This window comes from Artibeus jamaicensis, unplaced genomic scaffold, assembly GCF_021234435.1.
Source record: "Artibeus jamaicensis isolate MK-2021 breed Jamaican fruit bat unplaced genomic scaffold, CSHL_Jam_final contig_311, whole genome shotgun sequence".
In the NCBI taxonomy this organism is placed as follows: domain Eukaryota; kingdom Metazoa; phylum Chordata; class Mammalia; order Chiroptera; family Phyllostomidae; genus Artibeus; species Artibeus jamaicensis.
The window spans coordinates 13,284,703-13,550,420 of record NW_026521717.1 but is presented as its reverse complement, the minus strand read 5'-3'; the positions used below and the strand labels follow the sequence as shown (position 1 = coordinate 13,550,420).

Here is a 265,718-nt window from a genome sequence, read left to right as displayed (position 1 = left end):
AGTCCAGTGGCTGTCCATGCCAACAAGGTAGCCAGCAGATGAGAGCAACAGGAAGATGAGCTGTGACAGTGCCTCACACCCTGCATCAATCCACATAGAAGAAATTTTGCAGCTATTTCACTTCTGCCTTCCAACTTCCATACTAGATGTCTCCTGCAGCCCATGCCAACCAGGAACTTCAGGGAGGGGAATTACAGGAAACGTAGTTCCAGTGTAACTACATTACTACAATCCAAACTCACATACTTAGAATGAGGACAACCTATAGCTGGGGAAGCTCCACCATTCTTTCACTGGCTTTCAAAATCTAAGGGGAAAAAAATCCCCTGTCCAGGAAATTTCTCTTTAATACTTACTTTGTGTTTTATTTTTTAAATTAAAAATAAATCCCCCCGATGTAGTGTGTCATTTTTTGTTTTGTTTTGTTTTCAATTACAGTTCTTGTTCAATATTATTTTGTATTAGTTTCAGGGTTACAGCATAGTGGTTAGATAATAAAATAATTTCCTCTTGATATTTCCAGTACCCACCTGGCACCATACATAGTTATTGCAATGTTATTTACTATATTCCTTATGTTGTCATCCCCATGACTATTTTGTAACTGCCAATTTGTACTCCTTTAATTCCTTCACCTTTTTCATCTAGTTGCCCAAACTCCCTCCCCTCAGGCAACCATCAGACTGTTTTCTGTGTCTATGAATCTGTTTCAGTTTTGTTTATTTGTTTATTTTGTTCATCACTCTATTCATAAGGACTGTAAAATCATAAGGTATTTCTATTTCTTAAACAGGTTCATCCATGCTGTAACAAATAGTAAAATTTTATTCTTTTTTTATGGCTGACTAATACTCCATTATATATGTTTTTTTAATCCACTTGGCTATTGATGGACATATGGATTGCTTCCATAGCTTGGCTACTGTAAATAATACTTCAATGAACATATGGGTGCATATATTCTTTCAAATTATGTTTTGAGTTTCTTTGGATATATTCGCAGAAGTAGAATCACTGGGTCATAAGGCAGTTCCATTTTTAAGTTTTTGAGGACTCTCAATGCTGTTTTTCACAGTGGCTGCCCCAATCGGCATGAATGCACAAGGGCTCCCTTTTTTCACATCCTCACCCACATGTATTTGTTGATTTAGTGATGACAACTGTTTTGACAGGTGTAGGTGATATATCACTGTGAGAGCCAAACAACTTGGTCTCTGATACCCCTTGAGTTTGCCCTAAAGAGCCCTTCAAGAAGGTATACACCACAAGCCCAGCATCTGACTCTTCTATAGGGCATGGGCTTGGCTCGGTGAGGTGACAGGGTGTTGAGAGGATGTAGTTAGTGCATTGCCCCAGGCTGATGCTGTTTGGAGGGTAATGCTAGACCCAGGAATGATGGCATCTGCTGGCATGGGAGAGGGACCTAGTGCAGGACCCCTGAGGCTCTCCCTTTAGTTCTCTCCCATGAGCCACACAACCCAGTTTGTTCTTCCACAGTTCCTGTCCACTCAGATCTGCTTTCCCTCTGCCAGAGCCCGGGATAAGTGGCTGCAAACAAGAATTTGTGTACTGGCCCTTTAAGAGGGTTTCTGACTTTCCAGCAGACTACCATCTCTCCCTGTCAGATAGAATCCCTGATGATTTTCACAGCCAGATGTTATGTGGACATCTCTTTCCAGCTCTGGTGTGCTGGGCTAGGGAGCCTTGCATGAACTGCATGCTCCTCAGGGGAGACCTTTGCTCCTGAGGTATTCCTTTGCATTCTCAACTGCTGCATGTAGGTGCAGGGGCCCTTTCTACTTGTGTTGGTGTGGCTTCTTCTGTAAATCCTTGCCTCTAAGACTTCTGTTCAGCTAGTCTTTAGTCAGTTACTCAGGTTGATTGTTCTATAATTTACTTGTAATTCCAGTTTGAACCTGGGAAGAGGTGAGTGTAAGTTCCATCTACTCTGCCACCATCTTGAATTCCCTTTGTGTTTTATTTAGAGTCTCTGGGCTGGACACCTGGGTGGATCCTTTAATATCACCCACACCCTGTAAACGTGAGCCTTTCTTTCCAGATGCAGGTTGTTATCACAATCAAGAGTCAATTATGATGAACGGAGAATCCCTGACAGTCATCAGGGATTTTGATGAGTTTGGGAAGTGCAGCTAATTTTTTTAGGATCTTAATTATATAAGTATTATATTTCAAGATATATGTTTCTTTAAGCTCTGGATAGTGTCTTTTGAATATGCCACAGCTACATGGCATAACATAAATGACAGTGTAATTATGTCTCCCAATCTGACCTCCAGAGTAGGTCTAGGTGCAGGGCTGCTTTTATTTATTTATTTATTTATTTATTTATTTATTTATTTATTTAATTTATTTTTTTTTAAATTTTATTTAGTTATTTTTCAAGTACAGTTTTTTGTCTATTTTTCCCATCCCAGCCTCCCCCGCCCCTTGCTCCCCACCTCCCTCCCATTTCCACCCCCCTTAGTTCTCCTCCCTGTGTCCTTCCTATTTGTTCCTCCAAATCCCTCCCCCATTTTCCCCTTAACTTCCCTTCCTACTCCCCTCTGGTCACTATCCCTTGTTCTCTATTTCAGTGTCTTTGGTTTTTGTTTGTTTTTTTTTCTGCTTGTTTGTTTGTTTTGTTGTTTAGCTTCCTGTTAAAGGTGAGATCATATGGTATTTGTCTTTCAACCCCTGGCTTATTTCACTCAGCATAATGCTTTCCAGTTCCATCCATGTTGTTGCAAATGGTAGGAGCTCCTTCTTTCTCTCTGCAGCATAGAATTCCATTGTGTATATGTACCACAATTTTTGGATCCATTCATTTACTGATGGGCACCTAGGTTGCTTCCAACTCTTGGCTATTGTAAATTGTGCTGCTATGAACATTGTGGTGCATAGGTTCTTTGATATTGATGTTTTAGGATTCTTAGGATATAATCCCAGCAATGGAATTGCTGGGTCAAAAGGCAGGTCGATTTTTATTTTTCTGAGAAAATTCCATACTGTTTTCCATAATGGTTGTACCAGTCTGCACTCCCACCAACAGTGAACTAAGGACCCCTTTTCCCCACAACCCCTCCAACATTTGTTGTTTGTTGCTTTGTTTATGATAGCCATCCTGACTGGTGTAAAGTGGTATCTCATTGTGGTTTTAATTTGCATCTCTCTGATAGCTAATGATATTGAGCATCTCTTCATGTGTCTCTGAATGTTCTGTATGTCCTCCTTGGAGAAGTGTTTGCTCAAGTCCTTTCCCCATTTTCTAATTGGGTTGCTTGTCTTCTTAGAGTGGAGTCGTGTAAGTTCTTTGTATATTTTAGAGATTAAACCTTTGTCTGAGGTATCATTGGCAAATATGTTTTTCCATACAGTTGGTTGTCTTGCTAATTTAATACTGTTTTCTTTAGCCATGCAGAAGCTTTTAATTTTGATGAGATCCCATTTGTTTATTCTTTCCTTTACATTCCTTACTCTAGGGGACATATCAGTAAAGAAGTTGCTGCGTGGAATATCTGAGATTTTCTTGCCAATGTTCTCCTCTAGGACTTTAATGGTGTTATGACTTACATTTAAGTCTTTTATCCACCTTGAATTTATTTTGGTGTATGGTGTAAGTCTGTGCTCAAGTTTCATTTTTTTGCATGTAGCTGTCCAGTTCTCCCAACACCATTTGTTGAAGAGGCTATCGTTACTCCATTTTATGTTACTGCCCCCTTTGTCAAATATTAATTGACTGTAGAGAGTTGGGTTGATTTCTGGGCTCTCTGTTCTGTTCCATTGGTCTATGTGCCTGTTTTTATGCCAGTACCAGGCTGTTTTGATTACAGTGGCCTTGTAATACAGTTTGATATCAGGTATTGTGATCCCTCCTACTTTGTTCTTCTTTCTCAAAAGAGCAGCTGCTATCCGGGCTTGTTTATGGTTCCATATAAATATTTGAAGTGTTTGTTCTATGTCTGTGAAATATGCCATTGGTACTTTAATAGGTATTGCATTGAATCTGTATATTGCTTTGGGTAGTATGGACATTTTGATGATGTTAATTCTTCCAATCCATGAACAAGGTATATGTTTCCATTTGTTTGTGTCTTCCTTGATTTCGTTCTTCAGGGCTGTGTAGTTTTCTGCATACAGGTTTTTTACCTCCTTAGTTAGGTTTATTCCCAGATATTTTATTTTTCTTTTTGCTATATCAAATGGGATTTTTCTCTTTATTTCTGCTTCTGCTGATTCACTGTTGGTATACAAAAATGCCTTTGATTTCTGGATATTGACTTTGTAACCAGCTGTTTTGCCAAACTCATTAATTAGTTTGAGCAGTTTTTGTGTAGAGTCTATAGGATTTTCCATGTACACTATCATGTCATCTGCAAACAGTGACAGTTTTGCTTCCTCCTTTCCTATTTGGATGCCTTTTATTTCCTTTTCTTGCCTGATTGCTGTGGCTAAAACTTCCAATACTATATTGAATAGAAGTGGTGAAAGTGGACAACCTTGTCTTGTTCCTGATCTTAGTGGAAAAGCTTTTAGTTTTTGCCCATTGAGTATGATATTGGCTGTAGGTCTCTCATATATGGCCTTTATTATTTTGAGAAATGCTCCCTGTATTCCCACTTTGCTGAGTGTTTTTTATCATAAATGGGTGTTGTACCCTATCGAAAGCTTTTTCCGCATCTATTGATATGATCATGTGATTTTTGTCTTTGCTTTTGTTTATGTGATGTATTACATTTACTGATTTGCGAATATTGAACCATCCTTACATCCCTGGGATGAATCCTACTTGATCATGGTGTATGATCCTTTTGATATATTCTTGGATGCGATTTGCCAATATTTTGTTGAGGATTTTAGCATCTATGTTCATCAGCGATATTGGCCTGAAGTTTTCTTTCTTTGTTGTGTCTCTATCTGGTTTTGGAATTAAGATGATGCTGGCTTCATAAAAAGAATTTGGGAGTTTTCCATCCTTCTGGATTTTTTGAAATAGTCTGTGGAGAATAGGGGTTAGCTCTTCCTTAAATGCTTTATAGAATTCTCCTGTGAAACCATCTGGTCCAGGGGTTTTGTGTGATGGGAGTTTTTTGATTACTGCTTCAATTTCTTTTGCTGTTATTGGTGTATTTAGATTTTCTGCTTCTTTTTCACTGAGTTTTGGAAGATTGTATTTTTCTAGAAATGTGTCCATTTCCCCTAGGTTTTCAAATTTCTTGGCATACAGTTCTTCATAGTAATTTCTTACAATCTCTTCTATTTCTGTGGTATCAGTTGTAATCTCTCCTTTTTCATTTCTGATTGTGTTTATTTGTGTCCTCTCTCTTCTTTTCTTGATGAGCCTACTTAAAGGCTTGTCTATTTTGTTTATCTTCTCAAAGAACCAACTCCTGGATTCATTGATCCTTAAAATTGTGCTTTTAGTTTCTATGTCATTTAATTCTGCTCTAATCTTGGTTATTTCCTTCCTTCTGCTTGCTCTGGGCTGTCTTTGTTGTTGTTCCTCGAGTTCTTGCAGGCGTAGGGTTAGGTTGTTTGTTTGAAATGTTTCTATTTTCTTTAGGTAGGCCTGTATTGCTATAAACTTCCCTCTCAGGACTGCCTTCGCTGTGTCCCATAAGTTTTGGGTTGTTGTGAGATCATTTTCATTTGTTTCCAGGAACTTTTTGATTTCTTCCCTAATTTCATTCTTGACCCATTCGTTGTTTAATAGCATACCATTCAGTCTCCATGTTTTGGGGTGCTTTGGGTTTTTTTCTTTGGGGTCGGTTTCTAATTTCAGTCCCTTGTGGTCAGAGAAGATGCTTGGTATGATTTCAATTTTCTTGAATTTTTTGAGGCTCATTTTGTGTCCTATCATGTGGTCTATCTTTGAAAATGTTCCATGTGCATTTGAAAAGAATGTGTATTTAGCTTCTTTGGGATGAAGGGCTCTATATATATCAGTTAAGTCCATTTCATCTAGGGTGTTGTTTAATGCCACAATATCTTTGTTGATAATTTGTTTGGAAGACCTGTCCATTTTTGATAGTGGGGTGTTCAAATCCCCTACTATGATTGTGTTGCTGTCAATATCTTTCTTGAAGTCCTCTAAGATTTTCTTGATATATTTGGGTGCCCCCTATGTTTGGTGCATATATGTTTACAATGTTAATGTCTTCTTGGTGGATTCTTCCCTTGAGTATAATGAAATGACCTTCTGGGTCTCTCTTTATAGCCTTTTTTTTGAAGTCTATTTTGTCTGATATGAGAATTGCTACCCCAGCTTTTTTTTCTTGTCCGTTTGCTTGGAGAACTTGTTTCCTGCCTTTCACTTTTAGTCTGTGATGGTCTTTTGTCCTGAGGTGAGTCTCTTGTAGGCAGCATATGTGTGGGTCATGGTTTCTTATCCATTGAGCTGCTCTGTGTCTTTTGATTGGAGAATTTAATCCATTTACGTTTAAGGTTATTATTGATAGGTACTTATTCATTACCATTTTTGTACCTGTGTTCCTCTCTGTCTCCCTGTTATCCTTCCTTCCCTTAAAGCAGTCCTTTTAGTATTTCTTGTAGAGCTGGTTTGGTGGAGGCATATTCTTTTAGACTTCTTTTTGTCTTGGAAGCTCTTTATTTGGCCATCTATCTTGATTGAGAGCCTTGCTGGGTAAAGTAGCCTTGGTTGTAGGCCTCTGGTTCTCATTACTTGAAATATTTCTTGCCATTCTCTTCTTGCTTGAAGTGTTTCCATTGAGAAGTCAGTAGCTAACCTTATTGGGGCTCCCTTGTATGTTATTTTTTTCTCCCTTGCTGCCTTTAAGATTCTCTCTTTGTCTTGGAATTTTGCCATTTTGATGATGATGTGTCTTGAAGTGGGCCTCCTTGGGTTCCTCTTGGTTGGGACTCTCTGTGATTCCTGGATTTGTGAGACTTTTTCTCTTATCAAATTAAGAAAATTTTCTCTCATTACTCGTTCAAATACGTTTTCTATCCCTTGTTCTTCTTCTTCTCCTTCTGGTATTCCTATTATTCGGATATTATTACGTTTCATATTGTCTTGCATTTCTCTTAATCCCTCTTCATTCTTTCTGAGCCTCTTTTCATTTTCTTGCTCTTTCTGTGAGATGCTTTCTACCTTGTCCTCCAACTCACTAATCCTATCCTCCGCTTCATCTATCCTACTTTGGAAACTTTCTACTGTGTACTTCAATTCGGAAATTGTATTCTTCATTTCCTCTTGTCTCTTGCTGATAGTTTCCATTTCCTTTTTGATGTTGCTGTAGTTTGCAGAGAGATCATTATAGTTCCCCTGTAGTTTCTGGTAGTTCACTGTGAGCTCTTTGAACTTCATAATAACCAGTGCTTTGAATTCACTGTCTGATAGTTGATCAGCGTCTATTTCATCTAACATTCTTTCTGAAGTTTCTGCTTTTTCTTTCATTTGGGGATTGTTTCTTTGTCTTCCCATTGTTTGAGACTCTTCTTGTTAGTCTCTGCTTCCAAAATTGATCTGTTCTGAAACACTTGTTTTATGGTGTAAACTTCTGTGGTATGATGCTTGTGAAGTTCAGTGGTGCAGACTCCTTGAAGTTTCTTGATGTTCTTAGTCTCCACCTGCACTCACGCTGGTCCTCGCGCTGGTCCCTGCGTTGGTCCCCTACCACTGCTGAATGTCCCGACTCTAGTAGCTGCCTCCTCAAGCACCCAGGCCTGTTACTACGTCAGTGGCACAGAGGCTGGGAATGTCCCGGCTCCCGTATCTGGCTCTCTCTGCCACCCAGGGCCGTCACAGGGGCTTGGAGTGTCCCGGTTTCAGTACCTGACTCCCCGGCGTCTAGTCCTGTCTCTATGGCAGTGGCACAGAGGCTTAGAAACTCCCAACTCCCGTACCTGATTCCCCAGTGTCCAATCCCTTCGCTATGGCAGCAGAATAGGGGCTGAGACAGTCCCAGATCCCGTAGAGGGATCCTCTGCCACCCAGGGCTGTCTCAGGGGTTTGGAGTGTCCAGGCTTCCGTACCTGACTCCCCGGTGTCCAGTCCCGTGGCTATGGCAGCGGCACAGGATTTGAGAGCTTCCGGGCTCCCGTAGCTGGCTCCTCTACTGCATTGCATCACAGGGGTTTGGAGAGTCCCAGCTTCCGTACCTGACTCCCCGGTGTCCAGTCCCGTCGCTATGGCAGCGGCACAGGATTTGAGAGCTTCCCGGCTCCCGTAGCTGGCTCCACTGCTGCGTCACAGGGGTTTGGAGAGTCCCGGCTTCAGTACCTGACTCCCTGGCGTGCAGTCTCGTTGCTATGGCAGTGCGCGAACTTCCCGGCTCCCATAGCTGGCTCTCAGGGTCCAGGCCTGTCTCTATGGCAGCGTCACAGGGGCCTTTGGTGTCCCAGCTCCTGCAACTGACCCTTCCGTTGCCCAGGCCTGTAGCTTTGGCATCGGCACCAGGGTGTCCCCTCTCCGGTTCCTGACTCCTCTGTCTCCCAGGACCGTCACAGGGGCTTGGAGTGTCCGGCTTCCGTACCTGACTCCCCAGCTCCCAGGCCTGTTGCTCTGGCGGCAGCACAGGGGCCTCGTGAGACCCAGCTCCAGTAGCTGACTCTGCCGCCGTCTGGTGTTTCAGTGTCGGTCACAATCTCTGGTCTTTTAATTTCATAAATGCTGGGTAACCGATGGTTTATTGTGCTGTTTCTCTGTAGATCTGCCAGGATTTTCACCCATGAGTACAGGAGCTAGTATCAGCTCCATCTTACTCCGTCGCCATCTTCCCAGCATCCCCCTTATTTAAATATTCTAACAACTGGAGGTAGTATAGCCTTGGTCAGTGGTTGTCAAACTTTGGCCTGTGCATGAACCACCTGGAGGATTGGCCAAAACTCTGCTGGTGCCCATACTCAGAGATCCTGACTCTGAAGGTCTAGTGTGGAGTCCAAGAACTTGCAGTTCTATCAAGTTTCCAAGTTTCCAGGTAATGATGGTGCTGGTCTCATGCCATACTTTGAGAACTACTGGCCTTGTGGTTAAGATCACAGGCTTCTAGGCCAGACTCCATGAGTTGGGCTCCCAATTCAACATCTGTTTACTATGTAACTTTGGCCAAATTATGCAATATCCTCATGCTTCAGTTTCTTTATGTGTAAAATGGGGATTATAATTGTTCCTACTTTGGGGGGTTACAGTGAGGATTGAATAAATTAATCCCCATAAAATATGGATACTGCATGTATCCATAAGTTACTTTATTCATAAATACTTTATCCATATAAAATATGGATACAGAATATAGTAAAACACTCCAATATTTGCTATTATTTTAATTTAGAATATGTTTTGTGAGTCACTCATTATGTAGCAAATGCATATTATAAGATATCCCAGATCCACAGATATTTCACACCCATGTTTGTCCCTTTATAGTTCTCTAATGATGATCATGGAGCTTGGAAATATCTAGCAAATGCATTATGAAAAAAGCATTATAATAAAGATATAGCAAAATATATTAATGGAAAAGCTAACTTCACCAAAGTTTGAGTTTAATTTCCTGGTTGAACAGAGAATGGCAATGCTACCCAGGAATTGTACAGGAAAGTATTGCTCTGACCCTCCTCCCTACCTGCCTTCCCACCTCCAGCAAAAGACAGCCTGTGTTGCACTTTGAACCTCTTTTTCTGGATCTCAGACTAACCTGAGCTGTGACTCTAAACAGGATCCAGTGTCCCTCTGAGTCTCAGTTTACCCTGTGTAAAATGGGGACAGTAAAATGGGGCCTCTCTGAAGTCATCAGTCTTGACAGCTGGGGGCTCCAAGTCCAGGCTGTGTCACAGCAGGTAGGGCCATCTGAGCTCCCTAGGGAACTCCAGCTGCAAGAATTCAGGATGCATAGGCCAGTGCCAGTCTGGCCAAGACCAATACAGTGTCCTCTGGACACTTACATCCTGTTTACCGATGTAAGAGATGTAAAACATTGTCTGCTACATTAAAACAAACCAGAATGTATCAGGATATTCAGCAAAGTCACATCAATTTTCAACATAAAACTGATGATGTCAACTAAATTGCATGCCTCAGAAGATTTTTTCAGGTACCACCTGTCCACTCTCTTCTGTCTTTATGGTACTTTGGTGGATACTGTGCCTTTGAGCAAGTGTTTTGTTTAATCAAAATCTAATGGGTTTTGTTCAACAGAAATTTCTTTTGGAGAGGGATGTTCTGGTGCCCTCTGGTGACTTATCCCAAGAAAGGCAAAACTCAGTCTATAACACCTTTGTTTCAACCTTTTACATCAAATAATCCAGTTTTTGCCTTTTGAGTCCTGTATTACTTGCTTTTGGATTATTGCTTTTACAGTTAACTCTGTGATCCTTCAAGTAGCAGCTATGAAATTCTGTGTTGGTAATATGGACTCCAGACAAGCTCAGAATGGAAGCACTAATAAGCTACCTTGGTGGAACTGCCAAGTCTCTGGTATTGGTGATGGCTGTCAGTCCTAGCAGGGAAAGGGAACAGTCTGCTAGGAGCCCCACATTTTCTGGGCTGGCAGTCCAGGTGGCTGGCAATCCAGGTATCTGTTGCCCTCAACCCCCCTGCCCTTTTCTCTACCTCCCACCTCCATGGTTTTACTTCAGTTCTTGTTTGAGATGGCAGTTCCTCACAGGCTGGTTCCTCTTAGGGCCCTGACATGCAGTAACTGAGGACTGAACAGCTCTTGATTCTTGTGCCTAATTCTTGTGTTGCTAGAAATACCAGTATTTCTCTAAGGACCAACTTCATCAGAATCTTCAAAAACACTGCTTATATATCCAGACTCCTTGTATCCAGCCCCAGAATTGATGTATTAGAATCTCTGAAGGTGGAGATGAGAGCTGTGCATTTTAAATATCCCTAGGCAATTGTTAGGCAAGCCAAGATTTAGATATTGCTTCATAGATCTCTGACTCATCATCATGATATCCTCTGTCCACATAACAAGTGTGGGCCACTTTCCCACCTCATTGCCAACAGAATTCTTAAATCTGCACACCAGCCAGGGTACACAAGCTGAACTTCCTGGCTCCCATCCCAGGAAACACATCATAGAGTAAATTTCCCATCTCTTTCCTGAACCCATTTTTGCTCCCATCAGGCTATTTTTTTATTTACTTATTTTTTAACTACAGCATTCTGTCTTTTACTCCCATCCCAGCCCACCCCCCCATGCCCCCCACCTCCCTCCCATTTCCACCCTCCTTAGTTGTTGTCCATGTGTCCTTTATACTAATTCCTGTAAATCCTTCCCCTTTTCCCCCTGAAATTCCCTCCCCTCTCCCCTCCAATCACTGTCCCCCTGTTCTCTATTTCAGTGTCGTTTTTATTTTGCTTGCTTGTTTGTTTTGTTGTTTAGCTTCCTGTTAAAGGTGAGATCATATGGTATTTGTCTTTCACCACCTAGCTTATTTCACTCAGCATAATGCTTTTCAGTTCCATCCATGATGTTGCAAAGAGTAGTAGCTAGTAACTCCTTCTTTCTTTCTGCTACATAGAATTCCATTGTGTAAATGTACCATAATTTTTTGATCCATTCATTTACTGATGGGCACCTAGGTTGCTTCCAGCTCTTGGCTATTATAAATTGTGCTGCTATGAACATTGGGGTGGATAGGTTCTTTTGGATTGGTGTTTTAGGGTTCTTAGGATATAGTCCCAGCAATGGAATTGCTGGGTCATAAGGCAGGTCCATTTTTAGTTTTCTTAGAAAATTCTATACTGTTTTCCATAATGGTTGTACCAGTCTGCATTCCCACCAACAGTGACCATCAGGCTATTATATTGCATCTGATATATACATATTCCTAGAACCATTTATATTTAGGGAAAATAAAAGCTACTTACCAAAACAATTATGTTGTGTTTTGGTAACTTTGCTCAGATGAGACATCCTTTGTCTTTCTTTATGTCTATCAGTCTGTCTTTCTGTCTGTGGTAGGAATGGCACTTAACAGGAATTACTTCAAAGTGAGAGTTTGTTAGTTAGAGAGAAACAGTTCAGGAACCTGAAATCCACACTAGGGTTCAGGGGTTCAGTGATGGGAAAGATAGTAAAGTCCAGCCTCTTTCCCAGGGCAAGAATCCCTTCCCTACATGTTCACTCAGGGGGCATTATCTCAGATACCAACTTCTGCAGCTGTCTGCCCTTCAACCTGTGTTCAGGTATATTTTATCTAAGCACCCAAGTGCTTCCTCACCCAGCAAGGCTCACAAAAGAGGCAAAGAACAAAATAGTCTATAAGCCCACTAACACTGGTCAGTAATGCTACAAATGCTGCTACTCACAGACTCTAGAGCAGGGCTGTCTGCCACTGTAGCCACAGACCACATGTGGTCATTGAGCTTTTGAAATGTGGCTCATATAGAGTGTGCTGTATGTGTGAAACACACACCAGATCCTGGAGACATAGTAAGATAACTCATTACTAATTATATATTTGAAATGATAATATTCTGGTTACATTGGGTTCTATAGAACATATTACTAAAATTTATTTTACTTGTCCATTTGAACTTTTCAAATTTAGCTACTAGTACACAACTTAAAATTTTTTAACATGGCTCAGACCCTATTGGTCTAAACCTGTGGTATTTGCCTAATGTTCTCTACTGTGATGAAATTTGGGGGGCTGAAACAATTCCCCAGACTATGTGATCTGTCTGGTTCTTCTTAGATCTTATCCTTCTGGCTAGCCCTATCCTATTGGCCATCGAGTTGTGTGTTACATGATAGGCCTTGTAAGAATGCCCCAGGTTGCTCATTCATTGCTATATAACTGTCACTGTTAGAAGATTCAGTCTTACATATAAGCCAAAATATGGTTCCCTGGAACAGCTTTCTATGAGAATGAATGAGTCATGGTTAATGACTAGATAGTAACAAATTTATGCCATTTATTTAACCATTTCTCTATTGCTTGGTATTTAGTTCTCTATTGCTAGTCCACTTTCAGGTTTCTAAACATTGTATTATGATAACCATCCATACACTTAAATCTTTATATATGTGTTAAACAATTTCCTTTAGATGAATTCTTAATAATATATTTAAAACTCTTGACTCCATTCTTTGTAAAGCTACATGAACAACATAAAATATATTTTACCTTCATAATTCTAATAAAAATGTAACTTTTGTTAAAAATTTTACATTAAAATGATTTAAAATAAGTAAAAAAATGATAATTTATTGTTTTTCTTTTCTGTAGTGGTATGATACTTTAACTTTGTTAATTTATTTAGAACTTAATTTCATCTCAAGCTCCTTTTCTGTTAATGGTAGAAGTTAAGTAGAATTCAATTGCTAGTTTTTACATACATGTTTTCTTTGAGAGGTGCTGTATGCATTTGCCACAAAAAGGTACCATGCAATGTGCATTTTTCTATGCCTTCAATATCGTATTTTTCTTAGTGTTTGATCTTTAATTTTACTCTTCAATCATAGTTTATATTCAATATTATTTTTATTAGTTTCAGGTGTATAGCATACTGATTAGAAAATCATATACTTTTCAAAGTTTTTCTCCTGATATTTCAAGTACCCACCAAGCACCATACATAGTTACTACAATATTATTGTCTATATTACCTATGCTGTACTCTACATCATCATGACAATTTTGTGACTACAAATTTGTAGTTCTTAATCTATTCAGCTTTACCACCCAGTCTCCTAAACTCCTACCCTCAGGCAACTATCAGTCTATTCTCTGTATCTGGGAGTCTGTTTCTATTTTGTTTGTTCATTTATTTTGCTGTTTAGATTCCATATATCATTGAAGTCATATGGTATTTGTCTTTCTCTGTCTGGTTTATTTCACTTAGCACAATACCCTGTAGTTACTGAATGGTAAGAATTCATTCTTATTCAAGGCCAGGTAATATTTTGTTGTATATATGTATCACCAATTTATTTATTTATTTATTTATTTATTTATTTACTTCCTTCCTTCCTTCTTTCTTTCTTTCCTTCTCTCTCCCTTCCTTCCTTTCCTACTTCCTTCCCTTCCTTCCTTCTTTTTTTTTTTTCTGCAAAAAGCTTTATTATTTCCATTTGGTCCAATGCATGGGAGAGGGTTCCAGGTGAGGCTCCAGGTGGGGTTTCATGGTGAGGCTCAGGCAAAAGCCAGACACCAGGGAAATACAGAGGAGCCCCTCAAGGGGCTCTAGGCTGCAAAGGCTTTCTAGCCATGCTTAAGGGTGAGCCTTTCAAAGAGGTACTCATACCTTCCAGTCTGGGGATCACCCAGCCTGTGGATGTTAGTCAGGTGGTTGCTCATCTTCTTGAGGAGTTTCACTTCTTCATCCAGGAAATGGTTCTCCAGGAAGTCACAGAGATGAGGATCTCTGTGGGTAGGAGCCAGGGTATGCAGATCTAAAAGGGCCTGGTTCAGGGTCTTCTCCAAGGCCAAGACTGCTTCCATGATGTCCTGAGTTTTACTCCACTCATCTTAGGAAGGCTTCGCCATGTCCTAGAGAAGAATGCAGCCACCACACTGCTTTTTCAGCTTTATGAAACACTCAGAGTCCTCACACTTCCCCTCAGCTAACTCTCGGAAGAATAAGCCTATGCCCAGCTGAGCCACAATGTCCCAGTTGAAATAGAAACCCAGAGAGATGTAGATGTAGGAGGCCCATAAATGCAGGTTGGCCAAGCAGTTGACAGCAGCCTCCACCTCGGTGGAATAATTTTGGCGAATTTGGGAGCTCATGGTTGTTTGGCAATGAAGAATTAAGGTCCAAAAAACGGTGCCAGCTGGTCTCAGAGGCTGAGGAAGGCTGAGGTGGTTTTGAAGATGGTGACTAGAAAAGAAGATAGAGGGTAGTTGGAAAGAAGGGGCATCCCTAGGTCTGTTCCATCCAAACCCTGTTGAAGCAAGAGAGAGATCCCAGGGCTGCTGAGGGCACTGTCCAATTTTTAAAGTATATTTTATTGATTATGCTATTACAGTTGTTCCATTTTTTTCTCCCCTTTACTCCCCTCCACCCTGCACACCTTTTCCCACCAGCATCCTCCCTGCTTAGTTGATGTCCATGGGTCATACAATATGTTCTTCAGCTTCTCCATTTCCTACACTATTCTTAACTTGCCCCTGTATATTTTGTGCCTACTATTTATGCTTCTTATTCCCTGTACCTTTTCCCACATTCTCCTCCAAACCCCTCCCCACTGATAACCTTTCATGTGATGTCCACCTCTGTGATTATTTATGCTCCTCTTCTAGTTATTTACTTACTTTGTTTTGATTTTTGTTCTTGTTTTTAGGTTTAGTTGTTGATAGTTCTGAGTTTGTTATCATTTTACTGTTCATAGTTTTATCCTTTTTTTTTCATAGATAAGTCCCTTTAACATTTCATACAATAAGGGCTTGGTGATGATGAACCTCTCTAACTTGACCTTGCCTTGGAAGCACTTTGTCTGCTCTTCCATTCTGAATGATAGCTTTGCTGGATAGAGTAATCTTGGATGTAGGTCCTTATCTTTCATGAATTTGAATACTTCTTTCCAGGCCCTTCTTGTCTGTAAGGTTTCTTTTGAGAAATCAGCTGACAGTCTGATAGGAACTCCTTTGTAGGTAACTGTCTCCTTTTACTGCTTTTTAGATTCTCTCCTATCTTTAATCTTGGGTAATGTAATTATGATGTGCCTTTAATCTTGGGTAATGTAATTATGGTGTGCCTATGGTGCGTGCTTCTTTGGGCCCAATCTCTTTGGGACTCTGAGCTTCCTGGACTTCCTAGAAGTCCATTTCCTTTGCCAGACTGGGGAAGTTCTCCTTCATTATGTTTTTGAATAAGTTTTTGATTTCTTGCTTTTCTTCTCTTCCTTCTGACACCCCTATGATTTGGAGGTTGGAATGTTTAAAGTTGTCCTGGTGGTTCCTAAACCTCTCTCATTTTTAAAAAAAATTTTTGTTTCTTCATTCTGTTCTGGTTGACTGTTTATTTCTTCCTTCTGCTCCAAACCATTGATTTGAGTCCTGGTTTCCTTCTTGTCACTGTTGGTTCCCTGTATATTTTCCTTTATTTCACTTTTCATAGCCTTCATTTTTTCCTCTATTTTGCAGATACTCAACCAATTTTTTTTAGGGGTGATGAAAAAGTTTATTATTATGTTTGATGGTTAAGGGGTTTACATGAATGTCAAAACTTATCTAATTATACAGTTTCAATATGGATAAATTATTGCATGTTGTTTGTACCTTATTAAAACTTGAAAAATAGGTGCAAATTAAAGGCTGGATTTCTTACCCTTTAGAAAATCAGGTTTGGCAACTGAACTGACTCCACATCTTCTCTCCTCATGAGGCAGACACTTGCCTGAGTGGCAGCAAAAATAGGTGAGCACTGAAGGGTGTTTCACTTTACTCACAGGAATGCTGACTAGGTCACAAATACTGAACTGAGATCTCCTTTCTTGTGTTTCTGCACAGTGGTGACCTTACGTGAACAGCCCAGAGGGGCCACAGAAACCCACAAAACCTTTACATTTTCTCTGACAGGACCCTTAGCTACACAAGATACATAGTTCCTGGAGGGCCTGAGAACATCTGTACCTGCTCATCCTTCTCAGCTATAGGTACTAAACATTGTGGACCTTTCAGAGGAGGTCCACAAATAAATAAAGGTAGAGCCTGCTAACCAGTTTATGGCAGTTTCCTGCACTCTATTAATCCAGTGTTCCTGTAACAACAATCATTCTCCTGGACCCTATAATCTTAAAACCAGTGACGTTATCCCACAGAATTCAGGACATCAGGGCCCATGGCTCCACTGCAGGACCCGTGGGATAGATGTCCTCTCACCAGTGCAGAGCACAACACAATAGCCCCTGTGAACAAGAAAACAAGTTCACACTGCTCTTAGAGGTTGTCACAAGGACGCCCTCTTCAGGTTGAACTCTGAACCGACAAAAGTCATGGCATCCAAGCCGCAAAATAGGAGCCCAAAGCTCTGCAGTCTTTCCTTAAAGGCTCTGAGCAGCAATGCAAACTAGGCCAAACCAGAAGAGGTATATTCTACCATCATATTATATATACACTCTGAGACACACAGTTTGGGATCCCAACCAAAGCTGTTCACCCCTGCATTCTAACAAACCCAGTTAATTTCAAAGCACCCTGAACAGTGACTAGAACCCCCAAGATTAAAGACCTTCACTGTCATACAAAAAAGAACAATGATAGGCACAGTTCCTGGGTTGGTGACTTGGAGGCTGGAAAATGCCATCACAGAAGTCACGTGAAACCAACAATACCCCTGAAAAATGTAGTCCCAACAGTGCCCTAGGCCAAAACTGGGTAAGATCCATGCACTAACTCATCAGAGAAGGAAAAACTAGGTAATGAGTTAAGTGCTCAGGTTATTAGCGAATCATTCTGCAAATGAGAGCACACTGGGGCTTACTCCCTGAACATTTTGGGATGGATAAATGTTGCACACTGTGGGCTCCAGCCAGGAGGTAGAGATGAAATGGCTTCTGTTACAAACTGCCAGTGACATAAATCTGGCCATGGCCCTGGGCAGGTAAAAAAAGGGCAATGCTATTCCCACATACCTGAAATTTATATTGATGTTTACATGTATGAGGGAGGCTCAATACAGGCAAATGGCACCTTCCTAAGGGACCTCCTCCAGTGATGGCTCACTGAAGATATAGTATATACTTGTGCAGTTAAGGCAGCTCTTCCATTTTAAATCTGTGGTATCCAATACGGCAAGTCCTTTGACTGAATGCCTTCTCATATTCACTGCACTTACAAGACCTTTCTCCACTGTCATTGTCTAGATCACAGGTAGCAAACATAAGGCCAACAAGCCAAATCCGGCTCTCTACCTTGTTGTATCCAGCCCAATACGGCAAGTCCTTTGACTGAATGCCTTCTCATATTCACTGCACTTACAAGACCTTTCTCCACTGTCATTCTCTAGATCACAGGTAGCAAACATAAGGCCAACAAGCCAAATCCGGCTCTCTACCTTGTTGTATCCAGCCCGGCACCTTGTTTCTACCAGTGGCAATGCTGAGCTCTCACTTAACTGGTACAGAGTAATTACATTTACACAGTCCTAAAATTGCATTTGGCTCTTTGTAGGCAACCTTGAGGTTGATGTGGCTCCAGGTGAAAATGAGTTTGACACCCCTGCTCTAGATGTAATGAGGCTGGATTTTGATAAATGATTTCTCACAATGCCATGCTCAAGACTTTCATCCAATGTGATCTGGTGTTTTAGGAGTCTGGGGTTAAAGGTAAATAACTTCCCACATTCCAATACTCCTAAAGCCTTTATCTCGTGTGAACTCTCTGGTGTTTAATGAGGCTAGAGCTATGGTTAAAAGATTTCCCACATTTACTACACTCATAAGGCCTTTCTCCAGTGTGAATTCTGTGTTTGATGAGACTAGAGTTTTGAGTAAAAAATTTCCCACATTCACTGCACTCATAAGGCCTTGATCCAGTGTGAACTCTCTGGTGTTTTAACAGACTGGAGCTGTAAGTAAAGAACTTCCCACATTCACTGCACTCATAAGGCCTTTCTCCAGTGTGAACTCTCTGATGCTGAAGAAGCGCAGAGCTTTGGCTAAAAGATTTCCCACATTCGCTGCATTTGTAAGGCCTTTCTCCACTATGAACTCTGCGGTGTTCAATGAGGCTGGAGTTTTGAGTAAAAGATTTTCCACATTCACTGCATGCATAGGGCCTTGATCCAGAGTGAACTCTCTGGTGTTTTATGAGACTGGAGTGGTAGGTTAAAAACTTCCCACATTCACTGCACTCATAAGGCCTTTCTCCAGTGTGAACACTCTGGTGTTGAAGAAGTGCAGAGCTTTCACTAAAGGATTTGCCACATTCATTACACTCATAAGGCCTTTCTCTGATGTGAATTCTTTGGTGTTTAATGAGGTTGGACTTGTTGCTAAATAATTTTCCACGTAAGTCACACTTATGAGGCCTTGCTCCAGTGTTAACTCTCCAGTGTTGAATGAGGCTAGAGCTTTGCCTAAAGGACTTCCCACATTCCCCACACTCATAAGGCTTTTCCCCAGTATGAACTCTCCAATGGTCATTGAGGCTATAGCTTTTGCTGTAAGACTTTCCACATTCACTGCACATGTAGCATCTTTCTCTAGTGAAAACTCTCCGGTGTTCAACAAGTGTGCATTTGCAATTGAAGTCTTTTGTGTATTCTCCAGAGTTACATATAGTTTTTCCCCTGTGAGAGGCTGCCCTACACTCAGTTCTCCTCTTTGACTTCTCCTTGGTGCATGTGGCCTGATGCTGGAGAAATCCTGAGCTGGCTAGGAAGTCCTTCACAGCCTCTCCATAGGAAAAGGGTTTCCCTGACATACAGAGAATTTGCAGTCCTTTACAACTGAGGCTCTGCCCATGTTGCTCCTGAAGTACTTCTATCCCATGTGCTGCTTCTGATGCTGAAGTTCCACACTGACATACAACTGCTTCTCCCATGCCTCTATCTTGCACAGTTTCTGCCCATGACATGTCCCTGGTGCTTGGTCAAGCGCAAAATGTCTCTCAAGTTCATACCACATATCTCACAAGGATGGGCCTTCTGGGGAGACACACCCGCCTTGGGAGTCCAGACCTGTGACATTCCTTGTAAAGAATCACGGTGCTCAGAAGGTACCTCCTCATTCTGGGCTCCATGCCAACAATCCAAGGAGGTTATAAGTGCCAAGTTCTCCAGCATCACATTGTGGTACGGATGTCTCTGAGCCTCATTAAGGAGATCCCATTCCTCCAAGGAGAAGTACATAGCCACATCCTCAAAGGTCACCCTCAGCCAGGCGCCTCCTTGAGGGCTCCACCAACAGACTCTGTGGGCGGGGCTGGGCGGGAGTGAACACCGAGGCGGTCCGGGGCACTGGCACGGGGGTTCTTGTTTTGGCCTTGCCACGAGACATACAGGCAGCGCCACCGAGTCGTACAGCTGCAATTATGCAGCAGGACCACGACTGTCTAGCTTTCTGGACCAGGCACCTCAACCCTAACTCCCTGCTCTGGAGTCTTAGAGTGCCTCAACCAATTTTATGAGAATCCTGATTACCAATGTTTTGAACTGTGCATCTGATAGATTGGCTATCTCTTTGTCACTTAATTGTATTTTTTTTTCTGGAGTTTTGATCTGTTCTTTCATTGGGCCTTTTTTTTTGTCTCAGGACACCTGTTATATAGTAAGGGGTTGAGCCTTAGGTATTCACCAGGGCAGGGCAACCTACGTCACTGAGTTGTGGCACTGTATGTGCCAAAGGGGTCCAAAAGGTAACATTGCCACTTGTTCAACTCTCTGCCAGCTTTCGGTCACTTCCTCTGCTACCCACAAAAAATTGGGCCCATCTGGGGCTGATTCCTGGGAGGGTGGTTTTGTGTACATTCTAGGGCTCTGTGGGTCTCTCCCACAACCTCTCCTGTGAGGCTGGGGGTTTCTCCAACCACCTCAACCATCACAGATTCTTTTCAGTCAAAGGTTTTGAGGTTTTATTTCCCTGCGCTGGAACCCTGTGTTGCATGATCTGTCTTGCTCCTCAGTTGTTCCTCCCAGTGTATCTGCACGCAAAAATGGGACTGCCTGCTCGGCCAGTCACCACTTCACCCTCTCCTCCAGCTGCCACCTTGCCACAAGTCTTCTCCAGCCTAGCTGTCCATCTCTGCCCATCTCCATCCCTCCTACTGGTCTGGATGAATGCTTTTTTTTTTAACTCCTTGATTGTTGGACTTCCATACAGTTTGATTTTCTGGCAGTTCAGGTTGTTTTTTGTTTTTAAATTTGTTGTTGTCCTTCTTTTGGTTGTGTGAAGAGGCACAATGTATCTATCTATACCTCCATCTTGGCTGGGAGTCTCTCCCACCTCTTATTTATTCATTCAACTATTCATGGAAACCTGGATTGCTTCCATATATTGGCTATTGTAAATAATGCTGCATTGGGCATAGGGGTGCATCTGTCTTTTCAAATTAATGTTTTGGAGTTATTAGAATAAATGGTTATGTGGTAGTTAAATTTTTAATTTTTTTTTAGGAATCTTTATATTGTTTTCCATAGTGGTGGGACTGATTTCCAATTACACAGTACACAACAGTTCCCTTTTCTTCACATCCTCACCAACACTTGTTTGTTGATTTACTGATGATATCCATTCTGACAGGTATGAGGTGATTTCTCTCTCTGGTTTTAATTTGCATCTCTCTGATGGCTAGTGATGTTGAGCATCTTTCCATATGTCTATTGCCATCTGTATGGCCTCCTTGAAGAAATGTCTATTCAGGTTCTCAGCCCATTTTAAAATCAGATTATTGGTCTTTATGGTGTTAAATAGTATGAGTTCCTTACATATTGTTGATATTAAACCTTTATAAAATATATCATTATGAAATACTTTCTTAAATTCAATAAATTATCTTTTTGGTTTTGATGATTACTTTCATTGTGCAAAACTACTTAGCCTGATGCAGTCCTATGTATTTTTTTCTTTTGCTTTCCTTGCCCAAGGGGATATATTCAATCTATCTATTTATCTATCTATCTCTGAATCTATGTACACACACACATATGCTCTCTCTATTTATATCTAAGAGTAACATCAAAAAGTTTACTCCCTGTGTTTCCTTCTAGGAATTGTATGGTTTTGAATCTTACATTTAAGTCTTTAACCTATTTTGAGTTTATTCTTGTATATGGTGTGAAAAAGTGATCCAGTTTCATTCTTCAGCAGGTGTCTGTCCAGTTTTCCCAACACCATTTATTGAAGAGACTTTCTTTACCCCATTGTGCATTTTTGCTTCCTCCAACATAGATTACTGACCATATAAGCATAGGTTTATTTCTGGGCTGTCAATTCTGTTGCATTGACCTATGTGTCTGTTTTTAGACCAGTACCAAGTTGTTTTGAATACTATAGTCTTGAAGTATACTTTGATATCAGGTAGCATGATACCTCCAATCTTGTTCTTCTTTTTTAAGATTACTTTGGCTATACATGGTCTTTTGTGATTCCATATAATATTATTAAATAATCTAAAATTATTTTCACTTCTGTGAAAAATGTTATTGGTATTTTTATAGAGATTTTATTCAATCCATATATTTCCTGGAGTAGTATGAACATTTTAGTAATGTTAATACTTCCTGTTTGTGAGCATGGTATATATTTCCATTTATTTATATCTTCTTCAATTTTTATTTTTAATGCCCTATATTTTTCCAAATACAGGTCTTTAAGTTCCTTGGGTAAATTTATTCCTAGGTATTTTTATAAAGATTTTATTTATTTATCTTTAGAGGGAAAGGGAAGGAGAGAGGAAGAGAAACATCAATGTATGGTTGCCTTTTGTGCATCCCCTGCTGAGAACTGGCCTGCAGGGAACCGGCCTGCAACCCTGGTATGTGCCCTGACTGGGAATCTAACTGCAATTGTCTGGTTCGCAGGCCCGAGCTCAATCCACTGAGCTACACCAGCCAGGGCTATTCCTATGTATTTTTTGTTGCAGTTGTAAACAGGATTGTTTTCTTAATTTCTCTTTGTTATAGTTCATTGAGATGTATAAAAATGCAACCAATTTCTAAATAAAAATTTTGTATCCACCGACTGAGTTTATCAGTTCTAATAATTTTTTGATGGAATCTTTAGGGTTCTTTCTGTGTAGTATGCTGTTACCTGCAAATAAGGACAGTTTTCTGTCTTTCTTTCCAATTTAGATGCTTTTTATTTGTTTGATTGCTTTGGTTAGGACTTCCAATACTATGTTGAATAAAGTGGCAAAGGTGGGTATTGTTGTCTTTTCCTGATCTTAAAGGAAATGCTTTTGGCTTTACAATATTGAATATAATATTCACTGCTGGGTTGTCACATATGACATTTACAATGTTGAGAAATATTCACTCTCTTCTTACTCTGATGAGTTTTTATCACAAATGATTGCTGGATTACGTAAAATGCTTTTCTGCCTCTATTAATATAATTCTATTTTTTATCCTTTATTATGTTTATGTGGTGTATCACATTAATTGACTTGAGGATTTCTAACCAAACTTGCATCTCAGGAATAAATTCCACTGGATCATCATGAAGATTATTTTTTGAATTTTTAAATGTATTTTATTGATTATGCTATTAAAATCATCCCATTTCCCTCTCTTCATTCCCTTCTACCATGCACACCCTCTCCCATCCACATTCCCTTCCTTTAGTTCACGTCCATGTGTCTTAAGTTCTTTAGCTTGTACATTTCCCATACTATTCTTGCCCTCCCCCTATTTTCTGCCTGCCATCTATGCTACTTATTCTCTGTAACTTCCCCCTCTTCTCCTCCTCCCTCTCCTCTGTTGCTACCCCTCCATATGATTTCCATTTCTGTGGCTCTGTTTCTATTGTAGTTGTTCCCTTAATTTGTTTTTATTTTAGGTGTGGCTGTTAGTAATTGTGAGTTTGCTGTCATTTTACTATAGTGTTTTTTTATCTTCTTTTCCTTAGATAAGTCACTTTAACATTCTATAAAACAGGGGATTGGTGAGGATGAACTCCTTCAACTTGACCTTATCTGAGAAGCACTTTATCTGTTCTTCCATTCTAAATGAAAGCTTTGCTGGATAGAGCAATCCTGGATGTAGGTCCTTGTCTTTCATGACTTGGAATACTTCTTTCCAGGCCCTTTTGCCTGCAAGGTCTCTTTTGAGAAATCAACTGACAGTCTGATGGGAACTCCTTTGTAGGTAACTGTCTCCTTATTTCTTGCTGCTTCTAGGATTCTCTCCTTCATTTTAATCTTGGCTAATGTAATTATGATGTGCTTTGGTGTGTTCCTCTTTGGGTAAACTTTCTTTGGCACTCTCTGAGCTTTCTGGACTTCCTGGAAGTCTATTTCCTTTGCCAGATTGGGGAAGTTCTCCTTTATTATTTGTTCAGATAAGTTTTCCACTTGTTGCTCTTCCTCTTCCCCTTCTGGTACCCCTATAATTCAGATGTTGGAATGTTTAAAGATGTCCTGGAGGTTCCTAAGCCTCTCCTCATTTTTCTGAATTCTTGTTTCTTCATTCTTATCTGTTTGGTTGTTTCTTTCTTTCTTCTGGTCCACTCCATTGATTTGAGTCCCAGTTTCCTTCCCATCACTATTGGTTTCCTGTGCATTTTGCTTCATTTCACTTCATGTAGCCTTCATTTGTTCCTTTAATTTGTGACTAAAATCAACCAGTTCTGTAAACATACTGATCACCAATGTTTTGAACTGTGCATCTGATAGGTTGGCTATCTCTTGGTCACTTAGAAGTATTGGCTCTGAGGCTTTGTGCTGTTCTTCTGCTTGAGCCATGATGTTTTGGTCTGTTTGAGCCTGTTATGTATGAGAGGCAGAGCCTTAGATGTTCACCAGGGTGGAGCAACCCAAGTCACTGGGTTGTGATGCTATATGTGGGGGTGGGGTTCGAGAGGAAACAATGGCGCTTTGCTCCTCTCTCTATTGCACCTCAGTTCCTTCTGCTGCTTCACCCAAGCAAACTGGGCCTTTCTGGTGCTGATTTTCAGGTGGGTGGGCTTGTGTACATTCTAGGACCCAAGGTGTGTCTCTCCAATGAACTCTCCTGTGAGGCTAGGAGTCTCTCCCTGTGCCTCAACCCCCACAGGTATTTTCCATCAGTGTTTTGAGGATTTATTTCCCAGCCCTAGGACTCTGGGTTGTACAATCTGTCTTGCTCCCCAGTTATCTGTGTGGAAATGTGGGACCACTGCCCAGTCAGCCAGGCACCTTGCGCAGGGTGCCCTGCTTCTAAATCGCTGCCTCACTGGGTCTGCCTGTTGCCACCCCATGCCCAGGTTCTGCCAGCTGCTGCCTGGGCACCTAGGGTCTGCCCGGTGTGGTCTTGCACTCTCAGGATACCTTGCACACCCAGTATCACCACTTCCTGTGTGGCGACCTCTCTCTGCTCGACCACCCACTCCACCCTGCTTACCAGTCTGGATGAATGTGTCTATTTTAACTCCTTGGTTGTCAGACTTCCATACAGTTCACTTTTCTGTCAGTTTTGGTTGTAATTTTGTTTCTAAATTGTTGTTGTCCTAGGACTTCCGCCAAGACGCAGGCATAGGTGGGAGCACTTTTCGTCCTTGAACAACCAAATCTAAAAACAATAAAGTTTTAACAACAATAAACATAACCAAACCACACAGAAAATTGAATACAAAGTTCGGAAACAACACACCACTCAGCTAAACTGTTGAGAGGGGTGAAACCAGCAGTGGAGCCATTTGGGCAAAAAAGATACCGGTGGTGCACAGGCAGCAGGGGGCGTGGATCCCAGGTGCAGGCTAGCTACAGGCAGACACGGGGAAGAGGCTTCGCTGGCTGTCTGCGGTCGGTTGCACATTTGCACGCAGATAAACCAGTGAAGAGGCCAGCGTTGAGACAGATCTCGCAGGCCCCAGCAACTGGCGCAGGGCAGCTGACTCCCACATTTGCGCTCGGATAAGCAGGCCGAGGGGGAGTGGTGAGGCGACTGGGCGAGTAGAGAAGACCACCATTGCTCCCTCTCTGACCCCGCCCCCACATACAGCATCACAAACCTGTGACCTGGGTGGCCCCGCCCGGGTAAACACCAAGGCGCCTTTCCTCCTACGTAACAGGCATGAACAGATCAAAACATGGCTCAAGAACAACTCAGAGCCCCAGAACCCGTAAATCTAAGTGATGAAGAAATAGCCAAACTTTCAGATGCACAGTTCAAAACACTGGTGATCAGGATGCACACAGAACTGGTTGATTTTAGTCACAAATTAGAGGAATATATGAAGGCTAAACTAATTGAAATGAATGGAAATGCACAGGAAACCAATAGTAATGGAAAGGAAACTGGGACTCAAATAAAAGGAGTGGACCAGAAAGAGGGAAAAAAATGACCAAACAGAAAAGGATGAAGAAACAAGAATTTTTAAAAAATGAGGATCTTTAAACGTTCCAACATCCAAATTATAGGGATACCAGAAGGGGAAGAGGAACAGCCACAAGTGGAACACTTCTTTGAACAAATAATAAAGGAGAATTTCCCCAATCTGGCAAAGGAAATAGACATCCAGGAAATCCAGGAAGCTCAGAGAGTCCCAAAGAAGTTGGACCCAAGAAGAAACACACCAGGGCACATCATAATTACATTAGCCAAGATTAAAATGAAAGAGAGAATTGTAGAAGCAGCAAGAGATAAGGGGACAGTCACCTACAAAGGAGTTCCCATCAGACTGTCAGCTGATTCCTCAAAAGACACCTTACAGGCAAGAAGGGGCTGGAAAGAAGTATTCCAACTCATGAAAACCAAACACCTACAACCAAGATTGCTCTATCCAGCAAAGCTTTCATTTAGAATGGAAGGACAGATAAAGTGCTTCTCAGATAAGATCAAATTCATCATCACCAAGCCCTTATTATATGAAATGTTAAAGGGACTTACCTAAGAAAAAGAAGATAAAAAAGATGCACAGTGAAAGGACAGCAAACTCACAGTTATTAAAAACCACACCTAAAACAAAAGCAAATTAAGAGGACAGCTAGATCAGGAGTGAACCATAGAAATGGAGATCACATGGAGGGTAGCAACAGGGGTGTAGGAGAAGGAGAAGGGGGGAGAAGGTACAGAAAATAAGTAGCATAAACAGTAGATAGAAAATAGATAGGGGGGAGGGCAAGAATAGTATGGGAAATATAGAATCTAAAGAACTTGAGACACGTGTTCATGAACTAAAGGGGGGAGAATAGTGGGGAAGGGATGTGCAGGGTGGAGGGGAATGGAGGAGGGAAAATAGAACAAATGTAATGGCATAATCAATAAAAAGAAAGTTAAAAATAAAATAAAATAAAATAAAGTAAGAATAAATCGTTGTTGTCCTTATTTTGGTTGTTCGAGGAGGCACAGTGTGTCTACCTATGCCTCCATCTTGACTGGAAGTCAAGAGTGTGTAGAATTTTTATAATGTATTGCTGATTTTTGGTTTATCAATATTTTGTTGAGATATTTGCATCTATGTTCATAAGGAACATTAGCCCATAATTTTTTTCTTTTTTAAGAATTTTGTCTTTGGTTTTGGAATCAGGGTAATGCTGGCCTTTAAAATGAGCTTCAGCACCTTTCCTCCACAAGAACTTTTTGGAATTGGTTAAGAAAGATAGACGTTAATTCTTCCTCAAATATTTGATAAAATTCACCCATGAAGCCAACTGGTTCAGGACTTTTGTTTTGGGAAAGGATTTTTTTTAATTATTGATTTGATTTGTTAGTATATGACAGTCTGTTCAGATTTTAGATTTCTTCTTGATTCAGTCTTGGAAGATTGTGTGTTTCTAGAAATTTATCCATTTCTTACATATTGTTAATTCATTACCATATAATTCTACACAGTATATTTCTATATTTTTCATTTCTGTGATGTCCATTGTCATTTCTCTTTCATTCCTAATTTTGTGTTTTTTCTTGATGAGTCTGATTTAAGGTTTATCTATTTTGTTTATCTTTTCAAAGAACCAGCCTTTGTTTTTATTGATCTTTTGTTTTGTTTTTGTAGACTCTGTGTTGTTTATTTCTGCTCCGATCTTCATAAGTTCTGTCCTCTACTCACTTGTGGCTTTGTTGATCGTTCTTTTTCTACTTTCTTTACATATAGGTATAGATTACTTATTTGAAATTTTTCTTATTTCTTGTGGTAAGCCTGCAATGGTACAAGTTTTCCTCTTACAAATGCTTTGGTTGTTCCATAGATTTTATTTTGAAGATTTTATTTATTTATTTATTTTTTAGAGAGGGTAAGGGGGAGAGAGAGGGGGAGAAATATCAATGTGTGGTTGCCTCTCATGTGCCCTCTATTGGGGACATGGCCCACAACCCAGGCATGTGCCTTAGACTGAGAATAGAACTGGATACCCTTTGATTCACAGGCCAGCACTCAACCACTGAGCCACACCTGCCAGGACTGTTCCATAAATTTTTAGGTCATTGTGTTTTCATTATCACTTGACTCATGTTTTCCTTTTTTTTGATTTCTTCCTAGATATCATTGTTAACCTATAAATTGGTTAGTAGTATGTTATTTAACCTCAATGTGTTTATGTATTTTTTTCAGTTTTCTTCTGGTAATTAATTTCTACTTTTATAACTTAATGGTAAGAGAAGATATTTTATATGATTTCAGTCTTCTTACATTTGTAGAGAATTGTTTTGTTGCCTAACACATGGTCTATTTTGGAAAATGTTTCAGGTACACTGGAAAAAAATTAATATTCTGCTGCTTTGGGGTAAAATGTTTTAATATATTAATTAAATCAATCTGGTCTACTCTGTCATGTAATGTGGGTGAACTTTGTTAATTTTATGTCTGCATGCTCTATTCATTGATGTAAATGAGGCGTTAGAGCCTCCTACTACTATTAAAGTTTCTCCCTTTAGGTCTGTCAATATTTTCTGTGTATATTTTTGTGCTCCTGCATCAGGTGCAAAAATGTTTATAAGGGTTATATCCTTTTGTTTGATCGACCCCATTATCATTATGAAATGCCCTTATTTGTCTTTTGTTATGGCCTTTGTTTTTTTTTCAACTTATTTATTTATTTTTAGAGGGAGGGGAAGGGGAGGAGAAAGAGAGGGAGAGAAACACCAATGTGTGGTTGCCCTTCACATGCCCCCAACTGGGGACCTGGCCCACAACCCAGGCATGTGCCCTGACTGGGAATCGAACCAGCAACCTTTTGCTTCACAGGCCCGTGCTCAGTCCACTGAGCTACACCAGCCACGGCTGGCCTTTGTTTTAAAGTCTACTTTTCTGATATAATCAGTGCTACTGCAGCTTATGTGGTATATTTCCATTTGCATAAAAAATCTTTTTTCATTCCCTTACTTTCAATCAGTGTGTGTCATTCAATCTAAAGTGGGTCTCTTGTTGGTATTATGAGTCTTGTTTTCTTATCTATTCAATCACCTTGTTCTTTCCATTAAATAATTTTTTTTTTTTGCTTTTCTTCTTAAATAAATCCCTTTAACATTCCTTCCAATACTGGTTCAGTAGTGATGAACTTCTTTAGCTTTTTTTTTTGCCTGAGAGTCTTTATCACTCTTCAATTCTATTTTTTTATATTTTTAACTACTAGCATAAATAAATACTTTATTTATTATGCTATTATAGTTGTTCTGATTTTTCCCTCTTTGCCCGCCCCGCTCAGCACCCTCCCACTGACTCAGGCAATCCCCAGCCATTGTTTATATCCATGGGTCATCCTATAAATTCTTTGGCTACTCCTTTTTCTATACTGTGTAGAACACCTCCATGTTTTCTATACTGTATAGAACACCCCCAGTGTAAACACCTCCATAGCTATTCTGTAACTACCTATGTGTACTTCTTAATCCTTTCACATTCCACCCATTCTCCCACAGGCTCCTTTCCATCTTTTTATCTTTTTTTTTAAGATTTTATTTATTTATCTTTAGAGGGAAAGGGAAGGAGAGAGGGAGAGAAACATCAATGTGTAGTTGCCTTTCGTGCGTCCTCTGCTGGGAACTGGCCTGCAGGGAACCAGCCTGCAACCCCAGTATGTGCCCTGACTGGGAATCTAACTGCAATTGTCTGGTTCGCAGGCCCGAGCTCAATCCACTGAGCTATAACAGCCAGGGCCTTTATCTTTAAACTTTGGTGTTTTAATCATGATGTGTCCTGGGGTGGGCTGCTTTGCATACATCTTGTTTATGACCCTCTGCTTCCTAGACTTGCATGTCTATTTCCTTCACCAAATTAGGGAAGTTTTCTTTCATTATTTTTTTCAAATAAAGTTCCAATTTCTAGCTCTTTCTCTTTTCCTTCTGGTACTCCCACACGCTGCTTACACCATCCTCATTTTCTTGGATTCCCTTTTCTTCTTCTTGTCCTGGTTCATGTTTTTTGCTCTCTTTCTTAATTAAGTTTTATTGATTATAATATTACAGTCATCTTGATTATTCTCCCTTTGTCCCTCCTCCACCCAGCAATTCCCCCATCATTGTTCATGTCCATGGGTCATTTATATATATTCTTTGGCTAGTCCATTTCCTATACAATACTTCACATGCCCATGGCTATTCAGTAAGTACCTATTTGTACTTCTTAATCCCCTTACCTATTCACCCAATTCCCTACCCCCCTCCCATCTGGCAACCAATGAAAGGCTCTCTGTATGCATGATTCTGTCTCTTTTCTTGTTTGCTTAGTTTGCCTTTTAGATTCAATTTTTGATAGATTTGTATTTTTGCCATTTTATTGTTCATAGTTTTGATCTTCTTCTTCTTAAATAAGTACCTTTAACATTTCATATAATAGTGGTTTGGTGATGATGAACTCCTTTAGTTTTTTCTTCTCTGAGAAGCTCTTTATTGCCCTTAAATTTTAAATGATATCTTTGCTGGGTAGAGCAACATTGACTCTAGGTCCCTGCTTTTCATGACTTTGAATGTTTCTTGCAAATACCTTCTTGCTTGCAAAGTTTCTTTTGAGAAATCAGCTGACAATCTTATGGGAATTCTCCTGTAGGTAACTAACTTCTTTCCTCTTGCTTCTTTTAAGATCCTCTCTTCTTCTTTAGCCTTTGGAGTTTTAATTATGATGTGTCTTGGAGTGGGCCTCTTTGCATTCATCTTGTTTGGGACTCTCTGTGCTTCCTGGACTTGCATGTCTATTTCCTTCACCAAATTAGGAAAGTTTTCTTTCACTATTTTTTAAAATAGGTTTCCAATTCCTTGTTGTTTCTCTTCTCTTTCTGGCACCTGTATAATGTGAATATTGGACCTCTTGAAGTTGTCCCAGAGGCTACCTTTGCTATCCTCATTTTTTTAAATTCTTTTTTCTTGGTTGTTTTTTGCTTCCTTACATTCCATATCATTGATTTGAATCTTAGCTTCATCTAGTCTACTGTTGTTTCCCTGTAAGTTGTTCTTTATTTTAGTTAATGTATTTTTTGTTTTTGACTGGATCTTTTTTATGCTTCTCAGGTTGTCACTACATTCCTCGAGCAAGCTTATAACCAGTGTTGTGAATGCTGCATGTGATAGATTGCTTAGCTCCATTTTGTTTATCTCTTTTTCTGGAGTATTGATCTGTTCTTTCATTTGTGCCATGTTTCCTTTTTTTTTAAGATTTTATTTATTTATCTTTAGAGGGGAAGGGAAGGAGAGACTGAGAGAAATATCAATGTATGGTTGCCTCTTATGCGTTCCCTGCTGGGAACTAGCCTGCATCCCAGGCATGTGCCCTGACTGGGAATCGAACCGCAATACTGTTGTTTGCAGGCCCACACTCAATCCACTGAGCTACACCAGCCAGGGGGGCCATGTTTCTTTGTCTCCTTGTTTTGACAGCTGTAGGGGCAACTTTTCCCGCAAAGTCCCCCCATCCACCACGGATGAAAGTAAACAAGACAAGACGTGATCTGCTGGAGGAGGAGAGGTGGCCAGTTTCTCCGAGGAAAAAAGGCCTCAAGCCACTTCCTCCAGGGGCTTTTATTGGGTTGTAATACACAGGTATACAGGGCAGCAAGGATCAAACAGTAGATAACATTTCAAAGAAATCTGAGAGCTTAGTCTGACTCAGAGTCTGTCAGGAAGGGATTTTTGCAGAAACTTTTAGGGTTTCCTGTTCAGACACTTAACATATGAATGAAAGCACTCTCAGCAGAGCAGATTTCACAGGTTTTTCAGGAATTCTTTGTGATGTCAGATTTTACTCCGGACACACTCTGGCAAAGCAAGGAGCTGCACCCCCCCCCATCAGGTATTCAGGCTTAAGGGGATTAGAGCCAGGAAGTGCTTCTCCCAGAGGACATGGTGGTTGGGCTATGTCACATAGCCAGGGGGCAAGAGTCCATTGCTCACTCTTTGTTGCAGCCCCCCAAGTCCTTCCATGAGGGCCTCCCAAGTGATCAAGTCTGGCTTAGGTTGTCCCCCGCTGTGAGGCGTCTTACCCATCATTGACTTATGACCATGCTTTGGGGGCAGGGAAAGGAAACTGAGGCAGCATTTGCTACCAGAGACAAGCTTAGTCTCCTGTGGGTTGCATTCTGGAGGTCTCTGGAGGTCACTCACTCATCCTTAGCCACAGGGGGTAGAGTTACAATTCCTGAAGCCAGGCATAGCGGTTCCCAACAGACAGCCTCCCTGTGTTTGTTGCTATGTATTAGGTAGCGCTGATTTGACTCCTTGTCTTGGTAGTGTGGCCTAATGTAGTAGGTGTCCTGTAGGGTCCAGTGACACAGCCTTCCCTATCACCCAAGCTGGGTACTTAAGGTGTGCCCTTCTTATGGGCTGAGTACCCTCCTCTTGTAATTGAGCTTTGGTTGCTGTTGGCAGGTCAATGGGAGGGATTTACCCAGACCAGTCAACTGCAAGGATTATCTGTGACCACTTAACACCAACCCCCACCCTCCAGAGAGGATCAACTGGGCAGGCACAGGCTGGTGATGCTCCAAATGGTCTGCAGCAGTCCACTGGATGTGGTGTTCCTGGGGTTTCCCAGGTGGTACAGGTCAAGGGCTGCCCCCAACTGTGTTTTGCTCAGAGCCACCCTGCCTGAGGTTATAAAGCAATCTGAGGTGGTTGCTACTTGTGCTGGTTCTGGAGATTCCCAAGGAAAGTCAAGCTCTGAATCAGGGCTGGGCTTGGGGCCCAGCTGAGACCAGCTGTTGTTTGTTTCATAGGGTTTAGGAAGTTATGCAGCATGAGCCAAGCTCAGCCATTCATATAGAATAGCAGCTTGGGCAGGCCTATAAGTTGGGTGGGTTGGAGTCTCTGGGGATCTCCAGGGTGTGTCAAACAGTGTTAGCCAGGTTGTTGGAGTCTCAGAAATGGCACCAGCTTGCCAGCTCAAGGGGGAATGTTTAGAAAAGTTACAATGGCCTGTGCTCACCTTGATGCCAGGCACTTCAGCCTCTCCCAGTATGCCACTGGTGACTTTCAAGCTGCTACTCCTGTGCTGGAGTTCAGAGGGAGTGAGTCTGAGTAAGTGAGTCTGTGTGTGGTTGCTTTAAGAGGAACTGCTTGGGGCTGCAGGAGTTTCTTCCACCAACTCAATCCTTACTGGTGTTTGCTGCCAGAAGTTGTGAAGACTTATCTTCCTGGCACTGGAACCCTGGGCTTCAGGGCATGGTGTGGTGTGGTGCAGAATTCCTCGATCCCAAGATATCTCTTCAGAAGTTTTTCCACCACACATGGGTGAGGGACCAGTCCATTCCACACCTGCACCCCTGCTACCAGTCTGGATGGATATGGTTTCTCTAATTCTGTAGTTACCAGACTTCCATTCAAGTCAGTTTCAGCTTGCTGTGAGTGATGGTTGATCTACACTTTAGCTGTAATTTTGATGTAATTGTGTGAAGAGGCAAGCCATGTCTGACTATGCTGCCATGTTGACTGGAAGCCTTTCTGCTTGCTTTTTAATTGGATTTTTTTAGTGTTGTATGAGTTCTTTGTAATTTTTGTATATTAACCCCTTATCAGATGTATCATTGATGACAATGTTCTCCCGTTCAGTGGGTTGTCTTTCCATTTTGTTGATGGTTTCGTTTTCTGCACAATAACTTTTAGTTCTATGTAGTCTATTTCTTTACTTTTTTCTTTTTGTTTCCCTTACAGTTTGAGATATATGCAGAAAAATATTACTGAGAGAAATGTCTGAGATTTTATTGCCTATGTTTTCTTCTACAAGTTTTGTGGTTTCAGGTCTTACATTTATGTCTTTAATCCATTTTTATTTTATTCTTGTATATAGTGTAAGAAAATTATCTAGCTTCATTCTTTTGTATGCGTATGTTTATTTTTCCCAACACCATTTACTGATAAGAGGGTCCTTACCTAATGTATGTTCTTGTCTCCTTCATCATAGATTAATTAACCATATATGCATGAATTTATTTTTGGGTTCTCTGTTTTGTTCCATTGATTTATGTTCATCTTTTATACCAGTATCATGCTGTTTGATTATTATAGCCATGTAGTATATTTTGATATCAGATAGCATAATAACTCTAAATTTGTTCTTCTTTCTCAAGGTTATTATGGCTATTTGTGGTCTATTGTGGTCCTGTATAAATTTTATAATTATTTGCTCTAAGTCTGTTAAAATGTCATTAGAATTTTGATAGGGGTTGCATTGACTTAGTAGATTGCTTTGGTAATATGGATATATTTTTTAAAGATTTTATTTATTTATCTTTAGAGGGGAAGGGAAGGAGAGAGGGAGAGAAATATCAATGTATGGTTGCCTCTTGTGAGTCCCCTGATGGGAACTGGCCTGCAACCCAGGCATGTGCCCTGAATGGGAATCGAACCATGGTTGCTTGGTTCCCAGGCCCACACTTAATCCACTGAGCTACACCAGCCAGGGCAGTAATATGGATATTTTAATGATAATTCTTTGTATCCATGAGTTCAGTATATTCTTTCATTTATTTGCATCTTCTTAAATTTCTTCTTCGATGTGTTATAATTTTATGAGCATAGGTCTTCTACCTGTGTGGTTAAATTTGTTCCTAGGTATTTTATTCTTTTTGATGCAATTATAAATGAGATTGTTTTCTTCTCTTGCTGATAGTTCATTATTGGTGTGTAAAATGTAATTATTAATGCTGTACCTTACTACTTTACTGAATTTACTTTTCAGTGTAGTAATTTTTGTTGGAATCTTTTAAAAAATATTTTATTTATTTACTTTTAGAGAGAGGGGAAGGGAGGGAGATAGCAAGGGAGAGAAACATCAATGTGTGAAAGATACAATGATCAACTGCCTCTCACATGTCTCCAGCTAGGGTCCACACTCACAACACATGCATGTGCCCTGACTTGGAACTGAACCAGCAAGCTTTCGTTTTGCAGGCCAGCACTCAATCCACTGAGCCACACCTGCGAGGGCTTTCACTGGAATCTTTGGGTTTTCTCTCTATAGTTACATGTCATCTGCAAATAATGGCAGTTTTACTTGTTCCTTTCCAATTTGGATGCTTTTTATTTCTTTTTCTTATCTGAAGTCATTGCCTATGGTTATGACTTCCAATACTAGGTTGAATAAAAGTGGAGAGAGTGGACATTCTTGTTTTGTTTCTTATCTTAAGGAAAATGCTTTTAACTTTTATACATTGAGTATGATGATAGCCATGGGTTTGTCATATATGGTCTTTATTACATTGAGGTATATTCCCTCTATCCCCATCCATTGAGAGTTTTTCTCTTAAATGTTCATTGGATTCTGTCAAATGCTTCTTCTGTATCAAGTTTATTTTGTCTGATATCATGATGCTATCTCAGTTTTTGTTGACATTTGCATAAAATATTTTTCCATCCTTTTACTTTCAGTCTGTGTGTGTCTTTCAATCTGATGTGCATCTCTTATAGACAACATATGCATGGATCCTGTTTTTTAATTTATTTAGCTACCCTATGTCTTTTGATTGAAACACTTAATTCACTTACAGTTAAAGTGGTTATTAATATGTATGCAGTTATTGTCATTTTATTATTCTTATCTTTTCCTCCCTTCTTTTTCTTAAAGAAGTACTTTAACATTTCTAATAATATTTATTTGATGGTGCACTCCTTTAGCTTTTTCTTGTCTGGGAAGCTCTTTATCTTTTCTTCAATTTTAAATGCTAGACTTGCTGGATATAGTAAACTTGGTTGTAGGTTCTTGCTTTTCATCACTTTAAATATTTCATTCCAATCTTTGGGCTTGCAATGTTTCCATAGAGAAATCAGCTGACAGTCTTATGGGAGCTCCCTTGTAATGGGTTGGCCAAATATTCTGTCTAGTTTTTTCCATAAAATAAAAGACAAATTTTTCATTTTCATCAATAACTTTATTGATTTGGATATTTTGAGTATGTCAGCTATCTCCTGCTATTGGCTTCTAGTGGGTAGTGGCCAGGGCTGTTGCTAAACATCTTCCTATGCATAAGACAGCCCCACAGAATAGATTTATTTGGCCAAAATGTAATAGTACCAAGGAACTTTGAAAACCACTTTTGATGTATTTGATCAGTCACAGCAACTTCTCCATACACTGCACAAATCTTTTTGTGTGCGTGTTTCAGTTGCATTTTTACCTTTCTTGAATTAATAAGGTGTAATATGCTGAAAATCTTCTGTACTTCTTTTATCTTCAGTATTACAATGGCTGCACAAAAATCAACTGATTTTGATAAGTCTTCTTAAATGCATACTTGGTATGACAGCTGTAGCAATACAACCCACAAAATTGTTTTGAATGATGTTAAAGACAACTAAACAATACTAGAGCCATCATACAGAAAAAAACTAAATGAAATGTTTGTCCAACCCAATAGTGTCTAACTGCCTTTCTCTTGTTGCTTTTAAGATTCACTTTTTTGTCTTTAACCTTTGGCATTTTATTTATTTATTTATTTAGTTAGTTAGTTAGTTAGTTATTTAAAATCTATTTTATTGATTATGCCATTACAGTTGTCCTATTTCCCCATCTTCATTCCCCTCCACCCTGCACACCCTCTCCCCTACCATTTCCCCCTTTAGTTTATGTCCACGTGTCTCAAGTTCTTTAGATTCTATATTTCCCATACTATTCTTGCCTTCCCCCCATCTATTTTCTACCTACATCTATGCTACATATTTTCTGTACCTTCTCCCCCCTTCTCCTCCTCCCACTCCCATGTTGCTAACCCTCCATGTGATCTCCATTTCTATGGTTCTGCTCCTGATCTAGCTGTCCTCTTAGTTTGCTTTTGTTTTAGGTGTGGTTCTTAATAACTGTGAGTTTGCTGTCCTTTCACTGTTCATCTTTTTATCTTCATTTTCTTAGATAAGTCCCTTTAACATTTCATATAATAAGGGCTTGGTGATGATGAACTCCTTGAATTTGGTCTTATCTGAGAAGCACTTTATCTGTCCTTCCATTCTAAATGAAAGCTTTGCTGGATAGAGCAATCTTGGATGTAGGTGTTTGGATTTCATGAGTTGGAATACTTCTTTCCAGCCCCTTCTTGCCTGTAAGGTGTCTTTTGAGAAATCCGCTGACAGTCTGATGGGAACTCCTTTGTAGGTGACTGTCCCCTTAGCTCTTGCTGCTTCTAGGATTCTCTCCTTCATTTTAATCTTGGCTAATGTAATGATGATGTGCCCTGGTGTGTTTCTTCTTGGGTCCAACTTCTTTGGGACTCTCTGAGCTTCCTGGATTTCCTGGAAGTCTATTTACTTTGCCAGATTGGGGAAATTCTCCTATTATTATTTGTTCAAATAAGTTTTCCACTTGTTGTTCTTCCTCCTCCTCTTCTGGTACCCCTATAATTTGGATGTTGGAATGTTTAAAGATGTCCTAAAGGTACCTAAGCCTCTCCTCATTTTTAAAAAATTCTTGTTTCTTCATCCTTTTCTGTTTGGTCATTTTTTTCTTCCTTCTGGTCCACTCCCTTGATTTGAGTTCCAGTTTCCTTCCCATCACTATTGGTTTCCTGTGCATTTCCATTCATTTCTGTTAGTTTAGCCTTCATTTGTTCCTCTAATTTGTGACTAAAATCAACCAGTTCTGTGAGCATCCTGATCACCAGTGTTTTGAACTGTGCATCTGATAGGTTGGCTATTTCTTGGTTGCTTAGAGTTATTGGCTCTGGGGCTTTGAGTTCTTCTTGAGCCATGATGTTTTTGTCTGTTTGAGCCTGTTATGTATGAGGGGCAGAGCCCTAGGTGTTCACCAGGGCAGGGCAAGTCAGTGGCTGGGTTGTGACACTGTATGTGGGGGCGGGGTCAAAGAAGGGCAATAGTGGTCCCCTCTGCTGCTCCCTGCTGCTGGGGCCTATGTGGTCTGTCTCACTCCTTCACTAGTTTATCTGTGTGAATGTGTGACTGTGGTCAGCCTGCCACCTCGCACCCTCACTGGGTCTGCCTATTGATAACTCTGTTGGGATCTGCCAATGGCTGCCTGTGCACCTGCGTTCTGTCTGGGGGATCTTTCCTGCCAGACCCCACTCTGCTGCTGGCTCCACCCCTCTTACTGATCTGGCTGAACGGTTCGTTGTTGTCAGACTTTCGTATAGTTCAATTTTATGTGTTTTGGCTGTGTTTTTGTTACTAAAACTTTGTTGTCTTTAAACTTGGTTGTGTGAGGAGGCACAGTGTTTCCTCCTACACCTCCATCTTGGCCAGAAGTCTCAACCTTTGGCATTTTAATTATAATGTATCTTGGTGTGGACCTTTTTGGGTTCATCTTCTTTGGGACTCTCTGCACTTCCTGGACTTGCATGTCTATTTACCTCACCAGGTTAGGGAAGTTTTCAGTCATTATTTTGTTAAATCAGTTTTCAATACCTTGCACTTTCTCTTCTCTTTCTGGTACCCCTATGATGCAAATGTTGTTATGCCTGCTGTTGGCCCAAAGGTTCTTTAGACTATCCCCATTTTTTAAAACTTCTTTTCCTTTTAACTCTTCCAATTGGGTGTTTTCTGTTAACTTGTCTCCAAAATTGCTGATTTGAACCTCTGTTTTAGCTAATCAGTTGTTGATTCTTTCTAGTGTATTCTTCACTTTAGTTATTGTATTCTTTTCTGAATGATTCTTTTTGATAGTTTCTATGTCCTTTACTATGCTTATTTTGAAGTTTTAAGTGAGTTTATCTATTTTTTTCCCTAAGTTCATTGAGCATCATCATTACAAGTGTTTTGAACTCTGTATCTGATAGATTGGTCTCTTCACTTTCTTTAGGTTTTTTTTCCTGCATTTTTTTTCCTAGTCTTTCATTTGGGACATGTGTGTTTGTCTCCTAATCTGTCTACTTCTTTGTGTTTGTTTATATTTATTAGGTAGATTTGCTGTCTCCAAATCTTGGAAGGGTGGCCTTATATCGTAAGTGATCTGTGGGGCCCAGTAATGTAATCTCCCTGATTACCTACCTGAGCAAGGTACTGCAGGAGTGTTCCTTGTGTGGGTTGTGTGTGCCCCCCCATTGTAGTTGAGCTATTATTGCTGTTGTAATGTCATTGGGTGAATTTGATACTCAAGCTGACTGTCAGTGAGGATTGGCCATTACCACAGTGTACAAGTTGCATGTGGGGGTTGACCCTATGGAGCAGGATTTTTGTTAATGGGCTCTGGTGACTGCTGAGTCCACTCTTTGAGTGTGTCATTTGTGGAGCTAATTGGATGGTGTTCTATTGTGGTAGAATCTGGCCAATGTGTATTTTGGTTATGGGTCCTCTTGGGAGAGGCTCCCATACAAGCCTACTTCAGCTACTCTTTGTAACCAGCTTGGCTTCTTGTTAGGAGTTACAAAGTTGGGCCTGGATAAATGGGAGAAGCCACACTGCAAATCAAGGCTGGCTGCCATCAATACTGAGTACTGGTTTACTTATAAAGATGTAAAGAATACCCCAAAGCCAGCCACCACCTGCCAGCTGTCCATAAGGCAAAAGTGCTGAAAGAGCCTCAGGCAGTATATGAGTTGGGTTGGGCAGGGTCTCGGGGATCACCAGTGTGGGGTGAGGGGTATTCACCAATTTCATGCAGATTCATTAAAATGAAAAGAGAACCAACTATATGGGAATACATATTTGCCGATGATATCTTGAACAAGGGTTTGATCTGCAAAATATATAAACAACCCACATGAGTCCACTCCAGGAAGATGAAAAGCTCAAGGAAAAAATGGACAAGAGACTTGGACAGACACTTCCCCAAAGAGGACATACAGAAAGCCCAGGGACATATGAAAAGATGTTCAGCATCACTAGACATCAGAGAGATGTGAATTCAAACCACAACGAGATACTACTTTACACTAGTCAGAATGGCCATCATAAACAAACCAACAAACAAGTGTTGGAGAGGATGCAGAGACAAAGGAACCCTAGTGCACTGTTTGTGGGAATGCAGACTTGAGCAGCCACTGTGGAAAACAGTATGGCCTTTCACCCAGCAACTCCACTGCTAGGGTTATACCCTAAGAGCCCTGAAACACCAATCCAAAAGAACCTATGCACCCCAATGTTCATAGCAGCACAATTTATAATAGCCAAGTGCTAGAAGCAATCTAGGTGCCCATCAGTAGATGAGTGGATCAAAAAACTGTGGTACATTTACACAGTGGAATTCTACACAGCAGAGAGAAAGAAGGAGCTCCTACCCTTTGTGACAGCATGAATGGAACTGGAGAGCATTATGCTAAGTGAAACAAATCAGGCGGTGAGGGACAAATACCATATGATCTCACCTTTAACTGGAACATAATCAACAAAAGAAAAAAGCAAACAAAATAGAATCAGAGACATTGAAATTAAGAACAATCTAACAATAGCCAGAGAGGAGAGGAGAGGGGACTTTGGAGAGAAGGGTTTTTAGGAACTACTATAAAGGACACATGGACAAAACCAAGGGGGAGGGTGGAAGCAAGGGAGGGAGGTGGGTTTGGCTGGGGTGAGGGGAATGGTGGGGAGAAAATGCAGACAACTGTAATTGAATGACAATAAAGTAATTTAAAAACAAAGAATACTTTGAGGAGTGTATACAAAAATAAGTTAATGCAGATTCAGATTTGGTGCCAGTGTCAAACCCAGAGCCACACAGCAAGAGACACAGGGCACACCAAAGTCAGCTGCAGTCTGCCTGGAGCCTGTGGAACTTTGAGAGTTTTTAAGACTGCAACAAAGGCCAGGTCTAGCTGGCTGCCAGTGAAAAAGCCTCTGGTGGTATGCAAGTTGGGTAGGGTGGGGTCTTAGGGAGTCATCAGGTGGAGTGAGTGATGTTCACCAGTTTAATGCAGATTCAGACTGGGGGCCCATCTATGTATGCATTACATGTGGTGGGAGAGCTTAACAAAAGAACAATGGTGGGTGTCCCTCTAGCCCTCATCCTGAAACCACACAATTTATTTTCTCTCTGTATGTCTCTTGCACCTTTTGTGTAGCTGTCTCTTCACTGGAGCTTAGGGTGACTGCCCATGAGGGAGTGAATCTACATGGGCCATTTAAGAGGATACCAGCAGCCCTCCATCTCACTTAAATGGATGAGATCCCCACTGATTTTCACAGCCAGATGTCATGTCTTCTCTTCCCAGCACTGGTGTTCAGGCTGTGGAGCCTGGTGTGGGGCTGAGAACCCTCGTTCGTCATAGGAGACTTCTGCAGCTGAGGTACCTCTCCCAATTCCCAAATGCCACACGTGGGTGTGGTACCAGCCTGTTTTGCATCTCTATGCCTCCTACCAGTCTTGATATGGCTTCTTCTTTATATACTTATTTATCAGACTTCTGTTCCGCTTGTCTTTAGATGGTTCTCTAGGTTGATTGTTCTGTAATTTAGTTATAATTTTGATATGGTTATGGGAAGTGGTGAGCACAGAATTTACCTACTCCATCATATTTACCAAAAGCCTCATCAGAATTAATCTGGTGTGATAAATTTTCATGGATAGACTGTTTCAAAAACCTGAGCCACAGTCGTCAGGTTGTGGCATTGCAATCTATCACTTTATTCTTAATTTCCTTGCTCCTCCCTTTATTTTATTTACCTGATGTGCAGGATATCATCTATTTGCCCCTCCAGATATACCTTTGACCCTTCTCCACCTTGCTTTGTGCCCTGGAGAGTGACATATATGTCTATGAACACCAATGAACCCCTTTTTTTCTGGGTACCATTTGGGTTCAGCCCATAGAAAACTCAGAAGGAGATCAGAGAGAAGGAGAAAAGTTATCCACTTTTCTCCCAACTCTTTATCTAAGAAGTCACCATGGGCTGCATTTCTCATCGGAAGGACTGGACTCAGCTTTTGAAAAGCCTTTAATTATTCTCTATTCAAAAAAAAAAAAAAAAAGAAGATTCTGGGTTACTATTGGGTCCTGACAAACCCAAACTGCCTGTCATTAACTGGGTGTTATACATCCCACAAAAACACCAAAATTGAATATGTACAGCAGATTTCTTATAAAATAGAAATATTATGGCAAGTCTCATAAGCAGATCTGGAAACACAAGTCAACTGCATAAGCAGGCAGCACAGACTCCCATGCTACTGGTCCTACTGCTTGATCACCTCTTTCTCAATTCACACCAGTGCCCTGTGAGGATTTCCATGTAGCCAGTAAACATAGGGGAAAACAGGCTGGAGTTACTGGTTGATCTGACTTTTATGTAATCACCACAGGCAATGGGCAGCTGCTACACTAGCACTCCACCAAAGGGTGGCCCAGAAAGCCAGTAATGAAGGGAAATTCTCATGAAGAAACTCTAGCTTCAGATTTACTTGTTCACTTTGTGTTGAGGAAGAGGTAGCCTGAGGTATAAAACTATAGTGACATATGAACAGTGACTTGGAAAAAATTAATTTTCGAAAATCAGTTATAAGACCTCAGTGCTCCCAGTTACATCAGTTTTTAACTCTTAGAACACCTTATCCATCGCCATGACATTCCTAAGATTAGGGGTTATATTTTATGACAAAAGAAGTGGAGCAATGGGCCTGGCCAATATGGATGCATAGGTGGAAACACTGTGCCTCCTTGCACAACCAAAATTAAAGACAACAAAGATTTAGAAGAAAAAACACAACCAGAACAGACAGAAAATTGAACTGTACAAAAGTCCGACAACAATTCAACCAGACTGGTAAGAGGGGAAAAGTCAGTGGTCAGAGGAGAGTGGAGAGGGGTCAGCAGGAAAAGGCGGTGGCCGCCAGACCTGGAAGCACAGGTGGTGCAGGTCTAGCAGACCCTGGGTGTGGGGAGGAAAGGAGCAGAGCGCACAAGGCAGTTGGCTGACTGCAGTCACACATTCACATGCAGATGAACTAGGCAAAAAAGGGCAGTGAGACAGACCATGCAACCCAGGGCCCCAGCGACGGGAAATAAAGCCTAAAAGCACTGATTGAAAAGGTGCCAAGAGAGACTCCCAGCTTTACAGGAGAGTTCATTGGAGAGACCCATAGGATCCTAGAATGTACACAAGCCCACCCACCTGGAAACCAGCACAAGAAGGGCCCAATATGCTTGTGAGAAGCAGTAGAAGGGACGGAAATCTGAGAAAGAGCAGAACACCTCTGCTCCCTCTCTGATCCCGCCTCCACATACAGCATTACAGCAAAACCGCTGGGTTTTCCTGCCCTGGTGAACACCTAAGGCTCCACCACTCATATGTAACAGGTGTGACCTGACCAAAAATTATGGCTCAAATGGAAGAACAAATCAAAGCCCCAGAGCCAATACTTTTAAGTGACCAAGAGTTAGCCAACCTATCAGATGCACAATTCAAAACACTAGTGATCAGGATGCTCACAGAACTGGTTGGTTTTAGTCACAAATTAGAGGAACAAATGAAGGCTACATGAAGTGAAATGAAGGAAAATGCACAGGAAACCAATAGTGATGGAAACAAAACTGGGACTCAGATCAATGTAGTAGACCAGAAGGAAGAAAGAAACCACCAAACAGAAAAGAATAAAGAAACAAGAATTTTAAAAAATGAAGAGAGGCTTAGGAACCTCCAGGACATCTTTAAACATTCCAACATCTGAATTATAGGGGTACCAGAAGGGGAAGAGGAATAGCCACAAGTGGAAAACTAATTTGAACAAATAATAAAGGAGAACTTCCCCAATTTGGCAAAGGAAATAGACTTCCAGGAAATCCAGGAAGGCTCAAGAGAGTCCCAAAGAAGGTGGATCCAAAGAGAAATACACCAAGGCACATCATAATTACATTAGCCAAGATTAAAATGAAGGAGAGTATTGTAGAAGCAGCAAGAGATAAGGGGACAGTCACCTACAAAGGAGTTCCCATCAGACTGTCAGCTAATTTCTCAAAAGAGACCTTATAGGCAAGAAGGAGCTGGAAAGAAGTATTTGGAGTCATGAAATCCAAGGACCTACATCCAAGATTGCTCTATCCAGCAAAGCTTTCATTTAGAATGGAAGGGCAGATAAAGCGCTTGTCAGATAAGGTCAAGTTAAAGGAGTTCATCATCACCAAGCCCTTATTATATGAAATGTTAAAGGGACTTACCTAAGAAAAAGAAGATAAAAAAGATGAACAGTGAAAGGACAGCAAACTCACAGTTATTAACAACCACACCTAAAACAAAAGCAAACTAAGTGGACAGCTAAAACAGGAGCAGAGCCACAGAAAAGGAGATCACATGAAGGGTTAGCAACAGGAGAGTAAGAGGAGGAGATGGGGGAGAGGGTACAGGGAATAAGTAGCATGGATAGTGGGGAGAAAATAGACAGGGGGAGGGCAAGGGTAGTATAGGAAATGTAGAAGCTAAAGAACTTATGACACATGGACATGAACTAAAGGGGGGGAATGATGGTGAGAGGGGGGTGTGGAGGGTTGAGGGGAATGAAGGGGAGGAAATGGGACAACTGTAATGGCATAATCAATAAAATGTATTATTTTAAAAAAGTAGAGCAATGGGCTTAGCATATATGAACATCTCTGATCTTACCCCGGGCTCCATGACACAGAAGTAGTTGGTCTGAAGGAACAGTGGAATGGTCTGCTAAAGGCTTAGTCATAACATCAGCTGGGAGTCATCACCCTGTGAGGCTGGGCTGCTGATATATAAATGAGGTATGACTTTAACCAGTCAGCAATATATGATGTTTGGTTTGGTTTTCCTTAGCCAGAATGCATGAGGCTGGGGACCAAGGTTTGGAGCTGGGAGTGGCCCCTCTAACTATTACATGAGTATAGTACTTGAAGAATTTTTGCTCTTTATCCTTGTGACCTAATCCTCTGTGGATTTAGAGATCTGAGTGCCCAAGGGAGCAATACAGAGAATGGGGCCACTATGCTGACTGGGGTCATTGGTCCTGATTGCCAGGGAAAAATTGGGTTGTCGATACACAAGGAAGGCAGAGAACTGTATCTGGAGCCCAGAAGACTTGCTGGGCGCTGCCTAGTACTCACTTGGTCACTTGTCCTAGCCGATGGGAAACTGTAGCAACAGAATAAAACAAGATCAGCTAGGACTCAAATCTCATAGAAATGAAGGTGTGAGTTATCCTACCAGGTAAATAAGCCCATACAGCTGAGGCACTATCATAGGGTAAGAGAAACATGAAGTAAATGTGAGAGAAAACATATGATTACCACCCGTTTGGACTTAGAAGCATGATGATAATGTTACATATTAATTATTTTTTCTACATCCTTTCCTCTTATCCTAGTTATCCAATATGAAGAATACTAGTGTAGCCCTGGCTGGTGTGGTTCTGTGGATTGAACAGTACCCACAGGAGAACCTGAAGTTTGTCAGTTCTATTCAGTTTGGGGCACATGCCTGGGATGCAGTTGTGGGCCAGGTCCCCAGTTGGGGGCATTCGAGAGGTAACCAATTGATGTTTCTCTCACACATTGATGTTTCTCTCCTCTCTTTCTCCCTCACTTTCCCTCCCTTTAAAAAATAAATAAAATCTTATTTAAAAAGGCCAGTAGTGTTGGCTAATGTTTTAGGTTCCAGGTTAGACATATATGTATATGTATATAATGAAATATTACTCAGCCATAGAAAAAAAATAAAATATTGCCATTTACAACAACATGGATATACCTAGAGGGTATTATGCTAAGTGTGGTATGTCAGACAAAGAAAGACAAATATCACATAATTTTACTTATAAGTAGAATATGAAAAAATAAAACAAAACAAAAAACATGAACCAGCAAAACAGAAACAAACTCACAGGAGTAGGGAACATTTTGATATAGCCTGATGGGAAGGGAGTTGGGAGGATGGGTGAAAAGAGGAAGGCATTAAGATGTACAAATTGCCTGTTTAAAAAAAAGCAATTATAGGAATATAAAGTACAGCATAGGGAATATTGTCTATAATATTATAACTACGGTGTCTGATGGGTACTAGGCTTATCAAGGTGATCACTTTGTAAGTTTATATAAAAGTCTAATTGTTATGTTACATACCTGAAACTAATATAATATTGTATGTCAACTGTAATTGAAAAAACTTTTTAATTTTTTAAAAAGATCAGTCATTGCCAGAGATTTGAGGGGAGTAAAAGAGGTTTGAATAGGTGAAGCAAAGGGAATTTTTTAGGGCAGTTAACCTGTTCCATATGATACTCTAATGGTAGGTATATACATGAACTTCATAGCTGTTTTATTTATAATATCCCCAAACCAGCAACAATCTGAATGTCCAACCACAGGTAAATGAATAAATGATGTGATATATCCATACAATGGAGTGCTGCTCTGCAATAAAAAGGAAGGAATTACTGTTACAAGCAACAACATGATGAATTTCAAGAACATTATGCTGAGCAAGAGAAGACAGATCCTTATAGTCTATGATTCAATTTATCAGAAGTCCCAATCATGAAAGCTAATCTATAGTTAGTTGCCTGGGGCCAGGTGGTGGTGGTGGTGGTGGTGGTGGCAGTGGTGAGAAGTGAATGCAAAGAGGCAGGAGGAAACTTTTGTTTCTGGAAATGAAATATTCTTAACATAGTGTTATGATTACATGTCTTACACATTTGTCAGTATATTATACATAAATTAAACATCAACAAAGTTGATTTTCTCAAAAACAGAGGCAACAGTAAGACTGACTGGCTGATTTGTGCACAAGGCAGAAGATTCTCAATTGATAGGCCTCCTTTGAGAGTACACATAAAGGACTGGCTTTTATACTGGAAATTTTTTACATGCCAGAATGGAAAATTTCGTCTGCTGCACCGATTCCTTCCTAGCACCCTTAGTTCTCCCTAGACAGTTCTTTAAAAAAAAATTCTCCTGTCCTCCATAACCTCCACCACCACCCACGTAATGGGTGTAATTACTTAGCTGCCATCTATTCTGTGTTTTAAGGTTTAGGTGTGAGTTGGTCTATTCCCTATATAGCTTCAAATCAGTCTCATTCTGACTCACCTCTCTTTCCTTCCCTCTGTGATACTTCCTATACCCTAGTCCTTTGGATTATGCAAATCCAAAGGTGTTAATTTGTTCTCAGGATTTTTTTACTTCTTGATGTGTATCCATTGATTTTTATTCTAGTGGAAGGGCGGTGTATTAATTATCGATTGCCTTATAACAAATACCATAAAATTTAGGGACTTAAACATAATGATAAGGAGTTGACAATCATTGGGGATCATCTTAGAGGCTGGCTAATACTGTCAGTAAATACTTGTGTGTTTATGTCCATCTATTGTACTTCACTTTTATTTCTCACAAGTGTTTCATCTGCCAATTGTAAAGAAAATACTAATTAATTTTTATTAGTATAATAGCTAGTATTATAAGCACAAATAAAACATTTATAGTTAAAAGTTATGTTTGTACAGGCTTCTCATTTTAAAAAAATTTTAAGAGAATTTTTTAGCAGTTTTAGGTTTCCCCCCAAAACTGAGCCAGAAGTACAGAGAGTTCCCCTATACTCCACCCCCACCAGTTTCTTCTAGTGACACCTTGCTACAATTAATAAGCCCACATTGATACACTATTGGCAACTAAATTCCATAGCTTACATTAGGGTTCACTCTTTGTGTTGTACATTCTATGGGTCTTGACAAATGTATAATGACATGTTTTCGTACAGCATAGTTTCACTTCCTTAAAAGTATTCCTTGCTCCCCTAGTCATCCCATCCCTCCTTTCTCCTGAAATTCCAATCTTTTTGCTGTATTTAGTTTTGCCTTTTCCAAAATGTCATATACAGTACTTGGAATCATACATTATGTAGCCTTTTGTAATTGACTTCATTCATTTAGCAATGTGTACCTAGGATTTCATCATGGTGTGATGGCCACATCATTTTTGTGGCTCAATAACTCAATTATTTTTATTGCTGAGTAATAATCCATTGTATGGATGTACCACAATTTGTTTATCCATTCACTTATTGAAGGATATCTTGGTTGCTTCCAATTATGAATAATTGGTCTAAACATTGATTCCAGGCTTTTGTGTAAATAAATACTTCTTTCTCACCCATGGTTCTTCAAGTTTTCTCACACGGTTTGTATCTCCCACATCTGAGAAAACCTTCTTCTTGAATATATGAGCTCAAATTCTTATTATGTTCTCAGTAAATATTAATTAATGCAAGATTTCCTTAAAATTCATACAAAAATTTTAAAATGTGATGAGTGATTTTTTTAAGTCTTTTGGATTTCCAACTCTGGCCATTTTCTCAGAAAGATAGAATTGTGTGCTTTAGTTGAGATTGGAGCACTAAAAACTTTTGCATGATGCAACGAAACGTATTTTAAATTCTTCTCAGTTGATGTTTTGAATGTCTATTTTGTTTTGAATGTCTATTTTGTAACTTTTTCTATCCTTACCTGAGCATTTCATTAAGTAAAACTTCTAGCAATAACACATTTGAATTACTGAAGTACAGAAGACTGTTTCTCTAAAAATACCACACTCGATTTGTGTGTTTTTATTACCTTTTAAGCCATTCCAGAGGCCCTATGTATACCAAAACAGACTGTCTTATATGGGAACACATATTTTGCTTTAGTTCTAGACAGCTTTAACAGGCAGCTATGCTTTTGTCACTGCTCCATAACAAGCTCTTCTTCCTATTTGAGGGCATTCCCTCATTGTCTTGTTGAGAGGCATGCCCTCCTTTCCACTCTGGCAGTGTGAGGGATCATATCCTGATGTTCCTCACCTCTAGCAGTCTGAGTATGGTCATATGATCTTTAGCCAGTGAACATTTTTCCAGAAATTTAAATCTTGACCAAGTGACAAAAAGACAAAGAGGTTATGAGATATAATTCACAGCAGTGGGCAGATTATGTCCAAGGGCATTGAGATGGAATCCCAAGGAGGTGGAAGCAGTGCCCTACAACAGAGGTGGTTGTGCTCTGCTATTCTGGCTAATATTTCCCAGCCTCGTGGTTCCCCAGAGTTACCTGGGTCTTTCCATATTTGTTTTTAGCTGTTACTATAGTTTCTTGTTAATTTGTAAGCCCTTACACTATTCCAATACACTCCTTTTCCACTTAAGATTGTTCCAATAGATGTTACTTTGAATGGAAGTATTTTAAGTGATTAATCAGCAAAATCAATCCATTCATTAATTCTTCCAATATTTATTAAGCACCTACCAGGTACCAAACATTGTACCAGGCTTAAAAACATGATGGTGAGTAAATTAGTCACTGTCTCTACTGGATTTAAACCCACAGTCTACTGGAAACACAAATGAGGAAAGGTGACTGCAATACATGCTTGAGAGGGGAAGACACTATTCATTTACAACAGAAAATAAAAGTATTTAATCCAACCTTGGTGATGGCAGTAGTGAGGGCATCAGAGAAAGCTTCGAGTGCTATCTACATTGAGATTTAAATAGGTAAAAATTAGACCTGGTTGAGATGTAGGAAGTAGGGTGAGTATTCCAAATAGTGGGGACAGTTATGTAAAGACCTAGACTTGGGAAGGGACCAGAACCTTCAAAGAACTGAAAAAAAAAAAGTCCCAGAAGTTCAATGTTTGGGCAGAAATAGATGAGTCTGGAGTGATCAGTGGGACTCAGATCATGCAGAGAAATATGAGTCCTATGAAGGTGTTAGCATATTCTCATATAAGCATTTGGGAGCAATTGAAGGGTTTTATGCAATGTCTGGGAGACTTGTGTATGAAAAGGCTTCAAAATGTAGGAGTGGGAGCAAAATCTTTGACATTTCATGACCTTAAAATCTTTTTAAAAAAAAGAACAATAGAGTTTCTTTTACATGTGGAAGTAATTCTGAGCAAAAACATAGCAGATAGGTTTATTGAGAAACTTTATTGCCAAGTGTTTTTACCATAAATCGGTGGTGTACCTTATCAAATGCTTTTTCCATATCTATTGATATGATCATATGATTTTTGTCTTTCCTTTAGTTTGTGTGATGTATTACATTTATCGATTCATGAATATTGTACTATCCTTACATTCTACTTGATCATGGTGTATCATCTTTTTAATATATTGCTGGATGCAGTTTGCCAATATTTTTTTTTGAGGATTTTAACATCTATGTTCATCACTGATATTGGCCTGAGGTTTTGTTTCTTTGTTATGTCTTTTATCTGGTTTTGGGGTTGGGATGATGCTGGCTTCATAAAAAGAGTTTGGGAGTATTCCATCTTCTTGGATTTTTTTGAATAATCTGTGAAGTGTAGGGGTTAGCTCTTCCTTAAGTGCTTTGTAAAATTCTCCTGTGAAACCATCTGGTTCAGGCCTTTTCTGTGTTGGGAGTTTTTTGATTACTGCTTCAATTTCATTAGTTGATATCCATCTATTCAGATGTTCTGCTTCTTATTAACTCCATTTTAGAAGTATATGTTACTAAAAATGTGTGCATTTCATTCAGGTTTTCAAATTTCTTGTCATATAGTTATTCGTAGTAATTTCTTATGAGACTTTGTATTTCTGTGGTATCAGTTATAATTTTACTTCTTTTATTTCTTATTTTATTTCTTTTGGTCATCCCTCTTTTTTTATTGATACATCTGGTTAAAAGCTTATCAATTTTTTTCTTTTTTCAAAGAAGAAGCTCTTGGATTTATTGACCCTTGGGATAGTTCTTTTAGTCTGTCATTTGGTTCTGCTCTTGATTATTTTCTTCCTTTTGCTCACTCTGGGCTTTGTTGTTGTTTCTCTAGGTTTGTAGATATAGGGTTAGGTTGTTTAGTAAAATTTTCTATCTTTTTTTTAGGTAGACCTGTATTGCTATGCACTTCCCTCTCAGGACTGCCTCTGCTGTGTCCCATAGGCTTTGAGTTATTGTATGTTCATTTTAATTTGTTTCCAGAAACTTTATAATTTCTTTCCTGATCTCATTGTCTACCCATTTATTTTTAAAAACATGTTATGCAGCCTGCATATATTTGACTGTTTTTAAAATTTTTTCTTGAATTTGGTTTCTAGTTTCAAGCCATTGTGATCTCAGAAAATGCTTGATATAATTTAAAGTTTCTTGAATTTGTTGAGGCTTGTTTTGTGTCCTATCATGTAGTCTATCTTTGAACATATTCCATGTGAATTTGAAAAGAATGTATTTTTGCTTCTTTGGGTTGAAAAGTTATATATCTATATCAGTGCTCATTTGATTTAGCATGTTGCTCAGTGACACAGTATCCTTTTTGATTCTTTGTTTGGAAGACCAGTCGATTGTTGACAGTGGGGGCGTTAAAATTCCCTAGTATAACTATGTTGCTGTCTATATCTTTCTTGAAGTCTTCCAAGATTTTCTTTATATATTTGGATGCTCCTATGTTGAGTGCATATGTTTACAATGTTCCTAGCTATCTGATGGTTTCTTCCATTTAGAATTATGATGTGACCTTCTTTGTCTCCTATGGCCTTTGTTTTGAAACTTATTTTGTGTGATAGAAGTATTGCTACCCCTGCTTTTTTTTCCAGTCTGTTTGCTTGCAATATTTTGTCCCAACCCTTTACTTTCAGTCTGTGTAGGTCTTTTATTCTGAGGTAGGTCTCTTGTAGACAGCATATATGTGGATTATGTTTTCTTATTCACTCAGCTATCCTATGTCTTTGATTTGAGCATTTAATCCATTTACATTTATTGTAACTACCGAAAGGTATTTATTTATTGCTAATTTTTCCCTTTTATACCTGTGTTCCTCTCTCTCTCACTTCTACTTTCATCCTCTTAAAGCAGACCCTCTAGCATCTCTTGCAGGGCTGGTTCAAAGGAGGTGTATTCTTCAAGGCTTCTTTTGTCTGGGAAACTTTTTATTTTTCCTTCTATTTTAAATGACAGCCCTAGTGGATAGAGCAGTCTTGGTTGCAGGCCTTTGCTTTTCATCACTTGGAATATTTCTTGCCATTCCCCTGTGGTTTGTAGTGTGTCTGTTGGGAAATCAGCTGCTAGCCTTATCAGAGCTCCCTTTCATATTACTATCTGTTTCTTCCTTGTTGCTTTAAGATTCTCTCTTTGTCTTTAAATTTTGGCATTTTCATTATGATGTGTCTTGAAGTAGGTCTCTTCATTGGGATCCTCTGTGCTTCCTGAACTTGCATGGCATTTCTCCTCTCCAGGTTAGGGAAGTTTTCTGTCATTTTTTTTTCCAAATGGGTTTTCTATCCCTTGTTTCTTTTATTCTCCTTTTGGTATTTCTATGATTGGAATATTGTTATTTTTCATGTTGTCCTGAAGTTCCCGTAAGCTATCCTCATACTTGTGAGTCTTTTTTCATGCTGCTGATCTACCTGGGTATTTCTTTCTACCTTGTCTTCCCACTAGCTGATTCCATCCTCTGCTTCATCCAGCCTGCTTGTAATTCCTTCTAGTGTTTTTTTTAAAATTGCAGATATTGTATTCTTCATTTCTTCCTGATTCTTGTTTATAGTTTCTATTTTTTTTCTCATACAGTTGTAGTTCCTATTGGGAACTGCTCTGCCTGGTATTAGGAGTTGTAACTGCCCCCCATGGCTAAGGCTGAGTGAGCGACCTCTGGACTATGAGCCACTAAAGAGACAAAGCTTATCTCTGGCAGCAGTGCTGCTTCTGCTTCATCCCTTGCCCCCAACACTTGGTTGGTTAGTTAGAGATGGGTAAGACCCTTCAGAGGAGGGGCAACCTAAGCCAGACATGATCACTTGGGAGTCCCTCAAGGAAGGACTCAGGGGGCTGCAGCAAAGAGGGTGTGATGGACCCTCATTCCCCAGCTATTCTGACATAGCCTGAGTCCCCATTTCCATCTGGGAGAAGCGCTTCCTGGCTCTAATCCTCTTAAGCTTAAAAACCTATGACTGGGAGGGTGGTGCATCCTTTTGCTGGCTAGAGTGGGTTCTGGGGTGATTGGGCATAAGAAAGAATTCATAAAGTCTTGTGAAGCCTGATTTGCTAAGAGTGCTTTCATTCATATGATAAAGGTCCAAGCAGGAAATGAGTATGTCTCCCAAGGTTTTTATAATCCCCTTACCTGACAGACACTGACTCAGACTAAGCCCTCAGATTTCTTTGAAATGTTATCTACTATTTGATCCTTGCCACCTGACATTGATTGATGAACTTTACTTGTATTCCTGTGTATTATAACCTAGTAAAGGCCATTGTAGAAGGGGCTCTTAGTCCTTCTCTTATGAGGGATTGACCACCTTTCCTCCCCAAGCAGATCATGTCTTGGTAGTTTCACTTTCATCTGTGGTAGACAGGGGGACTTGCTGGCAAAGTTGCCCCCACAAGTTCCCACTCAGTTCCTTGTACTTGTCAGAGTTCCTTGAGCATCCTTACAAACATTCTTTTTAATTCTATGTCTGATAGTTTGATTGCCTCAATTCCATTTAGGTCTTTTACTGAGAATTCTTCCATTCTCTTTGCTTGGGGTTATTTCTTTGTCTCCCCATTTTAGGTGACTCTTTGTGCTTGTTTTTGCATTCCAGACTTCTCCTGCCTGTTTTTGTGGGGCGGACTTCTCTGGTAGGAGTTCTGAGGGACTTGGTGGTGTGGTCTTTTTGATCTCCTTTTCTGGATCCTTTTGTGTTGCCTTTTCTTCTCTGTGTGTGGCCTCTCTTGTTGTGCTTGGACTTGTTGGTGGCTTCTCCTCTCCAGTAGGTAGTGGTAGTCACAACTTCCAGCATTACAGACAACCAAACTTACACCAGCCAAAATAACCCCCCTATAACATCAGCAATCTCAACCACATTGAGCAAAAATTAATAAAGGTGAAGAGAGATTATGGATATTATAAGATATGACAAAGGGAATATGAGATGATTGGAAGAGGGGAAATGTTATTGAGATATAAGAGTAGAACTGATAAGAGCTGGGATAAAACTGAGGCTAAGAAAGGGAGAGAAAAAAATTGAAGCATATGCATAACACAAAAGGGTGATGGGAACAATGGGGCAACAAAAGGGAAAAGTATACTATGAGGTTTTAATTAAAATTGAAAATGTATTGGACCAACGGGAGCAAAATTACAGAAAAAAGGGTCAATAGCAATGACAGCTAAATGAAGTTTAATAAAGGTGGAATGGGAAAAAATATTGTACAAAAGCAAAAAGTGAATATGAGATGTATTCTATAAAGAAAAATAATTTTGAGAGGATGGGGGAAGCAAACTAATAAGAGTAAAGAGTAAAGCCCAGGTTGAAAGAGGGGGAAAAATGAAATAAAATTCCTCATTCAACTGATTTGGGCCTGAGATAAGGAAGGCAAAATGGAGTAAGAAGTGGTAACATATTCTATGGAATTTAAAGTACATACAAATAGTGAGCAAATTGCAGTTCCTTTGGAGAAGCACAGCAATAACTATGGTATTTTGCCCAACTAGCCACTGTTTATTAAAATTAGAAAAGAAATAAGACTCTTATAAGTGGGGAAAAAGAATGTGAGCTGAGTTAAGAAAGAAGAGCGCTTACAAAAGGGTAGATGGAGGATAAATAGTGCCTGTTAGGGATAGAAACCTGGCCTAATTTGAGAGAAAATAAAGTTTACAACAGTAATAAAGCTCAAGAAGATGTGAAATGGAGTAAGACCAGGGAAAGGTGCTGTTTGGGCATTGGAATAACAGTAGTATCATAAAAAAATATATAATCTGAATTTTAAAAAAAAGTAAAAGAGCAGTAATAGTAAGTTATTTGGAATATAAGTGAAGTAGAAGAAGGAAAATTAAAATGCAACATGAAGGGGGGAGAAAAAATCAAAACAAACAAACATAAAAAACTAAATAAATGAAAAGAAGAAAGAGGAATACAAAAAACATGCAAGTTCTGAAACTTCCAGCCAAGATGGAGGCATAGGTGGAAACACTGTATCCCCTCGCACAACCAAGTTTAAACACAACAAAGTTTCAGTAACAGAAATGCAACCACAACACAGAAAATTGAACTATATGGAAGTCTGACAACAATGAGCCATTCTGCCAGATCAGTAAGAGGGGAAGACCCAGTGGTGGAGTGGGGTTGGGCAGGAAAAATCCATCATGCAGGTGCACAGGCAGCCATTGGCAGATCCCAGGTGTGGGGTAACAACAGGTGGACCCAGTGAGGGTGCAAGGTAGCAGGCTGACCACAGTCACACATTTGCCCGCAGATAAACCAGGTGAAGGAGCGAGCAGTGAGACAGACTGTGCAGGCCCCAGCAGTGGAAAGAAGCAGAGGGGACCGCTATTGCCCCTTTTTGACCCCTCCCCCAATACAGTGTCACAACCCAGCCACTGACTTGCCCTGCTTTAGTGAACAACTAGGTCTCTGCCGCTCATATGTAACAGGTGCAAACAAACCAAAACATTATGGCCCAAGAAGAATTCAAAGCCCCAGAGCCAATAATTCTAAGCAACCAAGAAATAGCCAACCTAACAGATACACAGTTCAAAGCACTGGTGATCAGGATGCTCACAGAACTGGTTGATTTTAGTCACAAATTAGAGGAACAAATGAAGGCTAAACTAACAGAAATGAATGGAAATGCACAGGAAACCAATAGTGGTGGGAAGGAAACTGGGTCTTAAATCAAAGGAGTGGACCAGAAGGAAGAAAAAAATGACCAAACAGAAAAGGATGAGGAAACAAGAATTCAAAAAAAATGAGGAGAGTCTTAGGAACCTCCAGGACATCTTTAAATGTCCCAACATCCGAATTATAGGGGTACCAGAAGGGGAAGAGGAACAGCCACAAGTGGAATCCTTATTTGAACAAATAATAAAGGAGAACTTCCCCAATTTGGCAAAGGCAATAGACTTCCGGGAAATCCAGGAAGCTCAGAGAGTCCCAAAGAGGAACACGCCAAGGCACATCATCATTACATTAGCCAAGATTAAAATGAAGGAGAAAATTCTAGAAGCAGCAAGAGATAAGAGGACAGTCACCTACAAAGGAGCTCCCATCAGACTGTCAGCTGATTTCTCAAAAGACACCTTACAGGCAAGAAGGGGCTGGAAAGAAGTATTCCAAGTCATGAAATCCAAACACCTACATCCAAGATTGCTCTATCCATCAAAGCTTTCATTTAGAATGGAAGGACAAATAAAGTGCTTTTCTGGTAAGATCAAATTCAAGGAGTTTATCATCACCAAGCCCTTATTATATGAAATGTTAAAGGGACTTATCTAAGAAAAAGAAGATAAAAAACATGAACAGTGAAAAGACAGCAAACTCACAGTAATTAACAACCACACCTAAAACAAAAGCAAACTAAGAGGACAGCTAGATCAGGAGCAGAACCAAAGAAGTGGAGATCACATGCAGGGTTAGCAACAGAGAAGTGGGAGGAGGAAAAGGGGGAAGGTACAGAAAATAAGTAGCATAGACAGTAGGTAGAAAATAGATAGGGGGGAAGGCAATAATAGTATGGCTGAACTAACTATTAAGTTAGTTTATTAAGTGGAAATATAGAATCTAAAGAACTTGAGACACGTGGACATAAACTAAAGGGAGGATGGTGGGGGAGGAGGTGTGCAGGATGGAGGGGAATGAAGGGGGGGATAGGACAACTGTAATGGCATAATCAATAAAATGTATTTTTAAAAAACATGCAACTTCTGATGAGGAGCAAGGTGAAATTTGTCTCAGCTGTTGGTGTTTGCCTCCTGACTTCTTTCTGGATCTGTCTCTGACTTTCTGTCAGCTCCAGGTCTTACTGTCTTATTTGTCCATGCTGAAGCGTCCTCTGCACACTTGGCTTCCAAACTGCATATGGCTGAGATTCTGTTAACTATTCACTTTGTCCTTTGGAAGATCAACTAAGTGTCCCTTTTGGGTGCACAAGCAAGTGGGCTCAGCTTCCACCTACTTCATTGCCAAGTTCTCTTCCTGATTAATAATTTTTAAGCATTAATGTGCCCCTCACTAATTTGTGTGTCCATAGAAAAAATTCATTTAATAATGAGACAGATTGTCTTAATTAAAAGGGTCTTCCTCACAGCAATGTTTTGAATTATGGTTTGGTTTGTCTTTGTTCTTATATTTTGGGCAACATGCCATTGATATTAGAGAATGAGTGACAGTTATGTCTGTTATATAAAGTGGGATAAAGAGGATCAGCAAGATACCCTGACCACATCCTCGGGCAGATCAATATTAGAAGTATTGAAATTCAGGATTTGGAAGCTGGTTTGTTCAAAACTCTCCAGCCTATGTACTCTTGGAATATCTTTGAGTACCAGAGGTGAGTTTGAAAATCATGAGTCTAATGTAAATAATACTGTAGAAAAGATAAAATAAACTGGGTTTCTTTGACAAAGTAGCAGTAGGACCTTAGACATTTGATTTGTGTAACTCTCAGTTTCCATCAGTCAAGTGAGGAGAGGGGTACTGAGCAAATTTTTAAAAATTCTTGACAGCTATAAATTCCCTTAATTCCCCCTGGAAATTTTTAGCTATGTCCAGGACCCTGGGAAGAAGGCCACGCACCAATACAGAAAGGAAAAAAGGAAAGAAGGATTTGTGTGATCACTGAGAACAAAACAAAGGACAAGGGAAGGACTGTTTCGATATAGATCAAGAAACCCTTTTTCTTAAAAAGTGTTTTTGAGTTTCAGATGTATATTTGGGTTAAAATTCCAGTTTCACATTATTGTTTACATGGCTGTACACAAATCAATCTGTGAGCTTTACTCTCCTCAACTATTAAGTGGAAATATGATTGTCTACTTTGCACTTTAACATCAAGAGACAGAAAATAAAAGTTTTCTTCACTTAGCATAAAATTTTCAAAGTTCATCCATTTTGAAGCATGTATCTCACTTGTTTATCCATTCTCCTGTTGGTGGACACTGCAGTTGTTTCTACTTTCTGGTTATTATGAATTATGCTGGTATAAACATTCATGTACAAGCTTTTGCATGAAAATGTTTTAATCATATCTTGTGGGTGTATAGTCAGAAGTGGAATTGCTGGGTCGTGTTGTAATTCTATGTTTAAAATTGTTGAGAACTGCCAAACTGTTTTCCCAAGTATCTGTACCATTTTTGCATTCCCATCAGCAGTGTATGACGGTTTCATTTTCTCCATATCTTTGATAAAACTATTGATTATAGTCATTGTGGTGTTTGAAGTGGTATCACATTGTGGTTTTTACCTCAATTTCCTTAATGGCTACTGATATTGAGCATCTGCTCATGCCCTTGTTAGCCCTTTGTATATCTTCCTTGGAGAAATGACTATTTGGATCCTTTACCCATTTTTTAAATTGGGTTATTTATCATTCCATTATTGAGTTGTAGTAGTTCCTTATATATTCTAGATATAAGTTCCTTAATAGGTATATGAATTGTAAATATTTACAGGCTGTCTTTGTATTTTCCTAATGGTGTCATTTGAAGCATAAAGTTTTTTTTTAATTTTGAGAAGTCCAACTTAGCCATTTTTCTTTTTGTCATTTGTGCTTTTGGTTGGTGTCTCATCTGAGGAGCTTTTATGTAACCCAATAGTGCAAATATTTATTCCTATCTCTACTTCTAATTTCATAGTTTTAGCTCTTATATCTCTGATTCATTTATATGGCATGAGATTGGGGTCCAACTTCATTCTTCTACATGTGGCTATTCAGTTATTCCAGCACCATTTGTTTCAAAGGCTATTCTTCCCCATTGAATTATATTGGCACCCTTGTTGAAAATCATTTGACCATAAATGTAAGAGTAAATCAAATTTTAATTGCTAATTCTAATATTTTTACCATAATACTCTGAAAACAAAGAGTTACATTGTCAGTTAAAAAAGTTCTAGTGGAAATTGTTTCCTTTGACATATTTTAAGATTATAATGACCTTATTTACAAGAAATTTTAGGACAACATGGATGAATTATTCACGTTTGTTTATGCTTTCTCCATTAGCTCCATTAGTTGATATAATTAGAAATCTAAATTATCCTTGATCTGTAGTTGACTTCCAAAAATTCCTAAATATCTTGTAAGATTACATATCTTATGAAATTAAACATTAAAATATTTTTCCTATAGATTATGTCCCTTTAAATTCCGACATATTTCAATGTACTGATTTATTTCTATATGGCATAATTAGTATCGCATAACTCTAAGGTACATAGTATTGTTCCAGGGTATGTATCCTAAACTTGTGGACCAACCAAATCCCCACATAATAACAAGAATTGCTTCAGAACAGGCATGAAAAATAATTTCATTGATGGTACAGCTTTTACCTGATGGTAATGGGCCTCTAAATGTGTACATGATGAGTGTGGGACCAGTGCATCTAAACTTCAGTTTCACTAATGAAATTAATCTGAAAATTTTACTACAAATTTTGAATTATACTTTTATTGTGGAATATATTACTCTGTGTGTTGTGTGCCAAACTTCTTTATTTAAAAACAAAGTGATGAGCGATGTGGGGATTACGATCAAGAGCATCCTTGAACTTCACCTTCCCTCCAACCAGTTCCCCAAAACTCCCTGCCCCTACACCCTTTGTGTTCTCAATTCTATTCTTATTGAATCACAAACTTAATACCCAAAGCCCTGGTATAAATCCAGAGTTCTCTTTCTCCAGCTTTGCCCTTTTCTCTTCATCCCCATGACTAGGACAGGGAGGCATCATTTCAGTATAAATTCATGGGAAAACCCAGAGTAGAGAAAGACACAGAGGGAACTTTTTCTCGCTCAGGGAAAGGGACTGAGTACAGCAGTGAAGTGTGGGAAACCATAGCCTGGGGTACCAAAATGGGACCCTGGTACTAGAGGAAAGGATGCTGGTTACACTCTGAGAAAGAAGACACAGCAGCCTTAGAATGTGCTCATTGCAAATAGTCACTGCTTGCTAATTTGCCTTTCTGGTGACAGTTGCAGAATCACACTCAGGCCACATCCTTCTCAAGCTGCTGGGTGATGTGGCTGATCTGCAGCCTTGACTTATGTCAAGATGGATTCTGAGACTATAGATTAGCAGGAAGGAGTGTTATTATTAAATATACTCCTTCATGGAATTAGATACCCATCATGGAAGTAAAATGGGAGTATGGGGTCACATTGTAATATTTAGGAATTTAGTTTGGCTGTAATAAAATTGGAAAAAGCAGTGGCTTAAACATATTACCAGGTTTATACGTCTTTTTCGGTCCAGGGTGGGTTTGATAGATCCACAATGTCCTCAAGGAGCCAGGCCCTTCTATCTTTTTTTCACCTAACCATCCTTAGTATGTGCTTGTTTCTTTGTAGTCACAAAATGATTGACTAAACTCCAGTATCACATTTGAGTTCCAGAAGTAAAGAAAAGTAAGGGTGAAGGGTAAGTTCATCTTCCATTTTAAGAACAATTCCAAGAAGCCTCATCCAACAACTTGCATTTATATTGCATTGGCTAGAACTAAAACAGTCATGCCCTTCACATTCAACAACAGCCAGGAGATGTATTTTTTATTTAGGCACATTTATATCCACATAAAATCCAGTTTTCTGTTACTTATAATCAGGAAGAAGCTATGTAGGGAAGACCTTCAGCAGTTTAGTCCATCTTTCCTGTTCTATAAATAGGTATCCTTCTTCTATCTTCATTGCAGAATTGTTTACAAGAGGCAAGATATAGAAGCAACCCAAATTCCCATCAATAGATGACCGGATAAAGAAGATTTAGTGCGTATATACAATAGAATATCACTCAGCTGTGAAAAAGAATGAAATCTTGTCATTTGTGACATGGATGGACCTAGAGGATTTTGTGCTAAGTGAAGTAAGTCTGAGAGAGACAAACCATATAAACCTAAAGAACAAGAATCTTAAGGACAAGATATATGAACAAACAGAACAGAATCTAAAGAACAAAATTAAAAAAACAGAAACAAACTCATAGATACAGAGGACAAAATGAGAGTTGCTAGATTGGATGGGGGTGTTGGGTGAAAAAAGGTGAAAGGGTTAAGAAGTACAAATTGGTAGTCATGGGGATCTAAAGCACAGCATAGGGAATACATGTGTATATCAGGGTGTCAAACTCATTTTCACTGGGGGCCACATCAGCCTCATGGTTGCCTTCAAAGCGCTGAATGTAATTTTAGGATGAATAAATACAACTACTCCTCAACTAGGGGCAAGGAGCTCAGCACTGCTGCCAGATAGAAACAAGATGCTAGGCCAGATAAAACAAGGTAGAGGGTCGAATTTGACCCACAGGCCTTGTGTTTGCCACCTGTGGTGTATATAGTCAATAATATTGTTAAAAACTATGTATGATGCTAGGTGGGTACTAGAATTATCAGGGGAATAATTCTATAATTGTCTAACCACTATGCTATATACCTAAAACTAATATAAAATAACACTAAATGTCAATTGTAGTTAAAAAGTAAAATTAAAAAAATAGGTATCCACCTTTATCGGGCCATAAGAATCCCCCCAACTTCCCCACATTGATCTTCTGCAAGGATTTGAGAGCAAATGTGGGCCTCTGAACTGTGCCAAAGATGAGTGTGGAAGAAGCACATTTATCACTTCAATATTGCACTTCTTTTATTGTGGAATATTTACTATAATTGAGTTCAACTTAAATTTCAGGAGCACTGTTATCGCTGTGAAACAGCTTGTAATTCTTAAAAGACTGGACTACTAGGCTAGACAGACAGACTTGTTTCAGGATCCCAGATCCATGTTTACATACATAGTATACATAGCAGTATATTATGGGCAAAACACTCAATCTATGCTTCAGTTTTCTCATTTGTGAATGGGATAATAATTTTTACAAATAGGTTGATCAGATAATTTATATACAGACTTGGAAACTTATGTACTGAAAAGGGGATACTAATAATAATTATACTTGAACAAGAGGCAGTAACCAGGGCCACCCCAGGCAAACTCAGGACTGACAAGTAGGTCACCCTACTTGTAGGCACTGTTGAGATTAAATGAGCAAATAGATATAAAACACCTAGCACAGAGCCTGACAACCAGTAAGTACTCAGTAAATACTAGCCACAACTTGTGCATATCATGAATTGAAAAGTTCCTTTATTTCAGCTTTGCTTTTCTCTCTTTTAATAAAATATGTTTGTTAGTCTTCCTTATGATGGAGACTAGTGGGCTGAAAAAAATGGGAGCTTAAATTTTTGCAAGACTAAGAAAAACCCAATTTGAAGTCAAATAACCAGCTTCTACAAAGGAAGAAAAATGTTGAAAGACACTGCAGAAATTGCTACTTATAAGATTCTGGAATGACAGTGCATGACCTATCGGTGAACTCTTTGTACAATTTAGAAGCATGAAGGGGAGAATCAGAATTTTAATGATTTTTGCATTTTGCATTTCTCAAAAGTTTTGGTCTGGGAATCCTTTTACACTTTTAAAACTTTTTGAGGATCACAAAGAAGCTTTTCTTTATCTATTGATATAAAATGAAAATTGAAAAAATTTAGGAATATTCATTTAGAACAACAATCCCACTGTATATTAACACACATAACACATTTAAATGAAGTTAATTATCTTTACAAAACAAAAAAATCAGGTTTATTGCTTTACCTTTCTGCAAATCTTGTTATTGCTTGGTTTAATAGAATTGAAACAAATTCTCATGTCTGACTTTTATGCAATTTGTTGCAATATGTTGTTTTGCTAGAAATACATGAATATTATGTATTTTTGAAAAGGGGGGCTAGATCAATAACCTTTTCAGATAAGTATATTTACTCTTTGACACTACACCAAAACTCCACTGTAGATTCTTCAGGGTTAGTTGTAAAGTAGAATATAAAATTGTATCAATTAACTTTTTGTGCTGTTACATTAGAACCTACCAGTACATCTAGTACTTTGAATGAATCTTTTACTCATTCTTTTGTAATATCCATTAGTCATTTGGAATATATTGGTTCACTGAGTTATGCAGATATTTCAAATATTTACATATTTCAGAAACCTAATACCTAACACATTCTAGAAAACAATGTGAATACACAAGCACATATTACATTAGCCATTAAAATGATGTCATATCGTGTCATATTGTCACTGGAAAACTCCACTAAACATTTGTGAAAGAATGAGAGTGAAAAAACAAATCATTATTTGTCATTATTACTATGAAAATAATAATAACAAGTCATTATTATTATGAAAGCAGTCGTGACTGTGTGATCCAATGAAAAGGTTTTAGTCTCAGAGCACATTTTAAGAATAGCTGATATGGTATGATAAGAACTGTTGGATAAAGTAAAACAAAAACAAACCACCTTTAAAAAAAAGCCAATTTGAAGTAAAAAAAAAACACAAACAAACCCAGAAAAGAATTAATTATAATACAACCAGAAAAATACATTAATTATAATACAATTATAATTGTATTATAATACAACCAGAAAAATACATCCCAAGTGCAATTGCAAGTCTCTTTATATGAAGGCAAGTAGACAAGATTATTATCTGAAATTTTTTGAAATTTTAATTCTGTTAATTACTAGTATTTCACAGCATGTGGGCAGATATCTTTCAGGAGCTCAAAATGCTTCACTCTTTCCTCTTCTCCCCACCTCCCCCAAGATAGAATCTTTGTGGAAACCTGTAGATGGCCAAATCCTGTTTAAAGATATTTTAGTACATGTTTCGTGTTTGCAACCTTCTTGCAATTTTGTTTGCAAAGTCCTATACCTTTACTATGGATCAAGTTTTCTTTGCAAGTGTAAGATGGAAGATGACATTCTTAGGTGGAATTGGTTAGAGATGTAAAGAAGTGCTATGTAAACCTTGTCTTTTGCTCCCTTTGTTCTGTTACACCAGGCCTTTCAAAGCAGGATGATGGGGCAGGTTGATCTTTCATGGAAAAGCCCTTGCTAACAACCCCTTGCTTGCTAAGCCCTCAAAACCCCTTGCTAACTAGTCTTTAGCAGAAGGCTGGCTATAGGCCCTCCACTCAGCATTTGCCAGCCATGGAGAAATTTGTTTTAAGAATCCTGCTCCAAACTTTTCTATTCAATTTCCAAGTGGCACTTCCTTTGACTACACAGTAGGTGCCACTATGCGGCTCACCGGGCCTACCCTCCTGAGAAATGCTCTGATGTCTAGGTTACCTATTCCTTTGCCTCCTCCTTTATCCTTCAGCAACGAACATCCTTTGTACTCATTCTTTCACTTACACGTGTTCTTAGCTTAGTTCAGGCCAATCTGAGATAGTGTTAATAGATGCAAAACCTATTAAAGTTACTTACACTAAGGTATGAGTGCAACCACGTGTTTAAGAACTGAAAACCAACTGATGGTCTGAACAAATAAATCTGCAAAGGGGTGACTACATGTAGCCATTTGAATGGACTGCTTAGCTTTTCTTTTCAACTGAACCATATTAAAAACCAATAAGCCACTTAGATTTAACTCAATTATCCTAAGTGTCAGACATGTAAATGAAAGGCAAGCCTGGTAAGACAAGAAGAGATGTGAGGTCCCTAAATGTTTACTTTTGGCTACCTAACAGATTTAGATATTAAGGAGAAAGTGGGTGAAGTGCTAATAGGGCAGCCCCCATTTGAGCAAGTTGTTTTGATTTCGAGTCCTCTGTTAATAATTCTGTGATTTTTTTCAGTAGTCTTTTTTTGACATTTCATTTATTATCCGGATTAGCTTAAGGCCTTTTTTTTAAAGACCTTAAATTTCAGTGTTATCAACAAAGCTCGACACTGATTTCTAAGTGTGGTTTTAGGTTAAGATGGGGCCTCGAACTTTGGTGTACGTTAATCAATTTAAGTTAACGCCATCTCTGCTCTTTTGCAGGGTGCTGTTGCTCTTCTACTCTCCACTATTCCAAACCCAGGGCTTGGCTGAAGGTAGATGGTGGGTTAACTACTTAGTCCGAAGGACCACTAATGGCATTATCCCTGTCAAAGTCTCCAGAGTTTTGTTTCTTCCGTGAAGTTTCAACAGGCAGGAAGTGCGGCGCCTGCGGAGAGTCGGAGCCAGCAGTGCGCGCTGGACTGCAAGCAACGGGGACCACCGGCCAGCCATCAAGGCTAGTCCCGAGCGACTGCACCCAGCAACGCAATACACCTCTCCCTCCTTCAGTCCTACTTCACAAGTAGTCCCACCCTCACCGGAAGTGGGGAGGTTTATACGTTACACCACGTCCGGTCAGAACGACTGTACCCGGCAGGAGCGAGCACGCTGGTGTGAGGCAACTTTGTTCCCGCCTCCTTTGCCCCAACACCACTCACCTTCGGCTTCCTCGGAGCGTGACTTGCGTGCGCGCTCCCGGCCTTGCGTCGGGACTGGAGGAAAGGCCGAAAGAGCGAGGCGAGAAGGAGGGGTTGTGAAGGTTGGGGCCCAACCAGCAAGTCCCGTCGCCCCTTGCTGTGGCAGACGAGGAACGGAGAGGGAAGGGGAGGAGCAATCCGGGGCCGGCCGCGCAAACCAGAAGCCTCCTCGTGGGAGGGGGAGGGAGCGGTGGAGAGGGGCAGCTCCGCCACCTCTGTTAGCGCCGGCGGAAGAAGAAGAAAGTCAGGGCTCATACCCACCGCCACAGACTCAGAAACGCCCTCCCCGCCCCCATTTCCCCGGAAACAACATCCCGCTCAACCCCGCACACTCGCAGCCCCAACCCAGAGTCGCAGCCCGGTCGCCTCTGCTTCACCCCGCTGCCCGGGCCGCAGAGTGCGCGAGGGCCTAGGCCGGGAGTTGTCAAGACCAAGCTACTGCCGAGGCGCCGGCTGTGTGTCACCACCACCCCTGGAGGACGACGTCGACGCTGAGGAGGCGGTGGCGGAGGCGTGTTGTTGTCGTGCCCACTCCCCTCCCCTGAACTCGCACCCAACGTCAGGGCACGATGGAGTGAAGTGAAGGTGGTACTTCCGCGTTGCGCTGCTAAAGCTGAGCGCGGCCAAGGCCGCTCTCCAACCCCCGGGGGCACTTGGAGGACTCCGGAATCCCTCGCAGGTCAGCTCTCTGTGCATCTGGTGTTTTTGCTGCTGAGGATAGGGCGACAAGCACGATCAGGACTTCTGCCGCCCGGGTTCCTGCTGCCTTCAGGCCTGGAGGCCGCTGCGTACCTCGCTGTGATCTGGAACCCAGGGACCCGAGTCCTGACCCGGATTATCGTGGCTTGCCTCACGGGCCTCCCTGGTGCTCAGTGTCCCTCCGCCGTCTCCTCTGTTGTTTCCGGCGGGAGAGATGGCCAGGATCTGATCCGGGAGGAGGCCGCACCCGCACCGCGCTCTGCGGCGAGCTCTAGGCAATGCCGAGCAGCTCGGACACAGCGCTGGGGGGAGGCGGGGGCCTGAGCTGGGCGGAGAAGAAGTTGGAGGAACGCCGAAAGCGGAGGCGATTCCTGTCCCCTCAGCAGCCGCCGCTGCTGTTGCCGCTCCTGCAGCCGCAGCTCCTGCAACCGCCGCCGCCCCCGCCGCCTCTGCTCTTCCTGGCTGCTCCCGGCACGGCCGCCGCCGCCGCAGCCGCCGCCGCCGCGGCCTCCTCCTCTTGCTTCAGCCCGGGCCCCCCTCTGGAGGTCAAGCGGCTGGCGAGAGGCAAGAGGCGCCCAGGAGGGCGGCAGAAGCGGCGCCGCGGGCCCCGCGCCGGGCAGGAGGCGGAGAAGCGTCGGGTCTTCTCGCTGCCCCAGCCGCAGCAGGACGGCGGTGGCGGTGCTAGTAGCGGTGGGGGTGTGACCCCGCTGGTGGAATACGAGGATGTGAGCTCTCAGTCCGAGCAGGGGCTGCTGCTGGGGGGAGCCAGTGCGGCAACGGCGGCGACGGCTGCCGGGGGAACGGGGGGCAGCGGCGGGAGTCCGGCCTCCTCCTCCGGCACCCAGAGGCGCGGGGAGGGGTCTGGGCGCAGGCCCCGCCGGGACCGTCGCCGCAGCAGTGGCCGCAGCAAGGAGCGCCACCGCGAGCACCGACGGCGGGACGGGCAGCGCGGCAGCAGTGAGGCTTCGAAGTCCCGCAGCCGCCACAGCCACAGCGGCGAGGAGCGGGCCGAGGCAACCAAGAGCGGTGGCAGTAGCAGCAGCAGCGGTGGCCGCCGGAAAAGTGCCTCGGCCACGTCTAGCAGTAGTAGCAGCCGCAAGGAACGAGACCTGAAGGCTCACCGGAGCCGGACTAAGTCGTCCAAGGAGCCGCCTTCGGCCTACAAAGAGCCGCCCAAGGCCTACCGGGAGGAAAAGACCGAGCCCAAAGCCTACAGGCGGCGGCAGCGGTCCCTGAGCCCCCTGGGAGGCCGGGACGACAGCCCAGTGTCCCACAGGGCCTCTCAGAGCCTGAGGAGCCGCAAGTCCCCCAGCCCGCCAGGAGGTGGTAGCAGCCCCTACTCGCGCCGGCTGCCACGCTCCCCAAGCCCCTACGGCCGCCGTCGCTCCCCCAGCTACAGCCGCCACAGCTCTTACGAGCGAGGCGGCGACGTGTCTCCCAGCCCCTACAGCAGCAGCAGCTGGCGTCGCTCCCGGAGCCCTTACAGCCCTGTGATCAGGTGAGTTGCTTGTCTCTTGCGTTTGTCTTTGGCTGGGCTGGCTGGATCCCCAGAGACAGGGGCTCTTAAAAACCACCCAAGACTAGAAAATCCAACTTCGGACACGCGTCAAGCATCAAGAGGCGTTTGGCGCCCATAACACTTTTTAGGGGGTTGGAGGGACAGCAACAGGTTCAACAGGGCTTCTCGCTGGTAAGAAAGAGTTCAAAGTTTTAAACTTGTTGCTTTAATGTACGAACAGGTTTCTCTCAACTGTTTTGTTTTTCTGGCGCAATTAATTTGTTAATATTTTGGAGACTCTCTGAAGAGGTTTCATTGTTGGAAACTTAGGAGTGAACTGGAGTTTAGAGGTTAAATATAAAGGATAATTTGAATCACGTGCTCATGTCAGAACTAGATACTGTAAATGCGTCAACGATGGGAAAGCAGCCTTTCTGTAAAGTTTACTTTAATATATGAATAAAGCTTATAGTTCTAAATTCTGAAGATAAGATAACCCACTTTGCGATATTCTTGTGTGAAATGGTTTCTTATGCAGTCTTTCAAGAAAAATAGATTGTGGTTTCTGTGTTTGTGAGGACATCCAGTTGCTAATAACAGAAATGTAATCTAGTTGATGAAGTCTAGTGTAATCAGGTGGATGGTTTAGTACATTCTAAACTTATCTACACTTTATTTCAAGTAAAATGGACCTTTAAATATCAGGGTCTTTGTTCAGAAATCTCTAAAAGGTATAATTTAACCTAGTGAATGAAGTTGGAGTAAATCTGTCATGTAGTTATTAGACCTTTGTGGTTATATAATATTCTCAAAAAATGTATGAACGTTGCTATATACTTATATGTTAAGCAAAGTAAATTAAAAATAACTTTTTAGTATTTTGCATGTTCTCATATTCCTTAAGATAATTTGAAAATTCTAGGCCTTATAGTTTAGAATTTTGCAAAATGACATTTATATTGTTTTCTTACTGATCCTAGTTTTCAGTAATGACAAATGGATGCCGAGTACCTCAATGTATGAGGTATGTTGCCTCTCAGTACAGAATATGTACCTGATTAGCAGATGTTTATCAAGTGTCAACCTAATAAATGTTTGTAAAGATGTGATGTGTATAGAGGTAAAGGTGTGAATTTGTCTTTAAACCAAAACAGCTGTATAAATCTCTTCATTCTCATAGTCTTCAAGCACACTTAAAATGCTAGTTGATTGATGCTTTAAGCAAAGACTGTCAACATTGAAGTTATTTTACCAGATTTATTCTTTACATCTTGTAAGACTTTATATTTTACTTTTCATTAAGATATTCTAGGTTTGCCAAAAGGTTTGCTTAATAGAATTTGTTTTTGAAAACTAATTAGGTTAAATTTCAGGACATTAGATAGCAATTTTAAGTGTATGATGCAATTTTGAGAATTGATTTTGTGTTTATCGGGTTTTTTAGTTGCTGGATACTTTAGCCAGTTTCTTTATTATTTAATAGTGCTATGTATTTTTATGTTATGTGTGGTTATGATTACTCCTATTTCGCAAATATTTATTGAACATATATTACATGCCAGATACTGTTTAGGGACTCGGGTATAGCAGTGAAGAAAGACAAGGTTCTTGCCCTTATGAAGCTTGTGTTCTAGAGGACCATTCACTACTGAAATCTTTTCATGGTGTTTATATTGATCACTAGTATTTCTACAGAATTGGATTTGGAATAAGCTTTAGAATATCTTAGCCAACGTTTTTGACAGCAGACCATTTGGTGTGTGCCAGAATAATACATCTAGAGGTGGCAAGATGTTGCTTTGAAGACAGCCTGTTTCATTAGATTTGGGAATCAAGTTCTAGTCTTGGTTTGCCCAGGGCCTTAGGAAGATTGTGGAGACTCAGTTCCCTAAATCATAGCAGAGAAATACTTGTGGTTTCATTTTTTTTTAATTTCAAGAATTAAATGAAAATTCGCATTTTGCGATATATAGAATCACATCAGACTATTACAGAAGTCTGATGTGATTGGGATATTACTAATAGCTTGAATTGTTAGAATTTTTATATTGAAACAGAAGTACATCTTTGTGTCACTTCTCATTTCTTCAAGTTTAACAATTTGGAATGATAGGGAGCAAACCTGTATGCTACCTCTTTAAAATGTGAAGACAGTTGCTCTGTCTTCTGAGTCTTCTCTTGGTCAAAAAACTAATTTTTCATAAGGTATGGTTTTTAGATTTTCCACATTAAATGTCGTTTGTCAAATGTCCTGCTTAAAATGTGGGGCCCAGAATTTATAGCTAAAATAGTTGAAAAATTTAAGATTTTTAAATATAGCAAGTGTATTAATTATTGTTTAGGTACAATTACTTGAACTCACATGTCTAATTTAATACAAAAAGTTTTATTTACTTTTAGAATTTAGTAAATGTGGTAGGTGGCCCATGTTGTTTAATGAATAGGCCGTTGGATTGGGAGGTCCATGAAGGCAACCAGCCTCTTGCCCACCATTGAAATCCCAGTGCTCAGCATAGTGTCTGGCACAAGTAGATTTTTAATACTTGTTGAATGGGTAAATGAAGGGAAGATGGAGTTTACTGAGCATACGAAATATTGTGGACCATGTGCTGTGCTGGAGGAAATAGCATTGGGTCTTTTTTCAGCCCACATGGAGCTTGCATATTGTCAATGTAGATATTTTTAAGAAAATGCATACACATTCAAAATACTAGTATTGAAACCATGATAATGATATTTTTCTTGGTGTTAGTTCCTAGAATAAATAAATCTTCTTTGCCTTCCTCTGAGTTTTCACTTCAGTCCCTTGGTCAAGCTTTTCTTTTAATCAGTCCCTTAGCTTTACTTTTTCCCTTGTATAACCAGTTTACCATACTTTCTTTACTACTTTATTTCTGGGGTGTAAGAAGTCATATAGTTTAGCTCATTGGCCCTATAATAAATGTGAGGGTGTGTAAAGAGAAGGGGCTGTTTAGGGAGGGAGTGGTACTAACACTTGTGTTTTATTATGTGCCAGGTATTAAATACTTACGTACATTCACCTCCAAAACCCATATGGTAGTTCAGAATATTTCTATTCATAGTTTGGGAAATGAAAACTGAAAAGTTAGTGATTTGTTCCAAGGTCAGCTTGGATTGGTTTGATTGAAAGTGCATGCTCTTGATATTATGCTGTATAGAACCTTACCTGGCATTCAAGGAACTGACTACCTCACATAATAATTTGTTTTGCTAAAATTCAACCTCTATTTTGATATTTATGCATTAATTTCTCTTTCCCTGGACATTATTGCAGCATTTTGAGGATTTAAAAAAGACCCAATTCCTGTAAAAATTATTTCAGCTCATTTTGTCTTTACTAATTTGTAGCTTTTATGAATACAAGGCTAAAAACATTTCTTGAAGACATAAATTACACTTAGTTATTGATGGTTGTTTTCCAATGGGATTTCTTGATCTGAAAGTCACTCAAGTTAGATCAGGCACAATTAGTACAATACATTCTTATATGTAAATGGTTCTCTCTTTGAACCTGTGGAAGTTCTAGTCCACCAAAAAGTAGCAGAGACTCAATTTTAGAATAATTTCAAAACCCTGAAAATCTAAAGTTGGGTAGACCCTAGATGTAAAGAAATGAATTGATTAGTATTCACTTGCATATGATAACGGGTACCTCTGTCATGGATTATTTAGTGTTTTGTCCTAATTAAAATATGTAAAATGAAGACATTCCAGAATTTTAAAAAAGAAGCTCCTAGCACTCATAAAATACTGATTTAATATGTACTTAATAGAAATGTCTTAAGTATTTTTAGATGAAAGAAATTCTTAAAATGCTTTTAAAAACTGTCCAAAATACAGGATACTAGAATAAATACAGAAACACTCAGACGGGAGGAAAATTGAGATGAGCTCTCTTAAATCTCCAAACCTTTAATCACTCTTTTCATTCTCAAGAAGACCTTGTGTTTTTCTCTGACCAAATCATATCTTGTTTACATCTATTCAAGTCCTCACTACATTTAGTACTAGTACTTACTCATTCCTAGTACCTTAGTTCAGGCCCTAATTTTTTATCGTACTTCCTCTTACTATTACTTTCTTCCCAATTCATTCTTTATTAATAGAGTTTTCCTAAAACCTTGGTTAGATTGTGTCACTTTTAGTATATAGAACTAAGTCCAAGCTTTTTAATGTGTTATCAGGTAATATCTTCTATGGTCTTAGTCCCATTCTATCAGATTCTATTTTTAGAGGCACTTTTATTTCTCTGTATTTTTATTCTTGCTGTTATTTTAGTTTAAATGTCCGTTTTTTTCTTCTCTGCCTCCAGGTTTGCATTCAAAACCCAACTCAAATTTCAACGTCTTGTGACCTTTCATCATTGTCTAGAAAAGTTCATTCCTTTCTTATATTCCTACAGCACTTGGCCTTATCATTGTTATGAGCTTTAAAAAATCTGTTTTATGTTCTGATTATTTGATTAACTGTGTTTGTATTTTTCTTGCTAGATTGTCAGCTCCTAGAGGACAAATTCCAAAGTGTATTAGTGGTTGAATTAATTGAAATATTAGTAGCATTTTTTTAACGCAAATCAACCTTTGCACAGATACTGGTTGTGTTTCTAAACTTACTTGCGGTTTTAGTTCATACACACTTTAGGATGGGGAAAATAATTGCTTTGATTTATAAGGAGAGAATTTGAGAATCCTCTAGCTTTTTCTTTACTGGAATGAGTGAAGGATGCAGGGAGTCACTTTTAGTGTGAATAGAATAAATTCAGACCTAGTGTTTATATTTTATGTTGTGTACTGACTATGATAAATGACCTGCTTCTTTTGGTGATAATTTTCTGAGCAGATTGTATGTCAGGCTTTTCTTTTCCTTTTTTTTTTTTTTTTTTTTTTTTTTAAAGATTTTATTTGTTTATTTTTAGACAGGCAAAGGTGGGGGAGAGAGGGAGAGAGAAATGTCAATGTGTGGTTGCACTGGCACGACCCCTGCTGGGACTTGGCCCAGACCCAAGGCATGTGCCCTGACTGGAAATGGAACCAGCGACCCTTTGGTTTGCAGGCTAGCACTCAGTCCACTGAACCACACCAGCCAGGGCTCAAGCTTTTATTTCTTAAATATGAAAAATTGTAACTGTTTCTCAAAAACCAGTTTAAAATAGATGTTGCTTAACACTCTATTTAAGATGGTTTTAATATTTTCTCTTATTGTATGCTTTTTCTATAACTATCACTTAAGTTTTTGTTGTTGTTTTCCTTTTGGTTGGCTTTGTTTTGTATGTAGATATTTGTAAGCTTTAAAGTAGGTGTTAGAAGCAAAAATATGAAGCTAGAATCAGAAGTATTACTGTTTGCTGTGATTTTTGTTCCTTAAATTTCTAATTGTGCACATCTAAATTGTAAAATAATCTGGTATTCTTAATATATTTGGAAAATAAAATGAATGTAGATTAGAAGATAAAATTTAGGTTAAAAAAACTGCAATTTTTAGAAAATGGTAGTAAGATAAAGTGAAGATAGTTAATGGGCTGCATGCCTCTCCAGTTTTCTGTTTCTTTGTTTGCAATTGCAAATGGACATTTCACTGAGATATTTTATTAATACTGCAAACTTAATTTAACATTAAATTAATTATTTTGCCTCTCATGGAGTCATTTTTTTCAGACATTTTTTGTCATTTTTCACCTGTTTACAAAGATAATAGAGGCTTATGGTAGAATTTTTCAGTTAGCATAGAAAACTGTCAGAGATTAAAGTTCCCGAGTCCAACCACTTGAGATGATTATTCTTGACATTTTGATGAATAGTCTTCTAGATTTTTCTGTGTATATATGCATAGAGATACAGGATTTTACATAAATGGGGGCATACTGCAATGCTGTTTTGTATCCTGTACTCCATAGTATATTCTTTTTATTGGCTCCTAGTATTCCAGTGTGTGGATGTGTCATAACTTTTGAGCCAAATCTGTTTTGCTATCATCATCGTCATCATCATCATCATCATCATCATCATTTTGCTATGTGTATGTATCTGTTGCAAGTTTTGTGTTCATTTGTTCCATATCTTCTAGATTAGATTTCCCAGGGGTAGAATTTTATTGGACCAAAAGTGGTATGCATATTTGTAGTTTTGGTAATGCATATTCAGAAGGCTTTTTATCAATTTGTGTCTTCAGCATTGTGAGAGTACCCATTTTCTCAGTCCCACCATCAGTTGGAGTTGTCAGCTACCCATTATTGTTTTCCTTTGCATTTCTTAATATCTTATAAGGTTGAATTTATTTTCTTCTGTTTTTTGGATGTTCTAATTTTTTGATTAATTTTTGTTTGTTTTATTACTAATTTATAAGAGCCTTTTTTGTATTAGAGATAATAACTCTGTGTGTGTGTGTGTGTGTGTGTGTGTGTGGCATAAGCAGATATTTTTTCATGAGTTTGTCTTTTAACCTTGTTCATGTTTTAAGAAGTTTTTGATTTGCATATGTATGTGTGCATTTTAAAAGGTAGTAGTTTCTCCTACGCACCCAGTGCCCAAACTGAGTAACACTTATCTTTTCTCCCTCCCCAGTTCTAACGAATTATTTGTTCTACTGGTCCCTTTGCAGCAGTCTCTAGTCTGCAGTTACTTTGACATGCCTTGGTGTATGGGTTGGAGCTACACGATTTGGGTCATTACTCTCTGAGCCTTTCCTGTTTGCTGCATTCAAATTAGTCTTAAAATACCACACTGGTTCTGTCATTTTCCTATAGAACATATTTACAGAATCAAATTCTTAAACTGGACTTTTAAGATTTGCCACCCCACACTATCCTTTTTATTATATATGCTGATCATAATACAAACTGGACTCCTTACTCTTCCCTCCCCTCCCCTTCTCTTTTCTTTCTCTTATCCCTCCCTCCATCCCTCCCTTCCTTCCTTTTTCCCCTTCTTCCCTCCCTCCACTCCATGTGGGTGAATAGAATTTTCCCCCTGCCCCTTATTATATGTCATTCAGTTGTCATACTGTCTTGTGTTTCTTTATGTAAATAAAAGCAACTATGAATATATGTTCTCATTTCCCTTTGTACTCTTTTATACAAAAGGCAGCATGTTATATAACCTATTCTGTAACTTGTTTTTTGTCCTTAAGAGAATGTCCTGGGATCATTCCATTTTGGTACAAGAAGAGCTAGCTTCCTTGTTTCTTTAATCAGAGCTGCATAGTATTCCATTGTGTGGGTGGCTGCCTCCTAGTTTATTGAACCAGTTCCTTTCAAATGGACACTTGAGTTGTTTCTAGTATTTGCTATTACAAGCAATACTTCAGTGAACAAAGGCAGATTTTTAAAGGGTTGCACAGCACTGCATATACTACTTAAAATGAGATTATTCTTCATTCTTAGAATGCTGGTTGGTTTTATTCTTTGATAGATTCCAAATTACTGGTTTTCATGAATGAAACATTGATGATGGGGCTGACAGCCCTTCTTCATTCAAGAATCAGTACCCTGTGGAGGCCTACTGCTCTATATTAAGTTTGTTTTAATAATAAAAACTGGAAATTTTAATAGGGAAATCTACCTAAAGCCCTTTGCTCAAGAAGTCTAAATTTCTGTTCACTGTAATAACTGCCAGTGGCAGCTTTAGAGCAGTTTAATAGCCTAATTGTGAATAAGATAAATTGTACCTCCAATTATTCTTTAAAAAAATTTTTACCCATCTCCTGCTGCCTCCTCCCCTTTGACAACTATCAGCTTTTTAAAAAATATATGTGGCTCTAGACGCCTTACTATTTAAAAAATGTGGAATTGTAAGCCCCCTATACCTTAGTTTATGCCCTTTCCTCCAATTCTGTTGCCAGTTTTTCCAACCATAGTTCACATATCACTTATGTAAGAAAGAAGTTTTTATTAATCTCATCCAGAAGTTATTTCTCCTAATTCCTTTAGCACTGAGATCACTTTTATGAGTACTTACTACATTCAGATTGTATTAGAGTTGCCCCCCCCCACACACCCCTGACTTCTTGGGCATATTGGACATGTTTCACTAATTCATTTAAAAAATCAGTTATATTGAAGTATAATTTAAATACACTATAATCACCAATTTTAATTGTACAATGGAATTAAAACAAAAACCCTTGAAACAATGTAAGTACTATGAATAGGGGATCGGTTAAGTTATGGTACAGATGTGTGATTTGCAAATGCTTTTTTTCTGTATCCCTTTGTTAGTGTCCATCAAAGCACAAAAATTTGACATTTTGTTGAAGTCCACTTTGTGTTTTCTTTTGTAGCTTGTGCTTTGGTATCACATCTGAGAGGGTTTTGCTTAACTTGAAGGTCACAAAGATTTATCTTTATTCTTTAAGGGTTTTACAGTTTAAGTTTTTACATTTTGGTCTTTGATCTGTTTAGAGTTTTTTTTGTTCGTATGGTGAGAAAAAGAGGTCCAGCTTCATTTTTTTGCATGTGGATATCTAGTTGTCCTAGTTGTTAAAAAAGACAATTCCTTCTTCATTGGCATTCTTCTGAAAATTCACTGACCATAAATGTGAGGGTTTATCTCTGTACTGTGTGTTCTATTACATTGATTTGTATGCCCATCCTTATGCCAGTATTATGCAGTCTTGATTATTCTAACTTTGCAGTGATTTTTGAAATAGTAAGTATGAGACCTCCAAATTTGGTCTTTTAGATTGCTTTGACTTTGTTTTTTGGGGGGGAGGGGAGTGGCTTGCATTTCCATTTTAATTTTATGATTAGCTTGCCAATTGTACAAAAAAAGGTAGCTGGGACTTGGATTGCATTGAATCTGTAGATAAATGTGGGAGTATTGGCATTTTAATAATATTAAATCATCTAGTATATGATCATGAAATTTCAATTTGTATAGTTTTCCTTACTATTTTCAAAGGTGTTTTGAAGGTTTTAGGTTACAGTCCTTGTATTTGTTTGGTTAAGTGTATTCCTATCTTATTTTTTAAACCTATTATAAATAGGGTAGTTCTATTTTTGGGATTTCATTTTAATTCTATATAGAACTACAATTGATTTTTCTATATTGATTAATCATTTTTCCTAACATCTTGCTTACTTGTTTCTTAGTTCTAATAGTTTTTTAGTGGATTCCTTGGGATTTTCTATATACAAGATTATGCCATGTTTAGAGATAGTTTTACCCCCCGCCCCCGTCTGGATTTCTTTTATTTTTGTCTTGTCTAATTGAAATGGCTAGAATCTCAAGTACAGTGTTGATTAGAAGTAACAAGATTTGACTTTCTTGTCTTGCTCCTTACCATATAGGGAAAGTATTCAGTGTTTCTCTACAAAATGTTAGCTGTGAATTTTTTAGAAAGGACTAGTTTTATTTTTTGATGAAAATTGTTTCCCTCAGAGTCTAATTTTTGGTCTTAAAAAAAATTCTGGGTACTTTGGTTGACCCTTAAACATGAGCCTGTGTAATTATCCATTATTGTCCTAGGGACTAGAAAAAGAAGAAATTTCCTACTTTTTGTTAAAAATATATGCATTAATATTGGTAGTATTTTTAAATTAGTGTTACTAAAAGCACTCATGACCTTCTAGATTTAACTTTTTTTTATTTTATTGATTATGCCATTACAGTTGTTCTATTCCCCCCTTCATTCCCCTCCACCCTGCAACCCCCCGCCCCCACCATTCCCCCCCTTTAGTTTGACCATGTGTCTCAAGTTCTTCAGATTCTATATTTCCCATACTATTCTGGCCCCCCCATCTATTTTCTACCTACTGTCTATGCTACTTATTTTCTATACCTTCTCCCCCCTTCTCCTTCTCCCACTCCCCTGTTGCTAACCCTCCATGAGATCTTCATTTCTATGGTTCTGCTCCTGATCTAGCTGTCCTCTTAGTTTGCTTTTGTTTTAGGTGTGATTGTTAATAACTGTTGAGTTTGCTGTCCTTTCACTGTTCCTCTTTTTTATCTTCTTTTTCTTATATAAGTCCCTTTAACATTTCATATAATAAGGGCTTGGTGATGATGATCTTCTTGAATTTGACCTTATCTAAGAAGCACTTTATCTGTCCTTCCATTCTAAATGGAAGCTTTGCTGGATAGAGCAATCTTGGTTGTAGGTGTTTGGATTTCATGAGTTAGAATACTTCTTTCCAGCCTCTTCTTGCCTGTAAGGTCTCTTTTGAATCTGCTGACAGTCTGATGGGAACTCCTTTGTAGGTGACTGTCCCCTTATCTCTTGCTGCTTCTGGGATTGTCTACTTCATTTTAATCTTGGCTAATGTAATTATGATGTGCCTTGGTGTGTTTCTTCTTGGGTCCAACTTCTTTGGGATTCTCTGAGCTTCCTGGATTTTCTGGAAGTCTGTTTCCTTTGCCAGATTGGGGAAATTTTCCTTTATTATTTGTTCAAGTAAGTTTTCCACTGGTGGCTGTTCCTTTCCCCCTTCTGGTATCCGTATAATTCGGATGTTGGGACATTTAAAGATGTCCTGGAGGTTCCTAAGCCTCTCCTCATTTTTTTGAATTCTTGTTTCTTCATATTTTCCTGTTTGGTCATTTCTTCCTTCTGGTTCACTCCCTTGATTTGAGTCCCAGTTTCCTTTTTATCCCTGTTGGTTTCCTGTTCATTTCCCTTCATTTCACTTAGTGTAGCCTTCATATGTTCCTCTAATTTATGACTAAAATCAACCAGTGCTGTGAGCATCCTGATCACCAGTGTTTTGAACTGTGCATCTGAAAGTTTTGCTATTTTTTCGTCGCTTAGAGTTATGGGCTCTGGGGCTTTGAGATCTTCTTGAGCCATTTTGGTCTGTTCTGGCCCGTTAAGTATGAGGAGCGGAACCTTAGATGTTCACCAGGGTAGGGCCGCTCAGGTCGCTGGGTTGTGACGCTATCTGCGCATGAATGTGCGACCACAGTCAACCCGCTGCCCTGCGCCCTGGCTGGGTCTGCCAGTTGCTCACTAGGTTGCTCACTGGGTCCGCCCGTTGCAACCCCATGCCTGGGATCTGCGCATGCCTGAGTCCGTCTGACTGAGTTTTCCTGTGCAACCCCACTCCACCAGTTGCTGGCTTCACCCCTCTTACCGGTCAGGCTGAAGAATTCATTGTTATCAGACTTCCGAAAAGTTCAGTTTTCTGTGTTCTGGCTGTGTTTTCTGTTGCTAATATTTTGTTGTCTCTAAACTTGGTTGTGTGAGAAAGCACGGCATCTCCACCTATGCCTCCATCTTGGCAGAAGTCCTAGATTTAATTTTTTGAAGTTAAGCAGTTATAAGTAGATTATGAATAAATCTATACAACCTTTTTATCTTTATTCATACTGTACATTTTGGTTTGTAGTAATTTCTAGTGGTGTTTAAACTTTTCTATAATTTACTTCCTCTAATCTGCCCTTTTTCTGTTTAAAACACACTTAAAATGCTTGAAAACAGTACAGAAGCATACAGAATATGAAGTAAAAGAAACCCATTATGTCTTTTTTATTCCCATTTTCATACAAATACATAACCATGTAAGTATTGGGTTGGCCAAAAAAGTTTAGTTTTTTCTGTATGATGGCTCTAGTAGTGCTTATTTGTCTTTAACTTCATTCAAAACAGTTTTGTTGGATTGTATTATGACAGCTATCATATCAGCGTGCATTAAAAAACCCACACAATTAGTGGATTTATGTGCAACCATTTTAATATATAAGATGGAAAAAGATACGCAACAGTTTGGATGTATTATGTGTTATTGTTTCAAGACAGGTAAAAATGGCCCTGACTGGTATGGCTCAGTGGACCGAGTGCCAGCCTGTGAACCAGAGAGTTGCGAGTTCCATTTCCAGTCTAGGACACATGCCTGGGTTGTGAGCCAGGTCCCCAGTAGGGGGCACACGAGAGACAACCACACATTAATGTTTTTCTTCCTTTCTCCCTCCCTTCCCCTCTCTAAAAATAAACAGGTAAAATCTAAGTATATATATGAATATATATATAAAAGAAAGGTAAAAATGCAAAAAGAAATTTTGCAGTGTATGGAGGAGGTACTGTTACTGCCCTAATGTGTCAAAAGTTTCAAAAGTGATTTCCGAAGTTTCTTGGTAAGGTTGGTGTATTGGCCAAATAATTCTTTGCAGTGGGGGCCTGTCTTATGCATTGGGAAATGTTTAGCAGCACCCTGGCCTTTACTCACTAGAAGCCAATATAGTGAGAGATAACTGACATACTCAGAGTATCCTAATCAATAAAGTTACTGGTGAAAATGAAAAATGTGTGTTTCATTTTATGAAAAAAACTAAATGGACCTTTTGGCCAACTCCATAGATTGATGTACATCCTTTTTCTGTGTTTGTACTTACATAAAAACGTAAGTACATATAGACATTAGAAATGTTATACCAGAAATCAAGGGATGTCAAACTCATTTTCACCGGGGGCCACATCAGCTTCGTTGTTGACTTCAAAGGGCCAAAATAATTTTAGGACTGTATAAATGTAACTATTCCTTAACTGTTAAGGAGTTGAAATTACATTTGGTCCATTGAAGGCAATTGTGAGACCACTGTGGCCCCTAGTGAAAATGAGTTTAATACCCCTGCCATAAATATTGTTACTCACATGCTTTTTAAAAGCAGTATGATGTTTGAAGGTCTTTCCAAAAGACTACATAAAACTTTATCATGAAATTTATCAAGTTTTATTTAACCATCAGTTGTTGGGTACTAAGCTATTTCTTTTTCCTATATTACAAACAGCCCTTTTGATGGATGGAAATTTATTACCATTATTTTATTTTGCCATTTCTTGGTAGCATAGAGAATGGAGTATTTTAATTTTTTTACTGGTGATTTATATTTCTTCTGTGACTGTATTATCTTTCTAATCACGAAGACCCACTGGTTATTAAGTAAGGAATGTTTTATGTTAGAAAAAGTAGTTTTGCTCATTTAATTCCTATTGGATGATGGATATAAAATGTTTGGTTAATAAAAAAGATAAATTCATCTTACTGTTTGAAAACACTAGTTAACTAAATGTAATTTTCTCCTAACTTTTTAGTTTAAGTAGAATTTTATTAGTAGACGTATGACCATTGGTTAACCAGCTGGATATCAGTTATATAAAACACTTTGCCAGTAATAGCAGGCATTTAGAAAAGAAGGTAACCTATTTTCTCTTTTTTATTCATCAGTTCAGTAGAAATCTTTTGCCCCTTACTGTATGCCAGAAACAGTTTTAAACACTGGGGAGGAGATGAGTATAGAAGTACTCTTTGATCTTTCTGGTGAGGGGAAGGAAGTCTTACTGTGGAGTTGATAAGTGGAGACCTGAATGCTGAGAAAGAGCCAGCCATCTGATGACCTAAGTACTCTAAGAGAAAACAGTATGTGTTAAGATACCAATTCAGGAAAAAAGTATGATCTTTTGAAGAATCAGAAAGTCTAGTACATCTAGTATGGCTAGAGCCTAGTGAATGACGAAGGATGTAATAAAGATGAGCAGCAATTTGGGTCGTGGATCACAAAGATTTTTACTTTTGTTCTAAATGCAGTGAGAAGCCATTAGAGTTTTAGGCAAAGGCATGACATATTCCAACTTAGGTTTTTAAAAGATAAAGACATAAAATACAAAGAATATGTAACAAGTGTTATGTCAGCAAATGGGTAGGTTATAGAGGAGATGGATGGTACTTTAGCTTGATCCATGAAGATAGAAAAGAAATAAATGGAGGGGAATGATGGTATGGTAGCAGTAAATAGTGCCTGGCTTTTAATTGAAGACTTGGTCTTGAGTTTGGCTCTCTCTCTTTATAGCTCCTGGTCTCTAAATAAACTCCTTAATCCTCTTTATTTTAGTTCCCTCATCTACTTTCTCTATACCTTGGTTTCTATGAAGAGCAAGTCAAATGAAAAAAGCCTAGAAAAGTGTGTTGTAAACTGTGAAATTCAGCATAGTATGTTTATTTAGTAAAAGGCTACTATTATGCTGAGGGCTATGGAATGATTAAAAAAACAGACCTTGTTTCTTTTCCTCCAAGAGGATGTAGTCTAGTAATAACGTAAATACAAAGTTGAGTGTAAAGATCATGTAAAGTGCTATGGGATTCAAAGAAAGGAGAGCTTAACTTCTTTCTTGGAGTTGGTGGTAAGGCCTTCTGTATTAGGAAGGACTCTTGAACAAGGCCTTTAATGATGGCTAGGACTTTAATAGGAAATGGAAGGAAGAGAATTCCTCAGTAAGTGAATCTGTGGGAGTAAAGGCATGGAAAGAAGCATTAGCCAGATTCAAAACTTGATAAGGAAATGTAGGGTAGGGCCAAAGAGATCATGTAACATGTTAATACCAGGATAAGTAGGGTGAATTACATTCAGTAGGAATACTGTCAGCAGTATACTTAATGCTGCAAATATTTATTGAGCATCTGCTATTGCCATGTTTGTGCTAGGCAGGGCTATGAAGAAGATACAGTGATCTCAGTTTAGTTGGGGAAGACAAATTATCTAATTATTACTAGTGAGATATCATCAAAAGGTGGTAGGAACAAAGAACAAGGAATATCTCCAGCTGCCTGGCTTAGTAAAGGGACACTTTATATAGAGGTGTGGTAGACCTCAGGCTTGATATGAAGTATTCCTTTGCTTAGCAGATAAATTAAGTGAAGAGAAAAATGTGAGAGAAACATTCTAGACTGGGCACTTCATGTGTTTTGGGATGGCTGGACAAGTTTGTATGCAGTTAACGGGCTGTGAAGAATTTGGTAGAGGAATAAGTGAAAGATTGAGGTGGCACTATGGAGAGTAAATTGGAAAAGGTAGAGACTAGAGGTGGGGAACCTGGCAAAAGGGTATTTTGGAAATGATGTTTTATACTAATTGGGCCAAGCACGAGATGGTGTAAGACACAGTATGAAATAGTAGCTATGGGGATAAAACCCTGGAAAACTAGAGAGATGCTTAAATGTAGAATTGGCAAGACTTGGATATTAATTGATATGGAAGAAGGGAGAAAAGGTACCATGAAGAATATAGAATGACTTATGGATTTCTATTTCAGTGGATGCCATTGCCTGAGAATAGGGTATATTTAAGGAGAAAGGGAGGGTTTGGAGAGGAAGCTTAATAGTTTTAACTGTATTGTGTTGAAGGTGTATGTAGGATAGTTGGGAGGGGGAAGGATCACTTGGGGTAATAAATGTTTAGGTAATAATTTAAGCCATACATAAAAATTAAATTATTATGGAAGAATACAGTGAAGAAAAGAATGTTAAAGAGCAATGAGAAACAGCCATAGAAGAAAATAATCAGAAAGAAAGTTAGTGGAAGTGGTAAGGATGTGTGTTTTAAGGGTGTGATCAACATTGTTATCACAGATGTTAACAATTTTTTCTTTCTCCACCTCTAAAAAAGGAAAGGTAGGTAGGTCATTGGTCACCTCAGTAATTGGAGTGAGGTTATGAGCTGTAATCTGGTTGTAATTGGAAGGAAAGTAAAAATACAATATCGAGTTATTTGCTTGTTTTTTTTCTTCCTTAATTTTTTTTTTTTTTGTTATCTATTGCAGTTGTCCCAATTTTACCTCCTTTGCCCTCTTCCACCCATCTCACTCCCACAGTCAATCCCCACACTGTTGTCCATGTCTATGGGTCATTCATATATGTTCTTTAATTAGTCCCTCCCCCTTCTTTCCACCATTATTCCCCTCCTCACTTCCTTCTGGTCGCTATCAGTTGTTCCATGTTTCATGTCTGTGGTTCTGTTTTGATTGTTTATTTTGTTTATTGGATTCCTCTTGTAAACGAGATCATACGGTATTTGTCTTTCACTAAGTGGTTTATTTCCACTTAGCATAATATTTTCTCTAGTTCCATCCATGCTGTTGCAAAAAGTAGTTCTATTCTTCTGCTGCATTGTATTCCATTGTGTAAATGTACCACAGTTTTTTGATCCACTCACCTACTAGTGGGCACTTAGGCTATTTCTAGTACTTGGCTATTACAAATAGTGCTGCTGTGAACATAAGGGTGGGTAAGTTCTTTTGTATTGGAGATTCGGGATTCCAGAGTATATTCCCAGCAGCAAAATTGCTGGGTCAAAAGGCAGTTTCATCTTCAGTTTTTTGAGGAAATTCACTATTGTTTTCCACAGTGGCTGCACCAGTCTGCATTCCCACCAACAATACACTAGGGTTCTCTTTTCTTCACAACCTTGGTGGCACTTGTTTGTAGATTTATTAATGATAGCTGTTTTGACTGGTGTGATACGTCATTGTGGTTTTAATTTGCTTCTCCCTGATGGCTAGTGATGCTGAGCATCCTTTCATATGTCTCTGGGTCCCCAGTATATCCTCTTTGGAAAAGTGTCTGTTCTGGTCCTTTGCCTGTTTTTGAATTGGATTGTTTGTCTTCCTGGTGTTGAGTTGTGTGAGTTCTTTATATAATTTGGAGATCAAACCCTTGTCCAAGGTATCTTTGGCAAATATGTTCCCCCATACAGTCAGTTCCCTTTTCATTTTAATGATGGTTTCTTTAGCTGTGCAGAAGCTTTTAAATTTGATGTAGTCCCATTTATTTATTTCTTCCTTTATTTCCTTTGCCTTTAGGAGATGTATTAGCACAAATATTGCTATGTGAGATATCTGAAATTTTCCTGCTTATGTTTTCCTCTAGGACATTTATGGTGTCACAATTACATTTAAATCTTTTTTCCATTTTGAGTTTATTTGGATGTATGGTGAAAGATAGTAGTCTAGTTTCATTTTTTGCATATACTAGTCCACTTCTCCCAACACAATTTATTGCTATTTTTACTCCACTGTGTATCTGTTCCCTCTTTGTCAAATATTAGTTGACTCTAGAGAGTTGGGTTTAAGTATTTGTTCTAGATCTGCGAAATATGTCATTAATATTTTAATAGGAATTGCATTGAATTTATAGATTGCTTTGGGCAGTATGGACATTTTAATTGTTTTAATTCTTCCAATTCATGAACACAGTATATGCTCCCATTTTGTATCTTTCTCAGTTCTTTCTTTAGTGTTCTATAGTTTTCCAAGTTCATGTGTTTTACCTCCTCGGTTAAATTTATTCTGAGGTACTTTATTTTTCCTGTTGCTATAGTAAATGGGATTTTTTCCTAGTTTCTCTTTCTGATAGTTCATTGTTGGTGTACAAAAATGCCCTCGATTTCTTAATATTGACTTTGTATCCTGCTGTTTCACCAAATTCACTTATTAAATTGAGCGTTTTTTTTTTCTTAAGGTTTTGTTTATTTTTAGACAGAAGGAAAGGGAGGAAGAAAGGGAGAGAAACATCAGTTTATGGTTGCCTCTTGCATGCCCCCTACTGGGGACCTGGCCTACAATCCAGGCTTGTGCAGAGTGGGACTCAAAACTGGCAACCCTTTGATTCACAGGCCAGCACTCAGTCCACTAAGCCACACCAGCCAAGGCTTAAGTTGAGTCGGGGTTTTTTTGGTGGAGACTATGGGGTTTCCTATGAACACTGTCATGTCATCTGCAAATAATGACAGTTTTACTTCCTCCTTTCCATTTTGGATGCCTTTTATTCCTTTTTCTTAGCTGATTGCTGTGGATAAAACTTCCAGTACTATGTTGAATAAGAATGATGAAAGCAAACATCCTAAGGGGTAAGCTTTCCGTTTTTGCCTATTGAATATATGTTAGCCGTAGGTTTCTGGTATATGGCCTTTGCTATGTTGAGGTATGCTCCCTATATTCCCACTTTGCTGACTGTTTTTTTTTTTTTTTTGGTCATAAATGGGTGCTGAATTTTATCAAATGCTTTTTTAGTATCTAATCACATGAAGTGATCATATGGTTACTTTTTGGTTATATTGTGTATTATGTTGGTGAATATTGTACCATCCCTGGGATGAATACTACTTGATCATGGTGCATGATCGATTTATTTATCTATATATCTATCTTTTTCATGTACTGCTGAATCCAGATTGCCAATATTTTATTGAGTAATTTAGCATATATGTTCATCAGGCATATTTGCATGTAGTTTTGCTTCTTTGTTGTGTCTTTCCCTGCTTTTGGAATTAGGATGATACTGACCTCATAAAAAGAGTTTGGGAGCCTTCCTTCTGCTTGAATTTTAGAATAGTTTGGGAAGGATAGGAGTTAGTTCTTCTTTAAATGTTTGTTGAAATTTACCTGTGAAGCCATCTAGTCTAGGGCAGTTGTGTGCCATGAGTTTTTTAATTACTGCTTCAATTTTACTAGTTGTTATTGGTCTATTCAGGCTTTCTGCTTCTTCTTGATTTAGTTTTGGAAGATTGTATGTTTCTAGAAATTTGTCCATTTCACTCAGGCTATCCATTTTCTTGGCATATTAGCTATTCAAAGTAATTTCTTACAATTCTTTGTATTTCTGTAGTATCAGTTGTAATTTCTTCTATTTCATTTCTGCTTTTATTATTTGGGTCCCCTCTCTTTCTTTTCTTTTTTTTTTTTTCCCAACAGAAAGGTATTTATTTGTTTCTCAAACTTCATGTATATCATACTCTCTTCTAGGCCCCAAGGACACCAGTAACAGGAGAAAATAAATAATGCAAAATCTCTACCCTCAGGAAGCTCACAGTTGAGATCTCAACTTGGCATCACCTAGATCCCCACACATAACAAAGTTTATATATCCCTTGCATCATTTTTTAGAAAATCATTTTGACAGAAAAAATGGCACTAGGGACCCATCTATTGCTTTAAGATGTAGAATGGTCTCTGATTTAGTGAGTAATGCTTGAGAAAAAAATTTATACGTTTTACTAATCCAGAATGACATATTTTTAGGAAGATTTGATTTTTTTAATATTTAAAGCCATAGATGAATTTTTCACCCCTTATTAACTTCTTTTAAAAAATTTTATTTAGTTATTTTTCAAGTACAGTTTTTTGTCTATTTTTACCATCCCAGCCTCCCCTGCCCCTTGCTCCCCACCTCCCTCCCATTTCCACCCCCCTTAGTTCTCGTCCCTGTGTCCTTCCTATTTGTTCCTCCAAATCCCTCCCCCTTTTTCCCCTTAACTTCCCTTCCTTCTCCCCTCTGGTCACTATCCCTTGTTCTCTATTTCAGTGTCTTTGTTTTTTGCTTTTTTTTTTTTCTGCTTGCTTGTTTGTTTTGTTGTTTAGCTTCCTGTTAAAGGTGAGATCATATGGTATTTGTCTTTCAGCACCTGGCCTATTTCACTCAGCATAATGCTTTCCAGTTCCATCCATGTTGTTGCAAATGGTAGGAGCTCCTTCTTTCTCTCTGCAGCATAGAATTCCATTGTGTATATGTACCACAATGTTTGGATCCATTCATTTACTGATGGGCACCTAGGTTGCTTCCAACTCTTGGCTATTGTAAATTGTGCTGCTATGAACATTGTGGTGCATAGGTTCTTTGATATTGATGTTTTAGGATTCTTAGGATATAATCCCAGCAGTGGAATTGCTGGGTCAAAAGGCAGGTCGATTTTTATTTTTCTGAGAAAATTCCATACTGTTTTCCATAATGGTTGTACCAGTCTGCAATCCCACCAACAGTGAACTAAGGACCCCTTTTCCCCACAGCCTCTCCAACATTTGTTGTTTGTTGCTTTGTTTATGATAGCCATCCTGACTGGTGTAAAGTGGTATCTCATTGTGGTTTGAATTTGCATCTCTCTGATAGCTAACAATATTGAGCATCTCTTCATGTGTCTCTGAATGTTCTGTATGTCCTCCTTGGAGAAGTGTTTGTTCAAGTCCTTTTCCCATTTTCTAATTGGGTTGGGTGTCTTCTTAGAGTGGAGTTGTGTAAGTTCTTTGTATATTTTGGAGATTAAACCTTTGTCTGAGGTATCATTGGCAAATATGTTTTCCCATACAGTTGGTTGTCTTGCTAATTTAAGACTGTTTTCTTTAGCCATGCAGAAGCTTTTAATTTTGATGAGATCCCATTTGTTTATTCTTTCCTTTACATTCCTTACTCTAGGGGACATATCAGTAAAGAAGTTGCTGCGTGAAATATCTGAGATTTTCTTGCCAATGTTTTCCTCTAAGACTTTAATGGTGTTATGACTTACATTTAAGTCTTTTATCCACCTTGAATTTATTTTGGTGTATGGTGTAAGTCTGTGCTCAAGTTTCATTTTTTTGTATGTAGCTGTCCAGTTCTCCCAACACCATTTGTTGAAGAGGCTATCTTTACTCCATTTTATGTTACTGCCCCCTTTGTCGAATATTAATTGACTGTAGAGAGTTGGGTTGATTTCTGGGCTCTCTGTTCTGTTCCATTGGTCTATGTGCCTGTTTTTATGCCAGTACCAGGCTGTTTTGATTACAGTGGCTTTGTAATACAGTTTGATATCAGGTATTGTGATCCCTCCTACTTTGTCCTTCTTTCTCAAAAGAGCAGCTGCTATCCGGGCTTGTTTATGGTTCCATATAAATTTTCAAAGTGTTTGTTCTATGTCTGTGAAATACGCCATTGGTACTTTAATAGGTATTGCACTGAATCTGTATATTGCTTTGGGTAGTATGGACATTTTGATGATGTTAATTCTTCCAATCCATGAACAAGGTATATGTTTCCATTTGTTTGTGTCTTCCTTGATTTCATTCTTCAGGGCTGTGTAGTTTTCTGCATACAGGTTTTTTACCTCCTTAGTTAGGTTTATTCTCAGATATTTTATTTTTCTTTTTGCTATATCAAATGGGATTTTTCTCTTTCTTTCTGCTTCTGCTGATTCACTGTTGGTATACAAAAATGCCTTTGATTTCAGGATATTGACTTTGTAACCAGCTGTTTTGCCAAACTCATTAATTAGTTCGAGCCGTTTTTGGGTAGAGTCTATAGGATTTTCCATGTACACTATCATGTCATCTGCAAACAGTGACAGTTTTGCTTCCTCCTTTCCTATTTGGATGCCTTTTATTTCCTTTTCTTGCCTGATCGCTGTGGCTAAAACTTCCAATACTATATTGAATAGAAGTGGTGAAAGTGGACAACCTTGTCTTGTTCCTGATCTTAGTGGAAAAGCTTTTAGTTTTTTCCCATTGAGTATGATATTGGCTGTAGGTCTCTCATATATGGCCTTTATTATTTTGAGAAATGCTCCCTGTATTCCCACTTTGCTGACTGTTTTTATCATAAATGGGTGTTGTACCTTATCGAAAGCTTTTTCCGCATCTATTGATATGATCATGTGATTTTTGTCTTTGCTTTTGTTTATGTGATGTATTACATTTACTGATTTGCGAATATTGAACCATCCTTGCATCCCTGGGATGAATCCCACTTGATAATGGTGTATGATCTTTTTGATATATTGTTGGATGCGATTTGCCAATATTTTGTTAAGGATTTTAGCATCTATGTTCATCAGCGATATTGGCCTGAAGTTTTCTTTCTTTGTTGTGTCTCTGCCTGGTTTTGGAATTAAGATGATGCTGGCTTCATAAAAAGAATTTGGGAGATTTCCATCCTTCTGGATTTTTTGAAATAGTCTGTGGAGAATAGGGGTTAGCTCTTCCTTAAATGCTTTGTAGAATTCTCCTGTGAAACCATCTGGTCCGGGGCTTTTGTGTGATGGGAGTTTTTTGATTACTGCTTCAATTTCTTTTGCTATTATTGGTGTATTTAGATTTTCTGCTTCTTTTTCACTGAATTTTGGAAGATTGTATTTTTCTAGAAATGTGTCCATTTCCCCTAGGTTCTCAAATTTCTTGGCATACAGTTCTTCATAGTAATTTCTTAAAATCTCTTCTATTTCTGTGGTATCAGTTGTAATCTCACCTTTTTCATTTCTGATTGTGTTTATTTGTGTCCTCTCTCTTCTTGATGAGCCTACTGAAAGGCTTGTCTATTTTGTTTATCTTCTCAAAGAACCAACTCCTGGATTCATTGATCCTTAAAATTGTGCTTTTAGTTTCTATGTCATTTAATTCTGCTCTGATCTCGGTTATTTCCTTCCTTCTGCTTGCTCTGGGCTGTCTTTGTTGTTGTTCCTCGAGTTCTTGCAGGCGTAGGGTTAGGTTTTTTTGTTTGAAATGTTTCTATCTTCTTTATGTAGGCCTCTATTGCTATAAACTTCCCTCTCAGGACTGCCTTGGTTGTGTCCCATAAATTTTGGGTTGTTGTGAGATCATTTTCATTTGTTTCCAGAAATGTTTTGATTTCTTCCCTAATTTCATTCTTGACCCATTCGTTGTTTAATAGCATACCATTCAGTCTCCATGTTTTTGGTTGCTTTGGGTTTTTTTCTTTGGGGTCGGTTTCTAATTTCAGTCCCTTGTGGTCAGAGAAGATGCTTGGTATGATTTCAATTTTCTTGAATTTTTTGAGGCTCGCTTTGTGTCCTATCATGTGGTCTATCTTTGAAAATGTTCCATGTGCTTTTGAAAAGAATGTGTATTTAGCTTCTTTGGGATGAAGGGCTCTATATATATCACTTAAGTCCATTTCATCTAGGGTGTTGTTTAATGCCACAATATCTTTGTTGCTAATTTGTTTGGAAGATCTGTCCATTTTTGATAGTGGGGTGTTCAAATCCCCTACTATAATTGTGTTGCTGTCAATATCTTTCTTGAAGTCCTCTAAGATTTTCTTGATATATTTGGGTGCCCCTATGTTTGGTGCATATATGTTTACGATGTTAATGTCTTGTTGGATTCTTCCCTTGAGCGTAATGAAGTGACCTTCTGGGTCTCTCTTTATAGCCTTTTCTTTGAAGTCTATTTTATCTGGTATGAGAATTGCTACCCCAGCTTTTTTTTTCTTGTCCGTTCGCTTGGAAAACTTGTTTCCAGCCTTTCACTTTTAGTCTGTGATGGTCTTTTGTCCTGAGGTGTCTCTTGTAGGTAGCATATGTGTGGGTCATGGTTTCTTATCCATTGAGCTATTCTGTGTCTTTTGATTGGAGCATTTAATCCATTTATGCTTAAGGTTATTATTGATAGGTACTTATTCATTGCCATTTTTGTACCTGTGTTTCTCTCTGCCTCCCTCTTATCCTTCCTTCCCTTAAAGCAGTCCTTTTAGTATTTCTTGTAGAGCTGGTTTGGTGGAGGCATATTCTTTTAGACTTCTTTTGTCTTGGAAGCTCTTTATTTGGCCATCTATCTTGATTGAGAGCCTTGCTGGGTAAAGTAGCCTTGGTTGTAGGCCTCTGGTTCTCATTACTTGGATTATTTCTTGCCATTCTCTTCTTGCTTGGAGTGTTTCCATTGAGAAGTCAGTAGCTAACCTTATTGGGGCTCCCTTGTATGTTATTCCTTTTTTCTCCCTTGCTGCCTTTAAGATTCTCTGTTTGTCTTGGAATTTTGCCATTTTGATGATGATGTGTCTTGAAGTGGGCCTCCTTGGGTTCCTCTTGGTTGGGACTCTCTGTGATTCCTGGATTTGTGAGACTTTTTCTCTCATCAAATTAGGGAAATTTTCTCTCATTACTCGTTCAAATACGTTTTCTATCCCTTGTTCTTCTTCTTCTCCTTCTGGTATTCCTATTATTCGGATATTATTACGTTTCATATTGTCTTGCATTTCTCTTAATCCCTCTTCATTCTTTCTGAGCCTCTTTTCATTTTCTTGCTCTTTCTGTGAGATGCTTTCTACCTTGTCCTCCAACTCACTAATCCTATCCTCCGCTTCATCTATCCTACTTTGGAAACTTTCTACTGTGTTCTTCAATTAGGAAATTGTATTCTTCATTTCCTCTTGTCTCTTGCTGATAGTTTCCATTTCCTTTTTGATGTTGCTGTAGTTTGCAGAGAGATCATTATAGTTCCCCTGTAGTTTCTGGTAGTTCACTGTGAGCTCTTTGAACTTCGTAATAACCAGTGCTCTGAATTCACTGTCTGATAGTTGATCAGTGTCTATTTCATCTAACATTCTTTCTGAAGTTTCTGCTTTTTCTTTCATTTGGGGATTGTTTCTTTGTCTTCCCATTGTTTGAGACTCTTCTTGTTAGTCTCTGCTTCCAAAATTGATCTGTTCTGAAACCCTGGTTTTATGGTGTAAACTTCTGTGGTATGATCCTTGTGAAGTTCAGTGGTGCAGACTCCTTGAAGTTTCTTGATGTTCTTCGTCTCCACCTACACTCACGCTGGTCCTCGCGCTGATCCCTGCGTTGGTCGCCTACCACTGCTGAATGTCCCGGCTCTAGTAGCTGCCTCCTCAAGCACCCAGGCCTGTTACTACGCCAGTGGCACAGAGGCTTGGAGTGTCCTGGCTCCCGTATCTGGGTCTCTCTGCCACCCAGGGCCGTCACAGGGGCTTGGAGTGTCCCGGTTTCCGTACCTGACTTCCCGGCGTCTAGTCCTATCTCTATGGCAGTGGCACAGAGGCTTAGAAAGTCCCAACTCCCGTACCTGATTCCCCAGTGTCCAGTCCCATCGCTATGGCAGCACAGGGGCTGAGACCATCCCAGTTCCCGTAGAGGGCTCCTCTGCCACCCAGGGCTGTCTCAGGGGTTTGGAGTGTCCCGGCTTCCGTACCTGACTCCCCGGCGTCCAGTCCCGTCGCTATGGCAGTGGCACAGGATGTGCGAACGTCCCGGCTCCCGTAGCTGGCTCCTCAGGGCCCAGGCCTGTCTCTATGGCAGCGTCACAGGGGCCTTAGGTGTCCCAGCTCCTGCAACTGACCCTTCCGTTGCCCAGGCCGGTAGCTATGGCATGGGCACAAGGGTGTCCCTGCTCCGGTTCCTGACTCCTCTGTCTCCCAGGACCATCACAGGGGCTTGGAGTGTCCGGCTCCCGTACCTGACAACCCGGCTCTCAGGCCTGTTGCTCTGGCGGCAGCACAGGGGCCACGTGAGACCCAGCTCCAGTAGCTGACCATGCCGCCATCTGGTGTTTCAGCGTCGGTCACAATCTCTGGTCTTTTAATTTCATAAATGCTGGGTAACCGATGGTTTATTGTGCTGTTTCTCTATAGATCTGCCAGGATTTTCACCCATGAGTACAGGAACTAGTATCAGCTCCATCTTACTCCGTCGCCGTCTTCCCAGCATCCCCCCCTCTCTTTTTCTTGATGTGTCTTGCTAAAGGTTTATAAGTTCTGTTTATCTTTTCAACTAACTCCTGTATTTATTGATCCTTTGAAATGTCTTTTTAGTCTTAGTATTTAATTCTGTTCTGATCTTATTTCCTTCTTTCTCTTTACTCTGGGATTTGTTTGTTGTTGTTCGTCTAGTTCTTTTAGATGTTGGGTTAAGTTGTTTATTTGAGATTTCTCTATCTTCTTTAGGTAGGCCTGTATTGCTATGAGCTTCCCTCTCAGGAATGCCTTTTGTGTGCCCTGTAGTTTTTAGGTAGTTATGTGTTCATTTTCAGTAGTTTCCAGGTACTTTTTTATTTCTTTCTTGCTCTCATTGTTAACCCATTCGTTATTTTAAAATGTCTTACTCAGTCTTTGTGTAGTTGAATATTTTTTTTAATTATTTATTTTTATTGATTATGCCATTACAGTTGTTCTATTCCCCCGTTCATTCCCCTCCACCCTACCCCCATCCCCACTATTACCCCCCTTTAGTTTATGACCATGTGTCTCAAGTTCTTTAGATTCTGTATTTCCCATACTATTCTTGCCCCACCATCTATTTTCTATCTACTGTCTATGCTACTTATTTTCTGTACCTTCTCCCCCCTTCTCCTCCTCCCACTCTCCTGTTGCTAACCCTCCTTGAGATCTTCATTTCTATGTTTCCACTCCTGATCTAGCTGTTCTCTTAGTTTGCTTTTATTTTTGGTGTGGTTCTTAATAACTGTGAGTTGGCTCTCCTTTCACTGTTCATCTTTTTTATCTTCATTTTCTTAGATAAGTCTCTTTAGCATTTCATATAATAAGGGCTCGGTGATGATGATCTTCTTGAATTTGATCTTATCTGAGAAGCACTTTATCTGCCCTTCCATTCTAAATGAAAGTTTTGCTGGATAGAGCAATCTTGGATGTAGGTCTTTGAATTTCATGACTTGGAATACCTCTCTCCAGCCCCTTCTTGCCTGTAAGATCTCTTTTGAGAAATCTGCTGACAGTCTGATGGGGACTCCTTTGTAGGTCACTGTCTCCTTAGCTCTTGCTGCTTCTAGGATTCTGTCCTTTATTTTAATCTTGGCTAATGTAATTATGATGTGCCTTGGTGTGTTTCTTCTTGGGTCCAACTTTTTTGGGACTCTCTGAGCTTTCTGGATTTCCTGGAAGTCTATTTCCTTTGCCAGATTGGGGAAAATGCTCCTTTATTATTTGTTCAAATAAGTTTTCCACTGGTGGCTGTTCCTCTCCCCCTTCTGGTACCCCTATAATTTGAATGTTGGAGTGTTTAAAGATGTCCTGGAGGTTCCTAAGCCTCTCCTCATTTTTTTGAATTCTTTCTTCTTCACTCTTTTCTGTTTGGCCATTATTTGCTTTCTTCTGGTCCACTCCATTGATTTGAGACCCAGTTTCTTTTTCATCGCTATTGATTTCCTGTGTAATTCCATTCATTTCAATTAGTTTCACCTTCATATGTATATCTAATTTGTGGCTATAATCAACCAGTTCTGTGAGGATCCTGATCACCAGTGTTTTAAACTGTGCGTCTGTGCATCTGAGAGTTTTGCTATTTGTTCATCACTTAGATTTATAGGCTCTGGGGCTTTGAGATCTTCTTGAGCCATTTTTGTTCTGTTCACGCCCGTTAAGTACGAGGAGGGGAGCCTTGGCCTCCCAGGTCACTGGGTTGTGACACTGTATGTGGGGGCGTGGTCATAGTGGCGAAATGGCGGCCCCCTCTGCTGTTTTTTGCCACTGGGTGAGGAGCAGAGCCTCAGGTGGTTCACCGGGGTCAGGTCACTTAGGTCGCTGGGTTATGACGCTGTATGTGGAGGCGGGGTCAGATCGGGGAAATGGCGCCCTGTGCTGCCGCTCGCCACTGGGTCCTGCTGGGTCCCGTCCAGTCGCCCACTTCCTTGCTTGTCTATCCATGCAGGGATGCGAGACCACAGTCAACCCCGCAGCCCTGGTCCTCCCTCGCTTTTTCCCCACGGTTGCTTGCTGAGTTGCCCACCAGGTCCAACCCTGCGCCTGGATTCTGCGGGCCTGAGTCCATCTGACCGAGTTTTCCTGTGCAACCCTGCTCCTCCAGCTGCTGGTTTCGCCCCTCTTACCGGTCAGGCTGAAGAATTTGTTGTTATCAGACTTCCGAAAAGTTCAATTTTCTGTGTTCTAGCTGTGTTTTCTGTTGCTAATATTTAGTTGTCTCCAAACTTGGTTGTGTGAGGAAGCATGGCATCTCCACCTATGCCTCCATCTTGGCCGAAGTTCGTAGTTGAATATTTTTGAGCTTTTTCCTTGAGGTTGGTTCTAGTTTCAATTTATTGTGATTTTAGAAGATGCTTATTATGATTTAAATTTTCTTAAATTTGTTGAGGCTTGTTTTGTGTCCTACCATGTAGTCTGTCTTTGAAAATGTTCTGTGTGCACTTGAGAAGAATGTATGGTTGGTTTTCTGGGGTGAGAGATTCTGTATATATCAATTAAATCCATTTGATGTAGAGTGTCATTCAGTGCCTCAATATGCTGTTGATTCTTTGTTTGAAAGAGCTGTCCATCATTGACAGTGGGGTTTTAAAATCTTCTATGATGACTGTGTTGCTGTCAATGTATTTCTCCAAGTCCTCCAAGAGTTTCCTAATAATATATTTAGGTGCTCCGATGTTGGGTGCATGTAAGTTTTATGTAGTGAGTGACCTTTTCTCTTTTTAGGGCTTTTGTTTTGAAGTCTATTTTCTATTTTGTATGATAAAAGTATTGCTACCCCTGGTTTTTTTTTTTTTCATGTCTGTTTGCTTGGAATATTTATTTCCCTTTACTTTCAGCCTGTATAGATCTTTTGTTCTGAGGTGAGTCTCTTGTAGACAGTATATATGTGGGTTGTGTTTTCTTGTTCATTGAGCTGCCCTATGTCTTTTGATGGGAGCATTTAATCCATTTACGCTTAAGGTTATTATTGATAGTGTTATATCCACCGGATGCAAGAATAATTTTCGAAGACCTTTCAGGGTTTTGATCTTATTTTATTGGCCAAGCTTAACCTGCGCAGGGGCGAACTCTGGGGGTGTCCGGAGACACCGCGCCCAAAAGGGCTGCAGATGAGAGTCACGCCGAGTGTTTACAGCTAAGTCCTTATATAGGGACGAGCAAGCAAGCAAGCGTTGAACAGAAGCAGACGTGGCAGTTAGCTATTTGCTGACAGAGACCGCGTGTGTGGGGGGAATAGGGTGGGGTTTCAAAATTCAAAACTAAACAGATTACAATCTGCCTATCTTGCTCTAAGTAGGGCACTCACATACTGCAGGATGTCTGCTCAGCCTTTGTTTGCATGCTGTTCCTCGTTCCTGTTTTTCTGTGGTCAGGCTATGTTCTCAATTTCCCAGATCTCAATAATAGGTACTTACTCATTGCCACTTATTCTATACCTTTGTTCCCCTTTCTATCTCTGTCTCCATCTCATCCTTATAGCAATGCCTTTAGCATCTCTTGCAGTGCTGGATTGGTGGAGATGTATTCCTTTAAACTTCTTTTTTCTGGGAAGCACTTTTATTTCACCTTCCATTTTAAATGAGTGCTTTGCTGGATAGAATAGTCTTGGTTGTAGGTCCTTCCTTGTCATTACTAGATTATTTCGTTCCAGTCTTTTCTGGTTTGTAGTGTTTCTGTTGATAGCCTAGTTGGACCTTCCTTGTATATTACTAGCGGTTCCTCCCTTGCTGTTTAGGATTTTCTCTTTGTCTTTAAATGTTGCCATTTATTATAATTTGTCTTGTAGCGGGCCTCTTTAGGTTTATCTTGATTGGTACCTTCTGTGCTTCTGGAACTTGTGTGACTTTTTCCCTCATCGAGTTACGGAAGTTTTCTGTCATATTATTCAAACATGTTTTTGATCCTTTTCTCCTTTTCTTCTCCTTCTGATATTCCTATAATGTGAATGTGGTTTCGTTTCATGTTGTCCTGAAGCTCCCTTAAAGTATCCTCTTTCTTTTTGAATCTTTTTTGTTTTGTTGCTCTGACTGGGGTTTTTTTTTTTTTTCTGCCTTGTCTTCCAGCTTGCTTGTTTGTTCCTCTGCTTCTAGCCTGCTTTTGATTTCTCCTATTGTAATCTTCATTTCAGATATTGTATTTTTCATTTCTTCCTGGTTCTTATTCATAGTTCCCATGTCCTTTTTATATGCTGCTCTAGTTCCCAGTAAGTTTCTTGTAACTCCCATAAAGTTCTTTATGGTTCTCAGTCCCTTGAACATCCTTATAATCATTATTTTGAATTGTGTGTCTGATAGATTGCTTGCCTTAATTCCATTTAGCTCTTTTTTTTCTGGGGATTACTCCTTTCCTTTTGATTGGAGGGTATCTCTTTGTTTCTCCATTTTAGATGACTCTTTTGGTTTGTTTCCCTGTGTCAGATTACTCTGCTTTGCCTGCCTGTCTTGATGGCGTTGCCTTCTATGGTAGGAGTTCTGCAGGACTTAGTGGTACAGCCTCTTTGATCTCCTTATATGGATGCTCTAGTGGACTCTCTCATTGTACTTGGGGTTTGATGATGACGATTATTATTATTATTATTATTTTTTTTAAATTTTACTTAGTTATTTTTCAAGTACCGTTTTTTGTCTATTTCTCCCATCCCAGCACCCCCCCAGCCCCGTGCTCCCCACTTCCCTCCCATTTCCATCCCCCTTAGTTCTCGTCCCTGTGTCCTTCCTATTGGTTCCTCCAGCGGGGTTTGATTATTGATGACTCCTTCATTGTTGGGTTCTTTCCTCCAGCTGACTGACTGGGAGTCACAACCCCTGCCACATGTTGTATGCTGTTGAACAGGTGCTCCTTTTGTGAAGAGTCTTCTATATTCCTTGTATCAAAACTTCAGATCAGCCAATATTCTGTTGATTGTTCAGGTGTTTTTGTTGGAAGATCAGGTGAGAAGCCAAGTTGGGTGCTAGAACAAGCGGACTCAGCTTCCACCTCATTGGCCACCATCTTGACCCCCATCCCTAAAAAACCTGGGATCCAATAGATAGAAGACAGAGAGGACTAGAGTCACATGAAGAGAGACTGGGGCTTATGTCTCTGTGGGGAGAGCTGAAGAAATAGTGACCAGGATCCTTATGCTGAGTCCCTTTCCCATATTGCAGCCACCATCTTTCTTCTGGCCTGTTTTTAAAGACTTAAAGAGTTGAGGTATTTATTCGTTGAGGGAAAATAGCGAATGGACAATTGCAATAGAATAGCCCAGTGTCATGATTCCCAAACTGTAATGGGGGAGTTGTTAAATGCAGATTCTGTATCAGAAGGTCTGGGTTGAGATACAGCATTTCTTAAATCTTCAGGTGATGCTAATGCTGCTGGTCTGTGGTCCACACTCAAATAACGATCTAAAGAGTATGATACTGATAGCATTTTAGAGGGCTTAGCCTTGGATAGAAAGAGAAACACCTTTATTTAAGTGAAACGTAAGTTGGGTGGAGATACAGATTAAGTTTGCAGGCAGGAGACATGCCTGATAATCTTTGTTTTTTTTCCCACAAAACAGAAGTATGGTAATGTTAAGAAAAGACTGTAGGAATGGTGTGTGAGCTTGAAGAAAGTTGTGAAGGTTTGGAATAGGTAATAAAAAGAGAAGAAAGATGAGTGAATTTGAGACACATAATAATCACTGAACAGTGAGGATTAGTTTGGTTATAGTGTCTGTAGAAATAATTGGAGCAGGAAGAGATTAGGAGAGGTGATGAGGTCTGAAATAGAACAATGCCCTGGAGAATTGGTGTGGTAGGCTAAATATGCCCTCCCCCAAAAGATGTTTGTGCTGCATACCTGTGAATATGTTACCTTACATGGCAAAAGGGACTTTGTAATCACAAGGTCTTTATAAAAGGTGAGAGAAGGGTTGGAGTTGGAAAAGGCAATGTGATGATAGAGTAGAGGAGGAGACGAAATGTGATGATAGATGCAGAGGTTGGATTGATATGGAACTATGAGTAGACAGCCTTTAGAATTGTAAGAGGAAACAGATTTTTCCAAGAAGTTGAAGAAGGAACAAAGCCCTAGTGACATGTTGATTTTAGTCCACTGAGACTGATTTTGGACTTTTGACCTTCAGAACTATAATATATTTGTGTTTTTTAAGCCAGTAAATCTGTCAAAACTTGTTACAACAGCAATAGGAAACCTGCAGAGAAGTATGGATGTAAGAGAATGTAGAGTTATAATCTACAAAATGAGACAAGTGATGGGATGTGGTATGGGCACAAGGAAACTGGGAAAATTTCTGGCCTGGATAAATGAGTGGAGGAAAGTGATAAAATTAAAAGTAGAGGCTGGCAAGGAGCAGGTATTAGAGGGAGGTGTTCACTTTGCATGTACAGATAGATCAGATAGGGTGACGGAAGGTTTGAAACAAGAGATGAATTTAAGAGACTGCATAATATTGTTATAGCTGATAGAACTGTTATAGTACCAGTACCATGGCATACTGTTTTGATTACTGTGGGTTGTAATATAGTTAGGAAGTATGTATTCTCAAGTTTTCTTTAACTATTCAAAGTCTTTATGTGGTTCCATGTGAATTTTAGAGTTGTTTCCTTCTGTGAAAAATGCCTTTGGAGTTGAATATGTAGAATACTTTAGTATGGACTTTTAATTATTAATTCTTTCAGTCCATGAGCATGGAATATCTTTCCATTTTTTTTAAATTTTCAATTTCTTTCACCTCCTTTGTTAAATTTATTATTTTTTGATGATATCGTAAGTGAAATTCTCTTAATTTCTGTTTTTAATAGTTCATTGTTACTGTGTAGAAACAACTAATGTTTGTATGTTGATTATGTATCCTGCACCTTTAACGAATTGATTCACTTATTAGTTCTAACCACTTCTTGGTGTGTACTCTTTAAGGGTTTTCTGTTTGTAAGATGTCATGGGCATTATTGTCTTGTTCTTGACCTTAGAGGAAAAGGTATCAGCTAAGCTTTGGGATTGTCATATATGGCTTTTGTTATCTAGAGGCATGTTCCCTCTGTACCTAATTTGTTAGTTTTTATTGTGAATGGATGTTGAATTTTGTCAAATGCTTTTTCCACATCTGTTGAGATGATCATAGAATTTTTATTCTTCATTTTGTTGATGTAGAGTATCACATTTACTGATTTATATACATTGAACCATCTTTGCATGGGAAGCATTGTGCAGGTTGTCAACAAATTTTTGAAATGGACACAGCTGCTGTTAGTATGTAAAATAAGCAGAGTAGAAAAATTAGGCTAAAAAATACTGCATTGGATATTACATGTATAAAAAATTTCTGTCAACCCAGAAAGTTCTATTGGATAGCACTGTTCTATAATGAGGGATTGGATATTATTGTAGCATGATTTTTAAGAATCAGAGTTTGCTAATGAGGCCAAATTTCCAAAGACGTGGACTCTTCGTGGAATTCAGTGATATAGTTGAGTGAATAGTGCACCATCCTTGCTTGCTTGCTGTCTGTGAGGAACATTAACCTGATTAACAGTGAGCACTAGCCATTTGTGTTTCAGGATCCTGGGTTTTTATCCTGGACCTGCTTTGTGTTGTATGAGATTGGAAAAATCTTAGAAACATAAAAAGGTCTCTGAACTTCTTAAAGAGATCCTATAACCTTTAAAAATTTTGAAAAACAAACAAGAGTCCTGGCAGGGTAACTCGGTTGGAGTGTCATCCCATGCACCAATGGGTAAATTCCTGGTCAGGGCACATACCTGAAATGTGGGTTCTATCCCCAGTTGGGGTATGTATGAGCAGCAACTGGCAATCGATGGATGTTGCACTCTCACATCAGTGTTTTTGTCTGTCTCTTCCTACCTCCCTTCCTGTCTCTGAAATCAATAAAACATCCTTGGTTGAAGATTAAAAAATAAACATTTTGCTTGCTTGTTTGTTTTGTTTAGCTTCCTGTTAAAGGTGAGATGATACAGTATTTGTCTTTGAACACCTGGCTTATTTCACTCAGCATAATACTTTCCAGTTCCATCCATGCTTTTGCAAAGGGTAGGAAGTCCTTCTTTCTTTCTGCTGCATAGGATTCCATTGTGTATATGTACCATAATTATTTGATCCATTCATTTACTGACAGATACCTAGGTTTCTTCCAGCTCTTGGCTATTGTAAATTGTGCTTCTATGAACATTGGGGTACATAGGTTCTTTTGGATTGGTGTTTTAGGGTTCTTAGGATATAATTCCAGCAGTGGGATTGCTGGGTCAAAAGGCAGGTCTGTTTTTAGTTTGTTTGTTTCTTTTTTTTTTTAGAAAATTCCATACTGTTTTCCACAGTGGTTGTACCAGTCTGCAATCCCACCAACAATGGAGTAGATTAGGGTCCCCTCTTCTCCACAACCTCTCCAACACTTGTTGTTTGTTGCTTTGTTTATGATGGCCATTTTGACCGGTGTAAAGTGGTTTCTCATTGTGGTTTTAATTTGCTTCTCTCTGATAGCTAGTGATATTGAGCATCTTCTCATGTGTCCCTGGATCTTCTGTATGTCCTCCTTGGAGAAATGTCTGTTCAAGTCCTTTGCCTACTTTTTAATTGGGTTGCTTGTCTTCTTAGAGTGGAGTTGTGTAAGTTCTTTGTATATTTTGGAGATTAAACCCTTGTCTGAGGTATCATTGGCAAATATGTTTTCCCATGCAGTTGGTTCTGTTTTTATTTTAATACTGTTTTCTTTAGCAGTGCAAAAGCTTTTAATTAATCCAGGGGTTGAAAGACAAATACCATATGATCTCACCTTTAGCAGGAACCTAAACAACAAAACAAACAAGCAAGCAAAATAAAAACAAAGGCACTGAAATAAAGAACAAGGGGACAGTGACCAGAGGGGAGAGAGGAGGGAATTTCAGGGGAAAAAGGGGAAGGATTTACAGGAACTAGTATAAAGGACACATGGACAACAACTAAGGGGGAAGGGGGGTGGAAATGGGAGGGAGGTGGGGAGCACTGGGGGGGGGATGGGCTGGGATAGGAGTAAAAAACAGAAAACTGTCCTTGAACAATAATTAAGTAAATTAAAAAAAAAACAGGGACTTGATATCTATACCAGCCATTTCCGTTTTTTAGTAGGACATCATGATATAGTTCATCAAGTAGTCTTAGAGATCTCCTTCTCTTTTCCCCTAGTAACTTTGCATGGCTGAAGTTATTAGATCATTAGTAAAAATAACCTAAAGTTGAGTTTTACATTTATTTTTAGTTTTAAGTTTCCAAATTATGTTTGTTGTAACAGTATGTATATAACTGAAACTTATTAGCAGATATGCAATATCTGGGGGAATATAAGTTTATTAGTACTTGAAAAAGTTCAGGAATTTCTGAAGAGTAATAGAGCAATTGGAGAGGAAAGCAGGGTTTGTTTGGAAGAATTCTATTGGTATAGAGAGCAAATACCATAAAAATGTCATTTTCAAAATATTCTTTTCTCCAGAATAACTTTTTCATAGAGGACTTTTTTGATTTTACTGATACCTCTGTTATTCAGATTCTGTCCAGAAAAAAATAATTTAATAGGCCAGAGGAGTTAATTGTGTTGGGATTTTACCTGATACCTTTGTGTCTCTTTTCTCAGGTAAAATTTACTGATCATAAATCTCCCAGTTAAATATAATTTATGTGTCTGTATGCTAGGATAGGAAAGTTAATTTTTGTGCTGTTTACACTCTGATGAGATGACAGCCTCTTTGTTTTCCTCTCCTGTGTACTTTTCTGCTGCTCATTAGTATTTCATCAGGGTATGGAGACACAACTTGTATAGGGCTTTTTTAGAGATCCAAGAGCCTTTCCCCCCATTTATTGCATTTATTGGGGGTAGTAATGGTTAATAAAATTATACAGGTTTCAGGTATGCAATTTCATGGCATATCATCTGTACACTCTAGCATGTGTTCATCCCAAATCAGAGGGTTCCAAGAATGTTAATGGAGAGGAATTTTAAAATGCAGCCAGTTATTTTATATTATGTCACCTTTGGCCACTTATGGCCTATATTAAAGTTATCTAAAATGTTTTATAGTATTTCCTCTCATTTCCATGAATAATTATAAGCTCATTGATTTTATTGGTTGGTATATATGTATAATTATAAGCAAGTGTTAGATTACAATGTTTTCTACAGGTGTTTTCATTAATCTAATATAGTGTGACATAAATACTTTATGTGAAGTTTGTCTGCAACACTAGCTCAATGCTGAACACTAGTTGTCCCTCAGTACATTTTGAGATGTTTTGAAAGAATAAGGGAGAAGTTGAATTTGTATTTGTGTTTATTATAAAGCTTATCATTATTTTATCAGAATTGTAGAATGTTCCTGCACTTTTCCTTTCATACTGTATTAATGTCAGAAATAAGGAAAAATGTGCAGTTCTTCCTTTTCTTTCTGCCCATTTTAATTAAAGTTCCCATGAGTTTCTTTGCTTTCTTCTCAGTTATCTCCCCCCCCCCCCCAGCTTCTACAAAATTTCAGCAAGAGCTCTCTCCTACCAAGCTCCCCTCTAATACATTGATTGTGTTAAGGCACCTACTTCAGGGTCGAAAGGTCTGAATTTAGGACTTGGTCCACAACTAGATCAGGCAAGGTTTTAGAAGAAAACTAAATCAAACTCAGAGGGTTTGAGAGACTTGAATGAAGGACCACAGAAATGGAGTGGATTAAGGGAACCCACAGAGTGTATTTTCACTATTTATAGAGGGAATCTTGAAGGGGTAAGGAAAATACAGTATTATCGGAGCCTAGTGAGAGCTATGGAAAGAGGTGTGCCTGACAGGAGCCATGGTAGTAGAGGGACACAGCTTCTGTCAGAAACTGTGGTCCAGAAAAGGGAAGGAGCTGGAAAGAAATAATTCAGCCTTTCTCTGCCCTGTGATCTGCCATTGACAGACAGCCCTGGAACCCAGAAGAGGTATCTATTGAGGTCAGCCTCCTTGGTTACAGAATAGAATAGAAGAGCATTGGAGGGATAAGGTAGTGGCAATGCGATAATAACCAATATAACTACTAGTAATTATGAGATTGATTTAGGTAACCTAGTATTTTAGAATCAGTTTATTATCTGTGAGCTGCAGATACTTTTACTGGGTTTGATGTGAGCTTAAATGAGATAACATGCTAAAATAGTACCACAGTGTTTTGTCTTGTGAGTATAAAGCTTTGATAAGGTATAGATTTCAAAAGCTCAGCCTCATTTTATTTGGTGCTGTACTGCATGTTTTATAGGAGCTTTGATTGCCTCCATGCTTTTCAATATATGGTGGTTTTGTGTTTTCCAGTAATCTTTGAGAAGTGCACTGCACAGTCATTAAGTAGTTTCCAAGATTTAGAGACTTCTAGTTATTGCGTAATGACAGGTTGTCTTTTTCACTCTTCTTATAGATATACCTACTTCTGAACTTAGTGGGTGAGGGTACTTTTGAGATGTAGAGATTGTCTCCCTTTTCAAACTTCACCCTGCTACCAGTACTTCACTATTGATAATATTGTTATCCTTGTTGCCTATACTTCTGTTTTCCTAGCAGTGATGCCTTGTCACACGTTGTTGTCGTCCTAATTAGTAACAGTATTTCTTTTCACAGATATTTTTACTTTCATTCAACCTGTCTTTGAGCATTTGTAGCCTAGATCAAGATTTAGACAATCCCTGTAATTTCAGGAAAACTATAGCCACTAGACTACAGATAATCTACTTAAAAGCACTTAAAAAATCCACAAAAATTGTACTATGATTTTGAAATTAAATAAATTACTTCACAGGCTTAAGTTACCAGTTTTAGTAAATTTCAGCTGAACTTTTCTGATTACTGACTAAATCTTAATTATTTTCCACCAGACGGTCTGCCAAATCCCGAAGCAGAAGCCCATATTCATCCAGGCATTCGAGATCTCGTAGCAGGCACAGATTGTCTAGATCCAGAAGTCGTCATTCTAGCATTTCTCCTAGCACACTAACTCTGAAGAGTAGCCTGGCAGCTGAATTGAACAAGAATAAAAAAGCACGAGCTGCAGAGGCAGCAAGAGCTGCAGAAGCAGCTAAGGCTGCAGAGGCAGCTAAGGCTGCTGAGGCTGCTGCCAAAGCTGCCAAAGCCTCAAACACTTCTACACCTACCAAGGGGAACACAGACAGTGCTGCCAGTGCATCACAAACAAACCATGTGAAGGATGTGAAGAAATCTAAGATTGAGCATGCACCTTCTCCCTCAAGTGGTGGAACTTTGAAAAATGACAAGGCAAAAACAAAGCCACCTCTTCAGGTAACAAAGGTGGACAATAATTTGATTGTAGATAAAGCTACGAAGAAAGCAGTTGTAGTTGGGAAGGAGAGTAAATCTGCTGCTACAAAGGAGGAACCAGTATCTCTTAAAGAGAAAACCAAACCACTTACACCAAGCATAGGAGCCAAGGAGAAGGAGCAACACGTGGCTCTAGTGACCTCTACATTACCACCATTACCTTTGCCTCCCATGCTGCCTGAAGATAAAGATGCCGATAGGTAAGTGCAAAAAATTTGGTCAGTAACTATTTAAAGAAAAACATACGTAAGTTTGAAATAAGAAATTATATGACCTTCCCCCCTCCAAAAAAAAAAACCTTTACAAGAAGAGACTATAAGTAAGTAGATTGATTCTCTTTCTAATATATGTCTTTTTTTCTTTTAAAGGATTTTTTTTTTTTAGATTTTTATTTATTTATCTTTAGAGGGGAAGGGAAGGAGCGAGGAGGAGAAACATCAATGTATGGTTGCCTTTCGTGCGTCCCCTGCTGGGAACTGGCCTGCAGGGAACTGGTCTGCAACCCATCAAACATTCTAGGACCCTGTGGGTCTCTCCAACAAACTTTCCTGTGAGGCTGGGAGTTTATTCCACTGCCTCAACCCCCACAGGCTTTTTTTAGTCAGGTTTTGAGGCTTTATTTCCCTGCGCTGGAACCCCGGGTTGTGTGTTCTGTCTCACTCCCCAGTTGTTCTTCCCATTTTAACTGTATGAAAATGTGGGACTGCTTGCTCTGCCAGCCACCACCTTTCTTAATGCACCTGCTGCTCCCTGTCCATCCCGTCCTCCAGCCCCCACCTTGCCGTGAGTCCTCCCCACCCCAGCTGCCAGCATCTGCCCCTCTTGTCTGTCTGTATGAATGTTTCTTTTTTAACTCCTTGGTTGTTGCATTTCCATACAGTTTGATTTTCTGGCAGTTCTGTTTACTTTTTGTTTTCAGGTTTGTTGTCTGTTTGGTTGTGGGAGGAGGTAAAATGAATCTACACCTCCAGCTTGGCCAGAAGTCTCTCTCTCTTTCAACCTCTCTCTTCCCCCCTCCAACCCCCCCACCCCTTCCTCTTCCCAAGCCCTCTCACTAAAATCACTAAATAATTTTTTTAATTAAGATGTTTAATTTAGTTTCTGCCCCTGGCAAAATTTCTTGTAATCCTCAGATAATTGACAGTTTTGAGTACAGCCTAAGTACAGTTAGCAGTTTCATTTTTCTAAATAAATTATTTTAAACAGGCTAGTTTTCAGAGTTCAAATGTTAGCTGTTTTAGAAAGAAGCTTTTACTATCTTGCAATACTCATTATCTGTTAGCTACTACATTACTGTGGGAATCCATTTGTATAGTACTTTATCCTGTGATTTACCTGACTTCCAAAAAACTATACGCTTCTTTCTGAGAGGAATTCTGTGTTAATTGTTACTGTTTCTTATCATTATTAAAGAATTTATTTGTTTTTAGAGAGAGGGGAAGGTAGGGAGAGGGAGAGAAACACTGATTGGTTGGTTGTCTTTTGTATGTGCTCCTAGTGGGGAATGAACCCACAACCCAAGCATGTGCCTTGACCTGGGATTGAACTGATGACCTTTTACTTTTGGGGATGATACCCAACCAACTGAGCCACACCAGTCCGGGCTGGTTTTTTTGTTTGTTTGTTTGTTTTGTTGTTGTTAGATCTCTAGTGCCTTATATAATACCTAGCACATACAATACCCAATCCGTATTTGTTGAATGGGTAAGAGTAAAGTTGAAAATGAGACTCTGATACTATTATTTTAAAATAAAACTGCAGAAAAATAAAATTGTAAACTAGTTTCTTCTGAGCATGATTTTTTGGTTAAAGAACTTTCTAGTTAACACAGGGTTATGAAGATAAGGTACAATTTTGTTTTGATTATTGACAAATAGTTTTTATCAAGTGGTTTTAAAGTATCATTTGTTGTATAATATTAATGTTCAAAATTAATACAAGTTTTGTTATAAGGAATTAAAATTCAGTGATATATGTTGATAATTTTGTTAGTAACTTAAGACCACAGCAGTGTAGTTTCACTAACTTTTTTATTATGGGATTCATAACTGCTATGAAAGTATGTGAAATCCAAATTTTATTATCATTTTAAGATTCTCTTTCAACATGTCATATTATTAGATAAAAGATTTTGTAATACTTGGGAGGTTTAAAATAATCAGTTACCACATAAAGATGTATTTTAAAAATCAGAGTCTTTATACATCCATAAAAAGTACAAAGTTGAGCTAAACTTTTCACCTGTGATTCTAGTAATTGGAGCCTTAAAAATTAAAAGAATCAGAACTTCTGGCCGAGATGGAGGTATAGGTAGACACACTATGCCTCCTCGAACAACCAAAATAAGGACAAAAACAATTCAGAAACAAAGTAACAACCAAAACTGAAAGAAAATTAAACTGTATGGAAGTCTGACAACCAAGGAGTTAAAATAGACACATTCATCCAGACTGGTAGGCGGGGTGCAGTCTGGTGGCCAAGTGGAGAGGGGTCACACCACAGAAAGTGGGGACACCAGGTACGCAAGGCGGCAACTGGTAGACGCTGGGCACCCAGGCAGTGGCTGGCAAACCCCGGGCATGGGGTGGCAACGGGCAGACCCAGCGAGGAGGCGATTGAGAAGTGGGGCACCGTGGGCAAAGTGGCTGGCTGACCATTCAGCAGTTCCACATTTGTGAGCAGATAACTGGGGCGTGAGACAGATTGTGTAACCCAGGGTCCTAGCGCTGGGAAATAAAGCCTCAAAACATGGATTGAATACACTTGTGGGGGTCAAGCTCAGGGAGAGACTCCAACTCTCACAGGAAAGTTCGTTGGAGAAACCCACAGGGTCCTAAAACGCACACAAACCCACCCACATGGGAAACAGCATCAGAAAGGCCCAATTTGCTTGGGGGAAGCGGCAGAAGAGGCTGAGGTGCAACAGACAACAGAGCAAAGCGCCATTTTTTTCCCTCTCAGACCCCACCCCACATATAGTGTCACAACCCAGCCATTGGGTTGTCCCACCCTGGTGAACACTGAAGACTCCGCCCCTCATATGTAACAGGTGTGAACAGACCAAAACATTATGGCTCAAGCAGAAAAAGAGCTCAAAGCCCCAGAGCCAATACTTCTAAGTGACCAAAAGAGATAGCCAACCTATTAGATGCACAGTTCAAAACACTGGTGATCAGGATGCTCACAGAACTGGTTGATTTTAGTCATAAATTAGAGGAACAAATAAAGGCTAAACTAAGTGAAATGAAGATTAAAAAAAATGTATAGTAAAATGACAGCAAACTCACAATTACTAACAACCACACCAAAAATACAAACAAATGAAGGAAACAACTAGAACAGGAACAGAACTACAGAAATGGAGATCACATGGAGGGTTAGCAACAGGTGAGTGGGAGGAGGAGAGGGGCAGAAAACGTACAGAGAATAAGTAAAATAGGTGGCAGACAGAAAATAGACGAGGAGGGCAAGAATAGTATGGGAACTGTACAAACTAAAGAACTTAAGACACATGGACATGAACTAAAGGGAGGGAATGTGGATGGGAGAGGGTGTGCAGGGTGGAGGGGAATGAAGGGGGGAAATAGGACAACTGTAATAATATAATCAATAAAATATATTTGGGGGAAAAATTTCAAAGAATCAGTGTCCAGTTGAGAAAAGTTAATATGAAAAGAGGTGAAGCTAAATTACTTGTTTGTGGTTATTTTGGTGGGCAAGATGAGTAATAGCTTGTAGTTTTCTTACAACAAAACAGCTTTTGTCTCTTCAATAGAATTATATCAAATGCTGTTACTACAATGTTAATGAATTTTCTTATAAAACAATTGACTTTCAGTTTTGATGTAGTTTTATATTAATTAACATTTAAAAAATAGGCCAGTTTTTTTTATAACAGTTTTAGACTTACAGAAAATTTATAGACTCCCTATATACTCTGCACTTACTTTTCTCAGTAACATTAGTATGGTACATTCGTTAAAATTAATGAACCTAGCCCTGGCTGGTGTAGCTCACTGGATTGAGCGCGGGCCTGTGAAGCAAAGGGTCTCTGGTTCGATTCCTGGTCGGGGCACATGCCTGGGTTGGAGGCCAGGTCCCCGGTGGGGGATGCATGGGAAGCGACCACGCATTGATGTTTCTCTCCCACTCTTTCTCCTTCCCTTCCCCTCTCTCTAGGAATAAATAAATAAAATATTTTTTTAAAATTAATGAACCTATATTAATGTATTCTTTGTTCCATTTTCTTTAGTTTTGATCTAATTTCACATCATTTTACCCCCCCCCCAATTTTATACTTTGCAGTTGGATATAGTATATTATTTTATCTGGAAAATAAAGTACTTAGTATTTTGCTGTTGCATGATGTAAGATGTGGGTGCATTTTTATTTCGCATTGAAATAAATTTATATGTATTTTTTGTTCGAATTTTTTTTTTAGCTTACGAGGAAATATTTCAGTAAAAGCAGTTAAAAAAGAAGTAGAAAAGAAACTACGATGTCTGCTTGCTGATTTACCATTGCCTCCTGAGCTACCAGGAGGAGATGATCTCTCAAAGAGTCCAGAGGAGAAGAAAACAACAGCACAGTTACATAGTAAACGGAGGCCTAAGTATGTGCTTGCTTTCTACCTGCTCTTAAATTGACCAGAGATGATTCTGGATCATCGTAAACTCATAAAACATACAATTAAGATTTAAAGTAATAAACAGTGTATTTTTTTCTTTCAACTTAAGTATGTGAATAAACTCCATTTGAGTTTTGAAAAAAATTCATAATTGCATGCATACCTATTTGAAATGACTAATAAAACCAAATTTAATTTTCTCTCACAGTTTGTAATGTATTAATTTTGTAATATGCCAAAGATAACCTTTATAATTATTTATTTAAATATCTTAACATAAAATCACTAAATTTTATTTAACATAAAATCACTAAAATTGGACAAGGTGGAAGTTAGCATTATATGAGCTGGAACAGAATTAGTAATGGGAAAGCTGCTAGGCTTTCCTTGGATTCACTGCCATAATTAAATCCCTTCTTTATTTTACAAGTGGTTGAATGAAAGAATGCTTAAATCTGTGTGCTAAGCTCCTTCAAGTAAGTCCCTGGAGATAAAGATAACTCTTTCCCTTGATAGCTGTTCATCAGTTAAGTTGGGAGAATGTTGATTCCTTTTTTTTTTTTTTAACATAACCAATCAAAAGTGTAAGACTTTGAAATAGATCTGATTTAAGCATTGCTGTTCCATGAGCACCTAGTATGAAGTTATTTTTGTACTATGGAATAGAAAGCTAGAGAGCTTTTTAAAATAGTATTTCCTTGAGTATTAAGAGCTTTATTCCTTTACTGGAATTTCTGATATCTACCAGAATATTAAAATACTACAAAATTACATGTCTTTTTGAAGAATGTCAAATATTTATCATATGTATAACACACATACTTAAAATGTGGATTACTGAGAATTGATTTTTATTCTTTCATATTCTCTTAGACTAAAAGTCTTTCTGGTATTTGCATTTTTAAGATAATTTTATCTATCATAAGTCTGAATTTGTCAGTGAGCCTATGATTAGATTTTTGGTAATTTTTATATCAAAATTTTGTATTTTGAAAGTGTGTGTGTATAAAACTTTCTGGAGGTTGGTAAGAGAACTTTGACTCTGCATACTAATGTTGGATTTGTCTACTCATTGCAAAATAATGTTTTATTTCTGAAAGTCCTTCATACAAGCTTTAGTTCTCTTTTTCAATTTAAGTGCTAGGCTACATAAGAAGAGTCAGTGTGGAGAATGATACCTTGCCTTTCATGATAATTTATATTACCAGATCCCAGAGTTACTTATCTTAGGTCACAAATTGGAAGGGTGGGGAAGCAAGGATGTAAGATTGGGTGTTAAGTAGATATTGAGTATTTAACAGGTTATTCAGTTTGCTTGATTGTATATAAAAACTTCAGAACTATATTTGATAGAATATGTGGGCCTCGCTTTGGTGAAATCAAAGAAAAAGATATTGACTGGGGAAAACGCTGCGTGGATAAATTTGATATCATCGGAATTATTGGAGAAGGTACCTATGGACAAGTTTACAAGGCCAGGGATAAAGACACTGGTAAGAATGTCAAATGCTCTGAATCTTCAGGTCAATGGAATGTATTGATTTGTGTTTCTCTTTTAATGTATAACTTCAGGAATTTTTAGGACAAATGTTAAAATATTATTTCATCTTGGAGTTTTAGGCTTAATTAATCCTGACTTTTCATTGTATTTTTGTTGCCATTTATCCTCCTTATACCTTCCATCTTCCACCTCTACCAACCTCCCCCTGACAGTCACCACACTGTTGTCTGTGTCAGAGTCCTTTTTCTTTTTTGCTCATCTTGTTTTTTTATTTTATTTTACATATGCACTTATGTAAATTCAGTATATGTAAGTGGATGTGCATACATTTATGATCTAAAAGTGTTCCTTTAGTATTTGTAATGTATAGTATGGTGGGATTTAGGTTTCTTTTCTTTTATGGTGAATAGATTTTTAGGTGTTAGTAATCAGAGGGAAAAAGTATATTGACATTAGGAGTCTTAGTAATAAATGTTGTTGTAGTAATTCTTATGCAGCATTTTTATTTTGGCCAAATTTTTTTTTGTAGAAATTATGCTTTATTTGGAGGCCAGATTTAGCAGCTTAATCTTTCAGATTTTAATCAGGAACCTGAAAGTTTTAAAAGGCCTTGCAGAAAAGGAAAAAGTAACTATCAGAGGCACAATGCATTTTAAAGTAATGCCCTGAGCCAGAGTATAACCTTAAAATTCCTTGTTGAAATAACCCAATAGATTAAAGTAACATAGCTATTTCAGAACATTTAATAAAGATGTACCTCCTTTTAAGGCAGTTATAGCGTGGACTAGTAATGTTGATAATAATGATTCTGCATTATTAAAAAAGAGGTTAAATTGTATCTTTCAAAGCTGTTTAATAAAATAAGGAATTGCCCTACATTTTAGAATGTGTGTTCCCCCCAAAACAAAATATGTTTTAAAGATTAAAGAGATAAAAAATTCTTCTTTTGAACAATTTGTGCACACAGAATTCCTTTTTATATCCAAAGATGTGGAATCAACAAACCATTTTTTATAGTGATGAATATTTTCTTCTAATGGAATTTGTGTATATATGTATGCTTTATATGATACAAACTTACTTATATCTAAATTATAAAGCTATTTTATGTGGTAGGAAGAACACATACTTTTGAGACAGCTAAATCAGACTTTGAACCCCATTCTCACTACTGAATAACTGAGCAAGTTTAAGCAAGTTAATGTTTGAAAAGTTTTTCACCTGTACAATCTACAGAATTTTCTCATCTGTTCAGAGAGATTTTATGCATATATAAGCATATTGGATATACTTATTCTTTGCTTCATTACTTTAAAAAATGACAGTGTAATGTATCTACTCTTCTTCATAATAGTTATTTCACTTTTCTCGGAGAGCATAAAATAACAATACATATGGACCTACTCTGTCTTTTTATACAATTGAGTAGTATTCCAAACTTTGGATAAATATCTTAAACCAACATACCACATAATGTTGATAGTTCAAGAAATTAAGTAATTTCTTAATTACTTAATTACAAATTAAGTAATTTCTTGAACTATCAATATTATGTGGTATGTTGCAAACTAAATATATACTTTGTGGGTTTTAATTTGAAGAGGTAGGAACAGAAATTAGGAATTAAAGTAAATTTAAAATTAAGAAAAATGTCTGTGGTTTTTGTCAGCTAATAACCTGTTTTATTTAATTTTCGAATAGGAGAAATGGTAGCCCTAAAAAAAGTACGTCTAGATAATGAAAAGGAAGGCTTTCCAATTACAGCAATTCGAGAAATTAAAATTCTCCGGCAGCTTACTCACCAGAGTATTATCAATATGAAGGAGATAGTTACCGATAAAGAAGATGCTTTGGATTTTAAGAAGGATAAAGGTATGTGTGCATATTTACATAATCAATTCTGTGTACTTATGATTTAGCTGTCTTGCAGATTTTGTTACAGATACTGACCATTTAAGTAAATGTAGTTGAGTTGAAAAGTTAATTTATTTACTTTATTGGGTTTTGTGTCACCCAAGTAAACATAAGAGTACATTCACCAGTATCATACATGAAGTATTCACTAGCAGTAGTTGGTTTTTCAAGCTGCACTGTATAATTTTTTGTCCTCATTTTTTTAGGGATTGAGAAACAGTATATAGTGGTATTAGAATTTATATACCTTATATTTTAAATCTTACAATGCCTAACATAAAAGGAAACTTCATGGTAGGGTTATATATTATTTTTAAAAGTGTAGAGGCAAAAATCTTACCTGAAATCACATTTAATAAACTGTACCTGGTGTATGGTTGGCTTTTAGCAGAAAAAGCCAAAAATAAATTGATATATTTTTAAAGTAATTATCATTAAGGCACGCGATGGGTGAAAGAAAGGCTCTATTGCCAGTATGTTTTAGATCTTCACAGTAAGATTTTGGAGTCAAGGTTGACTCCTTTATAATCAGTGGTTTTTGAAGAGCAGATTTTTTTTTTTTTTTTCAAACTTGCTAGCTTTCTCTGCTCTTGCCCCACTTTCTGTCACTTCCCTTGCTTCCCACAAGTGAATTGTGCCCTTTCAGGTGCTAATTCCTTGGGTGGGTGGGGTTATGTATGTTCTAAGATCCCATGGGGCTTTCCAATGGACTGTCTCGTGAGAGTGGTTATGGCCAGAGTTTTTGAGGCTTTATTCCCTGTTGGTGGAACCTTGGGTTGTGCAGTTTGTCTTGCTCCCCATTTGTTCCTCCCAGCTTATTCGAATGTGAATGTGGGAAATCCTGATCACCAGCTGTTATGCCGTGAGTCATCTCTACTCTGGCTTCTAGTCTCTGCCCCTCCTACCAGTCTGGATGAACGTCTTCTGTAACTCCTGGTTGTTAGACTTCCATGCAGTTGATTTCTGGCAGTTTGGTTGTTTTTTTGTTTTTAAATTGGTTTTTATTTTTCTTTTGGTTGTTTGAGGAAGTGAAGTGTTTCTACCTACACCTGCATCTTGGCCAGACCCCTCATTACTTCTTTTTGTGTAGTTGATAGGGTACTGTTTGACTTAGGTTATTATGTCTGGGATTTGTGACTTAACTTATTAGTAGTGCTAATAAGACTTTTTTAGCAAGGTCTTTAGCCCTTCTGAGCCTGTTATCCCTCCATCCATTTAAGGGAAATGTTATTTCTCTTACTGTGTTAATTTAAATTAAAGAATTAAATTAAAATTTTATAACTGAAATTGTGTGGAAATTTTAAAGGTGAAATTGTTGTGTGGAAATGTTGGTTTTCATTAACATTGTACTATAGCCAAATTGATGTATTCACTTTTACTCCGAACATACCCTGAACTTCCTGCTTCTTTGATCTCTGAGATCATGCCATCTGACTATTTCTCCAGTCGCATCTATGTCATTTTTTCAGATTTCTCACAAACTTCAGTCACATTGGTCTTTTGAATTGTCACATGTTCCAAAGCACTTCTCTGCCTTAAATAGGCTGCTTCCCTGAACTTAAACATCTCCACTCCCACCACTCACACACCACATACATACACACAAACATGTACACACTTGATTTGAAAAGCTGACTTTTCACCTACTAGGTCTCAGCCTGAATGTTGCTTTTTCCATTAGTAAGGCTTTACCTGAGCAGTCTTCCCATTTTCTACTATGTATAGACATACATAATTTAAGAGCCCTAGCTAGTCTTCTTCTTCATACCTTTTTTAGAATAACTGGATTGATTTATTACCTATTTGTTTTTCCACATGAAGGTGGGAACCATACCTGTTCTATTCACTGTTATAACCCCCTACTGAACTCAAGGGCTAGACTGTAGAGGCATTGTATTGCTAATTACTGAGTGAATGAATGAGCTCTGTTTACTATAATCCTGTCTATACTTCAACATTTTTTAAAAGATTACTACCTCTCAACATATAAAGTGTTCATAGTTTCCATATAAATGTCATCATAATTGATTTTCCATATGAGATTATAAATTCCCTGAAGTTTTTGTTTTGCTTTGATTGCTTCATAGTGCCTAGCACTATATTTTAGAAATCATAGATTTCATATTTTTGTACCTCATCTTTTTTTTCACCATAATTTTGCTTGTAGTTATGAGGTTTGATAAATAAGAAAGTATGTTCTGTAAGAATTTTCATTTAGATACCAGTTATTAGTTAAATGTATTGGAGTATGTGAGAAAGTATAAAATTTAAAAGATAATCCCTTTTAAAAATTATTTTATTGAGGTATAATTGATATAACATATTAGCTTTAACAATTACTATTTGTACATATGAAATGATCACAGTAAATCCAATTAATATCACTTAAGCTACAGGGTTTTTTTTCTTGTGATGAGATCTTTTGAGGTTTACTGTCTTAGCAACTTTTTTTTTTTTTATGTATAATTTCTTTTTTTTTTAATTTTTTTTTATTGATTATGCTGTTACAGTTGTTCTATTCCCCCTTTATTCCCCTCCACCCTACCCCCCCATCCCCACCATCACCCCCCCCTTTAGTTTATGACCATGTGTCTCAAGTCCTTTAGATTCTATATTTCCCATGCTATTCTTGCCCCCCCATCTATTTTCTATCTACTGTCTATGCTACTTATTTTCTGTACCTTCTCCCCCCTTCTCCTCCTCCCACTCCCCTGTTGCTAACCCTCCTTGAGATCTTCATTTCTATGTTTCCACTCCTGATCTAGCTGTCCTTTTAGTTTGCTTTTGTTTTAGGTGTGGTTGTTAATAACTGTGAGTTTGTTGTCCTTTCACTGTTCATGTTTCTTTAACTTCTTTTTCTTAGATAAGTCCCTTTAACATTTCATATAATAAGGGCTTGGTGATGATGAACTCCTTGAATTTGATCTTATCTGAGAAGCACCTTATCTGTCCTTCCATTTTAAATGAAAGTTTTGCTGGATAGAGCAATCTTGGCTGTAGGTCTTTAGATTTCATGACTTGGAATACCTCTTTCCAGCCCCTTCTTGCCTGTAAGGTCTCTTTTGAGAAATCTGCTGACAGTCTGATGGGGACTCCTTTGTAGGTGACTGTCCCCTTAGCTCTTGCTGCTTCTAGGATTCTCTCCTTCATTTTAATCTTGGCTAATATAATTACGATGTGCCTTGGTGTGTTCCTTCTTGGGTCCAACTTCTTTGGTACTCTCTGAGCTTCCTGGATTTCCTGGAAGTCTATTTCCTTTGCCAGATTGGGGAAATTCTCCTTTATTATTTGTTCAAATAAGTTTTCCACTGGTGGCTGTGCCTTTCCCCCTTCTGGTACCCCTATAATTCGGATGTTGGAGCGTTTAAAGATGTCCTGGAGGTTCCTAAGACTCTCCTCATTTCTTTGAATTCTTGCTTCTTGACTCTTTTCTGTTTGGCCATTATTTGCTTTCTTCTGGTCCACTCCATTGATTTGAGTCCCAGTTTCCTTTTCATTGCTATTGGTGTCCTGTGCAATTCCATTCATTTCAATTAGTTTTGCCTTCATATATTTGTCTAATTTGTCCGTATAATCAACCAGTTCTGTGAGGATCCTGATCACCAATTTTTTAAACTGTGCGTCTGTGAGTTTTGCTATTTCTTCATCGCTTAGATTTATTTCTGGGGCTCTGAGATCCTCCTGCGCCATTCTTGGTCTGTTCGGGCCCTTTAAGTGTGAGAAGGCGGCTTGGATTCCCAGGTCGCTGGGTTGTGACGGCTTGGATTCCCAGGTCGCTGGGTTGTGACGCTGTATGTGGGGGCGTGGCCAGAGCAGGGAAATGGCGACCCCCTCTGCAGCTTCTCACAGCTGGGTGCGGAGGAGCAGTGCCTTAGGTGGTTCACCAGGGCCCGGCCACTCAGAGTCGCTGGGTTATGACGCTGTATGTGGAGGTGGGGTCAGAGCAGGGAAATGGCAGCGCCCTCCACTGCCGCTTGCCGTGGGGACCTGCCGGCCCGGTCCAACCGCCCACTCCCTCGCCTGTCCACCCTCGCACAAATGCGCGACCTCAGTCAACACGCAGCCCCGGGCCCGGCTGTCTCCCCCGAGGTCGCTCGCCTGGTTGCTCGCTGGGTCGCTCACTAGGTCTGACCCTGCGCCTGGATTCCGCGCCTGAGTCCGTCTGACCGAGTTTTCCTGTGCAACCCTGCTCCGCCAGCCGCTGGTTTCGCCCCTTACCGGTCAGGCTGAAGAATTTGTTGTTAATGGACTTCCGAAAAGTTCAATTTTCCGTGTTCTGGCTGTGTTTTCTGTTGCTAATATTTAGTTTTCTCTAATCTTGGTTGTGGGAGAAGGCACGGCACATCCACCTATGCCTCCATCTTGGCGGAAGTCCAGCAACTTTTAAATGTACAGTACAGTATTATCAACTATAGTCATTATGCTGTACATTACATCCCCATGACTTAATTTATTTTATAGCTGGGAGTTTGAGCCTTTTGACCACTTTCATCTATTTCACTTACCTCCTACCTGCTCCCGTGGCAACCAGTAATCTTTTACTTAGCATAATGCCCTCAAGGTTTATTTATATTATAGCAAGTGTCGAGATTTCCTCATTTTTTATGACTGAATATTCCGTTGTGTGTATGTGTGTGTGTGTGTATCACATTTTCTTTAATCATTCATCCTTCATCGGACACTTAGGTTGCTGCCATGCCTTGGCTATTGCAAAAAATGCTGCTATGAACATGGGGCTGCATATCTATTTTTGAGTTAGTATTTGATTACCTTTGAATGAATACTCAGAAGTGGAATTGCTAGATCATACTTCTATTTTTAATTTTTTGAGGAAACTCCATATTGTTTACCATAGTGTATGCACCAATTCACATTCCCACCAACAGTGCACAAGGGTTGTCTTTCATCCACATCCTCATTAACACTTGTTATTTCTTTTCTTTTTGATGATAATAGGCATTCTAACAGATATGAGGTGATACCTTTTAGAGTTAAATTAGTTTTGATGAGAATCATGATGAGGCAGCATAATTGATGAAAAGGGAAATAGATTTGGAGTCTTTGGGTTCTGATCCTGATCATTCTACCTTTGTGACATTCTAATTGCCATGGTGGAGCATTAAGATACTATGGGAACTTTGATTTAATTGTATATGAGAATTCATAACATTTTACAAAGTGAAACATCTTTAATATGAAAATTATAAATGCCACAAAATCCAGTAAAATACAAGCTTATAAAAATATAAACAGCCCTGGCTGGTGTAGCTCAGTGGATTGAGCATGCTGCAACCATTTCTTTGCCTGTTAAGTAAAGGGTTGCTGGTTCCATTCCCAGTCAGGGCACATGCCTGGGTTGCAGGTCAGGCCCCTAGTAGGGGACACATGATAGGCAACCACACATTGATGTTTGTCTCCCACCCTTTCTCCTTCCCTTCTCTTTTCTCTAAAAATAAATAAAATATTTTAAAAATATATAAACATGGGCATTTTTAACTTTTTTATTTCAGATTTTATTTATTTCTTTTAGAGAGGGGAAGGGAGGGAGAAAGAGAGGGAGAGAAAGATCAGCGTGCAGTTGCCTCTCCTGTGCCCCTTGTTGGCAACCTCGCCTGCAACCCAGGCATGTGCCCTGACTGGGAATCCATTCAGTGACCCTTTGGTTCGCAGGCCAGAGCTCAATCCACTGAGCTACACCAGTCAGGGCTAAACATTGGCATTATTATAACACAAGCCATTGGGTATGTAAGAATGGCTGCGTAAGCTCTTATTTGGCAATGGCTCATACTACTCATCTTATCCCTAAGAAGCCACCTGTCACGTCTCTAGATACAAATATATTACATCCTGAAAAGGTCTGTCTACTTTGTGTCTGCAATTGGACTCCCATTCTCACAGGGACAAAAAAGAAGAGGAATGGAATGTTGTCCTTCTGCTGTAAGAGAAGCTGGCTTAATGAAAATGTTTTCCAAGTCTTTTGGGCTGCTGCCTAAAAGACTTTGGAGATTTCAGTTGCAGTCCAGTCAGTCTTTAACAACCTGATAGTGAATCCCCACTTAATAGATAGTGCCAACCAGGAACTGGCTGAGGTAGGTAGTAGAGCAGTGTCAAATGGCTACAGCTGCATCACAATGGGAAGAGCCCACAGCTTGGTAATTGGCACTGTTAGGGCCATGCCCAGCAATGTCCAGACCTTTGTGTGATCTGGGATGCCCACACTGACATCAGCACACCCCTCCCTACTTCATCTGAACTGTGATTTTCCATCCTGGAAGCTGTGATTTTTCTGGATCTAACCTTCTACCTCTTCTCCAAGTATGTCCATTGGTCTAAGAGACATGGACCCTCTTGAACATTTTCTTTTAATGAATTATGATATTCACTATTTTCCCATGAGAGACATAGATTGACTTGATATCCAGAAAGTGATGGAACAGATATTTGGGCTGCTGATTGGCAAAAAACATAGGCTACATCTGAGTTTTGATAACGATGAATTTGACCCTGTACTTGTTCTAGCAACAGAAACCCTTATTGTAGGGTGACTAGCCTATTGAGAAGGCATGTACCACACAGGAAAAACAGAATTCAATGCTGGATTTTGTTGGAGTCAGTCATTCTTCAGATGGCTATTCAGAGAAGCCAAGGCTATAGCTGGCTTGGCAGAGGATGTGATTGCTTCAAGTTTGGTCAGACAAGGGATGGAGGACACAATGCCTTTGACAAACTTTCTACTTTCATTTCACCAGATGAGTCAGAAAATGAACATGTTAGAAGTAACCTTGTGCTGATATATGTTTGTCATAGTGTACAGACATTCCAGAGTTGTGAGATATTTCGATGGGACACACACTCCATGACCATCTTGAACAATACTGCCTTACTGATAATATTTACCCATTTGCACAATTGTAAGATTTCATTTCCCCTCCAGTTTGGTGGCTAATAATACTGTAAATGTATTTTGAAGTTGACGGTATTAATATATTGGAGTACAATGTAAATTTTAAGAAGTCTTAATAACATTTACTACCTTGGTTTAAAAAAAAAGGAACAGCAGCATATGTGAATTTTTTAAAAAGCTGGCTCTACTTTAAACTTTTAAAAAAAATCATGAAAAAGTCAATATAAAATATTATTTGGTCTTCAAAAAGAAATTACTGTCTTATGAAAACAGGGTTAAATGATATCACCAAGTGAGTATATATTTGTGTAAAACCTTAGAAATCATGAAGGTTTTTTTTTTTTTTTTTTTTTTCTGAAACTAGGGAAAAATGGAAGAGAGATAAATTAATTATAAATTTTTTTCCTCATCTTTAGGGGGTTCTATTTCTTTTTAAATAACTTTGAGGGGATTGTTAATCATTTTGTCTGTTTTCAACCTTTTTACTGTTAAGAAGGGGGAGTTTTGTTTCAAAGTATTTTGTACCTCTAGTTCTTTAGTTTCTTAAAGTGTGGAAGGAGACCAGGATATATTACTTGTATTAATATCAGTACTCATTTTCATATTTCACTGTTTTTAAACTAGCATGTGAATTTGCAATGGAAGCTTTGCTGTGTTTTCTTCCTTTCTCTGAGGATTATAAATTTATTAAAAACACATACTTTCTCAGTGAGTTAATAATATTTAATTAAAATTTTAATGCAGTTTATAATTCTCTGGTAGGGTAAACTTTGTTTTGCAGTTATATGTGTATGTGTAAAGTAAAAACACGAGTCATAAATCTCCATCTCAAGATGTAAATATTTCAGTATTCAGATTAAATAAAACAATGAAATAATATCACTCTAAGAAAATAGTATTTTGGCATTTAAAATGAACATAATATTCTAAAGAACCAAAAACCAGTATTATAATTGCTCTATATAAGTATTTGTTTAATGTGATAAGTTGAGTAATCTTTTAATGTGAACGTTTCTTAAAAATTAAGAAAACAATTTTCTGTAATAAATGCTTTTGACAAGGTGTCACTATATGATTGAGGGAAGATTTTCAAATGTCACTTCTTCTGTAGTCTCTGATTCACACATGGTGCTCCCCTGCATTTGCATTTCATATTATACAGAGTTCTTAGTTTTTTTCTGTTCCTATTTGTCATTATGTTGTCATATCATATTTCCATTAAAATCACTGAGAGCAGGGTCTGAATTTTATTCTGCTTCATATTTGTAGTGTACAGCACACAGATGCAGAAGTGGGAAGGTTCTGTCGAATAAGTATAATGTTAAAGGTAGATGAATGTGGATAGGTAAAGAGGAGTGTATTCTAATTCATGGCTGTCATAATTTGTTTTATGAGGTGATGAAAGATTGATTCATATATCCCCTAAAAAATAATCTTGTTTTAAAATGACATTTCTTATCTCATTTTCTTAAGAATCTTAATTCATTTCTACAATATAGATGTGCTAATAAAAATTTTGTGAAGACAGTATTACTGATTGACTTGTACATTCTTTTACTACTCACATGTTTATTTTACTAGATCCTAGACCTCGGCAAATTCATTTCCTTGGTTGCCTTAGCTTTCATGTGCTCTATAGTTGAAAAATGTTTATTGTACTAGGTCCTAGATCTGGGAAGTTCAGTCTCTTAACTGCATTGGTCACCTTTTGATTGTGCTTGGATACTGACTACATTTTGGGTAGGGCAGCTATGTAGAGCATTTCTGTGAAATCATCACGTTTTATCAAGTAGTGCTAGGATTTTAAAAAAATAATGTCTGATCCCTGACTCAATCTAGTGTATGGGAACCAAAGGGGTTAGTACTTGTTATAGGCAAATCAGATTAATATATGAATGAAAAACTAATTTCTGTTCAGAAGTTTTTATTGTTATTAATTTGGTTTATATCTAACTGTTAAAATGTTAGTTGGAGGTGTTGAGTTTCAAAAGAAATGAAAACAATTTAAATAATAGAGACTGTACAACCTACCAAATAAACAAGAGAACTTTGCTATGGAGTCTGTTTCTACCAACTGTAAACTTTTTTCTCCACCTTAAAAAAAGAATGAGCTTGGAGGTTATTAAGAATATAATTTTTTTTCTGTTACATTGGGTCTCCAGCCACATACTGAGGCAGGACTGAAATTTTTTATCTACTGGGGACTGCTTATATTGTGTTGTTCATTATGGCATGTAAAAGATAAAACTTATAAAATAGTCTCATTTGTACATTTCATTTGTATCTGGAATTTGATGTGAAATTTCCAGTTAATGGTACCAGGCCAGAGATTAATAGTGCTAAGATCCTACTTCCTATGTAGCACTATTAGAATTACTATGTAGCAGCCATTTTCAACAAGTATGCCACAAGAATTTTTTTGCCTTAGATTGCCAAATAAAACAATGACAACAGACAACAAAAAATAGCTCTTAGGTGTGAATGAGCCAAAATTATGCCTCTTTTTTTGGTCACATTGGCAAAAAATAGTTTTTGGTATGCTGCAGAATTTTAATATTAGTTTATATGTGTCATGAGACGAAAAAGGTTGAAAATTGCTGCTCTATAGAATTAGTAACTTTTAGTGTGGGGCAGAGGAGAAAAAAATATTAATGTATAGACTTTCTCTACTTAATTATAAAAGTAACGTTTCTTTTCATGAATTTGGAAGATAAAATATAAAGATGAAAATAAGATGGTCCAGATATTATCATCATAATTTTTCTGTATATTTTCCTGGTATGTCTTTTCTCACATTTATGATTATTTAGTCCTAAGCTGAAGTTCTGCTTCTTTCATAAGTAACAGGATTTAAAAAAAATTCTCATAATTTGTCACATACTGGAGTGGACCATAATTTATTTCTCCATTGTTGTATATTTAGGTTCTTTCAGGCATTTACTGCTTCCTATACTGAAATTTTATACTGGAAAATTCAGGCAGTGGTATGTAGCGATTCATATACCTGTAAACAAAGAGGGACTTTATTTGCTAGAAAGAGTCCTGACCAACTTTGAATTATAGGTTTGGTTAGGAATTACGTAGTGAGTCACAAAGGTTCTGGAATTAAATAGCAGATACTCCATCATTCCTGGCAGTCAAGTGAATCTGTGGTCATTGGACCCAAATTCCTTTCATCCCATTGTTACTATGCATAAAATTTTTATCTACATCTGATTATTCCCTTAAATTATTAGATATAGGAATACAAGGTCAGAGGGTTTGAACTTTGAACTTTCTTGACATATATCACCAGATTTTCCAGAAAGGTTGTGCCAATTTACATTCTCAAATATAGGTTGGGAATAGAACAAACTACTAATAAAAAGGAATTGCCTCAACCTGTATAGGGCATCTCTGAAGAAAAGAATGCCTATTCTCAAGACTTCTGTTCAATATCGCCAGGGCAGTTAGGCAAGAAAATGAAGTAAAAGGTAACCAGATATGAAAGGAAGAAGTAAAAGTGTTTTTAATTAGTTTGTGTGTTTCTATCTGTGTACACACAACACAAAATCCTATGGAATTCATTAAAAAACTCTTAGAACTAATAAATGAGTTTAGCAAGGTAGCAGGATACAAGAAGAATATACATAAATGTGTTTTAGTTCTGTATACTAACAATGTACATTCCAAAGCAAATTTAAGAAAACAGTTTAGAGTTCCTGTCAAGATGGAGCGGTAGGTAAATACGACTTGCTTCCTTGAACAACCACAGCAAAAATTGTAACTGAACTATAAAACAAGTATTACCCGGAATTGTCAGAAAATCAGGCTGTACAGAAGTCTGACAACCAAGGAATTAAAGAAGTCACATTCATTCAGACAGGTAGGAGTGTGTGGTAGAGAAAACTTGGGAGCCTGGGATCCCAGCACCACAATAGACTACCCAGCCCAGTGTTCTAGTGCCAGGAAGATAGATCCCTGTCACTTATGACTGTAACAACCAGTGGCGGTTGGGGCAGCAGAAGAAATGGTGAAATTCTTGAGTCGCCTGTTCAAGGTCCCACAACAGACTTGGGACTTAGACTCACTCCCTCTAGGCTTCAGTGCTGGGGCAGCAGCTGGAAAGGCAACAGTGGCATATAGGGAGAAATGGAAGTGTTTGGTATCAGGGCAAATGCCAGGGGACAGCTTCCTCCTGGACAAAACTCCAGAGTCCAGACATCAGCATTGACCCCTCTATGAACCCTCCCCCACACAGAGTCACAGAGAAACAACACCATATTGGAGACTCCATCAACCTAGTTCATGCAGTTCCCCCTCCCTGGTGGTTACCTAAGGCTCTACCCCAGCCACCTAACTGGTGTGCTTTTCTACAATAGGCCACACTACTAAGATGGAGTCAAAGCAGTTATGCCTAATACAGAGGTACTCAGCTTGTTGATACCAGGGACCGTTTTTGTGGAAGACAATGTTCCAGAGGTCCGGTTTGGACAGGAGTCAGAGCTCAGGTGGTAATGTGAGTGAAGCATTGCTTGCTGGCCCACCACACAAATCCTGCTGAGCAGCCTAGTTTTTAACAGGCCACAAACCGGTACCAGCCTGTGGCCTGGGAATTGGTAACCCCTGGCTGATAGGGGTCCCCCATAGAAACAAACACAGGGAGGATGCCAAAATGAGGAGACTAAGAAATATGGCTCAAATGAAAGAACATGACAAAACTTCGGACAAAGAACTGAACAAAATGGAGATAAGCAACCTATCAGATGCAAAGGTCAAAACACTGGTTATTAGGATGCTCAAGGACCTCACTGGGTGCTTCAACAGCATAAATAAGACTGAGGCAGAAATGAGGATTTACAGTAAGTGAAAAAAATTTTACAGGGAATTAACAGTGGAGTAGATGAAGCTGAGAATCAAATCAATGATTTGGAACATACGAGGAAGAAAAAAAATAATCAGAACAGCAAGAAAAAAGAGTCCCCCAAAAAACCCAGGATAGGCTAAAGAGCCTCTAGAACAACTTCAAAGTTACCAATCATAGGGGTGCTAGAATGAAACAAGAAAGAGCAAGAAACTGGATACTTACTTGAAAAAAAATGAAAGAAAACTTCCCTAATTTGGTGAAGGAAATAGACAGGAAGCACTGAAAGTACCAAACAAGGTGGACCCAAAGAGGACCACACCAAGATACATCGTAATTAAAATCCCAAAGATTAAAGATAAAGAATCTTAAAAGCATATAGTTACCTACAAAGGAGTTCCCAGAAGACTACCAGCTGACTTCTGAAAAGAAATTTTGTGGGCTAGAAGGCATTGACAAGAAGTATTCAAAATGATGAAAAGCAAGGACCTACAACCTAGATTACTGTATTCAGCAAAGCTATCACTTAGAATTGAAGGACAGATAAAGTGCTTCCCAGGCAAGGTAAAGCTAAAGGAGCTAATCATCACCAAGCTATTATTAATGTGAAATGTTAAAGGGACTTTTTTAAGAAAAAAGATGATCAAAATTTTGAACATTAAAATGGTAATAAATTCACAACTATCAACAATTGAATCTAAAAAACAAATGAAGCAAAATCTAAAAAACAAATGAAGCAAGCAGAACAGAAATGGAATAATAGATATGGAAATCATTTGTAGGGTTATCAGTTGGGAGGGGGGAAGGGGAGAGTTGGCGGAAAAGATACAGGGATTAAGAAGTACGGGTTGGGGGGAAAAAAAAGAAGTACAGATTGGTACATACAAAATAGATGGGGATGTTAAGACCAATATAGGAAATAGAGTATCCAAAGAACTTACTTGCATGACCCATGGTATGAACTAAGGGGGGTGATTGCTGGAGGGAATGGGGAGTAGTATCAGGTGGAGGGGGCAAAGGGGGAAAAGTTGGGACAACTCTTAATAGCATGATAATTTAAAAATTAAAAAAGTTTAATTATAATCTTTAAAAAAGTATTTAGGAATAAATCGACGAACTATAAGACTTATACTTTGAAAACTACAAACATCATTGAAATAAATAGAAGAACTTAATAAATGGAAAGACATCATGGGTCTCCATACTCAGTGCAGTCTCTTGTCAAAATCTCAGTTGGCTTTTCTTCATAAACTAACAAGCAGATCCTAAAATTGATATGAAAATTCAAGAGAGAGAAATTAGCTAAAAGATTTTTTTAAACAAAGCTAGAGGACTTGTTCTTCTTAACTTCAGATTTTACTGTAAAACTAGAGTGAGCAAAATAGTGGTGCTGGCATTTGGATACACATATATATCAGTGGAATAGAATTGAGAGTCTAGAAATAAACCCTTACATTTATGGTATTTTAAGAGATACCAGGACAATTCAGTGGAAAACAATAGCCTCTTCAGTAGTTAGTGCAGGGTCAAGTGGTTGTCCACGTGCAAAAGAAGGAAATTGGACCTCTTCTGAACATGGAATACAATACTGAACTCAAAATGGATCAATGGCCTGATAAGAGCTAAAACTAAAACTCTCATAAGCAAATATGAGTAACTTTTTGTGACCTTGGATTAGCCAAAGCCTTTTTTAGTAATGGCATTTAAGGAAGTAACAATAAAGGTCATTGGTAAAAAATATAGAATGTTGATCTCCATCAAAAATAAAACCTTTGCCCTGGCTGGTGTGACTCAGTGGACTGAGCACCAGACTATGAACCAAAGGGTTACCAGTTTGATTCCCAGTCAGGGCACATACGTGGGTTGCAGGCCAGGTCCCCAGTACCGGCTGCTTGAGAGGCAACCACACATTGATGTTTTTCCTTTTTCTCTTTTCCCATCTCTAAAAATAAATAAATTCTTAAAAAATAAGTTTCAAAAATTAAAACCTTTTTTTTTTTACTAGTGGACACTACTGAGAAAGTAAAGAGACAAATCATCAAATGGGAGAAAACATTTGTAAAATCACTATCTAGTAAGGGACTTGTATCTAGAATGTATAGTTGACCCTTCAGTGGTGCAGGGGTTAAGGGTACTGACCCCATACATAGTCAGCAATCCACATATAATTATTAAATCCCTAAAAGCTTAAGTTGTTATTTGCAGGGCATTGGTTTCAGGATACCCTGTGGCACTAAAATCCATGGATGCTTAGTTCCCTATGTAAAATCAGTGGATACAGTCAGATCTCCAAAACTGCAGATTGAAAACAGTGCAAGTATTTATTGAAAAAACCCCTATATAACTAGACCTATGCAATTCAAACCCATGTTGTTCCAGGGTCAAGAGTATAAAGAATTCTTTAAAACTAAGTTACAAAAGAAAACCTTCTTAAAAAGTAAGCAGAGGATCTGAATAAACATTTCTTAAAAGAAAATAATGCAGACAGCCAATAAACACATGAGATATTCAATGTCATAACCACTAGGGAAATGCAAATTAAAACCACAAAGAGATAACACTTTTTCACACTCTATAGGCTATAAGATAACCATAACAAAAAGATACTGATAGCTGTTGAAAAAGATGTAGAGAGATTGGAGGACTTGCATGTATTTCTTATGAGATTGTAAAATGGCACTGCCGCACTGGAAAACAGTCTGGTATTTTCTCAAAATATTAAGAGTTACCACATGACCTAGAACTTCTATTGCTAGAGATATATCTCAGAAAAATAAAAACATATGTCCACAGAAAAACTTACATACCAGTGTTCATAGCAGGATAATTCATAATAGCCAAAAAGGGCAAACAACCTAAATGTCCATCAACTGATAAATAAAATCTAATATAGGTATCCTACTTTCTGAATGTTTTTGTTATGCCACTTTGCTTTTATGAAAGACCCACATTAGTACCTGTTTTTGCTGATGGAAAGAAATCTGAAGAGCATTTTAATTTTTACATAATGCAGGTGTTCTGTAAGAGTGCAGTGTTACATCACAAACTTGTGAAAAGTAGGGAATACTCTTAGCTTTATACTATTGACTTACAAAAAGTTTTATAGAAATCTTTTTTTTTTTTTTTTTTTTTATTTAGTTACTTTTCAAGTACATTTTTTTTTTCCCTTCCCCCCCCCCCCCCCGCCCGGTCTCCCCCCTCCCTCCCATTCCCCCCCCACCCCCAGTCCTCAACTCTGTGTCTTTCATACTTGTTCCTCAAAATCCCTCCCCCTTTTTCCCCTCAAGTTCCCTTCCCTCTCCCCTCTGGTCGCTGCCCACTTGTTCTCTATTTCAGCATCTTTGTTTTTATTCTGTTTGCTTGTTTGTTTTATTCTTTAGCTTCCTGTCAAAGGTGAGATCATATGGTATTTGTCCTTCAATGCCTGGCCTATTTCACTCAGCATAATGCTTTCCAGTTCCATCCATGTTGTTGCAAAAGGTAGTAGCTCCTTCTTTCTCTCTGCTGCATAAAATTCCATGGTGTATATGTACCACAATTTTTGGATCCATTCATTTACTGATGGGCACCTAGGTTGCTTCCAACTCTTGGCTATTGTAAATTGTGCTGCTATGAACATTGTGGTGCATAGGTTCTTTGAAATTGATGTTTTAGGATTCTTGGGGTATAATCCTAGCAGTGGAATTGCTGGGTCAAAAGGCAGGTCAATTTTTATTTTTCTGAGAAAATTCCATACTGTTTTCCATAATGGTTGTACCAGTCTACAATCCCACCAACAGTGAACTAAGGACCCCTTTTCCCCACAACCTCTCCAACATTTGTTGTTTGTTGCTTTGTTTATGATAGCCATCCTGACTGGTGTAAAGTGGTATCTCATTGTGGTTTTAATTTGCATCTCTCTGATAGCTAACGATATTGAGCATCTCTTCATGTGTCTCTGAATGTTCTGTATGTCCTCCTTGGAGAAGTGTTTGTTCAAGTCCTTTTCCCATTTTTTAATTGGGTTGGGTGTCTTCTTAGAGTGGAGTTGTGTAAGTTCTTTGTATATTTTGGAGATTAAACCTTTGTCTGAGGCATCATTGGCAAATATGTTTTCCCATACAGTTGGTTGTCTTTTTAATTTAATACTGTTTTCTTTAGCCATGCAGAAGCTTTTTATTTTGATGAGATCCCATTTGTTTATTCTTTCCTTTATATTCCTTGCTCTAGGGCACATATCCGTAAAAATGTTGCTGCGTGGAATATCTGAGATTTTCTTGCCAATGTTCTCCTCTAGGACTTTAATGGTGTCATGGCTTATATTTAAGTCTCTTATCCACCTTGAATTTATTTTGGTGTATGGTGTAAGTTGGTGCTCAAGTTTCATTTTTTTGCACGTAGCTGTCCAGTTCTCCCAACACCATTTGCTGAAGAGGCTATCTTTACTCCATTTTATGTTACTGCCCCCTTTGTCGAATATTAATTGACTGTAGAGGGTTGGGTTGATTTCTGGGCTCTCTGTTCTGTTCCATTGGTCTATGTGCCTGTTTTTATGCCAGTACCAGGCTGTTTTGATTACAGTGGCCTTGTAATACAGTTTGATATCAGGTATTGTGATCCCTCCTACTTTGTTCTTCTTTCTCAAAAGAGCAGCTGCTATTCGGGCTCGTTTATGATTCCATATAAATTTTTGAAGTGTTTGTTCTATGTCTGTGAAATACGCCATTGGTACTTTAATAGGTATTGCATTGAATCTGTATATTGCTTTGGGTAGTATGGACATTTTGATGATGTTAATTCTTCCAATCCATGAACAAGGTATATGTTTCCATTTGTTTGTGTCTTCCTTGATTTCTTTCTTCAGTGCTGTGTAGTTTTCTGCATACAGGTCTTTTACCTCTTTGGTTAGGTTTATTCCCAGATATTTTATTTTTCTTTTTGCTATATCGAATGGGATTTTTTCCTTGATTTCCGCTTCTGCTGATTCATTGTTTGTATACAAAAATGCCTTTGATTTCTGGATATTGACTTTGTATCCTGCTGTTTTGCCAAACTCATTAATTAGTTTGAGCAGTTTTTGGGTAGAGTCTATAGGATTTTCCATGTACACTCTCATGTCATCTGCAAACAGTGACAATTTTGTTTCCTCCTTTCCTATTTGGATGCCTTTTATTTCCTTTTCTTGCCTGATCGCTGTGGCCAAAACTTCTAATACTATATTGAATAGGAGTGGTGAAAGTGGACATCCTTGTCTTGTTCCTGATCTTAGTGGAAAAGCTTTTAGTTTTTGTCCATTGAGTATGATATTGGCTGTAGGTTTCTCATAAATGGCCTTTATTATATTGAGGAATGTTCCCTCTATTCCCATTTTGCTGAGTGTTTTTATCATAAATGGGTGTTGTACCTTATCGAAAGCTTTTTCTGCGTCTATTGATATGATCATGTGGTTTTTGTCTTTGCTTTTGTTTATGTGATGAATTACATTTACTGTTTTGCGAATGTTGAACCATCCTTGCATCCCTGGGATGAATCCCACTTGGTCAGGGTGTATAATCTTTTGGATATATTGTTGGATGCGATTTGCTAATATTTTGTTGAGGATTTTAGCGTCTATGTTCATCAGCGATATTGGCCTGTAGTTTTCTTTCTTTGTTGTATCTCTATCTGGTTTTGGAATTAGGATGATGCTGGCTTCATAAAAGGAGTTAGGGAGTTTTCCATCCTTTTGTATTTTTTGGAATAGTCTGTGAAGAATGGGGGTTAGGTCTTCCTTAAATGCTTTGTAGAATTCTCCTGTGAATCCATCTGGTCCAGGGCTTTTGTGTGATGGGAGTTTTTTGATTACTGCTTCAATTTCTTTTGCTGTTATTGGTCTATTCAGGTGTTCTACTTCTTTTTCATTGAGTTTTGGGAGAGTATATTTTTCTAGAAATGTGTCCATTTCCCCTAGGTTCTCAAATTTCTTGGCATACAGTTCTTCATAGTAATTTCTTACAATCCTCTCTATTTCTGTGGTATCAGTTGTAATCTCTCCTCTTTCATTTCTGATTGTGTTTATTTGTGTCCGTTCCCTTCTTTTCTTGATGAGCCTACTTAAAGGCTTGTCTATTTTGTTTATTTTTTCAAAGAACCAACTCCTGGATTCATTGATCTTTAGAATTGTACTTTTAGTCTCTATGTCATTTAGTTCTGCTCTGATCTTAGTTATTTCCTTCCTTCTACTTGCTTTGGGCTGTTTTTGTTGTTGTTCCTCGAGTTCTTGCAGGCGTAGAGTAAGTTCATTTGTTTGAAATGTTTCTGTTTTCTTAAGGTAGGCCTGTATTGCTATAAACTTCCCTCTCAGGACTGCCTTGGCTGTATCCCATAAGTTTTGGGTTGTTGTGAGATCATTTTCATTTGTTTCCAGAAACTTTTTGATTTCTTCCCTAATTTCATTCTTGACCCATTCATTGTTTAATAGTATACTGTTCAGTCTCCATGATTTTGGGTGTTTTGGGTTTTTTCCTTTGGGGTTGGTTTCCAGTTTCAGTCCCTTATGGTCAGAGAAAATGCTTGGTATGATTTCAATATTCTTGAATTTGTTGAGGCTTGTTTTGTGCCCTATCATGTGATCTATCTTTGAGAATGTTCCATGTGCATTTGAAAAGAATGTGTATTTAGCTTCTTTGGGGTGAAGAGCTCTGTATATATCAGTTAGGTCCATTTCATCAAGGGTGTTGTTTAATGCCACAATGTCTTTGTTGATATTTTGTTTGGAAGATCTGTCCATTTTTGATAGTGGGGTGTTAAAATCCCCCACTATAATTGTGTTGCTGTCTATATCTTTCTTGAATTCCTCTAAGATTTTCCTTATATATTTTGGTGCTCCTATGTTGGGTGCATATATATTTATGATGTTAATGTCTTCTTGGTGGATTTTTCCCTTGAGTATTATGAAGTGACCTTCTGGGTCACTCTTAATGGCTCTTTTTTTGAAGTCTATTTTGTCTGATATGAGAATTGCTACCCCGGCTTTTTTTCTTGTCCGTTTGCTTGGAAAATTTGTTTCCAGCCTTTGATTTTTAGTCTGTGATGGTCTTTTGTCCTGAGGTGGGTCTCTTGTAGGCAGCATATGTGTGGATCATACTTTCTTATCCATGACGCTATTCTGTGTCTTTTGATTGGAGCATTTAATCCATTTACATTTAAGGTTATTATTGATAGGTACTTATTCATTGCCATTTTTGTATCTGTGTTCCTCTCTGTCTGTCTCTTTTCCTTCCTTTCCTTAGAGCAGACCTTTTAGTATTTCTTGTAGAACTGGCTTGGTGGCAGCAAATTCTTTTAGACTTCTTTTGTCTTGGAAGCTCTTTATTTGGCCTTCTATCTTGATTGAGAGCCTTGCTGGGTAAAGTAGCCTTGGTTGTAGGCCTCTGGTTCTCATTACTTGGAATATTTCTTGCCAATCTCTTCTTGCTTGGAGTGTTTCCATTGAGAAGTCAGTGGCTAACCTTATTGGGATGCCCTTGTATGTTATTTCTTTTTTCTCCCTTGCTGCCTTTAAGATTCTCTCTTTGTCTTGGAAGTTTGCCATTTTAATGATGATGTGTCTTGAAGTGGGCCTCTTTGGGTTCCTCTTGAATGGGACTCTGTGAGATTCCTGGATTTGTGTGACTTTTTCTTTTGTCAAATTAGGGAAATTTTCTTTCTTTACTCTTTCAAATATGTTTTCTATCCCTTGTTCTTCTTCTTCTCCTTCTGGTATTCCTATTATTCGGATATTATTACGTTTCATATTGTCTTGCATTTCTCTTAATCTCTCTTCATTCTTTCTGAGCCTCTTTTCCCTTTCCTGTTCTTTCTGTGAGATGCTTTCTACTTTGTCCTCCAATTCACTAATCCGATCTTCTGTTTCATCCACCCTATTTTTAATGCTTTCCACTGTGTTTTTTAATTCAGAAATTGTATTCTTCATTTCCTCTTGGCCCTTGCTAATAATTTCCATTTCCTTTTTCATGTTGATATAGTTCACAGTGAGATCATTGTAACTTCCCTGTAGTTTCTGGTAGCTGATTGTGAGCTCTTTGAACTTCCTGACCACCAGTGCTTTGAATTCAGTATCTGATAGTTGACTTGCCTCTGTTTCATCTAACATTCTTTCTGAGGCTTCCTCCTTTCCTTTCATTTGGGGATTGTTTCTTTGTCTTCCCATTGTTTGTGAGACTCTTCTTGTTAGCCTCAGCTTCTTAGATTAATCTGTTTTGACACCCTGGGTTTATGGTATGAACTTGTGGTGGAATGCCTGTGAATTTCAATGGTGCAGCCTCTTTTGGTTATCCTGTTGTTCTCTGCTTCCACCTACTCAAATATGCAGCAACTTGTGGCTTCTCTCCTACAACAATGTGCAATTTGTCTCTCTGATTCTACTATTGGGAGGCCTCTTCTATGGGTCCAGCTCTGGTCTTTTTATATTTTCAAGTTGATTGTGACTCTTGTGGGTAAAAGAAATGATAAGGGAAGAAATAAAAGGAAGAGAGAAAAAAATGGTAGAGGAATGGAATAAATAGCAGTAAGTTTAGAAAGAAAAGAAAAAGAAATAAAACAGAAAATCCGGGGAAAAGAGGACAAAAGTATGGAAAGATGAAACAGTAATAAAGTTTAAAAGAAATAACAGATTACTTTAAAAAAGCAAAAAGATAAAGAAAAGGAATGGAGAGGGGAGAAAGGTAAATAAAAAAAGAAAGACTAAAAATAAAATAAAGTAAAAAAAAAAAAAAAAAAAGCACCAAAATAATCTCTCAAACACAGCCTCAGAAAAAGGAATGTCTCTTGTTGGCTTCAAACTAGCCAAACCGGTTGTAGCAGGATCTCCCTGTGTGCTGGGATGCCGGCGCAAGTGCGCGCATCAGCCGGGCTACCAGCTTGGGGTGTGGGCGCCTGTGCACCCGCCGCGCGCACTGGCCAGGCTACCGGATTGGGGTGTGGGTGCCTGCGCACTTGCCGGGCACACTCCCGGGCTGTCCGGGACTGTGCAACCAGCGCCTCCCGGGACCGCGCCGGGCCCGGGCACTTCCCGGGTCCGCGCCGGCCCACGCCGGTCCCGGGCACTTCCTGGGTCCGCACCGGTCCGCGCCGGCCCGCGCCGGCCCGGGCACGGGTCCGCGCCGGTCCCGGGCACTTCCCAGGTCCGCGCCGGCCCGGGCACGGGTCCGCGCCGGTCCCGGGCACTTCCCGGGTCCGCGCACTTCCCGGGACCGCGCCGGCCCTAGCACTTCCCGACCCTAGTGGCGTCAGCCTAGAGTTCTCTGCGCCCCCCGCTCGCGCGGGAAACCGTCTGGCGCTTCTAGGACCAGTAGCCCCGGCTCAAAGAGCCCTGCGCCAGTGCGCGCCAGAGACCAGCTATGGGTGCAAGCAGGAAACCGTCAGGGAGCGTCCTTGTCCTGCGGCGCCTCTCCAGACTCTCTGTGCCCGCGAACTCGTCCTTCTGGGACTGGCGCAACCGGCAGCGGGCTTCCCGGTCCCCTGGTGTTGGCTCAGAGGCCTCCGCTTCCAACAGACCTTCTGGGACCCGGAGTAACCGGCAGGGCGCTTCCCATTCGTGTGGCTAGTCCCCGAAAGCCTCCACTTTCCCCTTGGCTCCCTGCCGCTTTCTGGTGTTTCAGCGTCCAACAGAGTCTCTGTTCTTTCAAATTTCACAAATGCTGGATAACTGATGGATTAGTGCGCTGCTTTTCTATAGATCTGCCAGGATTTTCACCCACGAGTGCGGGAGCTAGAATCCGCACCCTCTTACTCCGACGCCATCTTCCCTCTCAGTCATTATAGAAATCTTCTGCTTTCAGATAGCAGGGGAAATGTCTGTGTGTTCATGTAGTGCAAGTTAATTCTGTCATAAAAAGGAATGAACTAAAATCAACAAATTGTATAACCTAGATGAAATGGACAAATTCATAGAAACAACCTACCAAGAACCATGAAGAAATAGGAAATCTTAACAGACCTATAACTAGTAAGGAAATGAATCTATAATCAGAAATCTCCAACAGAAAGAAAGTCCAGAACTGTATGGCTTCACTGATGAATTCTACCATTTAAAGAATTAATACCAGTGCTCTTCAGATTCCTCAGAAAAACTGAACAAGAGGAAACACTTACTAGCTCATTCTGTAAGGCCAGCATTACTTTGATATTGAAACCAGGCAAAGACACTACAAGAAAAACTACAGAGCAACAACATTCCTGGTGAATATTTGTGCAAAAACTCTCAGAAAATACTTGCAAACTGAATTCAGCAGTTTATTAAAAGGATTATACATTATGATCAAGTGAGGTTTCTGGAATGCAAATATAATTCAACATATGAAAATCAACCAGTGTAATATACTACATTGTAATGTACTACTTAATATACATTAACAGAATTAAGGACAGAATCACATGGCCATTTCAATATATGACAGAAAAAGCATTTGACAAAGTTAGGCACCCTTTCATGATAAAAACAATCAAGAGACTGGAAATGGAAGGAAACTATATCAGCATATTAATTGCCATATTAATATGCAAAAAGTCTGCAGCTAACATACTCAGTGGTAAAAGACTAAAATGGGCATTTATTATAAAATCAGATAGAAGAGAAAGATACCTGTTTCTGTACTTTTATTCAACATAATGCTGGAAGTAAGTAGCCAGCAATTAAACAAGAAAAAGACATTTAAGTTGGAAAGGAGGAAATAAAATTATTTCTGTTCATAGATAACATTAGCTTATATGTAGAAAACCCTAAAGAGTCCACATACCAAAAAGTCGTGAGAATTAATAAAAGCACTCAGAAAGGTAGCAGTGCACATGAATATGCAGAAATTGTGTTTCTCTACTCTTAACAGTGAGCAATTTGAAGAAGAAATGAAAACTATTTTGTTTATAACAGCATCAAAAAATCCCGTTATAATAGTATCAAAGTAGTAAAATTGGAATAAATTAAGGAAATGAAAAACTTGTAAACTGAAAGAAGACTCCAGTAAATGAAAGACATCTCTATTGATGGATTAGAAGACTTAATGTTGTTAGGGTGTTAATGCTACCCAAAGTGATCTATATATCCAAAGTGACCATAAGACACACCTAGGTTTTAGAGGAGGAAAATAGGGGAAAAAGTTTTTGAAGCAAAAAATGTGGTAAAATATTTAATAACATAAATAACAATATTTCACCAAGATAAATGTAAACAACTCAACTGCAGCATTAACCATTATTCCTCCCAAATTTGGGGGAGTGGTGCATCTTATAGTCTGAAAAATATGGTAGGGTCAGTGCAATTCCTATGAAAATCCCAACAATGTTTTTTTGCAGAAATAGAACAATTCACCCTAAAATTCATATGGAATCTTAAGGGACTCCTAATTACCAAAGTAATCTTGAAATAGAGAACAAAGTTTGAGATCTCACACTTTCTGATTTTAAAACTTACTACAAAGCTACAGTAATGAAATAGTGTAATACTGGCAAAAATATATAGGGAAGAGTGGTACAGAATAGAGAGCCCAGAAATAAGCTGTTGTATATACGGCCAAGTGATTTTTGATGCGTACTAAGGCATTCAGTTTCAACAGGTGGTGTGGGGAAAATGGGATATGTACATGCCAGACAAGGAAGTTGGACCTTTACCTAACACCATATATAAAGATTAACTTAAAATTAACAAATTAAAATTTAAAATTAAAATGATTGAAGACCTAGACTTACAAGCTAGAACTACATAACTATGAACAAGAAAACTTTAGGGGAAACTTCATGACATTAGCAGTGGCAGTGATTTCTTAGGTATGACGCTAAAACCACAGGCCACAGTAAAATAGATAAGTTGGACTGCATCAGAAGTAAATGTGAATCAAAGTGCTGATCAAAATATTTGCTTATCGTATATCTGATAAGAAAGGGTTCATATCCAGTATATATATGTAAAGAATTATAACCCAGCAACAATAATAAGGTAAAAGACTTACATAGACATTAAACACATGAGATGTTCAACATCACTAACCTTTAGAGAAATGCCAATCAATACCACAATGAGTTACTATTTCATAACCATTAAAATACTGTCAAAATAAAAGCAATAGTAGAAAATATCAAGTGATGGCAAAATGTGGAGAAATTGGAATCCTTCCTCTCTTTGCCACTGGGATGTACAATGATAACAGGTACTGTGAAAAATGTCAGTTCTTCAAAAATTCAAAGTAGAATTACCACATATCTATACCCAAAAGAATTGAAAGCATCTTGAAGTTATTTGTTCTCAATGTTTACAGCAGCATTGCTTATAATAGCCAGGAAAGGAGGTGGGAGCAACCCAAGTGTCTGTGGACAGATAAATTGATAAGCAAATAGTTGCATATACATACAGTGCATTATTATTCAGCTTTAAAAAGGTAAGCAATCCTGTCAAATACTACAACATGGATGAACCTTGAGGGCATTATGCTATGTGAAATAAGCCAGACACAAAAGGACAAATGTATGATTCTACTTACGTGAGGTACCTGAGGTAGTGAAATTCATAGAGATGGAGAGTACAATGGTGATTACTGAGGGTGTAGGGAGTGAGGAATGGGAAGTTACTGTTAAATAGGTACAGAGCTTCATTTTTGTAAGATGAAAAGTGATCTCAAAAATAGATGGTGGTGATGATTGCAAACAGTGTGAATGTACTTAATGCTAATAAACTGCACATTTAAAAATAAGGTGGTAAATTTTCTTATGTATATTTCACTGGTGTTTTTAAAAATTAAAAAGGAATGAAGTGTTGCCTGTGCTACAATGTGGATGAACCTTAAAAGCATTATGCTATGTGAAAGTAGCTAGTTACAAAAGACTGTACTATATGACTCCGTTTATATAAGATGTTCAGAATAGGCAAATCCATAGAGACAGAAAGTAGATTGGTCATTGCCAGAGACTTGAAGGGGGATTGTAAGTGGCGACTGACTGACTGTAAGTCAATACAAGGTTCTTTTTGAAGTGATGAAAATATTCTAAAATTCATTGTGGTGATGGTCACACGACTCTGTGAATACATTAAAACCTATTGAATTGTACACTTTGAATGGATAAATGTATGGTATTTGAATCACCTGTATTTTGCTGTGTAGAATGCATACTTTTTTACCCAAACTTTTGAGGGAAAAATAAGGATGCACAGTATACATGGGTAGTCCTACTTCTGTATCTTTATATGTGTTTTTAATTCTTTTGTTTATGCATTAAAAGTGTAACTCTAGAAAGTAATAATGATATCTGTATGAAAATTAATACTATGGAAACAATAATTGGTTTTATTTCTAAACATAAATAAAAAATTATATTAAAAATTAAAATGAAAGATTTTTTTCCCCTGAAAGTTAGGGCTAAAAACATGGGCATACATTATACATGGGATTGCATTATACATGGCAAAATACAATAAATTTCAATAAAGCTGTTTAAGACAAAAAGTAAAATCCCCAGCTAGCTCCCAAGAATTTTGTATTCTCATGGAAACACTTGTGTAAATTTAAATGGCTTACTGTTGGGGGAAGAGAGGCAGGTTAGGACTAAAAATGGTGCTTGACCTTAAATACTATTTGCCAAGGAACAGAAATACTAACTTTTACTTTAAAAACAATACTGAAATGCTTGTTGTATGATCTTTGGCATATTTGATAGATTAAAATTTTTATTCTGTAGATTAAAAATTTTATTCTGTCTTTAATCATTCTTATTACTATGGTGATTGGACGGTTTCTTGTGCTTAGATGTCATTTATATTTCTTTATCCATATGATACCTGTTTATGTCATATGCCCATTTTTATTAGGGTACTAGTGTTTTTCTTAATTGACTTTAAACATTTTTTACATAGTAAGAGTGTTCATATTTTGAGTAATTTACGTAAACACTATTCCCCTGTTTGGTTCCCTGTTTTCCATGTGTTTATTATGTTAGTGTTCAGTAAATGTTGAGTTGAATTGAGGAGAAAAGTACTTATAAAACAGACTGTAGTCTGTTCCACAATAACCAAGTAAACTTTTATGGTTGTGAGTTTCACATATACAGTAAAAGATAAAGGAAAGTGCTGTAGTTATATTCAGTTACATATAGCAAATAATATTTTTCAAGGAATAAGAATAAGTCTTACAGGAATGACTTTTTTCTCTGGGTCACATGGAACTATAGAGTTAGTACCCTGTGTTGAAATTTCAAGTTTAAAGAAGAGAAGTCAGAATATATAGATGCCCACCAGGAGATGACCTATAGAAAAGGGTTGCCAGAAGTTTGAAGGAAAAGGAATCTGTAGGAAAGTAGGGAAGAGGTAGTGGGAATAGACCGGGGGGGGGGGGGGGGGGGGCGAGTTCTCCTAGCAATGTTTCCTTAATAGCTGAATAAGAAATAGGTTCTTTTGAGGCAGGTGTGATAAGGTAATAGTAATGGGAACTATGTGTAGTGGTTAAGAGTATTGTTTGAATTCTTCCCTTTTACATACTGTCTGTTTTCCTCATCTGAAAGATGTGGTAATATTATCTAACTCATAGATGTGTTGTATTAAATGAAATAATGCATATGAAACACAGCCTAGAATATTGTACATAATAAGTGCACAGTAAAATTTGCTGCTATTACAGCTTGTTGGTAGATTGTGAAGGCAGAAATAAATCAGCAATGTAATTGTTTAGAATTAAACAGAGAATGGAGGTTTAGGAGAAATTAATATTTTAGTTTTAGTTCTTGAATGAAATTTATATGGAGATCAGACATCAGAAGTTAAAAAATTTTTTTTCTGAAAGCTTAGAAGTAGTCTCTAATTATTAATAGTAAAAGTTATCAAGAAGAGTGAAAAAAGTTTAGTCACATCTGACTAGCTGTGATTAATTGGTTAAACCCACTAGCTGTGATTGGTTTGATCCAACAACCCATTGGCTGGATCAAACTCCAGGCTGGGAGAAGGAAATCAGAAGAATGACAGAAACTCAGTAACAGGCAGTAAGATAGATGCCCATTGTGTTTGAAATGAGGAGTAGAAGGTGGAAATGAAGAAGTGGATGATCTCACATTGAGACTAATGGCTATCAATAAAGAAAATTCTCCATTAAATTCTGCAGTGGGAAAAGGCAGATTACCATTTAGGGCAGTAAACTAAAGGAGAGCTATTAGATTGTTCTGGGTTTTTTTAGTCCTCTCTCAGGAAACCAGTAACTCCTGTTTCTTCATGGTGAAAAGAGGAATGGGATAGTCAGGTTGGGGTATTGTTTTACTTTTATCATTTAGTAGTTGTGTGAGGATGAGCAAATTATTTAGTGTCTGTGTGCCTCATGTGTTACAAGGAGATAATACTTTTATTTATTATTGTGAAGCTTAAATGAAATGAATATGTGAAATATTTTACTTCTTTATTTGTTTATCATTTTTTCCTTATACTTAATACCATAGTGTCAACCTACATACCAGAGTATTAACTCTAAATATGAGTTGTTACAGGGGAGACTAAATACAATAGTTTGGATCTGTCTTGCAATCAACTCTTAAGGGCAGTTACCACTTAAGAGTTTCTGATTTCTTATTTTTATTTTTTAGCTTGTGTGTAGAACTCTGTTGAAAGTCAGATATTAGAATTTGGAGGGTATTATGCCAAGTTTCACATATTTAGAGATACAGTATCTGATGTTTAAAAGAGATATGAACTGTGGCATAAATGTTCTTTCAAACAGATAGGCACAGTTCTCTTTTGTAGTTTATAAAAGATTTACTAGAAAAGACATAAATGGGTAATAAGATATCAGTAATTCCCAGTAAATATTTAAAAAATTCATCCCCTAATAAATGAAGTGTAATTTAAATGTATTTTTTATCTATCAAATACTGGGTAGTGTTTTTAAAAGAACTTTTCTGTCCCAATTCTTTTTAAAATTATGAAAATAACATCTGGTTGAATTAAAACACTGGAACTATAGAAGTAAAGAACATAAATGAGTAGAAGGGAGCTGTATGCATAATGCTCTGACATTTGGCTAGCAGCGTGAAGAGACACCAGAGGTTCTTCCCCTTTTATTAGTTTCTTTCTAAACATTTTTTAATGTGGTTTTGCAAAATAGGTGTCTATGTTTATCATAAAGCCAGCTTACAAAAAAAGATAGTGTTCTGCAATTTTGTAATTTAGATATATTCTCTTTTATGAGGCTTTTTCCTGTAGATGAATATTTAGGTTATTGGTTTTTAGTTTTCACTATTAGTGCTTTACCAAACATCATTAAATATAAATCTACATGTATTTGTTTGGGTCTTTCTATAGGATACTTTCTTAAAAGTGAAATGGTTAGATTAAATGATATCTTTTTTTAATGTTGATAGTTACAGCCAAATTAGTTTATAAGAAAGCTTATAGCAATTTATAGTCTTAACTAAATTTTTGTGTGAATATCTAGTTTATTGAAATACAGTGTATTATGGGTTTTATATTTTTTGTCCATCTGATAAGAAAAATTAATACTTCTCTTCCTTATTCAAAGTGTAGTAAGTTTACTTTATGAGTAATAAGTTTATAAGTTTTATGAGTTTAAAGTTTTCTCTATTCTGTGAATTGCCTGTTCCTCTGATATTTTCTCACGGACTTGAAACTTATATTAGAACATACATACTAATGTTTACTTCATGTGTTTCACATATCACTTGCTTCATGTGTTTCACATTAATATTCTCCATTTCTGTTGCTTGCCCAAAACTTTTTCTCTGTTCTTTGTTACTCTAAATCTCATATGTGGTTAGTCGCATTGGTTGGTTTTGAGGTTTTTAGGAGGGGAAATTGGTTTGTCTTAAACTTAGTAAGTCTCAGGCTTCTGGAAAATTATGACTTTTTTGGTATTTTTTCAACTTATACTTTAGTTTTTAAGACATTTACATATTTAAATATTTTATTTTTATCTTATTCTGTTCTGCCAATTTTTACCTGTATAGAACTCCCATATGTTTTGGGCTCGCCTGTTTTATTCATCCTTTTGTATGTCCTGCTACCATACCATGTTGCTTTGATTTTTGCAGCCTTATATTACATTTTTATTTCTGGTTGTTAAAGATCTTCTTCCCCATCCCCTTAAAACATCTTGCTTATTTTTATGCAGTTAGAAAAATATGAGGCAAGCATGGTTAGTGTATGGGATCATGCACAGGTATTATTCCTGTAACACATGAGAGTGAAAATTGGTATAACTTTCAGAGAGTATTTGAGGGCATGGTGGGGTGCTTGGCATATAATGATGCATAAACATTATTGATAATTATTTCTTTAAAATATAATAAGCTTTAATTAGGCAATTTATTTTTAGAAATGTAAGGAAGTAATCTTGACTATTTATAGATAAAGCAATGAGAATGTTCTTTATAGTTTGCTTGTAATTGCAGAACTTTAGAAATAAATATCTAGACTTCCGCCAAGATAGAGGCATAGGTGGAAACACTGTGCCTTCTCACACAACCAAGTTTAAAAACAACAAAGATTTAGTAACAAAAACACAGCCAAAACACAGAAAATTGGACTATACGGAAGTCTGGCAACAACGAACTGTTCAGCCAGACCAATAAACCAGTGAAGGAGCGAGCAGTGAGACAGACTGCTCAGGCCCCAGCAGCAGGAAGCAGCAGAGGGAATCGCCATTGCCTCTCTCTGACCCCACCCCCACATACAGCATCACAAACCAGTGACCTGGGTGACCCCGCCCTGGTGAACACCTAAGGCTCCATTCCTCATATGTAACAGGCACGAAACAGACCAAAACATAGCTCAAGAAGAACTCAAAGTCTCAGAGCCTATAACTCTAAGCAACCAAGAAATAGCCAACGTATCAGATACACAGTTCAAAACACTGGTGATCAGGATGCTCACAGAACTGCTTGATTTTAGTCACAAATTAGAGGAACAAATGAAGGCTAAACTAATTGAAATGAAGGGAAATGCACAGGAAGCCAATAGTAATGGAAAGGAAACTGGAACTCAAATCAAAGGAGTGGACTAGAAGGAAGAAAAAAATGACCAAACAGAAAAGGATGAAGAAACAAGAATTCAAAAAAATGAGGAGAGGCTTAGGAACCTCCAGGACATCTTTAAACATTCCAACATCCGAATTATAGGGGTACCAGAAGGGGGAAAGGCACAGCCACGAGTGGAAAACTTACTTAAACAAATAATAAAGGAGAACTTCCCCAATCTGGCAAAGGAAATAGACTTCCAGGAAATCCAGGAAGCTCAGAGAGTCCCAAAGAAGTTGGACCCAAGAAGCAATACACCCAAGGCACATCATAATTACATTAGCCAAGATTAAAATGAAGGAGAGAATTCTAGAAGCAGCAAGAGATAAGGAGACAGTTACCTACAAGGGAGCTCCCATCAGACTGTCAGCTGATTTCTCAAAAGAGACCTTACAGGCAAGAAGGGGCTGGAAAGAGGTATTCCAGGTCATGAAAACCAAAGACCTACAACCAAGATTGCTGTATCCAGCAAAGCTTTCATTTAGAATGGAAGGGCAGATAAAGTGCTTCTCAGATAAGATCAAATTCAAGGAGTTCATTATCACCAAGCCCTTATTATATGAAATGTTAAAGGGACTTGTCTAAGAAAAAGAGAATTAAAAAGATGAACAGTGAAAGGACAGCCAACTCACAGTTATTAACAACCACACCTAAAACAAAAGCAAACTAAGAGGACAGCTAGATCAGGAGCAGAACCATAGAAATGAAGATCACATGGAGGGTTAGCAACAGGGGAGTGGGAGGAGGAGAAGGGGGGAGAAGGTACAGAGAATAAATAGCATAGACGGTAGGTAGAAAAATAGATGGGGGGGCAAGAATAGGGGAAATATAGAATCTAAAGAACTTGAGAAATGTGATCATAAACTAAGGGGGGGAATGGTGGGGGATGGGTGTTCAGGGGGGAGGGGAATGAAGGGGGAAATAGAACAACCATAATGGCATAATAAATAAAATGTATTAAAAAAATATCTAACGATAGAGTTATTGAACAGAACTATAGCATATTATTCTGGAATACTGTATCACCATTAAAATTATGTAAAAGTTCAATGATAAGAAAAATTATTCACTCTGTAAGTGAGAGGGACCCCCCCACAACAATTTATTTATTAAAAATTTGTGTATTTATTCTTACATGTTTAAACTTTAGTCACCTTTGCCACCACCACCATTCCACCATCATCAACACACCACCCACCATCCCCCCATAAAAAAGGAAGGAAACAAAGGAAAAAAGTTTCAGTCACCTGAAACTTCAGTCACCTTCGAAGTACTCTCTCCATTTGATGCAGTACACCTATTGTGACATTTTTCCTACCACTCCAAATAGTTCTTGAAGTTGTCAATTTTGATGCTTTTTAGTGCTTCCACTGATTTTTGTTTCATCTCTTCCACATCAGCAAAACATTTCCCTCTGAGGACTTTTTTCATCTGGGGAAACAAAAACATGTCACTTTGGGTTGAGATCGGGTAAATAGGGAGGACAAGGCATGAGGGTCATGCCATTTTCAGTTAGAAACTGCTGAGCATTCAGTGTGGTGTGGGCAGGTGTGCTCATGCATGAAATGGGCAAGTGTGTAGAAAGAGTCTTCAAAAAAATTCACTGAGGCCGAATAAGCCTCTTATAACAGTGCAGCTGGTACACTGATACAGATGGGTTCCTAGAACTCTCTGCTAGTGGGGGAAGCCTGTACTATAAGAGGAAGCCCCTCTAGAAAGTAATTCTGAGATTTTTTGGGGTACCCCCTCATATTGTGAACTAGAAAAGGTTTACAAAGGAATATGTAAATAACTCTCTAGTCTTTGTATTAAAAATGTATTCTAGGAGCATAAGGAAATCTTTGGAGGTGATGAATATTATTATCTTAATTGTAGCCACAGTCTCAGAGGTGTATACTTTATAGTTTATACCTCTCTAAACTATTTAAGTAGTTGTGAAAATGACTTAAACACTACCTTCTAAATATGTGCAGTTTATCAGAGTTGTAAAAATTTCTTTTCCCTGTTAAAATGTAATAAACTTCAGGAAAACTGTTTTTATTGCTTCAAGAAGTGAAACCAGTAGGATATATACATATACAGATAGGTTTATTTTAAGAAATTGGGTCATGTGATTGTGGAGGTTAGCAAGTCTGAAATTTGTAAGAGTGACTGGTAAGCTGGAAACCATAGCGGGAGTTGATGTTGTATTCTTGAGTTCAAAGGCAGTCAGAATTCCTTCTTCTTCAAGGGACCTTAGTCTTTTCTCTGAAGGCCTTCAGCATTATTGAGGGTAATGTGCACCTCAAAGTCTACTGATTTTAAAGCTAATCACATCTGGGCTTTTTGTACTAGTCAAGGAAGCAGTTTCAGAGCTCTAGCTCTAGTGTCCCTGGGACCTTAAGGAGGCTGCCACCAGCTCTGCACCTCTGCTGGCCATGAGGGTGTGTACAGCAATGCCTACTTTACTGAATGTTGGGTGTGTGGTGCAAGGCAGGTCCTACATGGCTACCACACCCTCAAGTGCATCTGTACTGGGTGGGTGAGTATCACAAGGAAGATAACTACCTGCTACTTTCAGATTCTCAGTAAAGTCTATTCCATTTTAAGGGACAAAGAGCAGAGTGTGTGTATGATGAGCAGGGAACAGTGGATGAGGATTCTGATTGTGTGCATAGCCAAGATTGGGTCTGGGAGACCCAGCGTATTGGAGATTATGCTTTATAAAGATATCTCTAGTCCTGGCTGGTGTGGCTCAGTGGATTGAAAGCTGACCTGTGGACCGAAAGGTCACTGGTGGATTCCTAGTTAGGGCACATGCCTGGGTTGTGTGCCAGGTCCCCAGTGAGAGGCCAGCTGATCAGTGTTTCTCTTGCACGTCGATGTTTCTTTCTCTCTCTTTCTCCTTGCTTCCCCTTTTTCTAAAAATAAAAACAATATTAAAAAGAAAAGGATACTTCTAGAAAGCATTCAGACTTTTGAGAAGACATACCAAGGTTCTGAAGAAGAGCTGGTTGATAGTAAACAGGCCTGTCTGTACTTCAGAGGGGACATGGATCAGATCATGGAGTCTGCTATATGTGCAGTACACATTGGATCCCAGGATAAGGAACATTATTTAGCAAGCCATTGGTGTTGGAGAGGTCCCATCCTTATGCCTTCATCAAAGAATTGAAACAAAAGATGAATGCTAGGAGAAAAGGAGGACTCAGGAACTGGCTAAAGTTGTAGAAATAAGCAGGAAGGAGTTGGGACTTGAAAAAGAAGATAACTTGAAAGCAGTCATTCAGAGCAGACAAAGGAAACAGGAAAAGGAAATGGACAATATTCTGGCTCATATGGAAGCAAAGTACTGTAAAATAAGGAGTAGAAAAAAAAATATTTCTCAATAAAGAAAAAAAGTAGTGGAGCTCTGGCAGGTATGGCTCAGTGGCTTGAGTACCAGCCTGTGAACTAAAAGGTCACTGGTTGATTTCTGGTCAGGACACATGCTTGGGTTGCAGGCCAGGTTCCCAGTTGCAGGTGTGGAGAGGCAACCAATCCATCAATGTTTCTTGCCTTCTCTTTCTTCTTCCCTTCCTCTCTCTCTAAAAATTAAAAAAAAAATTAAACCTTAAAAAAAGAGGAGATAGTAATGAAATTTTTTCCTCAAAAGTCCTTAGATGTTACTTGGTGCCATTGTAGGCAAGGTACACTGAAAGATTTGAAGACAGAAGTCAATTCAATCCTTGAGGAAAGTTATCTTTCCTCCCTAAATTATTCAGGTTGAGGATGTAAATTAGTCTCTCAACCTGATCTTAGCATTCCCTAGAAATCTCCTGGCATTCTGTGAAATCCTCCTGTAAAGGAATTTGGTGGTGATTATTGAGGGAAAAGGGGGAGGTTAGTATACTTCTGACAGCAGTTGGTCCTGTAGATCTTCTGTAAAAGGAATTTTATCTAGATAGAATGTGGGTCCATACTTTCCTTACCAGTTGTCATTTTCCTACACAAGAGTGAGCTGCAGAGTGTTCTGAGTAATGTGCATGTTTATTAGAACAGGTACTGTACTTAGCTTTGGTCTTAATATTCTGGAATAGATCCTCACTTTTTTTTATTCAATCAGGTTTTATATTTTTTGCCTGACAAATAAGGAAAACAGGTGTTTACATTACTTCAAACATCTTTATAAGACTTAATGTTTTATTTTCTTAAGTATTTTTTTATTGATTTTGCTATTACAGTTTTCCCATTTTTTTCTCCCTTTGTTCCCCCTCGGCCCTCTTCCCCCAACCCTCTAGCATTCCCTGTTCCCTTAGTTCATGTTCATGGGTTGTACATATAAGTTCTTTGAGTTCTCTTGTTTTCTATACCATTTTTTTCTATCTCCCTGTTACAGAGCAAAGGTCAAAGGAGGGTAATATTTGGCCCACCAAGGGATGCAAAAAACTGCTACAGAAAACAGGGGCCCCTCCCAAGGACGGTATACTAATACCTACTGGGCTCGTCTGTCTGCTGCCAATTGGAAAGACATCTCTCAATGCCAGAGATTTGTGAAAAGGAAAGATTTATTTAATGTTATTCAGACCTAATGCCTTCATTAAAATATCAAAGTCCTTTAGGGTAATACACCTACACACACACACAGCACTCCCTTCTCCCCCTGTCCTAATTCCAGGTACGGTAAATCAGGAAAAGAGCACACATCCATTTTTCCAGGCCGATGGTATCATCAGCTGTGTTGACTTCCAGTCAGGATCTCCATTTAATCCAAAGTCATGCAGCACCTTCCACTGGCAAGAGTTCTTTGTACCAAGTTCCAGTCAAAGTCTCTCCTGCCTTCCAGACCATGTGGCCAAAGGGAACACCCCAAAGCCACGTGGACCTCTTCTACCAAAGCTGCAGGGGTCAGCACTCTGACCAAAAGTGTGTGACTTTCTTCACCTGGCTGCAGGGGTCCCCATTCTGGCAAAGCGCATGGTTCTCTTTCACCTGGGCAAGAGGGGGTCTGCACTTCGACAAAACCACGTGGCTCTCCCTCTCACCTCGCCAAGAGGGGATCCTTACTCTGCTGAAACCAGGTGGCTCTCTGACATGGCTGTGGGGGTCTACATTCTGCCAAAACCACGTGGCTCTCTCTCCAGTGGCTGCCGTGTCTGGGTTTAAATCCCCGCGCCAGTCCTTTGCAGCCCCATTTCTGACTCCTCCCACAGTTGGTTACACCTACCAGGACTCTGGTATTATTACAAGTTTACTGGGCTGCCATCGTGAGTCTAGGCAAGTATGGCCCCATGGTGTGGTGCCAATCAACTCCAAGCTCTCACGCAGGTGCTGTAACTCAGGGGATCCGCCCCCAGTTATATCCTGGGTAAAATTCACTCCCTTCTCCCTGGCTCAAAGCATGGCTACAGCTATTTAACATATCTATGAAACCAGTTCAAGTTATAGATACGTTAATTGACCATTCCAGAGGTTAGTTGCAAAACTGTTGCTATGTAAAACAACTCTCCATGGCCCTGCTTCATTTGTCCTTTCCCCCAGCTGACACCTGGTGGGGGGGATGAAGACATCTTAATATTTCCTGGATACCCTGAGTTCTGGACCCCATTCCAAATTTTTTTGCTTGGGCCCCCTCCTGAATGCACCCTATTACATCCTCATCTATTTTATGCCTATTAATTATGCTTTTTTCTTCCTTGTACATTCTGTTCCAGTTGGATGTTTATTTTTTTCTTTTGTTCCAAATCTTTGCTTTGAATTCTGGTTTCCTTCCTGTCACTGTTGGTTCCCAGAATATTTTGCTTTATTTCATTTTGGGTATCTTTCATTTGTTTTTTCATTTTTTGACCAAGCTCCATCAGATCTGTGAGCATTTTGATTACCAGGGCTTTAAATTCTCCATAGATAGGTTGGCTATGTCCTCATCGTTTAGTTCCCTTTCTGAGGTTATGCTCTGTTCTTTCATTTGGGCCATATTTCTTTGTCTTCGCATACCTGAGAAGTTGTAAGAAGGCAGGGCCTTAGGAATTCACCCAGGCAGGGCAACCCTCTTTGCTGCTCTGTGGCATTTCCTGTGGGGGAGGTGCCAGAGAGGGAATAATGCAGCTCACTTGCTTGTGCCTACTGTACTTTCAGACGGATTCTTGTGTGAGACTGGGAGCTTCTTCTGCTGTAGCAACTGCCATATCAACTCTGAGGCTCAGTTTACCCTTTGGTCAGCCCCACCCTTGCAGTCTGTTGCCAAGCTGCTGCCAACTCTGCCTCCAGGGTCAGACAGCTGGACTCACAGGGGGTTTTTCTTGGCTGGCTGGCCCATGAGGTCCACTGCCTTACCAGTCTGGTTGTTCTGATTGATTTTTTCTTTAATTACTTGGTTGTTCGAGTTCCATGCAGTTTGATTTTCTGATGCTTTTGGTTGTTTATTGATTTTAGATTGGTGCTTATCCTCCTTTGGTTGTGCAAGGAAGCAGAGGGTTTCTACATACACCTCCATCTTGGTTGGAACTCAGGCTTAATTTTTTAAATGATCACTGCGATATTACTGCTGAATGTCCTTAGACTTTGAAAAGACAAACCATCAGTGGTTTGTTATCATGCACTTACAATATTGCTTTGTGAGAATAAGAGATTTTCACTTATATTTAATTAAATAGTATTTATTCACTAGAATATATGGAAGTTTTTTAAGGACTATTCAACTTAAAATCTCAGACTTGTAGACGTAATATACTTAATACTATATGCATAAAACAAGCTTTTTGACACTGAGCTTTGTGTGTCATAATTTATCTGAAATAAGTGCATGACATTTTTAGTTTGTGGTCATAAACAGGTTTAATTACTCTTTAAGCTTACTTAAGAGGTCCAGAGAATGGGCAGACTTTGTTGATTCAGTGGCTTAATGATATGATCGAAGACCCAAGTTATGCCATCCATGTATCTGTTTCATTCTTACTGTAGTATGACCTGGAGTGGCAGTTGTTCTTATTTGGTGAAAGAGCTCCTTGGCTTCCTCGTGGCTCTCTTCCATGCCTCATAGGCCCAATCTGAGTATGCCTGCACATCTTTGAGCCAGTCACCAGAAGAATTACCAAGAACCTACTTAAACAAAGTATACCCAAATTAGAATGTAATAAAAAGAGGAAAGAAACTAAGAAAAGTACCACTTTCAGAACTCAGGAGCTTGTTAGAAGGTAAGGAGATAGCTGAACTAATTGTACAGAGGCCAATTCATTGGCTTTACGTGATGACACATGAGTATTACGGTAGAAGATTCAGAATATACCTACTCAGCTATGCAAAGTAAAAGTTATATAAGCTCTTTTCCATTTAAGTTTCTCTCTCTAGGTCAGGTAGGAATTGGCAGCCAAACATGTTGAATCATAAAGTTGATGGAATTACTGACCATTTCTAGTTTAGGATGTGGAAAATTGAATCGACATTCTTTTTTTAATGTTCTGATTTTAGTGTTTTATTTTAGTGAATGTGATCATTATTTTCTGACTGTTCTTTCATTACTGAGCATATTCATTAGAGTCTACGTTCATTTCACTTTTGGGTTTTCAGGTACCAAACCTTTTTTGTTTGATTTTTTAAAATAATTTTTAATTATAGTTGATATTCAGTATTATTTTATATTACTTTCCAATGTACAGTGTAGTGGTTAGGCAATTCTAATTTACAAAGTAGTTCTCCCCATATTTTAAGTACCCACTTGTCACTAACCTTTAACCTGGCAGTTTTTTTTGGTCATTTTAGTATAATGAGATTTTCTAACAAATGTTACACACTTTTGAGATTTGTTCATTTTTTAGATACTTGGGGTAACAGGAATGGAATGATTTTTCATTTCAGAAGGCTTTTTTCTTGTCTCTGGCTATAAATAAGTTTTCCGAAAGTAAATTTGAATTTTATGTTATGTTCTAGATTTAATATAACTAGTAAAGCTTTCAACTTCTGTGATTTTAAGTTTTCTTAAATCACCTCATGTTATTTCTATAGCAGCCACTTTGCTAACCTTCATTCCCTTCATTGATATTTATTACACATTTACTCTTCATTTTTAAACCTTTTCGACTCCCCCAGAATATGAGTGTTTTCTTGGATAAGAAAGGCTGGACTGGCATGCTACCCTTAAAAAGTTACGTGATTACATTTGTCTTGTCCTTGGATGTCATTGAGTTTGCACATAAACCTCATTGTATATCCAACTCTTACAGCAGAAGTTACATTAAATGATAGCAATTTAATGGAGCACTCATCAATAAGCTAAATATAAGTTACGTACACCTGACAGATAGGCTTCTTAGGCAGTGCAAGTTATAAGTGAAGTTTTTAAACAGCAAGGTAACTCTGAATGATAAGATTGTTTTAAAAATATTAAAGTTACAAATTAAATTACTCTGAGACGCCCAAAGGTTAGTTCTAGTCTTTATAAATAATAATTTTGGCTGTTTTAACTCCATACAATTTCTTTTGAGGTAGACCAAAAAATTTATTAAAATATTTCCGAAAAAGTAGAACCAAATATCTATCTATCTATCTATCTATCTATCTATCTATCTATTTATTTATTTATTTAAAAGATTTTATTTATTTATCTTTAGGGGGGAAGGGAAGGAGAGAGGGAGAGAAACATCAATGTATGATTGCCTCTCATGCATCCCCTGCTGGGAACTGGCCTGCCACCCAGGCATGTGCCCTGACTGGGAATCAAACTGCAATTGTCTGGTTCGCAGGCCTGTGCTCAATCCACTGAGCTACACCAGCCAGGGCCCCAAATATCTTTTTAGAAAAACTTTTAACAAATGTAAAAAATAAATTAATGTTTTTTGTAATTAAAAAAAGGTACCTGTCCAGCTAAGACAGAGGCATAGGTAGATATACTTTGCCTTCTTGTACAAAGGAAGTACAACAAAAAATTTAAAAACAAAAATAACCAGAATGCCAAAAGATTGAACTGTATGGAAGTCCAACAACCAAGGAGTTAAAGAACATTCAGACTGGTAGGAGGGGCAGAGATACACAGCTGGGGCGGAGAAGACACATGGCTAGGTGGCGGCATTGCTGGAGAACCAGGCCGGAGAGGCAGCAGCTGGTGGACCTGGTAGTCCGAGTCCCTCATTTGTATGTGGATAAACTGGAAAAAACACTAGGGAGTGAGACAAACTGTACAACCCAGTGTTCCAGCACTGGAAAAGAAAGCCTTAAAATCTCTGATCATAAAAACCTGTGGGGTTTCAGGTGGCAGGACAAACTTCCATTGTCACAGGAGACTTTGTTGGAGAGAACCACAGGGTCCTAGAATATACACAAACCCACCTACCTGGGAATCAGCACCAGAAGGAACCAATTTGCTTGTGGATAGTGGGAGAAGTGACTGAAAACTGCCCAAGAGCCAAACAAATGGCATTTTTACCTCTCTGATCCCCTCCCTCGACACACACAGACACACACAGACACACACACACAGCCCCAGAACATAGTGAAGCGGGTTGTGCTACCCTGGCAAATATCTAAGGCTCCCCACCTTACATTATAACAGGTGCACTGAGACAAAGAAATGTGGCCCAAATGAAAGAATACATCAAAACTCCAAAAATAGAACTAAGTGATGAAGAGATAGCCAATCAATCAGATGCAGAGTTCAAAACACTGGTAATCAGGATGCTCATAGAAATGGTTGAGTATGGTTGCAAAATAGAGGAAAAAGAGAAGGCTAAGCAAAGTGAAATAAAAATAGGGAACCAACAGTGAAGAGAAGGAAACCAGAACTCATATCAACAATTTGGAGCAGAAGGAAGAAGTAAACATTCAACTGGAACAGAATGAAGAAACAAGAATTCAAAAACATGAGGAAAGGCATAGGAACTTCCAGGACAACTTTATACATTCCAACATCTGAATCGGGTGCCAGAAGTAGAAGAGAAAGTGCAAGAAATTGAAAACTTACTTGAAAAAATTGTGAAGGAAAACACTCCCAATCTGGCAAAGGAAATAGACTCCCAGGAAGTCCAGGAAACTCAGAGAATCCAAAAAAACTTAGATCCAAAGAGGAACACACCAAGGTGCATATCATCATTACACTGCCTAAGGTTAAAGATAAGGACAGAATCTTAAAAGCAGCAAGAGAAAAAGACACAGTTACCTACAAAGGAGTTTGCATAAGACTGTCAGCTGATTTCTCAAAAGAAATCCTACAGGTAAGAAGGGGCTGGAAAGAAGTATTGAAAGTCATGAAAGGCACGGACCTACATCCAAGATCGATTTATCCAGCAAAGCTTTCATTTAGAATGGAAGGACAGATAAAGTGCTTCTCAGATAAGTTCAAGTTCAAGGGGTTCGTCATCACCAAGCCCTTATTATATGAAATGTTAAAGGGACTTATCTAAGAAAACGAAGATTAAAAAGATGAACAGTGAAAGGACAGCCAACTCACAGTTATTAAGAACCACACCAAAAATAAAAGCAAACTAAGAGGACAGCTAGATCAGGAGCAGAACCATAGAAATGAAGATCACATGGAGGGTTAGCAACAGGGGAGTGGGAGGAGGAGAAGGGGGGAGAAGGTACAGAAAATAAGAAGCATAGATGGTAGGTAGAAAATAAATAGGGGGGAGGGCAAGAGTAGTATGGGAATTATAGAATTTAAAGAACTTGAGACACATGGTCATAAACTAAAGGGGAGAATGGTGGGGGAGGGGTGTGCAGGGTGGAGGGGAATGAAGGGGAGAAATAGAACAACTGTATTGGCATAATTAATAAAATATATTTTTTAAAAAGAGAATGGAAGGGCAGATAACATGCTTGCCAGATAAGGTCAAGTTAAAGGAGTTCATCATCACCAAGGCCTTATATGAAATGTCAAAGGGACTTATCTGAGAAAAAGATGATCAAAGCTATGAACAACAAATGAGAACAAACTCACAACTATGAACATATGAACCTAAAAACAAAAATGAAAACAAACTAAGCAGACAACTAGAACAGGAACAGAGTCACAGAAATGGAGATCACATGAAGGGTTATCAGTGAGTACAGGTCAGGGAGTAGATGGGGGAAAAGGTACTGGGAATAGGAAGCATAAATGGAAGGTACAAAATAAAGAGGAGGAAGTTAAGAATAGTATAGGAAATAGTAAAGCCTAAGAACTTACATATATAACCCATGGACATGAACTAAGCGTTTGAGGGAGATTGCTGGTAGGAGGAGGGGGGTACAGGGAGGGGAGAAATAGGAGAAAAAATAGGACAACTGTAATAGCATGATCAATAAAATATACTTTTAAAAAATAAATGAAAGTTAAAGAATTTTTTCCTAATTAAAGGTGATTAACTGTCCCAATATAAATAAGTAAGTTCTTACTATGGGCCAGGCATTGTCTGTCCTAATCTCCTTACATATATTAACTCAGCGAATCCTCTTTAAAAAATTTGAAGAACAGGTGAATGGATATGGAAGAGGACATGGCGGGTAAATGGAAAACATATAGTAAAAAGTAATGTAAAAATTTAAAGTACATGTATTTAAAAAATCTATCAGGAGCAGAGAAGGAAATGGGATACAGGAAAAGTCAGAACCACTCTGATACACACAATAGATGATACATGAAAAATAGTGAGTAGAAATAGTCTTTTTTAAGCAGATAGCTATTTCAGTTTGATTTCTATAGAATGTGGAAAATGTGAGTTTGATGTAGCACTGTATGTTTGTGGGGAAAGATTGGAAATTCAAGTTTTGAGGCCTAGGTACACACCTTTTCCCTGCCACTTCCAGTTGTGGTAGCACTAAGAGATTTCTACTCATTTTATTCCTATTGCCTTTCTTGTAGTGGGAGCACATTTATTTACCCAGCTTACTATCACTGGGGTGACCTCAGTGGCCAGAGTACGTTACGAATGGAGACCCTGAGGTGAAGAGCCAGGAGCTCTCAGGTTTTTAGAGTTTGAAGCTTGGAGGGGTTTGGTTTTCTTTGGACTTCTTTTTAGTGTAAATACTTCTGAATTTGACATATTTTCTGTTAGGCTAGTATAATCATGAAACCTTTCTCCTCTGCCATTTCAAGAATTGATATATTTCTCTTTATTGCTTCTGCCACTCTCGGCCATAACATGTAATGTTCATGTATCTATTTTTAGGTTTTCTACCACTAATACCAATCAGAGAGAGAAGATGTAGGTTCCTTCCTTTTCTGTAAACACTCACACCCCAACCCCTACCTCACATTTTTTTTTCAGCCTCTCTGACCTGTGGAAAATACCGATACAAATGTTATTTGGGGGTAAATTAAAAGGCTGAAATAATATCCCTGAATATTTTTAGAAAAAATTACGTAATATTTGTTCAGCACATGTTATATGCAATGCATAGTTCCAGTTCCTGGAAACAGGCAGTAAATTAGATAGACAAGGCCCTACTCTGTGGCCCTTATATTTTAGTGAGTATGACTTCGGTTGTCTTGGATATTTTACCCCACTAGCCAAGGATAGGGGCTGGGGTAGGGTTCAAGATAAAAGAAGTTATTCTGTCTCCATTTTGAGTTGAATAGAACTCCTTTAGAGGAGAGGGGAGGAATGTCCCCATCCACCCTCAGTGATAATATATGGCTCTGGACTACTGATGTTAGGTTAATCCACTTTCTCTGGTTAAAGCTAGAAATGTTTTTTAGTAATTACAGATTAAAGGCAAAGATGGTCACAGGAAGAAATGTTTTATTTTCTTTTTCTTTCTTTGCAGATTTCAGGCAGAAATGTTTCTGAATTTCATATAACTATCTTGAAAATTTACACATTACAAATACTTAGTAATGAGTAATTATTTGATTCTTTTACTTCTTATCCCAAGTAAAAACCTGTAATTTTTTTTAGTCTTAGTTTTACAGTTAGAACTGGTAAATCATGTCTGTGGTTTGATTATTTCTGATGTTGAGTTGAAGAAACCAGAATTCAGATATAACTTATACTTTACTTTTGATTATAGATTTTTAGAAAACAAAGATATTTAGAATTATAGTTAATGATTTCTAAGACTCTCATCAAGAAACTCATACCACCTAATTTGTCTTAACCTTCAATTTTAGATAGATTAACTTTTTGATATTAAACTTCGAAAAAATCCTAAAACTGTGTAGATTATTTTCTTCTAGGATTTATGGTCTGCAGAGCTGGAACTTCAGGGCTGCTGGGGAGTCCGTAGTCATCTTCTTGTATCAGTGAGCTGTGCCTTCCTTTCTACAAAATGGTTTCCTGTTCTTTTAAGAGAAGACATTACTTTATTATCTACAATGAAACTCACACTTACTGGTGAGAATTTACCCTCTCAACTTCTAACTTTTCATGCCCTTCCTTCACTCTTTACCCATTTCACTCTTTTATCTCAGAGGAAGTAGTAGTTCTTCCTACTTGGATCTGATTCTTTTAAGTTCCTAGGAACTTCGCTGTATTATATCTTCTGTGTTTTCAGACTCTTTCCTCTTCACTGGCTTCTTTTTTGAGTACTAAACCTACTCAAGTGTATCTGAAACAAGCAAATCTTCCTCTTATTTGAGTTGGCCAATATCTCCATTATTCTTATTCCTTTTTTTTCCCTAAATTTCTGAAAGAGTAATTAGCACTTGCAGCCTGTTCTTGCTCTTTTTTTTATTCATTAATTAGTCTAAATTTTCCTACCAGTTTTTAAAAATTAGTTCACTAATGATCTCTTCCCAAACTAGTAGTAATTTCTCAGTTTTTCTTACTTAACGTGGGCAACATTTATTATGTTGATTTGCTTTGAATGTCTGCGGTTTTCTGAAAAAGCTCTAGCCAGATATGTTTTCTAACTGTTGCTTCGTAGCCTTAATCAGTTGCCCTTTCTTTGCCTTTTTATTAAATGTTTGTGTTCCTCAGAGTATGTCCTTGGTGTTCTCCTTTGCAGATACTCTCATAGCTCTAAGGTTATCATCATCTTCAGCTCTATGCCATTAATTCATAAGAATATTTCTAGACCTGGGCTATAGATGGTTCCAACTATTCACTGTATCTCTCCATTTCCACATTTCATAAAGGTATCTTAAACAGAGCATGCCTCTCACCTGCATCAGTCCCCTTGCTCCCAGCCCTGCTCTAGATCTCATCTTAAATTTCTTTTCCTCCCTAATCAGGTGTCATATTTCAGGATATAATAGCATTTTTAAGCCTATCAGTTAAAGCATTATAAGACAATTACCTAGTTATCTATCTGCAGTATCATCTTATTATGCTAATGATGTTAGCAACTCTTATTCATCTTGTACTTACTAAAAATAAGTTTCTGTTGATCATTTTGTCATATAAAGTCTCACAAAGGTAAAAATTCTAAAATAGTTGATATGGTATAAAGAGTTTATATAAAACATGTATTATAAAATATAAATTAGGACCTTCAAATTGAAACTTACAGTTTTTTGGTGGACACTCACCATTATTATTATTCCTTCTGTCTGCTTTTAGCCATTACTGATTTATTATCTTTGGACAAATAGGGTTTAGGTTAATATAGATACATCAGTTATAGAATAGATCATTGAAAGTAGATGGTTTTTTCACATCCTTTTCTTGAAATTGGAAAATCCTTTTGTATTAGGATTAATTTTACAAAAGATTTTATTCATTTATTTTTAGAGACAGGGGAAGGGAGGGAAAAGAGGAAGGTGGGAAACATAGATGTAAGAGAGAAACATGGATCTATTGCCTCTCATATGTGCCTGACTGGAAATCAAACCCACAATCCAGGCATATGCCCTGACTGAGGTGAGAATCACACTTGTCACCTTGTGCTGACAGTGCCCGACCAACTGAGCCATACTGGTTAGGGTGTAAGAATTTGAAAACACATCTTTATAAACTGTGCTAGCTATAATTTCTCTTACTTTTTATAATGTTTTGGTCATGTGTGAAATACGATTTTGGAATTAGTAGACAATCAGTTTCATCTTGTTTAAATTGATGTGCCAGTGAATTTGTGTGTTTTCTTGGTGTATCCCACCCTCTTGCCATACATTTTAAATATACAGTTATATATTTTCTTCTTTCAGTTTTTAAAATATACTTTATTTCACCCAAAATCTTATTTCACCATATAATGACTATTAAAATTGGAGCATATTTTACATCTTTTGTACTAAGTTTTCAAAATCCGTAGCACATCTCATCTCAGTGAGTCCAACCACATTTCAGGTGCTCCATAGGTGCATATAACTAATGGCTTCTGAATGGACAGTATAGTCATAGGTAGAGCTTGAGATTGCCCCTTCTTTTGGGTAGATAATGTATTTAACATGTTTTGGTGTCTCTTACCAACAGTTTACCCCATTTACTTTAACTAGTTACCCTCCTGTTTACCTTCCTCTTTATAACAGCCTTGGGCTTTTTATTGAGTATCCTCTTTTTATCTTATTCTAAGTCCACAAGCTGTGGAGCTGACTGCACTTCCAGTTCCCTACAGGCATGTCACTCAGATCCTTACAGTTCTCCTGTCCAGAGTTTGAGATTCTTCCTAAGATTTCACATATGGAATGGTTTCTTCTTAACTGTGAGATGTAATCATAAGAGCTAGAAGGGTCTATTGTTACAGCAACCATCTTGAGGCAGTATGGGTTCTGAGGTAGAACCAGCAGTGAGAAATGGTGAGAGGGAAATTAGGCTTTTGTCATAAGATTTCTGAAAGCTCTATGTTATTCCATACCCAAAAGCCAAAGAGAATCTTTAGAAGACTGAACATTTCCTTTTTTTGTTCAAGCCAATGTGCATTGGATTTTAGAAAGTCCAGGTTTGACTAAAACTTGGATAAGAGGTATAGATCAGGAAGGTCCATCCTAAAATAGCCTGTGGTCTTAGAATGCTCTATAGCACAGAGTTCTTTTGGGTTGCTAATGGGAGAGTTTCCACCAATTAGAGTCAGGTCAAGTTGTGATTCTCAGGCCTCAAATATTTGGTTTGACTTCTTGTCAAGGGTTGCTCAGATCTTTTGGTGGGGCAGGTATTGAAGGATTCAATCTAATAGAAGTGAACAATAATGATTGTACTGTCTACTACTCAGAGAAGGGCATCAGAGTGTGATTAACACAATAATTTATCCCCCCTGGGGTGTTCTCATTGAATTTTATTGCTTTTGCGTATGAGTATAGAGCTTAATGTGATCAGCTTTTACTGAATGTAAAATTTCTTGTATTTTAATGGCTTTTAACTGACAATTTAATATTTCTCTTATGAAAGTAAAGTTCCTCTGTAAGAAGTATAAAAGTAAAGTGAGCTTACCATAATCATTGAAATAATACCAGTCTATATGAAGGAAAAATTAATTTCCCATTTTCTCTTGCTACTTTCTACTCATCACAATGTTAACAGCCTATTTTATCCTTTTAGACCCTCTGAGCTAAAAAGTGGAAATAGAATAGAATTATATATTTAAATATACTTTTATATAATATTTAAATAAATATATTTAAATAAATCCTAATTTATACTTTATGTGAACTCACTATACCACATCAATTATTTTAGAATTTTACTTTTGTGAAAGAGACAATCAGAGAGACAGATAGGGTCAGTCAGGCAGCCAGTCAAGCAGACACACTGAGTCTAACAGACATACAGAGTTCCGTGGATTCTGAGAGAGATCCACAGGCAGGGACACAGAAATAGAGACAAAAGTAGGCGTAGAAAGTCCCACAGACACAAATACTCTCATTCTCTCTTTCTCTCTCTCTCACACACATGGGCACAAAATACTATCGTTGTCTTAAAAATTCTCTTGTGTTCCACCTATTCATTCCAACCCCATAAAACCCTGCCCTGGCAGCCACTGATTTTTTTTACTATATTCATAGTTTTACCTTTTCCAGAACATCAGATAGTTGGAAGCATATAGTATTTAGCCTTTTCAAATTGTCTTCTTTCACTTACTACAATAAGTGTACATATGTTCCATGGATTTTCGTGGCTTCATACACCTTTACTTTTTTTATTTATTTTTTTTTAGTGCTGATTAATATTTCATTGTCTAGATGTACCACAGTTCATTCATTCACCTACTGAAGGATAGTTTAGGTTTTTTCCAATTTTGGCAATTATGAATAAAGCTGCTATAAACTTTTACGTGCAGGTTTCTGTGTGGACGTAAGTTTTCAGCTCTTTTGGGTAAATATCAGGGAATGTGATTGCTGGATCATATGATAAGAAAATATTTAATTTTCTAAGAAACTTCCACACATTCCTCAGAACTAGCTGTATCATTTTATATTTCACGAGCGATGAACGGTGTATTGTTCCTTACCAGCATTTGATATTGTCAGTGTTTCTGATTTTTGCCATTCTAATAAGTATTTATGATATCCCATTATTGTTTTAATTTCCTGTTTGTCATTCTCTAATGAAATATGTTGAGCATGTTCCCATATGTTTATGTGCCATGTGTATATTTTCTTTGGGGACATAGCTCTTCATGTTTTTTGTGTACTTTTTAATTCTACTGTTTCTCTTTTTAAGACTTCTTTGCATATGTATATTCTCCTAATGGTATCTTTCTCAGAGCCAAAGTTTATATTTTAATGACATCCTTCTTCTTCCATAAGAAAGACCATTTTTTCTTTACAGGTAATAACTTTGGTGTTGACTCTACCAAGTCATTATAAAACCTATGTTCACCTAAATTTTGTCCTATGATATCTTCTGGGGGAGTTTTATAGTTTTTAATTTTACCCTTAGGTCCCTGATCCATTTTGAGTTAATTTTTGTGAAGCATGTAAGATCTGTATGTAGATTCTTCTTTTTTTTTTTTTTGCATGTCTATATTTACTTGTTCCAGCATTTGTTGAAAAGATTATTCTTTCTCTACTAAAAAGTCTTTGGTCTGTTGCCTAAAATAAGTTGACTTTTTTTTTAAGAGTCTGTTCATAGGCTTTCTGTTTATTAATCTACTTGTCTCTTCTTTGCTAATACTACATTGGATTGATTATTATAGCTTTATAGTAATTTTTTTAAAAGATCTTATTTATTTTTAGAGCGAGGGGGGAAGGAGAGGGAGAGAAACATCAATGTCTGGTTGCCTCTTGCATGCTTCCTACCAGGGACCTGGCCCACAACCCAGGCATTATAATAAGTTTTTATTTATGTATTTTTTTGTAAAATTTTTATTTAATTACTTTTTCAAGTACATTTTTTTGTCTATTTCTCCCATCCCAGCCCCCCCACCCCATCTCCGCACCTCCCTCCCATTTCCCCCCCAGTCCTCATCCCTGTGTCTTTCATACTTGTTCCTCAAAATCCCTCCCCCTTTTTCCCCTTAAATTCCCTTCCCTCTCCCCTCTGTTCACTGCCCACTTGTTCTCTATTTCAGTGTCTTTGTTTTTATTCTGTTTGCTTGTTTGTTTTATTGTTTAGCTTCCTGTCTCAAAGCTGAGATCATATGGTATTTGTCCTTCAATGCCTAGCCTATTTCACTCAGCATAATGCTTTCTAGTTCCATCCATGTTGTTGCAAAGGGTAGGAGCTCCTTCTTTCTCTCTGCTGCATAGAATTCCATTGTGTATATATACCACAATTTTTGGATCCATTCATTTACTGATGGGCACCTAGGTTGCTTCCAACTCTTGGCTATTGTAAATTGTGCTGCTATGAACATTGTGGTGCATAGGTTCTTTGAAATTGATGTTTTAGGATTCTTGGGATATATCCCTAGCAGTGGAATTGCTGGGTCAAAAGGCAGGTCGATTTTTATTTTTCTGAGAAAATTCCATACTGTTTTCCATAATGGTTGTACCAGTCTGCAATCCCACCAACAGTGAACTAAGGTCCCCTTTTCCCCACACCCTCTCCAACATTTGTTGTTTGTTGCTTTGTCTATTATAGCCATCCTGACTGGTGTAAAGTGGTATCTCATTGTGGTTTGAATTTGCATCTCTCTGATAGCTAACAATATTGAGCATCTCTCCATGTGTCTCTGGATATTCTGTATGTCCTCTTTGGAGAAGTGTCTATTCAAGTCCTTTTCCCATTTTTTAATTGGGTTAGATGTCTTCTTAGAGTGGAGTTGTGTAAGTTCTTTGTATATTTTGGAGATTAAACCTTTGTCTGAGGTATCATTGGCAAATATGTTTTCCCATACAGTTGGTTGTCTTGCTAATTTAATACTGTTTTCTTTAGCCACGCAGAAGCTTTTTATTTTTATGAGATCCCATTTGTTTATTCTTTCCTTTATATTCCTTGCTCTAGGGGACATATCGGTAAAAATGTTGCTGCGTGGAATATCTGAGATTTTCTTGCCAATGTTCTCCTCTAGGACTTTAATGCTGTCACGGCTTATATTTAAGTCTTTTATCCACCTCGAATTTATTTTGGTGTATGGTGTAAGTTGGTGCTCAAGTTTCATTTTTTTGCACGTAGCTGTCCAGTTCTCCCAACACCATTTGCTGAAGAGGCCATCTTTACTCCATTTTATGTTACTGCCCCCTTTGTCAAATATTAATTGACTGTAGAGGGTTGGATTTATTTCTGGGCTCTCTGTTCTGTTCCATTGGTCTATGTGCCTGTTATTATGCCAGTACCAGGCTGTTTTGATTACAGTGGCTTTTTAATACAGTTTGATATCAGGTATTGTGATCCCTCCTACTTTGTTCTTCTTTCTCAAAAGAGCAGCTGCTATTCGGGCTCGTTTATGATTCCATGTAAATTTTTGAAGTGTTTGTTCTATGTCTGTGAAATATGCTATTGGTACTTTAATAGGTATTTCATTGAATCTGTATATTGCTTTGGGTAGTATGGACATTTTGATGGTGTTAATTCTTCCAATCCAGGAACACGGTATATGTTTCCATTTGTTTGGGTCTTCCTTAATTTCTTTCTTCAGGGCTGTGTAATTTTCTGCATACAGGTCTTTTACCTCCTTGGTTAGGTTTATTCCCAGATATTCTATTTTTCCTTTTCCTATATCGAATGGGATTTTTTCCTTGATTTCTGCTTCTGCTGATTCATTGTTTGTATACAAAAATGCCTTTGATTTCTGGATATTGACTTTGTATCCTGCTCTTTTGCCAAATTCATTAATTAGTTTGAGCAGTTTTGGGGTAGAGTCTATAGGATTTTCCATGTACACTATCATGTCATCTGCAAACAGTGACAGTTTTGTTTCCTCCTTTCCTATTTGGATGCCTTTCATTTCCTTTTCCTGCCTGATCGCTGTGGCCAAAACTTCTAATACTATATTGAATAGAAGTGGTAAAAGTGGACATCCTTGTCTTGTTCCTGATCTTAGTGGAAAAGCTTTTAGTTTTTGTCCATTGAGTATGATATTGGCTGTAGGTCTCTCATAAATGGCCTTTATTATATTGAGGAATGTTCCCTCTATTCCCACTTTGCTGAGTGTTTTTTATCATAAATGGGTGTTGTACCTTATCAAAAACTTTTTCCGCGTCTATTGATATGATCATGTGGTTTTTGCCTTTGCTTTTGTTTATGTGATGAATTACACTTACTGTTTTGCAAATGTTGAACCATCCTTGCATCCCTGGGATGAATCCCACTTGGTCATGGTGTATAATCTTTTGGATATATTGTTGGATGCGATTTGCCAATATTTTGTTGAGGATTTTAGCGTCTATGTTCATCAGCGATATTGGCCTGAAGTTTTCTTTCTTTGTTGTATCTTTATCTGGTTTTGGAATTAGGATGATGCTGGCTTCATAAAAGGAGTTTGGGAGTTTTCCATCCTTTTCGATTTTTTGGAATAGTCTGTGAAGAATGGGGGTTAGCTCTTCCTTAAATGCTTTGTAGAATTCTCCTGTGAATCCATCTGGTCCAGGGCTTTTGTGTGATGGGAGTTTTTTGATTACTGCTTCAATTTCTTTTGCTGTTATTGGTCTATTCAGGTGTTCTACTTCTTTTTCATTGAGTTTTGGGAGATTATATTTTTCTAGAAATGTGTCCATTTCCCCTAGGTTCTCAAATTTCTTGGCATACAGTTCTTCATAGTAATTTCTTACAATCCTTTCTATTTCTGTGATATCAGTTGTATTCTCTCCTCTTTCATTTCTGATTGTGTTTATTTGTGTCTGTTCCCTTCTTTTCTTGATGAGCCTACGTAAAGGATTGTCTATTTTGTTTATCTTTTCAAAGAACCAACTCCTGGATTCATTGATCCTTAGAATTGTGCTTTTAGTCTCTATGTCGTTTAGTTCTGCTCTGATCTTAGTTATTTCCTTCCTTCTACTTGCTTTGGGCTGTTTTTGTTGTTGTTCCTCGAGTTCTTGCAGGCGTAGAGTAAGGTTGTTTGTTTGAAATGTTTCTATCTTCTTTAGGTAGGCCTGTGTTGCTATAAACTTCCCTCTCAGGACTGCCTTGGCTGTGTCCCATAAGTTTTGGGTTGTTGTGAGATCATTTTCATTTGTTTCCAGAAACTTTTTGATTTCTTCCCTAATTTCTTTCTGGATCCATTCATTGTTTAATAGCATACCATTCAGTCTCCATGATTTTGGGTGTTTTGGTTTTTTTCCTTTGGGGTTGGTTTCCAATTTCAGTACCTTGTGGTCAGAGAAAATGCTTGGTATGATTTCAGTATTCTTGAATTTGTTGAGGCTTGTTTTGTGTCCTATCATGTGGTCTATCTTTGAGAATGCTCCATATGCATTTGAAAAGAATGTGTATTTAGCATCTTTGGGGTGAAGAGCTCTGTATATATCAGTTAGGTCCATTTCATCAAGGGTGTTGTTTAATGCCGCAGTGTCTTTGTTGATACTTTGTTTGGAAGATCTGTCCATTTTTGATAGTGGGGTGTTAAAATCGCCCACTATAATTGTGTTGCTGTCTATATCTTTCTTGAAGTTCTCTAAGATTTTCTTGATATATTTTGGTGCTCCTATATTGGATGCGTATATATTTATGATGTTAATGTCTTCTTGGTGGATTCTTCCCTTGAGTATTATGAAGTGATTTTAGGAGGGTGGGGAGATGAGCAGCCAGGTAAAGAGGACTCTCGGCAAGGCATTGAGCAGCTGGTGGACTCAGCAGCCCACAAATCGGGTGCAGATAAATTGGGAGGAACTACTGGGGAGGGAGACAGACCTCGCAACCCAGGACTGCAGCAAAGAGGACATAAAGTCTCAAAGCCTCTGACTGAAAACACCTGTGGGAATTAAGGCACCAATAGGAGAAACTCCCAACCTCATGGGAAAGTTTGTTGGAGAGACCCACAGGGTCCTAGAACACACACAAAACCACCCAGCTGGGAATTGGCACCAGAAAGGCCCAATTTGATTGTAGGTAGCAGGGGAAGTGACTGAAAACTGGCAGAGAGTAGAGCAAGCAGCATTGTTCCCTTTTAAATACCTCCCCCATATACAGTGTCACAATGCAGCAACTTGTGTTGCCCTGCCCTGTCAAACACTTAAGGCTCTGTCCCTTACTATATAACCGACACACCAAGACAAAAAAAAAAAAGGCACAAATGAAAGAACAGTTCAAAGCTCTAGAAAAAATACAACTAAGTGACAAAGAGATAGCTAATCTGTCAGATACACAATTCAAAACACTGGTTATCAGGATGCTCCAGGAACTCCCTGGGTACTTCAACAGCATAAAAAAGACCCAGGCAGCAATTAAGGTCACATTATGTAAAATAAAGAAAAATCTACAGGAAACCAACAGTGAAGGGAAGGAAACCTGTACTCAAATCAACAGTTAGGAGCAGAAGGAAGAAAGAAACATTCAACCAGAAAAGAATGAAGAAACAAGAATTCAAAAAAAATGGGGAGAGGCTTAGGAACCTCCAGGACGTGTTTAAATGTTCCAACATCTGAATCATAGGGGTGCCAGAAGGAGAAGAGGAAGACCAAGGGATTGAAAACTTATTTGAACAAATAATGAAGGAGAACTTCCCCAGTCTGACAAAGAAAAGAGACTTCCAGGAAGTCCAAGAAGCTCAGAGAATCCCAAAGAAGTTGGACCCAAGGAAGCACACGCCAAGGCACATCATAATTACATTACCCAAGATGAAAGATAAGGAGAGAATCTTAAAAGCAGCAAGAGAAAAGGAGACAGTTACGACAAAGGAGTTCCCGTCAGACTGTCAGCTGATTTCTCAAAAGAAACCTTGCAGGCAGGAAGGGGCTGGAAAGAAGTATTCAAAGGCAAGGACCTACATCCGAGATTGCTCTTTCCAGCAAAGGTATCACTTAGAATGGAAGGGCAGCTAAAATGCTTCCCAGATAAGATCGAGTTAAAGGAGTTCATCATCACCAAGCCCTTATTATATCAAATGTTAAATAAACTTATCTAAGACAAAGAAGATAAAAAGTATGAACACTAGAATGACAGCAAACTGACAGCTATTAACAACTGAACCTAAAAAACCCCACAAAGACAAACTAAGCGAACAATTAGCACAGGAACAGAATTACAATAATGGAGGTCACATGGATGGTTATTAGTGGAGTGGAACAAGGAGAGAGGAGGAAAAGGTACAGAGAATAAGTAGCATAAATGGTAGGTAGAAAATAGGGGGAGGTTAAGAGTAGTATAGGAAATGTAGGAGCCAAAGAACTTATATGTACTACCCATGGACATGAACTTAAAGGGGGGAAATGTGGGTGGGAGGGTGTGTGTAGGGCGGAGGGGAATAAAGGGGTAAAATGGGACAACTGTAATGGCATAATCAATAAAATATTTAAAATATAATAAAAATAAATCTATTGATCTATTTGGGAAGAACTGACATCTTGACAATGTTGAGTCTTCCTTTTTCATGAACACGGAGCATTCTCGTTGTTTAGAGCTTGGTTTCTTTTATCAGAATTTTGTGGTGGTTCTTATATAGCTCTTGTACATATTTTGTTAGACTTATACCTTTTTTGTTTGTTTTTGTCTTGTTGCTGTAAATAGTGAAATGTTTTTAATTTCAAATTCCAATTGCTCACTGACAGTATGCAAGAATGCAGTTACCTTTTATGTATTATCTCTGAACCTTGCCACCTTATCATAATTGCTTATTAATTCCAGTTCTTTTTTTTTTTGTTAAATTTTGGGTTTCTTATGTAGATAGTTGTATTATTTGTGAAGAATGACATTTTATTTCTTCCTTCTTTATCTATATACCTTTTACTTCCTTTTCTTTTCTTCATTTGCTAGGTACAATGAAAAATAGAAGTGATGAGAAGGTATATCCTTGGCTAGTTGATATTATTATAAGTTCTCTTACTATTAAATATATTAGGGACAGGTTTTTGTAGATATTTTTCAAGTTGAGGAAGTTCTCTATCGTTCCTGGTTTCTGAGTTTGTTTATTTTTATTTATTTATTAATTTTTGAATTATGAGTGGTTGCTGGAATTTGTCATATGCTTTTCTGCATCTGTTGATATGATCATACAGTTTTCCTTTGTTAGCTTCTGTTGATGTCATGGCTTACATTAATTGATTTTTGCCTTGTATTCCTAGACTAAATCCCACTTAGAAACGGTATATAATTCTTTTAATATGTATTGGATTCAGTTTGTTTATGTTTTGTTAAGGATTTTTGCATATATGTTCATAAGAAACTATTCTTTAGTTTTCCTTTCTTATAAGTTTTGATATCATAGTAATGCTGGCCTCATAGGCTGAGGCAGGAAATAGTCTGTCTCCTTGTATTTTCTGGAAGAGATTGTAGAGAATTGGTATAATTTCTTCCTTTAATTTTTTTGTAGAATGCATCAGTAAATCCATCTGAGCACCTGGTGCTTTCTGTTTTGGAGGGTTGTTAAGTATCGATTAATTTTCTACAGTAGGTATACGAGTTCTGCCCAGAAGGTATCCATCCATGTAATATGAATAATAGAAACATTTATTGAAGATACAAGATACGAGAAACATTTTACATAGGACAGTGATACCTCAGTCCCTTTCAAAGTAGGCACCTTGGGACCTCACACAGTTCTGCCATCGCCATCAGCCGCCCTGTTGTATTTTCCCGAATCTCATCAATGGTTTGAGATCTCTTTCCTTTCAGAGGTGATTTTAGTTTTGGGAAAAGCCAAAAGTTGTAGAGTGCCAAATCTGGGCTGTAGGGGGGCTGAGTCACCTGGGTGATTTGATGTTTTGCCAAAAATTCTGCACAAGATATGACACGTAATCAGGTGCATTGTCGTGATGAAGCTGCTAATAACCAGTTGTCCATAGCTGAATCATCTGAATAGTTTGTGCAGAGGTATGTTCAAGCTTAATGCAGAATTTGATGCAGGTTCGTTGCTCTCCTTGCTCAGTCATTTTGAATAGACAGACACAGTACACATGATCAGTCAAGGGAATCATCTACCACCTCTACTAACTAGTACGGTCAAGTTGTCATTGTTCATGCATGTATGTTCTCCATTCCATTCTCCTTGGCTACCAGGTTACATTCATGTCACACAGACTATTCTCATTATATTAATATTCACTGGACTTTTTCTAGACAGACTTCATAGGCCAATTGAAATTATCTATTTTTCCTTGTATTAGTTTTGGTAGACTATGTCTTTCAAGGTATTAATTTGTTTTATCTAGATTATCAACCTTATGGGCTTTCAGTAGTTCACATATTTAATGTTCGTAGGAGCAATATAATGATGACCTGATACTAGTAATTTCATTTCTGTTATTCGTAGTTTGCACCTTTACCTGGCTACAGATTTTTCAGTTTTATTGATCTTTTCAGAAACTCAGCTTTTAGTTTTGTTGATTTTTCTCTGAGTTTCTATTTTCAATTTCATTGAATTCTGTTTTAATTTTTATTATTTGTTTTTCTGCTTCCTTGTAATTTAATTTCCTCTTTCTCCAGTTCCTAAAGTGAATAGTTGTTATAATTTCTCTCTAAGGAATAGCTTTGCTGTATCCCACATATTTTAATTAAATTGTGTTCATTTTAATTTATGTCAAAATATTTTAAAATTTCTTTTTAGACTATTTCTTTAATCCATGTGTCATTAAAAAGTTTTTTATTTTTTTTAAACTCCAAGTATTTTTCAGCTCTCTTCCTATTACTGATTTTAGTTCAGTTTCATTGTGGTCTAATAGCATACTCTCTATAAATTTGTTTTCTTTTAAAAAATTTTAGGTAAGTTTTATGGCCCTTAATGTGCTCTGTGTTGGTGAATAATATAGTTAAGAAGAATATGTATTTTGCTATTGTTGGAAGAATTATTACCTAGAATCATATATAGAAATCATTTCTATCTGTCCATGTAGTTCTTTCACTTTTTCTCTGATGTATTTTGGCAGCATTTTATAAGGAGTGAACACATTAAAGGTTGTTATTTCTTTTTGGAGAATTGACCCCTTTATCAAACTTTCCTTGCTCTTAAGTCTGCTCTGTCTAAAATTAATGTAGTTACTCCTGTTTTCTTTTGATTAGTGATAGTGTGGTATAGCTTGCTCCACTTTCAATCTCTCTGTGTTTAATGTGGTTGTTTTATGCGCCACATATAGTTGAGTCTTACTTTTTTATCCACTTTACCAGTCTGTGTTTTACTTTGTATATTTAGACCATTGGCATTTAAGGTGGTTATTGATATAATTAGATTAATATGTACCATATTTGTTAATTTAGTTTTTTATTTGTTACCCTTTTAAAATTACCCTTCCACTCTTTTTCTGCCTTCTCAGGTCTTAATTAAACTTTTATATGATTCCTTTTTTTTCTCTTTTCTTAGCCTATCAATGATACTTCTTTTTTTGTTGTTGTTGTTGTTTATCTGATTGATACAGATGAAAAAAATTAACGATTCCCAGTGATAGTAAAGGTGTGGAGAAAAGGGCTTTTTTTTTAAATATATTTTATTGATTATGCTATTACAGTTCTATTTCCCCCCTTCATTCCCCTCGACCCTGCACACCCCTCCCCCACCATTCCCCCCTTTAGTTTATCACCATGTGTCTCAAGTTCTTTAGATTTTATATTTCCCGTACTATTCTTGCCCTCCCCCTATTTTCTTCCTACCATCTATGCTTCTTATTTTCTGTACCTTCTCCCACCTTATCCTCCTCCCAGTTCCCTGTTGCTAACCCTCCATGTGATCTTCATTTCTATGTTTCTGCTCCTGATCTAGCTGTTGTCTTAGTTTGCTTTTATTTTTGGTGTGGTTATTAATAACTGTGAGTTTGTTGTCCTTTCACTGTTCATCTTTTTTATCTTCTTTTTCTTAGACAAGTCTCTTTAACATTTTATATAATAAGGGCTTGGTGATAATGAACTCCTTGAATTTGATCTTATCTGAGAAGCACTTTATCTGCCCTTCCATTCTAAATGAAAGCTTTGCTGGATACAGCAATCTTGGTTGTAGGTCTTAGGATTTCATGACTTGGAATAATTCTCTCCAGCCCTTTCTTGCCTGTAAGGTCTCTTTTGAGAAATCAGCAGACAGTCTGATGGGAACTCCTTTATAGGTGACTGTCCCCTTATCTCTTGCTGCTTCCAGGATTTGCTCCTTCATTTTAATTTTTGCTAATGTAATTATGATGTGCCTTGGTGTATTGCTTCTTGGGTCCAACTTCTTTGGGACTCTTTGAGATTTCTGGATTTCTTGGAAGTCTATTTCCTTTGCCAGATTGGGGAAATTCTCCTTTATTATTTGTTCAAATAAGTTTTCCACTCGTGGCTGTTCCTCTTCCCCTTCTGGTATCCCTATAATTTGGATGTTGGAATGTTTAAAGATGTCCTGGAGGTTCCTAAGCCTCTCCTCATTTTGTTGAATTCTTGTCTTTTCATCCTTTTCTGTTTGGTCATTTTTTTCCTCTTTCTGGTCCACTCCATTGATTTGAGTCCCAGTTTCCTTTCCATTACTGTTGGCTTCGTGTGCAATTCCCTTCATTTCAACTAGTTTTGCCTTCATATGTTCCTCTAATTTGTGACTAAAATCAACCAGTTTTGTGAGCATCCTGATCACCAGTGGTTTGAACTGTGCATCTGAAAGTTTGGCAATTTCTTGTTCGTTTAGATTTATCGACTCTGGGGCTCTGAGTTCTTCTTGAGCCATGTTTTGATCTGTTCGTGCCAGGTATGTATGAGGAGCGGAGCCTTAGGTGTTCACCAGGGTGGGCCACCCAGGTCACTGGTTTGTGATGCTGTAAGTGGGGGCGGAGTCAGAGAGGGACAATAGTGGTCCCTCTGCTGCTTCCTGCAACTGGGGCCTGCGAGATCTGTCTCACAGCACCACAACTCCCACTGATTTTTATCTGGTTTATCTGTGCGTGAATGTGTGACTGCGGTCAGCCATCAGTGAGTCCACTACCTTGCCCCCTCACTGGGTCTGCCCACTGCTCCACACCTGGGATCCACCCACGGCTGCTGGTGCGCCTGGGTCCCGGGCCCAGGTCAGTCTGGTGGATCTTTCCTCCCCAACCCCGCTCTTCTGCTGGCTCTGCCCCTCTTACTGGTGTGGCTGAAGGGTTTGTTGTTGTCAGGCTTCCATATAGTTCAATTTTCTGTTGTGTGGCTGCGTTTTTGTTGCTAAAACTTTGTTGTTTTTAAACTTGGTTGTGCGAGGAGATACATTGTTTCCACCTACGCCTCCATCTTGGCAGAAGTCCTCAATGATACTTCTTTTTAACAGTATCTTCAGTTGGTTGTCCTTGTGTTCACAATATACATTTATAGTTTGTCCAAGCCTGGTTTTTGTTTTCTTCAGGGTGAATTTTAGAATTATTTTGTCAAGTTGAATTTCCCTTCAGCAAATAAAAACAAACGTCACTTTTAAAAATTGAAATAGTATTAAAATGCAAATTTTGTAATTTGGTATTTCATAAGAATTTGTATAATTCTTTTTGAAGTTTATTCCCAGTCATCTGTAGTATAGTATTTTTCAGTTGTGCAATCATTTAAACTTTATTTCTAAATTTGTTGGCATATCTAAACTCTTTTGCTTTTTATATATGATTTTCTCTATCTCAGCTACTCTCTTTTTATTCCTTTGGATTTTCAGGACAACAGTCAATTGTATCAACCAATAGTTGTATTTTTATCCCTTTTAGTATTGATATTTTGTTTTTATTTTACTTGTCCTGCATGTGATATTTGCTTTAGACCTCACTAATTCTGGTTAAATACAACAGCTGCTCCTTAAAAGACAACTTTCTTGAAAACTTCCTTTATACTCTGCTCTAATTCTTTCCCTCCTATTCATAGCCTGAACCTGCAGTTTGGCTTCTGATCCTATTTCTTTACTAGGATCTTTGAGAACACTAATAATATTAAGTGCTACCAAATCTAACAACAATTGCTTTTCATTTTCCCCATATATAACCCTCCTTTAGTACTTTTTAAGGGGAAAATGGCTTTTTTTCAAAGCATTTTGTTTAATATTTTTAAGTGTATTTTATTGGTTATGCTATTACAGTTGTGTCATTTTTTTCTCCCTTTTATTCCCCTTTCTCCTATACCCTGCCACTCCCACCAGCATTCCCCCACTTAATTCATGTCCATGGGTCGTATATAAGTTCTTTGGCTTCTTCATTTCCTGTACTATTCTTATCCTTCTCCTATTTGGTACCAAGCAGTTATGCTTCTTATTCTACCTTTTCCCCCATTCTCTCTCCTGCCTCGACATCTCTCTGCTGATAACGCTCCATGTGATCTTCATTTCTGTGATTTTGTACCTGTTCTAATTGTTTGGTTAATTTGTTTTGGTTCCTGGTTTGTTTGTTTTTAGATTCATTCGTTGATAGTTGTGAGTTTGTCCTTTTACTCTTCGTAGTTTTGATCATCTTCTTTTTCTTAAGTTTTTTAATATTTCATATAATAAGGGCTTGGTGATGATGAACTTTTTTAACTTGGCCTTATTTGGGGAGCACTTTATCTGCCCTTCCAATCTAAATGATAGCTTTGCTGGATAGAGTAATCTTGGATGTAGGTGCTTGCCTTTTATGACTTGCAATATTTCATTTCAGCCCCGTCTTGCCTGTAGGGTTTGTTTTGTGAAATCAGCTGATAGTGTCATGGGAACTCCTTTGTGGGTAACTGTCTTCTTTCCTCATGCTGTTTTTAGGATTCTCTCCTTATCTTTCATCTTGGGTAATGTAATTTTGATGTGCTTTGGTGTGTGCTTCCTGGACTTCCTGGGAGTCTTATCTTTTTTTCCAGACTGGGAAAATTTTCCTTCATTATTTTTTCAAATAAGTTTTTAATTTCTTGTACTTCCTCTTCTTCTGGCACCCCTGATTCAGATGTTGAAACATTTAAAGTTTTCCTGAAGGTTAAGCCTCTCCTCATGTTTTTGAACTCTTGTTTCTTCATTCTGTCCCAGTTGAATGTTTCTTTCTTCCAAATTGTTGATATGAGTCCCAGTTTCTTTCACTCCACCATTGGTACCCTATTTTTCTTCATTCCACTTTGCATAGCCTTCTCTTTTTCCTCTATTTTATGATCATACTGAACCATTTCTGTGAGCATCCTCACTACTACTGTTTTGAACTCTGCATTTTATAGATTGGATATCTCTTTATCACTTAGTTCTGTTGTTTTGAAGTTTTGATGTGTTCTTTCATTTGGGCCATGTTTCTTTGTCTCAGTGTACCTGTTATATTGTAAGGTGGGGAGATTTTAGGTATTCTCCAGGGCTGGACAACACACTTCACTGTGTTGTGGGGCTGTGTATGGGGGAGGGGTCAGAGAGGGAACAGTGCTGCTTGCTTGGCTCTTGGCCAGCTTTCAGTCACTTCCCCTGCTTCCGATAAGCAAAGCTGCCCCTGGTTCCCGGGTGTGTGGGTTTGCGTACACTTATGACTCTGTGAGTCTCTCCCAGCACCACAACTCCCACAGATTTTTATAGTCAGTGGTTTGGCGGTTTTCTTTTCCCATGCTGGAACCCAGGGTCTCAAGGTCTATCTCTCTCCCTAATTGTTCCTTCCTATTTACCCACAGGGAAGTGTGAGACCTCCAGGCTCCTCCTTACCCACCTGGTTATCCAGCCACTGCCTTCCTGCTCATCCTTTCCACCCTCAGCTGCCCATCTCCAACCCTCCTACTTGTCTGGATCAGTGTTTTCTTAACTCCTTGGTTGTCGGACTTCCATACAGTTTAATTTTCTGACAGTTCTGGTTGATTATTGTTTTTAAATTTGTTATTGTTCTTTTGGTTATGATAGGAGGCAAAGTCTGTCTACCTATGTATGCATCCATCTTGACCAGAAGTCCCATGCTCCAATATTTGATAACACTGATCTATTCTCAATTAAGGGAACCCACCCCTTCTGATTACTTTTACTCATTCAGTCTTTTCATACGCTACCCATACCTTAAATGTGAAGAAAGTTTTGGTATCCACATAGCACTAAATATTTTGGAGCACCAATTTTAGATATTTTTTAAATGTCATTATAAAATAGTAAAAATATACAAAAGAAAAACAAATATTTTGATTTTGTTTTTAATTAACTGTAGGACAGTTAGTAATACTGAATGCTCCCCTTTTACTAATAAGCATATCATTAGTTGTTCGTTTCAGAGGAGTTTTCGTATAAACTTTTAAGATTACTAGGAGATCTTTTTTTTTAAGTTGGAAACTGTGAACTATCTGCAGGTGCCTTTTTTGGTGTATTGATACTTTTTTACTCTGCCAAATAGATGTATTATATTTTATTAGCTTTTCCATTCTGAATTGCTAAAATAAATGGTCATTGATTGGTAATTTTTTATATAACTTTGGATTCAGTTTGTACACGTATCTTAGGATTTTTTAATCTCCTCCCATAAATACAGTTGTGTATGTGCTATGTTATGTTAGGTTTTGGTAGCAGGATTAAGCTGGTTTCATAACAAAATTGTTACAAAGTGTGCTTTCAAATGCTCTGCAGCTGTATAGACAATTAAAATATATAATGAAGACTTAAAGGAAGTCGTCTAAAGGTCAGCTGAGTTCATTTTTTTTAACTGAAAACAATTCTTTTGCCACTCTTATATTTTCTTTAATGAGCTGTACTAATTTTATGTGACTTCTGCTCAGATACAATTTGTTTATATTAGAAGTTTATTAAACAGCTAGGAGTTTATTTTATATTCATTATACCTAGAAACTGTGCAGTGTGAAAATCAACAGGGTTGATTTTATATCATAAGAGTTTCGTTTATGAGATGCAAACTGGGTTACATCCTTGGGATGTATTTATTGATATTAAGTTCAGAGGGAAAGATGAACATTATTAAAGTGACAAAGTAGTATTTCTTTACAAGTATTAAGAAAAGTTGTAAGAATAAAAATCTTTAATATTTTAATCATTTTTGTTCTTAGGTGCATTTTATCTGGTGTTTGAATATATGGATCATGACCTGATGGGACTACTGGAATCAGGCTTGGTTCATTTTAATGAAAATCACATCAAGTCATTTATGAGACAGCTCATGGAAGGTCTGGATTATTGTCATAAGAAGAACTTTTTGCATAGAGATATTAAATGTTCAAATATTCTTCTAAATAATAGGTAGGAGATGAGTTTAATATATATATATGTTCAGAGTGCATTTTATACAATGTATACCTTGATTTTGTTAAAAGGATTAATACTTTACATTACAGTTGACTCTTGAACAACTCGGGATCTAGGAGTGACAGATCCCCCCCCACCTCCCCCCCACACACACACACATGAAAATCTGCATATAACTTTTAACTCTCCAAATATTTTACTAATAGTCTCCTGTTGACCGGAATCCTTACTGGTAACATAAATAGTTGATTAACACATATTTTATGTTATATATATTATATATTATGTTTTTTAGAATAAAGTAAGCTAGACAAAAGAAGTGTTATTAAATACATTGTAAAGAATAGAAAATACATTTATAGTGTTTATTGGAAAAAATACTGAATATAAGTGGACCTGTACGGTTGAAACCTCTGTTGTTCAAGGGCCAACTCTATGTCATTGCAGAAACTATTGTAATACAATCAACATTATAGCATGTGATATTTCTGTTTTTGTGTTAAATATATTATAATTAGTTAACTCCCAGTAATAGTTTATAATATACATAAAATAATAGCTGACTTTCTTGTTTGATTATTGTTCACAAAATGTGAATGGATCTTCTAATAATTGATAAAATGATTTTTTTTGGTGTAAGACTAGACTTTAGATTTTTTTAATTTATAGTTTTTAAAACTGTCATCAAGTTTTAAAGTGGACTTTTTAAAAGTGTATACACACACACACACACATACACACACACAAACATAAAGCTTATGTTGCACCCTGACTGATGTGACTCAATAGATTGACACTGTCCTGCAAACTGAAAGGTCACTGATTCGATTCCCGGTCAGGACACATGCCTGGATTGTGGGTCCCTGTTTGGAGTTGTGTGAGAGGCAATCCTTCAGTGTTTCTCTCCCTCTCTTTTTCCCTCCCTTCTCCTCTCTCTAAAAATCAATCAATCAATCAATAAAATCTTTTTAAAGTGTTGAATTTTACTGGCGGCATAATCTGAACACTGATAATCCTGTTGTAATTGGAATTATTTCTTAGTTTAACTGAAGCATGCCTGGTCTGACTTTGGTTAGTATAAAGTGTTGCATGCACCTAGCCCCTCTAAGAAAGGGAATATTAAACATAAATTTAAAACAATTGATTCATTTCTTGAACATTATTGACTTGAACAAGTAAGTTATCTTATTACTAAGTAGTAGAAACTATCTCATTTTATTTTGTTTTGAAGTGTACTTTTCTAAAGAGGAACTAAATAGTACTGAAATATGGTTTTACTAGTACTAATAAAAATAGTATCAGTATTATAGTAGCTAAAATTCTCCAAAGAAAAGAACTAATGTTTTTACCTTATCTTACCCTGAGTTTATCTACTTTTCCTTACCTGTATGACCTTGGGTACAGCAGTGTGGTCAAATATAAAGTTTCTATAAGTAAAGTTTGGATTAGTTCTGGGAATAGAATATGAATGTGTATGACCAACTCAAAGTAGACTAATAACCTTTGTTCATTTTGTTTTACCAGAGGGCAGATAAAACTTGCAGATTTTGGACTTGCTCGATTGTATAGCTCAGAAGAAAGGTAAGAGTACTTTCCAATGAAAATTATAGACACTGCAAACCAGTTTCAGAAGCTACAGTAAGAATACCGTATTGATAGTTTATTTGTTTCTGAAAAGGGAAATTATTTTTTCATTATCAAATAAATGAGGTAATAATATTTTACACTGTAACTGGGTAGACTATTTTAAGTACAAAATTTTATTCTTTTATCTTAATTTAAAAATAATTTTAATAGTAAATAAAATTTATTTTAAAATGCCATTTTAAATGTAACTTAAATGAACTTAGGAATTGTTTTAGAAATTTATACTTGTTTCCAACTCAGATTAAGGCATTAAAATATTAGTAATTTTTGTATTTAGTGAAAAACCTTGGTATATGCTTTTTAATGTTACATATTTAACTTACATTGTTTTAATTATTTTGAACTTCCTTTTTTAAAAATTATAGTTGTATTTGGTTGTTATAAAATTTCTAGAACTTTTTATTTAAACAAACTCAATGAAGTTGGTTCAGTGTATAACTTCTGTGTGGAGCTACTCTGGTTAAAGTTGACATGTATATCCCTCTTTGGTACTTTTGTGCCTGGTAGTAGTGAAATAGTGGATTTTATGTAAATAAATTGGAATTAACTGAGTTTAATAAAGCTCTAGGTTAACCCATTTCTTTTCTGTCAGTCAGCATTATTTACTTTTTTAAAAAAAATTATTTATTTATTCTTAGGGCAAGTGAGGGAGGAAGAGAGGGAGAGAAACCTCAGTGTGTGGTTGCCTCTTACATAACCCCCAGCTGGATACCTGGCATGAAACCTAGGCATGCACCCTGACTGGGAATTGAACTGGTGACCCTGTGGTTTGCAGAATGGCACTCAGTCCACTGAGCCACACCAGCAAGAAAATATTTCTTTATTTTTAGATACACAGGGATGGGCAAAAGTAGGTTTATAGTTGTTCGTATGGAAAATAATACAATAATTAATAAAAATAATATAAAAATAAACTTTCGTGTACTCCCAAATATAAATCTACTGTATTTTTAAAGTATATTTTATTGATTATGCTATTACAGTTGTCCCATTTTACCCCTTTATTCTTCTCCGCCCTGCACACCCCTTCCCACCAGCATTCCCCCCCTTAATTTATGTCCATGGGTCGTACATATAAGTTCTTTGGCTTCTCCATTTCCTTACTGTTCTTAACCTCCCTCTATCTATCTGGTGCCTATCATTTATGCTTCTAATTTCCTATATCTTTCCCCCCATTCTTTCCCCCCCCCACTGATAACCCTCCATGTCATCTCCATTTCTGTGATTCTGTTCCTGTTGTAGTTGTTTGCTTAGTTTGTATTTGTTTTTGTTATTTTTAGGTTCATTTATTGATAGTTAAGAGTTTGTTGTCATTTTACTGTTCATAGGTTTTTGATCTTCTTTTTCTTAGGTAAGTCCCATTAACATTCCATATAATAAGGGCTTGATAATGATGAACTCCTTTAACTTTGCCTTGTCTGGGAAGCACTTTATCTGTCCTTTCATTCTAAATGATAGCTTTGCTGGATAGAGTAATCTTGGATGTAGGTCCTTGCTTTTCATGACTTTGAATACTTCTTTCCAGCCGCTTCTTGGCCTGCAAGGTTTCTTTTGAGAAATCAGCTGATTGTCTTGTGGGAAGTCCTCTGTAGGTAACTATCTTCTTTTCTCACTGTTTTTAACATTCTTTTCTGGACTTTCTGGAAGTCTATTTCCTTTGCCAGATTGGGGAAATTCTTCTTCATTATTTTTCCAAATACGTTTTCAATTTCTTGTTCTTCCTCTTCTCCTTCTGGCACCCCTTTGATTCAGATGTTGGAGAGTTGAAAGTTGTCCCAGACGTTCCCATGCCTCTCTGCATTTTTTTGAATTCTTGTTTCTTCATTCTCTTCCAGTTGAATATTTATTTATTCCTTCTGTTCCAAATTATTGATTTGAGTCCCAGTTTCCTTCCCTTCACTGTTGGCTTTCTATTTTTCTTAATTTCACTTTGCATAGCCTTTACTTCTTCCTCTATTTTGTGACCATACTGAACCAATTCTGTGAGCGTCCTCAATACCAGTGATTTGAACTCTGCATCTGATAGATTGGCTGTCTCTTCATCACTTAGTTCTATTTTTTGCAGTTTTGATCTATTCTTTCATTTGGGCCGTATTACTTTGTCTCGGTGCACCGAGACAAAATATTGTAAGGTGGGGAGCCTTAGGTATTCTCCAGGGCTGGACAACACACTTCACTATGTTGTGGGGGTGTATATGGGAGAGGAGTCAGAGAGGGAACAGTGCTGCTTGCTTGGCTCTTGGCCAGCTTTCAGTCACTTCCCCTGCTACCCAAAAGCGAATTGTGCCTTTCTGGTGCTGATTCTGGGTCTGGGTGGGTTGTTGTAGGTTCTAGCACCCTGTAGGTACCTCCAGTGAACTCTCCTGTGAGGCTGGGAGTTTATCCTACCAGTACAACTGATACAGATTTTTACAGCCAGAGGTTTTGAGGCTTTCTTTTCCATGCTGGAACCCTGGGTTGCACAGATTCTTTCTCTCCCCCCAGTTTTTCCTTCTGGTCTAACTACATATAAATGTGAAACCATCTGGTTTGCCAGCTGCCACCTTGCCCACCCCAGTCACAAGCTATTGGCTCACCCACCTGGTCCTCCAGCTGCTGACTTGCCATGGGTCCCCTCCACCCTGGCTGCCCATCACCTCCCCTCCAACCAGTGTGAATGAATTTTTCTTCTTTAACTCTTTGGTGGTTGGACTTTCATACAGTTTCATTTTCTGGCAGTTCTGGTTGGTTTTTTGTTTAGAAATTTGTTGTCCTTCTTTCAGCTATGGGATGCAATAAAGTACCTATAAATCTACTTTAAATAAACCTCTAGTTTATCCAGTTTCTTTCCTCTCAGCATTATTTCTTTAAATATATTTTTTAATATATATTCTGACATTTTTAATATGACAACTCTGTAATTTCTTTAGATTAACCATATTTAATATAAAGAAATATTAGTTAATTCGCATTCTTAGAAATAGATATTTATTTTCACTGAATCTTTGCCAGTTTCAGGTTAGTTGAAAAAACACTCTTGTTTGAATTTTTTAGAGTGAAAAAAATCTGTTTATTTTTTAATGTTGCAGTGCTTGTGCCTGCAACAAATAAAATCAATAAAATTATTTTGAATTTTTTGTATTTTAGCTTTTAAATGGTGTATTTTAGATCCATTTGAGTTCCATGAAACCCTGCAGAATGGGTTATTAAGAATACAGCTACAGTCCCCTCCACCTCAATTAGCCCAAGCTTTTTTGATGTTGTTTTACCCACGACACTTCTAATTAATTGTTTTTAAAAAGTATTCTGTGGTTGGTTTTTAAATTTAAAATTGTTCTAGAGTTTAAAAGTTGTAACCCTCATTTTGCACTTGAGAAAATTGAGATCCAGAGAGGGTTGAGTGACTTTAAATATCAAAAAAATTTATTGGTAGAGTCAAAACTTCAACTCACAATTTCTTATTCTTTCTATAATATGTAGTAGTGCTTCCTGGTAGAACTAAAGGGAAAAAAATGAATCGTTCTAGGTGTGTACTTAATCCAACATTCCACTTGAAATATATCTTCTTGAGTGACCAAATTTCAGTGTCTGTTCTTCAGAGGGAAATTTTACTTAAGGATTCTATCTCCTTAGCTGGTTAATTGAGATTTCACTGTAATTGCATTGTCCTTTTATCATGCAGTATATATCTGGCATACTTGAATATAAATCCACTTTTTTTGTTTTTATGTTAGCTTTTAGTAAATGGAGAACAGCTAAATTACCATTTTCCATCTGTTTCCTTCCTTCCTTCCTCCCTCCCTCCCTCCCTCCCTCCCTCCCTTCCTTCCTTCCTTGAGTACATTTTTTCATTGCTTTTAGAGAGAGAGGAAAGGAGAGAGGAAATGAGAGAGAAAAACATCGATTCAAGAGAGGAAGCATTGACTAATTAATTGCTCCTGGACCAGGGTTCAAAGGCACCCAGACTATTCAGTTATGGGACAGTGCTCCAACCAGCTGAGCCATACAGGCCACAGTTATCTCAGATTCTTTTCATGCATATATTTGTTCACATTGAAATAGATATATTCCAGAAAAACTAACTGAAGGGCCAAATTTTATCTTTCAAACCTTTTAAAATGGAATGTTGGGCGTACAATGAGTGTGGTATTTCCCTGAGCCATGATCCTCATTGCCTTGCTGAACTGATATGGGAATATTGAGCTCAGAGAAGTAAGAACTTAAAAATCTCATAACTTTGTATTTTGACATAATATATACTGAAATTTTCTGCTTAATAAAATTTGTAAGAACAAAATTTGTTGTACCATTTTGTTTTATAAGTAAACATTCTATCCTGCAGGGGTTTATATGTCTTCTAAAGCTTTTCTTTTTCAGATTTGAATAATTTCAGTTTCTTTAAAATTTGTTAGAGAACTAGGCTTATTTTAATGGATTGACTTTAAAATACATATATTGCTTGAGTAAAATTAATAATATAACTGATTTGTAACATGCTGAAACCTGCCTTTAACAGATTTTACTCTGTTATCCCAAGTTTTCTATTTCTTGAAATAAACATACAGCAAATGATTTTTCATTCATATTTTTGTTATATAAGCAGAAATGTAGGGCTTTGCCATAATACATAAACCTCCAATGTTACATCAGTGAAGTATTTCTAAGTAATTAGCTACAGACAGAATAACTAAAGTGTTCAAGAAATTATTACAGGGTATATTTGTTTTAAAATAGAGCAGATTTCATCTTACAACTCTAAAAGTATCAACCACATCTCTTATTCATTTGTGTGTGGATATCTTTTATTAATTTGAGAAAAACTGGATGGAATTACAGCTGGTATGGAGGAGTCGAACATTGAGGGCATGTGACCTATATGGACCTCCTCTGTCATGTGTACCACAACATAAAGAATGAGAACTATTGGATTAAAATTAGAAGGAAAATGATTCCTTTAGACTTTCAAAGGAGTCATTTTCTCATTTTGAACATCTGTAGTTGTACTTTATCTCACTTGGCATTGGGAAATATAGATCTCTGGGACAGAGGGGTTTTTTCCCCCCCATTTCTTAAATTGGTTCATTTTTTCGGTAACTATTTTAAGTCTAACCTTTCCTGTGACTTTAGACAATGATATGCCCCTCTTTGGAGTTTTTATTTTACCAGGTTGCTTCAGTGGTTTTCCAAATGATGGAGTATCTTTTTCTCTATGTGTGACTATTCCATATAAAAAAGTATGTGCTTTCACTGTAAGTTGAAATTAATTTATTTTCTAGAGATAACTTAGCACATTTACTTTTTTTAATGAAAGGGATATGAAACTCGTAGGCCTAAATGGGGAATCTTTGGCTTTAGTCCTGGCACTGCTGTTTAATTCTTCACAAATTAGTTGTGAAGAATTGGGCAGGTCACTTAATCTTTTCATACCTCATTATTTCCAACTTTAATATGAAGGATTTAAAGTTACTAAAATCATTGTTCATGAAGTCTTGAAAAACATCTTTCATGGTTCTAAGAATTAACTGTGATCAAAACATTTTAGAATGCAATATTGCCATCTAGTGCTTTTTCATAAAATTGCCATTAAAAGAAAAACTGAATTACCCCAAAGCTCTATGTATAGGTGTAAATGCTGGGAGAGAAGTGTTGCCTCTTTGTTACTTGTCCAAGGTCTAGGTGAGTTTATATTTATGATAAATTTGCCTCCTTAATGTAGTCTTATTACTTGTGTTCTTATTTTTTCACTCAAACTAGAATTGGGACTGTATTTTAAACTTTTGTGTTTTATATGCCCTAAAATTTAAAATACATTCAGAGTAACTGTTTTATTCATTTTTATCTGGTGAAAGGATATCCTGGTCTGGAGGACCCTCCTGGTATAGATTAATTCAGGGAGCTTTGGGATTCTAGGGTAATACAAAGGATCTTCTGGGAGACCCTCAAAAATATTGGAGGCATGGTAATATAAAATATCACTCATAATCTAAATGACAACAAATAATGTGACTAAACAAGCTTCAGAAATGGAAATCCCATTTAGTTCAATGATATAACTGTAATTTAACAAGATTAAATTGTACTTCTTTGGCTCTGGAAAAGTAGGTAACATTTTGATCATATAGAATGGGAAAGGTAATTTAATTTTTTAGGGTACAGTGTTACCACTCATGTCAGAGAAATCTCATCAGTACCCTTCATGCTGAAGACTTACATATCTGAATTTTAATTCAGATGACATTGGCATATCTTCCTTTCTTTACATGTCTAGAGTACATTATTCATTATTTTGTCATACTTAGAGTTTATTATTATAATTTATATCTAGTATATTGTCACCAGACTTTAAGTCTCTAAACAGCTACAACCATGATTGGTTGGCTGTTTGATCCAGCCATCTCTTAGTGCTTAGTTTTAGTGCATTGTGTAGCTTAGAGTTATAGTAAATATTTGTTATTTATAAAGAAAGGAACAAACTTAACTAGCATTTGTGCATGGTGCTCTATCACATACAGTTTCCTTTCACAAGAATTATTTTAAGGGAAAGGATCCTGTGAGATGGGTGGTATAGATATCATTTTTCTTATGCACATTTTATAGACAATGAAATTAAGGTTTAGCAAACTTAAGTGGATTTCCAGGATCATACTGCAAGTGGCAGAGCTAAATAAAAACTGAACTTGGATCTTTTGGCAGAAAGGCTGTTTATTTTTATTATACTGGAGGGCTTCCCTGGTTAGACTTTGGATCTAACCTTAATTACCTAAAAAGTGTCTCAATGGGTGGAGAGCTCAAGGGACCTCAAAAGTCTGCTTTGGAGATACATGGCAGTCTGTTAACAGTTCTTTTGTAGCAAATAGTCTGCTGAATTTTACTCTCTGTTCTCATGCCTTTCAAATATGATATTTTATTTTTGTCAAATGATGTGTGATATTTTCATTTTTAAATCTACCTCAAGGTTTCTTAAATATCTGATAAGGTTTATAAATGAGAAGTAGTTTGATAACATCTAATATTTAAAATTACCTGAGATTTCATATGAAAGTTGTATAAATGAAAGTCTAATGATGTTACCTTTTAATATTTTGTTAGTTACATTAAAGTAGATGGTTTAAAATAAAAAGGAACTGTTTTTACTTTTAGGTGTTAGTTCCCCAACTATTCCCAAGAAATAGTTTCTGCTTTCTTTAAAAAAAAATAATGAAAAACTGTTAAGTGAGGTTTACAGATGAAGATATTTAGTAGAAATGGAAATTCACAGTATATAATGTTGAGACCATTGTTTCTTGATCTTTATGGAGTTTAGTTTTTAGCCATCCAAGAATAACAGCTTATTGGTATTCCTGGGGTTTTTTCCTAATTTAATGGAAAAGGGATTTGTGTGTATGTATCTGTTTTGCTAGGTGATGAAATTTATTGCTTGTAATTAACTTCAATTATGAGAATAAACTTTGGTGGTTCATTTCCTATTTTTAGGTTTCCCTTTTTAAAGTGTATTAATTTGCTCTGTAACACCAGGAACATGACCATATATTTTTCATTCTTTTTTCAGTGCGAATGAATTGTGTGTGTGTGTGTGTGTGTGTGTGTGTGTTTGTGTGTGTGTGTATGTGTGTGTGTGTGTGTGTGTGTAGAAATTGAGTAGACAGCCCCGCCCAGCCTCGCGTGCTGGCGGCTCCCAGTCGAGCTGGGGTGGGGGTGTATTTCCCTTCCTCCATGATCTCCAACAATGTAAAGTGGAAGAAACTGAGGTACCATGAAAGAAAAAAGTAACTGGAACTGAGAAAAGAAAGAGAGAGAGGACAGGAGGGAGAAGCATCAATTTGATGTTCTACTCACTTATGCATTCATTGGTTGATTCTTGTATGTGCCCTGATGGCCATCGGACAGCAACCTAGGCATTTAGGGACGTGCTCCAACTAACTGAGCAACCCAGCCAGGGAGGGCAGACTTTGTTGTTCTTAATATTCTTTTTTTTTTTGTTCTTAATATTCTTAGCACAAGAAAAAGTCAGCAACTCCATGTTGATCACTAACTATTTTTTTAATATTTTACTGGTCATTGAAATATAAAAGTCTAGGACTTCCGCCAAGATGGAGGCATAGGTGGATGTGCCGTGCCTTCTCACACAACCAAGATTAGAAAAAACTAAATATTAGCAACAGAAAACACAGCCAGAACACAGAAAATTGAACTTTTCGGAAGTCCGTTAACAACAAACTTAGCCTGACCGGTAAGGGGCGAAACCAGCGGCTGGCGGAGCAGGGTTGCACAGGAGGACTCGGCCAGACACACTCAGGCCGGCGGAATCCAGGCGCAGGGTCAGACCTAGTGAGCGACCCAGCGAGCAACCAGGCGAGCGACCTCGGGGGAGACAGCCGGGCCTGGGGCTGCGTGTTGACTGAGGTCGCGCATTTGTGCGAGGGTGGACAGGTGAGGGAGTAGGCGGTTGGACCGGGCCGGCAGGTCCCCACGGCAAGCGGCAGTGGAGGGCGCTGCCATTTCCCTGCTCTGACCCCACCTCCACATACAGCGTCATAACCCAGCGACTCTGAGCGGCCCGGCCCAGGTGAACCACCTAAGGCACTGCTCCTCCGCACCCAGCTGTGAGAAGCTGCAGAGGGGGTCGCCATTTCCCCGCTCTGGCCACGCCCCCACATACAGCGTCACAACCCAGCGACCTGGGAATCCAAGGCGCCGCTTCTCACACTTAAAGGGCCCGAACAGACCAAGAATGGCGCAGGAGGATCTCAGAGCCCCAGAGCCAATAAATCTAAGCGATGAAGAAATAGCAAAACTCACAGACGCACAGTTTAAAACATTGGTGATCAGGATCCTCACAGAACTGGTTGATTATACCGACAAATTAGACAAATATATGAAGGCGAAACTAATTGAAATGAATGGAATTGCACAGGACACCAATAGCAATGAAAAGGAAACTGGGACTCAAATCAATGGAGTGGACCAGAAGAAAGCAAATAATGGCCAAACAGAAAAGAGTCAAGAAGCAAGAATTCAAAGAAATGAGGAGAGTCTTAGGAACCTCCAGGACATCTTTAAACGCTCCAACATCCGAATTATAGGGATACCAGAAGGGGGAAAGGCACAGCCACCAGTGGAAAACTTATTTGAACAAATAATAAAGGAGAATTTCCCCAATCTGGCAAAGGAAATAGACTTCCAGGAAATCCAGGAAGCTCACGTTGGACCCAAGAAGGAACACACCAAGGCACATCATAATTACATTAGCCAAGATTAAAATGAAGGAGAGAATCCTAGAAGCAGCAAGAGCTAAGGGGACAGTCACCTACAAAGGAGTCCCCATCAGACTGTCAGCAGATTTCTCAAAAGAGACCTTACAGGCAAGAAGGAGCTGGAAAGAGGTATTCCAAGTCATGAAATCTAAAGACCTACAACCAAGATTGCTCTATCCAGCAAAACTTTCATTTAAAATGGAAGGACAGATAAGGTGCTTCTCAGATAAGATCAAATTCAAGGAGTTCATCATCACCAAGCCCTTATCATATGAAATGTTAAAGGGACTTATCTAAGAAAAAGAAGTTAAAGAAACATGAACAGTGAAAGGACAACAAACTCACAGTTATTAACAACCACACCTAAAACAAAAGCAAACTAAAAGGACAGCTAGATCAGGAGTGGAAACATAGAAATGAAGATCTCAAGGAGGGTTAGCAACAGGGGGAGTGGGAGGAGGAGAAGGGGGGAGAAGGTACAGAAAATAAGTAGCATAGACAGTAGATAGAAAATGGGGGGGCAAGAATAGCATGGGAAATATAGAATCTAAAGGACTTGAGACACATGGTCATAAACTAAAGGGGGGGTGATGGTGGGGATGGGGGGTAGGGTGGAGGGGAATAAAGGGGGAATAGAACAACTGTAACAGCATAATCAATAAAAAATAAAAAATAAATAAAAATAAAGAAATATTTAAAAAAAAGAAATTGAGGAGACATCTCTCAAGAATGTAATTTTTAAAAAAAAATCTATGAGAGAAAAAAGGAAAGCATTGTACATGTGATGTCACATCAGTTTGTGTTATCTTTTTGTGATCTAAACAGGACCATCTTTAGAATGTTGACAGTGGGTAGTCAACCTAATAGACCAAGTTTGAAATGTTCATTTTTGAGAGATTCTAGATTTTCATTTATTTGTCAGATTTTGAGTGATATACTTTCATAGTACAATAGTAGAATTATTTTCTGGGATTAAGTGTCCTCATTTCAAAAGATAGTTTCAGTACCTTTTACTTTTTGTTCTTATGTTTGTAAACATAGCATCCTAATCCTAACATGGAATATTTTCTTGATGATAGTATGAATTTTCTTTAAAGATTTTATTTATTTATTCTTAGAGAGAGGGGAAAGGGTGAGAGAGAAAGAAACATAGGGAAATGTTGATATGCAAGAGACACACCAGTTGGTTGCGTCTCACACACCCGCAACTAGTGACCTGGCTCACAACCCACATGTGTGCCCTGACTGGAATTGTTCACGTACCCTTAGGTTTCCACACCAAACCCACTGAGCCACACCATTCAGGGCTATAAATAATTATTAACTGAGTGATTCAGTTGGCTTTATTTTCTGCTACCTCCACCACCTACCTTGGAATTTACTTTTATGATTAAAGACCTTTTATCTGCATACTTTCTTGATATGTGTTGTTTCTTTTATCCTTACCTGATTGCTGTGGAAAACATTGGTTGCCTCCCATACGTGCCCTGATTGGGGATCAAACCTCGACTTTATGGTTTTAAGGGACAACGCTCCAGCCTCCTGAGCTACACTGGCCAGGGCATTTTATCAGTGTTTGCTTCTATCTCATTAAACACTAAGGTAGAACGCGATATGTGGCACCTATTTTTTAAAATTTTGTAATACATCATCAAAAGCTTCTTCTTGACTTTAATAAAATAATCATTTTTATTATTATCTGTTGTCAGTGTTAACTTTTAAAAGTTTATTACAGACTAGTTCAAAAAACTTACTCAGTGTATGTGTTCTAAATGTTGCCTAGAACTTGATACTCATGTATATATAGTATAAAGTAATAATCTTATTTAAATATTCCTTTTTCAGTAGAATTTAGTAACCTTAATTTGTGTAATTTCGCCTCACAGTTCAACATGCTTCTTAAAAAATTGATAAGCATTTTTTAAACATAAAAATATTTTTTTAAGTTAACTTTTTACAGATTTATATTAATTTAAATGTTTTCTTGAGACTGTAAATATCTAGTTGCACTTGAGTAACAAGATTGTGGGCTTCATGTACTTATGGACACTTGAGTTGTTTTGGAAAACTAGTCATCATAATTTTCACAGGCTTTATTCTTTTACCCAGCTAGCTAATTCATGTATGTCACCTACTGTTGTAGGGCCTTAAATACATTAATGTGTCTGCCCTATGCCCAGCATTGTTCTGGGGTTTTTTTACTTTTAGGGAAGGTGGAAAATATAAAGTACCATGTTTAATACCATGGTTAGTATGATAGAAATTTAAAGATGTGAAAATAAATATATTATAAATAAAGATTAGACTTTATGGAGATGGTTGCTAAAAGAGTTGTAGTATTTAAATGAGCAAAACAGGGAAGAGATTTCAGAGTTAAAGGGAATTAGGCACAAAGGGGTGAACATATTTTTTAAGAAAAATTAAGTCCAACTTAATTAGAGTAGCTAGAGTTTAAAAGATCTTATTATATGAAGATGAGTGGTAAACAAACAAAAGCCACTAAGAAAAGTACTTGAATAACGTTAGAAAAATTTAATCCTAATTTGTTCTTGAAACTATGCATCTTATACTATGCTTATTTTCACAATTTATACCAAGGACACTTACTTTTTTCCTGGCTTTGGCACACTGTTACTGTAGTTCTGTTTGTGGGAATGCTGTGATTGATGGGCTGTAATACAGTGTTCAAATTATTTGGAGAAATTTGGCTGGGTGGGGGCAGAGTAGACAGGCTGGTGAGGCCCTATGCTATATGGAACTTCAGATCTACAGTTGGCAAGACGGAATGGCTTTATAAATTATAAGCTCCTTTTCCTTATCCCCAAAACTGGTCCAGATTTAAGCTTCCCTCAAGTGGAATATAGCCTGCTGGGATATTTCCTATGATATGGCTTTGATGTCCTTGTAATTTGGAGGGTATGCAGAAAGAGAGTTTTAGAATTGATCTAAGGCCAAAGAGATTGCCCTGAAGTATATATCCTAAACACCATCAGTGGAAGAACTACCTCTAACTTCTTAAGACTCTCATTTGTGTAAATCAGTGGAACGTGATCATTCTCTGAGGATTGAAAACATTTTGCCAGAGAATTTATACAATGTGGTTCTTTGCAACATAGACCTCAAATACTACAATCTACATTTCTATGCTTTCTATTCACATATTAAAGTAGATTGAAATCAATGAAAGATTGCCAAAGATATGAGTTGAGAACTAAGTTTCCAGTTGAGAACTTTGATAAAGTGGTTCCAATTTGAACTGTGTCTTTACTGCATATTAGTAATTTGCCAGATTGGGTCAAAATCAACTTCCTTTAAATCATTTAATCTCTTATATTTATTAACTATTAATCTCAAAGTTATTATGAAAAGGAAAAGCAGTATTGAACAGTTGAATTGATAGATCTTTGACCAAATTATAGTAAAAAGCCAACTGCTTTTTATTTTTATACATTAAGGGAATTTTTCAGTTAATCACATTGCTCTCAGATGTATTTTATGATCATGTGTTAGATGTTGTAGCATGTCTGAACTTATTAGGCACATGAAAATAGTTTAAGTCAGGATTTTAGGGGTACTTTGATCAGCCATAATAATATTTCCTAAGAGAATATCTCTTATTCAACCAGATACTAACTCTGAAAAGTTGGTTTCTTTCTTTTTTTTTTTTTAAGTCGGCCATATACTAACAATATTATTTCCTAAGAGAATATCTCTTATTCAACCAGATACTAACTCTAAAAAGTTGGTTTCTTTCTTTTTTTTTTTTTAAGTCGGCCATATACTAACAAGGTCATCACTTTATGGTATCGTCCACCTGAACTGCTATTGGGAGAAGAACGATATACGCCAGCTATTGATGTATGGAGCTGCGGGTAAGATAGGCTTACTGATTAGTTTAATTTATTTGAAATTTTTCTTAGTGAAGTAAAATCATCATTAATTTGGTCATGACTTTTTTTTATTTTATATCTTTCACTAGATGTATCCTTGGTGAACTCTTCACTAAAAAACCTATATTTCAAGCAAATCAGGAACTTGCGCAACTAGAATTAATAAGGTATGTTCAAGGTTGTCATATTTGCTGGGTGGGGGGTAGTTGTACTCTATAGGAAAGGTAAACTCTTTCAGACTGTTTTCAGGAAGAGAATAGCATGGTTCTCTTCAAGGCTCTAATGATTGCTGGATGGAGAGGAAACATTAGAATGCAGGAGCTTGGATAATTGCTCTTGTAAAATTAAGGATCTTAAAGTCCTTAAGTCTTTTGTGATTAAGTCAAAGGGCTTTAGTTCAAAAAGATAAGACTGAGAAAAGATCTTATTATATGGAGAAAATGGTAATTTTTTTTTAAGTATGACAGGATTGAAGAATTAATGTTTGGGAATATTGTAAAGAAATATTCTATTTTATATACATCTGTGCATGCATGTTTATATGTATCTATATATGTATGTACACACAGCTAAATATGCACATCTATCCACTAGGATAGGTCTTCATTATTTGGAGCCTGACGTAGAACCTAGATTATAAGGAATTATTATACATCAGCCACCTTTTCCTTCATCTAACTTTTTAAAATAAATTAATTTTTTAGAAGAGCTATTTTCATATATGAATATAATAATGTTAACTTATAGCTTGTAAGATTTCCGTGAATGTTTGAAAATATGGATGAAAGCTTATTGAAAAGATACTGATAGGAGAAACAGGTACCAATATACTATGAATTTTCCTTTCAACAGACTTACTGGATTAATAGATGTTTTTCATTCCTTTTGTAAATAATACTAGCTTAGATAACTTGGTAACCTGAATTGTTCTAGCTAGTAGGCTACCACTCTCTAGTAACTCTAATAATTATAAGTTACAAAGAAAAGTCATCAAAATTTAGAAGACACTCAGATTGCTTTAAATCCTTGATGATATGTTATGGGTGTGGTTTGTACAAGAAAGCTAATGCAGAATTTCATTCAGTGAATCATTTGTTCAAGAGAAGATCTTTGCTTTATGTCAGGAGATTGGAGAATAAATGTCTATTTATAAATTTTCAGTTACAATAAAATGTTTAAATTATGTATCTGTGTATGTTTTTTTTTAAGTGATTCCCTCTAACCATGTTTTAAGTTTGTCTATTGTTTCTCCCAATAGTATTGGATACTAGGACATCTATTAAAAATAAGTTCACATTTATTTACTTATATACAATGCAAACACCGTTCTAAGAATTTTACCTGATTTGGCCTTAGTTTATAACAACCCTATGTCTTCTTTTTAAAGTTAAGAAAATGGGACCTTGTAGAAGTAAAGAATTTGTCCAGGGTCAAACAATTAGTATGGTGACAAAATTGAAATATAAATATATACAGTTTTACCTTAGTATCTAAACTTTTAACCAGTTTTCAGTACTACATAGGAAATAAACCTTTCTGCAACTTTTTAAAAAGTCTGTATGACACAAACACCCAGCTGATAGTTTCTACAGAATATCAGTCCAAAATTCTAAAATTAGCCAATAGTGCCTAGCTTTTCATTAGAAAATTAACTTGCAGAAAGTCAAGTAAAGTTTATCTCAAGAATACAAGGATATTTCAGTTTTAGGAATTCTGTTTTTGTAACTTCACTTTAATAGAAGTAAAATGTTTATCTTGATAGGTGTTGAATAGGCATTTGCAGAAATATAAACTGCTAACTGAGGAACTGTAGAGAGATATTTCTATAACATGATAAAAATATGTATCAGAAACTAGAATCCTGAATAATATTTAGTGGTGAAATACTAGAAGTAAAGGCAAGAATGAGAAAGGTTGTCTTCTAGTATTTTTATTTAAGACTATTTTAGAAGTACTTGGCTAGTACTTCTAATAATGAATTAGGTCATTGGTTATTACCTAATAGGATTAGAAAAGGGATCCAATAAGAGATACAGTTAGTGGAAAGATGAGAGCAGTGTTGTCATAATTTATATATGATAACATTGCATGTATGCATGCATGCGTACAACGAAATCACCTGAAACACCTTAAATAGAAAGTTGGGTAAAGTGAAAGTGTTAAGAAAATGTCTGTGTGTGTGTATATACACAAAAATGAACTACTATATAGTATATACTAATACATACATACTAAAAACAAAGCTGTACAAAATATGAACCAATAATAGTTAGAAGCATAGTGGGTAGAAATGATGCTTTTTAACCACCACCATATACATTTCAGAAATACTGAAAACTATAATGTCCCACTTAAAATCATTAAGAGATTTGAATAACTGTTGGGGAGGCATATCTTGTCTTTGGCTAGGAAGCCTTAACTGTGTTTAAAGATGATAATTCATTCTATAGCATTATAATTCTGATGAGAATTTTAGAAGACTTTTTTGAAGTAATGGTTGATTTTAATGTTCATTCTGGAGGGATAAATATGAAAATAACCAAGAAAATTCTTAAAAAGAAGGAAAATTTGGCATATCATGTTAAAACAAAATTATAGTAACTAATAAAGCCATTTTGTACTTGCACAAAATATGTAAGTCATTGGAATTTGGGGGGAAGTTCAGAAATAAAGCAAGCTTTTATGAACCTTAGATTATAAGAAGAAGACATTTCAAGTCGGGGATTAGTTGAACAGTATTTATTGATTGCTAGTTGTGTGCCAGTTGTACCCTCAGTGCCTACTAACTGGCACACAACTTTTTATACTTTCTAGTTGGAGACAGATAAACAATAAAATTTCAGGTGGTTATAAGTGTAAGAGGATAAAAAAATGATGGGATTTAGTGTTGTAGATAGTAAGGGAATGTCTCCCATAAGGTGTCATTTGAGCAGAAATCTGAAAGAAAAGAGGGAATAGCAAAGTAAAAAAAATCCCAAGGTATGACTGTACTTGAGTTATTTTATGAGCATGTTAACTCTGAATCATACAGACAAAGAAAGAAAGCTCTGTCCATCTACTTACTGAGTTGGCCAAAAAGTCCATTTAGTTTTTTCTGTAAAATAAGACACACTTTTCATTTTCAACAATAACTTTATTGATTTGGGTATTTTGAGCTATCTCCCACTATTGGCTTCTAGTGAGTCACAGCCAGTAGTGCTGCTCACATTTTCCAACCCCATAGCAAAGAATTATTTGGCCAAAATGTCAGTAGTACCAAGAAACTTCGGGAACCATTTTTAACACATTCAATCAGTCACAGCACCTTCTCCGTTCATTGCACAAATCTTTCGTATTTCAGTTGCATTTTTATCTTTCTTGAAATAATAAAGCATAATATGCCAAAAATGTTGTGTATCTTCTTCCCTCTTCATTATTAAAATGGCTGCACAAAAATTGACCAATTTTGGTAAGTTTTTTTAATGAATGCTGATATGACAGCTGCCAATAATACAATCCAACAAAATTGTTTTGAATGAAGACAATGAAGCACTACTAGAGTCATCCTACGGAAAAAAAACTAAACAAACTGTTTTGGCCAACCCAATAAAAAGGAAATGGTATATCTGGAAATACCTGGAAAAGCAACATAATTGCATGAAAAGAGCAGTTTTCTAGGAAACTATATTTGATTTGATTCCATTTAGGTAAAACAAATACATCAAGAATCTGGAATTGTTTATCTCAATGTGGACCTGTTTTACTTTCTAGTTTATATGTTTCAGAATATTTTTGTTTTGTTGGTAAGATATCAAACATTTATTAAAACAGAAAGCAATGATACAACTTTGATTCTATAGCATTATTTTTAAAACATGAAGAGAAAATGGAAGTTTCTAATCAAAGAAACTAGTCTCCCTGATTTGAAAGAGGCAGCAGAGTATATTGAAAGGGGTGGGCTTTGGAATCTTACGGACCTCAGTTCTAATGACCTCTCAGCTACTTCCTGCTCTTATGACTTACGGTAAGTTCTGTAATGTTCTAAGTTTGTTTCTTCACAAGTGAAACAGGCCTAATAATGTGCTACTGTTGAAGAAATAAATGTAAGTTTTCTAATACATACTTCTTCCCCTCGTCTTATTTGCAGTAATGCTGCGATATTACTCCCATCTAAAAGAAAGCCTCAGGAATGATGAGGTCTAGAATTTGTATTGCAAAAAATACATGTGAAGTGATCAACAATGGAATACTAATCAGAATCTGTCTTAAAGAGCTTTATACTACTACAATAGTCAAGTAACATGACTTATGTAGATTACAAAAGTTTTTGTGATAGTAGAGCATGACTTAAAAAGTGATGGCAAAAGAGAATGAAAAGCAAGTGAGGACAAAATGGAAGGAATGAGGGAAAAACTTCTCACATGAATCAGCACTTTTTAACTCTCAAGATTTACAGCAGCCAGTAAAAGAGCCTTAATAGAAGACATTTATAATCAGAATGAGAAAAATCCTCCTCCTCTCTATCCAACCTTCCCCACTACCCACCCCCACCCCCACCCCCCACCACCCTTTCTCCAAAAGCCTCAGGCCTAGGTGGTAACACAGGTGAAAGTTAAAAAATTTCAAAGGCACAGGCTCTGGTTTTTTCAGAATGCAGGAAAATTCCCATATTTTAAAAAGTGAATCATAAGTCAATAGCATAAAGTCATAAATCAATATCATAAAAAATTCTGTAGACTTGTGCTTGTTAATTGTTTTGATCTGAGAACTTCTCTACATTTTTAAAAATTATGAAAGATCCCAGGAACTTTTGTTTATGTTGGTTGTATCTACTGATAGTTATTAGAAATTAAAACTGAGAAAATAAAAGTATTTTTAATTCATTTAAAAATAATACGTTAAAATGGCATCTAAAATTGTAAAAAATATTTTCCAAATGTAAATAAATCTTGGTGAAATCAGTACCATTTTTATATTTTTACAAATTGTTTAATTGTTTAATAGAGTATACCTGGGATCCTCATGTGTGTGATTCACTGTTGTCACTAGTCTTTTCAGATAATTCTGCATATTCATTTTTGAAATTGCACTAAATAAATGATAATCTTTTACAGGTTAGATATAATGTATAGTCTGAAACCAAACCAAGTAATATTTGATACTGTAATGTATTAAAATCCATTGATCTCTATTGAACTCTGAATGGATCTTTTACAACTATGATGATTTTATAAATTATGTGTATTGGTCGTTTGGTTAATATTGTATCACTGAATTGAGCATCTCTTCGAAATGTAACATTATACTATTTGTTAATCACTAATTTCATCAGAAAAGCCTTTAGGTATTTATTGTGAAGCTGTTAGTTTCATGATGTAGATAATAAGTTTTCTGGTATTTTGATTTTCTCCTAAAAGCTTGAATTGTATAGTTGACAACAAATATTGCTGTCATCTTCCTTGAAGTAATAAACTGACCTTGATCATATTTGAGAAAATGTCTACAGATACCCAAGTCTGAATGACCATAGTTTGTTAGTTCTTGCAGGTAAAAAAGATGTTTAATGAATAAAGAAGGTATATATAATTGTATATACTTCTCAAATAATTGTATATACTTCTCAAGACAGCTATCAGACCTGTTGTATAGTAGAAGTGCTTTACAAATATTTCTGTTTTATCACAGACTATTAAAAAGAAGTATACTCAAGTGTTAGTGTTTAATAATGTTTTTTTCATTACTGCTTCAATAAATACATTCTTAGATGAAACTGGCTTCTTCCCTGCCCTGAGATTGTGTGGTAGTGCAGAGTAATTACTTCTGTTGTTGATGTCACTGCCTTGAATCATGCTAAGGTGCTGTTAGTGTTACCTCCCATTAGCCTTGCATCATCAGTATAAAGTTAACACATTGAAAAAGGCAATAATGTCTTAGTAATACCTTTAACCTGCTGGACCTTTGCAAGGTGTAGGGGACACCCAAGTCTTTGTACCCCTATTCTGAACACTGCTTCTGCATAACAATATTATATGAGTATTGATTCAGAACAAATTAACAAATAGAATACAGCATTATACTAAAATAATACTACTTTTATTAGGCCCAGGTGGTATTTCTCATTTGAATGTAAGGATGATTAAGTGTTAGGAAACTCTTAATACATAGAAGCCTAGGGAAGAAAATGCAGATAATGATTATATCAAGTTTCTAAAAATCAAACTGATAAAAGTTAAGTATCCTTTAAATATTTAAAAGCCACAAAAGTAAAACCTATAGTCAAAAGGAATAAATTAATGCTTCCTAAACAGGACATGTATATGAATTTGTATGTGTCTACAAATATCTTTATTATGTATCGTATATTTCAAGCTGAAGTCATCATCATTCCCAGTGGTAGACCAATGAAAATACTCCCATGAAAAAGAATTCATCTGTAACAAGCCCTGGCTGGTGTAGCTCAGGGCGTTGAGTGTGGGCTGTGAACTAAGGGGTCAGTGGTTCAATTCCCAGTCAGGGCACATGCCTGGGTTGTGGGGCAGGTCCCCAGTGGGGGCCACATGAGAGGCAATCACACATTGATATTTATATCCCCTCCTCCCTCCCTTCCCCTCTTTCTAAAACTAAATAAATGAAACCTTAAAAATACATTAGAAAAATTCATGACAAAACTAAATTATCCAATATTATATAGCACATATTTATCATTATAACATTGCTTAGAAATTGCTATATAATGTAACATGATATAGTGATAAAGGGGAATCATTAGAAAAAGTAGATGAATTCTTATTGTAGCTAATTATAAACCTGGAAAACTTCAAAGAAACAGCTACTAAAACTGTTAGGAATCATGGGATCTCACATGGCCACCTACAATTTTATATGTCAAATTTTAAGCTTTTTCTATAACAAAACTTTTCTAGTTCGTACTTAGGAAATATAGTAAGGGGAACAACACATTGAAAAAAGTAAAAAACAAAACCCATAACAAGAAATACAAAGATCTAATTGAAGTAGTATATATAAAAATGAAAGAAATGTAAAAATTTTTCTGAGATAGAAATATTAAGCTTGCAAGAATAGCCGTCCTTTCTGAATAAATCTATAAATTCACAGCAGAAGTTGTATCCCAATAGGATTCTCCTACTTTTGGAGTATGGTAGTACTGATTCTACATTTTATCTGTAAGGAATTCTGAGAATAGTAATTAGAGGAATGGGTAGATAGAGGAATTTGTCCTCTCAGCATCATAAAAAAAATATAAAGCCTGCCATACAGTATTGACACCAGAATATTAAAATAAGTAGATTCCAAAAGTAGACTTCAGCTATTTGGGGTTTAGCACATGATGCATTTTAAGACATGTTCAGTAAATGATTTTGGGAGAGCTTGTTGGCCATCAGGCACAAATGTTGCTAATATAGTTATCATCAATTCCTGTCTGCTTCTGGTAACTTTCCATGCCTCAGTATGTGTTCCATCCTGTATGCTGTTACCAATTAAATAACTTTAGTAGTACTTAGATGTTTTCCCACAACACATATAATAAAATAATTAAAACTCTTTAGCTAAGAGGTAATGAAACCAATATATATTATAAGGCTATTAATGGGCCAGATGATAGCTCATTTAATTTCACAGCTCTAAAGTAAAATTAATCTTCATTTTACAAAAGAAGAAACAAATTCTTACATGATGCAATTTGACAAGTATCACACAGACAGGATTCAGTTCTAAAGTTTGTTTTCATTATGCAGTTGATCCTTGAACAACATGGGGGAGTTGAGGCACTGACCCTGCGTGCAGTCAAAAATCTGTGTATAACTTTTAACTCCCCAGAACTGAACTACTGTTGACCAGAAGACTTACTGATAACAGAAGCAGTCAATACATATTTTATCTATATTACATGCTGTATTTTTACAGTAAAGTAAGCCAGGGGACAAATGTTATTAAAAAACCATAAGAGAAAACATTTATAGTATTTATTGAAAAAATCCATATAAGTGGACTCATGCAGTTCAAACTTGTATTGTTTATGGATCAACTTTAGGCAAGCTGCCTCTTAAAGATATATTGCGTGGCCCCTTTTTATCTTCCAGATAAACCTACCTGAGCTCTGAATTCCTCCTATACTGACATCTTTATTTCTTATCCCAAATGTTTGTACTTGACTAATTCCATGCCTTTGCCTGTGCACTTTTTCTTCGCCAGTAGCATATTTCTCTTATTCCCTTTCCCACTTTTCTATTGTTTAAGGGACATGGTTCCCAAACTATAATTTAGTAAGAGAAACAAACACGTAAACAACTAAAATATAAAACAAGATGAAACAGTGTCAAAAGAAACAAGTAGCATGCGAAGAGTGACCATATTGATTAACATTGGGGATATGGAAGACTTCTGTGAATGGAATACTTTTGATATGAATCTTGAGAAATGAAAAGCATTCAGGTAGCATCTAGGGAGAAGGAATATGAGCATGGATGTGAAGGCATAGTTGGTCTTTGGGTAGAGGTGAATTGGGAGGTGAGACTAGGGAAGGCAGTTTGGGATCAGATCATAAATAGCCATATTCCTATTTGGCCTTCTTTTCCTAAGAAAACTATTGTACTTTTGAGGGGTTTGCAAAAATTGGGTTGTAAGGAAGAAAAGACTGGAAATGGATAAAGAAGAAGATTCTTGATACCTTTTTAAAGCTTAGGCTTCTAAAAATTCTAAACTATAGAACAATAGTTCCCTCTTGTCCATGGTTTCGACTTCAGTTATCTGCAGTCTGAAACATTAAATGTAACATTCCAGAAATAAACCATAAGTTTTAAATTGCACACTGTTCCTAATAGTGTGATGAAATCTTACATGATCCCACTCCTTCCCACCTGTGTCCACGCTGTGTAAGGGTGAGTACAATACAACAGATATTTTGAGAAAGACCACATTCATGTTACTTTTATTATAGAATATTATATTTCTTCTAAATCTACACTGTGCCCAATTTATACATTAAACTTTATCATAGGTATATACATATGTGTAGGAAAAACACATAGCATGCATAGGGTTTGATACTGTCCCTGGTTTCAGGCATCCATTGAGGGTCTTAGAACATACGCCCCATAGATAAGGGGGATTACTGTATATTGAAACAAAAAGCACAGTTTGAGCTTAAATGTGACAGGTTGTCTGAAATAGCATTCTAAAGCTCAGTTAAAGAATGGCAATTTTAGTTGTCAAATGCTTTCATACATGTTGCTGCATGCATTTATATGTATAAAATATTTTTACTTTTAGTCACTGGTGCATGGACCTTTTTACTTAAAGACCAGCTGATTATTTTATATACATTGTACATTTATCCTTGGGATTCAGTATACTCAAGTTAAGCATATTTAACCCATTTTTTAATCTACACATTACCAAAATCAGTTTTTTAACTCCACTAGCTAGAATTACCTATTTGTTATAGCAGTTCTTCTATAAATTATCATCGTAAGGATTTATTAATACAAAAGTAAGAGTTTTTGAGATATAATCCGAATAGTGCATTTAAAATTTCTAAGTATCTTGAAATCTAGTACAATTTTAAAGAAGTCGTGTGATTCAAAGGTGTTACTTTTAGGGTCTTCCTGTTGACAGAATTCAGCAGTCTTTACAATATACTTACCTTCTTGAGTGTAGGATATTTGTTTCTGCTATTACTGCAAACTTCATTATATTCATGATGAAAGGTAGTGACAGATACCTAAAAAAAAAAAAAAACAGAGAAAGACATAAAGTGAACTCTAGTTCCTTAATTTATTGGCATAAAACTCTTCTTATTTTGGTTCAAAACATTAGCATATGTTGAGTGCTTACTTTGTTTTAAGGTTTGATTTTGTAAAGTTTTTTTTCTAGGAACTGGAATGTTTGGAGTATTAGAATATCTACTGACAGTAAATTTCTTCAAACAAGTAATTAAGTTGGGATAACTAAAATGTTTAGTGAAAATCTCTATACTTGTATCAGGACTTAAATGAGTTGATGTTTTGTAAAGTAGTTGTATTATTTTGTGTATGTAGTTTATAGCGATGTGCTTCTTCTTTGTGTTTAGCCGTATATGTGGGAGTCCGTGTCCTGCAGTGTGGCCCGATGTAATCAAACTGCCGTATTTCAACACCATGAAACCAAAGAAGCAGTATCGTCGAAAGTTAAGAGAAGAATTTGTTTTGTAAGAAGGGAATGCTTAAATACCCATATTGCACTGAATTTTTCTTTCTGTTATTTGTTGTGAATTCTAAATGTCACTGTATCCTCTGTTGACTCAAGAGTAGACATCACAATTCTCCCATGTCATTTTATTTTGAGTTTCTGTTTCTATATGCAATTTACCATTTCGCTACCATATGGCATTAGTGGTTTGGTTTTCTGTGTTAGATTAGGTGCTTACAGGAAAGAACTTTAATAGTATTTTAAAGTTTAAACATTTTTCAAGTTACTTGAGCTCAGGTTTTATTTTTTATTGTTGGAAACTAGTCTGTTCAATTCTTAATTTAGTTACAACAGCTAACTGCTCATAAAGTGATAAAATATATTATTTTTGTCAAAATTTACAGTAATAGTTACAAAAATATGTAAAAATTTTTTTTCAAAGGAAAATTAGAATTTATTGGACTAAAATATTGTAAACATGTTATAAAACACTAATATTTGAAATAAGCTTCTTAAAAAACATTAAACTTGTTTCAAAGAACATGTGTGACTGTTGTATTCCTCTCATGTCAGTATTCCTGCAGCTGCACTAGACTTATTTGATTACATGCTCGCCTTGGATCCTAGTAAGCGCTGCACTGCAGAACAAGCTCTTCAGTGTGAGTTCCTGCGGGATGTGGAACCATCAAAAATGCCTCCACCGGAGTAAGTGACTTTATTATTATTAGATCCCATGTATAAAGAATCTGGACAGTTTTAATAACATCTGTATATAAATATAAGAAGCTTTTCCATTATTAGTTAAGTCAGAAGAAATAAAAGAAATAAAAAGAAATAGAATAACAGTAAAACATATTTTGTACATCTAGAATGCAGAATCTTACATAATGTTCAGCTAATCATAGGACTAGCAAATGTAGCCTTCCTCTAGCCAATTTTATTAATGTATTTTAACTCTTAAGAAAATATTACTACTGCATCTTATTACTGTATTGCCCATACTACGGCTTATACTACTAGTTGGTATTGCTAAAATTTTGAGTGCTAAAGTTAAACATTTTTTGTTTTTAAGCTTTATAGTCCTCTCAGGTGGATGTTATTATCATCATCACCATTTTACAGAGGAGGAAGCAGGCGCAAAGAGGTTAAAAAACTTGCCCAAGAATACAAATATAGTAACAGGTGGCAGAGCTGGCTCTCAAATTCAAGTTAGTCCAATAAGAGAAAGAAGTTATGAAATATTTCTTAGCAAACTATATAATAGGAAATTTTTATTATTGGATAGAATAATATTACTATCAAAAGCCTTTATACAGAAAGTTTATTATCCAGTGATGGGGGTATAGAATGCACAGAGTTGGGGAGTCAGAACAGCTGGATTCTTGAAATTTCACTTTCTTGCAGCACCTGTAATTTCTCTAGAATTAGATTTGGGAAAAGGTGAGGAGACAGAGTGGTTCATTTGGTTCTTCTTGGTAGGATCTAGAGACTTTGTAGGGATTTTCTCAATTTTAAAATGATGATGATCATAAAAGCAAGCCTATTCCTGTAATAAAATATTTTCATGTACTACACTTTATATATTATAAATAAACAAACATGGGCTTTGGAGTTCAGATCTTGACTCTTCTACTTATCACTTAGATTGGGCTTCCTGTATTTCTGAGGCCATCATATTCAGCTTCATTAAGTTTTTGCTGTTTATGAATAGCTTTTGTGGGATGATTTGAGAGGCATTAAGGATATATCATCATCTGACATGTTGAGGGAACTGAATTATTCATTGTTGTATTCATTAAAAATTTTTTCTTAATTATTTTTTTGCTTATCAGTAAGTATCAGCAGTGTTGAAACTTTGGCTCTAGTATCCCTTCAAAGAATTTTTTTCAATTTTGGGTTTGAAAAATTGTCTAATTTACATTAAAATAAAAAAATAATATAGTGAACATTCATGTATCCTTCACATAGATTCACCAGTTATTAATATTTGGACACAGACACATTTAATTTATCACTCTATATAAATTTTTTTCTGAACTGTTTAAATGTTATATTGTAGAAGTGACCATTTATAAATGATTCACACGTATCTGTAAGAACTGGCACTTAATTTTGTGTAACTAAGGTACAATTATAAAGCATAAAAAATTTAACATAATATCTAATAGTCCTATTTCTCTAATTTTTCCTATAATTTTTCCAAATTATAGCTATTATTTTTTTATGGCAGTGGGGAATGAAGACTTTATTCAGAGCTTACACATTTCATTTAGCTTTTATGTCCCTTCAGCCTTTAATTATTCTTTGGGGAGGGTTTTTATAACATTGACATTTTTGAAGAGTTGAAGCTACCTATTTTGAAAAATATAAAAGTCTAGCTTTTAATGGCTTTCTTATGATCAGAATTAGAATATCTTTTGGGGTCGAGGCAGGCAAGAATATTAACTAGGTAGTGATGTGTGCTTCCTTGCTGTATCATATCAAGGGGGAACGTAATGCAGTTTTCTCTCATTATTAGCAGTGGGAGTTGATCTTGTGGTTTAAATAGCACATGTGAAAATATTCTGGTAAAACTGTATCAAAGTATATTTTTAACTGACAAACATTTTAAATCAAGGGTTTAAATAGTTGCAAAAGGTGTAATTTTCAGTGTATCATAAATGTTGACACTTAAATGCAGCAGTTACATCATTCTTAAAAACATATTCAGTGGAATCAGAATGTCTTATCTTTATATTCACCAACATTCACTTAGAAAATGTATGAAGAAACTCTAACAGTTTGACATTGTTCATTTTTCATTTTAACATACTGATTCTTCTGGGGTTTATTTTTAAGTCCTCACACAAGGATACGTTTATTGATTTTAGAGGGAGAGAAGGAGAGAAACATCAAACCATTGCCTCCTGCATGTGCCTCAACCAAGGATTGAACCTGCAACCTAGGTATGTGCCCTGACCAGGGATTGAACCCACAACTCTTTCAGTGTACGGGATGATGCTCCAACCAACTGAGCCACCTGACCAGGGCATTCTTCTGCAGGTTTTTAATGCAACACATATTTTTGCTTGAAAGTTTTATATTGATAATACTATTACACATTTTAAAAATAAGTATATGTATACATATAAATGGAAATTTGATTTTTAAAATCTGACTGACTACAAAGCTCTTTCTTTCTCTTCTTGATGAATTTGTCATTCCAAATATTAATAGTACATATTTTGGTTAAAAAAATAAAGGAAAATATTAAATTTTATTGGAAATGCAACGTAATGAAATAAATATGGCTGAGATTTTCCCCTGTGTAATTTGCTTATCTATCGATTCATCATACTTACTCTAGAATGAAACATAGTTCCACATTAATTTTAGTTTTATTGTCAACAAGCATTCGAGAATAAGTGGGGTTTTGTCATAGCTATGTCACTGAATTCTTTGAAATTCCTCTATATTATACCCCCAAATCACATAGTAATCTATCATCAAAAATTATTTTAATGATCTTTCAGATGTAAACATACGATTTTTTTCTCTTGTAATTTTTTGACAGTAAAAATGTGTAGAAACTGCATGACTTGCCAAAAGATGTGTTACCCAGTCATTAATCATTTAATTTTTTAAACTTGGGGAGAATAAACCAAAGAAACTTTATGAATACTTATTTAATTCACTATACTTAGAAGAGATTAGAAAGTCAGCATGTAATTTCAGTGCTGCTTTACCAATCAACTTTTTCAATGGTATTTTTATTACATTTTTAAAACAATATATTTTTGTCCATACCTTGGAACTATAAATGTATCTCATTCAATTTATGAAAAATGTCTGCCACATAACCTAATTAGAAACACTGTTTATATTGTCAAATGTATCACCTACATTTACTCAGTCTTTATCAGAATACAGCTGTTTTTTTTTTTTTAATTTAAAATAAATGTTAATGCGCATTTTGGTGAAAATTCTGTAAATTAGTAGTAAGTTGTGGGGTACATCAAATCTTGTTAGATATGTCACTAAAGCAGTCAGTTATAATGATGTCAATGTAATATTTAAATAGTTACATAAATAATATTACCCTCATTTTGTAACATGTAATAGTTAAAATTACAAATTATTTATGTACTAAAGACTATGAAAAAAGGCATGGTACTCCTTCAGGAAATATGTTTATGTATTAAACTGTTCTGATCAATTTTTTAGGAATAATCAAGTGAGAGTAGGTTATTAAAAAAAAACACAAAAATAGATGTCCTAACTTTCTGATGTATTTAGTGAAAAGAGAAAAAGTATAGCTGTTAAAAAAATAAATCAGAATAAGCAATAATTTTGTGTACAGGATGAATAAATCAGCAGCTAGGTGATAATTTTAATTTTCTTAATAGCAACTATTAAATAATTTATAGATAAAATGTGATCAACTTTATTAGAATATTTTATGATGTGATTTGATAAAAAATAGTTTTAAGCTACCATATTAAATGATAAGTGTTATCACACATGAATATAGTGCCTATGTCCGAACACTACATACGTTAACATATATTACCTCTACCCCACAAGATATTGTTATCTCATTTTTAAAGACAGGGTGACTGGGGCACAGAGGTCATTACTTGCCTCATGAGACACAATAAGTAAGTGACTGAACCAATATTTGAACCTTCAGGAAAGTACATAAAAATTTATTCATCTAAGAAAACAATCCTGCTATATCTGTGAGTCATTATCACTAACCTATACTGTTTTAGCTATTTGTTGTATAATGTTTATCTTTCCTGGAGATGAGTTTTAAAATCACCCATGTAGAATGCCTTACCTTCAAATTACCTTTTAGTGGAATTTTTTGCTTTACTCTCATGGGACTCTTTCTTTCACAAGTTCTGTGCATTCCCTGAACATTGGGATGGAGGAAGTGAAATCACTCCAGTTACTGCAGTACTGCAGTATATCTGAATTCAGAATATTCCAACAGGGGCTAAGGCTACAATATACATGCACAAAGGCACACGTGCAAAGGGAGAGAGGGACAGAGAAGAGAGAAAGGAAAGGCTTTGGCGGGATTATGATGCCTTATAGCTTCCCAATATCAATATTTCAAATTGTCCCTTTGTTTGTTACTCCAGGAGGTTTTTACACGCTGAGGCAATGCACCATAGTAAGATGGCTGAGAGGTATGCCTTCATTTTGTTTTTGGACCTCAGGTGCATAGACTTGGTTTAATCATAATCCTTGTGTCACTCATCATTGGTCCATGCATGGCTCTCTTTTTTTTCTTTTAGTTATGTGATTTAATTAGTTATTTCAAATGGTATTGATAAGTAGCCATGAGCGTACCAAATAAAAGCTAGAATCCTAAAAATAACTTACTTTAATTACATCATACCCTCTCTTCCCTTCCCCCTGGTCCTATCCCATGACATGTATCCTTTGCCTTCCTCCACCTGAGGTAACCATCATCCCTGTTTTCTTTTATATATACTTTTGTTGCCATCTATATGTACTCATAACAATTTATATTTTTAAATTTTAGTTGTTTTTAATTTTATAAGGGTTGTCATGCTGTTTGTAATCTTTTGGGAATGACCTTGCTTTACTTAATACTATATTACATTGCTAAGAGTCAACCATATTATTGCATATGCCTTTATTTTATAACATGAGATAAGAGTAATTGCAAAAGAGGAGGCATTAAGAATTTACTGAATGTGCAGGCCATGCTCAAAGGTCAATTTTGGGAAAGAGGACATGTGGGTATAGAAATTCTTTTAAAACAATTCCAAGTATACCGCCTTAGAAAGTCTTCATGTACCCTTGGAGGAAAACATGTACAGGTCATAGACTGCAGATGTATCACCAGGTTGGGGCTGCTCAAGGGGATTTGTAGTTATTCTGGGCAAGTTTATTAACCTTTCCAAGCCTTAATTTTCTCATTTAAGTAGATATCATAGTAACTTCCCATTGGATTATTAGGGTAAGAAGAAGATATTTATAAATCAAATATTTATGTCTTTCTTTAAGCAAAAGTTATTCTGCATTGTTGTCAGGCTTATGAAATTACATTCAGGTAGAATTGTTTCAGAATTGAGGGTAAGTTTGATAGTTACTAGTTATTCAAAACTCTTTGTTGATGAGTAATGAGCCTGGATTACCTATTATTAAAACACTTCTAGAATTAGTTTAATCTAGAGCATTTGCTTACAGATGCAAATATGAGGGTATTAAAAAGATAAAAGTTTTTACTAGAAATTTTTTTACAAATGTTATTATGTCCTACCCTTTAGTACTTTTTAAACCCTGCATCTAATTTCTGCAAATGGCATCTCTTTTGCCTTTTGTTTTTATGTCATATTGAATATATTATGTGCTATGATAGAATTGGCTTTGAAAGATTGCACCAAGGATAACTGTAACCTACTTTTATGACCATATATTACTCTTCACTATAGTTTCAATAAATGATTATTTATTGATTATTCAGAAACCATAAAAAATAGTCTGCTTATAAAAGTGAAGTCTGGAAGGAGGTGGGGCATCAAGGTCAGTTTTTATTGGAAGAATTTATAAAGGCTATGTGTGAAGTCTTCAACAACTTATAGGCCAGGGGAGTGGCAGCTTTATCGGTATTTAGCTTTTTGTTGTTAAGAAATACCACTGATGAACAGTTTTATTCTTTTTTTTCTAGCCTTCCTTTATGGCAAGACTGTCATGAGTTATGGAGTAAAAAGCGAAGAAGACAGAAGCAGATGGGCATGACTGATGATGTTTCCACAATTAAAGCCCCCAGAAAGGATTTGTCTCTGGGCTTAGATGACAGCAGAACCAATACACCCCAGGGTGTGCTGCCAACTTCACAATTGAAATCTCAGGGCAACTCAAACGTAGCACCTGGTCAGTAATGCTTTCATGGGTTGGTTTTCTTCCAGTTGTTTTTTGGCTACTCTTGATTATATTGCTGTAGTTTTAAAGCATTTGAGGTTAAAAGTTGAACATTAAGGTTTATGTATTGAACTTGACATTCTGTTATTTGCTTATGCCAGTACAGATGTGTCACCACGATATTAGGCTATCTCAAGGTAAGATTAACTTATAAAAAGGCCTCAATTACCTATGACTAGTCATTAGTCAGATTTCTCTACTTCCTTTTTTCTTCTAGTGCAGGAGTCAGTAGGTTTTGTACTAACCCTGTTCTCACTGAGGGTCAGCATTTAATGTCTGTTAATGCTTAAGATGTAAGATGAAAAATAGAGGAACATAGCCAAAAATTGTAATAGAAGCTCTTTCATACTCTTACCTTTTTTTACAGTAATTTAATTTTTCTTTTATAATCATAAACTTAATTCTGCAATCCAGCTAGACTTGGAAGGGGTAAGGAAAATGTGGAACCCAATGAACTGGTAAGAACATGATGATTGCAGAACATTCCAAGCAGACTGGGGTAAAAGAGTACTCTCCTGAGCTACAGAAGGAATGGTCAGGTAGTTAAGATGAAACACAAGTTAAATTTATGAGAGTTGTCCACAGACAGCAGTGGTGATCTTATTGATCTTGCCATTCATGCACCCAAAAGTGCTCCATGACTACCACAACATTCCTGCCATCTTTCACCTGGCCAAAGATCACATGCTTGCCATCCAGCCACTCAGTTTTGTCAGTGCAGATGAATAACTGGATAGCATTGTGTTGGGTCCAGCATTTGCCATGAACAAGATGCCAGAACCCATATGCTTCAGGATAAAATTCTCATCATCAAATTTCTCCCTATAGATGGATTTGCTGCCTGGGCCATTATGGCCTTGAAGTCACCACCTTGGTATATAAATCCTGAAAAAATTATGTGAAAGCAGGAACTTTTATAACCAAGTCCTTTCTCCCCATTGCTCACAGCATGAAAGTTTTCTACTATCTTTGGAACTTTGTCTATAAAAAACTCGAAGGAGACAAGGCCCAAGGGCTGTTGGTCAGCGATTTTGAAAACACTGTGGGGTTGACAGGGCAGCAGCATCTGCAAGGCTGCAGATTACTCCCAGTAAATTTCCCATTATATTATAGAAGCTCAGAAGTTTTATAAGATTGAATCTCTTCAATGTTAACTCTAAAAAATGGAATCCACTCCCTCACTTGGCCTCAAAAAACCAGAAAGCATTCATCTTTAGTATAATTTTTTTTAATGAAGGCAGAGGCAGTTATGACATAAATACAGACATACTTTTGTTTCTTTTAAAAAAATTATTTCTAGAGAGAGTGGAAAGGAGGGAGAAAGACAGGGAAACAAGAATATGAGAGAGAAATATTGATTATTTGCCTCTCATATGTGCCCAAGTGGGACCAGGCCCACAACCCAGGCATGTGTTCTGACTGGGAATCATACCCAGTCAGAATCATACCTTGTGTTTTGTGGGTTGATGCGCAGCCAGCTGAGCTAACCAGTCATACTTTGTTTTATTATGTTATGCCTTATTGCACTTTACAGATAATTTTAATTTTCACAAATTCAAAGTTTGTGGCAACCCTACACTGAGCAAGTATATAGGTACTACCTTTCCAACAGCATTTGCTCACTTCATGTCTCTTTGTTACACTTCGGTAATTCTAAAAATATTTCAGTTTTTCATCATTATTATATTTATTGTGATCAATGATTTTTGATGTTACTATTGTAATTGTTTTGGGATGCCACCACAGTGCCCATATAAGACATTGTACTTAATTGATAAATGTTGTATGTATTGTGATTGCTCCATTAACTTTTCCCTATCTCTCTTCCTGTTCTTGGGCCTCCTTATTCTCTGAGACACAACAATATTGAAATTAGGTCAATCAATAAGCTCATAATGGCCTCTAAGTGTTCAAGTAAGAGGAAGAGGCACACATCTCACTTTAAATCAAAAGCTAGAAATGATTAAGTTTAGTGAGGAAGGCATCTTGGATGCAGTGATAGGTGGAAAGCTGGGCATTTTGTGGCAGTCAAGTAATGAATGCAAAGAAAAAGTTCTTTAAGGAAATTAAAAGTACTATAGTAAAAACAAGCTTGAGAAGGCAAAATAGCCTTATTAATATACAGAAAGTTTTAGTGGTCTAGATAGAAGATCAAGCCAACTACAACATTCCCTGAAGCTGCAGCCTAATCCAAAGCGAGGCCCTAACTCTCAGTTCTGTGATGGCTGAGAGAGGTAAGAAATCTGCACAAGAAGTATTTGAAGCTAGCAGAGATCGCTTCATGAAGTTTAAGGAGAGAAGCCATCTTCATAATATAAAAGTGCAAAGCAAAGCAGCAAGTACTGATGTAGAAGCTGCAGCAAGCCATCGGAAAATATAGCTGAGATAATTAATGAAGGTGTTACACTAAACAACTACAGTAAACAACAGACTTTCAGAGTAGGTAAAACAGCAGATGCCATCTAGGACTTTGATACCTAAGACAGAAGTCAAGGTCTAGGCTGATTTTCAAAGGACAGGCTGACTTTCTTGTTAAGGGCCAGTGCAGTTGGTGACTTTAAGTTGAAGCCAGTGCTGTTTACCATTCCAAAAATTATAGTGTTCTTAATAATTATGCTAAATTTACACTGCCTGTGCTTTATAAATAGGACAACAAAGCCTGGATGACAGCACAGCTGTGTACAACATAGTTCATTGTGTATCGTAAACCTGCTGTTGAGGTCTACTGCTCAGCAGCAAACATTCTCTTCAGAATATTAACTGCACTTTGACAATGCACCTGGTCACCCAAGAGTTCCGAAAGAGAGGTACAATGAGATTAATGTTGTTTTCATGCCTGTTAACACAACATTCATGTTACACAGCTGATGCATCAAGTGGTAATTTCAACTTTAAAGTCTTACTATTTTGTAAGAAATATATTTTGTAAGGGTATAGCTGCCATAGATGGAGAGTCATCTGATGGATTTGGGTTAAGTAAACTGAAAGCCTTCTGAAAAGAATTCACCAATCTATGTGCCATCAAGACCAGTCATGATTTGTGGAAAGATATTGAAATATCAACATTAACAGGCATTTGGAAGATGATTCCAACCCAAATGGATGATTCTGAGGGTTCAAGACTTCAGAGGAGGAAGTAAGATGTGGTAGAAAGAGCAAGAGAACTAGAAGCAGAAGTGGAGGAGCCTGAAGATGTGACTGAATTGCTTGCAATCTCATGATAAAACTGCAACAGATGAGAGTTGTTTCTCGTGGAAGAGAAAAGAAAATCGTTTTCTTTCTAAAATCATTTAGAAGAGATAAAATCTACTTCTGATGAGGATACTGTGAAGATTGTTGAAATGACTTTAGATTATTACGTAAAAATAGTTGATAAAGCAACATCAGGGTTTGAGAGGTTTGACTCCAATTTTGAAAGAAGTTCTACTTTGATAAAGTGCTATCAAATAGCATAGTGTGCTATCAAATAGCATATCATGCCACAGAAGAAATGTTTGTGAAAGCAAGTCAGTTGATGTGGCAGACTTCATTGTTGTCTTATTTTAAGGAATTGCCACAGCCACCCCAATCTTTAGCAGCCAACACCCTGATCAGTCAGCAGCTATCCACATCAAGGCAAGACCCTCTATCAGTGAAAAGGTTACTGACTGGCTTATATGATGGTTAGTAATTTTTAGCAACAAAGCATTTATACTGAACCATTTTTATTACGTGTACCTTTTTATTAAAAGGTATATATATTATATTTTTAGACATAATGCTATTGCATACCTAATAGACTACAGTAAACATAACTTATGTAATGCACTGGGAAACCAAAAAATGGATGTCAACTTGCTTTATTGCAATACATTGTGTGCATCCAAACCAGCATGATTTCCAAGGTATGCGTGTGTGTGTGTGTGTGTGTGTGTGTGTGTAGAGGTGGCAGTTTATTAAACATGAAATGTACCCTAATACTTATTAAGAGATGAGTAAATATTGATTGGTTAGTTGACTATAACATTTGTGAATTAAATTGAGCTTTTGGTGACTGAATAGAGTAGATTAGCTGAGAAAGTTTGAGGAAGATTACCATTCTTATCCCATGTAATCTACAAGCTCATACTTGACCTTGGTTAGACTACATTAAAGTGTTGATACATGTTACTTTAAAAACCAGAAGCAATTGCTATTGGTTCTAGAGAAGCATTCTTCAGAATTTCTCAAAATAGTGATTCCCCTTGTATATGAAAATATATTTGGTACACATAGATTTGGAAAACACATCTATTGTCCACACCATGAAGGCTGTGTACATCAAGTTCAATATTCTTTCTTTTCATCTTAAAAATGCGTAAAATAAGGAGAAAGGCAAAATAGAATCAACAGGAAGTTTTCTTAACTTGTATATTGGTTACATGTTTTATATACCTACTACTGGAACAATCAGTAAGTATGAATGGTGGTCAGTTGTCTCAGGTGACAGTTGTCATATTCCATAATAAGACTATCAGGTCTTTATTTCTACTCCTGTTCATGAAACTGTTGTCCTTATTCCACTACCAAACCTAGTGGCATAGAGGTTAGTTATTTCACTCTATTTTAGCTGGTAAAAAATGAATTGCCTTTTCTGAGTTCATTTTGTTATTGTTTCTTATCTACATATTAACAGCCCTATTAATGGTGGAGAGGTTTCTTTTTGTTTTGCTTTCCTTTTATTTTTCTTTCTATTGATTTTTAGAGAGAGAGAGATACCAATTTTTTGGTTCATTTATTTGTGCAGTCATCGGTTGATTCTTATATGTGTGCCCTGACTGAGGATCGAACCCACAACCTTGGCATATTGGGATGATGCTCGAACCAACTGAGCTACCTGGCCAGGCCAAATTTTTTTTTAATATTAAGTGAGAATTCTGTTTGTTGTTTTTTTTAAATAGGAATGTATTCTCTTTGCTCTATTTTCTTTATTAATCAGTAAATGTCTTGAAATAAGGAAATGCTATTTTTGTAGAGAAGATACCATAGTTAAAGATTACTTCTCTGAGCTCACAACAGAGACTGCTTCTGTTAATAGAGAAATAAAAGGGAAAACAGGAAAACTGTCCCTTGAGGTATAAGTAATCAGACTTTGTTCCTTATTAATGCTGCAGGTCACAAGAATAATTTGTACAAGTTTGTTATGAATTAATCTAAAAATGATATTAAATAATAAAAGAAATCTCAAAGTCTATAAAGAGAGAATATTAAAAAAACAGTATTATCAGTTTTTCATCATTTTGGAGTTTCACTTCTACTATGTAGTTACGGAAATTGTTTACCAGTGTCTGTATTATCACTTAACATATTTATATACATTTGAGCTGTGTTATACAAGGGTGGGCAAAAGTAGGTTAATAATAATAATAATAAATAATACAATAATGAATAAACAATAATATAAGAATAAACTCTGCATAATCTCAACTATAAACTTACTTTTGTCTGCCCCTGTACATGACTCAGATAACAACAAAACAAACCTGAATTTGTTTTGCTGGTGATGAGTTAATATCTTTACCCAAAGTAACTTAAAATTTTTAAAAAGTAATTTGAATAAAATACACTTTATTGAAGAGTCTACAACATCCTAGTTTGAATTAACTATAAAGTTAGGTTCTTAGATAATAAGCATTATGTTAAATAAGCAGTAGTTGAGAATACTGGGTTCCAATCTCAATTCTGCCACTTACACAGTTTTTGACCTTAGGCAAGTTATTTACTATTCTGGATGTCAGTTTCTTCTTCATTAAAAAAATTGGGCTAATAATAGAGCATGCCTTATATTGTTGTGAGTAATAAAGGACATAAAATGCTTATAAAGTATCTGACCCTGTAGCTGTCATCATCTAGTTACCATTCACAGGCGATACTTCCTGGTTATATTTATAGTATGAGGGTCTTGATTTTCCTTTTGAAATATTCCTAAGATAATTTTTTCAACACAGATCACAGTTCTTTTTTTGTTGTAATTTATATACAGTTACATTTTAAATGTATATGAAATTAAACTAGACTGAGATTTTCTTCTCATAGTGTTTCTTAAATACTGTCCTACAAATATGCACTTTTGTATGGTCATACAGAGTGAGCCATTTTGTGGGTGGGGGAGCTATAAATTATGGCAATTCTAATTAATATAAACTTTGTCTTTAGTAAAAACAGGCTCTGGACAGCAGTTAAACCACAGTGAATTGGCAATTCTACTAAACCTACTACAATCTAAAACAAGTGTTAATATGGCTGATTTTGTCCAAGTGTTGAACATTAAGGTAAACTCTGAGACTCAACAGCAGCTAAATAAAATAAACCTTCCTGCTGGAATTTTGGCAACAGGTGAAAAACAGACAGATCCGTCAACACCACAACAGGAGTCTCTAAAACCATTGGGAGGAATTCAACCTTCTCAGAGCCTCCAGCCTAAAGTGGAAACTGATGCTGCCCAGGCGGCTGTGCAGAGCGCATTTGCAGTTCTATTGACTCAGTTAATAAAGGCTCAGCAGTCAAAGCAGAAAGACGTGCTTCTAGAAGAAAGAGAAAATGGAGCAGGACATGAAGCATCATTACAGCTCAGGCCACCTCCAGAACCTAGCACTCCAGTATCAGGTGAGTATGCAGGTAGCAGACCACTAATGTAGCTGCATCCATACTGTTTTCTTGTTGGTGGTTATTATCTATAGTGTGTGTTGTTTAGTGACATTGCTAAGAGATGGCTGACAATTCTCAGGTGTTAGGTTACCTTTTTTGTCTGTTTACTTCTAGGAATTGATTTTTTAGCAGATTAACCATGTGTGATATAACTCATTATTAGTTAAATATAGATTTTTCTCATGTAAACCTATGGTTAAGAAGTAATCTTTTACTCCAACTACAACAGGATGATTGACCAAGGCAGAAATTTTGCATATATAGTAGCTTTTGTTCTTCAAGCAATAAACAGGTATATAAGAGATTTTTCAGTCACAATAGACTTAAATAGTAGCAGGCAATATTAGTACTTATATACCCTTTTCCTTTGTATTTAATTTTTTTCCTCTTCTTTTTTTTCGGGGGTATGGACAGAGGTTGAACTTCTAATGCTCTTTAGGACCCCCACAGGAAACATGAACTATTTTGAACATTTAGTTTTCCTCAGTAAATACTACTTTGTTTGTTTGTTTGTTTGTTTGTTTGCTTTTTTTTTTTTCCACTTAGGGCAAGATGATCTCATCCAACACCAAGACATGAGGATATTAGAGCTCACACCAGAACCAGACCGGCCTCGTATTCTGCCTCCTGATCAACGACCTCCCGAACCACCTGAACCACCACCAGTCACTGAAGAAGATCTGGATTATCGGACAGAAAACCAGCATATACCCACCACTAGTTCTTCATTAACTGACCCTCATGCCGGAGTGAAAGCAGCCCTGTTGCAGCTACTAGCTCAGCATCAGCCCCAAGATGATCCTAAAAGAGAAGGTGGTATTGATTACCAGACAGGAGATACTTATGCATCCACTTCAGACTACAAGGACAATTTTGGACCCTCTTCTTTCTCTTCTGCTCCTTATGTTAGTAATGATGGTCTAGGAGGTAGCTCTGCTCCACCATTGGAACGACATAGCTTCATTGGAAACTCAGATATTCAGTCTTTGGATAACTACAGTACTACTTCATCTCATTCTGGTGGTCCACCTCAGCCTTCTGCCTTTTCTGAGTCATTTCCCAGTTCAGTAGCTGGATACGGAGACATTTACCTCAATACTGGTCCCATGTTATTTAGTGGAGACAAGGATCATAGATTTGAATATAGCCATGGCCCCATTGCAGTCCTGGCAAACAGCAGTGACCCTTCTACTGGGCCAGAGAGTACTCATGCTTTGCCAGGAAAGATACACAACTATAACTATGGTGGTACCTTACAGGAAAACCCCGGTGGCCCCAGCCTCATGCATGGACAGACCTGGACTTCTCCTGCCCAAGGACCTGGATATTCACAAGGATACAGGGGACACATTAGCACATCAGCTGGCAGAGGTCGAGGCAGAGGGCTACCATATTGAGTATCAGTTTTTCCTCAGGCACATCATTTTTATCTGGAAAGACTTTTCTAGCTGCAATTTAAGGCAGCAATCCAAGAGACTTGAATAATAATAATTCAACAACAGCTTTATTTTTATGTGAAAAGGGTCTTGCATACAATAGTTTTAAAAAAGACCAAAAAAAAAAAACCTGCTTAAATTCATGCTGTTCTAAAAACTAGATCTGTTGATTGTACATCTTCACAAATTCTAGTTAACAATTTTATTTTGTATTCTTGCAGTTTTAAGTGGATGCTAATATTAGGGACATAAAAGTCTTTTATGGCCCTCTTGCAGTTCTGAACTATGCACATTTGTGCTTTTTTTTTTTTTAGGTTTGGACCAACTTTTATGTAAAAAACAACCACCACCCCCCTTCTCCAGTTTTACAACAATCAGAAAGGGCACTGATTTACTTGGTATTTTTCTTTTTACAAAGCTACCTTTAGTCAAAGGTCACTGTCAGTCTTTGCACCTGCTTTCAGTGTTATTGTGAAAGGTGTACTTTGTGCTCATTTCAGAAAATAAAACACAACCTTTCTCTTGATGCAACAGTTTTATAAAAGAAATGGTCAATGTTGTTTTTGTTTTATTTTGCAGATTATCATAACCTAGCAAAATGCATTCAAATGAAATAGTGGGTTTTATATGAAAAATGTGGGTGGGTTGGGGAGGGTAAGTAAGTGCCTTAACAGGTAAGCTTAAGGTCAGAAAAAGTACTTAACCTTTATACCCGTTTGTCTTCTAGAGGGAATCGATATGTTTGTATTGAAGAGGAAGGGAGCTCTTGGGTGTTTGGGGTCTGCCTACTCAAGTCCTGTTAGATCCATTCTCTCTGCTTATCACACTTGCTCCTTTTTTACCTCTCTTTGGGCTGTTACCTTCCACTACCATCTTCTCTTAGAGAGTGAGAGTAAAGAAAGGGAGTAGAACTGCAATCACTACTTTGTTACTTCTGACTTTAAGTTCTAAAAAGTTTTGCCATTTAAATGATTGAAAGTAATAGCTTAATGAGTATTTCAGAGCACCGTTTTCTTTTAGGCTTGCCATGTTTTTGTTTCCATTTGCCATGGATAATGGGAGGGCTTAGTAGCATAGAAGCAAGGCATAATAACAGAATTAGAATATCTGCTAATGTTCATGGGGGGAGGTGAGGAAAACACCATATTTTAAGTTAGACAATTGCCATTTATGAAAGAAATAACTTCACTTGTTAACTGGAAACATTGCCTAGATTGAATTTACTACAGCAAAGAAAAAGTGAAGGAAAACCTTTTATCTTCCCCTCCTCTCACCTTCTGTGAGGTTTATTAGGACTTTTGCCAGACTTAAAGCAACTTTAGTTCAACGATTTTTTTTTAAATTAAAAGCAACAAAAAATGATGGATAAATTCTTATTTAAACTGTGATGGTATCAAGTATAACTTTTTGTGCACACTCACACACATAGATAGTTATAATAATTCTAGAAAGGAACCAAAGTTAAATAACCAGTGTTTCGATGTCACTAAATGGAAAAATAGACTCCGGAAATGAGTTGTGCTGATTAACCATTTTGTTTTAACCATTCTTTTCTGATAACTTTTTTATTGGAATCTCAAGTTGAAACAACAGTTATAGAATGGAAATTGTTCCAGTTCTAAAGTCAGTCTTTTAACCCTGTACCCCCTATCTTACTTGCGAGACTTCATTTAAAATAGTACAGTAAGAATATTTTAAAATTTATCATTTTATGGCTATAAAATGATGTCAGTTAACCATCTTATTTTTTATGGAACTTTTTTTGTTGGGGAGAAGTGAATGAAAGAAGTTATTTTGCTTTTATTTGGATATTAAGTGTGAACAACTTATAATGAAACTACATTTTTAGGAAGTGAAGAAATATTTTGAATTTTTGCAAAATAGCTACAGTATTCAAGTATCTGAAATTTCAGTATGGTGACTCTTAGAGCTTTAGATCTTCCTATAAGTGACAGTATCTAAGTTATTCTTAATAGTCACACTTGTTAATTCTGCTGACCATAGTAGCTAACATAAAATTGAAGATATTTATGTGACATGAATAGCCTGTGTTTTAAAAATTAAATATTTTATATAAAATTGAACTGTGTTTGGATAGTTTTTCTAATTAAACATTTCAGTTATGTATTTATATTGCAAGAGTGGCTGGGAGGATAGGGGAATTATTTCTTGAAATTGAAAATTTGAACTACAACTTTTAATATTACTCTAAGACAGTATTGATTGAGAGATATACCAATAATATTTTATGCACCACTTAGAAATAAATTGCCAATTAAACCACAACAGAATTGTAAGACGCAGCAATATAAAGATACTTCCCCAATTCAGACATGTTACTATGTGAAAGAATGTATATTAAAATTGATGAAATATGGTAGTAAAAATATTAATTTGTTCTATAACATTTAATATTTTTGTGAATCTGGACTAATAGGAGGTTTGGGAAGTTGCTATTTCTGTAAGTTATAAAAATTGCAGTAACTACTGGATATTCTTGAGTGAAATCTAAGGAACATAAAATATTGCGTAAGTATTTTGGGAAAAAACTGGCGAGGTTGTAAATAAGATGATGAAAATGGAAAAGATTGACTTACAAAAAGAAGAAAATACTTGTTTCACATGTGAAATTCCTATGTGTATTTCCTGACACAAGCAAGTTTCTCTGCATGCAACTCATTAAGTTTCCTGTCTTTAATCCATCATGTGTTGGAGAGTTGCAGTTACCCATGTAATTTCAAAAAGACTCTTTAAGGGGTTTATTGATTAAAATGTTTGTGGAATGTGAAGTAAGGTAATGCATTGGTTGTGATTCAGAACTTCATTCCGTCAGTAAATACATACTTCTTGCCTACCAAGTGCCAGGTATTATGCTAACAACTTGGAATACATCAATCAACATGAAAGGCATTAAGTCATACTTCTAGTATGGTGACAATGAACATGATTTTTTAAAAGTGTCTGGAAAGGCTACATGTATTTGCTGCTTGAAAATGTGAATGTCTTTGTAAAATTTTAAAGTCATAGTTGAAAAAGAAAGATTCTGGAAAGAAATAGAACAACTGAAAACTCAATGAAAATTTTTGTTGCATCTCTCTAGTTTGCAGTAGGCCAATTTGTAGGACATACCAAGATTTCTTGAGAAAATTGGAAGGTAAATAAATGGGTTCAATGCCTTCAAACTAATCTTACTGGTACTTCTGAGTTAAAATTTTGCTGTACCTGCTGTTATCGGGAAGACTTGAGTTAGGGGGCTTCCCCTCCTGGGTTCTTGTCTCATTAGAGAGAAATGAATTCAGGTGAGAGACAATACGTGTAGTGGAAATCAGATAGCAAGTTTGTTTGTGAAATACACTTGAGCATGAAGCTGCACGCGGGCACCCAACTAGTCCTGAGTGCCCTGATTATTTGGAGTTTTAGGGGTTTTATGCTTGAAGCCACCTTCAAGGTTCCCCCTCTTCCCCCCTTACCTGGTGGACCTTGGGATTAACATATAGTTTCAAAGACTTTATCCCAGATAGTGGAAATGATACACACAGAATTTCAAAGGCTCCCCTCCTCCTATGTTATCATGGATTTTCTTGTGATTTTTGGAACACCTGGCAATCTTACCTGACTGGGCTCAGGACTGCTGAATTAATGGGTGAAATGTGTCCTCCCACTCCCTGTCTTGGTTTGGTATCTATTTTGCCTAACATTTGCTATAAGCTTAATCCAATTTTTGATAATTTTTCACTCTGGGTTATTTATTTATTTATTTATTTAGAATGAAATCTGAAATACAAGTTTTGAATGAAGATCTACTGATTCCCTGGGATATAAGTTTTGGTATTTTAAAAGTCTGAACAGGATGTCCCATTAATTTAAAATTATCTGGTCTAACACTTTACTGCTAAGAAGAATGAGACTAAGGAGAGATGGAGTGCCATTGCTTGTTTCTCTAAATTGTGGAGTCTAAATTATGACTAGCCATGTCTAAATTATGCAGTAGATACCTAACTTTTCAATAAGAACATCGATGGTTAAAATATCGGTGTTTTTGTAAAATAAAAAAATTTAGAATATTGAACAACTAATTGAATATAGGTGGCTTTAAAGTCAACTTAAAAACAATTCAGGAAGAGTAGGAAGATAAATTTTAGAAAATGTAATTAGGGGCCGTTAGAGACCTTTTCATTTGTGGGTAGATTTTGAAAAGGAGATTCCTCTTTTTTTTAAAGACATAGTTACTTAAATATCCAACAATAGATGATAAGACTAAATCATTAAAGTGTATTTTCTATTTGTAGGAGGAAGCTTATCAGCAGGCCTGCAAACAGTGCTTCTATATTTTTTAATGTTTTATTAATTCTAAGTTATTTTATAAGGGAAGCAATAGTCGTCATCTACCAAAGCCTTCTCAGATAATTTCCTAAACTGTTTTTAGTTTAATTAAAAATAAAAGCTATTAACATATTAAGCTATCAAGGGATCCAGTTGAAGACAGGGAAAACAAAATTTTAATCATAATGAAAATGACTTGCCCTTTGAATTATATGGACTAAAATTTTGTGGGTGTTACTTCTATCAAATGTCCCATTAAAAAAGAATTTTCTGGGTCCTAACTGCATTCAAAATGAGGCTGTGTATGAATCACCCTTTTATTTTTACACAGTTAAGTTAACTTGTGGTAAAGGTACTGTACTTTTTTTTGCAAGAACTTTATTAGTAAAGTCTTGTAACTGTTAAATCTAATGTGTTTAATTCATTTGTTTGGTTTGGTTTGGTTTGGTTTTTAAAGTCTGTATTTGATAGTCTGTAAATAAACTACTGTAAGAATTCCAGGCCATTTTTAGCTTTATTTTCTTCTGGCTGATCTGCAGAACAGATTTAGGAATAATTCTGCTTGATAAAAATAACTACTTGTTACTCACTGTGGCATGTTTTATTGACAAAGCTTAAAACCTGGTACCCCCTTTTTCCTTTTTTCATATTTGTACGTATTTGAAAACAGGAACATAATTAGAGATAGCCACCATTAATATTTTGCCTTTTGATTGAGGTATGTAATGAATATCCTTTTTTTTTTCTTAAAACAGTGGGATTATACTTCATAATTAGATTATTTCATTTAATGATATACTGTGAATATCCCATATCAATAATTCTACCCTCTTTTTAATGGTTCTAAATTATTCATTTATGGAAGAACCGTAATTTAACAATTCCTTATTACTGGGCACAAAATATTTCTAACTTTTCTGTTATAAATAATGATGTGGTGAAAATCCACATATATACATATAAGCATACGTAATTTCCTTGGAATTGCTGGTCTCGGTGCATTTTTAAACTTTTGCTGCATTTTTTTTTCTCTTAAAGGTTCTTTTATTTTAAGATTTTTTTATTTATGTATTTTTAGAGAGAGGGGAAGGGAGGGAAAAAGAGGGAAACATCAGTGTGTGGGTTGCCTCTTGTGCACCCCTCCTGGGGACCTGGCCCACGACCCAGGCATGTGCCCTGACTGGGGAATCAAATGGGCAACTTTTTGGTTGGAAGGCCTGCATGCAATCCACTGAGCCACAACAGCCAGGGCAAACTTTTGCCGCATTTAAATTGCCCTCATGAATGATTTCCCATTTTCATTTAGCTATATTAGGTATTTAAAATTTGTAAATCTCTGCCAGTTTGATAGATGATAAATTCATTTTTAATTCATGTTTTAATTCATATTTCTTTGAATACTAGTGTACTTAATTATTTCATGTTAGTCAAGTATCTTGTTTATTAACTATCCATATGCTTAATTATTAGGTGTTTATTTCTGTTGCTTTGAAGAGCTCTTTATATAAAGAGCTCCTTCCTTATAAAGGAAGGTAGCCTTTTTAAAGTATAATCTTAAAAATTCCAGGGATATGTTTTGATATAGAAAAATTCAATAATTATATACAATCTATTTATTTTTCCTTATATATTTTTTGGAAATGTTTTCTCTACTTTAAGATTAATTTTTGCACAAATTTTATTTTACTTCTCTAGCTCTCTACTTTTAACTCTAAGCTATTTTAGAATTTTTTTAGGTATTGTGAGGTGATCATCCAAATTTATACTTTTTCTGAATGGCTATACTAACTAGGACAACAGAGTTATGTTAAGTAATTCATTCTATCCCTTGTTCTAAAATACATACCATCTCTGTCTTATTTGGGTCTATTTTGGGCTTTCAGTTATGTTCCATCCTGATCTTTCTCTTTTGGTTACAAGTACTACATTTTATAAACTGTGCCTACTGTCATTATAGCCTTTTTAAAATCACTTTTCAATTCCTGGTTGTGTGATACAAACAGTATTTGTTAATTTAATTGTTCCTTTGTCAAAGTTTTCTATTCCTGCCTATGTATTTTTCCATGTGATTTTAGAATCATCTTGATCACTTTCCCTAAGTATCCTGTTGATATTTTAACTGGAAACATACTAAGTGTTTAAATTTACTTTGGTGGGTAGGAGGTAGTCATTCCATTGGAAGTATAGTAGGGTTTTTTTAATGTTCCTCATAAAGGTTTGAAATTTTCTTTGCTATAATTCTGATATTTATAAAATTTTCCAGAAATACTTACTTGGCTTTTAGAAGTGGACCCTTCATATTATTAAGTGTTGTAATATTTTAAAGTAGTCACTGCTTAGAAAGAACAGCCTGCTTTTTAAAAAAAAATTGGCCACATTTCAATTATTTTTAATGGCTTCCATTGATTGAATATGATAATGGGAATTTTTGCTTTTGATTTTATGAATGTCTAAGTTTTAGTATTTGACACATGAGATGTTAAATATTTTTTAAGATGCTTTTCAATATTACCAGTGTATGGATTTTCTTTTTTGATTTATTAATGATAGACACCAGCACTTTAGTAGAATCTAGTATTGAGCCATTTGTTTAAAATGCTGCATTCTACCGAGTAATCCTGTATTTAGGATTTTGTATTTCATTCATAAGAGAGAAATCTGATTAGGAGGTTTTGATAGCTTTCTAGTATAAATTGGAAACTATCTCATGTTTTATTTTATTTAGAATAGTTTATATGTCCTGAGAATTACCTGTTTACGGTGGTGATGCTGTTTTATTTATATCCAGATACACCTGACTCGATGGTAATTCATTCACAATTTTTTTGCTTCCTCCTATATTCTTCTTCTGTTTTAAGGTTCTATTTCTTGAGTAAATCTTGGTAATTTCTCTTTTTCTGCAAATTCATCATATAGTGTAGGTTATATTTATCTTTTTAAAGATTTTATTTATTTTTACAGAGGGGATGGGAGGGAGAAAGAGGGAGAGAAACATCAATGTGTGATTGCCCCTCACACATCCCGTGCTGGAGACCTGGCCTATAACAGGCATATGCCCTGACTGGGAATCAAACCAGTGACCCTTTGGTTTGCAGGCCAGTGCTCAATTCACTGAGCCATGCTAGCTAGGGCACAACCTTCTATCTTAAAAGTCACTCAAGATACGATACATAAGAAGATGATGGGTAAATAAGTCCTCCTTAGGAAAAAAATATAAAAATTATGGAGCTTAATATTTCAATATAACTTAAATTATGTGTCCCTTGATAAAAACTGTTTTAGTAGAAAAACATCAATGTGAGAGAAAAACACTGATCATTTGCTCCTCACAGATGCCTGAACCAGAGATCAAAGCTACAACCCTGGTTTATACCCTGACCTGGAATCAAACGGGCAACCTTTCACTTTGCCAGATAATGCCCAGCAAACAGCCACATCACTCAAGGCTAGCCTACCTTATATTTAAAATGTTTTTATTATATAGGTGCTTAATCTCAATGTTTTAAATACTTACCTGTTACTACATATCCTTTGTCATTTCTCCTTGCTAGACAAATAGGAATTGCCCTGTTCCACCTCCATACTCTTTCTCACTACTAGGAAATAATGAACTATCATTTACTTTTAATTTATTGTGGTATTTTGACTTCGATTCCTTTTTTTTTTTACTTTATTTCTATCTCTTGAGTTGAAAAATGGGTCTATTTGTTTTTCTTTTCCTCTAACTCTAAAAGAAACCATTTTAATGTTACGAATTGTCTTACTTTGGCTCCATCCTATAGGTTAATAATGTGTATTTATCTTCATTGGATTTTATAAATATTTGTTTTCTTGTTTGAGCCAAGAATTTTTTTTTGTTTTTTTAAATTTTTTAAAATATATTTTATTAATTATGCCATTACAGTTGTTCCCCCGTTCATTCCCCTCCACCCTGCACACACCTCCCCCACCCTTCCCCCCCACCTATTAGTTTATGACCACGTGTCTCAAGTTCTTTAGATTCTGTATTTCCCCTACTATTCTTGCCCTCACCCCTATCTATTTTCTATCTACGGTCTATGCTACTTACTTTCTGTACCTTCTCCTCCCTTCTCCTTCTCTCACTCCCCTGTTGCTAACCCTCCATGTGATCTTCATTTCTGTGGTTTGCTCCTGATCTAGCTGTCCTCTTAGTTTGCTTTTGTTTTAGGTGTGGTTCTTAATAACTGTGAGTTTGCTGTCCTTTCACTGTTCTTCTTTTTTTAGAATGGTGTTTTTCAACTTCCAGGTGGTTGGGTATACTTAAAATTTTTAGGTTTTTTTTCTTTTTTTTAATAACTTGTTATTTCTATTACATGTAGTTTGCTTTGGGAGTTTATTAAAGGTTTCTTTTTAGGTTGCTAAGCAAACAACTTTTGTAAATACTTCCTGGGTGCTAGGATGGGTATATCCTTTGGTACAGTTTTCATAGAACCATTAAAATCAATATTAATTACACACTGGTGAGATCCCCTATATCCTTACCAAGGAATGAGAAATGTACCATAAATTCTTATGATGCTATTATATATTTTTCTTACATGTCTAATCCTTTATATATTCAATGCTATCTTCAGCATATATCAAAAAGTTTTTTCCATTCAAGTTTTTTTTTATCATTTTGAATTCACTTTTACTATTACCACAATTACTGGGGCTTCTGTCAGTTTACTTTATATTCTGTTTGCTTTTCAATTTTTTTAATGCTAGGTGGCTTTGTTTCTAACATTGCTATACTGATCATCATTTGGTCTTTTTTTATTTTTACTTGTTAAGTATATTTTATTGATTATGCCATTACAGTTGTCCCATTCCCCCCTTCATTCCCCTCCACACTGCACACCCCCCACATTCCCCTGCTTTTTTTCATGTCCATGTGTAATAAATTCTTTAGCCTTCTACATTTCCCACACCACTCTTGCCCTCCCCCTGTCTATTTTCTCCCCACCGTCTATGCTACTTATTCTCTGTACCTTCTCCACCCACCCTGTCCTCCCACTCCCCTGTTGCTAACCCTCCATGTGATCTCCAATTCTGTGGCTCCACTCCTGTTTTAGCTGTCCAATTAGTATGCTTTTGTTTTAGGTGTGATTGTAATAATTGTGACTTTGCTGTCCATTCACTGTTCATATTTTTTATCTTCTTTTTCTTAGATAAGTCCCTTTAACATTTCATGTAATAAGGGCTTGGTGATGATGCACTCCTTGAGCTTGACCTTATCTGAGAAGCACTTTATCTATCCTTCCATTCTAAATGAAAGCTTTGCTGGATAGAGTAATCTTGGATGTGGGTCCTTGCCTTTCATGACTTGGAATACCTCTTTCCAGCCCCTTCTTGCCTGTAAGGTCTCTTTTGAGAAATCAGCTGACAGTCTGATGGGAACTCCTTTGGAGGTAGCTGTCCCCTATCTCTTGCTGCTTTTAGAATTCTCTCCATTTTAATTTTGGGTAGTATAATTATGATGTGCCTTGGTGTGTTCCTCCTTGGGTCCACCTTCTTTGGGACTCTCTGAGCTTCCTGGATTTCCTGGAAGTATATTGCTTTTGCCAGATTGGGGAAGTTCTCCTTTATTATTTGTTCAAATAAGTTTTCCACTCATGGCTGTTTCTCTTCCCCTTCTGGTACCCCTATAATTCGGATGTTGGGACGTTTAAAGATGTCCTGGAGGTTTCTAAGCCTCTCCTCATTTTTTTTGAATTCTTGTTTCTTCATTCTTTTTTGTTTGGTTGTTTCTTCTGGTCCACTCCATTGATTTGGAGAAGACTCCAGTTTTTTTTCCATCACTATTGGTTCCCTGTGCATTTTCCTTCATTTCACTTAGTGTAGCCTTCATTTTTTCATCTAATTTGTGACCGTAATCAACCAGTTCTGTGAGCATCCTGATCACCAGTGTTTTGAACTGTGCATATGATAGGTTGGCTATCTCTTGGTTGCTTAAAAGTATTGGTTCTGGGGCTTTGATTTGTTCTCCCATTTGAGCCATAATTTTTTGGTCAGGTAGCGCATGTTACGTACGAGAGGTGGAGCCTTAGGTGTTCACCAGGGCAAGGCAACCCAGTGGCTGGGTTGTGATGCTGTAAGTGAGGGTGGGGTCAGAGAGGGAACAATGGTGCTTGCTCTGCTCTCTTAGATTTCAGTCCCTTCTGCCACTTCCCCCAAGCAAATTAGGCCCTTCTGGGTGCTGGTTCCCGAGTGGGTGGGCTTGTGTACATTCTAGGATCCTGTGGTCTCTCCAACAAATTCTCCTGTGAGGTGGGAGTCTCTCCCAGCACCTCAACCCCCACAAGTATTTTTTTATTTATTTTAATTGTTGTTCAAGTACAGTTTTCTGTCTTTTACTCCCATCCCAGCTCACCCCTGCAGTACTCCCCACCTCCCTTCCATTTCCACCCCCCTTAGTTTTTGTCCATGCGTCCTTTATACTTGTTCCTGTAAACCCTTCTTCCCCTTTTGCCCTGAAATTTCCTCCCTTCTCCCCTCTGGTCCCTGTCAGCCTGCTCTCTATTTCAGTGTCCTTGGTTATATTTTGCTTCTTTGTTTTGTTGTTTATGTTCCTATTAAAGGTCAGATCATGTGGTATTTGTTTTTCACCATCTGGCTTCTTTCACTCAGCATAATGCTTTCCATTTCCACCCATGCTGGTATAACCACTATGGAAAACAGTATGGAATTTTCTAAGAAAACTAAAAATGGATCTGCCTTTTTACCCAGCAATTCCACTGCTAGGATTATATCCTAAGAACCCTAAAACACCAATCCCAAAGAACCTATGCACCCCAATGTTCATAGCAGCACAATTTACAATAGCAAAGAGTTGGAAGCAACCTAGGTGCACATCAGTAAATGAATGGAGCCAAGAACGATGGTACATTTACACACTGGAATTCTATGAAGAAAGAAGGAGCTCCTACCCACAAGTGTTTTCAGTCAGCTTTATTCAGTTAGGCTTTATTTCCCATCGCTGGGGCCCTGGGTTGCATGGTCTGTCTCACTGCCTGTTTTATCTGTTTGTGAATGTGTGACCACAATCAGATAACTGCCTCGTGCACCCCACTTGGTCTGCTCGTTTCCTTCCCACACCCAGGGTCTGCTAGCCCTACACTTACTGTGCGCCCAGGACCGCCAATCACCGCTTTTTCCTTCTGCAACCCTTCTTTGCAGGCCAACAAACTCCGCCCCTCTTATCGGTCTGGATGAATAAGGTTTGTTGTGGGACTTCTGTACAGTTAAATCTTCTGTCCTGATTGTGTTTTTGTTTCTAAATCTTTGTTGTCCTTAAATTTGGTTGTGTGAGGAGGCACAGTGTTTCCACCTACGCTTCCATCTTGGGTGGAAGTTTATAATTTTGTCTTTTTTTTAATTTGTATTTTGGGGTCTTTTGTTGATTAGTAATAGGTACAGCCTGTTTCTATTTAGTTTTAAACATCTCGCAGAATTTGAAAACTCAAACTGGTTGTGGGCTATTTTTGACCATAGTTGTTTAAAAAGTAGGACTACAAGCCAGTCCAAATCCTGGCTTTACCATTTATTAATCCACATAACCTTAGACAAGTTACTGAAACTTTGATTCTCAGTTTTTACATTTGTGAAATGGGCACAATACCTAAAGTTTTCAGGATTGAGTAACTTAATAGTGTCTCATATATAGTATAGTAGTTGCTTTATGAATGTTTACTGTTGGAAAAAGAGATTGGCTAGGTGCGGTGAAAGGGAAGTTTTGCTTCATTATTGATGTTTATTATTTTAATTAAGAAAAGTGTCTGTAATAAAATTTAAGTGAGAAGGTACCAGATTTAGTCAACCAATAATATTCACCATTGATACTTTCCACAGAATATAAAATATTTGAACTGTCTTCTGTGTAGTTCCATCTTAAACATCCGAAAGAAGTGATTAGTATAGAACTGCAAAGTATATGTAGTTCATCTATTCTTTTTCTTAAACACCAGGTTTATTTCCAAATTCAGAAAAATTATTTCTATCTCCATTGGAATAGGTGACAATAAGCTAGTTTTACATTTGTTAGAAGGAAATGATGTAAGTCTTATAGCATCTGAACGATTCACTTTGAATAGTTTGGTCTTCACCCTATGCTCAGATTGGCTCTTCAGTCTTGAATGCACGTCAGAATCACATTAAGCTTTACTTTTAATTTTATTTTAAAGCTTATGTAAGTACAACATGTATAAAGTAATATTTAGAACACTCAATGAATTTTTATATGTTTATACCCATGTAACCATCACCCAGATCAACATAGAGAACATAAATATCACTGTAGACTGCCTTGCTCCTCCCCAGTTATTACCCCTAGAAGGAGCTATTCTAACTTCTATCACCTTTGGTTAGTTTTGCCTGTTCCTAAGCTTCATATTAAGGGAACCAGACAGTGTATACTCTTATTAACAACTTTGTTCCAATAAATTGGTTAAGTTTGATGAAATAAACAAGTACAACTTGAGAGTGGCAGAAAAAGAAATCTAAAAGGCTTGTATCTGTCAAAGGAATGGAATCCATGATGAAAATACTTTCCTACAAATACATCAAAAGGCTTAGAATGCTTCACTAATGAACTCTTACAAACACGGGAAAAGTTATAATTTTACACAAACTCTTAGAGATTAGAGAAACAAGGAATATGTTGAAGTTCATTGTATGAGTTCAGCATAACCCTGACACCAAAACCTTCATGAGGAAATTATAACCCAATGTCTTTCATAGAACATGCTTAAGAAAATGTTAGAAAATCCAGAGATCTTTTTTTTAAGAGTTTAAGAGAGAAGGGAAGAGAGGGACGGAAACATAAATCAATTGCCTCTCATTAATGGGCTGAGCTGGCAACCCAGGCATATGCCCTGACTGAGGATTGAACTGGCATCCTTTGCTTTACAGGATGACACCCAACTAACTGAGCTACATGGGTCAGCACTCAGGGAGTTGTTTTTTTTTTTTTTTTTAAGGATGCTACATCATGACTAAATAGGGTTCATTCCAGGAATGTGAAGTTGAGTAATACTCATTAATCAATGTAATTTACCACATTCATGTAATAGACAAAAACTATAACATCATGTCAATAAGGGCAAAAAGATTAAACATCCATTTATGGTAATTCCCAGTAGACTAGAAATAGAAAGTTTCTTAATTTGTTAAAGGTTATCTATTAAAAGAAAAGCTACAGTAACTGTTGGGAACCACCCTGCCTGGTTTCAGAAGCTATAATCCCCTGTGGTTAAGGCTGAGTGAGAGACCTTGGGACCCTAAGCCACTAAGGAGACAAACCTTATCTCCCTGGCAGGGCCACCGCCTCTGCCCCCTTTACTTCATCCTACTTGGCCCTGAGCAGATGACCCATTAGCCAAGGACAGGTAAGGTTCCTCAAAGGAGGTATGACCTAAGACAGGCATGGTCACAAAGGGGCCCTCAGGGAAGGACTTGGGGGGGCTGTAGAAAAGGGGGGTGGTGGACCCTTGCCCCTCGCTTTGACATAGCCTAAGTCCTCATTACATTTGCAAGAAGTCTCCTCATCTCTTGGCTGCCTTATTTCCTCTGCCTGACTTAAACCTGAAACAATGCCTTAAGTCTGAAATAATGCTGGAGGTGGGGCCAGCCCTGTTCTGGAACAGGCGGATTTCCTGGGGTGATCAGGCCTAAGAAAGAATGCATAAAATCCTATGAAACCTACTTTGCTAATACCCTCAGTTTAAATGATAAGGGTCCAAGCATGAAGTGAGTTTGTTCCCCAAAGTTTTATGCCCTTTAACTATGTGGCCCTGACTCAGAATAAGTCCTCAGAGTTCTTTGACTGTTATCTATTGTTTAATCATTTCTTCCTGAAAATGATTGCTGAGCTTTATGTATACACCCTGTATTCCTATGCAGATTAAACCCAATAAAAGCCAATTGAGGAACAGGCTCCCGATCCTTCTTTTTTGAGAGATAGGTCACCTTTCCTCCCCAAGCAGATCATGTCTTGGTACACTTATTCTCATTCACATTGGATGATGGTGGGGTAGGGGAAGCTCCCCCACAAGTAACGAAGCTAATGAAATAATACTTTCTTCCTGAGGTCCAGACAAGACAAGGATGTTTACTTTCACAATTTCTTGTCAATGTTTTTACTAATGGTCTCAGCTATATGCCAACATGTAGACTGGATAGGAAAAAATAAATGTCCTTATTTGCACATGAAATGATTGTTCATACAGAAAACACAGAAAAATCTACCAACAAGTTATTTTAGAAAAAAAACTGAATAAAAGATCAATATACAAAAATCAATTGTCCTGGCTGGTGTGGCTTGATTGGGCATTGTCCTGCAAATAAAAAGGTTGCAGGTTCTATTCCCAGTCAGGGCATGTGCCTAGGTTGCAGTCAGGGCAAGTACAAAAGGCAACCAATCGGTTTCTCCCCCTCTTTCTAAAAAATAAAAACTGTGTGTGTGTGTGTGTGTGTGTGTGTGTGTGTGTTGTGTACACAAACTAGCAAAGTTGGAAAATGAAATTCAATAAACACATTAGCATAAAAAGTCAAACACTTAGAAATAAATTGTAAGAAAGATACACTTCTACACTAAAAACAAAAACAGTGCTGAAAGTAGTTAAAGATTTAAAGCTATGAAGAGACAGAGACAAGGGAGTTTGCAAGAGTACACTAGCTCAGATTGGAAGCCTCAGTAGTATTGTCAATTCTACACATGTTGGGCTATCTATAAATTCAATACAATCCCAATTTGAAACCCAGCAGGCTTTGTGTGTAAATTGACATTAAATTAAAATTTATGTGCAAATGCAAAAAAAAACTAGTATAGTTAAGGCAACCTTGAAGAACAAAGTTGAAAAACTTCTGCCAGATTTCAATACTTGATATGAAGTAATAGCTATTAAGATAGTGTGGAGCCCTGGCTGGTGTAGCTCAGTGGATTGAGCACGGGCCTGCAAACCAGACAATCGCAGTTCGATTCCCAGTCAGGGCACATGCATGGGTTGCAGACCAGTTCCCTGCAGGCCAATTCCCAGCAGGGGACGCATGAAAGGCAACCATACATTGATGTTTCTCTCCCTCTCTTCTTCCCTTCCCCTCTAAAGATAAATAAATAAAACCTTAAAAAAAGTATTCAAATAAATACTAAAATAGATACATAAAAGGAAATTAAAATAATATAATAAAAAAGCTTGCTTTAAAAAAAATTGTGTGCCTTTTGCACAAAGATAGACATAGACCAGCTATTTTCTACTGGTGTGCTCCAATAATTTTAAAAACATACAATACCTGACTATTTAGTCATGGGCACTGACCTCTTTCTTCCTTTACATTGTCAAATAAAAATAAGACAACAGCCAACACAACAATAGCCATCTGGTGTGAATGAATAAAAATTATACCTATTTATTTTTCCAGATCAGCAAAAAAAACATATTTTTTGGTGTGCAGCAAAATTTTAGTAATTACATGTGCCATGAGATGAAAAAAATTGAAAATTGCTGACATAGACCAATAAAAAACAAATTGTTGGAAGAGGTTTCAATAGGATGAGACTACAGGTTGACACCAACCTGAATAGGGGCAATCAAGTCTCCTCAACACCTCCCATATCCTTTGAATATATGTTCTGCCCTCCATTCCCATAGTAGGAGGTGTTTTCAAGAACAGCCTTGAGATATTAACGTGTTCCTGAGATCATCTGGGTTGGTACATGTGACAGAACATCTTATATAAATTTTAAAAATCTGGTGAAAAGATGGAAATTTACTCCTTTTGAAGAACCCAAGACAGGCCTTGTAAGTTCCCTTCCTTACTAAATCTGCCACTACCAATTTGGAGCAGTCGCCTCTCTTCAGTCTCTCCTTGACCTGCCTTTACTGAGGCTAATTTCAGATTTCATTTGGGAAGGTCTCAAGGTTTTGAACCAACACAAATCCAGAAACAGACCACCACATACATCTTCACCTTCATGCAATTCAGTGAGATAAAAATAATCTAAAAATGTTGCTAAAGTGATTGGTACCTGTGTAGGGAAAAGATGAAACTTAAGCCCTATATCACATTGTATTCAAAAATTAATTTGAGGTAGATCAAAGGCCTAAATGCAAAAGAGAAGAAAGCAAACCTGGTAGGAAAAAACAGGTTTTAAAATTACATTGGACAAAACACAAAAGCAGTAACACAATTTAGGAGAAGTTCATGTATTCTTGCAGTTATTCTACATAGTATCCACATATCAAGCTAGAACTTCAGAACTTCCACTATTATCTTGATAGTTTATAGAACTGACTTAACTAAAATTTTACTGTTATGCTCCCAGTTGTGTTTTTTTTTTCCACAAAGGACAGTATAGAAAATACTCTTGAAATGATTACTGCATTTGCTGTAGTTTATCCTTTAACCAACGCTTTGTGTAATGTTCATTAGGCACTGTTCTAAGCCCTTTGTGAATATTAAGTTATTTAATCCTCATAACTCTCATGTGAGCAGTGAGATCCAGTGTTCCTCAAGTTTCACAATGCTGCCCAAGGACAAGAAGAAAGATACTGGGAAGTCTGCAAAGAAAGACAAAGACCCAGTGAACAAATCTGGGGGCAAGGCCAAAAAGAAGAAGTGATCCAAAGACAAAGTTCAGGACAAGCTCAATAACCTAGTCTTGTTTGACAAAGCAACGTATGATAAACTCTGTAAGGAAGTTCCCAACTACAAGCTTATAACCCTAGCTGTTGTTTCTGAGTGACTTGGCCAGGGCAGCCCTTCAGGAGCTCCTTAGTAAAGGACTTATTAAACTACTTTCAAAGCACAGGACTCAGGTAATTTACACCAGAAACACAAAAGTGGGGATGCCCCAGCTGTTGAACAACAGGTCCCACCACTGTACATCAAAAAAAAATTTTTTTTTAAATTTCTTTATCTTTAGAAGGGAAGGGAAGGAGAGAAGGAGAGAAATATCAATGTATGGTTGCTTCTGGTGCATCCCCTGCTGGGAACTGGCCCCTGCTGGGAACTGGCCTGCAACTCAGGCATGTGCCCTGACAGGGAATTGAACCGCGATCTTTTGTTTTGCAGGCCCGTGCTCAATCCACTGAGCTATACCAGCCAGGGCCCCACCACCATACATTTTGAAAAATAAAAACTTTATTAAACCAATAAAAAAAAACTATCATGAGGTAGATACTATTTATAACTGCATTTTACAGAAGAGGATACAGTAGTCCTTATCCATGGTTTCACTTTCTGCAGTTTCAGTTACCCACAGAAATAAACAATTCATAAACTTTAAGTTGCTCACATGGGTAGGGTAGGGTGATGAAATCTCATGCCAACCTGCTTCATCCCTCGCAAGATGGGAATCATCTCTTTTTCCAGTATATCCATGCTGTGTACACTACCTGGCTGTAAGTTGCGTAGTATCTGTCTAGGTTGTCATATAGGGTTTGGTAGTATCTGTAGTTTCAGGAATCTTCTGGGAGGTCTTGGAATGTATTCCTCTTGAATAAGGAGAGACTGCTGCACTGGGAAAGAGACATTAAACAAATTTCCTCCAGTCACAGGGTTGGGATTTGAACATAGCCATAACAAAATACAAGAGGCTGGGTGGCTTAAACAGAAATTGATTTCTCACAGATTTGGAAGCAATAAGTCCCAGATCAAGGACCAGCAGAGTTCAGTTTCCTTTATTTTAAGTATATTTTATTGATTATGCTATTACAGTTGTCCCATTTTTTCCCTCCCTTTTATCCCCTCCCACCCTGTACCACCCCTCCCTCCAGCATTCCCCACTCTTAGTTCATGGCCATGGGTTGTACATATAAGTTCTTTGGCTTCTCCATTTCCTATACTGTTCTTAACCTCCCTCTGTCTATATTGTACCTACCATTTATGCTTCTTATTCCCTGTATCTTTTCCTCCATTCTCCCCCCCACCCCCTCCCCACTGATAAACCTCCATGTGATCTCCATTTCTATGATTCTGTTCCTGTTCTAATTTTTGTTTTTGTTTTGTAGGTTTAGTTGTTAATAGTTGTGAGTTTGTTGTCATTTTGCTCTTCATACTTTTGATCTTTGTCTTACATGAGTCCCTTTAATATTTCATATAATAAGGGCTTGGTGATGATGAACTTCTTGAACTTGACCTTGTCTGGGAAACACTTTGCTCTTCCATTCTAAATGATAGCTTTGCTGTATAGAGTAACCTTGGATGTAGGTCCTTGCCTTGCATGATTTTGAATACTGTTTTTCAGCCCCTTCTTACCCATAAGGTTTCTTTTGAGAAATCATCCACTAGTGTTATGGGAACTCCTTTGTAGATAACTCTCTCCTTTTCTCTTGCTGCTTTTAAGATTCTCTCCTTATCTTTAATCCTGGGTAATTTAATTATGATGTGTCTTGTTGTGTTTCTCCTTGGGCAACTTCTTTGAGACTCTGAACTCCCTGGACTTGCATGTCTATTTCCTTCACCAAATTAGGGAAGTTTTCTTTCATTATTTATTCAAGTTTTCAATTTCTTGCTCTTCCTCTTCTCCTTCTGGCATCCCTATAATTTAGATGTTGGGATGCCTAAAGCTGTCCCAGAGGTTCCCAAGCCTCTCCTCATTTTTTTTTTAATCCTTGCTTCTTCATTCTGTTCTGGTTGAATGTTTATTTCTTCCTTCTGTTCCAAATCATTTACTTGACCCCCAGTTTAGTTGCCTTCACTGTTGGTCCCCTGTATATTTTGCTTAATTTCACTTTGTATAGCCTTCACTTCTTCCTTTATTTTGCATCTGTACACAATCATTTTGGTGGGCATCCTGATAACCTGTGTTTTGAACTCTGCATTTGATAGGTTAGCTATTTCCTTGTTGCTTACTTCTTTTTCTGGAGTTTTGAGTTGTTTTTTCATTTGGGCCATATTTCTATGTCTCAGTGCACCTGTTACTTTGTAAGGGGCAGAGCCTTAGGTATTCACCAGGGCTGGGAAACCCATTTTGCTGTATTGTGGCACCGTATGTGGGGGAGGGGTCAGAGAGGGAACAGTGCGCTTGCTCAGCAATCAGGTGGCTTCCAGTCACTTCCCTCACTACCCATAAGCAAATTGGGCCCTTCTTGTGCTGATTCCCTGGTGGGTGGGTTTGTATACATTCTAGGACCCACAGGTCTCTCCAAGGGACTCTCAGGTAAGACTGGGAGTTTCTCCTGCCACCAAAACTCCTACAGATTTTTACAGCCAGAAGTTTTGAGACTCTATGTCCCTGGGCTGGACCCTGGGTTTCATGGTCTACCTTGCTTCCCAGTTGTTCCTCCTGGTTTATCTAAATGTGAATATGGGACCACTTGCCTCACCAGCAACTATCTCACACACCTGGTTCACCAGTTGCTGCTTTGCTGTATGTCCTCTCTGCTCTGGCTGGCTGTCTCTGCCCCTCCTACCAGTCTAGATGAATATTTCTTCTTTAACTCCTTGGTTGTTGGATTTCCTGTAAATTTTTATTTACTGGCAGATCCAGTTGGTTTTTGTTCTTAAATTGGTTGTTGTCCTTTTGGTTGTGGAAGGAAGCAAATCCTATCCTATGCTTATCTTGGCCAGAAGTCAGGGTCCAGTTTCTGATGAGAGCCTTTTCCCAGCTTATAGATGTCTGCCTTCTCTCTGCATCCTCACATGGCCTTTCGTCTGACTTGGTGAAGATAGACAGTGAGCTCTCTGGTGTCTCTCCTTATAAGGGACACTAATGCTATTGGATCATAGCCCCACTCTTATGACCTCATTTAACCATAATTGCTTCCTTATTTGACAAAGACCTACATTAGGGATTAGGGCTTCAATATATGAATTTGTTGGGAGACACACACATTCAATTCTTAAGAGTCAGTCTGACTTCAGAGTCCATACCCAAAGAGAAATTAGCATACTGGGTATACTGTCCTCCAAATTGGTGTGTATGTGTTTATAACAATTCAAGGTAGCACTGGGATATAGGCTTCTGTGTTCTAGAATGTAGAAGTTTTTGAAAATCCTTGGTAGAAAGGAAACGAAGTTGGAGGGACTAGTATAGTAAACAGCTAAAACATAGGAAGAAACTACCACACGGTGAAATACTCCAGAGAAATTTCAAGCTCAGGGATACTAAATATAGCATCTTATGCCAGTATAATTGATGAAGCAAAAACCTACTTAAAGAAAGTCACTTACACTTGGAGGCTGGGGAGAAATGGGAGGAGAATTCCATAATGGGGAAAAAGTTTGGTTGGTACTTGATCTTTAATGGTTATAAAAGCTATAAAAATAAATGTATTAAATTTATAGTCAGCAAAATTCTGGTTATAATTGCAACTGTCTAAAAGGATACCAATTGAATCACCATTTTTCAATTCTTGTTATATTTCTGATGAAAAGTGTGATACATAATACCACATCACTCCATACTTTATTTTTGTAAACTATTCATTCCTCTGACCATCTATTTAATGATATCTGGCTTAAAGCAATTTGAAACAGCCTTGGGTAGAAAGAAATAATTAATAATCCTATAGTTTTGAGAAAGGCATAATAAGGTTTATCTTTTTTTCCTCAATCCTATCTCCTGCTATGTCTCTCACTTCCTGGGGCAAAGAATTGGATTGCAGGCCACAGCTAGCAAGGATGTCTGCTTTCAGAGAAGCCACCTTTAGCTGGATGCCTCCCTTTACTACTTTTTTTAAATCCTCACCTGAGGACATTTCTTTACTGCTTTTAGAGACAGAGGAATGAAGAGAACCATTGATGAGAGAGAGAAACAGCTATTGGTTGCCTCCCCTACAGGCCCAGGCTGGGGGTCATAAATGCCCTTACTGGGAATCTAACCCACAACCCTTCAGTTATGGGGCAATGCTCCAACCAAGCCACACCAGCCAGGACTGCACCATTTTCTTATAAGTTGCAAGATACCCAATATATTCCAACATCTTATTTTTTTCTACCATTTTTCTTAATGCTACACTTCCATAGGTACAATAATTACTTTCCCAATGTACAAGGTCTATCCAGAAGGTATCCAACCATGTAATATGAAAAATAGAGACATTTATTGAAGAAGATACAAGATACAAAAAACATTGTACACAGGACAATGACACCTCAGTTCCCTTCAAAGTAGGTTCCTTAGACCTCACATAGTTCTCCCAGTTGCCATCAGCTGCCCCTTTCAAAGGTGATTTTAGTTTGGAGAAGCCAGAAGTCACAAGGCACCAAATCTGGGCAGTAAGGGGGTTGAGTCACTTGGGTGATTTGATGTTTCACCAAAAACCTTTGCACAAGGTGTGGTACATGAATGGATATATTGTCATGACAAAGATGCCAATCATCAATTGCCCATAGCTGTGGCCTTCTGAATCATCTGAATAATTTCTGTGAAGGAATGTTCAAACTTAACACAAAATTTAATTCAGATTCATTGTTCTACTCACTCAGTCATTTTGAATGCAATGGCCACATAGTACACATGCTCACTCAATGGTATCTACCATCCCCACTGACTAATACAGTCATTATTCATGCATGTGTATTCCAGTCTGCTCTCCTTGGCTGCTAGGTTGCATCACTATTGTGTAAACCGTTCTCATTATATCAACAATGGCTGTACTTTTTCTGGACAGACCTCATATATAGTAATAATTTAACCAAATACAAGAGTTACCCGAACCTAGAATAGAGAGAATCACCTTGCCCAATTGTCCATCTCTTTCACCTTGCCAATTCCATTTATTAGGATTTGTTATTTGAAACATCTTACTTCCTTTAATCACACTCTGTATGAGGTCAGCATGTTTTTGCTACAAATAACAGGAAATTCAGTTCAAAGTTGCATAAGCAATAGGGAAATTTATTTTCTCACATAAATTCAGAAAAGGTTGGGCCTTAGATAGATAGAGTACATGAAGACTCTAGGTTTACTTCTTTGTAGTTAGTTCTCTTGGTTCTTTCTGTATGTGTTGGCTTTATCTTGAGCATGGTAGCAAGACTATTGTGGTTTTTCCAGGTATCACAGTTAAACAGAATTCTCTACAACAAGGATCAACTCTTAAGAAGTACACCTCATTAGCCCAAACTGAGCTACATATATACTACTAAATCAATCACTGAAAAGAAAAATGAAATTGCCAGAATGACCTAGACCAGAGTTGCAGGAATGTTGAAGAATCATCTATAATTACTATAAAACATTCATTAAAAAATAACAAAGGTTGATAAAAGTAAGAATCAGAGTTATGATTACAGCAAAAATTTTGTAAACATGATTTCAGAATTCTTACTGTAATCATAAGAAACATGAAGAAAAAAGTAAGAATTAAGAAACATGATTACAACTTCCAGCCAAGATAGAGGCATAGGTGGAAACATTGTGCCTCCTTGTGCAACCAAAATTAAGGACAACAAAGATTTAGAAACAAAAACACAACCAGAACAGACAGAAAATTGAACTGTACACAAGTCCATCAACCATTCATCCAGACCAGTAAGAGAGGTGGAGTCGGCAGCCCCGGGAGAGGGGTCATGGCAGGAAAAGGTGGCGGCTGGCAGACGTGGTCACACAGGTGGGGCAGGGCTAGCAGACCCCAGGTGTGGAGAGAAAAAGAGCAGACCCAGTGAGGTGCGCAAGGTGGTTGGCTAACCGTGGTCATACATTTGTGTGCAGATAAACCAGGCAAAAACAAGCAGTGAGACAGACCACACAACCCAGGGCCCCAGCAACAGGAAATAAAGCCTAAAAGCACTAATTGAAAGGTGCCTGAAGAGACTTCCAGCCTCACAGGAGAATTTGTTGGAGAGACCACAGGATCCTAGAATGTACACAAGCCCACCCACGCAGAAACCATCACAAGAAGGGCCCAATTTGCTTGTGGGAAGTGGCAGAGAGGACTGAAATCCAAAAGAGAGCAGAGCAAGCACCACCGTTCCCTCTCTGACCCCACCCTCACTTACAGCATCACAACCCAGCCACTGGGTTGCCTTGCCCTGGTGAACATCTAAGGCTCCACCTCTCGTACGTAACATGCGCTACCTGACCAAAAAATTATGGCTCAAATGGGAGAACAAATCAAAGCCCCAGAACCAACACTTTTAAGCAACCAAGAGATAGCCAACCTATCATATGCACAGTTCAAAACACTGGTGATCAGAATGCTCACAGAACTGGTTGATTACAGTCACAAATTAGATGAAAAAATGAAGGCTACACTAAGTGAAATGAAGGAAAATGCACAGGGAACCAATAGTGATGGAAAAAAAACTGGAGTCTTCTCCAAATCAATGGAGTGGACCAGAAGAAAGAGATAACCAAACAAAAAAGAATGAAGAAACAAGAATCCAAAGAAATGAGGAGAGGCTTAGGAACCTCCAGGACACCTTTAAACATTCCAACATCCGAATTATAGGGGTACCAGAAGGGGAAGAGAAACAGCCATGAGTGGAAAACTTATTTGAACAAATAATAAAGGAGAACTTCCCCAATCTGGCAAAAGCAATAGACTTCCAGGAAATCCAGGAAGCTCAGAGAGTCCCGAAGAAGGTGGACCCAAGGAGGAACACACCAAGGCACATCATAATTATACTACCCAAAATTAAAATGGAGAGAATTCTAAAAGCAGCAAGAGATAGGGGACAGCCACCTCCAAAGGAGTTCCCATCAGACTGTCAGCTGATTTCTCAAAAGAGACCTTACAGGCAAGAAGGGGCTGGAAAGAAGTATTCCAAGTCATGAAAAACAAGGACCCACATCCAAGATTGCTCTATCCAGCAAAGTTTTTATTTAAAATGGAAGGGCAGATAAAGTGCTTCTCAGATAAGGACAAGTTAAAGGAGCAATTCATCATCACCAAGCCCTTATTATATGAAATGTTAAAGGTACTTCTCTAAGGAATAAGAAGATAAAAAATATGAACTGTGAATGGACAGCAAACTCACAGTTATTAACAACCACACCTAAAACAAAAGCAAACTAATTGGACAGCTAAAACAGGAGTGGAGCCACAGAATTGGAGATCACATGGAGGGTTAGCAACAGGGGAGTGGGAGGACAGGGTGGGAGGAGAAGGTACAGAGAATAAGTAGCATAGACGGTGGGGAGAAAATAGACAGGTGGAGGGCAAGAGTAGTGTGGGAAATGTAGAAGCTAAAGAACTTATGACACATAGATATGAACTGAAGGGGGGGAATGTGGGTGGAAGGGGGTGTGCAGGGTGGAGGGGAATGAAGGGGGAATGGGACAACTGTAATGGCATAATCAATAAAATATATTATATATAAAAAGAAAGATGATCACAAACAAAAACGTGGATGAGCTGTAACACAGAATATCCACATCTGAAGATAAAGTTAGTGAGTCTGAATATCAAACTAAGAGTTGCTTGTGATGATGCTCCCTAAAATTCACCCCTGCCAATTTAAATAAAGAAAAATATAAACAGAAAATTAAGAAGTGGGAGGTAGATATAAATATTCCACTGTTCATCTGATAGGAGTGTCAAAAGGAGATAATGGAGAGGACAAAATAAACAAAGAAATATTAGAAGAAAATTTGCCAGAATTGAAAGAGATGTGTCTCTTTTAATTGAAGAGGTCCATGGAATGCAAGGTAAGATATATAATAAAAGATTTACACTTGAAATAAATCAAAGTAATATCTCAGCATTTAAATTCAGATTTATTTTTATTGAGGGACTAACAAAAACATTGTCTGCAAAAGAGAAAACCAAACGTATCAGACCCCTTGCCATTAACACTGAGTGCTAAAAGTTTCTGCAAAGTCTCAGGGAAATAATTTTGACCTTAAAATACCATACTCAGTGTGTTAAGGTATACCAGTGTTTCCTTGGTCTTCTTGCCTTGATTGAAACATGGCTCTTTCCTGAGAACACTGATTGCTCTGCAGACCTCTCAAATGACAGGTATTTTCTCTCCCTTGTATCTCTGGACCTGAAGTCTAGTTAAGTGTCCTTGATTTTCCTTTTCACTTTTAGAATACTCTTGTTGCCTCCTTAAAACTACATAGCTTTAACTCTCATGTCATCAGACTACATTACACAGTTCTCCCTGTTGCAATTATTTACTGATCTCTGAGTTACTATTCCCCATTCTCTCTTTCACCATATTCTGCCTCCTACCCATTCTTAGAAAATTTTAATTATTGGCTTTCACTCTTTCCTATTGTTATCTTAATTTCAACATCCATGTGGATGATCCTTCAAATCTTGGCTTTGTTGTTTCTTTTCTTTTAATTTATTGTTTTAGAGAGAGAGGAAGGGACAGAGAGAAAGAGGAAAATCAATTTGTTATCCCACTTATTTATGTATCCATTGGTTAATTCTTGCCTGTGCCCTGACAGGAGATCAAACCTGCAACCTTGGTGTATAGGACAATACTTTAACCAACTGAGCTACCCAGCCAGGGCTGGCTTCTGTGTTTCTTGACCACTTATCTAATGATGTTATCCTCTACCTCATCTCAGCTACTCATATCCTTACAAAACCCTGGACTTCATCAACACCAATCACATAATCCCCCATAAAGCACAATTTAAAACATGCTGCTTATACTATTCCTTGAAAACTCCCTCCTAAGTTTGCAGATCAGTCCCTCTAGTACTCAGACTCCAACTACCTTTTTCATTATAATCACTCCCTCACTCCTTTATATACATGTCCCACTGCTTTGTCCCCTTCTTGCTTTCTGTACTCACATGAAGAAAATCAAAACACTATTTCAACCCAAACACCCCAAATATTGTTTAAATCCACAGTGTGTCTGTATCCATGCAATTGAGCTTTGCTGGAAAAACACTCAACCATGCCAACTAAGTTTCATTTTACTTCGTGATCACTAATCTCATGTGCGCCCTTAAGGCTATCCAAAAATTACACATCTATATTTCATCAATTCTAAAACATACACATTTTTCACAGTTAACATCTCTGGAATGAGGAGGTCTTACATGTGCTATTATGGCATGTCATACTTTAATTGGTCAGGATTTTTCATTTTTTTTGTGGTAACTAAAATAATGGTGTGTCTTACAACCAATAGCACCTTAGATTTCATGAAGTAGAGCATAATTGCTCAGTCCTTTCCATTCTCATTCTTCCACATAATCATTTAATACTTTTTCCCCTTTCTACTCAAACCTCCAGTACTTCCTCCCTATATTTGTTGCTAGAGCTATCAAGGCTGCCTTCTTCCTGTGTCCTCTAGTGGTCTTTCCTCTGTTGTGCTCTCATGTCTTCAAATTTCTTCTTCTTATAAAGACATCAGTCATGTTGAAATAGCAACCACATTAAAGCCCTCATTTTAACTTAATTACCTCTTAAAAAACCTTATTTCCTGGTACAGTCACATTCTGAGTTAGAACTTAACTCAGAATTTTGAGACAACGCAACTCAGCCCATAATACTCCCTTATCCTAAATTTCGGTTGATGACTTTGTTCCCCATTTCATAGACAGAGAAATAAGTAAGAGAAATCCCAAAGTTCCTACCACATCACCTCCACCTTTCACTAACCATCTCTATTTCATTAACATCTTTTCTGTTATTATGGATAAACTATCTGTACTCCTAGAAAATCCCTTTTTGCCAACAGTTTCCCTCCAAGCTCACTACTCTCTTCTGAATTATCCATTTTTCCCATATCCGGGGGTGACCCCCCAAAAAACCAAACCAGAATTATCTTCTGGAGGGCAGGCCCTTATAATACGGGTCTCCCCCACTAGATTAGTGTTCTGAATGTTCTAGGAACCCATGTATGTTACCAGTTAGCATTGTTGTGAGATGCTGTTTGGATTCAGTGGATTTTTTAAAAAGATTTTATTTATTTATCTTTAGAGGAGAAGGGAAGGAGAGAGGGAGAGAAATATCAATGTATGGTTGCCTCTTATGCGTCCCTTGCTGGGAATTCCCCTCCAGGCATGTGCCCTGATTGGGAATCGAACCACGATCCTTTGGTTTGCAGGCTCACACTCAATCCACTGAGCTACACCAGCCAGGGCTTCAGTGGATTTTTTTAAAGATCTTTTCAATGCATTTGCCTTCATGGTGGGTGATTTGCAAGCAACCTGCCCACACCGGCTGAGTGTTCAGCAGTTTTTCACCAAAACCAGCATGACCCCCACGCCCCACCTCCCTATTCACCTGATTTTGCCTTGAGCAACATTTTTATTTTATTAGTTTTCCTGGATCAAAAAAATCCTCAAAGGAAAACATTTTGCCAGTGTGGAAGAGGCAGGTAAAATTATAACAATATATTAAGTAAGACAATAAAATGGAACAGAGTTAATCATTTAGTCCAAGCAAGGCAAAACACTTCATAAGAACAAATAGATTGCTAACAAGAGGCAGTTGCTTGAAGAGAAAAGCCTCCTCATTGCTCATCTCAGATATGGTCATGTAATAATGAGGAAGGAGATTCAGATAGAACCATAGTTGATCAAAAACCTTACATTGCTGACAAGTTAAAGAGTCTTTGCTATTTTTTCATTAAGATATGTTGTTGGACTTCCGCCAAGATGGAGGCATAGGTGGAAACATTGTGCCTTCTCGCACAACCAAATCTAAAAACAACAAAGTTATAGCAACAATAAATGCAGCCAAACCACAGAAAATTGAACTATATGGAAGTCTGACAACAACGAGCCCTTCAGCCAAACCAGGAAGAGGGGCAGAGCCAGCAGCAGAGCAGGGTTGGGCAGGAAAGATCGACCGGACCGGCCCGGCATGCGACCCAGGTGCGCTAGCAGCTGAGGGCAGATCCCAGGTGTGGAGTAGCGGGCAGACCCACTGAGGGCACAATGCGGTGGATTCACTGAGGGCTGACCTCGGTCACACATTCGTGCGCAGATAAACCAGTGAAGAGGCAAGTGCTGAGACAGACTGTGCAGGCCCCAGTGGCAGGAAGCAGCAGAGGGACCACCATTGTCCCTCTCTGACCCTGCCGCCACATACAGCATCACAAACCAGCAACCTGGGTGGCCCTGCCTTGGTGAACACCTAAGGCTCCTCTCCTCATACCTAACAGGCCCGAATAGATCAAAACATGGCTCAAGAACAACTCAGAGCCCCAGAGCCAATAAATCTAAAGCGACGAAGAAACAGCTAAACTTTCAGATGCACAGTTCAAAACACTGCTGATCAGGATGCTCACAAAACTGGATGATTTTAGTCACAAATTAAAGGAACATATGAAGGCTAAACTAATTGAAATGAATGGAAATGCACAGGAAACCAATAGTAATGGAAAAGGAACTGGGACTCAAATCAAAGGAGTGGACCAGAAGGAAGAAAAAAATGACCAAACAGAAAAGGATGAAGAAACAAGAATTCAAAAAAATAAGGAGAGGCTTAGGAATCTTTAGGACATCTTTAAACGTTCCAACATCCAAATTATAGGGGTACCAGAAGGGGAAGAGTGAGAGGAACAAGTGGAGAACTTATTTGAACAAATAATAAAGGAGAACTTCCTCAATCTGGCAAATGCAGTAGACTTCCAGGAAATCCAGGAAGCTCAAAGAGTCCCAAAGAAGTTGGACCCAAGAAGGAACACACCAAGGCACATCATAATTATATCAGCCAAGACTAAAATGAAGGAGAGAATCCTAGAAGCAGCAAGAGATAAGGGGACAGTCACCTACAAAGGAGTTCCCATCAGACTGTCAGCTGATTTCTCAAAAGAGACCTTACAGGCAAGAAGGGGCTGGAAAGAAATATTCCAAGCCATGAAATCCAAAGACCTACATCCAAGATTGCTCTACCCAGCAAAGCTTTCATTTAGAATGGAAGGGCAGATAAAGTTCTTCTCAGATGAGATCAAATTCAAGAAGTTCATTATCACCAAGCCCTTATTATATGAAATGTTAAAGGGACTTACCTAAGAAAAAGAAGATAAAAAAGATGAACAGTGGAAGGACAGCAAACTCATAGTTATTAACAACCACACCTAAAACAAAAGCAAACTAAGAGGACAGCTAGATCAGGAGCAGAACCATAGAAATGAAGATCACATGGAGGGTTAGCAACAGGGAAGTAGGAGAAGGAGAAGGGGAGAGAAGGTACAGAAAATAAGTAGCATAGACGGTAGGTAGAAAATAGATAGGGGGAAGGCAAGAATAGTATGGAAAATATAGAATCTAAAGAACTTGAGACACGTGGTAATAAACTAAATGGGGTGATGGTGGGGGAGGGGTGTGCAAGGTGGAGGGGAATGAAGGGGGGAAATAGAACAACTGTAATGGCATAATCAATAAAATATATTTTTAAAAAATTAAAAAAGAAGATATCTTGTCTATGTGTTGTGACTATTATATGTTTCTATTTCTATCCTATCCTAATGGAACTTCCTTCCTTCCTTCCTTCCTTCCTTCCTTCCTTCCTTCCTTCCTTCCTTCCTTACCCCCTCCCTCCCTCTCTCTATCCTTCCCTCCCTTCCTTCCCTTTCCTTCTTTCTAATTCTCCTTTTCTATTACCTCCTCCTCATTCTTTCTGTCACTGCACACTGAGTATGGTGGAATTGGTTAAGTGTGTAATGTAGCCAAAATTTGCCATAAGGAGTTGTATTATACCTAGATCTGAAAAAGGAAATAAATACACTTCAACATGAATGAATTATTAGACTTTGAGTTGTCTCCATAGGTGTGATTTGTCATATATGTTAGTTATATTTAATCAGATATGACTGTTTTAAAAGTATATGTGTGCTAAATGTAAAGTGCAATCCTGGAACAAAAAAAGATCAATGGAAAGACAGATGAAATCTAAAGTCTGTAGTTTAGTTTAGTATTCTTAGTTTTGACAAATGTACTGTGGTTATGTAAGATGTAAATAACAGGAAAATTGCGTGAGGGCTATGTGGAAATTCTCTGTATTATTTTTGTAACTTTTCTGTAAATCTAATGTTAAAAATATAAAGTAAAACACAACAAAAAAAGCTTATAAAAAACAATGTAGGTGTGAAGAGAAGCCTGTATATGAAAACTGGGCTGCCAGGAGATAAAATGTCTTTTCTTACTTCGAGTTTATTTTCCCTTTGTCCATACATTCTGCTTTTTAAAAAATTATTTTTTATTGTTCAATTATAGTTGTCCTCATTTTTACTCTATTACTCTCCCTTGCCCTGCCCACCTCCACCTCCAACACTCAATCCTCCCCCTGTTGTCTTTGTCCATGGGTCCTTATATATGTTCCTTGACTTGACCCTTCTCCTTCTTCCCCCATTATCCCATGTCCCCTCCCCTCTGGTCACTGTCTGTTCTTTATTTCCGTGTCTCTGGTTCTATTTTGCTCACTTGTTTGTTTGGTCGATTATGTTCCACTTATAGGTGAGATCATATAGTATTTGTTTTCCACTACCTGTCTTATTTCACTTAGCATAATACCCATTGGTATAGCTCAGTGGATTGAACGGCAGCCTGTGAACCAAAGGGTCACTGATTCAATTCCCAGTAAGGGTAGATGCCTGGGTTGTGAGCCAGGTTCCTACTGGGGGGTGGGCAAGAGGCAACCACACATTGATGTTTCTTTCCATCTCTTTCTCCCTCCCTTCCCCCCTGTCTAAAAATAAATAAATAAAATCTTTTTTTTCTTTTTGGGAGATACTTGGATCTGTTTTAATTATATACCATTTATTACTCACTTTTTAAAAGATTTTTAATTTTATTTATTTTTAGACAGAGGGGAAGGGAGGGAGAAAGAGATGGAGAGAAACATCAATGTGTGATTGCCTCTTGCGCACCCCCTACTGGGGACCTGGCCCACAACCCAGGCATGTGTCCTGATTGGGAATTGAACCAGTGACCCTTTGGTTCATAGGCTGGTACTCAATCCCCTGAGCTACACCAACCAGGGAGTAAATAAAATCTTTGGGAAAAAAAAAACACCCTTTCAAACATACGTTCTGCTTTCTATTGGGAAACTATGCATCCCTATACTCTCAGTCTTTGTGACTGAGAGGGCCACTACAAACTACCTCTGCTTTTATGGATGACAAGTGCCTCATGCTTGGCCCACTGATCAAAACCATATTCTTTTGAGAGATCCAAGATGGCAGTGAAGTAGTGGAAGCTACCCTTACCTCCTCCCAGGACAAAAGTGGAATGACACTAAATTATAGAATAATCACCCTGAATAACCAACTGAAGAGTATATGAAGAGAATCTTTATAACCAAGTATTTAAAGAAGCCACATAGAGCCTGATAGGAAGGGCAGAGATGTGAAAAGGGCTGACCCTGTTCCTACAGATGGGGCTAAGATATGGGAAGGATATCTCAGCTGTAGAAGGTTCCTGCTGAGAAGTGTGGGGTCTAAACCCCAAGCCAAGCTTTTCAGCCCAGTGCTCCAGAACCAAATAGAGCATAATATCCAGCTGTGAAAAGCAACAGGGTTTTTGTCCTTCAGGGAGGGGGGGAAGCCTGCTAGAGACATAGGCACTCTCTTAAAGGGTGAATGCACAAAGTTTTGTTCACAGCCACTCACTCTGGGCTTCTGGCAAGGGATGGCAGAGCAGACTAGGTCACGTGAGGAGAGTCTGGGGTTTGTGGCTCTAGAAGGGAGCTGAGGGACAGCTGCCCGGATCCCTGTGTTGAGTCATTTTCCTATACTAAGACATCTTTCCTGGGTGAAGAACTCCTGTCCACTCAACATAAGCCAGGGGAAAACAACACTGCCACCCTCCAGACTCCCCCTTACTCCACTCTGTGGAGCTGACACACTGCTGAGGAGTGCAACCAGAAAGTGTTTGAGTGACTGAGCCAAACAGTCAACCAGCAAGTGAAGGCAGGTGAGATGGATCATTGGGGTGTTCTGGGACTTTGGCTGACCTTCCTCCAGGCCAAGTGCTGGTAAAAAACACTGAACTTGGTGTATACCTTGGTCCTTCCTGTGCTCACCCAGGCCCAAGTACAGTCAACCACAAACTGTGGATAACTGGTAGCTCCAAACAGGTTTTGAGAGCAGGTCACAAGTAACATCTTACATTGGTTTATATCAGAGTCCCTCCCAAGAGGCACAGAACCAACACAACCAGTGGCCAGCTTCCAACAACATCAGAGGAGGATCCATAGGCTTCACAAGTGGCATATCCAAAGGGAGATCTTGGCACCAAAGATCTCCCTGCCGTAGTAGGCACCAAACTACGGCAAATTCTCCTTTATTTGGTCAGTACCTGCACAGCAGGTTGCATGGCATGGTTGGGGTTGAGTTTCACAGTCACCCAGCCTGAGGTCTATCCCATGCATGAACAGGCCAATAGCAAATAAGTAAGAACAGAAGGGCTTCCCATAACCCACACAAGGGACATTCCTGGAGCACCTAGCTCAGACAATGGAGACTGCACCACTGGACCAAACAGGATGTACTAAATAAGGTACCTACCAAGACTGGGAGTCACAGCAATTCCTATCAAGACACCAAAGGCATATTTCACAGAAATAGCACAAAAATTAAAAAATTGTATAGAACCAAAGAGACCCTAAATAACCACAGCAATCCTGAGAAAGAACAATACTGGAGAAATCATGTTACCTGATATCAAAATATAGTACAAAGTCAAAGTAATCAAAACAACATGGTACTGGCCTAAAACCAGACATATACATCAATGGAACAGAATAGAGAGCCTAGAAATAAGCCCACACCTTTATAGTAAATTAATATTTGACAAATAAGGCAAGAACACACAATGGGGTAATGATAGTCTATTCAATAAATGGTGCTGGGAAAATTGAACAGATATGTGAAAAAAAAAGACACTAGACCATCTTCTTATACCACACCCAAGAATAAACTCAAAATGAATTAAATGTTTAAATGTTAGACTCAAAGCCATAAAAATTCTAGAAGAAAGCATAGGCAGTGAAATCTCAAACATTTCTCATAGCAACATTTTTTCTGATATATCTCATTGGGCAAAGGAAACAAAGGAAAAAATAAATGAATGGGGCTACATCAAACTAAAAAGTTTTTGCACAGCAGTGGAAACCAACAAAATGAATAGGCAACCCATTGAATAGGAGAACATATCATTGGTGATACATCTGATAAGTGGTTAATATCCAAAATTTATAAAGAACTTATAAAACTCAACACAAAATAAAACAAAACAATCCAATTAAAAAATGGGCAAAGGATCTGAACATACACTTCTCCAAAGAGGACACACAGATGGCCAAGAGGTATATAAAAAGGTGCTCAATGTCACTATCATCAGAGAAATAAAAATTAAAAGCACAGTGAGATATTACCTCACACCTGTCAGAATGGCTGTCATGAATAAATCAACAAACAACCAGTACTGGTGAAGATGTGAAGAAATGACAACCCTTGTGCAGATTGATGCAGCCATTGTGGAATGCTGTATGGAGTTACCTTAAAAAATTAAAAATGGCACTGCCTTATGACCCAGTGATTCTACTTCTGGGAATTTACCTGAAGAAACTCAAAACATTCGTTTGAAAGAAAATATGCACCCCTATGCTCATTGCAGCCTTCTTTATAGTAGTCAAGATTTGGAAGTAGCCCAAGTGCCAATCAGTAGATGAGTGGATTAAAAAAACTGTGGTATATTACATAATGGAATACTCTTGGCCATAATAAATAAGGAAATCTTAGCCTTTGCAACAGCATGGATGGATCTGAAGAACATTAGCTAAATGAAATAAGCCAATAGATAAAGGCAAGTACCATATGATTTCACTCATATGTTGAATATAATGAACAAAATGAACTAACTAGCAAGGTAGTGACAGACTCATAGACAAGAGAACAGGCTGACAACTGTCAAGGGCAGAGTGGGATGGTGCCAGGTGGGAGGGTAAAGGAATTGAACAAGAAAGAAAAAAAGAGAGAAAACTAATAGACACAGACAACAGTGTGGTGATTGCAGGGGGTAGGTGGGATGGAGGGAGGTGAAGGAGGGAATGGGGAAGATTAAATGATGATGAACAGAGGCTTGACTTAGGGTGGTGAACATACAATACAGTTATAGATGAACTGTACACTTAAACCTGTGTAACTTCCTTAGCCAGTGTCACCCTCATAAATTCATTAAAAAGAAAAAAATATTCTCAGTAAAAATGCTTTCAACTACAATGGTGGGTATATATTGTACATTTTTATATGCAAAGGCATAATACAAAATGAAAAGACAAAACTATAAAGACAGTAAACAGATCAGTGGTTACCAGGAGTTGGGGTTTGGAGAGGAAGGATGAATAGTTAGAGCACAGGGGATTTTTAGGTCAGTGAAACTATTCTGTGTGATACTGTAGTGGTGGATACATGTCATTATACTTTTGTCCAAAATCATAAACTGTACAACACCAAGAGTTAACCCTAATGTAAACTTTGGACTTTGAATGATTATGATGTGTCAATGTAAGCTTATCAATTTTAACAAATGTACCACTGGTGGGAGAAGTCAATAGTGGGGGAGGCTGTGAGTGTGCGAAGGTGGGTTATATGTAACTTTTTGTATATTCCACTCAGTTTTGTTTAATCCTAAAACTGTTCTAAACAATCTATTAATGAAAGTTGTGCACTTAACTATAAATGTAGTCATGTATTTTTCATTTAAACATTATACTATGAACTTTATATCCATGATGTTTGTCCATTTCTATTTGTTAGTGTTTTCTTACAGATTTCAAAGCACTCTATATATATAAAATTAGGTTTTTTGTCCTATGTTATAAATATTATTTTTATTTTTATTTGGTGTTTAGGATTGTATTTTCTGCCAGAAATTTGAATTTTTTCTGTTAAAAAATTCCACACATTTTCTTGTCATAGTTACAGACCTAGCAATGGACATGTGACTCAATTAGTGCCAGTGAAACTCAACCAAGATTCTTGGAAAAGAAACTAGAATCTTTCCACTAGGGTTGCTGAGAGAATTGAATCAGTCTGTGTATTGCTGGAGTCTTCTCTTTTATTTATTTATTTTATTTTTTAAAACATACTTTTTTTATTTTAAAGATATTTTTTTATCTTTAGAGGGGAAGGAGAGAGGGAGAGAAACATCAATGTATGGTTGCCTCTAGTGCGTACCCTGTTGGGAACTAGCCTGCCGGGAACTGGCCTGCAGCCCAGGCATGTGCCCTGACTGGGAGTTGAACTGTGATCCTCTGGTTCGCAGACCTGCACTCAATCCACTGAGTTACACCAGCCACGGCTGGAGTCTTCTCTTTTAAAAGCCGCGATTCATACCTTTCTTTTGTGAAAAATTCTGTATACTGACACTAGCAAAGTATTGATCACTTTTACCTATATGGCATTCATTTAAAAAAGATGTTAGAGTCTCAGTCTTTGACTTGAATTAAGTCATCTAACTGAACACAGCAAATTAAAAAAAACTGTTTTCAACTGTTTTTGTTTTCTTTATCATAGATATTTTTTAAAACAGCCGTTGTGTTTAATGTTTGCTATATTGGATGACAGAAGTAATGTGTGGTCCCAATGACAAATGCAAAATGTGCAAAGCAGAATATGAGAATCTCTGTTACCTCAATCCAGTCAACAGATTCAACCTGCCAGAGTTTATATGCATAAACAAATGCTTCTTAAAAATGATATTGTACTACAGTTTTTTTATTACCCCATTACAGTTCATTTTTGTACTAGTCCAGATTTTTTCAAGTTGCAAGGTTCGGAAAAGTCCAACTTAAGTCGACCTATACAGAAAAAGTACTTAACTGAAAAAAAATCCAGGACCTGGATGGATAGAGCTTAGATAATGCTATCAGTTCTTGCATTTGCTCTCTCATTGTTTATTCTGCTGTTTCCTGTCTTAGTCCCATTGTCCAACAGACTCTTCCTTCATGGAAAGGTCAGAAAAATGGGAGGAGGGTTTATTTATGCTTAAACCTCCCTGACTACCTTGCACCTAGAGTTATGAATATAAATTCAGTTTTGCCAGTTAGATGCACTTGCCTAAGATTTGGAAGGAGAAAGTGAGTCAGAGACTATCTTTGATGTGGCTTCCAGCTGTCACCACTGGTTAGAAAAATTGTGATTTTCCTGAGATTCCAATGTTCATTTGCCAGCTTCCTAGATGCCTCCAGCTTATTGACCTAATAATTCTTTAGTCCCTGGATACAGCCTCAGTTTTCTGTTGTCTAGATACATGTACCACAATTTGTTTATACATTTACCTATTGAAGGACAATGTTGGTTCCTTCCAAGTTTTGCAATTATGTTATAAACATTTATGTGCGGGGCTTTTTTATGGATGGGGGAGACTTTAAAAAATCTTTTGTGTTTTCACTATACAAATCTAGATTGTTAAAAAAAAAAGAAACCCATATACATACAAATGTTAAAAGCAAAGTTCCTTGGTTTTATATACAGTTCATATTTTCACATTTATTTATACATTTGTTCAAGGTTATTGAGTGCTATTTACTATGTCAAAACACCATGCAAGTCTCTTACTTCCTTACTCAAAAGGTACACACATTTTTGGTATTTAAGAGTCATTTTGCACATATGTCCCTGCTCCCAAATATAGGTATTTTGCTTTTCATCATCTTGTTAAAATACTATCTTAAATGGCCCTCATGTTCACATTCTGCCTGCTAGGATATTTCTACTCACATGTATAAAAAGCATGTTAAACTAACTGGCCATTCTCAACTTTGTGCCCCAGTCTTGTGACTTTGGATTGGATTGCCAAACAATTATTACTGGTGCCAATTCGATGTAAATAGGATTCCCCAATTTGGGGTGCAGAGAAGAAAACTTTATTCATAGCAAACAGTGATACATCATGGGTGTGAAAGCAGCACTGCTGTGGGACAGTTCAGTTATGATGGAGTGTGGTTGTAAAACCCACCTAGTGATGATCTGCTCTACTCTGGCTAGATGTTAGAGTTCTTTGGTGTTTCAGGTCTAGTGGGAGGAAATGCAGTCTTCAGTCTACAGTGGAAAATGTGTTCTTTGTGTGAGGGTTTTGGTTGGATGTAAATTTTTAACTCATTTAGGTAGCCAAAAAGTAGGATTGCTGGATCATTTGGTAAGAGTATGTTTAGTTTGGTAAGAAACTTTGAAACTGTCTTCCAAATCAGTACCATTTTGAGTTCCCACCAGCAATGAAGGAGAGTTTCTGTTCTGTATTCTTGTCAGCATTTGGTGTTATCAGTGATTTAGATTTTTGCCACTGGGTTTAACCAATGAAAATAATATCTCACTGATTTACATTTATATTCTCCCCATCTGTGACTTTTCTTTTCAGAGCAGAGATTTTCAATTTTAATGAAATCTAGCTTATTTTTTTCTTTCATGAATCATGCTTTTAGTGTCATATCTAAAAAGTCATTGCCAAATCAAAGGTCACCTAGATTCTCTCCAATGTTATCTTCTTTATAGGCTTGTGTTTTACATAAGGTGTAAGGTTTGCATGTGAAAGTCCAGTTGTTCCAGGGCCATTTGTTAAAAAGACTATTCTTTTTCTATTAAATTGCCTTTGCTCGTTTGTCAATGATCAGTTGACTATATTTGTGTGGCTCTATTTCTGGTCTCTGTATTTTGTTCCATTGACCTACTTGTCTATTCTTTCACCAGTAACACACAGTCTTGGTAACTGTAGCTGTATAGTAAGTCTTCAAATCAGATAGTGTCAGTCCTATAACAGTATTTTTTTTCTATATTGTGTTGGCTATTTTGGGTCTTTTGCCTTTACAATTAAACTTTAAATTAAATCTGTCAATATTTGTAAAATAAATCCTGGATATTGGTTGGGACTGTATTGAGCCTATTAAATGAAATTGGGAAGAACTGGCATCTTGAACATATTGAGTCTTCCCGTCCATGTACATGGGATATCTCCATCTATTTAAATTAAAAAAATTATTTCCTCAGTTTTATAGTTCTCTTCATATACATCTTGTTAGCTTTACACATAATTTTTCTGGTACTAATGTAAGTGGTATTGGATTTTTAATTTCAAATTCAAATTGTTCATTACTTGCATATAAGATAGCAATTGACTTTGGTATGTTAACTGTTTATATTGCAAACTGGCTATAATTGCTTATTCAACAACTTTTTTATTTGTGATTTTCTACATAGAAAATTGTCACCTGGAAATAGTGCTTTATTTCTTCCTCCCCAACCTATATGCCATTTCACTCACTTTGCTTGTTTTAATTGTATCAGCTGGGACTTCTAGTAATACCATGGAATGCAGTGGTAAGTGGGGAAATCCTTGCCTTGCTCCTGATCTTGGTTGGAAAGCATTAGGGTTCTCACCATTTAGTATATTAGTTGTAGGTTTTTTGTACATGTTCTTTATCAAGTTTTGGAAGTTCCCTTCTATTCCTAGTTTGCTGAGAACTTTAATCATGAATGGATGCTGGATTTTGACAAATGCCTTTACTGCATCTATTGTTAAGATCATATAATTTTTTTCTTTAGTCTGTTGATATGATGGATTGCATTAATTGATTTTTAAATGTTGAAGCAGTCTTTGCATACCCGGAATACTATTTGTTCATGCTATATTTCTTTTAATACATTGTCAAATTTAACTTACTATTTTGTTCAGGATGTTGGTATCTATATTCATGAAAGATAATTGGTGTAGTTTTCCTTTCTTGTAATGTTTGTCTGGTTTTTGTATTGGTGTAATTCTTACATTATTAAATGTGTCAATAGATCAAAGTAAAGTTTTTATTATGATATATTTCAAAGAAATGAGAACAGTACATATAAACTTCATAGCTAGGCTTAAAACACTGTAATATTTTCCAACTTTGATAACTTGAAAAACATACCTGCCCATCCAAATTTATTTGAATCCTATATCTCCTCACCCATCCCTAAATAATTACTATTACAAATATAGTATTTGTTACTTACATTCATGTTTTCATGCTGTTACTTTACACTATACATCTATAAATAATACAAAGAATTGCTGTTACATTTCATGTGAAGAATATTACATAGGCTTTTTTGGCGTTTCTTTGCTCAAAATTAGTTTGGAATTTTTCATGTTGTATCATGTGGTTCTAATTAATTCAATTGCTAAGTTGGGCAAATATATAATCTATTCAGCCTTTCTCCTGTTGGTGGTCAGATTATTGCATCTTTTGGTTACTGTAAAGAACATTCTTGAATACCTATCTGGACAAATTCAAATGCTACATATTGTACCAGAAAATAATTCATGTTGTGTTGTAATTCTCTATGTGCAAGAACAATTTTCTGCAAGGATGAGGGATTTTAGATACATTTTTTAAAAGATTTTATTTATTTATTTAATTTTAGAGAGAGAGGAAGAGAGAGAAAAAGAGTGGGAGAAAAACATCAACATATGAGAGAAATATCGATTGGTTTCTTCTTGCATGCTTCCAACTGATGACCTGGCCTGCAATCCAGGCATGACTGGGATCGAACCAGCAACCTTTTGGTTCATAGGCCACTGCTCAATCCACTGAGATACACCAGCCAAGACTAGATACTTTTATTCAGTAAGATAATATTTTTATCATGAGTTAATTATGAAACAACAAGGTCATGGTCAGCAGGTTATTATACAAAATTTGTGAGCAAATTCAACTTACCATCCCAAATCTAAGTAAATGAAAACATTTTATGCACAAATATTTTTAAAAGTTTACTTTTTTTAAAAAATGTATTTTATCGATTATGCCATTAGTTGTCCTACTTCGCCCCTCCATTCCCCTCCATCCTGCACACCCCTCCCCCACCATCACCCCCTTTAGTTTATGTCCACATGTCTCAAGTTCTTTAGATTCTATATTTCCCATACTATTCTTGCCCTCCCCCCTATTTTCTACCTAGTCTATGCTACTTATTCTCTGTGCCTTCTCCCCTCTTCTACTCCTCCAACTCCCCTGTTGCTAACCCTCCATGTGATCTTCATTTCTATGGTTCTGCTCCTGATCTAGCTGTCCTCTTAGTTTGCTTTTGTTTTAGGTGTGGTTGTTAATAACTGTGAGTTTGCTGTCCTTCCACTGTTCATCTCTTTTATCTTCTTTTTCTTAGATAAGTCACTTTAACATTTCCTATAATAAGGGCTTGGCGATGATGAACTTCTTGAATTTGATCTCATCTGAGAAGCACTTTATCTGTCCATCCATTCTAAATGAAAGCTTTGCTGGACAGATCAATCTTGGATGTAGGTCTTTGGTTTTCATGGCTTGGAATATTTCTTTCCAGCCCCTTCTTGCCTGTAAGGTCTCTTTTGAGAAATCAGCTGACAGTCTGATGGGAACTCCTTTGTAGGTGACTGTGCCCTTATCTCTTGCTGCTTCTAGGATTCTCTCCTTCATTTTAATCTTGGCTTATGTACTTATGATGTGTCTTGGTGTGTTCCTTCTTGGGTTCAACTTCTTTGGGACTCTCTGAGCTTCCTGGATTTCCTGGAAGTCTATTGCCTTTGCCAGATTGGGGAAGTTCTCCTTTATTATTTGTTCAAATAAGTTTTCCACTTGTTCCTCTCACTCTTCCTCTTCTGGTACCCCTATAATTCGGACGTTGGAATGTTTAAAGATGTCCTAAAGGTTCCTAAGCCTCTCCTCATTTCTTTGAATTCTTGTTTCTTCATCCTTTTCTGTTTGGTTATTTTTTTTCTTCCTTCTGGTCCACTCCTTTGATTTGAGTCCCAGTTCCTTTTCCATTACTATTGGTTTCCTGTGCATTTCCATTCATTTCAATTAGTTTCGCCTTCATTTGTTCCTCTAATTTGTGACTAAAATCAACCAGTTCTGCATTTTTTGCTACTAAAACTTGCAGCTGCATTTTTTGGGTGCATTTTTTGCTACTAAAACTTTGTTGTTTTTAAACTGGGTTGAGCGAGGAGGCAGTGTTTCCACCTATGCCTCCATCTTGGCTGGAAGTAACAAAGTTTACTTCTTTATAATCACATGTTGACAGGTAACAACCCCTGGAGGACTGTTAAATATGAACCTAAGAATGTTATATGAATGAGCTTTTGTCCTTCTCAGTAAGCAAATACTTAGCAAGTACATTTAACCTAATTTTATGGTAACTGCCATATAGTCTCTGACTTTTAAAAACATTCTTTCTAATCATATTTGCATTCCCCAAAGTAGTTAAAAAATCCTCAACAGAGGATATGTTTATTGATTTTAGAGAGAGGGAGAAGGAGAGGGAGAGAAACATGATATGTGAAAGAAAAATCAATTGCTTACTGTACGTGGCCTAACCAGGGATTGAACCCACAATGTAGGTATGTGTCCTAACCAGGAATTATGCCTGCAACTTTTTGGTGTATGGGACAATGCTCTAAAATACTGAGCACACTGCCAGGCCTCAAAGTACTTTTGACAGTCTTAGACTGCTTTCTCATTCTATGCTATTATAACAAGTGGCTAATGTTTCCAGCTACCATTTGAAACAAGTTTAAATTATATTAATTGGGGTTTATAATAATTCTACAATAAACCCCATATTGTGGGGTTTATTCCACAATATTTAGACACGAATTTCCTGGGTTTCAGGATTTTGAGAATCTTAATTTTTCACTGTATTGACAAATGCTGTCTAGAGTGGTTCTACCAGTTTATACTCACGTGAGCTTCTATGCAGTGTAGGATGCCCCACATACTCACCAACACTTTGTATTTTCAGACCTTAAAAGTTTCATCAATCTAATGTGATGTGAAGTCACTCTGATGTCAGTTTTGATTATTAGAAATTCATATGGTTATTGTCCATCTAGGTTTTCTTTTATATAATTGTCTTTTTTGGCTGACAAACAGCCATGGGGCTGTTTGCCTTTCAAAACTGATTTGTAGATGTTCTTTACATGTTCTGGATAAGAATAATTAGTTCCATGGGTTGTTAAATAGCCTATCCTTAATGGTGCCATTTGTTGTGTTTTAATAATCAAATCTGTCCATCTTTTATGTGCTCTTTTCTTAAAGATTTTTTTAAAATTTACTTATCTTTAGAGGGGAAGGGAAGGAGAGAGGGAGAGAAATATCAATGTATGGTTGCTTCTGGTGCACCCCTTGCTGGGAACTGGCCCCTGCTGGGAACTGGCCAGCAACCCATGAATGTGCCCTGACTGGGAATTGAACTGCGATCGTCTGGTTCACAGGCCCACGCTCAATCCACTGAGCTACACCAGCCAGGGCCTATGTGCTCTTTAAAAAAAAATGAATTTATTGGTGTTACATTTGCTAATATTATATGTTAAAGGGGTACAGTTCTATAATATTGTATGTTTACCACTCTAAGTCACATTTCTTTCCATCACTGTTTATCCCCTTTTACCCTCTCCTACCTCCCCCACCACAATTTCCCTCTGGTAATGACTGTACTTTCGTATGTCTAAGAGGTTTTTTTTCTCCTTAATCCCTTTACTTGTTTTACCCCTCCCATCGCCCCTCAAAAGACAGCTGTCTGTTCTCTGTATCTGAGTCTTTCCTATTTTGTTAGTTCGTTTTGTTCATTAGATTCCACATATAAGTGAAACCATAAAATGTTTGTTGTTTTCTGACTGGCTTATTACACTTAGCATAATGCTCTCTGGGTCCATCCACGCTGTTGCAAAAGGTGAGATTTCCTTTCCTTTTTTTTTTTTAACAGCCGAGTAGTATTCCATTGTGTAAATGTACCACAGTTTTTCTTATCCGCTCATATACTGATGGGCACTTGGGCTGCCTCCAAATCTTGGCTATTGTAAAGAAGGCTGCAATGAACATGGGAGTGCATATATTCTTCTGAATTAGTGTTTTGGGATTCTTTGGATACATTCTCAAAAGTATCACTAGGTGTAAGGCAGTTCCATTTTTAATTTTTTAATGTAACTGCATACTGCTTTCAACAGTGGCTGCACCAACGTACATTCCCACCAGAAGTGCATAAGGGTTCCCTTTTCTCTACATCTTTGCCAATGCTTGTTTTATGTTGATTTATTGGTGATAGGCATTGAACAGTGTGAGGTGATATCTCATTGTATTAATTTACATTTCTCCAATGACTAATAAAGTCAAACATCTTTTCATACGTTTATTGGCCATCTGTATGTTCTCTTTGGAGAAGTGTCTATTCAGGTCCTTCATCCATTATTTAATTGGATTGTTCCTTGGTGTTAAGTTTTATAAGTTCTTTAGAACTTTCGGATATTAATGCCCTATTAGATGTATCATTGGTGAATATGTTCTCCCATTCAATGGTTTAAAATATCTTTTCATTTTATAGATGGTTTCCTCTCTTGTGTAAAAACTTTTTAGTTGGTTGTAGCCCCATGTGCTTATTTTTTACTTTGTTTCTGTTGGGCAAGAAGATATATCAGAAAAAAATATTGTTACAAGAAATGTTCAAAACTTTTCTATGTTTTCTTCTGGAATTTTTATGGTTTGGAATCTAACATGTAAATCTTTAATCCATTTTGAGTTTATTCTTGGGTGTGCTGTAAGAAGATGGTCCAGTTTTTTTTTTTGCTTGTATTTGTCCACTTTTCCTGGTATCATTTATTGCATGTTATCTTTATAGCATGATATGTTGTTGCCTCCTTTGTCAAATATTAATTGACCATAAAGGTGTGTGTTTGTTTCTGGGCTTTCTGTTCTGTTCCATTGATCTATATGTCTGTTTTTATGTCTATACCACGCTGTTTTGATTGTTATGGCCTTGTAGTATATTTTGATATCAGGTAGCATGATTCTTACAACTTTGTTTTTTTTTCTTAAGACTACTGTGGCTATTTGGGGTGTTTTTGTGGTTCCATATAAATTTTTGCAATATTTGTGCTAGTTCTGTGAAATAGGCCATTGGTATCATGATAATGAATTGTGTTCAAGCTATATATTGCTTTGGTTAGTATGAACATTTTATTGCTTCCTATCCATGAACATGGTAGATGCTTCCACTTAATTTGTATCTTAATCAACTTCTTTTAGTTGTATAATTTTCTAAGTACAGGTCTTTTACATCCTTGGTTAGGTTTATTCCAAGGAATTTTATTTTTTGATGCAATTGTAAATGGGACTGTTTTCTTAGTTTCTATCTCAGATAGTTTACTATTGGTGTATAGAAATGCAACTGATTTCTGGATATTTTATCCTATACTTTACTTAATTCATCTATCAGTTTTACTAGTTTTTTTCTTCTGTGTGGAATCTTTAGGTTCTCTATGTACAGTATCATGCCATCTGCAAATAATTAGTTTTACTTTATTTCAGTTTGAGATTATTTACTTTTTGTTCCCCATTTGGATTCCTTTTATTTCTTCTTCTCTGATTGCTGTGTCTAGGACTTTCAGTACTATGTTGAATAAGGGTGGTGAAAGTGGGTATCCTTAGCTTGTTCCTGATCTTGAAGGAAACTTAAATGCTTTTTGTATCTTGTATAAAAAATTCTTGCCTATTACAAATTCATAATATACACTGCCAATATATATATTTTTTTGGTTTTACTTTTCACATTCAGGCCTTTATGTGTGAATTTGCTTCTTAAGTCTCTATTTTTGTTTCATTAGTTTGTTTATTCTGCACCAGTCATTAGTTTCATATAATAGAGCAAGCCTGGTTCCACTTTTCTTGGACTTTTATGACCAATCTTGACTCTTCTATATAAATATTGGAATCATTTTGCAAGATCCACAAAAAATTTGATATTTTGGAATTGGATTGACTTTACAGATTCAGAGAATGGACATATGTGCAATGCTGATCTTTCCACCAATAAATATCTCCACCTTTGTCATGATTTTTTTTAAAGTAATTTAAATGCTTTATAATTTCATGTTGTTCTAACCCTTACTTCCACGTGCCAAGATTTATTGCAGCTTACTCTGGAAGGTGGGAAATTTTATTCCATTTTTTGGCTGGTGTGTAGGAATACTGTAACTGGATAGTTTGTTCCAAAATAGTTCAAAAAAGTTTGCCTCTATGGGAGCTGTACATAGACAATATTATCTGCAAGTAAGGCCAGTTTAATCTCCCTTTACAACTATGATTTCTTCTTTTCCTTCTTCTCAAAGGTTTCTGTGTATCCAATTTTAAATAACTTTTTCTTCATGTACTGAGTTATTACAGCCTCTGTCCTTCAACCAATTAATAAGGTGCATTACAGAACTACATTTCCAATTTTTGAATCACCATTGTAATCTTGATAAACCCTATTGGTTCTTTTTGTTTGTAACTGCTGAACTGTGATCTTATTTAGGATTTTTAGCAACCATGTTCATAAGTAGAATGATCTACAATGTCCATTTACAGAATCCTTAGCCAGGTTTGAGATTAAGTTAATACTGTAAGTGTAAGATGTGGTAGATACTTTTTCTTTTCTTTTTACTAAAACGTTTTGTAACACAGGTAGTATGTATTCCATGGTGGCTTGGTAAATCTGGTGTCATTTGTGGGGACAAAACATATATTAATATCTGTAATGGTTATTAGTTTGTTCTTTCTGTTCTTTATAAGGTGTAATATTTTCTAAAATATTACTCATTTCATCTGTTTTCAAATCCTTTGTCATAGAATCAGTCATCCTATGTTTGTGTGACTTTCAAAGGCTTTATTAGTGTAATATAATTTCTTCATCTTGGTACTCAGTATACCAGGAAAATCAGTCATCATTTGTCATCTGGGTCCAATGGACCTTTTTGATTTTTAAAAATATTTTGTTATTTAGTGAAAATGTAGTGAATAAAGAAATAAACAACTTCATTAGACATTTCAATAATGTAAACATAGAAAACCCAAATGTTTATTCAATATATATTTTTCTGGTTTTGAAGATATTTAACACACAAGATGGGTAACATCCCTTAAACATAAGTAGGTATTCAATGATCATGAACTTAGAATACATTCACCTTATGAATTTTGATTCAACTTTAAATGTATCTTTAATGGGTTCTCTTTTATTATCACTTCGGTTCTTTTTCCACTTGCATCTTCAAAATGTAATGCATTCAAGAACCCTGATGTTACATTTTTGTTGAAGAGAGGATGGACATGCTTTTGCTTCACAACTGGCAAAACATTTTCACTTTCTGATTTCCAAACATCAAGTAGAATAGTAAATCCAACTGATATTTCACTCTTACATCATCTATTTACTTTCAGTTATCTTTGAATATACACACCTTCCTTTAGTATTATCTAACAAACACTATCATGTAAATTATGAACAAACATAAAATATGTTGTTGCAAAGTATTGTGTGATGAAGTCCTGTCTTTTGGATGACTGACTGACTAAGAGTATTTCCTTCTTTACTTAGAAATATATTGTTTGCTCCCTGGCAAGGTACCTTAGCTGGTTAAGCATTGCGCAGATACACCAAGATTGAGGATTCAATTCCTGGTCAGGGAACATACAAGAATCAATGAATCTATAAATAAGTAGAGCAACAAATCAATGTTTCTCTCTCCTTCCCTCTCTAAAATCAACCAATACAAAATATTTATAGAAAGAAACATATTTTCACTCACTGAGTTTTGAGTTTGAGAATTTTTTTTTGTCTGAGATTTTACTTATGAGTACAGAGTGCTGGTCTATTTAATAATCATGAAACATCTGCTAATTTTGGCATGATAGGTGAAAAATGAAAAAAAAAAACAAAAACCAAAGCTAAATGCCTAGGTGTACTCAAACGAAAACTTAAAAAAGAAACATAAATTATGTCTGTAGATTTCTTCTATACCTTCTTTTAAGATGATGCAGTATTTGAGGCAATGCAGTAAAACTGAAGGATGATGTACATGATTCATATCACTGGTGCATTATCCTTCTAAATGATTTCATCACTATTGTTTTCTAACTGTAGTCTTTTTTTTTAGCATAGTTCCTGATATTGTTTATATTAATATTGGTTAATATTGTTTATATTTTTCTCTTTTTGTCCTCACTCCCTCCCACCCCCATGAATCTTGGTCTACTGTAATTCATATAAGAAACAGGCTTTTACTCTTGTTGACATTCTCCATATTTGTCATTTATTTTGCTGACATTTTCTGAGAAAGGATACTTTTGGTTTTTAAATTTATTGACCATTTTGGTCAGAACACACAATAATCTTTATATTTATTAAATCTTTGAAATTTGCAGAGACTCTTTGTGGCTTAGAGCATTTATAAAAACTTATTATATACTGTGTATATCTGAAAAAATATATATATTACATATATAATTTTAGTAGTATATACTGGTCTCTATATCCTTAAATTCTACATAGCTCTTCATTTAGATATATCTTTTCTAAACCACCAAATACCCTGTAATGGATTCCATTTCTGTAATAGTCAGATGTCTTTTAAAAGGCAAATTTTAGTTTTTTAGGTTATTATTGAAATATTTTATATATTATTGAAATATAAAAAATGAATACTGCTTTCATTTTACTTTTTCCTCCTTCTCTGACTTTTCCTATATTTATAGTTTACTATATTTCCATCTCCTTTCTGCTGGTTTGAAATCTTTACAAATTTTGGTCATATCTTCTTTAAAGTAATTTTGAAAAGATGTATCTTTTTATAAATTTTCCAGTGTTTTTTCAAACACTAAAAAAAGTTTTTCAAGTGTTTTTGATCAACACTTCTATCATGTTTCAAAAATGGCAAAGGAAGTCATTTGTACAGTAGTGATATTTCAAGCTAAACCTACTACATTATTAACTGAATCTAAATATTATATCAATTTGATTATCTACCATCATTCCTTAAAACGGTAGAAAATTTTACACTATTTTATTCCCATTTTGATTTTACTTCTCCATGTAATTTTTATCTCCTTGTGATAATGTGATGGTTCACAGTTTTTTACTGATACCTTGGTCATAGAACTATTTTTCATAAAGTATGAAAAGTGATTTATTGAAAGAAAAAATTTTTCAAATTACAAAATCCATTTCCTATATAAACCTCCAAATGTTAAAGACTGTTGTCTGAATTATTATTACTATTCAAATGATAAGAACAACATAAATGTATCAATTTTATTAAGTCATTAAAAGTACAAAATTGTTTTTATTGGAAATGTAGCTATATGAATGGATGGTGCTGTATTTTACTATATTCAAGGGTAAATATTGGTAATTGCTAGAACGAAACATCAATTTTATCATTACTTTTAAAGTAAATTCTGAGAATTCATGCATATAAATAAAAACATAAAATTTTGTTATAATGATACCACTTAATTCTTGGATGACTTTTATGCTATGTGCCAAAAATCATAAACTGATCTATCATTAAGTTATTTCTTAATGATCATTAATTGACAATTGTTTAAGCTTTCTTCCCGCTGAAAGCAAAGAATTAAAACCATCCTCACTGGAGACCTTGTTGTTCAGGCCATTTTCCTTCTCAGCTCCTTGGAGCGTGAACCAAAAGGCTTTCCCAAGATTTAACTACAACTTATTTAGAATCACCTTGATTATGAAAATTAAGACAAAACTGAGTACAACAACCTTGTACAATTGGAAGATACACAGATTTCTTTAGGATGATTATATAGAGATTAGAAGTTTTCTGTTTGAAAAGCATTTGTTTTTTACAAAATTAGAAGAGAATATAAAGATCTGAGAAGAATTAATACTAAAAGCTATTTTTCTAAAGTTAAATACACTATGTCCTAAAACTATATTTTATGGACTATACCTGTACCTATATGTAAATATATGTTCTGCTTTTAAGAGCATTGTTTAACTAAAATATACATTTTAACATTTCTGAAATTGGGATGTATCTTACAATCCATGGCATATCGTAGTTTAGTTGGCAGTGTTTACTAAGTGGTAGGTAATGGTCAATCACATAATAATAATGTCTTAGAAAAAAATTATATTAGACTGCAAAAGCTAAGACCAAAAAGGTAGTTTGTTATTAGTAAGTTCAGAGCTTATTATGCAAAGTATCCTGATGGCTATTATGTTTTATGAGTGCTATGGATGACTATTATTTCACTTATAATAAATAATACATAGTTGGAATGATAAAAACGGAGAAATGGCTCAGAGACAATAAGCAGGAGACTTGGGCCAGGTACAAAAATTAGTATGAATACACAGAATCTAATAATGAATCTGGCAAAGGTTAATAATGTTTTACCTAAAAATCTGAAACATGCTCCAGAAAATATAAAACCATAAACTTACCTCTGAAATGTGATCTTTCAACTTGAAGATGTAATTGTCAGAAATAAACATGAAACTTAATTTTCTCCTTGAAATCATGCAAATTATGTTATTCAGACAGGTTTTAGACATCTTCATTCTTTACTGTTATTGATAATAGTGAAGAAAGTTTGCTTATAGCAGAGCCAACAAAATCCATCATCTCTTACAGTAATCTCAAATTTTCTAATTCTAAGATAGATGAGGTTGCCAAACCTTCTGACTTGTTGTCTAAAGATAAGGTGCCTTTCCCTTATGATCTCTTTTCTTTATACTAGTCACCCCCAAGAAAAATGTTTTGAATAGTCAGGTGACAAAAAAGGCAAGTCATTAAACAAAAACTGACATTACTCTATCTCCCTTACTTGACAATACATCTAAATTCTGAAAACCTCCACATGGGCCAATAAAACCCATTTCTAAGACTACACTCACCCATAATGAAAATACATGAACTTCTACCACACTACCTTGTGGAAAGGAAGGAAAGCTCTGTGCAGATTCAAAGGGAAGGGACATAATTCCATACCTCGATAGGGTAGTGGCAAGTTTCTGGAAGAGTATGTGGGACCTGAAATATTGTTGGGGTAATTTTTGAAAAATTTAACTGCCACAGATTTATTTTGTAAAGCAGGGTAGGGTGATCACACAATGGCAGAAAAGAAAATGGAGAACTGGCATAATCCACTGATTTTGGAGATGGTCTTTAGGCCTATATGGCTCTGGATGCCGTAAAGTTATTGATGCCTGCAAATACCTTGGGAAATTGAATACTGTTGTTTGAAGACACAGCTATAGACTGTTTTACCATTCTTTAATTATATAAATACTTAAGATGAAAACTTAACTATAAATTTCTCTAAATAATTATTTAGCATTTTTATGAAGGTAAAAATGTGTACTCTGGAACACCAAAAAAATAAATTTTCATTTAAAAAAATAATCCATTTCATTCACTCAGGTAAATAAAAAATAGGCTTATAATAGAAACAAACCAAAATTTCAGTCAAAAGAACTTCTGTAACCGAAAACACGACTATCTAGAGCAATACAGAAATGCACCTTTTTTGAAAACAAAAATGTTTCTCTTAAAAAAATTAGAGAAAGTCAGACTTCTGAAAGATGTTGGTAACTTGACAGAAAAAAAAATTACATTTAGTTGGTTAACATTACACTTATAAAATAGCAAAATAAAATGTATAAAAACATTAATTAGAAGTTAAAATTTGAAAATCTTCCAAATATAAATACTTCAATACAATATCCTTCCTGACTTCCTTTTTTATCTTTGCCAATAACCCCGTGATCTCTAAGAGATGCTTTAATAATTATTCCCAGAAGCCATTTCTTACAGAAAGTAATTTTTACCTATGAAGTTCCATAAAAGGGTTATATAAGTATTCTACTTGCTCTAATTTTCATCATACATCATGACCTCAAATCATCTGGAAAGACAAGGTA

General features: G+C 37.4%; 3 protein-coding genes and 1 pseudogene across 4 annotated transcripts; 2 read left to right on the top strand and 2 right to left on the bottom strand.

Annotated features, from left to right (window-relative positions):
- Positions 1 to 14,178: 14,178 nt before the first annotated feature.
- LOC119055902 (ferritin light chain-like) lies at positions 14,179 to 14,706 on the bottom strand. The gene is given in 1 exon segment (XM_037154195.2): positions 14,179 to 14,706. A coding segment is annotated over 1 exon segment (528 nt).
- Positions 14,707 to 18,282: 3,576 nt separating this feature from the next.
- Positions 18,283 to 20,677, bottom strand: LOC128627034 (zinc finger protein 154-like). Its single transcript, XM_053662951.1, is given in 4 exon segments — positions 18,283 to 19,341; positions 19,344 to 19,421; positions 19,658 to 19,945; positions 20,609 to 20,677. Coding segments are annotated over 4 exon segments (1,494 nt in total).
- Positions 20,678 to 65,087: 44,410 nt separating this feature from the next.
- On the top strand, positions 65,088 to 215,349 carry CDK13 (cyclin dependent kinase 13). Of its 2 annotated transcripts, none has more exons than XM_053662954.1 (14): positions 65,088 to 67,331; positions 104,188 to 104,847; positions 109,089 to 109,259; positions 110,628 to 110,767; positions 112,477 to 112,647; positions 174,650 to 174,839; positions 176,370 to 176,426; positions 189,496 to 189,597; positions 189,705 to 189,782; positions 199,685 to 199,801; positions 200,356 to 200,487; positions 206,468 to 206,673; positions 212,896 to 213,345; positions 213,934 to 215,349. In XM_053662954.1, the coding sequence occupies exons 1-14, from the start codon at positions 66,112 to 66,114 to the stop codon at positions 214,782 to 214,784; spliced, it is 4,545 nt and encodes a 1,514-aa protein (XP_053518929.1). In that variant the 5' UTR covers positions 65,088 to 66,111; the 3' UTR covers positions 214,785 to 215,349. The 2 variants fall into 2 exon arrangements, with proteins under 2 accessions (XP_053518929.1, XP_053518930.1); XM_053662955.1 differs by having other exon boundaries at positions 65,089 to 67,331; positions 213,076 to 213,345.
- Positions 118,594 to 121,189, top strand: LOC128627036 (arginase-2, mitochondrial-like; annotated as a pseudogene).
- Positions 215,350 to 265,718: the final 50,369 nt, after the last annotated feature.

What these genes read in the sequence shown, in the direction of transcription:
- CDK13 (XM_053662954.1), top strand. Translation starts at nt 66,112, where the DNA reads ATGCCGAGCAGCTCGGACACAGCGCTGGGGGGAGGCGGGGGCCTGAGC. An exon ending in GGCCAGGGATAAAGACACTG is followed by an intron (nt 110,768 to 112,476) that starts GTAAGAATGTCA and finishes ATTTTCGAATAG; the next exon opens with GAGAAATGGTAGCCCTAAAA. An exon ending in GGATTTTAAGAAGGATAAAG is followed by an intron (nt 112,648 to 174,649) that starts GTATGTGTGCAT and finishes TTTTGTTCTTAG; the next exon opens with GTGCATTTTATCTGGTGTTT.